Source organism: Tachypleus tridentatus, chromosome 13, assembly GCF_004210375.1.
Source record: "Tachypleus tridentatus isolate NWPU-2018 chromosome 13, ASM421037v1, whole genome shotgun sequence".
NCBI lineage: Eukaryota > Metazoa > Arthropoda > Merostomata > Xiphosura > Limulidae > Tachypleus > Tachypleus tridentatus.
In genome coordinates, this window is record NC_134837.1 from 238,232,712 (window position 1) to 238,487,909 (window position 255,198).

The following is a 255,198-nucleotide window of genomic DNA, read 5'->3' on the forward strand; positions in this document are numbered from 1 at the left end:
GTAACAAAAACTGAGAAGGAATTAAAATTTCAAATAATTCAACATTATCAAGTGTAACAAAAACTAAGAAGGAATTAAAATTTCAAATAACTCAGCGTTATCAAGTGTAACAAAAACTAAGAAGGAATTAAAATTTTCATATAACGTAGTATTATCAAGTGTATCAAGTACTAAAAAAAACTTTTGTTGAGGTAACTTTGAGGTAACTACGTTCTGTGCAGTTTTTTTCTTTCTCTCAATAAACTCGATATTGTATAACATTTAAACTTGTAGTAACATCAATACCTACACGTATTTTTACGGCTATAAACTCTGCATACATATGTGAATAAAAAAAACTGTTAATGTCTTTAGATGATTTAGTTAGTAAAGGTATGTGATTTGTTGAAGTTTTGAACATCTACACAGAGCAGAAATTCAGTTGTTTGTAGGAAAGTGGAACATAAAGTTGAAACATATTACTGTAGACTGATGGAATATATAACTAAGAAAATGGTGACGAATCAAGTTCAAATGTTAAACGTTTTATTCAGATGTTAATGTTGTTTTTGCTTACTGTAGAACTGTTAAGTCAGTAACGTTAGTAAATATCGTGACAAAAGTTTCTTGTAATTCATGCTACAAAAATGTTGTTTTTCTCTCTGTCAAACATAAATGGAACAATAACAACAAATATTGTAACAAGAAGAAGTCTTGAAAACTAATGTTACATCTTCCTGTGTATCATAAATACCAAACGAGAGAATTATGTTGATTTTAACTATCTACGTTGCGTTGTTTTATGCTTTCTTAATGAAATATGACACAGTTACTTTAAATTAATAAACATATAATCTAAAAAAACAGTGACAAATTTTGATCAGTTTCGATCAATATTATACCGTTTCAATTTCGCTGGATAACATTCGAATGTTTTCGGAATAAACTAATTAAATAAAGCTTGAAATTGAAATCATTCAAAACAAGTCTTCAGTTTTCTTGCTGATTGTCGTCTAAACCTAGAAACAATTGTTTTATTGTGGTTCCCACGTTTTGGGAACTAACTACTCTGAAGTTTGTATTACACGAAGCTCTTAACCTATCGTTATACTAGAAACCACATACACAGATAGAGAAAACAATTAAATGTTTCATATAATTTTTTGTGGTTGGTTAATGTCATAACACATATTTTAGTGTATAAATCATAAACCTGTAACTGAAAGGAGTTGATGACAAGTAAAAATCAACTTATAAAGTATTAACTGCCAACGCTCGTGTTTCAGTGTTCAATATTAAATGACTGTCGGTGGGACAGCAGTAAGTGTACAGACCCACAACATTAAAATTCATGGTTCGATTTCCCGTGGTGCACGTAGCAGATAGCCCAATGTGGCTTTGTTCTAAAACGAACAAAGCAATGTCAAAAACTGAATTGTTTAGATTTTTCAAACAACTAGAATATTAGAAAATGTATAACCATTTCATTGATAAATACTTAACAATCAATGGCAGCAACGACTACAATCAAGGGCGAGTATAATAAACCACAAGCCTAGCTTAAACATTCAAATACATGAGTATAATAAACCACAAGCCTAGCTTAAACATTCAAAGACATGAGTATAATAAGCCACAAGCCTAGCTTAAACATTCAAATACATGAGTATAATAAACCACAAGCCTAGCTGAAACATTCAAATACATGAATTTCTGGCACATAAAACCCTACTATGTAAGAAAACAAATTGCTTTTATGTTTAACCTTTGACAGATATTTTTGAAACTTTGTTTCACGAAGACACCAGTTAAAAGTTTTAAAGTTACCTTTAAAATACATGATTTTAATCATATAATTATTCCTAGAATAACGAGAAACATTTAAAATGTTAGTTTTGAATATCAAGTATAACTTAACACATAATAGCAATTAAAATTAGTATTTTACGTAAAACACACGCCCCCTACTAGTACAGCGGTATGTCTCCGGATTTACAACGCTAAAATCAGGGGTTCGATTCCCCTCGGTGGGCTGAGCAGATAGCCCTTTATGGCTTTGTTATACGAAAAACACACACGTAAAACACTAAATCAACTAACGAAAAGTTCTAATACTACCAATATCATTCTGACAAGATGTTTCTGTTACTCATGTAATACACTGCTTAAGGCTAATGAAAAAATATCCATTTTACGTTGTTAGACTCAACCACTTATTTGAGTGGAGCTTCGAAAGATGAAAATAAGAAAAGGGAAAATAAAAAACTTTTTAGCATTTAATATGGAAAATGTGAACACAATGAAATTAGCCTAAATACTAGCTGGTCAAAATATTAAGACCATACCAAAAAGAAGTCCTAAACAGGGTAGGAAATGCCCAACAAGAGGTCTTATTAGTTAGTTGCACGGCCGTCATTGCGAATAACTTCAAACATTTGCATTGGCATAGTCGATATAAGCGTTTGCAGAAGGCTGGCTGGAATGTTATTCCAAGTGGTGAAGATTGCTTCACGAAGATCATGCACTGTTTGGAATTGACGTCCATTTCTATAAACTTCCCTTGTCATCCACCCCCAAACATTTCCAATGGAGGTGGTACAAAAAATCACGTTATTCGCCATGAAAAAGTCCTTTGTCCTGCGGGCATTGTGGATTGCAGTGTTATTCTGCTAAAAGATCCAGTCATATCTACACAGGCGAGGAACTTCAGTCATTAAGGATGCTCTCTCCAACATGCCAATGTAGTCAGCTGCTGTTTGACGCCCCTGTATAACCTGAAACTCCATTGTTCCATGGAAGGAGAACGCACCCCAGATCATGATGGAAGCTCCTCCACTGTGTCGTGTAGAAAATGTCTCCGGTGGGATATCCTTATCGTGCCAGTAACGTTGGAAGCCATCTGGACCATCCAGGTTAAATTTCTTCTCATCGAAGAACAAAACCTTCTTCCACTTTTCTTCGTCTCATGTTTGGTGCTTCTCAACAAAATTTAACCGAGCTGCTTCGTGGTATGGAAGAAGGCGTGGCCTTTGAAGACGTTTACGGTTTTTGAAGCCTTTCTCTGGTAGATGCCTTCTTATTGTTTTTGAGCTTCATTCTGCGTCCTTAAGGGCCTTAATCTGATTTGACAATCGACTGGCGAAAGTTTCTTGGGCCGACCACTTGAAATTCTCGTTCCGTATCCCTCAGGGTCTTTTAATAAATTTGCAACAGCAGTTTTACTCGCCCAATCTTACCAGTGATGGCACGTTGAGAGAGACCTTGCTTTTGCAGCTCGACAATTCTCTCACGTTCAAACTCTGTCAACTTTTTAGCCTTTGCCATGTTTTTACCCAATGTAACACAGGAAATGTCAGTGGGAGATGTTGACAACGCTAATGCTTGAACACAAATGACAAATGACTACATTTTGTTACGTGTTTACCAATTAACGCTTCGTTTCGGTATGGTCTTAAACTTTTGACCAGCTAGTATTTATTTTAATTTCATAGTGTTCATATTTTCCCTATTAAATGCTAAAAAGGTTTTATTTTCCCTTTTCTTATTTTCATCTTTCGAAGCTCTACTCAAATAAGTGGTTGAGTCTAACGACGCTAAATGCATATTTTTTCTTTATGTTCATTGGCCTTAAGATTTTGGCCAGCAGTGTACATGGTACAGTGAATAACAGTTACATAATGTTGCGTATTTACTGTATGATATTTGCTTCTACGAAACATTCAACTTTTATTGACAAAAGAATTATAATTTGATAATTGCAACGACTGTATTGAATATCAAAATTATTTAACAGAAATATAATTAATTTGCTTATAGGTGAGCACAAGTCTACATAATAGACTATCTGTGCTTTACCCGTTATGCAAAGAAACACTAGTTTTAGTTACATAAATTTCCAGACTTACCGCTGACAGTAAATATAAATCAAAATTCATGAAAACTAGAAAATGAATGATTGAGTTGATTAGTACTATTGCTTTGATAATCGTGCAAAAAGCAATTTCTAGAATGCCCGGCACGGCGAGGTGGTTAGGGTGCTCGACTCGTAATCTGAGGATCGCGGGCTAAAATCCCCGTCACACTTGATAGTTGGTAGTATTTGGGTTAAAGGGAAAAGAAAAATAACTAGGGTTGGTCAGAAACTTTTGTTTCTCTCCACCCTACTCGCGACTGATGATTATAGGGCACATGATTTATAGATTTAATTGATTCTTCCGGAGTTGGCGATGACATTTATTTCCTTAATGAAAATTCATAATATACAAGAAGAGAGTCGGGAGAAGCTGCAAAGCCGACCCTGAGGGTTAGGGGGAGAGCTGAGAAGTGGAACTGAAAAGGAACTTCGAGGGGATGAGTCTGAAACTAGACTGACAAAGAACAGGTGAGTTGTCGTAGCGAGGTGGGCAGGGAGATGCAGGCTGTGTTTGTCCAATCCTGTTTAGTTACAAAAAGAAGTACAGGATATCGAAGATAAATGAATGAAAAGCAGGTTGCTGTTGAAGCTCAAATTGGTTAAAATTACATTTAAGTTTATATTTACTAGAGATGGCTCTTTTCAGGGCTGGGATCTTTGGATGCAATCAAGGAATTTTTTGCTCTTTGGGGAAACAGAAGTACCACAAGTGTCATGGCCATGGTGCCAAATAAAATTACCCTGACCTTGCCCGGGATCAGTTGTAGAGGAAGAAAAAGAACAATGATTAGTATACAACAGTAAATAAATACGAGAATTTTGATTTAAAAGACGTTTGATAGAGTTAGGGCAATTGTGAAGCTGGATGAGTCAGGAATGGTGTCGAGTATGGCTGTTGACGGTTCTGATTTGATCTGGCGAATAAATAACCTCTTTTGGAAGGTTATAACTTCCCATGAATTCGTGGTACATTCAGATTCGGCTGGCTGGGTTTCGGTTAGTTGAACGTTTGAGGTGAATCTGCTAAGTCTTTTGGTGTTGTCGTCTATCTGGATTGCACGGTATTTTTTGGCGATTCTTGTTTGGATTTCCTAGGATGTTAGGTGAAGGTTCTCAGTAGAGGCAAAGGCGTCACGCCTTGTGAGCTGCGGGGATGAAGTTTGGGTCTCCTGAGAAATTTTCTTTACTGTAGTTGTCTGCATGATTTTGTAGTATGCGACTAAGGATACTTGGAGGTTAGGAGGTGGATCGTTGACAGTTGCAGACAGTGCGTCGGTTTTGGATAGAGGGTTGAAACGTTTTATTGTTTCAGGTGACAAAGTCTTGGTTGGTCAGCAATATGGACGTTCTACTTTAAAATGGAATAGATGAAAGGAACAACCATTATTGAGAATGTCGTCAGCAATGGATTTTGAAGAAGACACGGCTTTGAAGAAATGAGTGAATCGGCCTGTAGTTCTTGAATGTATTCTGTGAACAGCGTGCAGTTTAACTCTGGTTAGATTTTTCCAGAATATGTTGAATTTCTTCTGGTTGAATGGAAAGGTCGACGCTCCTGAGAAACACTGAAAAGAGGTTAGTGGAGCTTTTAGTAGGGGAACAGCTGACTTTAATATCGGTGTTCCAGGGCTCGCATAGATAGAATAGATCAGCTGAAGTAGAGGGTTGAAGAAAAACATTGCTACAGCGAAGGATTCTGGTCTTGGTGGGATGGATCTTAACGCCTGGCTTGTATTTGGCGAAGAAGGAGATTATTAGTCACGGCGAGAAGGTCATGGGTAGTCCATTAAGACGAGAAGGTCATGGGTCGTTCATCAAGACGAGAAGGTCATGGGTAGTTCATCATGGCGAGAAGGTCATGTGTAGTCCATCAAGGCGAGAAGGTCATAGGTGATCCATCATGGATTACGGGCGTGACTGGTGTAACGTGTCTTGGCTGCTGGAGCATCGTATAAGGAGAACAAATATCACTCGTCTTGCTACCTCGAAATCTCGGCTGGGAATTTCAAATAAAAAATAAAGTTCTCCGTCAAACCAAACATGCTCGCCCTTTTCCCAGTATTCGTTGGTAAAAGAGCAGCCCAAGAGCTCGCGGTGAGTGGTGATGACCATTTGCCTTTTCTCTAGTCTTACACTACTAAATTAGGAACGGCTAACGCAGATAGCCATCGTGTAGCTATGCGCGAAATTCTAAAACAAACCAACAAACAATAATTTCTAGAATCACGGTTACAGGGTTTAAAAAGTGATATGATATCTATATAAAAAAACAACTTTGTCTTGTTCATATTAATATGAAATTGCTTACGCCTAAAATTTGATATATTTTTAAAATATATAAAATCGAAATATAACGACGTTTTAGATCTCAGCAAATATATCACTATGTAACAAAATATTTACTTTTTATTGTTCCTAGGCAGAAAGTGTTATTTCTGAAAGACCAATTTTTCTCTCCAAACTTTGCTTTTGTGACCTGGGTAATGTAATTTTCAAATTTATCCATTTTCCAGAACATTCCAGGTAGATTCAGTACTGAGCAGATGATAGAGAATTTTCTCGAACTTACAAGAATTTTCAAGAACTTTCTAGATTGCTGTAGAACTTACGAGGATTTTCAAGAACTTTCCATAGTAATATATATATACAGGGGCTCACCTCTCACTACTTCAGTTTAATTCTAGCTGCCTAAGTAAACACATAATCCTATCTGATTTTATCAGAGATGGCATCAAGAAGCTGCAAACATTCTCCAGACGCTTTCTGCTATGTATGTAGCCAATTTATCAAGACAAGAGCGAAAAAGTACTCTGTCACAGCATTTGTAAAATGTGTTAAGCCTACCAGGCATATTTTGGCATGCCTGTCGGGGATCAAGACAAACCCTGGGCACCTCATTTTACCTGTGAGCACTGCAAACAAACTCTAGAAGGTAAGACATACAACTTTCGCTTGTTTGAATAGTAAGATTTTATATTATACAAATTTTAGACCTTTTAAAATTTAAATATCTTTCGGTGCACCTCAAAGAGGAATACAACAGCGTCAAACCTTGCTAGAAGCCTTGAAGTATGATGAGTATGGCTGGGAGATTATTGGAGACTTCAAAATGTAGGCCAAGGAGGCTTTACCAAGTTTCCCTGTTATCTTTGCCTTCGAGACAGCAGGGACACCGCAGCACACTACAACAGGAAGCACTGGCCACAACGGATCGAGTTGTGAGCCACTAGTGGACCTCCAGAAAGTGTTGTTTCCACCATTGCACATAAAATGGGGTCTTATGAAACAATTTGTCACAGCTCTTGATAAGAAGTCTGCACCCTTCAACTACCTTCGAGAATTCTTTCCTAAGCTGTCTGAGGCATAGGTCAACGCTGGTGTCTTCGTTGGACTACAGATAAAGAAGATCCTGGAGTGCACAGAATTCCTCAAGAAGCTCATTTGAAAGGAAGAAAGCTTGGGGCAGCTTTGACGCAGTGGTCCTGGGCTTCTTGGGCAATCAAGAGGCCGAAAATTATGTGGAACTGGTTGAGGCTCTGATGAAAAACTACGGAAAAATGGGCTGCAGGATGTTCCTGAAAGTTCATATCCTTGACGCTCATCTTGATAAATTCAAGAACATGGGAGCATACTCAGAGGAGCAAGGCGAACGCTTCCACCAAGATATACTGAACTTTGAACTCCGCTACCAAGAAGCGTATAACGAAAACACGATTAGAGACTATATTTGGGGCCTGATACGTGAAAGTGATTTACATTACAGTCACAAATCTCGAAAAAAATACTCACTTTTAAACATTTTTGTTCATTTTTGTATGACTTTAATATAAATACATGTAAATCTTGATTCATATGTTGTTTTATTCAGATCTCATGTAAATGAAAATGTGCAATTTTGCCCGTTTTTACATAGAAAATAAGTTAATTTCTAAATTTCGTTATCCAGGTCACAAAAGCAAAGTTTGAAGGGAATAATGGCCATTTTCTGTACTTTTACAACATAAGCAATAAAGAAATAACACATACTATCCAGGAACAAAATTTGTGTTACATAGTGTTATGGATTCTCCATATATCTGCTGTACTTACTATTGATACCGTTGCTCCTATACATTCATTATATGCTCACTTTGACTTTAATATCAAATAACCAAAAAGCTACTTGAAACAGTTCACTAGGTGTAAAAAGTATCTTTATATCCTGAAGTTTTCATTCCAGCCCCACAAGTGTCACGTCCTCGTAAGAAAAGATTAAACACTGTAATATATTTTAACAAGTTGAAATAGCTTTTTTCCGACGTAGAAATTTTTGTTACAAGCCTTTAAAAATTTTAACAAAACGACTGATTCATTTCAAGTTTTTAACTGTATTTGCTTGTTTCTTTCTTTGTGGTTATGCAAAAAGCTACACAATGGCCTATCTCTTTTTTGTCTACCATCAGTAGCACGACCAGACTTTTTAGCGTTATAAAAGCGCAAATCGACTGGAGGATATATTTGATAGTAAAATGTTGCTAAAATGTACTTATATAAATTGGTCTAAAAGCGTTACTGCGAATGTCCTTATCATAGGTTCCTTGGATTATATCTCTCGTGTATGTACCGAAATTATCTTGGAAGGTTGACTACATGTTGCATGATTAATTAAGGTCATGCACTTAATCGATTTTAAAAACAGGTTGATCATGAGGGGTGATTTTTCTAACAGGGTGGTTGACAGATGCTGTATGGACAGTAATTTTAAATAACTTTACGAAAAAGCTTGGTAACTATCTTAATGGTAAGGGCTGGATTTAAAATGTTTAACTAATTTTAATTTTGTTCAAAGATTATGACAATTGAGATGGATCAATAGGTCTCTTGTTGTCCCTAAACATTATGTCATGATAAGATAGCAGACAGATTAATTGGCAATTACCATTGGATGGAAGCCATCCAAGATGTGACCAAATTCTGAAGGACATGTGATGTTTGTATAAGGGAAGGTAACTAAGGTGCCAGTGGGTGAGATGCCTCTTATTAAAGAACCAACCAGTACAGTAGTTGTGGATCACTAGCACCTGTATCTGACAAAGGCAACCATTATGTGTTAACACTAGTTGCGTATGCAACAAGTTATCCAGGAACTGTAATACTGCTGAAAATGGAGACGGGGAGAGTAGCAGAAGCTCTTATGAAAGTTTTCTGAAGAGCAGGCTTTCTAAAAGAAGTCTTGTGTTACAGATCCAATTTACCTCTGAACTGATGCAACAGGTGAGCAGACTCATGAGCAGTAAGCAATTTTTTACCACTCCATACAACCCTACATGTAATGGAATTTGTAGCACGCTGAAAAAGATGTGCCAGGAAAGACCACGTTATTGGGACAGGTACATACAAACAGTATTAGTTGCTTACCGAGAAGTACCATAAGCATGTATTGTTTGTTTTACCTTTGAGATGCTGTGCAAAAGACAGTACGAAGTCTGATACTCGTACTGAAGGAACTGTGGTGGACAGGAGAAAAAAGTGAGAAGTGAGGAACACATAATAGAATGTATTAGGCCTCAAAAAAGTGACTGAAGGAAATTTATCAACTCGCTCAAGAAAGTGTAGACATGATTCAAGGCAAAAAGAAACTTCTATGACAAGAAGACTAAGGATCAATATTTCAAGTTCTACACATGGACAACAGACTCACCTTGCAGTGGAAAGAATCTTTTTAAGTGCAGGAAATGATCAACAGAAAGGACTATAAGGTGAAAGTGGACAGAAAGACCAAGAACTATCTGTTTAAGAGTCACTTTAAGAGGGAAGAAGATCTAGCATGTGAAGCTATGGAGGCACAAATGGTCATTGCAGTTATTGATGAAAAACCACAAGTTGGTGGCTATGACATAGAAGATATGGACTTATAAGATCTAAGACTGCTGGACAAAGATGAGACATACAAAGACGTCAAAATTAGGGAAAACTGACTGGCAAGCAGAAGAAAGAACTACAAGATGAATTACGATTTCATAGATTACTGCAGCCTATGTGCTGTAGTACTATTTGACACATGGGCAAACAACAGGTGCATTACGATTCCATAGCTTACTGCCGTCTGTATACAGTGATACTGATTTACGCTAGATTAAAACTTATAAACGAGATTAAGGTCTAGGGTGAGACAGTAGTAGGTTTACGGAATTACATCCTAAAATCCATGGCTCGATTTTCTGCGGTGAATACAGTAGATAGTCCAGTGTGGATTTACTCTTAAACCAACAAACACACTTACAATTAAACCATTTGTCTGTAAATGACGTAATAAAATTGTCCTCGTGTATCAAACTTTTATACTTTCAAAACTTTAGCACCAGAACCTTAAAATAAGTGGATGGTGTTCTTTATCCATATATAATACTGGTTAATGAAAATAAACGTTAATAAGTTAGTACTTTGTGCTATTAAGCTGATATCATAAGGAATACGATTGGTTTTGCATTTCGCGCAAAGCTGCTCTAGGGCTATCTGTGCTAGCGGTCCCTACATTAGCAGTGTAAGACCGGCATCACTACTAGTCATCACCACCCACTGTCAACTCTTGGGTTACTCTTTTACCAACGAATAGTGGGACTGGCCGTACATTATAACGCCCCCACGGCTGAAAGGGCAAACATTTTTGGTGTGACTAGGTTTCGAACCCGCAACCGTTGGATTACGAGTTGAGCGCTTTAACCACCTGGTCACGCCGGGCGATGAAAGAATGCAAAACCCATTATTCCTGAAGATGCTGACGAAAAGCTCACATTCACTTTTTACTTGAAATAATCAAAGCATTATACTAATTAGTACAGTTTTCACTTTATGGCCTAACTGAATTAGTATGTGATCGTACTTGTTGATATTCTAAGTTGCTAAGTTGAAATATTTGTATGGGACTAATTACCGTTAAAGGTAAATAATAACATTAATTCAATGCATGAATCAACGTATTATGCTATGTGAAGAAAATTGGTCTAGTAATAATTCCTCCTTATTGAAGGTTTTGGACCCGATAACATAAATATGTGTTATAAATATAATTTTTTTTTTTTAATAAGCTAAAAAGAACTAATTTGAACACAGTTTTTGACACTAGATGGGAGAGTTGTCGCAGTAGGTCGCGCTTATCATCCGAAACCTAATTTTTTAAACTTAAATTGATATTAATATTATTCAAATTTTGCTTTGGGATAAAAAACAGTTATTATAAAACTACTTTTTATTGAACACAGTTATAATATTTTGGAATTAATTTTTACTGTAGCACAATATTTTAAACTCTAATTTTATATTCACCCAAGTGTGTATTGGGTTTTGATTAAACAGGCTGCGAGCTGTAAAAGATGTTCCTGGTTAGAAATAATTTGCTCTTTTGTTACTGCTATTAACTTAACACATTGTTCTTGTCTTAAGATCTCATATGAGTAAAGAGAGATCATTTGGTTTCCCATAATATTAGTTAAGATTAAACATATGAACAAGAGATGAACTCGAAGACTTTGTTTCAAATAAATCACGAAGGACGAACTTACTTAATATCATAGAAAAGTTTTGATTGGTTTTATTATTAGCAATGACGTGCATTTCTGTGATTGCTTTCTAATTATTATTTTGAGTCATTTATTGACGTATAAAACGTGATATCATGCTCATTGTTTAATATCCTTCTTGACACAAACAAATATTTTACATTATAATTATAATTCCAATTTTATAATTAGAGAACTCTAGTTTATATTAAATTCTGACTGATAAATAATATGTTTTTATAGATGTCCTCGAGTCGCTTATATTTCCATTTACCATACGTAACTGATGATCTACTTGTAATCACGGTCCGGCATGGCCAAGTGGTTAAAAGATTCGGCTCAAATTTCTGTCGCATTAAACATGCTAGCTTTTTCAGCCATGGGACGTTATATTGTGACGGTCAATCCCACTATTTTTTGGTAAAAGGGTACCCCAAGAGCTTGCGGTGGGTGGGGATAATTAACCGCCATCCCTCAAGTCTTGCACTGCTAAATCAGGGACGGCTAGCACAGATAGCCCTCGTGTAGCTTTGAGCGAAATTCAAACCAAACCCAAAACTTGCAATTATTGTTTGGGGATTTGACACATAAAACTACAGTTTATATGATCAGGTACGCTTTAAAATATGTCCTATTAATTTATCTGTTAGAGACATCAGATACTGTACTGTGCAAAAGTGTTGGGGCAAAGTCAATGATTAGATTTCAGGCTACTTTCACAGAACAATAGAAGGTAAATCACAGATGAAATATCAACAATTTACTAGTATTCATATTTAGTACCACAGAAACTTAGTGTAAGTGCTTTAGTTCGGAAAATAAATAATATTTTGTGTGTACCTCTTCTGTTTTAATAACTATAGACAATCTTTCAAGCATTGGTGCAACATATTTAATCAAAGTACCCTTTGCGATTATATATAAATGTTTTTAATACACTCTTATAAAGTTATTTTTGGATGTAACTTTCGATTTGTCAATTTTTTTGATCTGTAAAATCCCAGATCTGCTCAATTAGATTAAGATTGGGGCTCTGTGAGGATCATTGCATCATTTGAATGACTTCAGCAGCTTTTTCTTAGCTAAGTAATTTCTGCATAGATTGGATGAGTGTTTAGAATCATTATCTTCTTGGTAGCAGAATCCTTTACCAATAATATGCAAAACATTGGGTGCACCATGACGGATCAGTATATGATGTTACTTGCACTGGTTCATTATTCCAGGCCTGGCATGGCCAAGCGCGTAAGGCGTGCAACTCGTAATCCGAGGGTCGCGGGTTCGCGCCCGCGTCGCGCTAAACATGCTCGCCCTCCCAGCAGTGGGGGCGTATAATGTGACGGTCAATCCCACTATTCGTTGGTAAATGAGTAGCCCAAGAGTTGGCGGTGGGTGGTGATGACTAGCTGCCTTCCCTCTAGTCTTACACTGCTAAATTAGGGACGGCTAGCACAGATAGCCCTCGAGTAGCTTTGTGCGAAATTCCAAAAACAAACAAAACAATCATTATTCCATTTGTCGCCTCAGCATAAAAACACCATCAAATCATTACACTGCCCACCCACCCCCACGCTTCATGGAAGGTATTATGCATTTGAACCAAATATTTCAAACTTGGACTCATTTATCCATAACACCCTTTTCCAATCACTAACAGTCCAGTTTTTGTACTTTTTAGGAAATTTCAGTCCCTTAACAATATTTGGAGATTAAAGTAAAGGTTTTTTAAATTGCTACACGACCAAATGTTCCATTATCATTGGGCCTTCTTAATACAGTAGATCTGGACACTTTTCTATGATTTGGTACATGATCGTTCATCTCATGCTTGAGATCAGTAGCGGTATTCCTTCTGTCCCGAAGGCTACATGAACGAAAATACATATTTAGCATGTGTATCACTGGGTTTGGGTGTTCTGCCTCTTCTTTTCCTATTCTGAAGTTTGCCTGTCTCGTTATCACGATCTAGAATATACTTGATAGAGTTTTGGGAGCATTTCAACTGTGCAGCAAGTTTTTTGAGAATCCAATCAGCATCAAATAAATGCGAACTCTCTGCTCTACTGACAATTTTCTACGCTTGTTGAGACTGTTTCATAACAACAAAATTTAATAAAAAGTTTTAAATACTGTTTTTGTCAAGTGCTATTAAATTGATTTCCTCTAGCGTATACCGGCACTATATGCTAGCTTCATGTTTACTTTTTTTCAATATAGTAAAGATACTGCATGGGATGTCATGACAATTATTTCAGATCCTAATATGATCAGTATGTTTATTCAAACAGAGCCCTTGTGACTTGTCCTTGGTACAGGTATATGGGAATACTAAAGAATGGTAAGTATTCTCACCTTGGTTCATTCACACGGGTTGGGTGATGTTTTATCAAAGTGTTGAAATTTACATTCTCTAATGGTATGGAAAAATTAACCATATAAAGTGGAAATAATGATAAAATATTCTCTTGTCATAAGACTTTTGCACAGTACTGTACATCATATGCTATAATATATATTTTTATCTCATTTATGATGACGTAACTACCTAGCGCTATTATAAATAACTCAATTTGAGAAACTAAACATTTAAGCCATAAATCACATTATCCGAGTTTTTTTTCGCGAATAAAAATCACATGGCTGATGTAAATTAACTGTAGGGTAAAACCCTAAAGTTTGAATGAAAAACAAACACGCTTCAATGTTTTTGGTTTGCATGTTGAAAATAAATGTTTGAACCGTATATGCCATTGAATGTAATAAAGAAATTAGACCGAATATGTGTTGTTGGTTTTGGCATACAGACTTCACTAATGAAAAAGATTAATATTTTTATCAATAGTTGTCCGTCGGGAGACAGTTTTGTTTACAGAATATTTCTGTAGATAATTTGGAATATGTTCTGGAAACAGACGCAAGAGGAATGTCAGTTGTTTATGTTACCTTTTCTTGTTCTAAATATGCTTACGCTGAGAACATAAAAGTGATTGCACTTTTATTCAAATGTTTTTGGAGCGTCAAATACCTTATAAAACGACTTACAAAAGCTAGGGAGTGTAATACAATATCAAAAGCAATTTTTCACACCCATTCCTACTGGAAAAAAGAACAACAACAACAAAACCAAAACGAATTAGCAGTAAATACAATTGCGAATAACCTTCCAAATACGAACCTATTACCCCTTATTACATTTCAAGTTCTATAGCACAAAGATAATATTATCAAAACACAGACGTCACGTGTTATCACTCCGTGAACCTTTAACCAACTCTATAAAAACCATTAGTTGAAAAGGGGTTGGGTTGTTTGTAGAAAGGGCTCATAGGTGTTTGTTAGGCAATACAAACGAATTGCCTTTTGTTATTCTCTCTTTTATTGTTCACATTTTGGATTATTTTTGTTTGCTGGAGAGTAGCTAGGTATATCCGTGAGTTCTGTGGACGAATATAAATATCTAACTATGAGTTGGGAGGTTTATGGCGATATAGCCTCATGTGAACCTTCCTTCAAATCCAGAATTATTCTTCCAACACGGGCATTCAGGTAAGTGGAAAGTATTTCTATAATCAGAATGGTAGTGTACTAACTACTTTTCTAGTTAATTTGCGTTCTCGTCAATAGTTTCTCAGTTACTTATGACGGTTTTTATAGAGTTCATACATATTTCACCACTAATATGTATCTTTCTATATACACTGTTGTTATCGTAAACTTTGAAACTCGTATCACATGAGTAGCTATCTTGCAATTTGTTTGTTTATGGGATAATAACACTAAGAACGATTCTCGAATAATGTCAGTGTCCCACGAAAACAAAATTTGTTAATAATTTGTTAATGACACTATATAAACTTAAACATTATTTATGTTATTATAATACAATTTCTGCTCTTACCTCCTTTGTTTGCTTTTTGATACGTGTATTTCAGATTTCTCTGGTTTAAAGAGACAGCCACCAACCACGTGAAACTAAATTTCTGATAAGATTTAGAGAAGAAACTCATTTTTCAGAAAATGACCTAGACAACAAAGGTCACGAAATATTTAATTTGTTTTTCTTATTGGTCATGCCGAAACAAAGTGATTTTGTTTTTTCTTTCTGCGTATTTGTCAGTAAAAACTACCAATTTTTGTACTGCTGACTCGTAACAGTACACTGTTATCAGCTTTGAAATACATTGGATCTTGAAAGCTTGTGCTCCTACATGCTTTATCAGTCTAATGGCCAGCTGTAATAAATGTCACGTGCGTACCTCCCAGGCTATGAGAAAGCGCTAGATAATGTAACTGTATATTTTCAGAATTTAGTAGAAATAAATTTCTTGTTATAATAAGACTCGTAAATATGAATAAATATACCTTTCGAAACATTTTCTACATAAGAAAAAATTCGTTCTTAAAATATATTAAAAAGAGAAAATTTGAATAACGTGGAGTTGTTGTTATGTTAGAACATTTGCTTGTTTTTTGTATAAATTTATCGAACTCTACACGAGGGCTATCCGCACTAGCCGTCCATAATTTTGCAGTGTAAGACTAGAGGGAAGGCAATCTTTCCTCTAGTCTTGCATTGCTAAATTATGGACGGCTAGTGCGGATAGCCCTTGTGTAGCTTTGCGCGAAATTCAAAACAAATTAAGTTTTTTCGTTTTGATTTAACTTGGTGATTAATTATTTTGTTAAGTAAAAGAGATAATGATCACATTAGTTATCGAAACGCCATCTGTTCTTAAAACAAATTGCTCTTACTGTAAAAGCTGTAACATTTATTAAAACGATTATTGGAAACGCTCACTCGTAAAATGCAGTGCGACAACTTTTAGAATAAGATGTGTTGAAACATCACAACGAACAACAATAACAATATGATAATAATTTGAAAACTAGGTCTTGGTACGAAAACAATACCTACACCCACCATAATTATGGATGGATACAGTACTACAGAAGCTGGTTGTATTAATGCCAATTTCCAAGGGGTTTCATGAGCTCTCGAAAGTACTCGGAGCTTAATCCTCTAAAACAGCTACTACTTAAAATAATTCAAATTATAATTTAAGTGTAATATGTTATTTAATGGAATTATGTTTGAGATTCTGAAATGCATCAGAGTTATGGGTCCCGAGTATCTATGCCCAGCGACGCCTCTGCCAATTGAATGTGTCTGATAAGTTTCTATTTTAGGATTTCATTGTTCCTTCTCAGTGGAGCTCCACCAATGTAATCACATGACAATTCTATATTTATACTGCTACTACGAATAATAATAAATCAAAGTGTATCATATGTATATCTAATGTATGTATGCACCGGCAGACTTCATAATACATAAATATGCATATAAAAGTACCTGGGAGCGATGTTTGTTTTCGAACCCGGGATTCAAAACAATGTTATGTTTACCAATAAATCAACATTATAAGGTTTACTGTTTATGACTGTGGTTTGAAACTGAAGTATTCTTCTATATTGATTCGTAGGTCTATTTATTTACATTGAATTAAGTTGCTTAATTATTTCTATTTTGAGTCGTTATAAGCATGAGGTATTTTTAAAATGTAAGTGTATAAATTGTTAGGTCTAAATCAATACGGTAATTAGTCATGTTGTAGTGGCCCGGCATGGCTAAGTGTGCTAAGGCGTTCGACTCGTAATCCGAGAGTCGCGGGTTCGAATCCCGGTCGCACCAAACATGCTCGCCCTTTCAGCCGTGTGGGCGTTATGTGACGGTCAATCCCACTATTCGTTGGTAAAAGAGTAGCCCAAGAGTTGGCGGTGGGTGGTGATGACTTGCTGCCTTCCCTCTAGTCTTACACTGCTAAATTAGGGACGGCTAGCACAGATAGCCCTTGAGTACCTTTGCACGAAATTCCAAAAAACGAAAAAAACAACCATGTTGTAGTTTCAAACTTTGTATTGTACTTTCAGGTTTAAACTACATATTAAATGCCCCCATTGCATTTCTCCTAACTTATCTCTGAATCTGTTTCCGTTTTGTATCAATAATACTTAAGTGTTAACCTCTTGTCGTCTTTCTTGTTTCCTATATTTATTTGGTTCCTAGAATCGAATCTTTCCCGGAAAATTTTCAGGACCACGTGCACTCATTGAACGAAACTCTTCATATACTTTTATTAGGGTATAAACTGTTGGTCATCTCGTGTTTAAACGCATATTTTTATACTTAAACTGTTACTTCAAGTTGCAAACATTCTCCTTTGAATATTTCACTCTATCAGTAGTTCACGAGCACGATAGCCTGACAGCGGAAATCTTTACATTGCGACAAGAACTAGCTGGGTAATGGGTTTAATTTGTGCTGATTAACAACTTACCACAACCAAGTAGACTGTAATGAACAGTGCTCATTAAGAAACTTGTTAACCTAATACTGAACGTGTATTGTTTCATGAAGTTCTTTACCTCTCCTCCTGATAATTTTTATTTACTTCCAGAAGCTAAACTTGAATACCTGTTTTCCTCGTAGTAATTTGCTTCAGAAAACAAACCACATAAATTATTTTCGTTGCTATCCGTCATTTAACGCGATTTATGAGAAATTGGAAATGCACGACATTGTAACTAAAATAGCCTGTCGTCCATAAAGTGATCTGTAAAACTTTGAAATGTGCCAACAAGTTAATTGTACTGTTATAAAAATGTCATTTGAATAAAAACAACTTTAAAAGAAACATACATCCCATGTACAACACGAATACCTAAAAGTATGTATTATAACTATGTACATAATAATAATATATGTATCGACTTAAAAAATTATTAGACTTATTTGGTGTGGCTGCGAGTTTGAACCTTAATGGTAGATTTTTCTTCTCTTGACTTAAGCTTGCGAATAGAGGTCAACTCGAATAGATAATTTACTCCTCTAACTGTGGAGGGAGGGAGGTCTCAAATGCGTTTTAGTGAGGTGAATTTTACCTGACCATGTTGTAAGTTTCTACCATTCAGATACACCGATCACCTGTTAGCACATACTGACTAGAGAAAACTTTCATAATGCATGTGTTTGTCAATTAACTTTCATATTAGTGTATAACGTGTATCAGTGTTTTTCTATTGGTCTATTTTCATATATTAAGAACTGTCCACTATAATGGAAACAGCAGTGAAGATTCTTCTAGCAGTCGTCAACAGAAATTAACCTCTTGGGAAATGAAACGACAGAATAATTTATCCTGTCCCGATATAAGACAGTTGAGTAGAAGTTACGACTCTGTTCCGTTGGACAATAGTGATCTCAATTGTATGAATTCGTCTGCTGAAGAGCCTTTTTATGGACAACCAATGTTGTACAACCGTGAACAAGATAAATTCATCCGCAGTCTTGACCTGTCAGTGAGTGACAAGAAACAGTTCAGCAAAAGCAGGAAGAAACAAATGAGAACTTCGCTGGTGAGTGCAAGGTTTATTAATTACTATTTCAATATGACTACTTAGTCTTTAATATTTTGTTGGTAATGTCACTTTATTTCGGGGGAAAATAAATTTCTATTTATTCGGCAAAATGTTTATTTTATGCGGTTTGTAAATTGCTACTTTCTAAACCTTTTTAAATTCGAAATTTATTCAATGAGTGATCAGTAAAAAATTGAATATTTAAATGCTTTCTTTGGAATTGGAAAAATAAGGTTGAAGTAATATACCCTTTTTACATTTAATTTAGTTTTTAAAGTAAATGTTTGAAAACATTGTACTAAATTGGTCTAACGGTAATCTGTTACACGTTTCAAACATAATGTATTCTAGCTTGATTTTGTTTATTGCTTAATTCTGTAAATGAAAATTAAGTAAAACTTCGAACTTAACCTGTATTTAGTCCATATTCATTTGTTGATTTTAAAAATTATCGGTGATAGTACGTAAAGGGAAATCTTTGTAAAAGAAATAACTACTTCAGGACTTCTATCATAAAGTCACTATCGTTTCTTTAACAGATGCCAAATCACGAATACATTTTAAAAAGTGATCTGTTTCATAGCCTTTTCTCAAATATACCAGATTCTGAACGTTTAATAATAGGTGAGTAAAAAAAATAGAATTATTCGTTAAAATGTCTACTACTTATAAAACGTTTATTACTTGCAATACTTTCTACCAATACACTTATTAACTATATTACATATCGGGACTATTCTTATAATTTATTGGCCCCCAGTGGCACAGCGGCATGTCTGCGAACTCGCACCATTAGAATCCAGGTTTCTAAACCCGTGGTATAGCCCATTGTGTAGCTTTGTGAAACACTAAATCTATATATTTTTTTTTTCAGTTCCTCTTATTTTCAATTTTATTAGGCTTAATTTCACCTGAAAGTTAATAGAGTAAACTTTAATAAATAAACTTAATAATTCAGGAGCCATATTTTGAAACGTACAATATATTTAAAGTTATCTACGTTTTTTTCCTGAACTATTACTTAGTTGTGTGCGCGTGTTGTGTTCTGTATAAATTAACATCAGCTTAGTTCTTGGTTGATTAACTATTACCGATTTTTTGCACTAATACAATATTCTACTCGATTACGTTTCTGTGATTCTAATTAATCTTTTGATTTATGCAAATTTTATATTGATCTAATTCAATTTGTTTTACTTTCTTATCATTTCAACTGGTTTATGACGAAGTTTTGATTTCATTGGTATTCTAACTGCTCTAATTAATTTAACTTTTCTTATATCAGACTATTCGTGTGCCTTATACCAAAAAGTCCTTGTTCATGGAAGACTTTATTTATCGCAGAATTATTTCTCCTTTTATGGTAGCTTGTGGAATTCTGACACATTGGTAAGTTTGACACATCTCCTGCACAATCCTTTATATTATTCGGAGGAGGCTTCAAAACTTAACGCTAAAATCTGAGGCTCGATTCTTAAACTAGAAATATAACAAAACGCTGCACTTTTTTTTTTTTCGCATAACAAAAACTTCTATGCATGTGAAAATTATTTAATATGGATGGTTTTCATTCACTTCAGGTGCAGATAAAAGTAATATTGGTCTGTTTAGTTTTTGAGTGAACTTTTGTGGGTTATACTTTTTTATAGAAACACTAGTTTTGAGCTCGAGGTTACTTAAAGGGCTCTTAACTTTGGTTATTTTTCAGTTTTACTGTATAGATTGCTTATTTACATTAAATATTTTAGCTAAAGTAGAAGTCATTTAAAAAAAAAAAACTAGCTTAACTTTAACTTTTGTATTTTTCTGAGCAAGGTCGTGATATATGCATGTTTGTAGAAGTTAAAATGACTGAACTGTTATATTAAGATTTTTATTTTGGTTTCAGCTAGCCATTAGATTCAATGATATCAGCAGTATCAACAAAGATAGCACATTTGCACCTAACAGCATCCAAATTTGTACAGAAGATCTAACGTACCACTTTAACTCGTTTAGTTCTCGAAACGAAGCCTATTTCACGTTATTCAGAATTTGGCAGAATGCTCTAGCAGATCAGGTTTGATTTTATAAATGTTGAAATATTGTGATTATTAATCATTGCAGTTTAGTAGAACAAACTTCTCATCTTGTCTTAATTTCCTTTTTCAGTTGGGTACTTCTCGCTACATTACGATATTTCATAACGCCACACAGTTCCTGAATTTGTTTTATTAAGGAGGTGTTTAATTAAAGCGACCTTACAACAAATAACCGTACGGATAAGTTCTGAACAAATCTTAATATGGAAGTACTACGGATGCAAACATGTTAAGCTTGTACAAATATATTTATACATTTCTGTATTTGGAATCATTTTATGAAATTTATTTTATCAGAGACTCCTCAGTGGTACAGCAATGTCTGTGCTTATACTGCTAAAAACCGGCTTTTGATACACATGGTAAACAGAGCAAATAGCCCTTTGTGTTTTTTAAATACAATACAATACAAAACAAACAAGCAAATCCACTGAGTTTCTATTGTACTAAATATGAAGATTCATAAAATTGTGATATTTTACCTGTGATTTACCTTCTATTGTTTTTTGAAAGCAGCTTAAAATCTATTTCTTAGTTTGTCCTAACACATTTACACAAGATGGTATGGTTTTTTTTTGTTTTGTTTTTTAAAGAAGATTCTAGAGACTCAATAATAAACTTGACCTGTTGAGTTATAAACTTGCTCTAGAAAATTTGACTCGTCTTTTTCGAAGACTTTAATTTATATCGCATAAATTTTAAATATCATTGCACTATACTTAAAATCAAAACAAACTTTAAATTAATGTTTGATTATAAGTAGTTTATAGAAAAATATTCGAATCTCTCAACTAGTTTTTAACAGTACCTTAACTTTTTGTTTTGCCAAGTAAAAGTTACATTAATCTTCCGTTCTTGTTATTAAATAGGTGCGAAGTCACGAATCTGTTTGCCATTCAGTGACTATTATACAATCTTATTATTATGACCTTTTCTTTTTAAACACAGCTGCACAAAAGGCTATCTGTGCTCTACCCACATCGCAACCTTCCATAAGAATTCAAAATGAACATTGTCTTGTCAAAAGTATCTAGCACATATCTATTGGTTAAACTGTATAAGGAGTGGATCCAATATTAACAAAACTGTTGCTACTTAACCAAACTTGGTTTAATATTCTAACTCTTATCTGGTGCATTTTTTACATTGCTTTACGATCTCAAACTACTTTAACTGGAAGGTTGTGATCCAAACTTTCGAATACATTTCTCTTGATAGTTACAAAAATGGAGGATCTTATCTTTGGTATAATTAAGTTCAGAGACAGTCTTGTTGCTATCTTAAAACAAGAGGTGGGCCTGAGCAATAACGCACTCTGCAAACACAAACCTCACCCATAGTTTCCGAAACATTTTCATTTAAGATAGTTTTGACTCTGCGTGGCCAGGTGGTTAAGACACTAGACTTGTAATCTGAGGGTGGCGGGTTCGAATCCCCCGTCGCACCAAACATGCTTGCCCTTTTAGCCGTGAAGGCGTTATAATGTCAGTAAATCCCCCTATTCATTGGTAAGAGTAGCTCAAGAGTTGATGGTGATGACTAGCTGTCTTCCACTGTTAAATTAGGGACGGCTAGCGCAGATAGCCCTCGTGTAGCTTTGCGTGAAATTCAAACCAAATTTTCTATATAATCCTGTTTTGGCCCCATCTACTTCCCCTCCCCCCAATCAACTTTTATATTTTTGTGTAGCCAATGTCTTTCCAAGAGTTGTGGGATTGGATTCGCCAATACGATAGGCAACACTCTAGTTTAACAGATGAAATAGATGACGGCAACTCTGTTTTGGAAAATAACTTTCAAGCTAGTGAATATCCTAGTGCTGAGACCTGGAGATATTCCAATGACAGCATGACGTATCTAAGTGATACGTCAGCAAAACCAGTAAATGTGGAATCGGTCAATGTAAGTATTTGATGGATAAACAGTGTTTTATAAAGCTCAATTTTCTTTAGCTCTGGTTTATCTTTACATAAAGAATTTCGAAACTGGCTTAACTTTTTAATGTTCAGACAGTTTAAATTTGTCATTTCACTTATTAATACTACTTGTTCATGTATCTTTATTGCAAATGTTGAACATTTCTGCTCTCATGTGTTATATTTGAAGTATATCATGTTTGTTCTAATTATTTTAAACATGCACATTTGACTTAACGCAGATAAATAAAGCTGCACAGCTTACGTTATTTAATAATTACCAGAAGTTTACTCAGTTTCACTCCAGTATGTTAACGACTTTGGTTTTATGACAATTTTAGTCACTTACTAGTTGACAGCTATATTTCAAAAACTGAAATATACATTATATGAATGTTCATTACACGCTGGTGTAATTGAAAGTATTAAACGAATCGTATTTGTGTAATGTATATCGGAGACCTAGTACCTGAAGGTACTGTAACGCTACATTTTACATATGACTTGTATAGCAACTGTAATTATATTGTTATTAGTATAATCCTTTATCATCTCTTGTATTTGTAGTCTTATTGCGAAACCTGCATGTCTAACCACGCGACCCTACTTTATAACGTCTTCTTTGCCACTGTATTTAAACTGTGTTAAAAGGAAAAGTTTTCATTTCATTTAAAAGTAACTTAAATATTAGTTTAAAAAAACAAATTTCACTGCCATTAAATATCCACGTTTTGCTGCGAGGTCCAAATGCCCCTTCATGGTTAAAGCCTCTACATGCTGCTCAAATTTCTCCATTATTCCTGATTTGTGATGAATTTGCAGTTATATTCATGTTAATATCTATCTTTGTTTCAGTTAAATATCCATATTTAAAAATGCGTGTAATTGATAGTGTGTACTGCGAAATTCTCGCCTATTCACGAAATTTGTAGAAGATTCTCGAGTGTAAGAATCAACAATATTTTACGAACGCACTAGCATATGGTCAGTATTGTTGGGCTAGATAATTTCTAGAAATTCTAACCTTTATGAAGCGTAACCAAAGTGAGACGTCAAGAGATAGTATATATTGTTGGTTTTTTCCAGTTATTTATGCTTTAAACCTTTATCTATATTTACGATTAATGCTTATTAATCTGAAATCTACAGATATTTGCTTACGACGTAGTTGTCTACGCCTTAAAATATTAACAGATGTTGTTAGGTCTATTTACAGGTATTTGTTTTTAAGGTTTTTTATTTATTCTGGAGTCGTCGTCTTATTCAAACGTCGATAGGATGTCCTTATTAGCGTCAATAGTGCCAGTTTTATATTGTTTGTTCTCCTTTTATATCTTTCATTAGGTTCAGTTGAAGTACAGTTATTTAGTTAGCACAGATCGTTCCTCATTAGAATAAAGTGGGTTCTGAAGTTTAAGTATTCACTCTTACTCGCATTTTATAAGCTATTACGATATAAGTACAATATGGAGAAAATGTGCTTAAGTTTAACACAATTTAATTTAAAAAGTACTCGCTAGTACAATCTCGTAAGAAACTAGCACCTTGTACTAAATGCATTTCCATTTATCTCTGATCCTAAGCACAAGAATTGCAGAATGCAACTTTTTTTTTTTTAAATCGAATATTTATGGCATTAAGGATTCCAGTGCCTTTTTATTTAATGACATCAAATGTACCTTATCATAGTTATAACAAACTCCAATTATTCCCTTACTATTCATGTAAATGTAAAATCTACTCGTTTGGGTTGAGAAAATATTTTACGTGGAGCGAACAACGTTTCGACCTTCTTCGGTCATCGTCAGTTCACAAACCTCACTATTCAATTTTATATTTGAATAATAGTTGCAAACTAAAAAATGTCCTTTATCAGTAATGATAAAATGCTGATGTCGCTACAATGTACCACTTCAATTTGAAATGTAACTAAGCTTTTTTTCCGTCCAATCCTTAAAATACAATAATCTTGACTTTCCTAAAAAAAACAAAACTATAGCTAATATGATTAAAAATGTGTATGTAAAAAAAAAATAAAAAATCTTTTAATCGAAAATACGCACGATTACTTTGTGGCCCTTAGTTTTAATGGTGAATTCATTATCCCTAATGATAGTTTTAGAATTCAGTAAACTTAAATCAGTAGGATCACCTCATACTAACGGGAAAGTAACATGAAGCGTCATTCGTTTTTAATATTTAAATACGAAATATTTGACATGTAAAAATTGTATCATTCAAACATTTTGTGTTAGCCCGATTAAAGAGAATTTACTGGGTTATATCTATTAAATAGAACTTCTTTCGTGATCAGCTAAACGTACACAAATCATATGGTATAACTTGTTCAATCTAGCAAATCTATTGAAAATAATTTTTTTTTCTTTTCAGGTTACATGTAACGAAAATTTAATTTACTTCAACTTCTAATTTTCTACGTTAGTTTCCTGTAGAAGAGTTCCGTGGCTCAGAGAAAGTGTCGAAACCTCGAGTAAAGAATAAGGTACCTCAGAGGATGGTTTCAGCCAAGCGTCGAGCACTTGAGTGTTCTAAAGATGATAATGACTCAACAGAATCTGACCTAGATGATACGATACGTAAGAAGTAACTAGCTGAATAATAAAACTAGGATATCTAGTTTAACGAATAAAGAGTGCTTAGACTTGTACTAATATTGACTTTGTTCCTAACTACTATTATTGTTTATTTACTTCTATTGATATTGTCTATACAATATGGTATTTATATAGAAAATTTTTCTTACATTCGTGAAGTCAAGATCAGGCACTTGTCAGTTTAACACACTTGTGAACATTTAAAGTGGGAACTGATGGTTCCCATTTGTTAGGTTTTGAAAGTTTCATGTTAAGACCGTTTCATATTTCATTTACTTCCAATGTCGTATAAAGTACCAAAATGATCCGTGTAATTCCGCCTTTTTAAGAATAAACAAAGGTCCAAAACCTAAACCCCAGTGATCGCCGTTAGAGTATTCAATTGAAAAATTCTTATTTCCAGGTTTCATTTCTCCACGTACCCGTGGCCAGATTATCCATTAGGTACACTGGGCACTGTGCCTAGGGCCTGCGAAAGTTAGGGGGTCATCAACACTAATTGAAATATTTGTTATAACAAAAGCTACGAGTCCCATAGAACTTTTAGAATTCATTTAACAGATGCGTCCACAGACAAGTTTTCTTTAATATTTAATACTTGATGCACTGGTATAGCTCAGTATGTATGGCGCATATTTGTAAAACGATATGCAATTCTTTATGGCCTACAAAACCGTTAATCTGGCTTTGTTACGTACCACTCTCATTAACGGTTACAGGCACTACATACACCTCAGTATTAAGTCTAAAGGATTAACTCTTAATTTGGGGTTTAATTATTGGTGGTGGACATATAAATAGCCAGCTTATTGTATAAGGTTTGTGCTTAAGAACAAAAATATACTCTATTTCTAGGTTTAACCAAATTTATTGGTTATGCAACTGGACTTAAAGCTGGTATGTAAATAGGTCTTACTTTTAAAACTTGCACATTTTCTGTCATTCTGAATAAATTTTCAGGTATATTTTAAAACCTTTTTATACCTGTCATTTAGTATCTCGTTTAAAAAAAAAAAAAGGAGGGGAGAGGAGTTAAATACAATATATAATAACCGTGGCTAGCAATCCAACTATGAAAGAACATGTTCTTGCTATTCTTTAAGGGAATGACGTGTTCATCGAACTTAATTGACTTCTTAAAACCTGTCTTTGCAATCAACTTTTTTATACATTTCTTTTGTACACATTTCTAACAAAACTCAAAATGATCATGAAACTGTTATCCTGTACATTTTTCGTTAATATAACTTTGTAGTTTTAAAGTTTAAGTCTCCTAAAGACAACTCGAGCAAATTAAAGAACTCTATGAATATTTTTTTACATCTGTTTTTTCTTTTTATTTCACTAGACATTACTTGTCCTTGTGAAAAACACGAAGGAAAGGAAGTGTTGAACAGTATTTTCAACTTATCGGTTGATAAACTGTTTTCTCTAATTTTTAATGGCTCCAAATTCTACCAAGAGTTTCAAAAGAATAGACAAACCACAGGTAAATAGTTCAATTTTAACAAGTGCTAAAATTTAGTTCTTGTAAAATATTAAATGTGCAAAACAAACTCAATTTTTCAAGGATGTACGAGGCTGAATATCAAGTATCTAATGTAATTTTCTATTGTCGGCTTATTAAATTGCTTGATTTAAAACAATCGACTTGGTGGTAACAAAAGCATTTTATTTAGAGTTCTGAATTGTTTTTGTTTTTGAATTTCTCGCACGAATCGCACGCCTTAACACGCTTGGCCATGCCGGGCCTAGAGTTCTGAAAGTCAGCTTTGTTGATGTTTGCTGATAGGCTTAACTTGACAATAGACGCTAACAGAACTTTTCTTGCATACACGGTACTTATGTTTTTATTCCACTTAAAGTCCAAAACTAACATAATTTCACTTGTTAATTTCCTCGCACATATGATGGTACTTAAATTTCTATTGAATTACAGTAATAAACAGTCGACTAACAAACATGTTAAACCAAAAAATAACTCGTATCAACCATAGTGTAACTTGCATTTCATATCACTAGAATTATTTCCACACCTGGCACGGCTTGGGCAGATGGTTAGGGCTCTCGATTCGTTATCTGACGGTCGCGGATTCGAATCTCTTTCACACCAAACATACTAGTCCTTTCAGCAGTGGGGGCGTTATAATGTAACCACTATTCTTTTGTAAATGTGTAGCCTAAGAGTTCGCAGTTGGTGGTAACTAACTGCCTTCCCACTAGCCTTACACTGCTAAATTAAGGACGGCCAGCGCAGATAGCCCTCGTGTAGCTTTGCGCGATATTCAAAACATTTTCAGACGCTGAGGTACGTCTAAATTATTTTTTAAAAATTGAATAGAATTGTGAACATAAGCGCCTTCACCGTTGAAAAAAGTTTTTTGTATATCGGGCCATCCCTAAAGTAATGTCAGATTTTAGGTTCAGGAAGAGAGGATTTCAAACGCTTTTAATGTTGTGTAATCAATAATGTATATCCCATTATTATTACTTCCTGCCAATGATTCACAAACTTCTGAATGCCACTTCTGTAAAATTATTGAGGTTGGAGGAAAAGAATGTGGAGAGGGTAATTTTGACATCTTCACGTGTTCCAAGCTCTTTTCCATCAAGATAGTTCTACAAACTTTGGAATTGATGATGATCAGATTGGGACACGGACTGGAGAATAAGAAGGTTGTGGAAGATTTTCTCAGTCTAGCTCTTCAATCTTTGCAGATATAATTCTTGCTGTATGGGGCCGTGCATTATCCTGGTGTAACACAACACCTTTACGACTGATCGAAGTAGGCCTCATTCAGTGCAACATTAAAGTGCTCTATCTGTTGACAATAGAAGTCTGATGCAATCTTCACATTGAGTGGCAGCAAGTCAAAATGGATCACATCAACAATATCCCACCAAATGCTTAAGACTTTCCCACGTTGAAGGTCCATTTTGGGCTGTGCTTTAGCCAGCTTACCTGCACTGAGCCATTGTCTGCGGCGCTTAACATCTTTATAAAATATCTATTTTTCATCTCCAGTCACTAACCTGTCCAAAAAAACGTGTTGCGTTTACGATATTGCAGAGAAGTGCAAGTGTTTAATCTCATTCTAAGATTGGCTTCTGTCATATCGTGAGGGACACATTTACCAAGTTTAAACACCTTTGCAAGCTGTTGCAGATGATGACGAATTGTTGAATAGATTGAATTAAGCTCCTGTGCTAGTTCTTCAGCTGTTACAGCACAATCTTCACGAATTGCAGAAAGTCATTAAACTCAACAGGATTACTTCAGCTGTAGTTACCTGATCTGAAATTCTAAAATCATCTGCGACATTTTCTTTCATAGACTCCGCACCATAAACACCTCCTTGAATGTTTCATTTAGTTTCTGCTGCACTATTGCCTTTTTTTAACTCGTAAAGCATTATATGTATAATGTGCTCCTCAGACACATCCATCTTCATGAGTTTATTTGATTAATGATCTGAAAAAGTGGAGTTAGTTTATTTGTCTGAACATCATTATACACGTCCTACCACATATTGTAGTCATTAAAGCCTACAAAGACGGAAATGAGATCTACTTTCAATATTAAATTTTTGGACATTAGTAATTTGGTGGCTTGATTTATCAGGTCATCTTATAAGTAAAGTCCACACTAGTTTTAACTTAATTAAAAAAAAAACCTTAGAGTAGTTATGTAAATGTTCTTTATTTAAGCTTATATTGAAAGTGTAAAAGAATTATGGGACTTTGAGAAGTAATTTTCACACAACTATATATGTAGCTAATACATGGATATTGCCCTGAGAGGAAAGGGAGTGAGGGTTACTCTGGCCCTCATGTAGTATTTGTAAATGCATCTATCAGAAGCAGTATATCAACGTACAGGAGGGAAGGAGAGGTAAAAACAACCTGACCCTCCTAGGTCTAACCTAAATACTAACAAAGAGGCTGAGATACGTGCTGAAGTTAATGTTGAAGCTATTCTCGGCAAAAAAACAAAGGGGAATGAATCTAAACTTGAACTGCAAGTTGTGTGGAAATGGGTGTTGCCTGCATATTTGTGGGGAATGAAACCAGAAGAACCTTGTATTACAGCTGGAAAATTAAAACTGAATCATACAAGTATAAACGTAATAATAAACAACTGGTTCTTGCAACCTTGAATCCTGGTCGTTATAGTGCTCGACTCGCAATCGACGGGTCGCGGGCTCGAATCTCTGTTTTGAACACACTCTCAGCTGTGGGAGCATTGAGTGACGGTCAGTCCATACTTGTTGGTTAATGAGTTGGCCGTGAGTGGTGACAACTTACTGCTGTCTCTCATGTCTATCATTGTTAAACAAGCAACGGCTTGCGCAGATACTTCTCGAATAGCTTTGGCCAAAATTGGAACTTCTAAATCGCAATCGAACCTGATCCCTTTCTCTCGGATCTCAATAAAGAGAACCGCTTATGTAAAGAAGTTTGTGTGAACAAAACTTAACGTTGACAGCAAACTAAAAAGTCTACCAGAAAACATAAACTACGTCGTATATTTGTGTGTGCCAACGGACAATTTCATCGTGCAAGCTGTGGGTGCTTGAAGTAATAACTGATTTTCTTTAGCTATCGGATCGAATTAAATCTATAAACAAACGTGAGCTTCATCCACACCAATCAAGAACCAAACCAACGGTTAAGTAAAGAGGAAGAGGTTCAGTGTGTACCAATCCTCTCAGGTCACTTGTCCAAAAACGGACTGTGTAAAGATAGGACAGAATCTGGATCTTAATGTTTGTTTATTTATTTATTAAAATAGATACGTTAGTTTCTAAGACTATTGATATTTTAGATTATTAATTAGAACAATATTCAATTTTGTAAACAGCCACCAAAGTACAGAAGGGGATATAGTGCGAAAGCTATTTTACAAATTTTGAAATTAAAACAAAACTATGAAAAGTAACTTCCAAAGTTTGGAATATAAATTTGACTATTTCTTACGAGCTGTATATGTATAAACTAAAATATCTTTCATAGTGTATTTCAAAAAGAAGTTTAAATATTCCTTGCAAGATCCATAATGGAAGTACAGTTGGTGTAGCGTTTATTTCTGGTGCAAATTAACTTATTGTGCAGACTAGACTGCAAAAGAAGTGCTCGACATGATGAATAGCACTATATACAGATAACGCCTGTTAGAAGCTACCAGATATTTAGTTGCACAAATGGTATAAGTTTCAGATGGTATTCAGATTAGCGTTTTATATAGAAATTACCTTTTGAGCATTTTAGGCTCCCCAACGTTATATTGTGATAGGCTGATATTGTACCAATGTATGGGGGGTGGGGGTGTTGACTAAGAGTTTGACAAATAGCGTTAACTACCTGTCTTCCCTCTACCACTGCTAAACTAGGAACGGCTAGCACAGATAGCTCTCGAGTGTCTTTGCGCCACATTCAAACCAAATAAACTTTAAACCTCAATACATTTATATCTCGTAAAATATAATATCTACCCTTGTAGAATTCGTGACTATAACCATTAACACAAAAATGAAAAGTTGGATAAACAAATGTATATAAAACTAGGTAATCTTGCTTTAAGTAGTAACAACAAGATTTATTTGACTACTCAAGATTCTAGTGGTAACGGTGATGTCGTACAAAATTTTAATTTTAACACATGCGTATTATTTTATGAATGTTTTTAATTAAAGAACGTCTAAAAATTGAGTAAATGTTATAGAACCTTACTAGTAAAATACTTCAACTAATTGTCTGGATCTCTCTATACATTTACTTTTGTTAAAGTTTGTAAAAAACGAACTTTTTTTTGTTTCATTAACTGTGGTAACAAAGACTAGATACAATTTAGAGATGAAGCATGATTTTAAACAGTTAAAAGCTCAAACGTTGCAGCTTGTTTTAATTTTATGATGTAAGCAAAACATAATCCTGCCAAAATAGGATAAATATCAAATGTACCGGTAACTGTAAAATGAGTCATGTTTTTGAATTTGATGTTTAAATTGCAAACCTTCTGAAGGTAGGGCCTCCTTTTAAGCTAGTAATCTTCTAGTTTGGGCACATAATCTTGCCCACCCACAGACACAGCTGCATGTCTGCGGACTTAGTGTTATAAACCGGGTTTCGATACCAATGGTAGGCAGAGCAAATATTGTGTAGCTTTGTACTTAATTTCAAACAAACAATACATACGCGTCTAGACTTTTAAAATTTAATTGTTCCCCCAACAAATATTTGTCATTTGTCTTGTCCAACACCGTTTAGCTGCGGCGGAACAGTTTTTATTGAAGAGCTGTTTTTCTCTCCCCTTCAGAGGTACAAACTCTTAGCTTCATCATTTAACTGATTTGAAACCTAATAGTTTTGGAATAAATGGGACAAACCCTTTCGATTATCGTACTTGACGACGCCCAAGATCTAAGAGTAATTTATTCTCGTCTATAAAAATAAAAGTTTGAGGGTATATTGGTAGAAATCCTGATGAAATCGAATCTTGTATACGCGCTCCCCCCCCCCAACTGTTGCTCACGCACCAGAATATAGCAAATAAAGAAAATAATGGCCTCATAAATTTACTCTAATCCTGCCTCAAAGAAATTAAACTATTGTGGTTATTAATTCTACTTTTTTCTTAGTTTTACTTGTAATTATCCCTTCACTCCAGTTTTTAACTTTTGTCATTGAATGAGGAAATACTGTCATAGATTTTAGTATCATTACATGATAATTACTCGGTAATTAGATTTATGGTATTTTTGTAGACTAAAATATAACTAATACTTATTAATATTATTATTTATAGATATTGTAGAGTCCGACTGGGAACCTTGTCGAGAAACGGGCGAAAAAACCAGACAGGTCAAATACACCGTTGCTCTTAATATATCTGTAGCTAAATCTGCTAATGTTACCGAGACACAGGTATGCAATTATATTCAGTCAAACATTTTCTATCTTAAATTTAATTTGAAAAACAATTACTTTATACGTTACTCCGTGATTAACTCGCGGTGAGGACGTTGTGACTGTTAATCTCACTATTCATTGGTAAGAGTAGCCCAGGAGTTGGCGGTGGGTGATTACTAGCTAACTGCCTTCCCTCTAGTGTTACACTCCTAAATTAGGGATGGCTAGCGCAGATAGCCCTCGTTTTCGACTGCATCATAAAGTAGGTGGTCCACAAACTACACAATATCGGATTTTTCAATGTAAATATAAGCATTTTAGCATCATTGCATATCATCTCTGGTCTCTATTAAGTTTGTCTTGCTTTTTGTCTATTGTTAGAAACACTAACGTTTCGACTAATGCCACTTCCAGGACCTGATGTGGCTTGGTGGTCAGGGCAAGAGTTGGCGGTGGGTGGTTTTGACTGGTTTCCTTCCACTCTAATTTATCACTTAAATTAGGAACAGCTATAATAGATAATCTTCTAGTAGCTTAAGGCAAAACTAGAAAAACACAACAAATCGCTTCTTTGCTGTTGTATCAATAGATATCGTATTTACTACACAACTTGTTTTGTGAAACGAAACAAATTTCGTTATCATTGGTAGTTAAATACTGACCCCAGAAACCTGATTCTTAATAGTTGGTCTTGTTTCCATATTTTACATTTTTGGTCAGCCATAAGTGTTAAGTATAATCGGTACGTGTTTTTATGATAGTATTAAGCTCAGTGCATGTTTCTAAATTTTCTGTGCCAAGCCCTTTAAAATCTTCACTTCGCCCTGTTTCCTTCGAGTTTCCTTTTTAAAATAAAGTATTTAATCTTGATTCTCAACCTTCAAAGATCCGTCGATATTACTTAATTCAACAAAAGAATTATTCATTTTCAAGTTTTTGTGTACCTTTGTGGTATAATTTATAGAATAGCTAGACGTGTAATATTTGTCTTCCATAGAAATTGACAAAACTCAGTAAAGAAGGCGTGGTGTACGTGGTTATGTGTGAAGTCTCAAACGCAGGAGTGCCATACAGCGACAGTTTTTATGTTATGGCTACGTATTGTTTGACTCGAATCACTAAAGGGAAATCTCAACTTAGAATTCATGGTTATGTGCATTATAAGAAGTATTTAATGGGAGTGATCAAAGGTAAGTTGTTTACATTTTTGAAATGCACGGTAATCAATCTGGAATGTGTTCGTATATTAGGTTTCAAATGTTTGATATTTTTAATTTTATTTTCAATTCTAAAGTAGCCTCCGCTAATACAGCGATAACTCTCCTGATTTACAACGCTAAAATCATGGGTTCGAATCCCCTCGGTGGGCTCAGCAGATAGCCCCATGTGGCTTTACTATAAGAAAACTCACAATTCTCTTAAAATTCGTGAGTTTTAATGTACATTACTTACAATTCCAAAGTTCGTTAGGTCTAGTTCTTCAATTCGGTAAACTGCTTTCAGAGACGCTAACTTTATTTTAAGTGTATTAATTTAGTTTTTAAAGCATACCAAATTCATCTATAAAGTGCGTAAATCTAAAGTACTTCAGCAACAGTTCTCCCTAGTTCTACAATATAGTGGGTTAAAATGTATTATTCACTCAAATTTTTTACAGAAACCGTTCAGGAGACATTAATTTAACTTTAGATGTGGAATGTTTTAAAGGACATTTTTGTGAAAGTAATTCATACGCAAACCTAACAACCTTTCCACGGACACTTTTTTTAACGGTGTAAATTGAGAATTGCATTCTGTTTAGTGACGGTTATTTTAAGAATAAATATCTAATTCTAAGAAGCTTTCAAAATACCGAATTTCTTTCTGTAAGTATATTAACTTCGTAACAAGTTCATAAATGATAGACCAATGAAACACGATTTGTATTTCCTTTATCACTGAAACGTAAATTTTTCTTTTTCTACCAATCCTGTAAGCGCAATGTTTCAATTCATTTTTAACTTCTGTAGAAAGAAAAACCTATATATTTTATACTGTCTTGTTTAATTTTTATATTCCTGCCTGATTACGATTTCATATGAAGTGAAAATATCCAGTACTTGGAATGGAACTATTTTTGAAAAACTATAAACGTGTTATAGCACTGCTAATGCTAAAAGTAGGCTGGGGTTACTTGTATTTTAAGTCTAGAGTGGTGTCAGGGTCAGTAATCCGACACCGGATAGATAATTAACTTTGCGATAATACGGAAGCGAGCTGCCCTTTCTTTCTCTCTTCTACACGGTGTTCGGAAAGTCGCTGTACAGGTTTGAAAGAAGAGATAACGGCATTCATTCAGTCTATTTCAAGCCAGCAACTGATACGGTATCTGTTATCAATACAGGCTTGGATCGATGCCAACGGGGGTCACTTTCAACATTGTTTATAATTGTCATTCATATTTACCTCCTGTATTCTATATTGAAACATGTCTGTTAATAAATATACAAGTACATAAGATAGTGCTAAACGTGATGTGATGTGTTCACAGTGCTAGAGGGTGTTTGGAAAGTTACTGTGCACAAGTCCATGGATATTGTATGTTTAGTAGTCCGTCCTTCTAAAACATTTCAATTCTATATCGGACATAACGAAAATTCCACAATACTTGGTTGTCATGACTCCCAGTCGTTTTTCTTAGCAATATGAGTTCTAATCTTGAACCAGGGTATTGTTACGGTTGTGAAGGTTCTACTGTGTGTTCTCGCAACACTTGGCTTTAAGTGTTGTATCTGCTGTTGTTAAAGACTTGTTTGAAATAGATAAGTGAAATATTTCCTCTAACGAAGAGAAATCTAAGTTACTTTGTCTTGTTCTTCCTTCCATTCATCGAATCCTCTACTTTCAGAAGAATAAGGTAGAATATTTTTTGATAACTAATATTGTACAAATTCCTGGTATCAACACTTACGTCAGTGAGTGTGGGTTTGGTTTAATAGTAAAACCACATCGGACTATTTGCTGTGTCCATCGAGGGGAATTGTACCCATTGCCATTTATTATAAGATTAGCAACACGGTATATTCCTCATGTCCAACTACTGCTTTAAAATGAAATCCTTTCTTGCAACTTCAAACTTCCTTCGAGCACTTCTTTCTAGGTGTTCTGTGACACATTTTCACGGTCAAGAAACACCTACTACGGTATCTGTTAAGGGCTTGATTAACTGACCTTTGACGAATATAAGAACCTATTTCATGAAGGTGCTTCTCCGATTAAAGTCTCCCTCGTTAAGTTGTTTGTAGTCATTATTGTCTGTTTCTACTGGTTGTTTAGTTATTTCTGTTAGTCTGGTTCAGGTTGTTTTATGGTTCATTAAATAAAAAGTTAACCTCTTGCTTATTGTTCCTTTTCCTGGTTTTAAGTCCTTCCTAAGTATTTATGAAAAACTAACCAAATCAAAGTAATCTGCTCACTATTCGTTTATCGTATTATACGGTTTACATATCTTGGTACAGTAGATTTTTTTTTTTTTTTTTCAGTTCATCAAGAATCTCGTAATGTGTGCTGATTTAATTCACAGTTGTTTGTTTTTTAAGTAGTCAAATGTAAAGAATTAAACAACTAAACTAGTCTACAGAGATGTAGAAGTACTAATAGCATTTTTAATGGTTAAAGCCTATAATAATATTTATAATAAAAATTACCCCATTTAACACCTTTTTTTAGATAAAGATAACATTTGTTTTTAGCTCGGAGAAAAATATTGATTAAAGGTTGATATAACTTGATTAAACATCAATATTGGAACGTTTCCATTTTATTGAACATGTTTGCTAAACTACGTTTTAGCAATTACTGACAAAATAGTTTACAAACTACAATACTCAATCTTTTTTTTTGTTTTTCAGCTATTATTGAAAAGACTACCTTCCAGGGTTTTAAGAATTTCTGTGCAGATTTAGGTATGTTTGTTCTCCATATGACTATCACGAACATTTGTTGTATGCTGTTGTTCTAACTGTAAATTAGGTTTCATATCTGCAAATGGTAAGTTTGTTTTTTAAACTTGTCACCGGTAACTCTAGCCAGAAATAAGTGGGAAAAAATATTTAATACATTTGAACCTCTCCTTTTTGTCTTGTAAACAAAAGTAAGATATTTACAAACTCTATGGAGTTTGATATAGGAGCATTATTTGTAAAAACGGCAACTACCTTGTTATTTTAAGATGCTGACAACGTTTCGGACTTTGTTAGAAACTTTTTATGGTATGGAACTACTACGTTTCGTATCCCATGGTGATGCCTTTTGAAGTCTGTAAATAATTACAACTTATTTACAAAATACGTAAAGACTAGATGCTTTGTGCCACTTTAAGTGGCAGGGAATCGGTGGTAGTGGACTAAGATGTACAAAACTTAATTTATGCTTCTGTATATAACTTGCATAAGAATTTCTGATAAAAAAAAAAAAAAGACAAAAAAACAAAACCTGAAAACTATTCTACCTTCATGTTTCTTACTGTTAAGTTAGATTGTATACTAAAAATATATTGGCCTTTATTAAGTGCAAATTATAATTATCTGAATTAACTTCTTAGAATCTCTTGCTAACTTACTGTTATGGAACATTTAAGAGTTGATTGCTTTGCACCAGTGGTTCCCAGTAGATGTTCCGCAAATTTCATCCATCCCTCTAAAGCATTGTTTGTGAACCGCGCCATAAGATAGTTTAACATGACAATAAAAGAAAAAAAAAAACTCTTAAATCTTAACATTTCCAAGAAGCTCTGGCCCAGTCATAGCGATCTTAAGTTCAACAAAGTGACAATTGTTCACTATGCCTATACATAATAAATGCTCCCTGAAAATTACCAAAATGTCTTAAGAGAAATCTTAGAAATAAGTTGTGCAAGACAAAAATATCTGAGTTTCTATTTCAGAACGTGCCTTAACGGAAGTATCCAATCAAAGTAATGAATCTCCTCAGAGGAAGATATCAAACCAAAAGAGGACACGCAGGTATTCTGAACCAAATACGAAGAAAAACCAAGTCACTGCTCAGCCTAATATCGACAAGAATGTAGGTATGGAGCATGACAATCTATTTAAAAAAAACAAAAAAACTTGTGACTACAAATCTGCGTTCTATATAGTAAACACTAATATTCGTTATTCAGAATCCGTGACGCAACTTTCGACTCAGTAAGTACAAGACGTATCTGGTTCTTTTAAACTTTTAGTATTTTTTTTCTTCACTATAAATATGCCACCACTAGTTATTAGTTTTTACTAAACTCTGAACTTCATGAAAACTAATTTTGTCTAACTAAAAACGTTAACGTAAGAAGCAGTTTTGAAGTGTTCATACCATTGCCACAGTTAAACAATGTAATGCATGAAGTGAGCAAAGCATGCCGTTCCTAGGACATAAAATGTTTGAAAATTTAATCCTACTTTAATTAAAAGTACTCCAGATACAAATTGTAATATATTAAAATAGAAGTAAATTTTTCTAGGGCCGTAGGACACTAAGGCCAGTCAGGCCGTGGCCTGACCACTTTTTCATAGCATGTATAACTACAATTTGTAATAAAACAGTTCTTATTTATAGCATACACATGTAATAAAATATGGATACATTATGCTCATATAGTGATTAAACTGAAACAATGGGGTATAAACATGATATACTTTGGGAAACGTCCTAGATGTTTTATTGGAACACCATTGTTTTTCAAAACGCTTACTTTAATTATGCTTCTAAATCAAATTTACTGTTATTGCAAACATACGTTATTTTATAGCAAGGCTATGTAATGGGCTATCTTCCCTCCTATCCACTGCGAAGAATGAGATCCCGGTTTTAGCGCTATAAGGCCGTAAACGCGGGCCCGCTTTAGATATGGTTAATAAAGTAATTTAAAAATATGTAACTGAAAACAATTTTGGTCAAATTTTTATAGGTGATAAAACCTGTTGCCAAAATAACCCTATCGTTAAGTGTCAGTACTAGTCAACTGAACTAAACTGATGCCATCCATAAGGCTTCAAATGATAGAGTAAGGAAAGTCATTGCAGTTATTGGTTTTAATTGGACTGTTTAGTGTAAATCTCATTTGGTTTTCTTATGTTCCAGTTGATAATAAACATAATGGAATATTATCTGACTTTGCTCATAATATTTAGAAGTTATGAAACAAAAGAATTTTACATATTCTTGCCTTTTCACCCTTTAAAATTAAAACTTTCAAACTCCTAAAAAGACTAAGATTAACTCTCAATTTTCATGTCTATCCAGAATTTGAGTATGCTCAACTCCAAAGGTCTACATAGCTCTAGTCTTTAAATGAAATTCTGGAGACTGTTTCCCAATGCCTTGCAAATGCATTTCCTACCTGATATAACGTATTTGTGTAAGTATCCCTCAAACTATATATGCAAAAACGGCTCGTTTGGGTTGAGAAAATATTTTACATAGAAGAGCGAACAACGTTTCGACCTTCTTCGGTCATCGTCAGGTTCACATGTTCATCCCTCAAACTAGTTGATTCTACTTGTTTGGGATCCAGGGGAAATGTTGATTAATTAATCTTCAACAATTTCTTCATCGTAAACAATGGTTATCAGTTCATGCGAAGTCGATAGTTTGTCTGCCATAATGAAATCGGATTTAGTAATACCTGTGAACGTATCTGACAATGATTACCAAAATATTTCCATCTTATGTATGTATGTATGTACAAACAGATCAATAGGTTCATCATAAGACACTTTCCCAGCTTCTGAAAATCACCCTAATTCTGATTGTGATCGTCTTGGAGTTAAACGGGAAAAATTTACTTACAAGATGTACATGATTGTTACGCAGTATTTACTTTTACTTTCATTTGACGTAGTGATTTAACTGCCCCAAATATAACTGTACAACTGATATTGCGTTTAATAAAAGAAAAATAACTCAACACATCACGAGCGTCACAATCACTAAGAGTCTGCATCTCCGGAATTCAACGTTAAACTAGAGAATGAACCTGACATAAAATTGTGAAGTGTGACCTTTGTGTCACGTACTCGCTTTCAAAACCCATTCCTCAACCTAGAAATAATATTTTGACTCCTACCTCTGGAGAAATCTTACTCTGAGTATTTCCACTCAACATCCAAGCACTTTTTATCGGCAGTCTAGCCAAACATTTCAATGATGTAATATTAATAGAATTAAAACTTGGAGCAGAAAGACTGTACCATCAATCAAACCCAAATTAATCTTAGATTTGCTTTTTTTATCATAAAACAAGCACAGGTTCGTGCATTCTTTCCTCGTGTGATTTAAAACCAACTTGGAATGTTATTGCAAACAATTCGTACAAAAGTTTTGAAAACTGATTCTTATTTCCATATGAGATGTCACAATTGATTGATATTTATTGGATGTGTTCAAACACAAACGCGAATCTCAACAAAAGTAAGTCTTCTACCAAACAAACGTATTACACTTAAATTAGAAACTGAATTAACCTAGAACTAAATTACTATCCTTAAACTACAATCAACAAGCTTACTTTAATGTGTATTCTTAAATAATACTTTTATACGGATATCGAATAGTAGGTTTGTACAAAAGACATTTTTTTTTTTTTTTTCCATCTTCCATAAGACCCTTCAAAGTAACCCTTGGCTCAGTGCCAGGACACGTCAACTGTACAATTATGTACATTGTTTCTAAACATTATTTGCATGCAGAACAATAAACGTAATGTAGAGTTAAAAAAAAATCCTCGTTGCTTGTCACCTTTAGATTTTTAAGTTATTAAAGTCTCTTGGATATTTGAGTTTTTCATTTGTTTTTCTAACAGATTTATTTCTAGTAATCATAAACCAATACAAATATATATTTTAATAATCATAAACCAATACAAATATATATTTTAATAATCATAAACCAATACAAATATATATATTTTAATAATCATAAACCAATACAAATATATATATTTTAATAATCATAAACCAATACAAAAATATCTTAAGGTACTTGTAGTACTTGACATCAACATAACAGGGCGTGACGAAACTAGATTACTATAATTTTCATACTTATTTTTTCTGCTTGCATTTAGTATTTTATTAAGAGTAACGCTCGTGTGCGGTATGTATCAAACGTGTTGGAATTTTGGTCTTACAGGTTCAGATGCAAAGTTAAATTGTAGAAGATAAATGTTCACTCGAGATATTTTTCATTATTAGACAAAGTTTAATTTTCTTGTATATTTCTTTTCTAAAGGGCTCGTGTCCAAAGTCCAGGAAAATCGGAAATACTTTCCTTTTATCGTTAAAATCATACTTTACACGTAAGTATTTACGAAGCAATATTATGCTCAAATTAATATTGCAGTACCACTAAAGTTATTCTGCTTACTATTAGAAAAATATATTAATCAAGAATTTTAAGAGTAAATTGCTCTAGTATTTTGATTTAACAAAATGTTTATCCTTGATTTTATCTTTAGAACTAGTTTGGGTAGTAATAACATTTATTGAAAAGCAGAGAACGTCTCGATCTTCCTAGGTCATCTTCAGGTTGACCTAGAGAAGTCGAAACGTTCTCTGCTTGTCAATAAGTGTTGTTAATACTCATAATAGCCGTTCTGACTTTAATGTTTTATTTCAAGTGGATTTCTCGTCATCCAGAATATCCTTAATTTGTGCTCGTTTGTAACTAGGCATATTAAAGAAAAGTAAACTCTTTTTAAACTAAACATTTTTTTTATACTGATGTTTGATATAACTGAAAACAAATTTGACTTCTAAATATTTTGAAGTTGAATATGATAATTATTTACTTTTTGTTTTTCATACATAACCCTGTTCGTGGTTATACGATTATTCCTGTCAATTTTAAAACTTGCGATGCTAACATTTTTTTTGTGCCTATACCTCCACAGACTGCTGTTTCTTCTGTTCGTTAACACCCTATTGTTCTATAAACTTTGGTGTTTGGAAAAGGAAAATCTGAATTCAACAGCAGAAGTCGCAGGATTACAGCCACCATTGAAGGAAAGGTAGTCCTGTATATCGATATAAGTATCGAAAAATATTCTGGCCATCTTTTATTTCACTGCAGTCTTAAAAATAAATCATTATTTCATTTAAATATTAAGTTTATCTTGTGTGTTTATAAAGTATTTAATTTATGAACTAAACGGGCAGATTTGAGTTCATAAAATTTCTCATACGTGTGGCTGAAAACTAATATTCTCGGTCTCTGTCTCTTTTTGTAGAGCATTATGACATAAATACCATAAAATATCAAACTGCTTATGATTTTCTTCCTCTTGTGCATTTTTTCTAGGTTCTCGCGTTTCCTTTAAAATAAATTTCAATTGTAAATTAGCCTAAAGAATCTTCAACAGTGGCTTTCAGGTGATAGGAGTGATGTGTAGGTGTTTTTTTAATTTTAAAGTAGCAAAATGAAGTTAATGTAGAGGGAATGAGGTGGAAAGTGACCAGATTTCAATAGATAAAAATGATTTCTCCAGTTTAATTTCAAGCATCTTAAGAACATAAATTTACAAAAACTGGTACTGTCATATTTTAAAATCCATTAACTGTCATTGCTCTTCCATATACACTACAGGGCCAAAAGTGTGCTTCTTGTACGTCTCATTCCAAAACCGTGGGCATTAACATGGAGTTGGTATCCCCTCCCTTTGCTACTATAACAGCTTTCATTCTTCTGGAAATACTTTGGAAAATGGCTGCGGAGATTCGCTCCCATTCGGCCACAAGAGCATTTAATGAGGTCGGGCAAGAAGATCTGGCTCGCAGTCGGCGCTCCAGTTCATCCCAAAAGTATTCGATGGGGTTGAGGTCAAGGCTCTGTGCAGGCCAGTTAAGTTCTTCCACATCAATCTCGGCAAACCATGTGTTTATAAACCTCGCTTTGTAGACGGGTGCATTTTCATGCTGAAACAACAAAAATAGGGTTTCTCCCCACTGTTACCACAAAGTTGGAAGCACACAATTCTCTACAATGTCATTGTATGCTGTAGCATTAAGACTTCCCTCCACTGAAACTAAAGATCCTAGCTCAAACCATGACAAACAGCCCAAGACCATTATTCCTTCTCCACAAAACTTTACAGTTGACATTTATTCATTCAAGCAGATAGCGTTCTCTTGGGATCCGTTAAATCTAGATTCGTTCGTCAGACTGTTAGACAGTGAAGTGTGATTCGTCACTCCAGAGAACTCGTTTCCATTGCTCCAGAGTGCAATGTGCACGGTGATCTTAAGCCAGTGTGCGGCTGCTCGACCATGGAGCTTCGTTTTATGAAGCTCTTGACGAACAGTTCTTATGCTGACGTCGCTTCCAGAGGCAGTTTGGAACTCTGTAGTGGGTGTTTCAACTGTGGACAGACGATTTGTACGTGCTGCAGCACTCTGCGGTCTGGTTCTATGAGCTTTTGTGGCCTACAGCTTCGTGGCTGTGCTGTTAATGATTCTAGACGTCTCTAATTTACAATAATAGCGCTTATAGTTGACCGGAGCCGCTCTAGCAAGGCAGAAATTTGTCGAACTGACTTGTTGGAAACATGGCATCCTATGACAGTGACACGTTGAAAGCCACTGAGCTCTCTTCTGTACAACCCATTCTACTTTCAATGTTTGTCTATGGAGATTGTACGGTTGTATGCTTAGCTTTATGCACCTGTTAGCAATGGATGTGGCTGAAAAAGCCGAACTCTCTAATTAGAAGGGGTGTCCACATACTCTGGTCCATGTACTGTGTGTACGTGCATATGGTTCTGATTCAAAACGTGCAAGGCGACGTCTGTTAATACAAAACATTTTATCATATTTTCGTAATTCGTTATCATAAATATTATAACGAAGGTTACCATTTAGAGATACCAACAAGTTGGATTAAATTTTTTGAAATTCTAGCAATAGTGAAAAATAATAAATTTCAGAATACCAGGCCCTCTTAGAATTAGAATATTCTATTCCCATGGTGATATTTAAACATGAAATTAAGACTTCAACATTTCGGCCATATTTCTTTATATAATTTTGACCTAAACATAACATGAATTTGTTTCATATAATTAGCGAGACACTCCTCATTCACTGCAGTACCAATAACTTTAATTCTTTTATATATATACACATTATTAATTCCAATTATTCAATTGGAACGTTTTGTCTTCTGCGTTATTTTCTCACTAGCACGAGCCTTCACCATCTTAATTCCTTTGTATTTTTATGAAAAGACATTTAGTCGCTCCTACATAACGACTTCTCAGGAAAGATTGTATCTTTCTTAATCCCCAAGGTTTTCAGTTTTTTGTGAATATCTTTCTAGTGTTTTCAATATGATCACTTTTTAAGCTTTCATAACTCCAGTCAGTTACGCTGATTTATTCGTTATATCCGATTAACGTGAACAAGTTTTTTATATTTTTATGGAGAATTTTTTCTATTTCATATAATGTTTCTCCTTTAGTTTCCAATACATCTTAAGAGAAGAATGCGAGAAGTTAGTACAGCGTCAAGAAGCGCTATCCAGAATGGAAGCGGAGAGCTGGGCGGAAATACTAAGTGACACACTACATTTGACGCAGATTGTACGTATTTTCTAACGTTTGTTTGCTTGTTTAAGCACAAAGCTCACGGTAGGCTATCTACCCTATGTCTACCGCAGGAACTTAACCCCGAATTCTAGCGTTACAAATCTTTAAGCCTACCTACCACTACTGAGTCACCGGGAAGACACTTGCTTAAAATTCCAAAACATGTTTTATAAACGCAGCGATTATTTTATCATAGATTTGAACAATACAAATACTTGTGAAACAGACCAAAAATCGTAGATAATAACCCTGAGTTTATTCTGCAAGTAAATTATTTTGCATAAACGCAAATTTATACAGTGACTATAAAGTTCTATAGCAGTAAGTGCTGCGAGCAGAATAAATTGGCCAAAGAAAGACTAATCCATAAGGATTCCTTACACCATAAGGATTCGTAACCCTTCTAAGTGAGTTAATACCATATTCCTCCACTGAGTTTCCGTCGTCCTTGACTGTATACGCTGATTTTAATATTTACCTTAATTTTTCTTTTATCGTGCTTGTCCGCAGAAATTGGTAAAAAAATCTCAACAGGTACTATTGTCTTTTTAATGAATTGCGTATCTATCTTTTTTCTTCATAACTAAGGATTGACCCTCTGTTCAGTATTCATTCAGTGCTATTGCTTAATGATGGTTTGTTTGTAGTTAAATACCAAGCTACACAATGTGCTAGCTGTACTCTGCCCACTAGGAATTTTGAAACCTGTTTTCTAACAATGTAAATCTGAAGATATATCGCTGTGCCACTGGTGGCTTAATTATGAACTTCGTTCATAAAGTGAATTATTATATTTATATAGTTTAACAGATTTTCTTCCATAGATACATGTAAGGGTAACACAACGTCGCGTGTGCGATTACAATATTGCAATGACTTAACTGCTTAAGTCGGCATTTTCTATACAACAACAGAAATAAACGAAACAAATGGTTCATACCTCCATGTTTTTTAAACATGGATATACCGAAGGGCACCATGTTCTTTCTAAACTTTGTATCTACTGTGCAAGATATTATTTTAAACTTTGGTTCACCTACGAGAAAACTCGAGCACAATTTTGCATAAACAAATGCATAATCTGCACATTTAAAAAATTAAATAGCAAACATATAACCAAATTACTGAATTAATCATAAGATTTGTCTTATGAAAACTGATTTAGCCCTTTTTACTATTTCTTCATTTATGAAATATGTAAAAAACGTGTTATAGCTATTTAAGCCAACAGTTCGATAAAAGAGCTATTTAACGTCTTTAAATTTGTTACCCCAAAATGGATCATTTTATAAACCCTATTTAAATTTGATCAGTTCATTCTATGAGTAATTAAAATCCCGTGTACAAGTTGCAACTGTTTTTGCGATGAATGTTGCTTTGCATCAACAACACGAACATTGTGGTTTCGTATTGCAAATACTATAAGATCGCTGCAAAAATTAAATCGCTAGTTTTTACCACACCAGTATGGCTGGCGTTTAATTTTACAACCAATATTCGGCTGTATATGGTCTTGTTTGTACGTTGTTACTAACCAGCATTAAATAACTGATTCCAGCTATCGTGCTCAAAGCTAGTGATTTTAGTTCCTACATTATTTCTAGCTTATTTGATAGCTATTCAAAGCTGAGTTCATTCCTGCAAATTAAGACTCTTGATTTTTGGTACCTGACCACATATGGTAAGTCTAGTCTTTCTACTCAGACTTGTATGAGTAGTGTCAGAATGGAGCCATCAGAGTCCTGTAAAGTGATAACGAAATAAAATATGGTGCTTCTGGTTTAGCAACCATGCAAATCTTCATATAGTGCTTGTGTGACATACTGGCGTCTCTTAATATCTGGAGATGCCTTATTTAGATAGCAACACGCGCACAGTTTACTTGCTAAGGATGATCCTGCTGGCTTTTAAACTGTTGAAGTGTTTAAGGACAAACAAATTAAGTAGAAGCAATTTAGTGGATTTAGACACAAAGTTCAATTACAGAATTACTTAAGATTTTTATATTTATCTCTTATTTTGGTCTTTAGTTTTACTTTCTCATTACTATTAATTTTCTCACTTTTTTCCCATTAATTTTGTAGAATTTCAGTTTAATGTTTTTATCTGAAGTATTTTGTACATTTAATGTTGCATGAGATTATAATTATATCGATGTTGCTTATTCGTTGATTTCAGATTCAGAAGTCCTTGTTAGAGTTACAAATCTCTGCAGAACACCACCATAGTAGGAGAAAACCAAGGATGGTTAATACAGTGGAAGAAGCAACAAACAAACAATTTGATAAAGATAAACCTCAAAATTTATTTTCAAAAATCTCTTTTAGCAAAGAAAATATCGAGGAAGCAAAGCCGACATTTTCCGACAGACAACCCGCCTCGAACGAACATGAAACTCAATATTTACATTCAAAAGAAGAAACCAACACTGAGTAAAAGCTGTGCTATTATCACTCGTCTTAAAAAACCAAGTACTTATTGTATTCATTGCAACTATATAAAACCGCTTTTGAAATTTGTCGTTGCTGTTTCACACCATATTTTGAATATCCAACTGTTTTTACAAAATTTTAATTTCTACTATTAAACAATATGGTTTTAATATCAAAAATATCGCAAGTCCGCTAAATTAGAAGCAGCCAATTTTTATTCGATGTGTCTATTATATTTTATTATATTAAAATCGTACCCTTAAACATTATAGGCTAGTAGTTTAAAGTATTCAACTACTATTTTCTTTCTTTTTTACATTGTGTTGTATGGTGTTCTCCACTACGACCACAGCACCTCAATGTTGCTTGACACTCCCAAATCTTCGGCACTACTAATGATAGCGTTACTTTGACTTTGAAGTAGCCTGTGTTATTGTAAAGTTGTATGGTGTTTCTACGAAACTGTTACTCCGAGGTTTACATACTGTTTACATTTTTGTTTTTAATTTTCAATGATATTTCTATACTTTGTTTAATACTATATGTGAAATAAAACGAGTTTATCACTAAAGCACTTTAAAAACCATGTATACGTACGATCACAATATTGCTACCTTTCCTTTCCTTAAAGGAGAGTTTGAAGTGTTTTATATTTTATTAATATTTTTAAATAATAGTCTCGACTGGTAGAAACGCCAATTGAAATTATTTTTTAATGTAGCTAAAACAAAACATTTTAATTTTGAAATCGAAAACTCGTCTAATGGTTAACAATCAACTCGTAATTGAATGACGAAATTTTTTGTATTGGTGATTTTTATAAACAAGGTAGATTTTAACGTGTCTGTAAGTGTATGTATATACATGTGCATTCTAAATTGTTCTATTACAATAAACTATTGCAGGTTCATTCTTTTATGTAGATAGTTTTGTTTTTTAAGACTACTTGCATAAGAAAATTTATTACTTTAAAATTAGCACACACGTCAGTACAAATTAACATTTATCTAGACATCACTCGGTTACAAGAGCTCAAATATTAGTGTCTTCTGCTCTTTATAATAAATGAACGATGACCGAAGGTCGAAACGTTGTTCGCTCTTCTATGTAAAATATTTTCTCAACCCAAACGAGCCGTTTTTGCATATAAATTTCTCCACAAGTGGGTTTCTCGACATCACTGATTATTAATTTTATTTCATCAATTACATTTTCATGCTCTTACTTTTCTTTTTGTTTCGGTGCAAAGCAAAACGTGTGCTACGTTAGTTCAATGTCATTAGGTGATATTATGGGTGTATGTATGCGTGCCTGTGTGAATGTGCATGTGTCTGCAACTGTATGTATGTGTGTACTAGTGAGTAGCGAGTGTGAGTGCACGCGCATGTACGTATGCTTGTGTGTCTGTTTAGCTGTGATTAGGTGTGTGTGTGTGTGTGCTCGCTGTCGACACGTGAGTCGCATGTCCGTTGCTGATTGGTGGATGACGAATCGCGTGACTGGCCACGCTCCCTTCCCTCCCAATACTTACCCCATCATTACTCTACCTGCACCCCCCCCCCCACAAGTAGTCAGTGTAAGATCTACAGTTGCCAAAGCGTTCATTATTCAACATTTTTATTTTATTTTAACAAAGAGATAAGTAAGCAGTAGAGGTGAGTTGTGTCCCTGGCTAAACGGCGCAGATACTCAAAATGCTACTTCAACATTGGCTTCACCACTGTGCTCGCCAACGACGGCATCGAGAAACCACAGTGTGTTTTGTGCCATGCTGTCCTGAGTGCAGAGTCAATGAAACCATCAAAACTCAAGCGTCATCTCGAGACGAAACATCCAGAACACGCAAAGAAGGGTTTGGATTTCTTCAAACGGCATGAACGGTGTCTTAAAAGCCAAAGAGTCGATAGAAGTGGGTCGTTTCAGCAGCAGAGTGCAGCCGTAGTGGAAGCTTCATATGAGATTGCATTCGAAATTGCTAAACAAAAAAGCCTCGCACGATTGGAGAAACACTTTTTAAATCCTGCATGATGAAAGCAGTAAATCTTATTCTTGGAAAAGCCAGTGCAAAGAAGATGCAGCAAGTATCCCTGTCAAATAATACTATACAGAGGCGCATTTCTAAAATGTCTATGGATGTGAAGGAACAGGTTTTGACTGAAATCAAGGGTTCTCCTTTCAGCTCGACGAGTCAACAGATGCAAGTTCATGTTTTCAGTTGCTTGTCTTCATGAGATACATTAATTCAGGTGACATCAAAGACGAATTCTTATTCTGCAGTGCACTTGAAACCACAACAAAAGCTGATGATGTCATGGAAAAAGTTTCAACTTTTTTTCAAGACGAAGATCTTCAATGGGAAAACGTGTGTGGGGTTTGTACGGATGAGGCACCGGCTATGCTGGGATCGAAATCAGGATTCCAGTCGAGAGTGAAGAAGCTAGCACCTCAAGCAAAGGGCATCCACTGCATGATTCACCGATATGCTCTCGCCAGTAAGACTCTCCCTGCCTCTCTGCAGGAAGTGCTTGAATCTGTAATCAAAATTGTAAATTATGTGAAGACTCAACACTCTCCTATGCAAAGAACTATGCAAAGACATGAATGCTGCCCACGAAGTCCTTCTCTTCTACACAGCCGTACGTTGGTTGTCGAAAGGAAACGTTATTAATCGTGTCTTTGAAATGAAAGATGAAATAAAGCTATTCCTGGAGACTCGAGAAAGGAAAGATTTTGTAGCTCACTTCGAAAATGAAGCATGGAATAAAAGGGTTGCGTACCTAGCCGATATTTTTGACCAGCTGAACAAGCTCAATTTGAAGCTTCAAGGAAGGGAAACGCATGTTCTCCTTTTTCAAGATAGTCTTCGGGCCTTTGTTTCCAAACTGCAGAACTGGCGTCGGAAAACCAATCTTGGAAACATCGCTATGTTTGAAAAACTTTGTGGAGTGACGGATGAGTCTCAGATCCAACTGGATCAGTTCCTCAAGGATGAGATTACCGAACATCTTCAGTCTCTAGAAAAGGAAGTCAAGCGTTACTTCCATGAGCTATCACAGGAACAGGAGGCCGTGGTAAGGAACCCATTTTGTACTGAACTTGATGTATCCACCATCCCAGATGATATCCAAGATGAATTTCTGGATCTAAGGAACGACTCTTCAGCTCGTGATCTCTTAAAGATAAAATCCGTAACTCAGTTTTGGTGCGCTATGTATCAGTCATACTCCAAAGTCAGTATGATAGCTTTACGTGTCCTTGTTCCATTTGCTTCTACCTACTTGTGTGAGGCAGGATTTTCCACTCTTGTTAATATAAAAACAAAGAATAGGAACAAATTGGATGTTGGAGATGACATGAAACTGGCTCTAACAAACACTCGGCCACGAATTTCAAAGCTTGCTGCTGAAATGCAACATCAGGCATCTCACTAGCTGGGTTGGATAGCTGTTCAAACCTATGTTAATATTATTTTAAGAAATATATGTTCTTTTTGTGAATTCAGGTTGGACCAATGTGATTTAATTTGCTAATAAATAATTACAGAATTTTTAAATATTTTTTTAGATGTTTCTTTTACTCTCCTTCACAGAAAATAAAAGAAAAATTAAGCTGCTGATAGAAAGCCCTAAGTAGGGGGTCACATGGGTTTCAAACTTTTAGGTAAGTAGTCGCGAGTGCCAAAAGGTTGGGAACCCCTGGTCTATGGTTATTAGGTCCTATAACTTAATTTGTTGTGCATTATATCTATAACCTGCACACACTTAAGTGGAAACTTAATTGTGGAAAGTTAGACAAAGGACTATGCTCTGCCCACTACGGGTATTGAAACTGTTTTAGCCGTATGAGTCCTATGACATACTACTGTGCTTCCTGGGGGCAATACATTGCATTCATCTTTATTTTAAAACATACAAATTTTGCAAAACGGGAAAATAAAGGGTTATTGTTAAAACGTACCTTTTTATCTATGACCAACATATAATTTTGAACCGTATAAAGTGAGGGGAATATATAATGATAAAAAATTAAATATGTAGGCAAGCAAAACATGCTTGTTGGTGTAAAATATAATTAAGCGAGATGTAAATTTCAAAAAATTAAGGCGCTAGTAAACGAAACTTTTTTTTTTTCACTATTAGCGTTTATTGTTTTAATTTTATGTAATCTAATTACGACTTAATTTTATTTGTATATTAGCTGTTAATACTCGTTCTTTTACCAAAAACTGTCTTTCAGTTACTTAGTTGTATATTGAAAAAAAATTCTTTGCACACGCACACTATTCTATTTACTTCGAGAACTAAGTAGTATTACATATGTGTTGTCAAATACGGTTAAGTGCAACCGGCAGGTTTTTTTTTTTTTTTTAACTAACTAGCTTTTATAAGCTGTCAAAGAACTAAGTTTACAATAGGTGCTCGTGTGTAAAATCCATTCCATCTTTAATGTAACTTAAAATCTTCTAGTTAAAGCTTTCTCGAGCTCGTGTTTTCTGAACAAACTGCAAATTTAGGTCCTTAAGATTTCACAATAATAACGTTAATAGAAAAATCCAGGTTTCATCCTTAAGAGAGATACCTTTTAGCTTCTTTCACTGACATAAAAATAAAGCTCGTATTACTACAAAAGCTAATTCTGGATATTTAATACCGGGTCTTTAAACAAAGTAACAGAAACTACTCTATAATATCGCTAAACTGATTGTTTTGTTGTTGTTTTTTAAGAAAATGATACTTTACGAGAGGGCGTTAATTATTTTTCTTCATTATTTGCTTCTGTTAAGTAATTATACACAACTAAATATAATCTCTCGCGTCTTCTGTTGTAAACGTGCAGGATTTTATAAAACCTTTTTGTATTTGAAATGTTCTTTACCGGATGTAACGCAAACTTTTTAATGTTCAATTTTATGATTGTAAGAGTATGTTAGGCCCGTTGTGGCTAGGTGCTTAAGGCACTCGACTCGTAATTCGAGGGTCGCGAGTTCGAATCCCCGTCGCACCAAACATGCTCGCTCTTTCAGCCGTTAGGGCGTTATAATGTTACGGTCAATCCCACTATTCGTTTGAAAGAGTAGCCCAAGAGTTGGCGGTGGGTGGCGATGACTAGCTGCCTTCTCTCTAGTCTTATTACTAAATTTGAGAGTGCTAGTGCAGATAGCTTTCGTGTAGCTTTGCGCAAAATATAACAACAAAAAAGAGTACGTTAAATGTTTCAGTGTGTGTGTCTTTTCTTATAGCAAAGCCACATCGGGATATCGGGGGAGTTCACCGAAGAGAATCGAACCTCTGAAACGTTTCAGTATTTAAAATTGTATCAAAGAGTAGTAACACACACAGTACCTCAGTAGTCTTGAGAATGATAGCTACAAAAAAAAAAAAAATGATAGCTACTAACTCGTCGGAAAAATAAACTTTTACATATTTTCAAAATAACCTCAATAATAGTCGATTGTTATTGAGCGCAAAGCTAAACAATGGGCTATCTGTAGGGTGCTTACCACACGTATCGAGTCCTGGCTTTTACATTAAGCGTACAGACTTGTCCCTGAGGGGTTATAGTGTCAATGTAGTGAAAACATTATTTCTAACTGTATAAACGTATGTGGGAAAGCAAATCATATACAGGTTAAATGAAAAAAACTAAACTCTAAAGTATTAAATGAACTATTGTTAATGTCTACCAGTGGTAAGTATAGTGATTTACAATGCTAAAATTAACAACATGAAAAAACACCAACTTCTGTTAAATATTATAATTTTCTAAAACTACAGTTTATGTTTAAAGATCTATTCTTGGTACGATATTATTTTATTTAAATGTTTTTAGTCTTTCAGGATATTGAAAACCTTTTCGGATATTGTGAAATAAAATCCTTCAAAAACTTGAAATGCGATTACCCTCCTACGTTGATAAAACAATTTAAGACTCGGCGAAGAAAGAAATATTTTCTTAGTTATGTTTCTTATACTATAGATTACTATTACCGTTGAGTCCATTAAAACCATGAAGCTGATGTCTTGTGAAATCAAAGTCTAGTACTTTTATATCGTTATGAAACATTTTTAATACACGTTGTTAGGTAACAACAATTCATCATACGTAAGTATTATGAACACGAACTTCTTTTTAAGCCTGGTTTGCAGAATTTAACTTCCTGTGAATGATTACCACGGGTTTTTCTAGTCGTTTTCTTCAATGGCGTAAATAAAGTAATTTCGTTATTAGCAAATAAATCCTGAAAAAGCTTATTAATAAATAGTTTTTCATTTGATTTTCATGTTTTGTTATTTGTATAAATTAACACTTACGTGAATAAATTCGTTTGATAATTTTATGTAAATGAGGTTTGAATTGAGACTAAATAGAAAACTGTTAATTAACAAGTAAAATCCACTTACGAGCTAGCTTTGTTCAACGGATTTGTATCTTATATAACTATAAATCGTGGAAATAAAATAAAATCTGCGCTATCCGTCCCGAATTTAGCAGTTCAAGACAAGAGGAAAGGCAGCTAGTCATTACTACCCACCGCCAACTCTTGGGCTACACTTTTACCAACACATAATGGGAATGACCGCACTTTATAACACCCCCCAAGGTTGAAAGGCCTAACATGTTTGGTATGACGGGGATTCAAACCCGTGACCCTCGGATTATAAGTCCAGTGCCTTAGCCACCTGGCTGTTCTTGGCTTGCTGATATAAGTAATAAAATAATGTGTATAATCAGTAATAGCACGCTTCTTTGCTGTGTTATCTTGCCTTCAACATGTAGATGATATTCTCATAATCACACTCAACGTAAACGAAATATTGGGTCATGTATTCGTTGGTATTAACCACAAAGAGCTTTCTGTGCTTTGCCCATTACGGGTATTGAAACCCAGTTTTTAGTGTTGTAAGTTCGCAGACATGCAGTTGTGCCACTGCGGGAGGGTGCTTGTGTTAGTGCTAACATGCAGTTGTGCCACTGCGGGAGGGTGCTTGTGTTAGTGCTAATTTTTTAATAATATCTCATATTAGCTGGTTTGATTTTACTGTGTAATCTTTTCTGTAAGGAAAAATATTTTTAAAACAAGTACATTTCTACTACTGATATGATCATTATTATATACTTAAGAGTGAGTCCTCCGGCGGGACAGCGGTAAATATCAGGATTTACAGATTTTGAATTTCGTGCAAAGCTACTCGAGGGCTATCTGCGCTAGCCGTCCCTAATTTAGCAATGGAAGACAACTAGTCATCACCACCCACCGCCAACTCTTGGGCTACTCTTTTTACCAACTAATAGTGGAATTGATCGTAACATTATAACGCCCCCACGGCTGAAAGGGCGAGCATGTTTGGTGCGACCGGGATTTGAACCCGCGAACCTTGAATTACGAGTCGAACGCCTTAACACACTTGGCCATACCAGGCCTTCAGTTTAGTAAAATATTATTTATTCATTATAAATAATTTATCAAAACTTTTACATATGTAAATAATGGTAACGATCGTACTATATTTAGACTAATGAGTGAAGAAACGTCTAGGTTTCTTTAGTAAAGTATCAAGTCATCAAAATATTGAAATATTTGAGTGTTCCAGTTTATTAGACCAGACAAAAACAACTGATTAATGACAGTCATAGATAACGTAGGTTAAATAGTGATTTTGATGTATAATTAGTGTAGCTTTCGGTGACGATTGTCAATTAGTGTCCTGTGAGTTAACACCTGGGTTTAAAAGATTAAATTCATGTTACTTATGAATTGAAGTAATGATTAAGGCGAATATATGTCAACATTTAAAAATTAAAAATAGGCTTAAAAGCAGAGGTGACGCTAGGTATATAAAATATTCGGGGTTCGGGTCTACTGGCGCAGGAATTTTCAGCGTTTCAGTATGATGCCGATCATAACTTGTATTGTTATTACTTTAAGAAGACAGTTGGAGATTCGAGGTACTCTAAAATAGAATGGGAAAACGGGCTTCGTGTGCTAGTACCTTGCAATGCCTCTGCTAAAAGGACACACAATTTAAGCTGTATTTGTTTTAGAACAAAGTCACATAGGACTGTCTGATATGTCCATTGCTTGAAATCGAACACCGGATTTTGGCCTTGTAAGATTCTAAATTTAATGCTGTACTATCGGGGGGACGTTTAAACTGTGATTTTGATGTATTAATTGTTAATAGTTAATTAATGTTTAACGGGGTAATTTAGCGCAAGCGTTTTGTGTGTATATTGCAAAAACATTAACACTGGAAAGAAGAAATAAAATCAAGAGTTGTCAGTGACAACCCTTCGGTTGCAGTACAATCTTGAAAATCATTGGATTGGTTTCTATAAATCTTCGGATTTGAGGAAACTTTTTAGCATAATGGTTCTCAAGATAGCAACTTTCAAGCTCGATGGACCGATCATTAGAAGAATTATTTCCTTAGGGAGCATAGAACCTGGAACTTCCTTATAAGAAAGAACCAATAATCTGCTTTATTTCAATAAGCTTCGAAGATCAGTTTTGAACTTGTAGTTTTGTTATAAAAGATTCTTAGTTGTTATAGTAAAGACTTACTACAGATATTTAAGTTTTCATTTTAAACATTTAAATTTATTGTTTGTCTTGTTATGTAAATTGTTATATTCGTTTCTAGTGGTTACTTTACACTGTTGTATTATTTTTATAAGTTTTGAATGGTGAAGGGTTTGAACAAGAATTTAGTCTTAGTTTTGTCCAGTATATCGTCTGGATATAAAATATTCTTAGTTCAACATTAGTTTGTTTTAGTAGTACATTATAATCATTTTGAATGATTTGTTTCTTTTAATTTGTGTGTTAAACGTGAAGCTGCACAATGGGCTACCTGAACTGGGCCTAATCCACGGATCGAACCCAAAATATTATCATTATATGAACTAAAGCTTACTTTTAGCCACCATTAGAGGCGGTTTGGAAATAATGAATTTTTATTTAAAATTAAAATCCTAATTAGATCAAATAAGCAATGATACGACCACACTTTTTTATATGAAAATTGTATTTGGAATAATAGAACAAAAGTTTATTTTTACACATTATTGTGGCACTACACACACAAGTGACTTCTTATTAACTTGTTCGAGGAAACAGGAATAAAGTGTAACTAATCCCAAATAACAAACAGAGTTTGAGTATGTTTTGTTACAGATCGATTGAGTATTGGTTATGATGACTATTGCCTAGCTTATGTTTAGGAACCGATATTGTTTTCCCAAGTAAAACGGTGTTAAGTAACACTCCATACTGTTAATAAATTTGTCTTCACTAAAGTTGAAATTGTTGGGATTTTGTTTGAAAGTATTTGTAAAAGATTTGAGATTAAAATTGAAATTTTAAATCCAAATGGCACCTTATGCACACGAGGGTTGACGAGCCATATCGGAGATCCCTATGGTTTGTTAAAATCAACCCTTGACTGGAAAAGTTTATCAGAATAGACATAACCAACCAGCAATAATCGTAGCCACAAGCACTCTCTTCGGCTCTTTCAATGAAATAATGGGACTAACTTTGACTTTTATAACGTGCCCTTGGCTAAAAGTGCATTGGGAATGTCTATATCATTCTCAAATCCGGGTTCTCATCCTGATAAATCACTAATACTGGCTAGTTCTTTTAGTGTATTCTAAATGTCAACATCTTTAACTATCAACTTTTTTCTATGATTCAACTCTTTTCTTCATTTTCTTTGCTTCAGTTTTTAATCAGTTTGCAACGTAATACGTCATAATTACGAGTGAATTAGTAAGTTTTAGTTTTTGCATTGCCATCTTTACTTTTTGGTCCTGTTTATTTTTTAGAGCCACTTTATTTTTAGCATTTGGTTTTGATTTAGAACTATATTTTGCCCATTATTTAGTTGTAACATAAATAGAATTTCTCTGTGTCTAAGCGGTAAGCTTTTGAGGGTTTATAATGCTAAAATTTGAAGTTCCGTCCTTTTGGCGAGAACAGTACAGATAGCTTAATGTGCAACTTTGCGCTTATAAACAAAATAAATAAATTCACTACAAATAATACATGTCCAAACTTAATTTATTATTCGACTGCTACTACTGGCATACTATAAATACTACAGAAACAGCCTAATATTCAAAACTCTGTCGAACTATATATCTCGAGATGATATACTAATCGTTCAGAGTTTTCATAATAATACGATTTTTAAATGTTATAATAATCAATATAGATTTTTTGGCAATCATTTTGAGCTGGTGTATTTAAGAGTTTAGGCTTTTTTAAAAAACTAAGTCTGTGAATAACACTTTTCGACGATTGTTTATGTAAAACTGAATTAATAACGTTTAAGAAATTGTGAACACGTCTCCTGTAAGTGCGTCTTTTGTATTAATTTAATGATTCCATTTTTATCTTTTAGTTAATGGTCACTTAATTGAAGCGTGCGTTTAATATTTCATTATTTAAAAGTTCACTGCTCCTTTGTGCTGGAATATACTGAAAAAATAAAACATTAGTATATACTCATCGGGATGTTTTTTTAAAAAAAGAACATATCAGCAGAGGTTTTCATATTGAAATGAAGAAATACTGAGTAACTCATTGTTAAAAATATACACACACATATCTTTTAAAGCAACATAATTCACTAAACACAATCAAAGCTATAACAACGAGTTCCAATTACTGATAAAAAAAAAAAAAGTGTTTTGCTTCAGCGAAATGAATATTGTATGCATGCATTCATACAACATTTCATCTCTCCTCGTCCCATATTTCAATACCACAGTCCGTCCTCCTTGGGGTAGGTGTGAAATAAACTGCTTTTTGTGAGATGTAACAAGGAAATAAAAAAAAAACACCAGCAAACGCCGTATACATATATATCTGGGTAGACTTCTCTCCGTTTTCCTAATCTTGTAATTCATCAATTTCCCGGAATTGCTTTGACCGCCAGGAGTAAGACGGGCTTCTAAAACATAAAAAAAAAAATCATATTTCAATTCTGAAACTTATTTGTGTATAATGTTTAGGGAAACACATAAGTACACATGCTCTACATGATATAAATTTGGTCATATGATGACATCATAATTAACAGAGACATTAGGCGCTTCTTTAATTATTATACAAATTCAATAATAATTATACAGGCATTCTGTTGCGCGAGTACCTTATTAAAAAGCCGGCCAAATTCCACCATTCGATCAGACAAGAGGTGACAGCGTATAGAGTGGCACAGAACTAAGGACAGCTATGTGCCGCTGCAGCTTTGCGCAAAATTCCGAAACAGTCACGTCAAACAATTGTAACCAAAGCCAGTAACGTAGCATTAACGTATGGTTTGTTTGCTTCTGTTGAATTTCGCGTAAAGCTGCAAGAGGGCTATTTGAATTATCCGTCCCCTGTAGGACTACAGAGAAGACAGCTAGTCATCATTACCCACCGCTAACTCTTGATCTACTCTCTTACCAACGAATAGTCAGATTGGCCGTCACATAAATTACACCCCCACTGCTGAAAAAGCAAGTATGTTTGGTGTGACGGGGGTCGATTCCGCGACCCTCGGATTACGACTCTAGCACGTTAACAAACTGGCCATGCTGGGCCTTAACGTATGGAAATACTGCAGTTAGCATTACGTAACTACTTAAACTCATGTATTACATGCTCGATAGTTACTAAAGTGTTTCAGTATGACATTAAACATTTTTTATTTTGCTTTAATTTTCTTACTTTGAATAATTTATTGGAAACTACGACAACAGTCTTTATCCCAGTTCTCAAACGACATTGATAAAGTTGTATTAAACTAGACCTCATGAAGTAAACAGTAAACCACAAATTTTCAGATGCACCGCTAAGTCGAAATTCAGACATATTTTATTTCGGAAGATCTGAATGCAGAATGTAAAACGTCGTACACAATTCATTCAACATGCAGTCATGAGTACCCCACTAGGGTACTCAAACCCACTATTTTATTCTAATATTTATCACTATTTATGTTTTCAGTTGCATGGATAAAAAATTGAAAATATTCTCTCTCTTTTTTTTTTATTCTTCCATCAAAATTGTAGTATTTGGTCAATTTTCCACTGTAAATAGTTTAAATATTTCACATTAAACTGGAAGGCTTTGGAAATATCTAACTTTTGATTTTGAACACTGACAGATGACCATACTATCCATCCCTATTAAAAAATATCTGTAACATTGATATACAACTCATAATTAACACTGAGATTCATGAAGGGACATGTTTTGCTTTTTATGCTTGAAATTTTGTAGTAAGTAGAAAGCAGAGATTGTTTGTAGTTAAGCGCAAAGCTGCACAATGAGCTAACTGTGCTCCGCCCACCGAGGATACCAAAACCCGTTTCTTAGCGTTGTGAGTCAGAAGACTTATCGCTGTGCCACTAGGGGACAGAGCGCACTAGATAAGCTTGATTAATGGGATGTAATTTAACGCTGTTTACCAGCAGCCCCCCGCTAGTACAGCGGTAAGTCTACGGATTTACAATTAGGGGTTCGATCCCCCTCGATGGGCTCAGCAGATAGCCCGATGTGGCTTTGCAATAAGAAAACAAACACTACTTTGCCAGCAACGTCTACTTACCTAAAAAACAAAAACAAATTAATGATCTCTATTCAAAATGTCTGAAACAATAGGCACTTAAATGAATTTTACATAATTTGTTCCACATGCTGTTCTTATAATTCGGAACAAGTTTGAATTAACAACAAACTTAATTCGACCCCCTCATGCTTTGACAGAGTAATAATCAGTCACGTATCTCAAATCAATAAAATCTGCAAATGACCTATGGTTCCATACTTTTCAGACACCATGTACATATCATTAATATATTAGTTCAAACAGAAATCATAGAACTATTCTCACTAGTGTGAATGTCCTAATGAAATACGTTTACTACAAACTAAAGGTTCATAAGCTAAGTTTGTATGAAGGCTACCTTCCCTGATAATTGAATTCCATATTTTATAATTGTGAATATGCAAACTTACCGTTGACAGACTTGGCATTTGTAAGAATAATGACTAAGAAACAACAATTAAAAAGTTCAAAGTTTCTAGTCCAGATAACTTTTAGCTCCTTAGACATTTCAATGTTATATCGAAAATCTCTAATGGGATTATTTGTAAACGAAGAATTATCATCGAATATAACCATCATAAACAAGTATGAAGGATTTTTATTAAAAAAATCGCCGAAGATTTTAAACTAAGAATAACATATGATAACTCAGAAGGTAATGCTAAAGAATATTCAAAGTATGTGCACAGTTATCTAAACCATTATTTTACAAAAAGCTATGTACACGTGTGTGTGTGTGTGAGTCCATTTATAACTGGCGAACCGCTGGAACAATTCTCACGAACTGTCATGTAGCTTTAATGTAGTATCATTTAATTCTGTGTATAGAAAGTTTTCTGCTGATCCGTAAGGAAAGAGGGACAAGGGTAAGAAATAGTAAACATGTTTGAAGCTAGTGTGTTCGTTCACATTTGTAACTTAATGTTATTTATCTTAAATCAAAATATAGGAAAATTACTGTTTTCAGACACCCTTTATTTCACCTTAAGCAGAAATTTTATGCACAGTATATTACATTCATATCAGAGAGTAATCCATCACAACTGTCTAAATACATAAAATTAAAACCATTGAGCGTTTCACATCATTACCTTCATTGTAAACCTTTAAGGGAAAAAGAAAGTTAAATACATAAGTAGTAAACTATTTCCGATACTTTAACAAGCGTAAAAGTAACATAAAATATAAACCAACACATTCAGAATTGAATAATATTACGGTAACACAAATACACAGTGGAGACTACAAACATTCCGACAGTGACTATAATACAATGTTGCAACTGCCAAAGATTTGGCCACACAGCAGTGGGTTTTATATCCCCAGCACATTGCAACGGAGAATAGGAACATACAGACAATTGCAAAGGTTGTAATAACTATATGGTAAAAAAAATAAGAATTTAAAGCATTGAAAATAACATAAACACACGAACTGCAAACCCAAAAGAATAAACTGTACACACACACACAAGAATACACCCCTAATACCCTCACCTGTTACATTTACACAAACAAAAGAGCCCAGTATCGGACAGACAAACAAACAAACAAAGAAGCACAAACAGTGAAGAAAAAACCGTACAACTGGCAACAGCGTTACAAACATGGTAGCTAACTATATACAAGAAATAAACAGCGATGTATTAGACATCATAATCGCACTCATTAAAAACATGCAAAGTAATTAATACCATGTGTTATAACCAAGACAATGAATACATATTGAAAGAATGAAAACATTCGTAGTTCTTCACATTAACATACAGAATGACCTTGTTTCCATGCGGTACGAGATCGAAGACGTTGCAAATCTACTTTAGCTGATATAATCCTCATTAAAACTATGATTTATAAACAGTAAGGCTCAGAATGGCCCGGTGGTTAAGGCACTCGACTCATAATCCAGTCACACCATACATGTTCACCCTTTCAGCCGTGGAGGCGTTATAATGTGACGGTCAATCCCACTATTCGTTGGTAAAAAGTAGCCCAAGAGTTGGCGTTGGGTAGTGATGACTAGCTGTCTTCCCTCTTGTCTTACACTGCTAAATTAGGGACGGCTAAAGCCCTCGTGTAGCTTTACGCGAAATTCAAAAAATAAACAAACAATAAACAGTAAAACATTCAACGTGGCAGTTTGCTGTATAGTTCGCAAAGATATACGTAATAAAGATTTGCCTGCACAAAACTCCGTGCTATTATATAAAAAAAGACCTATTTATAAAGATAATGCATTTTAACTAAGATATCATATGCGATAACCTACAATGTAATAATCAAAAATAGTTTTCTTATATACGGTTAATAAATAACAATAAAGCACGAAACAACAAATATATAATTATTGGAGCTCTCAACAGCAACAACACCAGTTTTGACTGCAGAGTAAAAAATACAAATAGAAGACATCTTCTGGATTTTATAGAAGATACACACATCTTTTACTGAAGATTACACCTACACGTACCAGTAATTGTCATTATACCAGTGACATTAAGAGGCTTAAGGATCAAGACGAATTAATTGTACTTCTTTAAAACGAACCTCTCCTAATGAATAAAAAAAACTGAACAAAAAATAGACTTCTACTGCTCAACAGTCTCAGAAAGCCTCCTAAATACAGAAGAAAAATATATTCTAGAAATAAAAAACTGCAATAATAACACAACATGGAAACTACACAGGCTACTAAATACAAGAATCCATGAAACTAAGACGAGAATACACAATAACAAGAGATCACCAAACAAAAATAATGATGATAATACACGATAACAAGAGATAATCAAAAAAAAAAAAAAAGACGAGAATACACGATAACAAGAAATCACCAAACAAAGGCTAAGATCAATACATTAGAAAGCAAATTTGAATTGAAATGAAATGATAGCACTTGGACAACAACTGTTCACAATTAAACACAATGAAGCAACATAAAAATCCTCAAAAATAAAGCATCAGAACAAGAGAGAATACAGAACATACAATACTAAAAGGAAAGCTCTACAAGCAACCGACAGCCATATTAACTATCTATCAAATAGGATATTTACTGACCTCTTGGAAACAAACTGTTATTTTTATGTTTCCGATGGAGGTTAAACTTGCAAACAATCCGTAAAACGGCAGATTTATCAACCTAACCAGCTGTATAGGAAAATTGAATGAAAAAATATAAACAATGGATTACTCACTTATCTAGATTAGCTTCAAAACTACCAGAAGTTCAAAACAATTTTTAAAAACTCGGACAAACTACTGATCACGTAATTAGGTTAAGAGAGGAAATAAACAGCTTTTATAAAATTCTCTGCATGTTAACATAGGAGATGTTAAACAGCTTTAATAAAAACCATTACACGTTAACAGAAGAAATAATAAACAGCTTTTATAATGGAAAAACACTGCGCGTTAACAAAGGAAATGATAAAAACTTTAATAAAAACCTCTACACACTAGGATGTTTACTTGATTTAAAAAAAGCATTCGATAAAATTCGGAACAACGGCCTTAGATCTAAAATGCCCAGAATGGAACTTATTCGCTGGTTATCAAACTTCTTGGAGGATTAGATCCTCAAAATAAACAGAAAGCGCCATCTTGGATGTCTTCATTCCACCTTCTTCATGGTGTTTATAAACAAAATGCCGCTAAAAAATTCAAATTTCATATACTACTCAATTCGCAGACGATGTGACCAAAATCTATAACAGTATTAGATAATACACAATCAATATTAAAGGAAATAGAAAAATTCTGTAAGAATTTGGGAAGAAAAATAAACATCCATAAAACACAAGTAATATTATTTACAAAATCAACAAATAAAGCAGAATAAAACCCTAACTATATCTAAATGGAACTCTTCTCAAAGTCGCGACGTTGCAAATTTCTTAGGGTTAATTTACAATTACAAAATAATGTGAATTAAACATATTAATTAGGGTTAATTTACAATTAAAAATAACGTGAATTAAACATATTAACATATAAGTAAACATATTAAGAGTATCAAAGATCGGATCCGGCTAAGGGAAGGATATCTTGTGAAACTGATAGGTAATAATCAAAGAGCTTCATTAAATACCGCACTCAAAATATATAAAACACCCATAAGGCCAATCATAGAATACACCTGCACGACATATCTGAACGTTTTCGACACATAAAACCTGTACAGAAAATACAACAAACTTAACCTTTTTACACATATACTCGAACATCCGTCGGTTACCTGATAGACTCTTTGAAAACTCGCTCAAATATAACAAGAAAAATAAAAACAAAAACAAAAACGACCTGATGAGCATCTTAGAGAGGTATATTGAAGTACTCTCGCCGTTAAACAAATAAGTAACATTACTAAAACGACCACTTAGTGCTAGGCGTTACATAATTTTTCCGATACTTTTATAATGTTATTTTTAAAATGATTTATTTTATGCGCACTAAAATAAATTTATTTATCTATATCAAAGTATCGTTTCAAAAGAATATAATCATCTAATCTGAAGGTAAAACTTTGTTTAAGCCTACATCAGTGACTTATGTGTTATTGTGCAAAACTGGTATCAACCCAAAATATGTAAATCGCCTTAAAAGAAATATGCGATATTTATTTATGAACTCGAAATAAATAAATTTATCGTTGTGTGAACGTGGTAAGAATTACCAGAAACACTCTACATGGATTACATAAAACCTCATCAACCTGAATATATCAACGCAGAGCCCATAGGAGCTTCTAACAATATGTACTCAACTGAACTACAATACCACGGATAGAAATTTTAAACAATAAAATTTATCAAAAATCAGAATGAAAACAAATTAAATATGGAATCTGAAACATGAATGAAAATAACAAAATTAAGAAAGCAAAAATCTATTGTTGAGGGCGGGAAGAGGCTGAAGGAGTACCTGACACTCCCAGGACCAACAAAATCTTAAAAATATGATTCAGTGGATAAGAAAACTTTCAAAATGGCTATTCAGTATGAGGACAATATAAACTTGATTTAAAAATAATATGGTTCATTTTTGATTTGGTAAAAAATTTCTTACTGCGATTCCTTTATTAAGTCAAGAAAATATCGATTCATAAGTTGACATAGACGCAATAATATCCCTGGCTAAACAAAAAAAATAAAAGGGTTACCCTTTTATCGGTGAAGATATACATACACAACATTGAAGGCATCTCCTTCTTGTAAGTAACATAGTTGAGACACAAATATTTTAAAATTCAGTTTGCTTAGGGGATAATGCATCAGAATCGCACGTTTTAAAAATTGCTTGTTGAAAAAAAGGAATAACGTTTATGAATCCAAGCTTTTCTAAACTTTTCATCTTCAGTTTTCCAATGAAAAATATAACTCTTTACGTTATTCTAACACACATCACTGACACAGCAGGTAACATCTTAATAAAAGGCAGCCATTTTGTTCAAATAGCTTGTCCTCCTAGTCATATTTTGAATTTCACTTCGCTACTATGTCAATAGAGTCTCGACCAGAGTTAAGCAATGGGCTATCTATTCTCTGTCCACTACTGGGAACTGAGCCCCGAATTTGAGCGCTGCAAATCCAGAAAATTAATGCCAACTCAATCAGGCAATAAAAAGAATATACGCTCAATAAACATATATTTACATGTTCATTATACACCTCCCATACTGTTGTACACGATAACTTTTTTTCCTTGTTGTACCACATGAAATTTATTCGGGATACTTTGCTGGTCAAATTGAGAAAGTATAACGGCCTTTAGTACCCAATATACATAATTTCTTTTAAATTCAATCATATGTATGTTGTTGTTGTTTTAATCTGCAATTATGTTTTAAAAAATCTCGTGGCCTTCTGAATGCGCAGACGTACCATTCTGATGTTATAGTTGGCCTGGCATGGCCTAGCGCATTAAGGCGTGCACTTCGTAATCGGAGGGTCGCCGGTTCGCGCCCGAGTCGCGCCAAAACATGCTCACCCTCCCAGCCGTGGGGGCGTTATAATGTGACGGTCAATCCCACTTTTCGTTGGTAAAAGAGTAGCCCAAGAGTTGGCGGTGGGTGGTGATGACTAGCTGCCTTCCTTCTAGTCTTACACTGCTAAATTAGGGACGGCTAGCACAGATAGCCCTCGAGTAGCTTTGTGCGAAATTCCAAAACAAACAAACTGATGTTATAGTACCACTTCTGAGTGACCACATTTTCTAGTAAATATGGAAAATGCTTATAGGCGGCGTCCCCTTGTGGTACAGCGGCATATCTGCAGACTAACAACGCTAGAAACCGGGTTTCGATAGCCGTGGTGGGCAAAGTTTTATAGATTTCTGCTTAATGTCAACAAATTTAAGGGTGTCAACTTCAGTTAACAAAAAAAAATTAATAATATAAATACAATAACACAGTTTCGCACATAAATCGCATTACAGGCACGTTTACGATATTTAGGAAAAAAAAACTTTTTTAGTGTCTATTGAAATTAGAGACAGTCTCATTTTTAATTTATTGTGCACTGTTAAACGTTGACTTTAGTTATTTAAAACATACGAGTGAATGCTTACACATACATTTTTCTTATCTTAAAATTCTTTTAATTTCCAGAAATTTCAGTATTCGTCAACTTGAACGACACTTTGTATAAAACGTAGGACAAACAGCCAGGTCATACACCCAATATTCAATCAAATCGACCTTATTTTATAAAAGTGTACTAAAGGGAGAGCGACCAGTCAGCATCATCCATCGCCAAAACGATCATTTTTAATCAAATAGAATTGTTTGTTACACTTATCATGTTTCCACAACTGAAAGTGTACTCAAGAGCATATCACGGCTCGAGCCTTGAATTTTTCTCTCAGCAGCCCAGCAGTTAACCATGAGGTCACATCCAGCTCTTTCAATTTCGAAGTTAGAACTTTTCTGTTTCCTATTATAAATATTTCGAGCATGTTATTCAACAATGTTTTCTTCTCGCAGCTCAGTATATTTCATAGGATTTGTTGGTTTTTTAATTTTACATTTTATAAAAAAAAACACCTAAAATATCACTTTTTTCATATGCGAAATTTCGCCTATTAAATTTTCTTTCTTGTGGCCCGGCATGGCCAAGCATGTTAAGATGTGCGACTCGTACTCTGAGGGTCGCGGGTTCGCATCCCCGTCGCGCCAAACATGCTTGCCCTCTCAGCCGTGGGGGCATTATAATGTGACGGTTAATCCCATTATTCGTTGGTAAAAGAGCAGCCCAAGAGTTGGCGGTGGATGATGATGACTAGCTGCCTTCCCTCTAGTCTTACACTGCTAAATTAGGGACGGCTAGCACAGATAGCCCTCAAGTAGCTTTGTGCGAAATTCCCAAACAAACAAACAAACAAAACTCTTTCTTGTTGACGCTTATAATAAGAAAAAAACTTTACTACATGTCAGGACCTTTTCAAAACTATAATGGTTACATCTGACCTGTTAACTTTTTTTATTCTAGTTATTAGAAGCATCTTTACACTAGAAATTCAAGTTAGATAATAACTCGTTATATACTATAACATAACTTATAAAATATCATTATTTATATTTCACTATTTATTAAGTTATTTATTTATTTGTTAGTATAATAATTTATGTATCAAAGTGCATCTGTCTTTCTCAATGAATCTGAAGACTTACGTTTATTTATCAATTTTTCCTCTCTTCTATCATTTAATTCTACCGTTTGTAATCATGGAAGGCGAGTCTTCTAATGCATAAGCCCCCAATTGTACAATGGTATGTCTGAGGATTCACACACTAAAAACCGGGTTTCGATACCCGTGGTGGGCAGAGCACAGATAGCGCATTGTGTAGCTTTATGCTTAATTCGAAACAAACAAAAAATCTAATACATAATTATGATAAGTGACGCAACTTCTTTCTGTTGTACCGCTGTAGTTAGTTTTAATTACAGAATTTACTTTATTTGCATTTTCTTCAAACAATTTAGGGCCTGGCATGGCCTGGTGGTAAGGGAGCTTGACTCGTCATTTGTCGCTTGTGGGTTCAAATCCCTGCCGCCAAACATGCTCCCCCTTTCTTTCGTGAAGGCTTTATAATGTAACGCTTAATCGTATTATTCCTTGGTAAAAAAATAATCCATAAGTTGGCTGTGGATAATGTTAACTATTTACCTTCCCTCTAGAATACCACTGATAATTCTGGAATGGCTAGAGCAAATTTTCCTCGAAAAGCTATGCTCGAAATTCAAAACAAGTCAATTTGTTTTGTTTGTTTACTCATATATATTCATAAGTAATTTAATTTTTTTAGTAATTCCTACATCTTCTCAGCCCTCCAGTGGCATAGCGATATGTCTGTGAACTCACACTGCTGTAAACCGGGTTTCGATACCCGTGGTGAGCAGAGCACAAATAGCCAATTGTGTAGCTTTATACTTAATTCCAAGCAAACAAACAAAGCATCTTCTCATTATCGACTACAATTGCAATATTTTAGATTCATGTCCTAGTAGGTTGTGTGGATCTTGAAAAAAACGTTTAGTTTTATGTTTTAAAAGTGCCTCCATTTTCTTTATATTTAGTTTCAATGATATTACTGATTACACTGTTTAACAAGCTTTTTAATATTATTATTTGTCCCTGTTAAATTTTAGATTTATGAATATTATTTTGTCCTGTCATTTTTTTGTAAATGGATTTACAACTAACCAACATATAATTGACTGCTACCTCTAAGGCGCGTGATGAATGAACTCCTGAAATATAAGTTTATTTTATGCACTGGTTAAAAGTACATAGGGTTTGAGCCTTTTCATCGCATAAGATAATAGTGCGTCTAAGCAACACAAATTACAAAAGAAAAGAAACAACCGAAAATGGAAGTGTGGCCAATACAAAGTTGAAGATGTAGTTTGATACTAATAACAGTGTATAACAGATGGTGGTGGCGCTGGAAACACTCCAAGTACGAGTCAGTGTTAGAAGAATTGGTGACAGTGTTGTACCTTAGTATGTGGAGGACGTAATAACGAATGAGCCAGGAAATTAAAGAATACTTAAGACAGAGATAAAAGACTATCATAAAGAAAGAGTGGTTAGTGGGATTTGTATTGCGGAAATGAAGAATGTAATGTTAAAGTTGAAGAGTGGTAACTGGATTTAAAGAATTCAGTTTAATACACATAAAATAAGACAAATAAATGTTTCAGCACAGTATAAAGACTAATGCAAGGGACAAAGGAGCTTAAAAGCAAAATCAGTAATTGGGGATCATAGATTTAGAAAATAATAAAGGTAATTAAACAGTAGATTCAGTAAGAGTGAGATGGACACTGTTCAAAAAGTTCCATTGTAAACAGATACAGGGTTAAAGCTTTAACAGCAATGTTTATATGAGTGGGAGCAAAATGGTGCGTAGGTGAAATTAACAATACAAAGCAAATTAAAAATATTGTAATAAACTTTACATTCTTTAAGCTTTGGGAATATAACTTTAACATTACATTCTTCATTTCGGCAATACAAATCCACCAGCCACTCTTTCTTCATGATAGTCTTTTATTAAAAATATTATAATATATTCCCAAAGCTAAAAGAATGTAAAGTTTATTATAATAAAACAGTTGTTGTACAAAACAAATCGAATAACAAACTTTAAACATGTATGAATAAGGGATAAACAATTGTTTAAGACTTGTTTGTTTTCTCACGATTTCTCATGAGGGCTATCTGCGCTAGCCGTCCTTAATTCAACACTAAAAAACTAGAGAGAAGGAAACTAGTCATCACCACCCACCGCCATCTCTTAGGTTACTATTTCACCAACGAACAATTGGATTGGCACTGACATTGTAACGCCCCAATTGCTAAAAAAGAAAGCATGTATGATGGGGTGGGAACTACAACCCGCCACCCTCAGATTACAAGTAAAGCGCCCAAACCACCTGGCCTATTATTTAGGAGAAAGTCAGCAATAAAATATTGTAAGTGTAACAAATAAGAAATAAAATAATAAAAATTATAAAACAATACGGTGGATGATTGTGAAACGCTTTTTGATACAGATAATAATAATAATAGTTTAATGTGCTTGGATTTAAATGAATCGAAAAATGTTTATAATCTTAGCAAAATAAAATTATTAGATATGAACATGACATACGTTTTAACAAATTATAAGTCATGAATTGAAAAATAGATAATGAACAAACTTTACTATTATTATCTATCTCCACTTTCTCAGTGATATAGCAGGGCATAATGTTAGGTGAAACATAACACGCAATCTAGCTAACAAATGAAAGAACTTATATATAAATACACGTATAGCATTTATACAACTTTTAGGCAAATATTCATTCATTAGGTAGCCAGGCTGCATTTTGTTGTTGTTCAACTTGAAGAATGACGTTGGGCAAAACAAAATATGTGGCCTAGCTAACTTATGAATAAATATTCACTGTAAAACTTATTATCAGTGTTATAAGTGTAACTATCAGTTTGGTCGCTAATTTTGCTTTCATTCCTTTAAATCAGAGGCTTAATTCTTTTCTTAGTCTCACTTTTTTTTAACAGCTAAGGTGTTTTTGTTTAGACATCACGACTTTTTATCAATACTCACCAAAAACACCACAGCAAGTAAGAAAGTGTCACTTAGTAGTAACGAAGATTATCTTTAGGATCGCAACCTTATTACTCAGAAAACATAAACTTTACATAATCAATCAGTTTCTTTATAATAGAAACTGATTGATTATGTAAAGTTTATGTTAGTTAGTTTTAACTCGCTCAAACAGCGTGAATGATTTACTTTAACATTAACGGTGAAGCCTACGTAGACACTGCCCTAAAAGGGGTCCGAGTAAGCATGATCCTCGTGTATTATTACACTTAATATTTAACAAAAAGTATAACATCAGTTCAGGAGAAACGATGAAGTGATCTAAGTCCAGGTCCGGAGAGAGAGAGACTGAACTTTATTTATAGTAACGTTGTAGAAACTACATTGACAGTTTCTTATCATCACCCACATACACTCAGTATAGTCGTATGAAGTATTTTTATTTACGCTAATCGTTTAAGTTAATATCACACGGCGGTAAACACCCTTTACTTAGGATAATTTGAGGCTCCTAATTATATGTTGAAAAGATCCATAAGAGTACCAAATTTGAAAAAAAATCCAAAAATTAATTACGTTTTCTATCAAATATAGTTTTTCTACTTCTGGTGCGAAGAAATTTATAATAATAGGAGGAAGAAACTTAATCAAAATTAAATATGTCGTATCTTAAGTTTTCCTTAATGGATTACCATGAAATTTGGTATGTGACGCAAGGATCCAGAAGTGCACATTCACGAAAAATATCTAACAGTTTCGATTACCACAGTCCGGGTTAAAAAAAATGAAAATCGCTAAACTATTACTCAGGTTAATAGCCCCAGATTAAGGCATGGATTTATCGGGCTTACGCCCAGAGCCTCACACTAATTAGGGAACCTCAAGCTATTAGGTATTGCAATAAATGTATTGCACGTAGATGTTCTGTCTCGAGAGGGTCTTTATAGGTTAAAAAGTCTAGGGCTAATAAAACCCTTAATCCAGCCTTGCCTGTTAATAACACAGAGTGTGTCCTGTAGGCGGTCTTAACCGCATAACACACTACTAGTTTCAATAATAGTTTAATCTTATTGGAAAAAAATGAATCGAAATTTTTTTTCTAACTTTAACAGAGATAAGGAAATCAAATCATTAGATGTGAACGTAAGAAGCATTCGAGCTAATTTTGAACAAATTATAGCTCTTGTGGTTGGTTAAAAATAGCTAATGAAGAAACATTATTATTGTTGTTACGTAGCTCCAAGATATCTAATAGTTTGTCATTAAATGTAAAAAAAAGAAAATTAAAGTATAAGAAAGACTACGATATTGTATTTGATGATAAACTAGTGCACACTTGATTAGTTAAACACGCGATCAAAATGCGTCAGCGAATGACACTAAAATGCAGACGCCATCTCGCGGTCGAGTAATTAATATCAGCCCGTGACATTGCTCTGATTAAAATATATTGTATATAGAGACGGGATTTAAACGTTCATCGAATTAAGATTAAAATGATGTGTATGAATGTTTGGTTATACAAATGAATGAAGGAGTAAGAATTTGTGAACTTACTGGTTCGAACACTGAACGGTAAAGATGGAACATTTGGTGTGACATGATTAATTGTTTATGGATGTATAAAAAAGATAACGAACATTTTGAAACGTTACAGTTGGTGTGTGTGTGTAAAATTATAAAATATCAAACAAAGAGTGTGAACTGTTATGTAATATATGTAAAGACAATGAAATGATCCGTGTTCCACAAATGAAATAATGTGGTGAAGCAATTTAATTAAGAATGCGATAGAACTTCTGAATTACAGAGCCTATCAGTATTAGAAAGAAACCCAGCTGAGACTGAACAAATCCCTTCGTATTCAAGAAAACGAGTGAAATTTGCTATACACTTGGTGTAAGAATCGGTTGAGATTGAGAGATGTAAGATAGCAGCTTACTTTTTGCTAGTCCCTGTAGGATTAAGACATTACAACACTAAATGGCTAGAAGATACTGGAGGAGTGGTTGCTATCAGGATATTGGAAGGTACAAGAGCCACTGTGATTACGCGACATTTTGATCCGATATAAAGATTTTTTAGTTACTTTTTAAAATTTCGCCCATAGTTACACGAGGACATCATTTAGGTGATGACGTGCCTAAATTAGCAGTGTAAGACTAGACGGAAAGCAGTTAGTCATCACCACCCACCATTAAATCTTGGACAACTCTTTTACCAACAAATAGCTGGATTAGCCATCACATTGTAATGGCCCAATGACTGAAAGGACGAGCATGTTTGACGTAACGGGAATTCGAGCCTGCGACTCTCATATCACGAGTAGAGCGTCCTAACCACCTGGCCATATATAAGAAAAACAAAGATGTTTAGCATGAATTGGAGAAAGACATCTTAAAGATAATGCGATCATCAGCAACAACAACAAGAAAGAAATCGATGTGTGAGAGTGAAAGAATAAATAGAAATACACGGAGAAAGAAATGTGCAACCTGTAATAATTAAAATTAGTTTTAAGCTTAATTGTTATTGATCATAGTAATAAACAAAAAATTTGGTGTTGAAATTTGGTATGGGCCAATTCCTGATAGGTGTAAGCAACAAATAAAATATTAATACTCGTACTGTTGAAAAGAAACGACATGCGAATGGAAACACGATCGTAACAAACTCAACCCATAATAAAGTGATGTCACTAGATGATCCATAATACACATCACAAAGGCCTGCTTCCATTCCATTAATAAAGTTTCTTACAACAGGATCACGTCTCACATTAATGAATGGTCAAGCAGTAACTCTTTCTTTCAGAGACATAAAACAATCTGTTCATCAATTCGTCCTTCCCAAACTATATCTGGTCTGGAACTCAAAGGGTGATCATATCAACTGATGCTGCAGTCATTATATTGTTCAATTCAGGCACGAACTCGTAGAAACTTGAAAATTTCTCTTAACTGTGAATGATACGAACGTATACTTGCATTACTGCTAATTTTTGTGACCTTAGTCGTCATTCGGGTTATTTAGTATTGAGGGACCAGATTCAGGATTGAACTAGGCAACATCGACGATAAGTTAAACTTATAAAACTCTATCGTTTGGTCATTGGTAATTACTCCAGTCGAGGTATCGAATTGATCATATGGTTTGTGTAGTGGCGGGTTTGCTCAGTTGATTCAGGAGAAGTATGTTCCTGGGAAAGGAAATGTTATATTTCAGTGCCTCTAGATAAAAGAGTAAAACATACGATGACCATGCGATTGCATACACACGTGTTTTTCTGCTGAAGAAAAGTGGTCCTCTTCTCTACGTATAATTGGTATCTTCAGTCTGTTTTCATAATAATTTCCAAGCATATATATTTTCGCTAATGTTTAACTTATACTTCACAGGCGTTTATAGAGTCTGGATGCTCTTTCGTGTCTTCGATCATAAAAGTTTTTCTATCTTTCCTAATCGATTGCTATCTAGCTTGACATCATAATGATGCGGTTGATGTGGTGTTAAACACATAATGGCATGCCTTATCTACTCCTGGGAACTCCCTCTTTGACAGACTTATATAAAAGAAAAGTGCTGAAACATAGAAGCTATTTATGCTTATTTTAGCGATTATATTCAACTAAATTAAAACAGACAATCAAAATAGAAAAGATTATATAAGACAAAGTGGAATTGGGCTCGTGTAACTTCCACAATTCGAAAAAAATCGAATGTGACCAACAATTGGCTTTTATATATATTGTGAAAGATTTGTTATCATATTTATATTTATAAATGTACATAACACATAGAATTAAACCTGTGCTGTCGTACACCTGCCTATTCACTAAAGGAGCTAATCGAGTATAAAACTCAACAATATACACTAATGGTCAAAAGTATGAGGACACCAGACCATCACACCCATATGTGCTTGTTAAATATCTCATTCCAAAATCATAAATATTAATATAGAGTTGGTTCTTCCTTTGCTGCTATAACAGCCTCCATTCTTCTGGAAAGGCTTTTCACTAGATTTTGGAACATGGCTGCAGGGATTCGCTCCTATTCAGCCACAAGAGCATTAGTGAGGTCGAGCAATGGTGTCGGGCAAGAAGACATGGCTCGCAGTCGGCGTTCCAATTCATCCCAAAGATGTTTGATAGGGTTGAGATCAGGGGTCTGTGCAGGCCAATGAAGTTATTTCACACCAACCTCGACCAACCATGTCTTTATGGACCTCACTTTATGCACGGAGGCACTGTCATGCTGAAACAAAAAAGGGCCTTCCCCAAACTGTAGCCACAAAGTTGGAAGCACAAAATTCTCTAAAATGTCATTGTATGCTGTAGCATTAAGATTTCCCTTCACTGGAACTAAAGAGCCTAGCCCAAACCATGAAAAACAGCCCCAAATCATTATTCCTTATCCATAAAATTTTACAGTTGGTACTATGCATTCAGGCAGGTAGCGTTCTCTTGGCACCCGCCAAACCCAGATTCGCCCGTCAGACTGCCAGATAGTGAAGCGTGATCTATCACTCCAGAGAACGCGTTTCCACAGCTTCAGAGTCCAATGGCGGTGGGCTTTATACCACTCCAGCCAATGCTTGGCATTGCGCATGATGATCTTAGGCCAGTATACGGCTGCTCGACCATGAAAACTCATTTTATGAAGCTCCCGACGAACAGTTCTTGTGCTGATGTCGCTTCCAGAGGCAGTTTGAAACTCGGTAGTGGGTGTTTCAACTGTGGACAGACAATTTGTACGCGCTACGCGCTGCAGCACTCTGCGGTCCCATTCTATGAGCTTGTGTGGCCTATCGCTTCGTGGCTGAGCCGTTGTTGCTCCTAGACGTTTCCACTTCACATTAACAGCACTTACAGTTGACCGGAGCAGCTCTAGCAGGGCAGATGTTTGACGAACTGACTTGTTGGAAGGTGGCATCTTATAACAGTGCCACGTTGAAGGTCACTGAGCTCTTCAGTACCACCCGCTGTACTGCCAATGTTTGTCTAAGGAAATTGCATGGTTGTATGCTTGATATTATGCGTCTGTTAGCAATGGGTATGGCTAAAATAGCCGAACCCACTGATTAGAAGAGGTGTCCACATACTTTTGCCCATGTAATGTATGTGTGTACATAAATGTTAATGTATTGTTATATTGTTGCGCACGTTGACATTTGTAGAAACTCTCCTCACGCCTATGAATATAACCAACGCGACGATATTGTTGGCACACTATATAAACTTCAGAAGCTGTAATTGTGATTAATACTCATTAATCGGGAACTTCAGACATTTGACCAGAAACGTTTACGGATTTCAAACATTACAAACCATTCAACTTCAGTGAATTCGCATCGGACGTTAGCACTTTCAATAGAACATTATATAGCTTCAGTAGTGTAAAACTCGGCGAAGAACACAAAACTAACTAGCTAGCTCCCCATTAAGTGAATTGTGGCTACATCAATTCGAAATTCACTCGCTTACCTTGAATTCTCGATAAGATCAAGGAAGTTCCATGCCAGAAAGTTTGTAAACCTTTTCTAAATAGATCATTATTTGTATTAAGCGTTATTACAAATTGTATTACCGTTTATATATTTAAAAAAAAACTGTGTGTATCAATCATGTTGGCAAGTATCAGAAAATAAATACATATCGATATTTAATTAACTTCCAACTCTAAATTACAATTTAACTCAGTTTTAGGCTGATTGAAATTGTAATACGCAACAATATATTGATAGTTTACTTTTCGTAACCTTTTCCAAATTATATTTCCTTGAATGTTTTTGGCTTAAATATTTCATTAGCTCCAAAGTTTATATTTCGGTAATTTTTCAGATCTTATTAAATGTTTGTTCGCATCTTTAGTTTTGCAGTATAGTATAGGTCAAAAATTAATAACATTAGCTGGGGTATCTGTACTCTAGACGGAAGGTATGTAGATTCATGATTAATGAAAGGTTATCTTAGGAAATGAAAAGTTGTTTTATTTATATATAATTTTGAAACAAGGTCCAGCAAAACATAAAATGTGACATCGTAAATTTGCATGTATCTTCTCGCAAACCCTACAAACCTTCATGCCAAATTTGATGAAGATCCATTAAGAGGGGCAAAGTAGTGGTTAAAAAAACTGCAACAACACTCATAAAAACCGCAAAATGCTTTGTTTGTTTGTTTGGAAATTTCGCACAAAGCTACTCGAGGGCTATCTGTGCTAGCCGTCCCTAATTTAGCAGTGTAAGACTAGAGGGAAGGCAGCTAGTCATCACCACCCACCGCCAACTCTTGGGCTACTCTTTTACCAACGAATAGTGGGATTGATCGTTACATTATACACCCCCACGGCTGGGAGGGCGAGCATGTTTAGCGCGACGCGGGCGCGAACCCGCGACCCTCGGATTACGAGTCGCACGCCTTACGCGATAGGCCATGCCGGGCCCCGCAAAATGCAAAATTGAATTTTTTTAAAATATTTCCCCATGTACCTAATAAACCTCCATATCAATTTTGGTGAAGATCCATCAACATAATTCGAAGTACTTACATGAACATAGAACAGACAGTACTATTATATTTAAATAGATGGAACCAGCGCATGAGATCAGCCTGTGACGTATTCATGACGTCATATATGTACTCTGAGAATGGAGAAAATAAGGTTCTCCGTGATGGGAAACGCAGGCGAAATGGGAATATTGTGACCCATATTGCAAATTTATATGCGCACAGAATAATAATTTTGCGAAGTTATAGGTTATATATCACGTAAAAAAAATGTTTTTTTCAGTATCATATAAGCAAGAGTTCCATTATAGTATGATATTTTGGCTTTCCTTCGAACTATCAGATTCACAAACTCATACAGGAACAAAAATTTTAAAGATTTTGTTCACTTGAGGTTAAAAAGACGAAACTTTATCAGATGATAATTTGTTAACCCTTATTACCTCATGATTTTGTATCAAATACAGTATAACCCTTAATATACAAAAATCCGAGATAAAGAAACTTAAAAATTAAAAAACTAATTCCTTATAAAGCAGACTAAAATTTATTTTACGAAACCTTGAATCTCTAAATTATAAAATTAAAATTTTATCAGCTAATTTATCATGTGATCCATGAGAAGAGTTTTTCTGTGACATTATTGGTTTTGTTTCACGCCACTAGGTTTTTAATCTCATTATATCGCCTCATGGTTACTTTCTATAAATACTGTCCCCCTCATTTCAGGCCCGAGATGGCCAAGCGTGTTAAGGCGTGCAACTTATAATCTGAGGGTCGCGGATTCGCATCCTCGTTGCGCCAAACATGCTCGCCCTTTCAGCCTTGGGGCGTTATAATGTGACGGTCAATCCCACTATTCGTTGGTAAAAGAGTAGCCCAAGAGTTGGCGGTGGGCGGTGATGACTAGCTGCCTTTCCTCTAGTCTTACACTACTAAATTAGGAACAGCTAGCATAGATAGCCCTCGAGTAGCTTTGTGCGAAATTCAAAAACAAACAAATTCCCTGATTTCCTTTTCAGTCCCCATCCCCTGCAAATTATCTCACTCAGTAATAACTACAGTCTCTGGCAAGCGATGGAAATATTATTTCAGTTTAATATTTTCATTTCTGCGCCATATTTTTAGTAATATAAATAATTTATATGAAATATGTGCTTAAAACAAGTTTTTTTTACGTTCTTAAGTGCGTTTTTCATGTCTTCGATCTGAATTGTTTTTACTGTAATAACATATCTCCAATTATATAACGAAAGTCTGTGAGAAAACGGTTTTCACTATAGGGATAACTTTGCAAGAATGCCTCTATTCCTTTAATAGGGGGATGGGTGTAACTATTCTCTCTCATAAGCAGTTAACAAGTGTTACAAGTGAGTGAACTTTTTGTCAGCATAGACATTTTGAGGATAAGTGTATTACTTTTTAATATACAGCATCTGTGGTAGATTTTATTTACATACTATAAAACATAAAGGTTTTCTTTAAGACTTAAATTAAAAATTTGTAAGTATAATTGAAATGTCTTCATCAATGTAAGTCTTGCAACTACTTTGCTGATGTATTCAACCATTTTTTGTTAGTGACAAAATTCACAAAATAGTTGAATTTTTAATTTTAAAATTCTAAATTCCGAGGCTCATGCGTGTTTTAAGATTGTGTGTTTGTGTTTTTCTTATAGCAAAGCCACATCGAGCTATCTGCTCAGCCCACCGAGGGGAATGGAACCCCTGATTTTAGCGTTGTAAATCCATTTTAAGATTGATCCACGTTATAAGAAGAATTATCGAAAAAATCCAAGAAGTAGTCAAAATCCCCGAAAAAAAGGATTTTCGTTTCTTAGTATTTTGCTATTTTGATCTTTTCTTTTTAGGAACACTGCAATGTGCATTGTTATGAATGCATATTAATGATTTCCAACTGACATCCTGACTGATTAGGAATCCAGATTCAATATTATGATGTTTAATTGTTGTTTGACGTTAAGCACAAAGCTACACAATGGACTGTCTGTGCTCTGCCACCACGGGTATCAAAACCCGGGTTATAGCGTTGTAAGTCCGCAAATATACCGCTGTGCCACTGGGGTGCGATTCAGTATTTATTGGAATAAATGTGCATCTTAAACTGTGAAGTTTTCGGACATTTACAACAAAGTTTTACTTTTATAAAACGATAGTCTTCGGACTCTTAAAGGGGAGTTTTCTTTAGACAGATTATATGTATCAATTGCTCATCCTTTCTGGTGTAATATTTAACCGGATGTATATAGTACATTCAATTTCATTTTAGTCAATAATGATTAATTTATTGACTCAAAGCTTCTATTAAAATTTCAAACAAGTGGATTTTTTTCAAAAGACAAATCCAACAGTGAATATTAATGTGCCAAACTTAATTAGTAACTTCACACTATACCTTTTATACACACCAGTAGTATTCGACTTATTTGATTGTTTACATAATTGTTCCTTTGCACGTCCCAGCAATTATGTTATATTTTATTTTTTAAATTATTTTTAATGAAAAACATAATTACAAATAACTAGAGATGTGATATATATATACTTGCAGCAGTTTTTATCATTATATGATGTGCATTTTTTACCTCAAATTCAACTAATCGACAAAATCAATTTGCACAGTCACTTACATATCTTTCAGAGACTGACCTTTTATTTGAAAATATGACAAAACCACAATTGCAACTTCCAACAGATCCGGAAAATCCTGTCTTCTGGCAGAACATTTGGCAGTCAAGATATTTTCCTTCTACGGAATTTAAAATGGCAGCTCCAGTCAAAGTCAAGCATAGAATAAGGAAAAGTTGAGGCCCAGTGTTAACACAGAAGTTTGTAACTTTCATTTTAGTATTCGAAAATAATATGAGGTTTTTACCTACTCTCTCTATCCAGTTATAAATGTATTCTTGTTAGTGACCAGCCCCTAATTTCTACGACCAGTCCGTGTTTATATGCTTCAGAGAGCTCCGAAAATCAATTTTAGAATGTCATAGGCAAAAAACAACACGTGATCATATCATATGTTAGTAATCCTATGTAGGTGGTATCAGAAACTTCTTGTCCAATGGGTCTACTTATTTCATCACAAAGACAGTTGAAAACTAATTTTGTTCCTTGATTAAGGAAGTAAGAGATCTGTAGCAGTCATCGAGATTATATATATATTTATATATATATCATGTTATAACGTATACTAATGAAATATTACAGCCAGGGCAAAGCTAGATGCAATAGAGTTTGTCGCAAAAAAAAATGATGTGTGCTTGGCTATACCACTGTATAAACTGTGATACAGAAACAAAGAGAATTGAATAGCACTAGAGATAATCTCGTACATACGTGAGAAAAATTATTAAAGTATGAGAAATCGGACTGTACCTCAAGAGCAGATAAGCTAAGTTGTTTGTCTTTCTCTGTTTTTATAAATTGTTTGTCTTTCTCTGTTTTTATAAATTAAGTATGTTAATAGTATGAGCTTGCAGTAGAGATGGATAGAAATTGTACTTTGCTTTTATGTATGTGCTGAATTGCTTTTATCAGTCAAGTGTTACTCGTTAGGTGGGGTAAACTGATCGAATTAAGCTGCATGTTATACTAAAACGTAACATATGCACATTTTCACAAATGTTTACGCCTGCCATAAATCTAATATTAACTAAATACAAAATACAAAGCACAGTTTAATTATTTTTTTTAGTTTACAATGTTTTTGTTTTACTTCGTACAATGTAAACTTGTTTGTTTGTTTGTTTTTTAATTTCGCGCAAAGCTACACGAGGGCTATCTGCATTAACCGTCCCTAATTTAGCAATATACAACTAGAGGGAAGGCAGCTAGTCATCACCACCCACTACTACGTCTTGAACTATTCTTTTAGCAACGAATAGGGGATTGACCGTCACACTATAACGCCCCCATGGCTGAAGGGCGATCATATTTGGTGTGACGGTTTTGCATAAAACTAAATCACTCCAAAATGTATATGAAATAAGATATTCAAACAAAACTGAATGGCTCAGGTGTCTTCTAGAGGCTAGCATTCCTAGGAAGAGAATTCATAGTTTGAGTCTTGTTGTTTAAAAACCTCAAAAACCAAAAAACATGCAACTTACTTTGAGGCCGTAGGTTCACCATAAGAGTGAAACGGTTAAATCCCAATATTTGATAAGAAAAGAGTAGCTGTTAACTAACTGTTTTCTCTCTATTATTTCAGTTCAAAATTGAGCACAGCGACGTGCTGATCTGTTTTGTGTAACTTTACGCAGAAATTCTGAAACAAAGAAATCGTCAGATATATATCTGATATACCACAACGCATTAAACTACACTTTCTAAGATAGCTTAAACTTTAAAAGTGTTAATATAGTCAATACGTAAGATCATTCGTATGGTAATCACGAAGTGCTATTTAATGTAAGTGATTTTGTCATTGATAATGACTTCAGAATACTGACACACTGTTAATGACACATGAAACTGTCTTTAGTTACAATTCAAAGAAAATCATTAATAAGAGTATTTAGATGAAAAAGTAAATAGGGTAAAATAAATTGTAAATTAAATATAAATAAACAGTTTTACTTTTGTAAATGCTGAGAGCATTTTCTAATTATTTTGAAAATCTTTGTATTGTCAGTTTTGTGTCAAACAATATGCAAAATAGCATAGTTTTTAAATGGTAATGAACAAAAACAAAGAAAGATTTATAATTTAAAAACTGAAGTAAGTTTTTATCACACTTTTAAAAAATTCCAGCTACGACAAGATGGTCCAGCTCTTGGACGGACTTGTTATGATCACTTTTTAAGTTTCAAGTTATTTATTAAACAAATTTTGTTCTCGGATTATATTTAATAAAAGGACACACTCTAGTAATAATTTACTCGTTCCGGCCTGGCCAGGTGGATAAGGCACTCGACTTGTAATCTGAGTACGAATCTCCGTCATACCAAATATGCTCGTCCTTTCAATCGTGGGAACGTTATAATGTGATGGTCAATCCCACTATTCGTTGGTAAAACAGTAGCCCAAGTGTTGGCGATGGGTGGTGATGACTAACTGCCTTCCCTCTAGTTTTACACTGCTAAATTAGGGACGGATAGCGCAGATAGCCCTCGTGTAGCTTTCCGCAAAATTCGAAACAAACCAAAACTAATTTGCGTAATAAATTATAACTCTCTCATGTTTTCATCTCCCACAGTCTGGCCTTTTGTAGATAAAAGTTAGACAACCATAGTTTATTATACGATTTTCCAAATCAAAATGATACCTGGACTGAAAAAAAGATGTCATGGTTTCTCTTGCCAAAGTAAAATGCCTTAATATCAATAAATAATACAGGACTATTTATTAACAGAATATCATATGTGTATATACGTGTATATAATATCATGATTCCTATGCACATAATTTTAAATATTATCAACTTAGATATTCTAAATCTTAAAACAAGTGTGAAATTGCTTGATACTGATGTTATATCAATAACTAGAGATGATAGATGGAAATTATATATAATCGTGGCAAAATTCTATAAAATATCATTACTTACTGACTTTCATATAAACGTAACAGGACAATAATGTTTAATGCAATTGATATGAACTGAAATGTTAAATGAACTTAACAAGATTATCATTATAGACGGCATAACTTCATGAACTGTAACATAGCTGTGGTAAGTTTGTCATGTTTGATACCACTGCAGTTTCAGAACGAAGATTAGTTGCAATAATATTAGTCTTACTGTATTTTAAACACTACATTATTTGTTCCTTAAGCACACCTGTGACTAAATTATTGTGATATACTTATCTATCGTTTCAAATACTTTATGATAACCCATAATTTTTTTCTAACATGAAATTTATATGCATATGTAAAATAAACAAGAGATTTGATGTAACAAGAGCTACTTGATCCATATATGTGATAAAACTTCAAAGAAGTAGGTAAGAACAATGATTTCGCCAGTTTTCATGAAAAAGTAATAGCCAAACCAAGGTTTATATACCAGAAGCACTATTATTAAACATTGTTTATAGACCGACTGTTTAAAAACCTCTGCCATCAGAGGCTACAAATAATAGAATTGAGAGGAAGTTCATCTATCACTAAAACCAACTTTAACTCAACCATAAATAAATAATAAACCATAAATTTACAACCATAAATGTACGAAGAAAATACCACTAAGCAGAATTGTAAAAAACAACAAAAGTCACACTGTGTCCAACTCCACAGATTCCTTTCTTAGTAGTCAGGTTTCGATTGTGCCAATAGCATTACAAACTAGGCTTATCTCAGACTCAAACAGGGAAGCACGGTTCATTGATATTTAGAGTACAAACTTTGAACAACAAATAGCTGGAAACATGTCAGCGTGTAACTTGAGTATTGCCCTTTTTCTATATTGCCAGAAAGGAAGAAGTAGTGTCCGATTTTAAGGTCAGAAAAAAAGAAAGGATTTCAAACGCTTTTAATGTTAGTTAATCAATAATGTATGTTTCATTATTATTAATTACTTCCTGCTAACGATTCACAAGCTTCTGGGTGCCACTTCTATAAAATTATTGAGGTTGGAGGAAAAGAATGTGGAGAGGGTCATTTTGACATCTTCATGTGTTCCAAGCTCTTTTCCATCAAAATAGTTCCGCAAACTTTGGAATAGATGATAATCAGATGGGGCAAGGACTGGACAATAAGGAGGTTGTGGAAGTTTTTCCCAGTCTAGCTCTTCAATCTTTGCAGATGTGATCCTCGATGCATGGGGCCGTGCGTTATTCCAGTGTAATACAACACCTTTACGATTTATCAAAGCAGGCCTCTTTTCTTTCAGTGCAACATTCAAGCGCTCTATCTGTTGACAATAGAAGTCTGATGTAATCTTCACATTGAGTAGCAGCAACTCAAAGTTTATCAACCCAACAATATCCCACCAAACGCTTTACAAGACTTTCTTAGGGTGGAAGTCCATTTTGGGCTGTGCTTTAGCCAGCTTACCTGCACTGAGCCATTGTCTGCGGCACTTAACATTTTTATAAAATATCTATTTTTCATCTCCAGTCACTAACCTGTCCATAAAAGGTGAGTTACGTTCACGGGAGGGCAGAGAAGTGTAAATGTACACTTTTAAATTTTCGGGCATTACATATGGGATGACCTGATGCACTCCACTTGTATTTTTATGATAACGCAAACTCTGTAATGGTGATGGTATAAAGGTGTTTGGAATAATATTAGTAGGAATTTGGTCCCTTGATTCTTTTAAAATGATATTTAATGTACACGTTATTACCGATAATATCCGTTGTGATAAACAAGAGGTTTTTAAGTGTTAATGCCACAATTTACTACGTTAATGTTGTCCAAAATTTGATTTACTAAATTTTTTGGTCAACATAACCACAAAAACTCAAGAATATTGATTTTGAGTTAAATTTGGGCGTGATATTTACTACCATATCCTCTGCCGAGTCGTTGATCTAATTTTGACCATGCTCCTCAGAGAATGGGCCGTAATTCTCTTTCCGCAATTTTTAAAGCTTATGCCACATCGAGTTTTACTATTTATTTGGATGTTGGACAGATTGATAATGACAAGTATTCTTATAATTCTGGTTTTCAGCACATTTACTTATAATCAAACAAGTATATTTTCGCCGCATTTCATGTAATTTCTATTATTAATTAGTAAAAAGGAAGCACCACTATTATACATATTTTAATATTTTATCGAACTATCTAAAGCATAATACAAGTATACATTCGAGTGTAAAACTCCTAACATGTAATAAACCCTCGTTTGTAAAAAATTCTAGCCTACTGATATTGTTATTATCATATTTTATTTTACAATTATTAACAAACATAACAGATAGCCTTGCTGTTAACTCTGTAGGTATACACAAATATTACCACACAAACTGAACAAAAACAATTATTATTTTAAGTCGGATTAATTACTCAGATTTCAAACATAATAATTGTCTTTTAAAATAATCTATTGAAAACTAATCAGTAACTTTAAGAATGCCAAGTGCTTAGCTACTACAACTACTTAAAATCCAATAATGTGAAATATTGATTTACGAGTTTACAATAATAAGAAAACATACTTTAGTACCTAATTTAGACCTTCAAATCCACTTCCAAAGTCAAACGACAATTTTATTTATATTTTACTTTGCTGTTTAACCCTGGCCCGGCATGGCTAGGTTGGTTGAGGCGTTCGACTCATAATCTGAGGGTTGCGGGTTCCAATCCCCGTTATACCAAATATGCTTGCCTTTTCAGTCGTGAGGGCATTATAATGTGACGGTCAATTCCACTATTCGTTGGTAAAAGAGTAGCCCAAGAGATGGAAGTTGGGGTGGTGATGACTAGCTGCCTTCCATTTAGTCTTACACTGCTAAATTAGGGAAGGCTAGCGCAGATAGCCCTCATGTAGTTTTGCGCGAAATTAAAAAAAACAAAAACAGTTTGACCCTGTGAAGTTCTTTTATAAAATTAAATGTTAATGTAAAAATATTCGCTTATTGAAATTAAGCGTGTTATACCCCGAATTTTATCAAAATCTGGTCAAGAAGAAAACCGTATTCATAATTTATTTATTTACTGAAGACGACATTTCTCAATAGACGTCACTATATGTTTCAAAACTAACTACGAATAAAATCAAGTCTTTTTTAATAAAGAAATTATTAGTATATTAGCTGCAGCACGCTGAGTAACCAATATTTTGAAAGAAAAGAGGAAATTTTTTTATAAACATTGTGAAAACGTCATGTATAAACGGATTAACTTGGATTTCTAAATATCTTTCACTAGTTTTGAAAAGTTCTGTATCATCAAATCCCTTACTAATTCCTAAATGTTAATTCACCTCAAAATGCTAAAATAATATTAATAGATTGAAATGTAACTCATAAATATTTAATTTTAAAATACAGTTTATTACTTGTTAATGACAATTTAAGTAATGCCTAAAGCTTCAAATGTAAACTTCTTTTGCAATCAACAAACTTTACCATCACAACTATTCTCACAGTTAATTATTTCACCTTATAACTAAACCAATTAGAATATCAATAAGTATATGACAACATCGTATCCTATAATAATGAATACTTTGAAACAGTGACCAACAGAGGCTAATCGAAAGAATTCACTAAGTGATTTCCCTCATTTTCTACAAGGATAAAAGATTGTGGGCTGAACAGCTCATGCGGCATTGAAGTGGTTGGTGAATGTTTTTACTCAAGGAGACGGGACAGCTAGATAGCTCCAAAACCTCCAGGAATACAACTTTGAAATCATACATCAGCATGAAAATGCTGATATATTAACCCCAAAACTATGTGGAAATGAAGAATGTCAACACCGTGAGAAGTGGGAAACACAGAATAGAAAATATAACCAACTTTATAGTACAGCAAATTGTAGTCCAAGGTGTAACATTTACGAGTGATGATAAAACATTTATGTGATTCATCAACAACTGGAAGCTGCTCAGGCAAAAGATACAACTGGCTTAAGAACAGTGCAAAAAGACTCTCATTGTAATAATTAGAGACAACCCTTCTGACAACCTATAAATAAAGATGTATTAGATACGTTTGGGTTCCTTATATTTAAAAGACGGCTTATTATGTCAAAGATGTGAAGATAACAGTAAAATAATACAATGATTACAATTGGTACTTCCCTAGTGTCTACATTCTGAAACAATGTGTGATCTCTACAATTTTCAAAATGTTGGACATTTGGGAGTTAAGAAAACACTGGAGCAAAGTAAGAGAATGCTGTAAATGGAAATGTTCACACACACACACATACAAACATGACCAGCTACAGCACCCGTGGAGGTATTTGCTTGTTAATGTACCTGGCCCTCTGCCATGGAGTAACAGTTGAAATAAATACATCATGTTGTGATAGACTATTTCACTAAATGACAGAATCATGTTGTGTGCCTAACCAAAAAACAAAAACTCTTGCAACAAAACTCTCATCAAATTGTTCCAGCATTTATGCTCTTGAAACTTCACTCGAATCAGAGAAGGACCTTTATATCATACTTTTGTTCGGAAATGTATTTGTTCTTTGTGATAAAAAAGTGTTCTTCATTCATTTTCTCACAGTCTACTGGAAAGATTCAACAAATAATCATGTACGCAAATCAACATCAGAAAAGGTAGGATCAAGATTTTTTCTGTCACTTATGGGCTATCGTACAGCAGTACATAAAACTAACAGTAACACACTATCATCACTAATGTTTCAAAAATAACTGAAAGTGTTAATAGACATTCTGTCCTCTCGTCCAGAAAAAGTCAATCGGAAGAGATAAGTAGAGAGATTTAGGAACATTATCGGTAATATATATTGCTTTACGAAAGAAAGACAAATCACTCAGTGCTGAAATGAGAAAATGTTGTGAGTTTAACAATAATAAGACTGGATTATAGCGAGGTAGCTTGGTATAGCTGTACAAGTCCAGGTAAAAGAAAAGATGAACTACAAAATTAAGCAGGTATTCAAAAGTGCCGAATTCTGAACTGAAAGTAATCGATGATGTGATTTACAAAATCTTGAAGGAGAAGCAGTCGAAACTAAATATCATCCATTATGATCGTCTTTCAAAATAAATCAGTCAGAGAAAAGTCACCTGCGTAACGCCAGAAAAGAAAGTGTCAGAATAAATTCAACTTGCTGAAGAGCTTAAAGTTCCTAGCGAGACTAATTCTAGGGAATTACCAAGGTTGAAGCCGCCAGTTGACTCACCCGAAAGTACTGAGAAAGAACTTTCTCAGCAATGGGACAGTCAGCAATAAGACGTCGTTTCATTTGTATGCCATGGACCTAAGAAGAGAAAACAATAAAAAGAAGAAGAAAACTTGACGAACGAATAGTTTAGCGTGTTGTTTTATTTTTCACATTAAGATTGGTCAAGAGTCTTCGCAAACCAGGAAATATAATTTTCTCAGCTATATATTAATATTGTAATTTATTTGTTATGTAGAGAAAGCTTCGAATTTTATTAGTGAGTTCTGTTCTTTTATTCTAATATATATTGCAAATACATGAGAGTTGTGCAGATAAAGAAAATAACTACAAGGCTTTAACCGTCTTCTCAAAATAATTGCTAGAACCAGGAATCAATGTGATTTATCTCCTCTGCGTAATGCCGAGCTGTAGATCCAAGTATTCATTGATCATGCCTCGCTACTTTTCAAATAAAAATCATGTATACTATCGAGCTTGAGTACCTTATTTGAGTGACGATCAAGTTTCATTATGCGATTAAAATACTTCACGATTTCTCGACGGATGGTGTTGACTAGGTACTTTCCCTCTAGTATATTACTTCACAATTAAAATTTGCTAATGCAGATAGCCCTTGTGCAATTTTCGCAATATTAGAAACAAATTGTAAGGAAAATATTGTAGTTAGACCTTCAATAATTGTTTATATTCCTTTTAACAATCTCAAAACTTTAGCAAAGGATAGTGAACAAAATTTTATTTAAAAGGAGTAGAAATTGAAATATGTATATATATAACGTATAAACGAGAAGTAACATAAAAATACATATATATCCATATCTTTTATTACATAAATAAGTCATTGATATTTATTCTTAAGCGACAGCAGTAACAATATCATTTCTATTTGTCATTATTAAAATATAAGCAGCTACAGTTAGCTCGAAAAAATTATAAGATTCCAAAACAGTTGTGAGTTCTACAGTTTACATACGATGACAAAAATTTTAAATTTAGAAAATAAATAAACAAAGTGGAAATCTCCACCCCTAAACAACTAGATTATATATATATATTCATATACAAGACTTATTTGTCATTAATTTTTTGTTTTATTTATCATAATTGTTCGATGAAAAATGTTAATACTCGTCTGTTATATCCAAGACTTAACTTCAGTACGGTAGTTGAATTTATAAATTAAAGAAGGAGAAGTGCGAATATGTATTTTTTTGTTGTTTTGTTCAGTAATTAGTGTGCTTGTTTATAACCAGACGTGTTGGATCTGGACTATTGGTTTCCAAAATATTTTAATGGTTTTTTGTTTTTTTTTATGTTGAAGATGGTAACGAGAGCTGGAAAAGAACTACTCAAGAACACAATCCGCACTGTGGGTTTACACAACCGGGTTAGTTTTTTATCGATTTTTTATTTAATACAAGTCATAATAATTAAAACTAATATAATTGTTATATGGGCCTACACAGCCTCTGTGAATAGATCAAGTCGTATTAGTTTTAGTCAGTTACAGATTTTACTTTTATCTATATACAGTGGTCTTGTACTGGCTATTTTATATGTTATATATAATTGATGTGTATTCGTGTTAATTAATGACATCACATTGCAATTATGTTTGTATGATAGATACACTGAGTCGCAATGATTGCAGCAACATCACTAGTAAATTTTGGTGGCTTGCATAAGATGGTGTGTGGATTTTCTATTCACTTTGTATCTTACAAGCATATTATTATTAACCTTCAATTAGATGTTTTATGAGGGTTTTAAAATAAGTTGTTTTGAATGTATGAGTAACCAAAAATTACGTAATGACAATAAACATAACACTAAGAACTGTATATACAGGATATGCACTTACTCTGATTCACATAACCTGTTCATAGTTCTGCATAGCATAGACTAGCTATGTCAGTTTAACATTACATTGGACAGATAGAAGACAGCAACAGGGAAAACAGAGAACTTAATTTATAACAATTGTATTGTTTGAAATGTATGAACTCCAGCTGTTTTGCCCTGTCAGGACATGGTGGGAATAACTGATTGAGCATCATTTGTTATTTCAGATCTGGGTATGTGTACAAATAATAATCCATACATATTAATATCATAAATAAATCGCATAACCACTTACTACTTATTTCATGATCAGTTTTCTTTTCAAAGGCCAAAACTGATAGGAAAAGTCAAACTGTGTCATAACTCTACAGTAGAGCTTGGCAGCTAGTGAATTCTGCTAACGGATTAATCATTAGGCTTATTAATCAATTATATTCAGCTAATAATTATGTTATTTGTTATTCTAATATGAGACTTGGCTTGTTGAAGTAATTGAAAACAATAACTGGAAATACTAACTTTGATTAGTTAATGATTTTGGTTGTTTTTGTGGATATTTTTGTTAAGGATTTTAACAAAATTAATTAAATTTATTTTATTACTTGCATACGTAAATTGTGGTTTGAGACCATGTTATCTGTTTGTTCAGAGAGAGTAAGAGGTAAAACATAGTTTTACAGAAAATAAAAACTTGATATTCATAAATGAAACATAAATATTGCCTTTTATTCAAACTGACATAAATTTAAATTTTAAATTTGCAGACTAATCTTTAAAAAACAACAACAGTTTATTAGAAAATTGGATTTTTGTATATACCAGATTTATAGTTTTAACTGAAAACTTCCAAATTTTGTAAAGATAAGATATACTTAGTACATCTTTATATAATATGTATAGCTTCATTGCCATAATATCAATCAAACTGGCCAAGCCCATGCACATAGGGTTAGTATTTAGGATAAATCACTTGTGTGTGTGCGTGTGTGTGTGTGCATGCACTAAGAGAATCTTTCATGAAATGCAGTGAAAATTATAATGAAAAACAGTTTCATGAGAAATTGAATTCAAAGAACTTAACTTTATGTGTATAATTTTAAGTTATTTTCCTCTCTTTACTCATTTTATGTTCTTAGCTTCTCAAGTGCAAATTTCCTTTCACTGGACTAATGTTATCATTCAAAAATAAATGGTGCCACCTCAGAAAAATGTGCAATTTCCAGCCAGTAGCTTTTGAAAAGTTTACTGCTAATTTTTTGAAATTTCATTTTAAGTTTTCACCAAGGCTCATGATTATATAAGCTGGATTTCAATAATATGTTTTTGATGCTTTATGTTAATTATATTAACATCCAACAATTACAAGCATTTTATAAATGCTGTAATCTTCCAGAAAAAAGGAAGTCTTGTAGCCCTTAGCTTTCAACAGGAAAAATAAGACGAGGTGCAGTTAGTAAAAAAATAATTCATGAAAATAAATTTGAAAAATATCTTTCACCATGTTAACGTAATTACAGTATTTCATGCAGTGCTTTGTTGCTTAGGTAGTGTCAATGTTTATATAGCATAATGATATTTTGATTGTAGTTTTTGAGTTTATTGGCACTATACGTGTTACTGAATAATGTCCTACTTAATTTATTTTGGCATATGTGTATGTATCCTTCCTTTGTTCAATGTTATAAACATTACCTGTACATTATTCTAGATTCTAGAAGAACAAGAAATGTGGCGTCAATGGGAACTTGAAAGAGGTTTAACAATGATGGTCTCAGATGATGCTCTGTGCTCTCAAGATCAAGGAGATCATATTAAGCATCAAAAAGTAAAAGAAAAAAGAAATTCTAGTGGAAGAATGAAGCAAAAAAATGTACCGATTGATGAGATGAGTATGGGTGAACTGTACCGAAGGAGAAACTATTGGATGAAAAAGTTATTTGAAGTTGAAGAAGGTGATGCAGAAAGGTATGAATAATGTAGAAATGGCAAGAATTAAAAGTTAGAGTAGCGCAGGAAACAATTTAATTGTAAATTAGTATACCATTGAAAAAAATTTACAACGAACACTATTTTTTAGGAATATTTGAAATGTTCACTAATATAGTTTCATAGCAAGCTGAACTGTAAGATGTGTTTTGTGAGCAGAAAGATTGGTCCAGCTAAGCTTTGATTGATGAGAAGTTTGATTAATGTCTAAAGTATTCTTTCAAAATGTTGGGTTGCATAAATTGGACTCAAGCTGCCTCCTACATACCAATAAATGCATCAGATATGTAGTTGTTAAAGTAATTTACTTGTGATAGTTTTTAATACAGACAAATATTGTAAAATTCAGTCATTCTAGTATGTGTAATATATATAAGAAAAATTTTCTTCTTATACCTTTCAAATACGAGACATTAAACAGACTGGTTTAAAATATTTTCTTTTGCTGTTCCTTGAAGATCAATGTTTCAGTGTTTAGTGTAGGCCTAAGATTGGGTCTATTAGCTTTACTCATAATTAAAGTATTTTCTAAGCATGCTTTTTCAGTTACAATATCTTGCATGCTTCTCATATAATAGCTTTCCTCAATTCATAATGCCTTCTATATGCTCAATTTTTGCTTGCCACTTGCAAATGTGCATGCAACAACCCTCCATTAACAGGAGTGTGACACACACCCTCTTAACTCAGTTGATTCTCTCTAGAGCAGTTATCACTTTTCAGTTTGGCACGTGTGTATCACAAGTGTTAGTAACTTCCACTTTATCTTGTGTGAAGCAACACAGCTTTGTTCATGCTAGCCTACCAACTGTATTGTTGGATTTATCTTTGTGTGTTGGGTTAGGTGATAGCTTTTGTTTGGAGTCTTTCATGCAACCTAAGCTTTCATTTGTCTCTTGACATCCCTCTGCCTTTGTTTTTTGTTTGTAATGGAAGAGATTTTGCCAGATTTTTCTCACCTACCTTTTCCTTATTTTATACCCATATTCTCTTGATTCTACCCTAGTCATTCTTTTTTATTTTTGTGACTAGGTTCCTCAAGTATGTTTTTTACATATTAAGTTATTTTTACTATTATTTTGTGTGTAGTTCTCCTTCCTTTGTTACCTCGTATGTCTAGGCATGACTTTGTGCTGTACTGCTTTTCTTTGACTCCTACATTTATTTTCTTCAAATTTGAGCTTTAGTTCCTTTGTCTTTTGTTTGCCTTTTTTTTTTTTAGGCTTAGGTTTTTCTACTGTCATCTTATACACACATTACCTTTTTCCATTATTGTTTTTTCTTCTTTAAACTTATTTCTGTAGTAATCCACAATTACCCTACAGAGTTTTTGATAAATTCTCATTCATTTATATTTTCTAGAATGGGATGTTTATCTTCCTTGGTGTTTTGTCTGATTTTAAGATTTTACATGTAGTCTTCCTTCTTTTTTGTTTAGCTCATTTTTCCTCCCTCCTTATTCATCCACAACAAGGGCACATATTCCATAGTTGGTCTCTGCATCACGTTTTCTTTCATGTCCTTCCTCCTACATTTTTTAAATATCTTTGTTGAATGTCCAAACAAGGCTTATTGTATTCAACCATGGCTGGTTACTGTGCAGCTTTACCTAATACTTTCAGGGTTTTTTATGCTTGTTTTGCCACCTTCAACGTTATCTTGGTCCTTTCTTATTTGGGTACCCCGCTGGTACAGAGGTAAGTCTATGGATTTACAATGTTAAAATCAGGGGTTTGATTCCTCTCAGTGGGCTCAGCAGATGGCCCGATGTGGCTTTGCTACAAGAAAACAAAGATACCTTTCTTATTTGGACCTGAACACTGTTTTGGCCATTTTGTTTCTTGTACTATTCTTTGCTTAGGTTCTGTTTCTTACTTTTTGCTTGTGGCCTCAGGAGATATGATAGATATATCATTGCTGCTTCATGCAAACTGGTATATGAACTACCCCATATACTTTCACTGCACATTTCCTTCATCTTCCGTCTATATCTTCTTCTGAATATCAACTTTCTCCTATTTCCATTTCACATATCCCTTACTGGCTCTGAATGAATAAGTTCTCTTTTTACATAAAGTGCTTTTGCTGCTATCTGTTTCTGCATCCCTGGATCCTCTTTTGGGGAGGGGAGTGTTCTGATATATTTAACTCTAATTTCACACATGTGACCTTACAGGCCTGTAATGCTCACTGATGAGATGGGGTGTTCCACAAGACAGCTAGAGGGTTCCTTATGGTATCTTGCTTCATAAATAAGGTCCATACCAACCATCACAAGTAAAGCAATATTGAGGTTGCTGCTCGTCACTTAAAGGATAAGAGTCTATTACATAAATGGTACTACATTATATTTACATACAAAATTCTGGCTAATCAACAGAGTTTTATTCTACAACTTCTAAATTGTTGCAGTTCTTCTGAATATGGTCTGATTATATTAAATTTAAGGCAGTATTACGTTTCAGTACATATACAGGTGTCCTGGAAACATAAAATAGTTATGAAGTGGTAATTGACAAAATGTTCTCTCTCATTCATTGTTTGGCTTAATATGTACAATCCTCTATATATGTAAAAACGGTTGATATGAGTTGAGAAAATTTTTATGTAGAGGAGCGAACCAGATGTTTTTACATGTATATTTTTCTCTGCAAGTGGGTTTTCTCATCATCATGGATGTATAATCTTCTACTGTCTCAGTAATTTCTGTTGTCCAAAGAGGTGCATTTTTCAATGATTAAAAACACAAGCTTTTCCAGTTGATTCGATGAAACTTTGATCTGTTTAAAAACTTCTTAGTGTGCCTGAAACCTAAATTTTATTTCTTATGCTCTTCTTGGTTTGGTCTACTGTTCATAATCATCTGAAATGTTTATAATAGTGATAATACTTATTGCTGTAAATAGTATCCAGTTTTACTTCAAGAAATACAAGTAGATCCATATATATCTTACCAGATAACTAAAAACATTTTTCTAAACTATTTTGCATTAAATTACTTTTGGATCCCATGACTGTTAATACAAATGTCCAGTAATATCTGTGTTTCAAATTTTTGAAGTAAGAATGCTATTAATATTGTTAGTTAATTCTATCAGTTACTGCCAGGATTTCTGTTTTTCACTTAACGTGATGCAACAGGTGGACCCCACTGGCAGTAGGTTGCATGTTAAGTAATAGATGGTTTGAGGTTAACAGCATACATGTAGCAAGCACTACTTGTCAGCTGCCTAAATATGTTTTCATGGACTTGAACCATTTCTTTTAATTTTAGCCATTGAAATCATTACCCGAAAAAACATTTATGCTCATGTGTTATGTCTTTTGCAGTACAAGTAAAGTGTTGTAATTCATTCCAAGTTTCTTTTATAATCAATGTGAAGTTAATGTATTGATCACCAAGGCAATGAGTAGTGTACATAATATTTTTTACTTAACAGCTGTTTTAGTAGTAGTACATTATGTATTAATATATGTATTGTGAATTATCAAAGACTCAGGAAACTGTTTAGAATTTGTAAAATACAATGTACAGTGTGAGTTAAGAGAAATTATAAATATGTACACCTTCTACTACTGTAATTATCACAGTTGAAATTTCCAACCACATTGACTGGTTGCTAGACAAAGATGCTCAATACTTCTTTAGACACAAGTTCTTTTTAATCAAGTAATATTCCAAATGAATAAATGTTGGGAGCTTTGTTAGAACATTCTATCAATGAGTACATTGTACAGTATAAAGGTCCAAAAGAATTGTCTGTTGATCCATCGATTCATGTCGGGCCCTGAATTGGCCCGTTTGAGTTGGTATTTCTTCTAGTCTGTAGACAACTTGCTTCTTCAATCGAATGTTGCCTTTGCCTCCACTTTGTCAGTAGCCACACCTACCAGACTTGCACCCAGATTCATTCTAAACTCATCAGCCCTTCCAGCCTAAAATTATTGACAGCCACATAGCCAAAATTCTTAACTTCTACCAAGTGCAGGGTGAAAGAGGACTGTTTGGTCTTTGGACTCTACTGGGGGTTAATATTTCTGAAGAAATATTGACCTTATTCCAAAACAACTGCTAGAATTCTGTGTGTGTGTGTCTGTCATAAATTCATTGTCATGGAAAGCTTTGATTCACATTTTATATATTGTACACTGTTGTGATGGTATTGACATGAGCTGTTGTTACCATTAATTACATCCCCAGAAGGAAATAAAAGAAAGCTATTGTTTGATAAAAATTAAAGGTTAGTTCAAATAAATCTGAATACAATATGCAGTTGTAATGCAAACCTGTATTATAAATTATAATATACATATTTTCCCTTGAAGTTTCTTGATTAACTTTTTTCAATAAGATTCCAAAATGTACATGTTACCAAAATTTTGAAATTAAAAAAGCCAAATTTATCATTTTATGTATGTGCCATTTTTGATTTTCAGATTAAATCATATAATGTATGATATAAATTGGTTTAAAGTTCTATAATCTCTGCACTTTACATTTAGAACACTTTTGTTTCGTCAATCAGAAAATTATAAAACTGAACTGAAGCATGACATTTTTGTTCCACGTCATTATTGAATTTTACTTGATTTAAAAGGAAATGGAAATTTTTGTCACTAATTTTTTGAAATTAGAATTATTTAATTTGATCTGTTTGTCAAAAATGCAAAAAATAAAATAAATTTGTGGAGAACATTTTTTAAAAAATTTAATAATAGTAAAACAGAATTGGATACTTTAAACAGTTTTTGTGGTGCTAAAGTATCAGTATGCCCATACCACATACCTCTTGTACTTTATTCCAAACAGCATTGTTTGTTTCAGTTACTCTTATTGTTTTTGAGTTAAATTTATAAAAGAAAATTTGGTTATTCATGTAGTTCTTAGTGTCATGCATATTACAGTTGAACAAAATATAACTGACAATATAACATAGACATTCAAAATAATAGAATAAATTATCTTTATGAATAGGTGGGGTCATCAAGGATATAAAGAACTTTATCCAGAAGAATTTAATTCACCAGAAGTCTCAGAGAGTGATTCTACAAAATCATCAAAAGAAAAACATAAAAGGTACTGTTCATTTAACATATAAATAAAACATGTATATTACCTAAAATAATGCATGTATTTTAAAATATGCAGTATGAGGACTGTGATCTTTTAAGTGCAGTTATCAGGAAAGAATAAATGATAAACATAAATTATATGATTGATTTGATACTCTGACAGTGCTTATCTTGGTGCCTAAGAAATACTTGTCGGTTGCAGTAAATACACAAGTTAAACTTGTAATTTTATTTTTTATTTGGATAGTACAAAAAATGTGTGGAATGTATAGATAACTTGTATAATTTTTGAATGAAAAATTGTACTTAAAAAGTATATTAGGTTTTATAATAGATTGTATATTTGCCCGCTGGATTTCATATTATTTGGTGAAATTCATTAGTGTAGGAGGTTTTAAAGTACAATCACATTTTAAACAACCAATAGAGTCCAAGGGAATTCTTACAGGAGTACAATGTCATGCTCTGCCTATAACTTAGTTATACATTTAAAAAAAATGTTTCCTATAGTACAGTGAAATTACAGACATCAAGTGTATATTTAAACATCCTAGAAATATCACGGTAAAGTACCAACAAGATGAAGCATCAGTGCACAGAAGAAAAATTCTAACATACAGGGTTAATTCTACGCAATACTTTCTTGCTATTTTACTAACAAGAGAGCTCTTTTTCCCTATGAATGATGATTGTGCATGGAGGTAAAGTGTAATGCTAAACATTCTTGTCAATAAAACATGAATGGAATATAAATTGAACAGACATAAAGCTAATATAAAAACAAAATTAATAAATAAACAGTTATGTTGTATACATAAAGGAAACAAAAAGAAAAGTTACTAACCTTAGGTCTTCTTTGGAAAAGCACAAGGAGTATTGATTAATGCCTATCATAAAATATCATTCAACTGCATAAACATGAGAGTGAACATTGTGCAGCATTTGAAGTGGGGATAGAACATTAACTGATAATTCTGTAGCTAAATCTGTAGTAGTGTAAGATTTAACATTACTCGTTAAAATTATCAGTTATAATGACTTGTCTCCAAGATAAAGAAATGATGATATAGTCATAACTTGAATACTGATACAGAAGGTTAAAGACCTGACATCACATTGTCTCATTTGAGTTCTTTTTTCCAGAATGCTAAAATTAAAATCAGTTTTATTTTCAGTGTGACAGATTTTTATGTGTTATGAGCTCTGATGGATAAATTTCTTAGACTTTGTCTATAGAACTTTGATAATTTGGTATATCACTTACAGCACAGTGCAGAAGTGTTAGGACAAGAAGATATTTTGTCCTTCTTTCCATTTTATGGGACTAATTCTTCCATGCCATTACATAATGTAAATTTTAACACTATGGCAGTGCTTCACTGGACCCTGTTAACAGATGAATGAGCTGTAGTGAGAATACTTTTCATTCTTTAGAATTCTCATAAACTTTTATCAAAGGCATGTCATAATGGTTCTGCTTGAATTCATTAAATATACTCATTAAATCTAGGACCTGAAATAACTGTCATTGGCACCCCATGCAGTGTCTTAACTATATACAAAGAAGGTAGCATATCAGACCAGTATGTACAAGAAGAAATCAATTTAATAGCACTCAACAAATAAACCATGATAAAAACACTATATATTAAGTTTTATTATCATGTCATAGCCCAAAAAGCATAGAGAGTTCATCAGTAGAGCAGCAATTTTACATTAAAGCTTTATATAATGCTGATTGGACACTCCAACAAATTGCTGCAGACTTGAAATACTCCCCAAACACTATCAAGTACACCACAAATCATGAGGTTAATACAGGTAAAAAACCTTTACCTTGATCTCCAAATATTGTCAAGAGATTGAAATTTGCTTAAAAGTACAAAAACTGGACTATTGATGATTGGAAAAGGGTATTGTGGATGGATGAGTTTACGTTTGAAATATTTGGGTCAAAGCTAAGGTTGTATGCCCAGTAGAAGAAAGGTGAAAGATACCTATCATGAAGCATTGAGTAGACAGTGTGATAGGTTGCTGGGGCAACAGGAGATGTTTGCAAAATAGATAGAATAATGAACTAGTGCAAGTACCATAAGATACTGATTTGTTTATGGTATACCCAGTGTTTTACATATTATTGGTAAAGGATTCTACTATCAAAAAGATAATGACCCCAAACACTCATCCAATCTATGCAGAAATTACTTAGCTAAGGAAAACGTTCCTGGAGTGATTCAAATGTTGCAGTGCTCCCACATAGCCCTTACATCAACCCAAATGAGTATATCTGAGATTTGATAACTCATAAGTTATTTCTGAAGAAAATTTATGGTAGTGTATTAGTGAAACTTGTAGTAAATTCCCAAAGACGTTGATTAAATTTGTAGCAACAATGCCAGAAAGACAGTCTGCAGTTATTAAAGTAAAAGGCAGAAGATGCAGTATATTGTTTGCAGAACTCAAGCACCTCCACAGAGTTTGTTGTACTAAATATAAAGATTAATAAAAGTGTGATGTTTCACCTGTGATTTATCATCTATTGTTCTTTAAAAGTAGTCTGAAATTTAATTTTTCACTTTATACTAAAACTTTTGCAAAGTACTTTACATATCTGTAAGCTACACTGATATGCTAAACTTTACTGTGTTGAATACATGATCTACACAGAGTCAACAACTACGCCATAGTAAATAATTAACCCAACATAACTTTTTGCATAACTGAATAAAATGGTAAACATGAAAGTTTGAGTTTTTAGATCTGTGTTGTATATACATTTATGATGGAAGAAATTATTTATATTCTGTACTGATCATGCTAATTATGTGATTTATCTTTCATCAATGGCCACACCTTGGAAATCATTTTGAAATGTTGAATTATCAGATTTGCATTAATTATGTAAGGTGGTTACAGAGAAGGATACACATAATATTTAATTATTATATTTATAAAATCAATTTTTTAATAATTTTTTGGAAATTTTTGGAAAAGTGGCAAAATTGTCAGTTTTACACATTTTTACTTAAAAATGATTATATAAAATCTTCTGAATTATAATAAATTCTAGCATATCTGAGTTGTGATAGGTGAATATAGTAATATGTTATCTTCAAAATATTTGTTCCTGGAAAGAGGAGTGTATAACTTGAGTTATAATCTTGTGTTTTACTGTAGATCTTGAAGGAAAATGTTTGATTAATAACACTAATGTTTAAATTGAGGTAGTCTTTTGCTTTGTATTTGTTGGACTTTTTATTATATCAGGTACTAGATCTGTTTAGCTATTATGACAAAATTTAATAGGTTTGGTACTGCTATATCATTGATGTATCTGCATGCTCTTTTAATTTATAAGGCCTTACAGTAATCTTTCCTGAGAAGATCTCTTGCTTGTAAACTGAAGTTACCATCCATCACTATGCTTTGTGTTCTGTTTAATGTGTAAACTGAATCATGTTCACCAGTTTAAGTAAAACAAATTATGGCTTGAATTAATTCATTCATTGTAAAACAGTGTTAGATTTTATGAGTGTTGTAAAAGCTGTATTTAGTGCCACCTACCAAACTCAGTAATTTATACCTATTGTTAAAATATCTAATTATTGCAAACTTAAGTGTTTCACACATTTTCTGTAAGGGAAGGCAAAGATAAAGGTTCTTTGCTAATCAAATCCATTTTTGATTTACACTGCTTGAAATTCATATTTTTTTAAATTGTTACATGCTGTTGATTAATAATTGTCATGGTTTCAAATTAATTCATACATTTGTTCTCAACTTCTTTACAAGACTGTACTCACAAGGTTAATTAAAACTACAAATTAGGATAGGTAAATAATTCCCTGGGTTTAATGGATAGAATTTAAGCATTTATATGCAAGGGAGTTAAAGGACTAAATTGTATCATAATTTTCTTCTAGTTTTGAGTTCCTGATGCTACTAGTTGTTGTTTCAATGTCAAGAACTGTTCAGTTCTTTTAAACTTGTGTAGTTGCTTCCTTTATTTCTGTTCAGCTTTACTGTTGATAAGTGTTTTTTTTTTTTTTAATTTTTGTTGTCTTCTTTCATGTACCAAATCTTATCAACTGTGTTGAATGTGCAGAAACTTCATGTTCTAAATGTCTTTAAACATTATTGTCATCTAATTTATCTTTCCATTATAATCTAATCTCAACTAATTTTGGGTCAGGTGGCATTTCTGTAAACCAAGAATTTTTATGCCTGGGTGGTTTGCCCAGCTGGCAACCTTACAGGAAGAGCATATTCAGTGAAAGGGATTGAAATGCACAATCCTCAAATTACAAGTCAAGTATCCGAACTACCAAGACCATACCAGACCCATATTGTTGTATAATAATGGCATAAATTGCTAGTTGTGTAAGTAACCTAATAACCATATAACTTACCATCTGTGCAAATAATGCATGTTTTTTTTCTCAGAAGTATGATTCTGAACATGTCCTGAGGTTTGTAATGTGACTGGGAGGTATAAAGCTTTGTCCACGAATCTATTCAAACTCTTTTCGTTGTCTTTTTTTTTTTAATATGAAATAATCACTTATCGTGTTGTCATTTAAATTAAATATACAACTGCATTTTACACCTTTGCAAAAAGTGTTTTTTTGCTTCTGTTAATTCTTTTCTCTTAAGAACATACGACTGTCATGTTACAAAAAATTTAAACTCAGAAAATGACCAGCTTAATAACAGAATACTTAGAAATTATATTTAAACAATTTTTCCCTAGGAAGTTATATTACCTTCCCTGCCATGTTATTTGTATTCAAAAATATTCTACGTTCTTATAATCTTTAACTGGATATATGAAGACATTTAATTCTGATTGTTTTTAAGGAAGAAGAAAAAGAGAAGAAAAAAATGTAAAAGAGAAGCATCTTTATCTAGTGACAGTAAGAAAACCAGGAAAGAATGGAAGGAAGTAAAGACAAAGAAAAGACGTGTGTGTAGTGAAAAAAACTTAGTAGAAATGAACTCTATAAACAGTGAGACAGCTTCACAAATATTAACAGAAAAAGTTATAAAAAAGGAAAAACATAGTGGTTCTAAATCTCATGAGAAAAAACATAAACAATACAGTCAATGGAAGAAGAAAAAGACATCTGACAGGAAGAAGTAGGTGAAAGTGTTGCATTTACATATGAAGAAGCAGTCAGAATAGTACGATAAAGGTATTTTAAGGTAGAGCATTTTTCAAGGCTATACAAGTTTGAACTTCCCTTGTGAGCATCTAAATTTTGTAATGTATACTTGAAATACTCAAAGTGAAAGAAGCATTAATGTTTAACTTTCACGTCAGTCAAGTGTAGCATGAACTAGTTTTATTACATCTTTATCAAATGTTACAGTGTCAAAAAGTCTGGTTATTTGTTGAGAACCAACCAAGTAGCTATGTATTTAGATTTTTTGTAGCATAATTATACTCTCCCTTTAGTTTCAGTTAAACTAATTTGTACTTGATTTGTTTCAGTTTGGCATAAATTATTAACAGAGTACATTACATAACACTGGTTAACATGAAGTGATACAAAAGTCAAAACACTGATCCAGAAAGCAGTACATGTACAACAAACAAACTACAGTAAACGTTAATGAAATGACAAACAAAAAAATAATTTTTTTTAATATCCTATCTTTTGACTGTCAGCTTTTCTATTGTTATTGATAATGCACAATTTAATCTTTTTGATTTGTTTCACAATTTTCCACAGTACATATATTTTGATTCATGTTAAGCCACTTGTTATATTAAGAATATTAAAATTGTTCAATGTAAATAAATACTGCTTTAATTTCATTGATTTTTTTGTTTTTATTTCAAACTCACTTAAAATTATTTGATTAATTTAAGTGTCTCTTAGATTTGGTTTTTGTTGTGATCTGAAGCAACTTTTCCATATTCTAGTTTTTATTCATTCAAGCCATGAAGGTTGTGTGTTGGTGACCTTATAGTTACCAGGTACAGTATGTAGGCCAAATTTTTATAATGTTAATCATAATAATAAAGTCAGATAATCTACTCTAGTATTAATAGTCTTAAATTGTAAGATTTTGTTTGTATAGAAATTTTGGTATAACTCATTTTCCTTGTCAGAAGTGTTAAGATAATAATTCATAAACCTTGTAAAAACCATAAGGGGTGTATTTACAAATTGTACCAAATATTTTTATAAGAAATTAGATACGATTTAGTGGTAATATTCAATCTCAAGCAAGACTTTTTAAAAGGATATATTCAAAGGTAAGTATAATTTATTATTGTAAATTTTGAAGTGTATAACGTTTGTATGTAGAATTATTTTAAATCGTTGTGTTTAAGTATTCGAGTGGTTTTAGTGTGTTTTGAAAGGTATATATTGATCAATGTACTAACGTTTCTGTTGTACATTTACTGAGTAAATGTCCGAACCACAAAACAGTAGTGAAGCGAATTAAACTCCCATAAGTCTGTACTATGTACCAACATAACTAACTTTAATAAAATGATCAATATATATTTTTAGTCATGAGAAACATGTAAAAATCAGACCCTATGTAGTTGTGCTTTTTAACTGCATTTATTAACTTAAGTCAATGCAACAACATTTGACATGTTGTGTACATTTTTAACATGTTATCTGAAAACATAAATGGTTGAATTGCTGTAAGTGATAAAGAAATATGTATGTATGTGCACAAATGCCTAGCCAAGTGACCTTCATTGGAACCTAAAGATTTTCTCAAAGCATACATATAATTCTTTTTCACTAGAATATTTTAACAGTTTCTTTATTCATATTTTGTATTATTGTAGTTTCAAGAATTTCTTCCATGTTGGAATGATGTAGTTCAACGACTGTTTATCAAGAAATGCACACATTTGCATTAAATGTTGTATCTCACATTGATGTAGAAAAATATATAGTCTAAAATTTACCAAATAAAAATTCATGTAAAAAAGCATTTCAATAATATAAAATAATGGCATTAAGTACTGTGGAAACCAAAATGGTTCATAAAATTATCACTGAACTTTTTAACATTCAAAGGGTCTTTGAATGAACCAAGATGTTAAAGAAAAGAATTACTTTGAATATTGACCCATTCACTGCAGCTGGGACATACACTTCTCAGTGTTCCCACTTTCTCGCACTGTGACTGGGACAAATGAAAACATCATTGATGATATTTATGCCTTTCTCTGCTGGGTCCAGATTTATCATCTTGACTATCATCAGTAGATGGACAGTTAGTATTGTCTTATTGCCCCTTCATCATGACACATTGAGGGAAACCATGTATCAACATTAGGTGGGTTGTCAATAAATACCTTTTCTACTCTTTTTTTTTTACCCCATACATCGTACTTTAAATTTGAAAGGCAATGGGAAATGTGCCATTCCATTAGGGTTAAAGTATCAAGTGTTACAATGAATAAAATGTAAGATCAAACATTTATACTGTATCAAGGTAAAGTTTAAAGTCTAAAGATTTTTTTGTATGTTTTAGTTTAGAAAATCTTTACTGAAAATACATTTTAGTTTCCAATGACTGAAGAGTAGAGGATGGTTGTTGTTGACAGGACAATAATTTTTCCTATCTTGATACCTTAGAAAAGTTATTTTTTTAGAATTCCAGTAACTTGGAGTTGTCAGTGTTTTATGTTAGCACTTATAATATTGTCCTATAAACTCTTAGTGAAATAGGACAGCAGAAACATCATACAGATATGTACTTAAATCTTTAGCTGATATGTGGTTACCCTCATAAGTAAAATGTTACTGTTACAAATTTCTAAATTTGGATAAACAACAGGCCCCAACAAAGTTGCATATTAGGGGTCAGGATGACTGTTCATATATCATATCTCCCTATTGAAAAAAGCATATAGTAACATAGCATATTAAAAAGAGCATCAAACAGTCATGTCATTGGAGTATATTGTTATCACTGTTGCTCTATTTTGAACATGATAATTTGGTTTACAAAGCCTCAGCACATGTACATAGTATGGTTTAAAGAAGGTTATTTATAAAAGCTATTGTTTTATTTGTTAATGTTTTTTTATAATTGTATAATAGTTATTTCCAATTTTCAATCTAGGTTTATTTAGTATGAACTCCAGAAACCAACCATGAGTACAGACCTTAAACCTAAGGGTCTGTCCATTGGAAAATTCTGCAGACTTGCATTCTTGTGGATACTTTTGTTTTAATACAGTTTTTATTTTACAAGTATGATTATTTACTTACTGTCATTGCACCTGTATGGTCCTTCATATTTCTGGAAGTGTGGAGTCTGTGCTCTAAATGTTTGTGAAATTCTCCTGTATAGAAACTCACAGGTTCAGAATTACAGTTTAATGCAAATTTATTGTTTGGAAAGTAATCTGAAGACAGAAGAATATTAGATGTAAGTTGCATAATGGATATTCAGTCAGTCCATTTTATTTGAATGTTAGCATTGTTCAGACTGGTCATTGGGAGTCAATATATCTGGACATATAGCATTGATAATTTTTTTTAAAGTTGTGGAAAATTCTATGCTTTTAATCAAACCTGTGATGATTTTTTGTATTTTCCACAAATGTACATTATTTAAATATGAACTTCTTGTAATAAAATAATGTTTACATCTTTAAATATACTTTAACTTGAATTTTACTTCACAATTCAGTGAATGAATGGATATCATATATTGTATAGGTTTACAGATGTAACATTTCCAATACAATGTTACCTCCTCTCACAAAATAACTTTCCTTGGATAGCACTGTGCTCTGTTAGCACAAAGTTTTAACACACACTACTTTCCTTCCATTTATGCATATCCACATGTAAATTATCATGCAGCAGCTCTCTTCCAATATGAGTGTAACACTACTCCTATCATAACCAATGCACTCATCAATCACTTGTCGAGTGGAAGTTCTGTACAGACATGCTGGGTTTTGTTTACAGATCTGGCAGTGTTTTCCATTATACAACTGACGTAGTTTTCTATTTATTTAATTTTTATGTATTTTGATATTGTAAAATGTTGCTTTTTTTCAGTTTTCTTCCTGCTGTAGATCTGGTATACCATTACAGATATCACCTGATGTGTTGGGTGAGGTCAAACTATGGTCTGTCATGCCCTAGCCACTCAACACCCACGAGCCCCATTCATTGGTCGTGTGTATTTTAGGATTCCTACTTGATTTTGCCTTTTATATTTGCAATACTTTCATAAAAGAGTGAAGAGTATATCTGGATCATATTTGGTGCAGTTTTCTGATTAAATGTATTTTCTCATTTGCTTTCACATCCCTTGTTTGAGCTAATAAAGAACAGTGCTACTGAAAATAGTTTCAGTGTAGAAAAATGCTTAACTTTTATTTATGTTTACAACAGATTGTAAAGTATCTGTAGATTCTATAAGAACATAAAGTTTTATGATGCAGACATACTGAACATTTTTTCTTAAGTTGATTAGCTGGAAAATCATAAAACTTGATTAAAAAAATAATATATATTTGAGGTAAATTATGAAATTTATAGAAGATGGATTGAGGTGTTTTGTGATTAAGTCACTAGTATGCACTGTGATGTTTCCTTCTTATATTGTTAGTTGCATCTACAATAGATTAAGAAACTTCCCCAGTATATATGACAAGGTTTCATTGGTAATCCAAAAGCAATATAAAAACATGTATATGTACTAGCAGAGGCATGTAAAATATTTGTGGTCAAATCGGTATCTTTATTGAACAATATTTGTTTAAATGCAGGATTTCTAGAATACAAAAGAATTCTAGTAGTAGACACCAAAATCTGCAAGTTCACTTGTCTTAGGCCTAAAATTAGTTATGCCTTCATATTACCTCATATTCAATAGAAATATATTAACTCTGATTTGTGTATATTTTTTGCTTTAGTTTACTTAGGGTTAAACCTTGCATTACTTGAGACTAACATTGGCTCTTCATGAATACCATGAAAACAAATTTTCATATCAACTTATAACTTTCAGTTAATCTTATCCTTTTGTTAGTCACACACTATCAAGGAATATTCTCCTTTGATATTTTTGTATCTTCCCATGGATGATGATGTCTTTTTTCTCTCTCTCTATTTAATCCGAGGGTCGTGGGTTCGCGCCCGCGTCGCGCTAAACATGCTCGCACTCCCAGCCGTGGGGGTGTATAATGTGACGGTCAATCCCACTATTCGTTGGTAAAGAGTAGCCCAAGAGTTGGCGGTGGGTGGTGATGACTAGCTGCCTTCCCTCTAGTCTTACACTGCTAAATTAGGGACGGCTAGCACAGATAGCCCTCGAGTAGCTTTGTGCGAAATTTCCAAACAAACAAACTCTCTCTATTAATAAGTTCTTAGGTTTTATCAGCTGTGTAAAGATTTAGAACCTGACCTTTTTTTGGTAACAGTAACTAACTGATGTGTATGGCAAATGAAGTTTACAAAACTTGACCTTATCTGAGTATGTATTGACTAATTTTCAAGTTCATGCACATACACTGACTATACTGCCTTGTGAACATTCCTCAAAAGAACTGGGTTATCTTTCAAGAAGTTATTTATTACAAAGTAGAAGAATGAAGACTTATAAAAGGAGCCTGAAAGTTAGCTTCATGTTTATCAAAAGAAAAGTTTCTAATCACTTTTAACTTTTTAGAATGCTAAACTTTTGTTTCTTTTTGTTGTTTTTGCCTTTAACTATAGGGCAACAAATTAATGTATGTAATTATATGTATCCTGCTCCTTAACTTATTCAGTTGAGTAAGTTGAGCAGTCACAAATAAGCTGCCTAACTCCTGCAGCTAGTGTCTGTCCAATCTGTACACACATTTTGGTATGAATTTAGTGCTCCCCTCCTATCACAGGCACTACATCAATAGCCTAACAGTAGAGCTGATGTGAGCATGAGGTATGGTCTGAACATGCAATCTGGGTTGGTCATTCGACCTCTCGTGTTTAAGTAACTGGATGATCATCTTCTCATTCTGCCTATCCATTCAACATGTAAGGATCATTTAACTCTTTCCTTTTCGAAGGGAAAGAGTATACCCTGAAATAGATGAGATGTGGGCTCCCACACGTGTGTGCCACTCCTGTCACACTTCATGTGTTTTCTGAAGGGAACTTCTCTGACTCATCAAGTTGCCCTTCCAGTACTTAAATGTGGGATCCTAGATTGTGTATTGTATGTATTGTCTTCACACCTTAGGATTCCTTATTTCATTAAGTGTGTCACTCTGCTTGGTAGAGAGCTTTTGCTGCATAATGTCATCCTACAATAGTGTAATTTCCCAGAAATATATCATGAGATTGTCAAAATTGACTGAAAACTGGTGGCATGTAAATCTCTAAGGTTAGGTTTGGAAAAATAACTGTATGAAAGGTAAGTATTTATTATAAATACATTTTCACATAAGAAAATTGTAACTTTATTCTTCGAGATGTGTGCAAGTAAGTGCACTTGTTATGACTTGTTTAGAGTTGCATCCAAATTTAATGAAGTTACTTCACCATCAGTGTATGTCAATAAACTTGGCAGTAAAACGTAGTTAATAAATCAAATTCTAACAAGTTTCTAATTTATATTATGTAAGTTTAATTTCAAAGTGAAATATCTGAAGAGGTTTTAAGTCTTCATTTCTATACATCATGTAGCAGTTTTTCACTCTGAAGAGTCCTATTAAATATTCTTTCCAAAAATAAATGTCAGATCCTCTGTTTCCTACAGCATTAAACAATAAAAAGTGAAGATTTTAATTTCCAATTTGCTTATAGAAGAAATAAATTTTGGTATAAAAGTGTAAACATTGAAATTGTAAATTTAGATAATAAAATGCAAATTAAAAACATTAAAAAGAATAGATTTTACAAATTAGCATAAACATGAGAAAGTAATTCAATAATTGGTTTCAGTGATTTGCAACTTGTTAAAATTAACATGTTAACTGTAAGAGTGTGAAACTGCTTATGATAAGTAACTACTTTTCTGCTAGAGTATTCTATCATTCCCAAAAGAAACAAAAGACAATTGAGATTGTGTGAGAGTAATAGGAAGTTAGTCTAATGTGAATTCATATAATGATAAGGTAGAGTAAATATTTTAAAATTTCATTTGTGGTAAATTTTAAGATATTTTTCATGTTTATATTGAAAATGCTTACCTTTTACCCAGCCATATTTATAGTTTGTGTCTATAATTATCCAATGTTTACTAAACGTTGTGCAAGGGAAACATCAACCACATTAAAAACTGGCAGTGTAGTTTCAGTGTTCAAAATCATAAAACCTATACCTGAGGGATTGTTCTTTCAAATTAAAAGGTTTCACAAGAACTTCCATATTTTATTATGTGCTAGCCACCGAAGTTACGTTTTCATACACAAAGATAACAAAAGTGGTGGATCTCATTTATATCACTAAAACAAAATGTCCATTCTATTGGTATGAAGATGCCCCTAAACAACTATTTAGTTTTCTTTGTGGAATGTAGTGATTTCTTTAAGACTCCTTGAGAAGGTTGTTTGGAAGCATCAAAAGGAATAGATGGGCTGTTTCTTACATTTTGTAAGTATTCTCCAGGATCTGAAACACAAACAATGTGTATTCTTTATCATGTAAGTAAAAGGAAAAATTTACAGTACTTCTATACTAACTATTAGTGAAAAGTTACAATCTTAACCAAAGCTGTTCTATTTACAAAGCTCAGCTGTATAATTTTCATTGCATAAGGCTATGATAGCCAAAGCACACCATTCCTCACTGCAGTTTTTCCACAAGTGATCGAGGATAGCAATATCTAGGCCATCATTAACAATCCAATTGCAACCTGGCAATTGTATGTTTTTTGTATGAAAAAGTATTAACACCTGATTCTTAATCTCAAGCTGTGTGAGGTACAATTAAAAGTTTTCTCTTGGTATACAAATAACTGAGGTAGCTTCATTTCCACATCAAGATCCTTTTTATGTTGTATACCATTATATAAGAGACAAGAGGAAGGCTTTTGCATTCATAAATTATCATTTTCTACAACATGCTTGATGCCCAAAGTCTGATATTCCTGTTTTCTAATGCCATTAACTACAAAGGACATCCTAACCTGAAAAATTTCAAGTTTCTGATCTAAGGATATAAATATGTTCGAAAAGGCTGTCATATGGCTTTCTCAAAACAGTGAACTTTCCAGTAGCATCACGAGGATGTAGTTACCCTTCTTCTTTGACTACATACTGGCTGTGGTTGGAATGTGACTTTTAAATTTCCATATAAAAAACTGGTTTACTACAACAATCAACCCGTCAGTACCACTCAGAGGAACACGTATTTAGTAAACAAAATTTTATATTTGCATAAAAATAATTGTATTTAAAGTTAAGTAACTTTATCCCTAGGCCTTATCCATCTATTAACAGCTAATATAAGCTGTTCTTTACATTTGTGTGTTTTAGAAATTCTAAACAAGTAAAAGCAGAAGCAAGAATAATCTTCCAAATATAGTTTATGGAAGGAAGATTTAGTTTGAAACATTGTTTCAAAGTAAAGAATCATAAGCTCTTTGTAACCTGAGTTGTAATGCATCCAGCTAAGCTACAATTATTTAATGCAGTGTTTAATTTGTTACAAATCATTCCTATAATATTTTCTCTCATCTTCAGACATGTTGCAAGAAGTACAGAAACCACTTGATATAGGAAAAAAATACTGAGGTTTTATCCATTGTTTAAACTTAAACAATGTTGCAACCATACTTAATGAATTCACTCGCATTACTTTAAATCTTGTCCTTCTGCTTTACTAAAGTAACAGAATAAAACGTGGTTGTAAACTCAATTCAGCTGATTTCTGCTGTATTCAACAGCTAATAAATTACACTTTTCAGAAACAAACCAACAGATACATATAAAAAATTAATATACACACTAATGATAAAGTTTCAATCCTGAGAGAAAAGAAAATGTTTTTACAACTAAACAGCAGTGTCTGAACTTTAGTTCCTCTGAATTAGTCCTCTTACAATAACTTTAGACAAACTTGTTGAAAAATGTGAAATTCAGAAAGATAAAGTTTGCTTTAAATATAAATCTTAGCAATACATTTTTAAAATACTCTTGTATAAATGAGCAGTGCAATTGTTTTAAACTACCTCTAACAGTAAATTTCATAACACTTGTGTAATATAATGATGTATATCAAAAATCCCTCAGCCTATCAGCTATTCATACAACAATGAAAATCATATACTTTCACATGAGACTTTTTAAAAAAAAAAAAAAAAAAACTCTTGCTAATGAACTAAAAATTGTTAGTGGAAGTGTTAACTCTAAAAGATCGAGTAATTTAGGCGAATCTAAAATGTTCATCATTCTCACATGTTACTATTACTTCCATGTTGGTCAAAATCATCAAAGATGCTATGTAGTTTTCTAATTTGAACAATAACTTTTATTTTCATTATTTAAAGCAAGATACCAAACAAATTTATTTTATTTCCTAATGATGGAAAACCTTCACTTATTAAATCAATACACTTTCAAGCTAAAACAAAGAATCCTTGGAGCTATTAATACAATGCTAACTAATCCTATATTCAAACATTTTATAGATTAATTATTATTCGTGTAGATAACGCTCAGATTTTATTACAAAATTAATATGTTTAATTCAGTAAACTACTTTAATTTTAGACTGGGTATTTAGCTAATAAACACAGCCTGCAAATAATTCTAAAGTACTTTTACACCCATCAATTTAGCAAAGAACAATTTATATAAAATTCAGATCAACAATCCAATTATTTCCATACAAATTGGTTTATGAAATTTAAGAGAAATAACTACAGATATCTAACTTTCTTTAACCGTTCCTCAAGTCTCAGAAAACAAATTTAAAAAACTATAAAGGTAACTGTAAAATATACACAAAGCTTAAAATGTTAAGAGATAATTATCACAATGCAATTTGTAGGGTAACTACCCAAACCATGGGTAACAAAGAACTTGTTTCAACTACTTTAAAAACTAGAACCAGGAAAAAATGATCATACTCGATAAACTAAAAGAAAATGCGAGATAGTGAAAAGAAGGTATTTTTTAAAATACGTGTAAAAGTCTTCCATTACTTATCTGCTAACCCATACAACAATTCTTCTAAAATTACGTAATCCCGTGAAATTCTAACAAGTTTATATAAAACGAATGTTAACAATCCTGTACGAGTAAAAATGGCTCACTGAAAGCTGTAGACCTTTACCGTATTAATTAACAATCAGAACAAGCTACCTACTTAAGAACAAAACTAAAAAAACCAAACTTGTAAAGAATACAGTTGATTAGATGTACTTTATTATATATAAAAGATAAAATATACTGTTTCATCAGTTGAGTATCCTGCTCTGAACAATGTATGTGAACATAAACCCAATCCTGCATCTTAAGATGTTAGGAGATTTAATAGTCCCACATACATATATTCTAATAACAAAGAAAAACAATCTCTCATAATAACACTATATACTCTAAACATACTAACCAATACTGATTGTAAAGTTTCAATAAACACTCACCTTGAGCTTTATTTCTAGATAGAAGAAAGTTCACTTTTTTACCATCTCTATGAATATGCTTCAGTTTTGATGCTTTACTTAGTTTCTGAAATAGCATACAACAAAGATTGTAATACAAACTTTCTATTGCAATGATACAGTAGAAGTAAATATTCAACTCAACCATAATTTAAGAATTTTAGAAAATTTTCCTATCGCAAGTATTCTTTTAGTATTTAAAACATTATAATGAAACTAAAAAGAAGGCATGAAACAATACTCTTGGATTTTAGCATTAATGTAGCAGAACTATTACAGCTCAAAAGCTATTGATATTTATAATGAGAATCATTTTCTTGAAAAAAAATTACCCAATCCAGTTTTTCTCAAGTTTAAACTAGATTTTTTTGGAGATATGTATTGGCTATAAAGAAGGCACCTTTTAGAACTGAGGCTGAGAAAATTCATCACTGCATCACAAGCTTAACAGTCAATAATAAGAAACACAAAAGTTTCCAAATGACACACAGACATATTCAGGAACCATTTGTAACCACCTCGGTAGATATTATACAGTAAACTGAGTACAATATTCAGCTTATAGCTGCTTTCAAAGTGTTCCTGCTGCTGATTATTGTGATGTTTCAACTTTCCCTACCAAAGTGCAAGTGAAACCATTCTTATCTCAATTGAAAGCTAATCATACATAGGTGATAGTAGAAACACAAAAAGTTGGCAATTGCTTTGATTAATGATGCTGAAAATGTAGCTGTATTGATATATACTAAATTTAATCTCAGTGGGTAGGCCTTATTACTAAGTAGTATGAAGGCTTCAGGATGCTGTACTTCATTTCAAAGTTTATCAATTAATAAATAAAAATGTTTTGAAAGAATGTCCAAACCACTCTCTCTAGGAGTTTCTGGATTGAACTTTTAATATTTAACAAACTGTAGTGTAAAGACACCCCTTAGCTCCTAAAGGATGTTAAAAATTAAACATTAAAGTCTCAGGTAAGTGTTTGTATAACAAATCACTCAAATGGCATAGTGCATAATAAAAGTTTTAAACTTATAAAAAAATACAATAACTAGAACATCTCAACCAGATATTTATATGGTATCCCATTACTCACACAGTTCAATAACCATTATTTTTTGCTTTATTTTTTAATGTCTTCATGAGAAATGACAGTACAAAATAAAGCAATGAGTTTGCTTACGTGGTATGAAAAGTAAATAAGTTTTATTTAACACGCATGTCTGATCTGTATCTAATCAAAGGAATATGGTAACAATATATTACATCATGTTAGTATAACAAGAATTGGGGGAAAAAGAAAGGCAAGATAGCTTCTTCCACATCCAGAATGTTAATTCAAAATATACTCTATGTGTTACATTTATGCAATAACTCAACACATGCACACTGACATGGAGATGGCTCCAACATAAATATTCAAGTGCCTCTCACACTTGAGTAAAGAAACTAATTATATTCTCTACTGAAAACTAAAGTATGTAAGTAGACACACATTCAATATAGGATTTATACAAATTATTCTCTATTAGAATATATTAAGTGATTGAAATATGGGGAAAAAAAAAAATACCTAGGCGGATATACATACATACATACATACATATAGACACATACACACACGTGTGTGTGTGTGTAAAAAAATATGTGGGAATTAAAAAATGACTTAAAAATGAGTTTTAAAGACGTGTTGTATATTAATTGTTGTATCTTAACTCTAGCCAGCATTAAGGTTTCTCCAATGAAACCTGAAAACAAACTTAAACACTACACACAACTGCTGACATTTATTCATACTGAATTACAATAAGTTCACTATTTTTTTCTTAGGAAAATAACTGAAACAAAGAAAAAATTATTGTATATTTACATCTATTTCCACATTATTACAACAGCATTAGATAGGCCAGGAATAACACAGTAAAACAAATCTTGATGAGGCTTAGGAGATTACACATAAACTAATGAAAAATTTAATAATTTGCAATCTAAATATTACTTGTGTACTTAAAAGTATGACTCAAACATTCTGAAGACAGAAATTTTAAGTGCAGTAGACCTAGAGTTTTAACTAGTCAAAATTACTGTAACCAATCAACTATATGGTAATAAATAATAATAATACACTTATGAAGGTATCTAATCTGTAACATAACAAAAGGTGGCAGTAAATATCATCTATTTTGGGTGACATTTCTTTAAAATTTCAGAACTGGGTTGTTATACTATTGAACATTATCTTTCTCATTTTTAACGAAAAAATAAACATTTCTGAAATTGATATTTGACAAAAAGTGAATTACCTGTGGCTTGTTTTTTTTAACTTTATTGACCGCTGTTCTGAAAAATACTGAATGTTTAGGAAAGTTTTTTTTAAATCTTGCAAATGGACAAGGTGCACTAACAGAATTAATTTCTGGTGTTGAGTCTTCATTAGTTTGTTTTTCTTCTTTATCCCTTAGAATAACTTTATTCAATGTTTGAGTTTCCCAGATGGTTGAAGGACTATTGTCTGGAACATAACTTGATTCTAAAAGTCTTGCTTTAGAGTGTGTTGATTTCCCAAAATCTTCTATCTTGGATTCGTAACTTCTCCAACTGTGTTTTTTACTTTCTGTTTTACTTTTTGTAAGAAAACCATCCTCTTTACTTTTACTATGATTCAAGCTGTCATTATAATCTATGTTCTTCTGCAAAGAACTGTTAGGCAATTGTGTACAGGCGATTTTCTTTGCCTTACTATTGTGATTGTATAAATCTTGCTTTCCCACACAACCCTTCTCTGCTCTCAATTTTTTATCTCGTGTTCTTCCCTTCTCTTTCTTTATTATTTTTGTGTTTTGAAAATTTTTAACTAGGTTACATTTTTCAATTCCTTTAGAGATGTTTTTATGTGCAACTGTCGATTTAGCTTTATCTTCTTTACTTCCATCCATTTTTCTTTTCCTACATTTAGTTTTCAATAATGATTCTGTTTCATTCATAACAGTATCAGATAAACTTTCTTCATTACAAGTTACATTTATATTATCAGACAGCCTTTCTTCAGAAGGTATTTTGTCTTCTTCATCATCATTTCCAATTTTATCTTGTATTTGTCTTTTATTAAGTTTCTTCAAGTTTCTTTTACTGATTATCCAAGCAAAATTTTCTTTCCTAATATTTTCTTCTTCAAGTCTTAATGACCTGACAGCATTTTTAATATCCTCTTTTGTAAGGTCAAGGTCACTTCCACTGTCCTCAGGTTTCTCAAAGGGATAAATACCTTGCTCAAGGTCCCTAAATCTTAAAAAAAAGTTTCAGTTAACAACTATCAAAAACTTAAATCTGCATTCTCTATCAACCTAAAAAACTTAACCAAGTTTTAAATCTCAAATATACAAGTTGAACCAAAGCTACATACATCCCAAAGTTACAACATGAAACATATCTAAATTTTTAACAAGGATTTTCTTTTAATAATTTTAACTTTAGGCCAAGAAAAAAAAAAAGCTGAAAGGGGAACAGAAATCCACTGTATATAAAAAGTTTTAAAACTAAAACATCTTGAGCAAATAATCAGTGATGACAAGAATGACCGGAAAAAGGTCGAAATGTTGTTCGCTCCTCTACATAAATCTTCTCAACCCAAACCAGTCGTTTTACATATATATCTTGAGTGAATGCACAAAACTCAAGGTGATTAAAAAGATTTTATAAAGCTCATAAACAAGAAAGAAAGGAAAAACAAATGGAAAACATTATTTTCAACTTCAACAGCAACTTATGCATTAAATAGCTACATCAGAAATCCCCGATGATTCAAGTACAACTGTTCATAATTTTGAATTCCTGGTCAGGTGTAAGACAGGCAGATAACAGCACTCACCATTATATGGACTCTTTCCATCTCTTTTAACCAGATAAGAGGATTGACAGTCACTTTCCTAATGTGTCCACAAGTTAAAGGTTCAAAATGTATTCAGCAGCATTACACCTCAAACCTTGAACCTCTTGATCCACAGCCTTGCATACAACCACTAAGCCATACTCTTTTATATGTTATAAAATAATTAATTTTTACAATCCATCTAATCTATTACCAATTTCCAGAAACTACATAACTGTGAAACAACAAAACTTACTGCTAAATACGTATTTCAAACAATACAGCAACCCATAAAAAGATTTCAATCCATCAATGACTCAATTCTCATAAAAGATACAAACTCCACAGAAGGTAATTCTACTTCTGAACTTTGTGCAAATTAGGTGCCTAACCCAATATTTACCTTTAAATAAATTGGTAGTTTTTCTTGGAATGTTAAAAAACAGAAACTCAAAAAGATTAAATATTTTTAAAATATTGAAATCCACATAGTGTTACATTAAACATATGACAGTTAACATTTTCCTAAATTTAAAATGTATCCAAAACCCTTCTGATATTTGAAATATATATAAAACTGTGGATAAACATGCCTTATATAAAGCCACTGTAGCCAAAGCAAGACCTCTCTCAAATACCCATGCAGTAAAATAGAATATGGTAGATACTTTAAGATAAAGAGGGTTTAAATTCCTTTTAATATACCACTGATGATAAATATTCCATTGACAAAACAGCTGTGGTTGGCCTACATAGATTTAGTTAAAGAAAAACCTTAGACGTTAAACCTTATGCCAAGCAAAAGAAAACAAAACTTCCAAGCATGAAGATCACATTTCCAAAGATCTGGATGGAGAAAGTCTGATCAAGGTTGTCTCAACAGAAACTGCCAATGTAAAAGAGAGGTGGACATTCCTAGAGATACCAAAGAAGCATAAACCACATTTGAGCTAACCAATATAATGCAACCAAGAGAACCATAGTCAGAAACTGAGGTAACAGACAAACTGGGAGAAAGGCATAGAGATGTAAACCTGTCCAGTCCTGACTCAATTCATCTACTGCCAGTGCTAGAGGATACAAGAGACCCAAACAACTACAACTGAGAAATACAAGGAGTCACAAAGGCATCAATCATTGGAGACCTACACTAATAGTAAATCCAATGATTGATGCCTTTGTGATGTAGAATCCATCAAAAGAATCTGGCAGGGTTGAGACAAGTGATCTGTAATTATATTTGTTACTTCTGTAATATTACATGCTAAAAGACTGATACAATGGGAATGAGCCCAGTAGAAAAGATTTGAGGTATGAAAACAAAGGTCTTGAGAATGTGAGTCTTGCTGACAAAACACCTGAGATACCACCATGGAATTGTTGGAAGGTATCACAATGATTTTTTTTTTCCCTTCAAGAGAAACAGACCTTGAACCATTGCCCAGTGTATTGCAAAGAGTTCAAGAAAACTAATATGAAAGGTAAACTCCTCTTCTGTCCAAATACCCTGAAACTCCTAACATTGAAGATAAAGATAAGCTCCTCCATCCCAGAAAAGATCTTTCTGTAAAGAGGCTGATCTCAAGACAAGGTGGGGGAATAGGTACTCCAATAGTAGTGTTGCTTCAATTCAACCACCATTTGCAATCAACAATGGTTGTGCAGTGACCACTGAAAGGATCTCATATACATTCATCCATGAACAAGAAAGAACCATGTGCATTAGTAACAATGAACTTGGTCATGCAGAAACCTGGCTCAAAGTTCCATAGAAAGATTTCCAGTTAAGGAAAGATTCTACTGTAAAGTGAAGAGGATTTAGAAATTGTTTAAGACAAAAACAGATCAATAACTGAATGCCAATGAATAAATGAGAATTAAATCCCAGAATAACAGGATCAACCTTCTCTACTGCCCTTTTGACCAACAATGCTCTCATGGCCTGAGAACAAAGTTGCACTTGTCGTGGATTTGTTGAAAGTGAAATGGCAAAAAGTTGTGCAGATGATGGTGGAGGTGAAATAAACTGAATAGCCAACCTTGAAGCCAGAACATGGAGTATCCATGGATCCCTGGTGAAACATCTCCAGATATCCAGAATGTTATTATGTTCCTCTGTCCATGGGATAGTCTCTGATATTGTTGTCATTGGTACACCCAAGCTAAAGATCCCTGAGAAAACACACAGACTCTATTATGGGAATCAACAGAAGAATATAAATGGGTTGTATCAATTTATGGAACTCTGGCAAAGAAAACAGGTCAAAAAAAAAAGAACTTCCCATAACTACCTGAGAGCAAAAGCAGTAAAGGAATACTTTCTAACAAAATGTATGTACCCAACAAAATCCCAACAACAAGACCAAAGAAAGAACTGAAAAAGAGAATCTGACTGCAGTAGACATCTGCAAAATCCCAGACTCAACCTCAAAATGCTGAGGAGGGAACATTAACATGCATCAGACAGAAGTGGGATTGAAAATAAATATCTCAGCACTGTTGTAAGAGTAAGACAAATCCGAAAAATCTGTGGTCCGTTTAAAGTGATCACAGGTTTTAGTCTAAACCCCCCAAGATTTAAAAAGGGATTTATCCATTGAGAGTGATAAGCCAAAGCATGCTCATTTGAGAAACAGAGGGGACAAGCCATAAATAACTATCCTGTTGTGTAAGTGGAAAATCCCCCAGCATAAACAGTAATATCAGAAGAACGAGTAAAAACCTAGTATTCTCTTTCCAAAAAGAAAGTAGTAGAGTTAAATGCAATCAGAGAAACCCCAAAACCTCACAAACTGAAGTAACCAACTGAAGAAAAGGGGAAGGAGTTGATCTGCCAAGACTTAGTTAAAAAAAAAAAAAAAGCTTGAAAAAGTGAGTGTAAATTCTCCCCCGCCAATCCCAGGTCATCTGCAAAAGCCACCTCAGAACCCCTTGAAAGACACCCTTGGTCCACACATCTCCAATCTCACAATAAATTATCACACAAACACCTTTAACTGAGAATAACCTCTCCCTGACTGTTGGCAAACACCAGACAGCAGATAGGGATGATGAGTCTAGTTGGCCTCTGTAATAGAAACATTAATTCAGGAATTCATACACATTGGTATATTTTTGTGTGTTGTTGTTGTTAAAGTACATTACAAACATAAAGAAAAATGTAACAGTAGAAATGCCAACCACCTTCAAAGTCACAACACAACTGTTTATAAATACCTATGCCAAATGCCTTGTCAAGAAAAAGTGATTACATTATCTGTTTAAGATGCTTATATACAGTACCTAATCACAGAAAATGCATTGAAGTTGGAGAATTTGGCAAATTAGAATCTGCCAAAGGCATATGAGTGGGGTATAAAAGACTGGAACAAGTACGTTTAAATGCTGAGATGAGCAAAGAGTAGAAACCCTGAAGGTCAAGAAATAGTAATATTGTCAGCAGAGATACACATATTTTGGAATAAAAAAAACATACATATAATTTATCTTTACAATGGGGGGAATACTACCCTATATAGTTCTTAGTTGTTAAACATCAACTATATTTTTAGTTAAGTATAACAAAAGAAAATTCTCTATTTTATAAAATAGAGAGCCGACTTAAAACATATACCGTAATTAATGTTTTACAGCCATTATGTATTATTGCACTGTATTTCAGTATTAATGTTATTAAAATATAGTTTATTGGCAGCATGTATTATATTCAAAAGAAACATAAAAAAACAAATAAAATCTGACAAACAACTTACTGGGCCACAAGTGCATACATCAATGAACGATTCCGAGGTCTAATTCCTGGAGATTTTGCAGTCTTCAATAGCAAGTTAGCAACTTGTTTATAATCAAACTAAAAGAAAATATAAATAATAAGAATATAAGAAATTAATGAAACAATTCCATCTGTCAAACCCAACATAAAAAACAAATTCTTACCAACAATGCTGGCAAGTCTTGGTCACATTCTAACTGTTCTTCAAACTTATCTAAAGACTCTTCCTGTTCACTTTCTTCATCCAATTCACTATTTACACCAACATTTGACATTTCGATAATCAACTTGAAGACTCTGTCACTCACTGCCTTTAGAAGGATAGAACTTAAAAAACAAAATAAAAATAATTTTGAAATATCCAACCACTTTTAAAGTTTAATTGTATTGTGTAAATGAAGTGTAGATAACAGAGAACAAAAAACAAAAATCACTTCAATCAATTCTTAAAATACAATAACAATACACAATATAAAAATACTGTTAACCCTGATATTAAAGTAAAGACTTGATTTTATATTATTCAACTATTGATGGAATACATATACTGCAACATATTTTATGTTTCTTGTAAAGATGAACAAAAAATATTTTGTGAAATTTTTATTTTCTACACAATAGGAACACAAGCAGTAACTAGTTGGATTAATTACAACACTGATATCTTATTTACTTTTTGTATGTGCACAATTCAGTTTGTTAACCCTACCATTCCATTTTGCAGTGTTAATATACTGTAGTTCACATCATATTCTCTTCCAAAAATAAAACTAGTAGATGAATTATTTGAAATTTCACAGAAACTTTCTTAAAGGTAGGTAGTTTCAGAAAAATACTTTAATTTTGATATATTTAATTTTTATGCATTGTCATATTTAAAATCTTGGAAAAGTAGGAAATGGTTTTTGTAAGAAATAATGAAAAATACGTTTGTTCCAAATTCAATCTTTTTACTTTTACATTTCAGCACATTGTTCTAAAAATGCTTAATGACATTAAGAACCTATTGTGCAGAAATTTTTACATTCTACAAAATATGAGAAACAAACTTTGAAATTCCTCCAACATCAAGTTGTTAAAGCATTACACCCCAGTAAATACACACTTATTTCTGTATGTTCATATGCCATTATGTAATGACTCTTTATTCAAATAAACTTCAGCATGAGAAATTCTTGACAGTACATGTCTGCTGATAATTTATCATCAATCTGCCAGTTATGTAATTTTTTGTTTTTTAGTTCAACAGAAATGAAGAAATGATAGATGTATTACATAAAATACAGAATGAGAAACCTCAAAACCTACAAACGAAAAACCTACATTACTATATTGTAGAATATTGACACCATTTAACCAGCAGAATTAGAAACTGAAAATACTTCAATTTCTAATACATATACACATTTAGATTTCAAAATTAAAGTAACTGATAGAAAGGATATCAATATCAATATTTCTGACAAAAGAAAATATTTTGATTTTCCAATTTCCATTTCAGAGTAATGTGCTATACCATCTGTTATAAAGATAACTTCAGATATTATAAAATTTATAATAAATTACAATATTTTATGAATAATGTTGAAATACTGATACAAAAATTAAGTTAATGGATTTAATAAAGAAATTTTAGATAAAATTATTAAATTATTGTGTAATAAATGCAAAAATGTATTAAGTAAATACAATCAATGATGTCAAGAAAACCCACTTGTAGAGAAAAATATATATGTAAAAACGGCTCGTTTTGGTTGAGAAAATTTTTTATGTAGAGGAACGAACAACGTTTCAACCTTCTTTGGTCATCGTCAGGTTAACAAAGAAAGAAAGAGGTACTTGACCGGAAGCTGACCACATGTTTGAAAGGGGTTATGTAACTGAGTGTCGGAATGTAGAGGGTGTGCTCAGATGTTGAATATATTTATTAATATAGGTATAAAGGTGTTCCTTTGTATTGGTTTATTTTGGGCTTGAGTTGTTGTATAAGTAAGGCTTCTTTAATTTTGGATTTGTTTATGTTTGTTTATTTAGTATTTGGGTTTTTCTATGGTTATGTTGTGTTTATTTGATTTGCAGTGTTCAAAAACATGTGAAGGTGACTTTTTGTGTTCTTTGAATCTGGTTTCCATTTTTCTACTTGTTTCTCCAATACAGATGCAGTGGCGGTTATCACATTGTATTTTATAAATAATGTTGGTGTGGTGTTTTTACATAGTATAAACCTTAGTTTTGTACTTGGTTTTGAATAAACCAGTTTGTCATATTTTGTTGCTAGTTTTTGCAAAATGTTAGTTATTTTTCTGCTGATAACGGGAATATATCGTATGCAGCCATATGTGGTTTCGTGATTTTTTAAATCGTTGGGTATATTTACTTTTGTTAGTTGATTTTGCTTTTTGTCTAGCTATGTGCGTATAATGTTTTCTATGGTTTGTGGAGGAAACTTGTCAATGGTGATGAAGTATTGTTTTATTTTCTATAATTTGTTGTTAATTTTATCTGGTGAGCATAGTTTTATGACTGTGTCTGTTTGGTTTCTTAGTATGTTGAGTTTTTGTTTTGTTTTATGTGCTGACCCCAAGGAATGTATAGTCCAGTATGGGTGATTTTTCGGTGGATTTCTGTTTTAAATTATATATCGGGTCTTGTAATTTTGAGGTTAAGAAATGATACTTGATTTCTTTCTTCCTGTTCACATGTAAAGTTAATGTTGAGATGTATAGAGTTAATGTGATTGAAAAAATTAAGTGTGTGTTCTGTAGAAGTGAATCCTGCAATGTCTGTACTAATATAGTGGTGGATATAATGTTGTGTTAATTGCTTGTGTTTCAACTTGTGTCATAAAAGTATTGGCTAGAACTGGTGATACTGGATTGCCCATGCTCAGGCCATTTGTTCGTGTAGAGTTGTGGTTGTTGAACATGAAATTTGTTTCATCGTAGTGAATCCCATGAGGGTTGCTAGGAATGTCTATTGATGGGTTAGCATCTTGGATATAGAGTTCTAAGGCTATCTTGCAGGCTTCAGTGGTTGGGACTTCTGTAAAGAGGGATATGACATCAAAACTGGCCATTAATGCTCTATGATTAAGTTGATTAAGGTTGGATTTGAAATTAAGAGAGTTTTTGATGAATGAGTTGGTTGATGTTACATATTTGGAGAATGTCCATGCTACATATTTACCAAGGTTGTAATTAAACAATTCATATGTGGACATTATTGGTCGTAGTGGACAATCTGGTTTATGAGGTTTCAGGATGCTGTATATTTGTGGTGTGCATGAGTTGGTCTTGCATAAGTAGGAATAAAGTGTTTGTGAAATTGTGTTAGCTTTTTTCAGTTGTAGTAGTATTTTGTTTAGTTGTGTTTTGTGTCTTTGTTGGATTTGTGTGTATTGGTTTAAATTTATTTGTGTCTGATAGAATGTTTTTCATTTTTTGGATGTATTCATTCATGTCAAGTCTGTAAATCTCTGACTTAATGCAAGCATGCCAGTTGATGGTCAAGGTTCATTTTTTGTTTCTGTAAGTCATGTGGTTCTTTGTATTTCACGTTCATCATAGCTTTAAATAGGTTTTTCTGTAAAGTGCTTTCTCTAACCATACTAGCTGTTTTTAAGTGTATAATTTTCTCTACAAGTAGGTTTTCTTGTCATCACAGGTCGTATTAAGTAGTGCCTCAACCATACTGAGGGCAGAAATGCTAACTTCAAGAGGTTTTATCTCACTTACCCCCAAATGGTAGTACCTTATTTTCTTAATTTTTATTTCATTTATTTATTTTTCATCTTTTTATGTTTATCTTTCTCTTATTTTAACTTGGGAGAGCAGTCACCTTCCCACAACTGCCTGCAGGCAGTGAAGGGTGATACAGATGTGGGACATTGTAGACTTAAGCACCCACATCTCGCTCTCCTAATTTCTAATCTTATGTGAGACTAGTGAATTGGAGGTTAAGACTGATAGACAATGTTCCCCACTACAATGTGGGTGCTAATTCCCCAGTCACCTCCAAAACCTAGAATACATTTTGTAATATCATGTTGCTTGTACCCTTGGGTCTTTTTAAAAATATGCAGTGTATTTTGTTTATTTTTAATTTGTTTTGCTTAAGGCTTAAAAATTTATGATTATATATATATATGTACACACACACACAATTAGCCCACGTACATAGTTGTGTCAAAGTGCACATGAAAATCTTTTCAGTTGCATTTAAGATTAAACAAGATTAGTTTATCAACATATGTCAATAATTTTGACATAAAACATATTACAGTTCAAAGTGTAATATTAATTAAACTTTAATTTCTTAATTTCAAAGAGAAATATTTAAATCAATTTTAAATATTGGACTCTGTGTTACTCGAAGTTTTCCTTTCTGCTTTTCAGTATCCTATACATACTACAGATACTGAAAACCTAGAACACAAAATTTCAACATCCAATCTAGTTACATTACTGAATTTTTGTCAAATCCACATGACATACTCTTCTACTTTTCTCAAAAATTTCCTCTACAGTGTGAATATGTTTACAACCAATAGAAAAGGCAAATTCTATACTATACAAATAATGTATAATTTGCCATAAGAGCTGCATGTTTTTGGACTTTTGGCTGAAAAGTGCTAACTCTCTTGTTTTATATATATAATGTACATATCTCTCTCTCTCTCTCTTTTTTTTTGACAAAAGTAATTAAAATGTAAATAATATAAATTTATTAAGTTAGGTACAAAAACAAAACTTATCAAGGAATGCCATGTGGACTGTCTTCACCTGATGTACCTGTCACACAGTCAGATTTAATGCCAGTCAGTAGTTTATTTACCATAACTTATCCTAATCTTTTGGTGTCTAATTCAATGACTTATAACACTAGTAATATATGATTCAAACAGCAATAAAACAAAGTTAACTGAAAGCACATGTGAACTGTTATGAACCTGTAACAGAAAAAAAAAGCATATTTTACAAAAACATCAAACAAACTTGATGTTCATTTTAAGAGGTCTTAGAGATATGCACATGAAATATAAAACCTAATATGATAAAAAAAATGTATATTTTCATTCTTAACATGAAAATTATGAACAGTAAAGGTTTCACCAAGTCATAGTGAAAACACTTTAGTGAGAAAAAAACCTGATCATTTGGGTAAAAACAGATTTATAATGCTTCCTGAAAGCTTACCAAATTTTGTGGAGATACATTTGATGAATAAAAGTAAATAGAAATAGGACTGGTGCAAAGAACATATGGCTGAACAAGCATAAAATGTATATAATGTGGTAAAAACTAATCTTGGAAAACCAAACATAAGGCTAATAAAGCACACAGTACAGGTACACTTGCACTGATATGCACAACATATGTTGTGCATGGTATACAGTACCATCCAATCAACTTAAGCTTACATCTAATGAAATGCGTGATGGTAATTGATCGGTTTGTTTCCTTGTACTCACAGCATGATGTTGCATTTATCTATTTTTATACATGATGGTCACTAAATGTTTGTAACACATTTCAAATTATAAAAAACAATATTAGAAGCATCACTTATAGAAATTTTTGAAATGATGGAGCTGCTTTATGAAGTGTATTTCTACATTTTAATAGAAGTCTAGAATATGCAGACCTACATTTTGAGTGGAAACTCTGTTTAGTAAATGCAGACTTCTGCATAAATCTTAGGTATGAACAAATCATGATGATGAAAGCCTACAAAAGTCAGTTAACAAAAATTAATATTCAATGTTAACTAATATTCAATAAGATTATTGATTTTATAATTCCCTAAATAACCAGTAAAAAGGTGCATTGATAACAGGTTGAGGCCCCAGTCTTTGAAGTCACTTACAAGTTGTGAGAGTTGTGGACTATGTTACTGTTATGAGAGCAAAGATGATTTAATTACACCATTCATTCTACAGGTAATATCTGTATGGTAAAGTATTATAACACTAATTAAAGAGGAAAGAAAATATCACAAACTATTATATAGTGAAATGTAAACAAAAAAAATTGTTCTTTTATTCAAGTGTAATGAAGACATTTAATATAAACAATTTGTTTTAGATTATCTTAACTGTAAGAATAATGTGGCTAGCTCTCAGAGAAAAAAATTAAAGTGCTGTATTTTAAAGATGCATTATATAATTTATATTTCTAACAAACTTGTAACTAGGCAATAAAAATTCATTGTTCCAGTCTTGTGTTTCTATAACTTATGAATGCACAGCTGATACACCTATCCAAGAATATAAAAATCATTCAAGAAGCAAAAAGCTATGCCATTTTATCATTTAAATATATCATCTTTGATGAAATAGCATGAACAAACTTACTTGCTCGCTGTTGCCAGTAGGTTACAGTAAGGACGTAAAAACCACATAGTCTTTTGTGAAGGTAACTAAAAAAAGACATAAAACTTTATTTAGCAGTGGAATTTTCTAACTTCTAAACTTAAAACTCATAATTGTGGGAAAAAACTCAGGGCTGGTGGACTCAAAATTCTATGATCAAAATTTTTATGTTAACGTAGAGAAATTCTGAGTCATCTAACCCAAATATGTGCTGTTTGTTTTTTTAATAAAACAAAATTTTACAATAATATCTAGATTCCACCTCCCTTACAGATAACCTATGTCAGCTTTGTTTACAGAACATACTGGGTTTGAGGAAAATAAGAGACTCACTTAAATGGTTAGCATAGCAAGCATGAAACATTAATTACATGAGAAGTCAGATTGTTTTAGAGTAAAATATTTTAGTTTCAAATATCTACTACATGGGATCTGTTTACATTAATGATGAAAAAATGTTATGTTTAGATTAGTTTGATTATTTTACAACAGTTAAATACATCTACATTAATTTGTATTTTAAGTGAAATTACAATCTGAATTTTTGCTACTGATACTTGCAATGAAGTCTGAATTTATATGCAAAAATATTTTAGCAATGCAGACTGTTTATGAAAGATATTTTCATGCACATTCTTTTTTCCATACTGAATTTTCCTTCACTAGTCAATTAAAATTTCTCAATCTTTTAAACATTTCCTGACCTGCTGGACCCTTGCTTAAAGTTATTTCAAAAGAAAATATGTATCAATGATTTTGTTTTAAGTTCTAAGAATTTACAGTGTCTGCAATGTGTCAACTGATGACTGCAAGTTTAAATTTATTTGGTTTAATTTTCAGAATGACCAACAGCAAGTACCATCAAGAAGAGCTTTTCAGTGCAACAAATAGATCAATACGATAAGAGAGCTCTGAATTCAAGATACTCTTATGTAGAGTGTAACAAAATTAACAGTATGGTACAATGGCCTCATTTTTGCTGATCCCACAGATTATCACTGGAGTTGTCAACTCCCTGGTCAATGTGATTTTATTAATCAATTCCAAAGTAACCAAAAACCAACTGTTTTAGTTTAGTTGCCAGTCTTAGCTTATTTTTAACCTTTGGTAAGGTTTGTTAAAATGCACCAGGATAATGTTTGCAAATAAGACTGTATACTTTAATATTCCACAACACCAAAACTCAGAATACAAACCTCCAAAACTGGATGAATTCTACATTACTTTGTATTGTTTGCCCATTTTTATAGTTCCCACAGAACATCTTGAATCCCTTTTTTTACACTGTGAATAGACACGAATTACATAAAAATTACTTTGAACCCTACTGCAAGATTCTGGGATCCATATGTTCTACAAATGTGAAATTATAATCTATATCACTAAACTTCTTGGTACTCTTAACAAATGTTGACTATTGTTGAAGCAAACAATGAATCATTGCTATAACTGCAATCTTGTTTAGACTTTTTTATCCTCTTCATTCACAGACTACTTTTCTCAATTTTATGCACTTAATTATACAGAGGGTTAGGTATGTTATATTAAAAATTAATTTGAATACACAAAACAGCTAATCAGGTGATAACCATACCTGATATAAAGTTGTAGTGGAAATAGCATGAATGTCAAAACCAAACTTGGATATTGTTTGCAGTATCATACATAACATGATGACACCTACAAATCTGTTACATTTGGGAAAGGTATGTAACAGCCCTTCCCATGCAAAATACACATACACTTAAATCATAGATGTATACACATTGGGGATTTAGAATTTCCACAATAGAAATATCCCCTTTATTTATGGCATTTGGAAAAAAAGGAATATGAATCAACACGGGGAATCAAGACAATCTGGAAAAGACCTGCCACAAACTTTATCCTAGCAGTGATAACTGTAGCAACTTGCAAAATGAGAATTTGCAAACACAAAGTTTAGTGACAAAGACATCCACACATCCCAGACAATAGTATGAAACATAATTAAGAATTATTGTGGGGAAAAAGTTCAAACAAGGTGGGGGTTCACCACACTGTAATAGCTAGAATTTAGCTTTGGATGAGGGTGCAACCGACAGAGTTCATGAGAACACAAAATTGAAAAACATTACAGTACACGAAAGAGCAAACTCATTTCTAAATGGTTTTAATAAATAGGAATATTCTGGAAAATATGGATCATTTCAGTCAACTTTTACAAACTCAACCCCACATACTACTGGATTTATCATACATGCTTACTCTCATGGGACCAATCTGCAGAAGTAGACAAGTTCTGGTTAAAACATTGTTCACTTTATATTTATGGTCTTCTACTAATGTTGAATTATAATTTTTACTTTAATTATTATCTATACCTTTAAAGAAAATTTTGGAACTGTGAGTCAAATGTTTAATGACATCATCTTATTCAGCTGAAACTTGTATATCTCATACAGTGTCAATCATAAAGAAATTAAAATAACACAATGGGTATATGCTCAGCAAATAAGGTTCTACCAAGCCCTTAAAGTGCTCTTTGCTTTGTCTTCTAGACTATAAAAGGAAGTTTAGAACATCAAATGTCTTTTAGTGAAGGTAATATGAGCCAAAATCATTAACTATTTCACTTCCATCATATTATATAAATATGCTTTAAACACTTTATGCAGCTAAAAGATTGTTGTTTCATGTGTTGTTACTAAAATGGTACAATCATCAAAAACTACCAGATAATATGGTGCATTAACAAGTTTATTAACTCTATCAATATGAGTAAGTATTCACATAACAATGTTTTAGTTGTATTTAAAATTTAATTCGACCACTTCATTCTCAATGTATGTCAATAAACTTGGCATCAAGACATAGATTAGTTATATTTTAAAATTATGCAAGTTTAATTCTTCAGTTTCAACAGAAAATGATGAAACATTCTAAAATTTCACATCTGTATTACATATGCTACAAATTGTGCACTTTCTACTTTCTAACAACCTGTGTGATCTCTTGGGTTTAACATGACTACACATTTATAATATACCTGTACTACAGCAAAAGAAGAATATGTCAGATGTATGACATTGACTTATCACACTTTTTACTTGTATATAAAAATAAAGTAACTAATATATAAAAAATAAAAATTGAAGGAAATAAATGAAACATTTTAATAAAAAATTTACAACATTGCAGAGCAGTGTATGCATGAAATATGTAAATCTTCCAAGTTTTTTCCTAGTTTCTTTATCAGTAAAGTTTATTCTTAAAATTTTTGTTTTACATATTACCCTAAACTATTTTATATATCAACTCAGAAGTCATACTACAATTTTATTAACAATTACACATGTAAAATATTGATAGTGATTTACAAGAAAATTCATTTTAGAACTACCTAGTTATAGCAGTATTTAACATAAACCTTTTGAAATGTAAATACTAGACAGTGTGAAAGAAAAAGAGCAAAATTTAGTATAAATGACTAAATGTAAGTAAATCAGTACAAAAGACATTTTTAGTACCTTTTTTGTGTCAGTATGTAATTTACATAAGGTATTTTTATTACATATTGTTTGTCAAAAAAATAATTTCATTGTTTGAAATTAATTTTGTAAGGACAAAAAATGGGAAAACTTAAAACTATACATAATATTTTAATAATAAAGTAAATATTTCAAATCAATTTTTTTAATAATCATAAGAATCAAATGTGTAAAATGTTTGTTTAATGGTTTCCAACATGAACTGCACATTTTACGATCTTCTTAATATCTAAAAATTTAAATTTCAAAAAAACATCACCTGATTGCAATCAAATACACATTAAAAATTGCTAAGGAGAAAGTGTTAAACACCCCCAAAAAAAAACATTTTAATTTTTTTTACCTGTCCATCAGCAACTCTTGCTAGTTCCTGTAAATAGATGTCTGCAACATGCAACTTCAGTCCAAGAGGAATTTTTTCACAAGTAGCATTTAACACGGTTTTCTCTAAGACAATCCTGAGTTTCTTCACTTGCTTCAATTTCCAACTGAGTTTACACACAAATGAAAAACTCTCTCTCAACATTTGTCGTACAAACTGAAAAATATTACAAGTCATTTCTCACATATTAAAACTATAACAAAGATGCAACATAAAACAATTCTTTTTATATGGATCTTTTATATATATATATATATACACACACACACACGTTTCAGAGAAAGTTGCTTCTTAACACAATTACATATTCTTTGCCTCATTAAAAAAATGTCAAATAGAAAACCCCAACATAATTTTATAGCCATGTCCTTGAAACCCATAAATTCCACTGCCAGTCCCAGAACAACAAATCAGGTGGATTTGAAGCTACAATTCAGGTAAGAGTTCATAAGACCCATAGTAAATCAGACTTACAGCATAAGATTTACAGTTCATTCAGATCTACTTGGAAGAGCTGAGAACCAAGCCAACTTCTAAGTATACAAGCAATGCTTAACATCTTGACCGAAGCTTGTACAGAAGTACCAGATATACATATCCTCAGGGAGATACAACTACCACCAAGCAAATATTCATTGAGCATGTAAACAAAATGTTGAAAGTTAATATGGTAGGTGGGCTTATGGGAGCTTGCAGCTCTAAAAACCAAGCTACTCGGGGGTAGCCAAGTTGCTCTATCAACCTCACTACTTGTGCAAATTGCTTTGGAATTCTTCCTTACCATTTCACATTCATGATAAACTTCCTAGGAAAATCAAAAGCAGACTTATCTTCTGATGAATAACTGTTGTGAATGAGTGAAGGAGAAAAGTAGTTAATGATGAAAATGAAATAATAAATGAAAAATGTGTACATCCCTTCATAGAACTATTAAAAACTAAAATCCAAAATGTTTGGTATTTATGGATTTTAAGTAATCTAAAAAAATTACTGAACTGGGTATTATCCCACAAAAATGGAAAAGTCCAGGTACAGAAAGAAATATTGGAACTGATATTTCTCATAGATACACACATATACACAAGGTGAAAAGCTCAATCCTCTAAGACAGTAAAGGACTAAACTAAGAATCTGATGATGGAAAACAAAGGAATAAAAATTTTCCAGTATGCATACATTCCAGTGGGTACCTTCAGTCTGTCACATTCATAAGTTATTAAAATGAACAAGCTGTAATAATTCATCCTTTGCAGCTATAAAGCAAGGGCAAAGATACAGTTTATAGTGTTTACACAAACTCTGGAAAAAACATATGAATAAGATTAATAGAAAATACAAATAAAACTCAAAAATAAAGTACCGAGAGAATAAAGGGTTATAAAGTGTATAATGCCAAATAAAAGCACAATAATTAAAAGATCTGAAAAACAGCTTTGCAAGTTATATTTTATTCAGAGATCTCAAGTTAAATGTCAAGAACAAAAGTTCTTCTATTGCAGATCTAGATTTTATATCTTAAGTGTAAAGAAAACCACAGTAGGTGCAATTTCCTGAAAACAAAACTTATAACAACCCAACCTGTTTACCACAGGATGGGAATACTAGTATAATAGCTGATACACTAAAGTATGCCAAAAAACTGATAGGTCAACTTCAAAACAGACCAAGGTGTTCAGTAATCATACAGAAAAACCAATTCATGAAATTATAACACAAATACTCTTGTACAAGAAGAGAAAAAATAATCAATGAATAATGCATAAGGTGCAATGGATACCTTACATAAATCTAAGATATATGTAATTAAAAATATTAACATAGATACAATACAACTTTCAATGCAATGTCTAACATTAGACAAACTGAAGGGACAAAGTAAAACTTGTATAGAAGTATAAATGAACAGAAAATCAATTTATAGCCTAGAATAAACAAACAAGAATTAGGATTGTTAAGTCTAAAAAAGTAACAGTTATTTGGTCAAGTGTAATGTGCAATATATGAAGCAAACGTTCAAAGCAACAAAGAGAAAGTGCAATAACTGTCAAAGTGCAAATAAAATCATAATGAATCATTTTTATACATGCTCAAAGCTTAGTTGTTATATGTAAGCATTAATGAGTTCACAGTTATTTACACAATATGTATATCTTTTCCAATATGGACTGGATTGTTTCCTATATTTTTGTAAAGCTAAACAAGGGGTAGACTAAAACAAAAGAACTCGCCAACAGCATCCATTGCCAGTTTTAAGGCTACTCTAAACAAACAGTGGGATTTGATCTACACATTTATTACAGTACACCAATGACCCCAAGAAGCAGAATGTTTTTTTCTCAGCAATGTGATACCACTAAAACCTGCAGTCTCGCACTTTGATGTCAACCACTATACCGTGCCCTGACTGCTCAAAATATCAGAAATGTTTTAAAAAAAAAGTTTATACACATTTCACCACTACTTCCTATTCTTCTTTCAGAATAATACTGTACTGACCCAATTATAAGATGTTTTTAGGATGCAAAAATGTAAACTTTATAGTTGCTCTATAATCCCAGTTGACCACAGCCCCCCTCCCGACTCTAGCCTGTTGTATTCCTGGATGCCCAAATAGCTTCCATCTCTGCATGTATGTCAGATGTTTGCTCAAGGTCATTGTTAATTCTTACAACTGATCCACATACAGGCCTATGAGTTATAATATTGATTTTGTGGACCTAAAAAAAGGCATTATGATATTCAATGTTTTTTTCTTTTCCATGATTTCTGAAAATGGAGGTCATCTTATATTCAAAATCACCCTATAATCAGATCAATACAATAATTATACTAAAAGTCTTCAGGAAATTATTTTTTTCTGGTTTTTATAAAACCAAACAGTGAAATCATAACATACAATGCAAGGAGAGAAAAGATTACTTGGCTCACTGGACTTACCTCTTATTCAACAACAACTAAAATAAGAAAATACAGTTATATACAGCCTTTCATATTTATCATTGTATGTAATAACAATTCAAACTAACTGCAAACCATAATACCAAGGTAAAAAATTCCACTAGTTTAAACCTTTTTACTAGTGAGTAAACATACTACTTAAACTAGTAAAAAGCAAATATTTAATTTTGTATTTAGGATTTATTTAAACATAAAGTACACGTTATTTCATTGACTCTCATTCTATCTCAAAACTGGGCAATTATACAATATTCTATGTTAACATTTTGATAGCATACCATCATAAACTTTTCAAGACGAAATTTATCTAAACCATTCCATTCCCTGCTTATGGTTTGGAAGAAAGTGTCAATAAATAAAAATGATAATTGGGTGCTGCAAAAACATTGAATTAAACTACAGATTTCTCTAGCCAGTTCCTCTTGATTTAAAGGTTTGTCACACATCCACATGCAATAGAAGAGACCCTTCCAGAGTTTCAGAAGATCTTCTTCTGTGAATGCTATAAAATGAAAAAAACATGCATTTAATTCTGTTTTATAGGAATTGCTGTGTAAAACACTAGCAGTGTTACCAATAATACTCAAAACATATTGCACTTTTATAATAAATTTAAACATTACAAATCTGAAAATTCTGCACCACACATACATGTATAAAAAAAATTTAAACAAAAAAAATCTTTAAGATACTAAATTTTACAACATTTTTTAAAAGCACTGTGACTGCATAACCCTTGATGACAAGAAAACCCACTTGTAGAGAAAATTATATTTAAAAAATATTATATTTAGGTCATCGTCAGGTTCACAAAGAAAGGATTACTGACCTGTAACTGATCACATGTTTGAAGGTGGTTGTGTAATTCAGTGTAGGAATGTAGAGGGTGTGATTAGATGTTGGATGTATTTATTAATCTAGGTATAAAGGTGTTCCTTTGTATTGGTTTATTTTGGCCTTGAGTTGTTGTATAAGTATAGTTTCTTTAATTTTACATCTGTTCATGTTTGTTTATTTAGTATTTGGGTGTTTTCTATGGTTATGTTGTGTTTATTTGATTTGCTGTGTTCGAAAACATGTGAAGGTGACTTTTTATGTTCTTTGAATCTGGTTTCCATTTTTCTGCTTGTTTCTCCAATATAGAAGTCATGGCAGTTATAACATTGTATTTTATAAATAATGTTGGTGTGGTGTTTGTCAATGTAGTTTTTGCATGGTATAGACCTCAGTTTTCTGCCTGGTTTTTGAATAAATTTGGAATTAACTGGAATGTCATAGTTTGTTACTAGTTTTTGCCAAATGTTGGTTAATTTTTCTACTGATGTCGGGAATATATGGTATGCAGCTGTATATGGTTTCATGATTTTTTAAATCGTTGGGTATATTTACTTTTGTTAGTTGATTTTGCTTTTCGTCTGGATGTGTGCGTATAATGTTTTCCACAATGAAGACAAACTTCATGTTCAACAACTACAACTATATACAAATGGCCGAAGCATGGGCAATCCAGTATCATCAGTTCAAGCCAATATTTTCATGACACAAGTTGAAACAAGCAATTAACAGCATTACATCCACCACTATATTGGTACAGATATGTAGACAACACAATTGTGTGATTCACATCTACAGAACATACACTTAATTTTTTCAATCATATTAACACTATAAAATTAACTCTATACATCCCAACATTAACTTCACATGTGAAGGGGAAGAAAGCAATTAAATATCATTTCTTAACAGATACACAATTTAAATCAGGAATCCACTGAAAAATCACCCACACTGGGCTATACATTCTTTGGGACTCAGCATATGAAACAAAAGAACTCAACGTACTAAGAAACCAAATAAACAGAGCCATAAAACTATGCTCACCAGATAAAATTAACGATGAATTAAACAAAATAAAACAATACTTCATTATCATTGACAAGTTTCCTTCACAAACCATAAAAAATGTTATATGCACACACCAAGACAGAAAGCAAAATCAACAAACAAAAGTAAATATTACCAATGATTCAAAATCACAAAACCATATATGGCTGCATACCACATATTCCCAATATCAGCAGAAAAATAACCAACATTTGCCAAAAACTAGCAAAAAATATGACATTCCATTAATAACAAATGTAATCAAAAACCAGACAAAACTAAGGTCTATACTATGTAAAAACTACACTGACAAACACCACATCAACATTATTTATAAAATACAATGTGATAACTGCCATGACTTCTATATTGGAGAAACAAGTAGAAAAATGGAAACCAGATTCAAAGAACACAAAAAGTCACCTTCACATGTTTTCGAACACAGCAAATCAAATAAACACAACATAACCATAGAAAACACCCAAATACTAAATAAACAAACATGAACAGATGTAAAATTAAAGAAACTATACTTATAAATATAAGTGATTATAAATATAATCAAACATCTAAGCACACTCTCTACATTCCTACACTCAATTACACAACTGCCTTCAAACATGTGGTCAGCTATTGGTCAGTAACCTTTTCTTTCTTTGTGAACCTGACAATGACCAAAGAAGGTTGTAACGTTGTTTGCTCCTCTATTAGTGCCTTCTCTAACCATACCAGCTGTTTTTAAATATATAACTGCATAACCCTTCTTTGTTAGCAGCTGGTAAATGGTAACGATGGATTAAAATTTATCAGTGTCATCAGTACTAAACCATTTGTCAATAGGCCTGGATAAATATTTTGATGCATACATAGACAAATACAGAATAGTTCTTTGCATGGGTTTTTGTGCTCTTTTTCATTCCAATGAGTAGTGTTTCACCATAAATGGGAACTATGCAAGAAAACACTCAATGTGTCATTTATCTTGTAGAGATCACGTTAGTGACTTTGGTGCAACATAATTACAGATGCTAGTACAATAAAGAAGTATGGAGGTATTTTAAGGACATTGTGTATCTCAAATAAATGACAAATATGACAAGAATCTGTGATTTTGGTGCAACATAATTACAGATGCCAGACCAAATTTCAAGGACTGAACAGACCACAAGTTGGATGTTATGTCTTCTCACATTCAAATTAGTCCTCAAAAATTGTACTGAAAAACAAAAAATACCACCAAACGAACCTACTTTTCAATAGTGTTCAGCTATAAAAATGTGAGGTTTAGGGGTTGGTCAGACTGTGTCCCTGTTACACAAAATAATAAGTGTTCATGTTCAAATAGGCACCACATTTTGATACTTTAGAGCAAGTAAACTTCACTGAGCCTTCCTCAACCATCTGTTACATCAAAGTTCAATAAAAAAAACCATGGATAAAACCATCTTATAAAGTTGAAGAACTAAAACTTGTATGACATAAGTGCAGTCATTACCATATTTCGTAAAGGAATTTTGATTGAGGTATGAGGTTTTCCCTAACACCAACAACAGTTAATTAAACTACATGATGTGAAGTCCCTATGCCTACAATTCTCATCATGAGATCCTTTCTTTTTAATTTGATCTATACTAGTTTTAAAGTTCTGGAAATAAGAAAATACTGTCACAATGTGTATATGTTGCTATTCTTCCCTGCTACTGCTAATAGTATAAATTGGCTCATAATAACTAATGTAATAATTTTGTAACAAATCACATGAAGACTGAAATATTGGAGTTTGTCAGACGAGTTATACTAAACTGGTATCAGTGTGAATAGCTTTTCCATATCAGTAACTGCCACCAGATGGTCGAAATAGTAAGTCAGTGGCTTTACTGCTACTTTTCTGTCAGTGATAATAGCCATAGCGTATTAAAGTTTTCACATAATATGTCTGAATGCAATACTATGAAAAATTGTCACAACTACAGCAGAGCTAATAATTCATGACTGGAAGTGTTACCTCATTTTAGTAGGCAGGAAACATTTTCTATTACTATTAGCAATAACTAATCAGAGATATAAACTACAATAAACATTAAAGTATTTTATGCTGTTATTATTAATATAATCAGCAAAGACATGCAATAAAATCTCATAAAACAAGCAATATTTCTGAATAGCAAATTAAAATTTCAACCGTACAAGAACTCTGAATAGTAATTTTACATTAAGTTATTATTATTATTAACCCACCAGACAGTTTTTTATTTTACGTAAGAGCGATTTAAGCCTATCCTCGTACCTTTACTTGAAACGTTTGCTGATCTAGCAACTATCCATTTTTTAAGTTTCTTTAATGCTCTTCCTCTTATTTTCTTTTCGTTAGACGCAAGATTTTGAGCAAAGTGAACTTCTGAACTTACATACATCTCTGAGTTAATAGTTTCTTAAATTTAATTACCACATAACAATTAGGTTTAAACAACTTTCGTATCCTTAACTCATGCCTTTAATCAATGATGGAGACTGTAAAATACAGCACATGCGTGTTATTGTCATTAGCCCCACAGCGGAAAATATTAAAGATTTATATCGCTAAAAACCGAATTTCGAGACCATTTTCGTCATCACGAAATAATCCATTCAGTAAAACCTCACTAACTTTCCAATTTGTTGAATATTGTACATCATTTCTTATTTATTTAAGTTTTCATAAGGTAACTACATGTAATTCTACGAACTGTCCGCATTTTAAAAAAAATTGAATGATAGTAATTATTTCTCTCATTAAAAGTTTGCGGTATTTGGTGGATTTCAAATCTATTACTAATTCAATAAATACATTTTTAAACAAAATATATTGTCAGTCTCGTATATATAAATGAAAAGTATTTAGCAAAGGAAATATTAATTAAAATACTCTTACCACTTGATATTTTCATTTAATCAAAATTACACTCTCATTCGAATTTATTTTTTAAAGCACAACTGCACAATAGGATATATGCGTTCTGTCCACTGCAGGTAATCGAACCCCGGATTTTAGCTCTGTAAATCCATAAATTTCCTGTTGTCCTTTTGTAAGCCCAACTGTTTTATGTATCTTGGGTCCCATAGTCAGAAGAACTCCTCGCTGCTAATAACAAGAAAAATGTTGAGAGCCTGCACAAGTACGTTCCTCGTGTTCAAATAACTTTAAGTAATAATGCTATTGCTATGATGATGTATTGCTCAAGTGAACAAAGTGTGAATTTTGAATTTGACAGTCATACGAATACCTATTACACAGTAACCTGTATCAAAGTATGCTAATGACAAGGTTTGGTTTGGTTTGGTTTTTGAATTTCGCGCAAAGCTAAACGAAGGCTATCCGCGTTATCCGTCCCTAATTTAGCAGTACAAGACTAGAGGGAAGGCAGCTAGTCATCACCACCCATCCCCAACTCTTGGGCTACTCTTTTACATGAGCTGTAACAAGATCAACTAATGATAATCATTTGACCTCGTTACGGCTTATGAAAAATACTGAAATAAAACAAATTATGTTTTCATCTTTCAGTAACTCAGTGAAGAATATATATATTTTCTTTCAGTGTTTTTGCCAGGTTGTTTATATAAATTCCTGGACTCTGGATTAACTGATACAGTATTGGTGTTTTAGTTTTATTAAACTGGCGCTGGTTGTATATAATATCTGAAGCATAATAAGTTATGCAGCTGAGAATATATTGTAGTGGAGTTGGTTTGTTGAAGTGACGTTATAAACATAATGGCAATTTACCAGCCATGCAGTATTCATATTCATGAATGTGATGTGTAGGAAAATTTGTCCGTGTACAGTGATAAGCTATAATGTTTGTACTGTAAAGTACACTTCAGCATGGTGACATCTGATCAGAAAGATATTCTGGGTTATAAGTTTGTGGATTCTTGCAACTCGACTTTGGCATTGGGTACTTTTAAATATTTAAGCTGACAGAATTAAAATCACCTATGACAGTAACATAAGTGATCAATCAGCTCTACCAGAATTGCAGCTCCCCTTCTTTATTAGCATCATGCTGAGAGGTTACAGGATATGACATCTCCCTGCAGACAGTGTCTGGCAATTTGGTGCAGCATCATTGATTGCCAATAGGTTATTAGAGTTTTCTTGAATCTGCAAACTTAGCCGTGACACTGCTGTAGAGATTTAGATTCATAGAAAGAATAGAAAAAGGAGAGATGGTTTATAAAACTGAGGGCAGTTAGGTCAATGAGGCCTAAGTGGCCTTTCTCCAAGTCTGCACAGGAGCCTACATATCCATAATTAACAATATCAGTGTAAGCAATTACCTGTAATAGCTGTTAGATCTCTAATTTAAATTAGTAATCTCTGTATCAGGTTTGCACACTGATTTTAGAGGGTACAATAAACTGTATGTTTCTTCAGGTGGTGTAGTTAGTACAGCTTTAATAGGATCAACCGTAGCTTATGAAAGTGCGCAGATATTGTGTAAAGTTTTTGATTGCCTTATGAACAGCTAGAACTCTATCTGATTTTGCAGTTGTTGTGCAGAGTAATACCATGTATTTGCTACCTCTTAGATAATATGCTTTTTTCACTTTTCTTTGGATGCAGTTTGAACACAGAAAGCATTTCAAGTAACTAATTCAACTACTCTTTATTGTGACTGTGAATGGGTTCAGTATCACTTTTGTTAGTCATTAAACATCCTTTCTTGTAGGCAAAATGAATATTCTTCATTTGAGTTTCAAGATAAATAACTTTTTTCTTTCAGAAAATTGGATATCTCACGGTTTCCCTGATTAAATGAACATGGTTGGATGTCATGTAAGGTGTTGGCCATAAGCAGCCTAACTTTGTTTAGTTTCTTTTATATTTAAAGGCCAGTCTAACCCCTACAAAGTAGAATATGTGTGAAAATGAAGTATGTGAATGTAGCAACATGATCTGACATGTTACTATTACCACACATGGATAAATATTTTAGGTGCACTGTTAGAATTCTACTTATTTAGTTCACTAGAACTTATTTATTTCTACCAGCAACTCAAAATAGATAACAAAAATACTCTAAAAGGTTTGCATCATGTTATTCTCTGTTATATGCCACTAGCTTTTAAGTATTTTGCAATGGGAATGATGGCAATAAATGTTAAAATATTCAGATGTCTGGTTATATGATTTGGGGCATGGGTGAAAGTCAAAGTTTTCTATTTCAAACTTTGAGGCAGATCTGAAATTTAAACCAAAAATATTTTTTCTTATAAAAATGCATGTGGGACTTCTGAAGAATGTAATGTGTAGATCCTATTAAAATAAAACTATTCTTAGACTAGCTCAAACTCACAAACAAAAAGAAGCTTGAAGCATTTTTGACTTTGCATTATATTAATTATTGACACTTTATGATAAACTTGTCTACTACAACAATACTACTTTTTGCATTACCAGAGGTTGCATCCTATTTTAGAAATAAGGAAGATTATGCAGAATTATTCTAGTAATTTAAATGAGTTTTGGTCAATGCACTAGTGTTGTTAGATTAAGCAGTAAATGTTCCTTTAAACCTGGATATAGATGCTGATGATTATGAAATTGGAGAAGCACAATTACAAGTGTAGAATGCTGTAAAAAATATACTTTTATATGTTAAGTGGAGATGTTTTCACTTGCTGCATCACCAATGTAACAAAAAGAAAACATCTCCCAGCAAAAGAAAACCTCTGACAACAATTTGTAGGTTTAATTTCCACAGCCTTGGAATGAAGATTAATGCTACACTAAGTAAGCAGGACATAATTTACTCTCCTATTGTATATATTTCATATCTTTGAAAGTTTTGACATCTCGTATCAAAAATAAGAAAAATTCAAAACTTTCATAGATATGGTTGATATCATATGTTAATTTCAACCTGTGGTATTTTTTCTTGCAGTTGACTAATAAAGGAGCTTATATGCTGTTTCATAGATTAGTTACATTGTGTTCCTTTAGAACTTGCATACTGGGGATGCCTAGCAATTGTAACTTGCATGTATTCGCATTCTGATGCCTTCTTCGTGGAAAGTCAGCTATAGAAACAATGTGTTTTGAGAATATAGATTTGGCATTTTTATATAAGATTTATTCCAGCTTTTGAAGACAAGTCATCTTTAATTTGAGAGAGCCAAAATATGCCCATAAAGTCATGTTACTTGATATTCTTTCTACTAGTCTACTCTTAATTAAATACAGTTATTCTGTATTAATTTCCTTACTTAAATACAGTTTAACCCTTTTCATTTATTTACATTTGTTAGTCCTATTATCACCCAATGATCAGTTACCACATACTTTAACTGTTATAGTTTTTATCTAAATGTCATTACCACATATTGTCACTTTCATTTTAAGTACACAAACCACTATACCTATCATCCTAGATATTATATTGACGAATTTTTTTTTTTTTAGAAATCAAGCTATAACTTGAAAGGTAACCCTTACATTACCTCAATCAAATACATTTTGGTGCTGTTTCTAGGATATAGCTATTTTACAAGTAGTAACTGATTTATACTTTCATTTTATTCAAGTGGTTTTTCTCTTTTGTACTTTTGAGAAAAAGATATGAATTTGTTCTGCTAGCTGCAGTGGTTATGTTTATGTGTCTTGAGCTACGGAATGATAGAATAAATTTCTGTTATAGTTGTGGATAATTTAGTCATTTCTGATTCAGGTGTCCATTTCATATGCAAATGCCTTTGAAATAAGCCAAACAATCTACAACAGTTTTAAGGTAGAAGACAGACAACTTAAATTAGTTAGACCTAGGTCTTGGAGAAAAGAGACTGTATTCTTTCCAACGTGATGGTTTATGTGACATTTACAGGGTCAAGTGTAATCAAGTATTTATCTGTACATTTACATAAATCAAAGGTGAAAATTTTAGTTGGTAAGGTGCTACTTCTCTATTTGACCTCAGATTAAGCCACTCACTGTTACACATAATATCAACCCATTTAGTAATTGCCAATTTTTTCTTCTCATTTTTTGAACAAAGGATAACATACCTTACAGTGTGAGTTGAAAAGTTCAACTGTCGGTACATTCACTAAACATGTGAGACCTATAACAGCAAATCTTGGTTAAAATATTAATACTTCATATTTTTTGCTAGTATAGCCTGTGTACCAGGTGAATTGTAACTCTGTGGGGGAACCATAAAGTTTTTATCTTTGTTCTGGTTTGTTACTATTAAGGAAAAGTAGTAGAAATACAAGTTGTAATGATAACAGCAACAGAGCATTAAGTGGTTATAACTGATCCCATTAGTTCAGCTTTCATCATATTGTATTGACCAACAAATGCATGGTTGCCAGAATAGTTGATATCACTGATTATACAAAATAATTTCAATCAGCAGAGTAAACTCAGGTGGTTACCAATGGATTTATCTAATGTATTTGTTGAAACAGATGGGGTGACTTAGAAGAACAAATATTATCCTACAGCATACAGATAGTGGAAATGCACATTGTATAGTACTACTACTGTTTAGGCCTATTTGGTCCACCAGAAAATAACCAACAGCAAGATAAAATGGATCCTGAGGATATAACCATTGAACTTCAGCAAGTATGTTTCATAATGACCATTGGTAATGATTTGAAAGTGATTATACAAATGTCACATGATGCAGGTATGGCAGACACCAGCATCTCACATTACAGCAAACAGGGATGGTTTAACTCACTATACTTCTACAGAGATGTGTTTGTGAGAACTTAACTTTTGTGTGGTTTAAAGAAAGAACTAATCATGTCATATTCTTCTTTCAAAGAATAGACCTAGATATTGCCATCAAACCAGTTCCAAAAACTGACCTTGGTATTTGTTACATTTTGGAGTTAATTATATTACTAACTGTGCTGAAACACATTCACAAGCTTGTATATTTATTTTCTGTGTGGAAGGCTTAAAGCATGTTTCTAACTGCTGAATGTGTCTTGAACATCGTAGCCCAACAAATCCAAGATGTTTGGTGTGGAAACAGTACTGTTGGCCAAAAAACAAATGTGGTGTTATACAGTTTTAAACTTGCTTATCTCAGCACAAAACTTTTGATTGCTTTGAACACATGTACGCACAGACTTGGCAAAAATCAGCTCTTCCAAGCTATAATGCTTCAAGTGGTATGAGTTGTGTGGAAAATGAAAAGTTAAAAATTTTCCAAAATTCATATTACTTGAGAACATTATTTGCTTTTATTTTTACTTCAAGTGTTTTTTAGATGAAGTATTTAATTTATTTCTAGACATTAGATTTAACCTGTTTTCTAGTTACATTAAAATCTTTTAAAATTGAAAATAAACTTTTTGATCAGTTTTTGAAATGTTTTGAAGATCCCATGCAAGTACATAATATTGGGATACAAGATTGCAGAAGCTAAAAATTATAACATTACTGCTAACCTTTTACTTATTGTAATAACTTCATGTTAACTTGATTAATTTCTTTATCATGAGTCAGATCGTGTTCAGCATCAACTCTAAATATGATATGCTCATCAAATTTTTCTGAACCCAAATGGGTCTTTAAATCCATTATGTTCCATGTATATTGATTCTACCATCTCCTACCTTTCCTGTTGCATTTTGATCTTGTAGAAATAATTATAAAAGCCACATTCATGAGACATCTTTTTAGAATATAAACATAATCTAATTAGTACTGTTATTTTCATAAAAACTCCACAAGACAAACTGCTGGATCAGTGGAAATATTTCTTAATTTTGTAAAATGAATTGTTTCATTTAAAACATTACTTTTAAAGTGTGCAATCCATAAGTTATAAATATTTTGCCAGTTGTTTACAAACTACTAGCTGTTTTTTGGGTAAAACAATTAATCATGCAAAAGGATTTCAAAAATAGCCTATGAACAAACCCATTTTATCATTCCAAGTGTAAGGTTTTGACGGTAGAAGTCCTCAAGTTGCATATCTTGATGCAAGTATCAAGGTATGTTACTTTTATTCTTAGAAAAGAAAGAGAGCTAAATGTTCATAGATATTCCTCATTTTGAAGTGATAAACTAGAGGACAGGCAGCTACTCAACACCACCCACCACTATCAACTCTTAAGCTACTTTTGTCTGACCAAACAGTGTAATTTGAGTGCTATTTTTATAATGTATCCATGTCTCCAAAGTGAAGAGCATATTTTTGAAGCAACAAGTGATGAATCATAAATCCTGGAACTTTTTGTTAAATTTAGTGCTACTGTGAAATACACTATTTATTTCCATACAATTTGTTATTATATTTGTGTCCCAGGTAACATAAAAACCTACTATTTATTCAACAGCATGAAGAGTGGCCCAGTTGGTTACTGAATAAACAAATCTTTATGGGTTATCATGAGAAATCATCAGAATAATTAAATCAGTGGTTCCCAACGTTTTTTATGCCCCACACCCCTAAAAAATTTTAATATGTTCTTGCACCCCTCACAGTAATTATTTATTAAAGAATAAAGGTAAAGGTGGCTAAAATAAAATTTTATAATTAGTTTTCAATGATATATATAAACAAAAACGAAACATTTGGAAAAAAAAATTCAACAAACTAAAAGTTGCATATACTCTACATGACCTACAAAAAAATAAATTTTCATGTGTACATGAAATGAAATTTCTTTGAAGTTGAAATGTTCAAATGTTCATAAGCCAATTTAAATTTAATGACTTTTGTTCCTGTTTATTTCTTACGAGCTTTTCAAAGATGGTGGCACTTTGTTGCTGATAGCTATCCGCAAGTCTGCCTGTGCACTCAAGCGATTTCTAGATTTTGTCTTGATTGACAAAAGGGCACTAAATCCAAACTCACAAAAGTATGTTGTCGCGAATGGGATGAGCACATTTAGTGCTTTTTCACAAAGTCTTGAAAATGTCTATTCCCGAATGCCAATATTGTTCCAAAGTTTTGCTTTCAAACTGCATTTCAAGAAGGACATCGATTTGTGCACAGTTCAATAAGATCTTCCTTCAGTTCTTCATCAACCGACATATTGTCCAAATTGAAGGAGTATGGATTCATAATCCATTCTTCAGAGGTTTCCAGTTCTGCTCCAAAATATCCATCAAATGACTTTGATAGTATTTCCAAATGATCCACAATTTCTTCACACACACTGATTAGGGACTCATCCTCACCTACCATTTTTTCGAGTGATGGAAAATATGAAAGGTTCCCTCTTTTAACTCATCGACACCAAAGATGTAACTTTTCCTTTAAAGCATTTAACTTTTCACAGCATTTCATTATGTTTATATTTTTCCCTTGAAGAAATACACTCATGTCATTCATACGAGTGAAAATATCACTCACATAGGCTAACATTTGGCTGAATTCTTGTGATTCCATTTCTCCAGGCAGATCATAGTCACGTTCCTTCAGAAAAGTTTTTACTTCTTCTCGCAGTTCAAAGAAGCGAGTTAAAGCTCTCCTCCGTGACAGCCAGCAGACTTCTGTGTGGAAAAGCAAAACTGAATGCTCACTTCCAAAATCTTCACAAAGCAACTTGAATAGGCAGTGGTTCAGAGCGCAACCCCTAATCCAGTTGATGTTTTTGATGCCAAAGCATGTCAATGAAGAAAACAGTGAGTACCTTGGAAGTGCAGAATCTCTTGTTTCATCAATGCAAAAAATCCTGATTTATTTCCTAGCATAGCAGGGGCACCGCAAAGAAGTCCTTCACACACTGGAAGACATCTTTTTCTTTTGTGATTGTTTTCAGATCTTCACAGAACAGAAAATCTTCCATTATGGCACCATCATAGACACACCTCACTAGTGCGATGAGTGAGACTGCAATTTGCAACATCAGTTGTTTCGTCCAATTGGAGAGAGATTTTCAAGGGACTAGCCCTGATATCTGCAATAACTTGGTTCAAAATGTCCGAACTTAAATCACTAATTCGGTTTTGAATAACATTATTTGATAACGGCACTAATTGAAGCTTCTTTGAGGTTTCTTTTCCCAGAACAATTGTTGCCATTTCTAATACACACAGTTTTATCACCTCTTCTGCAATTGTACGGGGCTTCTTTGATTTGGCTACTTTATATGCCACGTGGTATGAAGCCATCAGAAGTGGTTTGTCAGCAGATATAAAACCTAATTTTGGAAGGGTTGCTTGAGAATCAAAGCAGGCCCTTCTACCTTTCAACGATTCAACATCATGGCCTGCAACAGCTGCTCCACCATGCCAGTTGTTGAAGTGTTCCTGCAGCTTAGATGGCTTCAGTTTTGCATTTGAAAGGTCAGTGTTACAAAGCATGCACTGGGGTGTTTGAAGATCCTCAGTTGTTCCAATGCAAGTGAAACCAAACTTCACATAATCATCATTCCATTTCCTTTTCTTTGACATAATGAAGTTTTTTTGCACGAACACAGAATCAACAATGCACTGACTACCATAACATCATGCATGGGTTTATATACTCTGTGAAACTTTCTAGAACATTCTCAAATATGTTTCACATGACGTCATCGATTAATTATGGATACTTCTGGAAGTTTCTCGAGTCATGATCACGTGAATACATAACATAAATAAATAATAGACACTTTATGATGGCGTTCACGAACATAACCTAATTAGTTGTGCTGAGTATTTAGGTCACATTTATGTTTCGTGTTGTTTGTTTACAGTTGTACATTAAGATTTCGGTAGAAACGATAGTTTATTGTGACAAGGTAAAAAGCTACGTCTGTAACAAGTAAAATAAGAAATAAAAATCAAACGTAATTTTTTAATATATAGGACAGTACTCTTAATATATATATTAAAAAAAAACTTAAATGTTATCTCGCACCCTTGGTTGGGAATCACTGAATTAAATGGATTACTGGTTTAAGATTTTATTTTAAAACCATAGACCTATATACTTTAAAAAAGCATCTTCAACTTTTGGCAGCATTTTTCTGATGTAAAAACAGTACTGATAATTTCATGTTAATAATACTTCAAATAATAATGCATTCCTTGGAGGAATGCAGTTCCACATTTTGTTTTATAGGGTGTTAGTTTAAAGCTATTGAAGGGCTACCTATGCTAGCCATCCCTAATTTGAAACTGATAGATTAAAGGGAATGAAGGTAGTTAACAGCAAACACAACTAACTACTGGGCTACTCTTATTTGGCAAAACATGCCAGTGAAGACAAAGTACAAAGCATGTTTTATTTTTAGCAACAGAATGCTAATGATGGGACCCACAATAGAACAGACTTGGCCCAATAAGCAAAATATTTAGTGACTAGAAAGAAAATGCATTTTGACTTACAACACAAATTCAAACATGATTTCTGCAACACAAATTAGAAACAAATACATAATATTTTTATAAAACTCCAAAACTATTGAGAGCATAAATATAATTATTATGTTAATTTAGACTTGACTTGTTTCGATGGTTCTTTACACTAAAATATATTGTTTGAGAATTGGGAGAAGGGTTATTTATATACATTTTTTTCTTGCTAGCAATGAATTTCAAAATGTTGAACAATTGCACTTAAATAAATGTCAGTACATTAGTTTATGAGTTTGTTCTGTAGCAAAAAGGAGATTAAACTTAAAGTTTCAGTGTTGTAAGTTTTTAAACATATTCCTGCTCCCCTGGAGGAACAGTAGATTAGAAAAACAGATTTCAAAAGATAACTGAAAGCAAAATGTGGGTTTTTACAAGATTTGAACTTATTAATGTAGGTCAAAAGTTAAAGCCAAAAGAACCATTTCAGATTTTTTGTCTTATTTATTGAAAAGTAATAAAACAAAACAAAACGTCTATTCAAGGACCATGATGATAAAAATGTCCAAATTGTAAGGTAGAAAATAGAAAATTGTATTCAAACATAATACAGTAACATCTGTCTTTAATTACATGTACAAATACCTAAGTAAATTCCTCAAAGTTTTAGACTTATTAGTAGTTGTAAAAACGTCTTTCATCAAGTTTATACTTAATTATACAAGACTCATGATTATAATTTATGCTTCACAATGAAAAATAGAAAACAGTAACTGATGAGGATAATACAGAATGATTTACAAGTAGTTGACATATCAAAATAAGAACTTTTTAAAGTCAAGTGAAATATGATAGAATCATTTCCCAGATAATCAAAAATAATTTTTATAATAATTAAAATAAATTCTAGTTCTATGAAAAATTGTGAAAGGTACAAACAATAAAATAATAGTAACCTACAGATTTTTTAATCATTTGTATTTTCTTGTTTTTACTTTCCCACACATAAATGTTTATTAATTACACCTGCCACACAAAATATTAATTTTTATTCAGTGAAACTAACTTAAAATATTCAATAATGTAGAAAAAAACATTAATATCACTAAATCTGTTTAGTTCTGAACAACAAAATATTTACTTTTATAGACAAAACTATACTAGTGAAATTTCTACAGAGTTGTGAAGAATGCACTTTTCACTGTACTATAATTTAAAGTGTTCTTCTTTTAAGTGAGGACACAGTTGATTTACAAAACCCTGCCATTTTCTTCCCTTTTTGTGTTTTTCCCAATTCTTGTTTAAACTGATGTCTGAAAAAAACAACAATATATGTCCAGTGTTACTACTGACCTTAGTCTGCACTTTCATGCAAACTAAATATGCATACAAGTGTTATAACAGACTTGAATTTTTGAGGTAAAGACCATGAATTATGATAAACTGTTCTGAACTAATGCATATGTAAGAAAAACTTTTTGTATTTAACAGTAGTTTTCACTTTTCACAAAATATAACTTCTTAGAAACAAAATAAAATCACATACATCACAAAACTGTTTTATTTGATATAAGAGTTTTTGCTTACTGTAAAGTACCAGAAAATAAACATATCAAAATAAACACAGCTATGTAAGTTGAACCACTCAGAGTTACTAAAAATAAAAAATATAAGAGCTGCCATGTTTTATGCAAACAATAATATTATATCAGGTAATTATATTTTTTTTTTTAGAAATAAAGTACAACCATTTACTACTTACAATACAATCAGGTTCAAAAGAGAAGCAAAAATAAGATGAAGTTCAATGATAAAACCTTAATCTAACAATTTTCTACTGTTAATTCTTAGAAAAGAAATCAATGTAAATGTATACTTTAAAAAAATCTAAATTAGATGTACAATTGACATCTTTCCATCATGAGACAAAAATATACTAATATCTACTTACATTACTTTTACAAAAAAAAGTATAAATCAAACACAATTAAATTATTATGTTGTAAGTTCTTGGTTATTAATTACAGTTATTTCAGGTTTTCATAAGAAATCCATCAAGCACTGGAAATGCCTACAAACAGTATGTCATTTATGAATGTCTCAACCTTATAGGAGTGTCATGTTACAAAAATAACAATAATTTAAAAATGAGAATTAGAAACCATAACAAATACCAGTTGCAACGCTACATTCATGGTTGGCACACCCTGATGCACAGAATATTATGCTATTGTTTGCATTATTCATATTCATGTAGTTGATTACTGCTTGATTATGACTATACTCTGGAGTGGAAACTTATCTAATTAACAATGGTTATAATTAACCGAACATGTATGGGCTAAGTACATTGAATCAAACTGCATACGTTATTAGAAATATTGTCCAAACCTTTGAATTTACTATGTGTATCTGATAAAACGTATGAAGCTTTTAGTAAAATGTATAAATTTGTTATACACAAAAAATAAAATGTATTACAAAAATATTTGTACTAAAGATATGTCAGTCTGACTTAGATTTGATATACTAGAAAGCAAGATTGTGATTAGGAGAAGTACAAGTTTCTGTATGGTACTTTTGTAATCTCTAGAGTATTTGAAATACATACCTACAATTATTTTCAGTATCCCTACATACTGTATTGGGTACTTACTCTTTCTACAATGCACTGTGACTAAAACATTATAGGGTAAAATGAACAGTTCATAGCTCTGATATTAAGTGCATAATACCATACTGAATGGCGTTCTGTAAAAAAGATTGATTGTTGTATATCAACTTTGACCCCAACCATAAATACAAGGTCAAACAACTTTAACAATTAAAGTACTAGAGCCTGTAATGTTTGATTAGTATTAAAAATGTTTGAGACTTGAAACTTATTGAATACACAATTATTTTACACACTTTTTGTGAATGTACTCATTTGCATTAATCAATCTTGACTTAACTTCAGCCATCCTTGATTTGCCTTTTAAAACATAATACATAACAGGAAATTCTTGTGCAAGTATAAGCCTGGTTTTGAAAACTAGTTTAAAACTAACTAATTTTAAAATGTAGGCTAAACAGAAAAAATAAAAACTTAAAGCTAATAAGTATACTATGTTAAATACAAACATCACTTATATGGATATTTTTAAACAAAACTGTATTTTATTTTATTTGTATTAGTTGTATTAAACCCAAATAATATTTTAGAGATAAATGTAAATTAGATTTTTGTTGTTTAACCTTTATCAATACTTTTACTAACTCTTTTGTATTTCCAATCTATAAAACCACATCCACAATGCCAATACATTTCTGTTATCTATCAACTTGGCAGCGTTATATTCACCTGTCACCCCTTGTGTCTTTACGAATGTATTTCATAGGTCTAGCACAAGTAGTATTCATTTTAATATTAATATTGTGCATTCTTAGTAAATAATATTTCTAGATAGTACAATCCGATAAAAATGAGGTTGGGTACTTTTGTACTTTCTGCTTGAGATAAATAAAAATACATAAAATAAATAGCTGAATTTACCCTTTAATAGCCACAAAGTATACTTTTCCCAATAAATTAACAATAATACTAATATTACTAATCAAAATACCTTGACTGCCAACGTCTTCCAAAATTCCACACTCTGCCAAATGATGGCAGCCATTCTCCAGAGTTTGGTGTGTTATGGTCAAAGTTAGCACCAACTCTTTTAGGGTTTAAGTGTCTTTTACTCTTCTTTGAAACTATCATTTAATACAAAAAAAAATACATTCAACAGTCATGCTGCTTCCAAAATGAAAAATTTTGCTTCCAAGTTGAGTCTTAACATTTTACTATTGCATTAGAAATCCTATTCTTTACTAAAAAACTACAAAATGACATAGAAAACAGACACATCTGAAAACTCATTTTAGAAATTGTAATTGTACTAGACAATTTGCATGAATGAAAGAGGTTAAAACAAACAAAATATTTCTTCTAATTTACAGGAAAAAGAACATAATGCAACAAGTTATTTGAGTAACATAATTTTTTCAGAAGAGTGTACTGTCATGAAAACAATAAGCAATAAATAGAAAATAATTCTTTTGAATGCTTCAGCTCTTCTCATTGAATACACCTTGACTGCTCTTTTTTTGTTTGTATTTTTTATCCTTCTGCACCATTTTATTCTTGCATCTATCTATAATTTTCTGTTTAACAACTTGTTCTTTAATGTTTCACATCTGTTTCTGAATGCTGATTATAGGATTTTTGGCTGTCAATGGTGGCACTTTTAAAAACAGAAAGAAATGAATATTTTGAACAATGTTTGTTACATTAGATTATATTGGATTATTGCTCACGGAAATGTATGTATAACGTACAAAATAGCACAGATATTTAAGAGGAACTTGTCTTTCATGTTCAAACTGAAAACATCTGTTACATGTGCCTATATTGTGACAATTTCTAAATCTGGTTGCAATATAAAAACTATCACAGAAATTAATTTATATTCTGCAGGCTTATTTGTTTTAAACTTTTTATATTAAAGTCAATATTTTAAAGATAAATTTCTTATAATTTATAACTTTTAGTTTGCAGTAGAACAAAAACCAAGTAAATGACTTGTAGTAAGTGACTCGTACATTTAAATAATGAACAACAACACAAAATATTCTGTATTCTGTAATTCATAAAATACAAATCTAACTATTTTTTCATCCTACCATGTTTTAAAAATTCTTCTGCAGTAGGCCCAATCAAATCTTTAGACCTGTGACCAACAGGTAATACATATAAAGAATTTTTTTCTTCCTGGTCATTTTGCAGCCATGGAGGAAGTGCTCCTGTAAATATATTTTTCTCTGTTCTTGCTGTCTGAAAATAAAAAAACGTGTTCATTTCTCAGATTTACAGGTACTTAATATCAAAAATATATCAATATAGCAATAAAAATGAAAAAACTTATAACAGGTATATTTTACTAAAACTACTTTGTGCAAAAAATTATTAACATATTGATTATTACTTATTTATAAAGAATAAAAGCTGTTAGTTACAAGTAAAAATTATGCATATCTTAATAGAATATAGGAATTAAAACATTAAATACTAATGGTTAAACAGATTATGCATATTTTTCCATGAAAAATATTTCATAACAAACATATAAAGATGTGCAAGATTTACTTAATGTAATAAAATGAACTGTTATTTTTAAGTTATATATGATTACATAAAGTTCTGAATAATTAATGTTACTAACAAAGCAGAGCTTAAACCCATATATTCATAATTCAATTTGTATTGAGTTGTATTGTATTAGTGTAAAAAATTATCTAAAAACTACCCTTCACATAATCACCTACTTCATTTAGTTAATTTAATATTATTGGTTACAATGTTTAAAATACTTTAATATCATGATTAATCATTTTTACACTAACAAAAGTTTAACACTGTTAGGTTAGTATAATGATCTAAGATTTGTTTAAATCTCTACTGCTGAATCTTGTGAGATATTAGGATAAAGAAAAATCAAAAAGTTATGAAGAGATAATACTCAACTGAATATTCAATGCTTTCTAATCTATTGAGGCTTCAGTTTTAATTCATTACTATTACTTAGTGTAATTCATATTAACATAAATTATCTTAAGCATTGCTAGGGTTTTCCCTTCAAACACATCAAAAGGAATATATTAAATATAAAAGAACTGATTCTTAATGAGTGGTAAAAGCAAAATACAAGAGCTTTACTAAATATACTGATCAAAGCATGTTTTATATTAAGAGTGCACTAAAACATAATTAGGGCAACTTAAGTGTTAATGTATGCCCATATATATCACTTGAGATTACAAAGCATTTTACTACACTTCCATTGTGTTAATTCAAACAAAATTTGCAACTTTAGCAACAAAAAGAAGTTGAGTAATTATCACTAAAAGGACATCAGTCAGGTCTTGACCTTTCATCTTGTATAATCTTCTAACACAAATCACCCACAAGCTACCCTACAGTTAATAATAAAAAAAAGTCCTTCCAGCTGTACTTGCAAGTGCAGAAGAATCTCCCTTTTGTTTGTGTGTGTGTGCACATGTATTCAGCTCCACTGAAAATCACTACTAACAAAAATGTCTGAATGAATGAAATGTATGAATCTGCCTTTCTAAAATAAATTTATTTAAATCTAATTTTGATACTATCAATTTATGTTTTAAACAAAGTGCTATATTTTTTATATGATTGTGTAGTTAGAATCACAACTCAAAAAAGAGGAAAATGGGTTTGGAATAAAAGAAAAAACAGCATCCTTTATCAGTTTGAAAACAAAGACTGGACAAAAGTTGTAGGTCATATTACGTATAAAAATCTGTCCCAGAGACCTACTGATATAAAAACAGGTAACTGTTATTACAGTAAAACCTACCTAAGCCAGAAACTACATAGGGCAGATACCCATACAAGCCAGAAATATCAAAATTTTGCAGTATCATCTTAAGATTTCCCTTATAAAAGGCCCTCTATATGAGGGAACCTGTAGAACATGTACAGAAAACTATCTTTCACTTACCTCATCTATCAACAAGTACGATTAGTACTTTAGTAAGGAAGAAAAAAAATCTTTGATTAAATATTAATTTCTTATTTAATTATAATTTCTTTAAATATTAATAAATTCTTGTTTAATTAATAATTTGTTTAAACATTCAAATGCTCGTTTAGTCTTTCAACCTCCATGTATAATCAGTTCTACAACCACCATATAATGGAATTATACAGTGTATAAAACTGAAATACAGATAAATTATGCTTCAGCATGTTATTACAAACATGGATGACTGTAAGAGAGTGTCTAAAATGACCATGAAAATTGGCATGTTAGATGCAATTGCATTTTTAAGTCATTCAATCAAATGCATAAAAGATGAATGGGTAACAAAGTGATTTTGAAACTGTGGATTTATTCTTGATAATGTGGGGAAGTTGTTTGTTGTGACAATTCTAATGAAATCCAAACTTAGATTGAGAATATTGATGCAGATAGTTTTGTGAATGTTGACAAGAACATTTTAACAGAAATTGATGAAATTGATTTAAAATCTATAACAGAATTGCAAGATGGTAACAGTGTGAGGTTCAGAAGATGAACAAAATGGAAAAGATAGTGAGGAAATAGAAATTCCTACTTCAACGCAAGTGTTAAGTTATATTAATGCTATCAAATTGTATGCAAAAATGAAGGGGGAAAATGAACTTCATGAAAAGGCCATAGAATTGGTGTTCTCTTGTAACCGCATGAGAAAGCCCATTAAATAAAACAGTTGAAATTAGACACTTTCTTCAAATAAATTTAAGTTTTTGTGTTCTTATGTATATTTTGAATGTCTATTTTTGTTCTTATTCTAATAAATATAGCATAAACAGTATAATAACTTTATTCACAAATGTCTTACTTCCCTTGAGTCAAGCAAGTGCAGCATTCTGCTCAAAAATTATATGCAATTAAGGAAATGCACGTTCACTGTGTCTAAGCCAGAAATTTTACTCGGCCCCATGTGATTCCACCTTATACAGGTTTTACTGTATAAGCTAACATGTCACATAAAACAACAAGTATTTGCAAACCCATCAGAAAAGACAATATCTAAAACAAGAATGACAAACAAAGCAAAATATCTGACTATACACTCCCAGTTTTTCAACTGGTGGTAACTTGGAGAACATCCTATCCATAGAGAAAGCATAAAAAAAAACTTTAAAAGGAATATCAAAGAGCCACATTATAGATGGTGAACATGAAAATTGCCCACTGAAACAATCTGTTACTACAATGACAGGATTATCCTTGTATGTATGTTTGAGAAAGGAAATAAACATAATCTTACAAGAGTGATTTTACAAGGTTGGCTCTTACCTTACTGTTAGATTGTACATTTGTTTGTATTAATACAAAAATATTTATCTTTAAGTCCTAAGAAGCTTCTACATGATCATCATTGGAAAAATGAAACACAAATTGTTTAATTGCAGCATAGTATAAATAAAAGGTTGTAAAAGTCAAAACACCTGTTTGAACAATGCTATTGTAAAGAAAAAAAGCTGTTCAACAATATGATTGTAGGTGGGTCATTTCATGTCAAATCATCCAGGGGGCTGCAGGTGACCCCCACAGAATGCTTTGAAAAAATTCACATGTGCTCATCTACCCATATAATGAAAAATTGCCAGTAAAAAAAAGCAGTAATTCCACAGCAGATTTGTTTATAAGGATATTGAGTTCATTACTGGTCTTAGTAATGTTTTAAAATATCTTATGTGATCTATAGTGCCATAATCCCACAAGTATGTTCAGAAATATTTGACTTGGTTCTTCCTTTCATATCTGCATGTTCATTTTAACAAATTGAGAGCCATCTAGCGAACAAATAGAACATGGATTTATAAGCTGTATTTGATACTTTTACTGGCAGAATCCTATTCTTAAACCTGAAAATTTTGTAATTGATATTTAGGGTCTACAATACATCTTATGAAGGTAAATTCTTGAACAACTTCATACAGTTGAATATTCACCATATACTGACAAGCAAGATCTGTATGTGAAGTTTTAAATACAAGTTTGTTTGTTTTTTTTACTTTATACCATTTTAAACTGTGTGTATTTTTTTCTATTTCCACTATACTGGACTATCAGACTGTCTTGCTGGATACCAATATCTCTTTATACCAAAAAAAAAAAAAAAAATCTCTTATTTGGGACATATTTCATCTTTCCTGTGTATGTTGGCAACCATTTGCCTATTCCATTCATATTTGGGGTATTAAGTAGATCTATCAATATCAAAGTCAACTTTTATTTGATCCTACACGAGTAATTTGGATCTCATCTGAAAAAAACTTTCTTTTTATTTCTGGAATAGTCATTTTAAAACATAAATGATTCTTCTAGGACTTTTTATTGAGCAGTTTATATTTTATTACTGGTCGTTTCATTTTGTTTAAAACATTGGCGTGTGTGTGATACAACCTGAGCAGATTATTGTGTTTATTCAGGACTGTATATTATCTCAACTGAAGTGAGGTATGGTAGAGTTCCTTTCTTATTTAATCTTTGCATCTGATAGATTGAAGTGCACATATCACAACCTTTTCTGAAGTTACATCAAATATAACTACACTACTATATCAACAACATATATATTTGGCATCAAAAATGACTATTTCAAAAATAAAAAGAAAGTTTTTTCTGATGAGATCCAAATTACTAGTGTAGGATCAAATGAAAGTTGACTTTGATATTGATAGACCTACTTAATACCCCAAATAGGAATGGAATAGGCAAATGGTTGCCAACATACACAGGAAAGATGAAATATGTCCCAAATAAGAGATTTTTTTTTTTTTTGGTATAAAGAGATATTGGTATCCAGCAAGACAGTCTGATAGTCCAGTATAGTGGAAATAGAAAAAAATACACACAGTTTAAAATGGTATAAAGTAAAAAAAAACAAACAAACTTGTATTTAAAACTTCACATACAGATCTTGCTTGTCAGTATATGGTGAATATTCAACTGTATGAAGTTGTTCAAGAATTTACCTTCATAAAAAGATGTATTGTAGACCCGAAATATCATCTACAAAATTTTCAGGTTTAAGAATAGGATTCTGCCAGTAAAAGTATCAAATACAGCTTATAAATCCATGTTCTATTTGTTCACTAGATGGCTCTCAATTTGTTAAAATGAACATGCAGATATGAAAGGAAGAACCAAGTCAAATATTTCTGAACATACTTGTGGGATTATGGCACTATAGATCACATAAGATATTTTAAAACATTACTAAGACCAGTGATGAACTCAGTATGATTATAAACAAATCTGCTGTTTAATAAATTGAGATCACAGCTTAATCAGCAAGCTCTGCCATGAAATTACTGCTTTAAATATGAAATGTTTAAGCTATGAATACTTGCATAATACTATACTGAGAAGTCTTTCAATTCATGCTAAAATGGGTTGTTGCTCTTTTGGAAGACAGATTATGGTAGATAAGTTTATCATAAATAAACTAGTGATTAAAGCTTATATTTAAAATTAGCTTTTATTCAAAGAAATGTACTTTAGCTTACAGTACAAAAATTAAAGGTTTGAATACTTTGGTTAGAACAACATAGATGGCCCATTGTACAGTTTTAAGCTCGCAAACAAAAAGAAAAATTAATCTTATAATAAGAGTTAACAATAGGTTATTCTGTATGAAAAGAGTTCTCTATTTACTTGTTGAAAATAATTTAGTTGCTTTTTTTTTTTTCAACCTGGATGTGCTAATTTTAAATTTGTTACAGTGTATGCACCTGGTAAAGATAGTGTTAGGCTGATAATATAAACACTCATATTTGTAACAAGTAGTTTATTTGGAATATTACCCTTTTATTGTAATTTCTTTTATTTTTCCTTTTTAATATATACAAGTTTTAAAGTAATTACAGGAAATTTAAGTTATTAATTCAAAAAAGCTTGGTAAATTAAAAAACTAAAACAACATGGTAGTAGTCCAAATAATTTACTTAATACAAAGATTTCTTCACTTTTTTACTAAAATGAAAATGTCATTAAATTTAATTTCAACACGCACATTTACAAGATACTGAAGAAAGAAAGATTTGTTTTATCCAATCTTTGGAATCCCCTACATTATCATATGCTGCTATCTGAATCAAGTTATTGTAAGAATGTGATAAATGCCACATATGCATGGCAGAAGAACTTGCCTGGCACTGAGTATGAAAACAATCTATGAATATTAATATAGTTAATATTATATAATAATTATATATTATATAATAATTACATTATGTCATGCCAATCATCTATTATTCTATCTTTTACTTATATTTCTTCAGAGTGTAAATATATATGTTGGACTTATAATTATTCTACAGTAGATGTCTGTAAATATTTGGCAATAAAGTCTATGACAAATGAAAAGCATGAACTTCACTTGCTTACAAATATATAAATATTCAAAACTAGTTTAATGTACAAACAACAAATTCTTTATGTTATAGTGATCACAGGTATATCATTAACAGTATATATAGTTTATTCTTCTTATCAAAAGTCTGCTTAGGCCTATTCAATTATTTTAGAATTTCAGTTGACAAGACAAACTACCTTTCCCTATTTCTATCATGCTAGTAACCAGTGGATAATTCATTTACATTTAAGGCACAAGTTACCACAGTTGTATACTGCTCTCTCAGTAATTGTTTGGAACAAGTTTCAAACACAACTTCCAATAATCTTGTATTTTTAGCTCTCTTATAATAAAAAACAAACAAACTGAATTATCATACAGTATTCATTCACAAACTAAACTAATAATATCTACATTAAACAGTCTTTTATATCATGATAAACAGAAGAAAATGTTTTTATTTCAAAGCAACGAGCTTTAACACATCACTTAACAAGTTCTTGTGTAGTTCTCGTTTCCTATGGTGTTCATAAAACTTCATGAGATGGCAAAGCTTTGTGCCATCAGGTTAAAGTAGTTCAACAACACATGTGTTGTTTGTTTCAGTACAAAGGATCATATCTTTCACACTAACAATGCCTTATTATACATTTCATACCCATTTCAGTACAAATTTGAAGCAAAACTACAGAATATGTATCTTTATAGAAAATCTTAAACTAATCTTGTGTAAGTTATTTTTTCAATCTCTTATGTTTACTGGTCTGAAGAAGGAAATGTATTATCAACTACTCCTAACTGAAACTTAAATCACAATCCACTTTTTTATCTTTTTACAACTAAAATATTTCTATTTTTCAAATAAGTAAACAAACTGGTAGATAGATTACTGAATACTTAAAACATAAACACCTTTATCAGGCTGGTTCATTACTACAAATTTAAGTATTCAAATTACATGAAATAACTGAAATACAACATCTTAATTCAATTATGTGTATCTGGATATTCCAACCAAAAATTGCGCTATTTGCTATACAACAACACGTCATATTTTTATAAATAACAGGCTTGTTTCTAGTTTTGGCCTCATGTGGCACTTGCACCACATGTGTATTAGGTCAGTCGCACAAGTTTAAAAGGCAATTTCCTCATGACTAACTAGTTCCTAAACATGTTTTTAATAAATTATCAGGCAATTAATTCACACACCATCAGTGCATGATGCAGATTCAATTTTGTGTTTCACCCTTTACTTCAGTCCAAACAGAAAAGTGGTCATTCACTTGCCAATATGGTTATTTTTTAATCAAATACATTAACATTTTTGAATTAAGTAAAATAGCAAATATATTTGTTACTTTTCCTATTAATTTAACACTTTCATATCATGTACTCTAAATTTCACTTATTCTGAAATAAATTTATATTTACAGACCTTAGTAGTTATTTCGCAGAAAATCGTTAAAGGTGACTAAAGAGGCATTAACAACAAAACTGTAAGAAGAAGAAAGTATTAAATACAGATGTTTTGTTCAAGAGAACTAAGACTTACTACATTCACACATCATACAATATCACTTACATTTCTGATGTTGAAAACTTCATTGTGATACACTGAAGTTGACGCAACTGGTTGCGAGTCACCGGTTAGCATGAGAGGAAGTTGTTCTACAGCATACTAATACAAATTTTGAAAAGAAAATATTATTTATTATTCAATAGAAGACAGTTAGTTTACGGTCATTTTATGCAAGTTTTATGAATATACCACTTTAATATTTAAATCAGTGAAATAATATTTTTTAACACTGTCATAAAAAATAATCTATATGAATATATTTTATATAAAATCATACAACACTGCTCTTCCATTTCAGTTGTAAAGAACCTTAAATAAACTTCATAATTACTATATCAACAGCTCATAACTAGTTCATGAAGAAATTCTACTGCTTTAGAGTTCTTCCAGAGAAAATGCTTTGTTCCTTTATACAATACTTAATGACATTTGATTACATTTTCTATTACATGCCAAAGTAGTTTTAGCTTACTGTAATTGCATAGTTCTACCTATTATTCAGAAGGATAGCACACATTTGTATTTTTGTTTTACACTAATGTTTTAAACATTTTATTAAATAGAGCTAAATCACACTTCAGCCATTGTTCAAAATTAAACTCCATGAACAATGCAAATCTTAAAACAGACATGCTCAACAAGTGTGTTAGACACAATACTGATTATCCAGGATATATTGTGTTTTCTAGGCTAATTTCTTTTCACAAAGTACATTTTCAAGTAGTATAACTCTTACAGGTCAAAAACATTCAAAATGGCAGAAAAATACCAAGTCTCCTCTTACAACAGAAGAGAACTTATTACTTTCAATGCAATATATGGCCTTTTGCATCTTTTCATTCTATGTACAGGATATTGTTACATACTTTGATACACATATAGCACAGGAACCATTCTCTGTTACAATGATGTGCAAATACAAATATATTAGTACTTCAAGTATAATTCAGAAAACAATATCTGCTTGTGATAATCAATGTTCATTGTCCATAAGATTTGACTTTACAATTTTTTATTACTTGTGGTAAACTGCTTATAGACAATTTCACTAATTTAAAATGTAGTATTTACACCCAGCTGGTCTTGTTATCCTTAGAATTTATAGTCAAAACGTCATGCAGGCAGTTGAAGAGAACAAACAGTGAATTCTTCAAATACTACTATATACACTTCTCACTTAAAACTTAAACTGAGCTATTACCAGTCTTGCAGTGATAAAATATCCACTGTATATTATTCAGATAATACAACTATGAAAGAAATATAGCTTACATAAGCATAAAGGCTGGTTCTAATCATGTAGCATTCAATTTTCACCCAAATGGCTTTCTTTAACTGCAGATTATCAGCAAATATTAAGAAATGAAAGAATCAGATAGATAGTGAAAAGTAAGGAGTTAAAATATGTGTTTATAAATTTTGATACCTAGATTTTGAGCCAAAAGTTGACAGGTGAAAATACAATTTTTCAGAATTTAGTGTCAATTTTATTCTTAGACATTAAAAAAATATTGTTTATTTCATACATTAATTTTAAATAATATACCAAACTAATCCCAAAAACAAATCTAACAGTCATGAACAGCTTGACATAAAGAACTTTGTGGCATAACGCATACCTCACTCTTTGTGTTTTGAACAAGTTGCATTCGTTGTTGTTCAACAAAACGAATATGATCAATGTCCTACAAGAAACAAAAAAGCAGCATAAAGACATGTATAAAACAATAATATAATAAAATACAATGGTCCTTGAAATATTTATTACATCTATCCCAAAACATTGTCATACACAAGTCTCTTGAAAAAAAATTAACCAAACCCACATACATCAGGGTGAGTTGGAACATGCAACTCCAAAATTTTGTAGCTTACATGAAGCTAGCCAAACAGGTAATAGTTGTCAACTAACTTTAAATGTTATTTGGTGTGAAGCTTGCAACATGCAAGTTTTAATTAATTCCATGTGCTTAAAGTATTTCCTTATCAAAAAGTACATAAATTTAAGAAGAATTATTGTAAGAATAATACTCAGAGCTAATTTTAAGTCTTTCCATGCACAGAGTTGAAATAATTTATTATAAATTCATAAAACAGATACTTTCCAGATGTGAATACTGTTATTTCGAACTATATATAGCTTATTGAAATTTTTTTAAAAATAACCTTTGAAAGTTATAATTTTTCTTTACTAAAAATGTATTCCTGATAGGTGCTTCCCTTTTCTCAAAATATTAGCTTTTCCTGTTTTGTGCTCCACTATATATGAAAACCTTTTTTTTTTATAATTCATGCCACAAGCCTTCCACACATACACCCCCATTGTAATCAAAGATTTCAACATGTTTCTCATGCAACTCATCATGCATCATCTGTCCACCAATTGAAGAGCACTATTAAGACATAAGACATGTGACTCCCTCTATATGCAATGACTGAACAATCATTTTGAAGTTCCGTAAAAGATGCAAGTACCAGAAGATTGTGAGGAGGAAAGTGGGAAGTGTAAGTTAAGAAAAGTACTTATCAAAAATACATTATCAGTACAGGAAAATTAGAACTTCCGATAAGGTGCTGAAGGACAAGTGAAACAAACAGCACAAAGTAATGAGCTCAAATGGAGTTGAAAGACCAGATACCTAGGTTACCAACATATCTGGAAAGAATGGATCAGAATAGTAAAGATTAGAAAAATGGAAACTGTGGGATAAGGCTGCCTGATAACTCATTATAGAGGAGACCAAAGACCCTTTCTCAAAAAGCCATGTAAGAATCTCAGAAATACCAGCAACTGTAGAACAAGAAAACTGGATACCCCAAAGCAAAGGTCAGGGGTCATGTGCAAAAAACATTCCATTTCTGTTGATACACAGCCACAGAATGAAGGACATATGGAATGACCTAAATGAAATGTAAACCAACATGAGAAACTGAATCTCCTTGCCAGGGACTGGGCCAGAGCCAGGCATGAAGTTGAAAAATGTGAAGTGTGAGATGCAGAATGAGTGACTGGTATTCATGAAGAAAATTGGAAAATAAAGTAAGAGGGGAAGGAGGGAAGAACCGTAATTGTAGTAATCAAACCATTGTTGAGTGGGCCATTTAGGAGCAATCAGAAGAGGTTTGCACAGAGTGGTACAGATGAGGGAGACTACCCAATTAAATTAGCAGATAGGAGGTTAAACACAAAGGAACTTGTTCGACCAAAACTGGCTGAAGGCATCTGCAGCAAAAATCCAAAAATGGGGAACTTAGGACCAAAACAAAAGTAACTGGTAACTGAGGACAGTAGCAAATGTGTCAATATAAGGAATATCCCACTGACCATAAAGCCACCAAAAAAACAAGAGGACAAAAGAACAAAAAACCACTCTGTGGGGTAAAGTTGGTCATGTAAGGAAAGATGATCCAACACAAGGTTGAAAGCACCTGGTACATGGCACATCAACAGAATGTGATGATCATGGGTCCAAAAGAGAAGGTCTACTGACAGAAAATATAGGAATCACAACTAGGTGTCACTTTAGTGATTGAATTGTCACAATGGGTCATGACCAGACAAATTTTGGAGATGGAAAAAGGTTCATCCAAAACCAATAAACAACAAGGAGTTCCATGACACTGATACGAAGAGAACATTCCCTCACAGACCAACAACTCAAAGCCTTCTGATGATCAATCCACAAACTGCAGCCCTGAAGAGATGCATCCATGAATGTATGTAAATGTAGCCACTGAAGAGGAAGCAGGACACCCATAAATGTATAAGCCTTATCCAGCCACTACAATGTAGGAAGGAAGGGTGACAGGAGCATCCAATGATCCCAAGCAAGGTTCCATTGGTTGTGGAGGGCCCACAAGGTATTGCATAAAAATCTGACCCAGAGGTAAGAAAGGTGAAAATGGAGATCACATCCCCAGAACTGATAGAGCATTGTGAGCAGAAAGTGAAGAAGCAACCAGGGCATTCCTAACAGCTAGATCCACAGGACAGAGCCAAGAAAAGGTTGAGCCTGACTGAGTTGGATGTTGAAGAAAACATCCAGGTGAATGAGGTACTGGGTAGGATGAAGGAAGGACTCTGGAAGGAACTGGAACACTACCTCACAATGCACAAACTAAAAATAAGGATGAGAATGCTTTGAAATAGGAACATGCAGATAAGCATTGGAGATGTCCATCTTGATCATCCAAAGACCTTTAGATAAAGTCTATTGAATAACAAGAATTCCATGGTGGAGCATGGGGTGTAAGGATGTTGACTTAGACAGAGTGGGCTGATGACTGGTCTCAAGTCCCCCATTTTATTGAGAACTACAAACCGACAGGAGTAAAACCTCCCAAACTGTGCAGACCAGGTTTGATAGCCTGTTGTGTGAAGAAATATTGCAATGCCTCAGAGAGACACTAGCATGAAAAGGGATCCCAAGGAAGAGGAAAAGAAACAGGTACATGGAACAAGTGAGGAAGGGAAAGAAAATATAAGATGAATCTTTCTAACAAAATTCAGAGAACCCTAACATTAAAAGAGATAGGGCTTCCCTGATGAATGAAGATCACCAGATGAGCTCCCACCAGATGTGATGTGAAAAAATTGACAAACAGTAGTACTGCAAGAAAGAGTAACAGGCAAAGGCTGGGTTAGGACACAGGAATCAGTGACATACATGAATCCATGAAAAAGGGTAGACTGTTAAACCAAAGCCATCCTAGACTCAAAATCTAGAATTCATGCTTGATACCAAAGAAACAAAGCAAAATATGGGCAAATTAAATTGAAAAATAAAGGGGAGTAAAAAATTATTGAAATAAAGTAAGTTAAACCACTTCAAAAAGAAAGATGTCTGAACTCAAGCACTGCCAAATGAGAAATGATAGTTTGGTGGTGTTGCACAGAGTTATATGCATCAGGTTATGGAGAGTTGATTGGTTGGTTTGGCATTTTATGGGGCAAAGTAAGTAGGCTATCTGCACCAAACATCTGGTAAAATTAAAACTAAAGTAAAATTATTAAAATTCATAAAAAGGAATCAAGGTAAAACAAAACAAAGTTTAATTATTGAATTAAAAACTTGTATAGCATTAAATCCAATTTTTATATCTAGTTTATAGCAGTAAGAAAGAAAAAATAAAGTAAGACAAGTTGTAAAGGACTTTCTGTAGCATGACTTTAATTATCATTACTCGCCAGAATGACTAATGAGTAAGTTCAAACATCAGCATTAGTCACATGATGTTCCTTCCGGTCCTTGTTTAGTTATTTGACGTCACAGCTGTTTTCAGAAAGTAAAGTAGTACAAGTTTTAAAAGACTTTTGTAGCATACTTTTAATTATTAAAACTTACCAGGATGACTATCAGGTTAGTTCAAACATCAGTATCAGTTACCTGAATTTGGCCTTTCCAGTCCTGGTTTTAAGTTATTTGACATCATGACCATTTTCAAATTTTATATTGAACTAGTTGTACTTTAATTCATAAAAAGGAATCATATTTACAAAAAGGTATAATTTATTAATTAAAAACTTATTCTTAAAAAGGTCAATTGCCTTTAAAAAATTAAAAACATTTGTAAAGTGGACAGTATCACCTTTGCCAATACTATGGATATCCCTTGAGACAAAACGTATAAAATGGTGCCGTAATTGAGAATAATAATGATTGCAAGACAGTAAAATGTGGCTTATTGTGATCTGAGTGTCACACAGACAACACATTGGTGCATCAGTCCCAGATGAAAGGAAACAATGTGTTAAAAAACTGTGACCAAGTTAGGACAATTTCCTCTTTCCAATTCTTATGGAAACAAATGGCCAAAGTATAATAAAGGGTTTTATTTGAAAAAGTTTGTTTTCATGTTGCTCACTCCAAGTCGACTGCCAACTAGCATGGAGCTGAGCCCTGAATACAGAACCCTAGTCCATGTATGCAAGAAGCACAGCAGTGATGGCACCAGAGCAAACAGACTTAGCTGCAGTGTCGGCAAGCTCATCCATACAAATATCAATGTGAACTGGTATCCAGAAGAACTGGATGTTAAAGAGAAATGGGCCAGTCAGTTTTGAATATCAGTGAGAACAGGGTACGAACTTACGTGAAGTGATTTCAGGGCCAGAAAAGAACTAAAGAAGTCAGTATAAATAGTGGAATTTGAGTACTATTTAGCTTCTATGTGATATAGGGTAAGAGAAATGGCATACAGTTCAGCAATGAATACAGAAGCTGCAGAGGGGATCCTGAGCACAATCACTAAACCACAACAAACCATGGCAGAGCCCACAGAGTCATCTGATTTTGAACCACCTGTATAAATGGGAATGGAAGAATGGTTTGAAAGATGTTCAGCAAATAACACAGTATTTCCAAAAGATGGAATTATAATGCCCATTGACCTTTCAAATCTTGTCCCATATGACTTTGGAACTGGTGGTAGAAGATATGCTGGTTGTGAACCAGCTTGGTTGTAATCCAAGAATCCTTCTGGCTTTGACATCTTACCCACTGAGCATGTGCACAGTCCTGCTGAAAAGCGATGCAGTGCGAGATTGTGGAATACCTATGAAAAGTATCCCAGGCCCATTTTTGAGCCTTCCATGCCATGTAGCAGGCAGGATTCCACCACGGATATCGTGGAAAATGTGTCAGGGTTTTAGGAATACAACGAGCAGCTGCCTGTATAATATAGTCAGTTACTGCTGCCACAAAGTCATCTATTAATGGCTTACAGATCAAGTTTTGCAAGAGCAGTGAAAAGGGCCAGTTTGCTTGATCCATCTTTCATCGGGGCACGCAGATCGGGTGGCATCAACCATGGCCAGTTTCTCTCAAACATTTAGGAAAATTATCACTGCCTTGTGGGTTATTGTCAATCCTCCATGAAAAGTGGAAGAATAGTAAAGAGGAGCAAACTGAGAGATCAATAGCAGTAAAGGACTGACTAGGTGCATGAAAATAAATATAAGAGCCACTATTGAAAAGAGAAAAGTTGTGATCAGATAGCACATGCTCTATGGAATGACCCCTCCTATCAATATCAGCACTACCTCAAAGGGGATTATGTCCATTAAAATCCCCAGAATTAAAAAGGGAAACTGTAATTGTTCAATGAAGGCATCAAGGTCTGACTGATCATAGGTCTCTTTAGGAGCCAGGTTGAGAGAACAGACAGCAATTGTATGAGCTAAGAAAACACGGATGGCTACGACCTCCAAAGGTGTGTCAAGTGGTAAAGACAGGGTGAGCACATGCTGACCAACCAATAGTGCCATCCCTCCACTCACTCGTCCATCACACAACTTGTCATTCTGTACAAAAAAAACTGCAGAAAGGTGACTGTATTAGCAGGTTTCAGAAATGTTTCCTGTAAAGAAAGACATATAGAATGATAAAAAGCAATTAGTGCTTTGATATAATTCAAATTAGAATGCAAACCTCGACAGTTCCATTGTTTCAATGTAGCTGTTTTTATTTATGTGTAGGTGGATTGGGTGAAAAGCCCTTCTGATTTCAACCACATCTTTTTTCTTTATTTTCTTTATTCAAGGGAGATCTACTGATCTCCATGGATCCTGCTCTGGGTCGATTGGACAAGCCTCTGTTGTTGGAAAAGGGTTCCAGTGACTGAGGATGTGAACGAATGATCGTTTATCATCTTGAGGAAGTGGATCTTGGGGTTTGTTGAAATGAATGTTAGAAACAAAGATGGGTGTTGACATTGATTCATCAACTGATTGATTGACTGATTTAGTGTTTTATGGCACAAAGCAGCTAGGCTATGTGTGCCAAGAAAAGTAAAAATAAATTAAATGTAGTAAAATACAGAAGAGGAAATAAAGGTAAAACAAAACATCATTGAAAAACAGAAAAGATAATACCAATGTTGACACCTAGTCAACAATGTTAAGAGAGAAAGCAGAGTAAGAGAAGTTGTAAAGGACTTTATCTAGCAAAATGGTAATGATCATAACTCGCCAGAAAGACTAACAGGTAAGTACAAGAACCACAGTCAGTCACCTGAAGTTGACCTTTCCAGTCCTGGTTCTGAGTAATGTTGCCATAACAGCCATTATCAAAAGGTAAAATAAGAAAAGTGTTAAAAGACATATAGCAAAATCGTAAGAAAAATTAGCCAAATGTCCTGTAGGTAAAAGGAAAGTAAATGTAGTAAAATTCGTAAAAGGAAACAAAGGTAAAAACAAAACAGCAATTAAAAATAGAAAATGGCATAAAACCAATGTTGACATCCAGTCTACAAAGTTGTAAAAGACTTCCTGTAGCAGAATGGTAATGATCATAACCTGCCAGGAAGACTAACAGGTAAGTACAAGAACCACTACTAGTCACATGAAGTTGGTCTTTCCAGTCCTGGTTCCAGGTTATGTGTCATTATGGCCAGTACCAAAAGGTAAAGTAATAAAAGTGTGAAATGACATGCAGCAAAATTATAATAACTCGCCAGGATGACTAAGGGGTAGTTCAAAGGGATAGTTCAAACAGCAGCATTAGTCACCTGAAGTTGGCCTTTCCAGTCCTGGTGTCGAGTTATTTAATGTTCTGTTCATTTTCCAATGCCAAATTGAACTAGAGAGATTGAGATTCTGAAAAGGGAACCACAATTAAAAAGGTGTAATGAATAAATATGAAACACTTAAATGAGGTTAAAAAGATTAATTGCCATTAAAAAACTAAAAACTTTATCAAGGTGGACAGTGTCACCATCACCAATAACACTGTCCAATGTTACAGACAAACCCTGGGACAGAACATGTTTAAAATAGTGCCGTCGTTGAGAGTCGTAACGATGGCAAGAAAGTAATATGTGGCTTACAGTGATTTGAGTGTTACACAAACTACACAAGAAAACGATGAGTTAAAAAACTGTAACCAATGCGTAGTCTAGTTAGAACAACTTCCTCCTTCCAAACCTTATGGAAGCTAGATGGCCAAAGCCCAATATAGGGTTTTATTTGAAAAAAGCTTGTTGTCATGTTGCTCACTCCAAGTGGACTGCCAGCTGGCACAAAGCCAAGTCTTGAATACAGGACCATAGTCCATGTACAGAATAGGCACAGTGGTGATAGTGCCAGAGCAGATAGATTTAGCTGCCGTGTCTGCAAGCACATACCCGCGAATACCAACGTGGCCTGATATCCAGTAAAACTGGATAGGAGTAGATGTTAATGAGAAATGGGCCAGTCGATTTTGAATATCAGCAAGAACAGGGTGTGAGCCAATGTGAAGTGATTCCAAGGCCAGCAGAGAACTAAGGGAGTCAGTATAAATAGTGCAGTCAGAGTACTGCTCAGCTTCAATGTGATCCAGGGCAAGAGATATGGCGTACAGTTCAGAAGTGAACACAAAAGCTGTAGAGGGAATTCTGCGCGCAACCACCGAACCGCAACAAACCATGGCAGAGCCCACAAAATTACCTGATTTAGAACCATCCGTATAAATTGGAATGAAATGATTGTTCAAAAGATGTTCAGTAAATAAAAGACAGTACTTCCAATTCGGAGCATCTGCCTTTTTCAGATGACTTAAAGAAAGGTCACATTTGGGGGCTGTAATAAGCCATAGGGGGATGGGCTGACTAGTGGATTCTGCAATGTTATCCAAGGACAGACCCAATTCACCCAATTGCACCTGAATGCAAAGGCCAAAAGGAGCAATGGTAGATCGTCTGTTTTGATAAAGTAAGGCCCACTGAGGAAGGAAAACACATCCCCAAGTGGGATGCATTGGTAAGGAATGAAGTTTCAAAGAATACAGTAAAGACAGTTGCAAACGGCAAAGGTGTACAAAAGGTTTGTGAAATTCCATGTATAAGCTCTGAACTGGGGAGGTGCGGAAATCCCCAGTGCAGGGTTGAAGTCCTTGATGATGAATGGGGTCCGGCATCTTTAAGATCAAGGGTCTGGCAGGGTTGGAAAGCGATGAGGTTCGAAAGTGTGGGATATGTACGGAAAGTATCCCAGGCCTGTTTTTGAACCTTCTGTGCCAAGTGGCAAGCACGGACGAGGATATCGTGGAAAATGTGCTGAGGTTTTAGGAATACACTGAGCAGCTGCTTGTATAATACAGTCAGTTACCACTGCCAGACAGTTGTCTATTGATTGCTGATTCACGATGGCAGGGTCACGTTCTCCAACAGCAGTGAAAGTGGACCAGTTTGCCTGATCCAGCTTCCACCTGGGCACGCAGGTAGGGTGGCACCAACCATGGCCAGTCTCTCTCAAAAGTATAGGAAAATGATCACTGCCTAGTGGATTATTGTCAACCCTCCAAGAAAAATGGGAAAAAAATGAAGGGGAGCAAACCGAGAGATCAACAGTGGTAAAGGACTGACTAGGTGCATGAAAATAAGTGGAAGAACCAGTATTGAAAATAGAAAGATTGTGTACAGAGAGCATACGCTCTACAGAGCGACCCCTCCTATCAATAACAGCACTTCCCCAGAGGGGATGATGTCCATTAAAATCCCCCATGATTAAAATGGGAGACAGCAACTGTTCAACGAGAGCATCAAGGTCTGATTGATCATATGTGTCTCCAGGGGTCAGGTAGACAGTGTTGAGTGACAAAGACAGGGTGGGCACATGCTGATCAACCAACAGTGCCACCCCTCCATGTACTAATCCATCACACAGCCTGTCATTTCTGTACAGAGAAAACTGCCGAATGGTGACTGTATCAGCAGGTTTGAGAAATGTTTCTTGTAAGTAAAGACACACAGGATGGTAGGAAGCAATCAGTGTTTTGATATCATCCAGATTAGAACGTAAACCTCGACAGTTCCATTGTACCAAGGTGGCCATTTTAATGACGGGTAGGCGAAGTGGCTGGAGAACCCTTCTGTTTACAACCATGTCTTTTTTTAATACTGTCCTTATTCAGAGGAGGTCTATCGACCTCCATGGATCCTGCCCTGGGTCGATTGGGCAGGTATTTGTTGTTGGAAGGTATTCCAGTGACTGAGGACGCGAACGAATGATTGTTTTGCATCGTGTGGTGGGAGGAAAAGATGTATCAGAAGTGCCTGTATTTGAAATTGAAGGACGTGGATCTTGAGATTTGTTGGAATGTATGGGAGGAACAGAGATGGGTGAAGAAGTCGATTCATCAACCTTTTTAACCATGGAGGTCAACAGGCTTTTCATTTGTTTTGAAAACAATTCTCCTGGAGGCACAGAGAGATCTGTTTGCACTCCCACTGTAGTTGTAGAATGAAGTACAACAGCATATGTCCAAGATGGAGTGGCAGACAGCAATTTCTGAGCCTCAGGATAACTAATGTTATGAGTCATTTTCAAACGCTGCACCTCTTTTTCCTCCAACCATTTTGGGCAAGAACGAAAGTAGGAAGGGTGGGAATCATTACAGTTGGCACAATGTGGGTCCATGTGACACTCATAGGGATTGTGGTCCTTGCTACCACAACTAGCACATGTCAGGGAACCACGACATGACGCCTTTGAGTGGCTGAACCTCTGACATTGGAAACATCGAAGAGGGTTTGGAAAGTACAGCCGTATTTTGCAAATCAGATAACCTGCATTGATGGTGGCAGGTGCACGTGGTGATGTAAATGTCAAAATGAGGATATCTATCGGCAGTGTAACTCCGTCTTTGCAAGTGGAGATGCGCCTCACTGCAGAAACTCCTTGAGTGGAGAGACCAGGGAGAATCTCTGACTCGGGGACGTTCTTCAAATCTCTCTCAACAATAACTCCTCGTGATGAATTCAAAGTAGCATGAGGTGTAACCTCAATAGGTATATCCCCAATTGCCTTTGAATTCAAGAGGAGTTCACTCTGTTGGGATGTGGATGTTTCAACCAATACGTCTCCAGATCGTAGCTTCTTTACTGACTTTGGAGAGCCAGCAAATCCCTTAGTCCCTTCTGAATAAAAAAGGGGGACAATTGCCCTAAAGGTTTCTCTGAAAGAGAATGTAGGATGAGAAAATGAGGTACAGATGTTGAAGATTGCTGATCAGAGTCTTCAAGATGTGGTCACTTACCCATTGACTGTTTTTTCACAATTGTATTTAAATTTTTTGGAGGATCCATAGGAAAAAGGAAAATTTCGGTACCCACTGACCCCACCCACCATGGAGCCCTACAAGGGGACGCACTACAATGTCATTCAAGGACATTGCAACAACTCCAGGGTTTCGTGAGCACTATACTCAGACACCAGCATCAGACACAATGTCCACAACACCCATTGAGAACTTCCAACACTGGTACTTGGTTGACTCTAGCCCAAGTGGACCAGCCATTTGACCAAAGGGGGGCCAACCAAAGGCCGCCCGTCTACAGGAATTCAAGACCAAAGTGATGTGTTAGGGTTGGACCCCTCAACCACCAGAATCCTCTCCTCCCCTTCTCGGGTCGCCACGCACGGTAAACTGAAAAATCAGAACCTTCCCTGGGAGGTCCCCTCACCACATACAGGAGTCCACACTGAGGGGGATTCATCAACTGTCTTAACCATGGAGGTCAAAAGACTTTTCATACGGTTTTAGAAAATTCTTTCCGAGGCATGAAGAGAACAGTCTGCACTCTAACTGTAATAGTAGAAAGAAGGTCTACAGGAATTCAAGGCCAAAGTGGTGAATTAGGGTTGGACCCCTGAACTACCAGAATCCTCTCCTCCCTTCACAAGTCACCACACAAAGCAAACATGTGGGTGAATGTTTAGATCCAAGAGGTGGGTGGTAAACTGAAAGAACAGAACCTCTCCTGGGAGGTCCCCCTCACCACATACAGGAATCCACACCAAGGGGGTTGTAGAGAGAAGACCCATGATGATTACAATAGGGAGAGTGTGGAAGGCTTGTGGCATGCATTATGAAAAAACATTTGCACAAAACAGGAAAAGCTAATCTTGTGTACTGTTATCAGAAGCATTAAGATATACCTTTTTATGTAAATGATCTAGATTCTTCAAATATTCTTCAATTTTCTGTGGTATCAGTTTCAGAAATCTAGAAAAAAATGAGTAAAAAGTATTTATTTTAAACTGAATTTAATATTTGCACAAAAGAACCATCAACACATGTATGCTAAATAATATGAAAGCACTTGTTTCAAAACATCATGGTTTATTGTATTATACAGAAACATCAAAATTGGAATAATCCAGTTTTCCAGATGGCAAAACTTGAGAAAGAATTAACATAACTTGTGCATTTATGATAAACATTGCTTTGAAAGTCAAAGAATCACACTAACAGACATCATATTTTGTTATCACACCTAATGAGACTTTGCACTTTGTTTCTGATGTGCTTACAAAGTATTTGCCTGTTCAAAAAATTTAAAAATCCTGTGACAGACAAAGAACAGCATATTAATTCACATTTTGTTTGAGTCAAACTGCATACTATTAAATATTTTAGTCACAAATCAGAATCTTCAACAGTAAGTTACTTTCTCAGTTACATCCCTCTATACTATCTCTGAAAAAGTACCACCATTTCTAAAACCTGTTTTGCAGGAATGATCATATGGTTCACATGCACAAGTTATATTACTGCTATCACTCCAGCATGAGACAACTTTTCCAGCACTACTTTGACATGTCTGATAAGTTTTTTGCTTTTGATTAAGCACAAATTTGCACAATGGGCTATCAGTTGTGCATATCACAGGTATCAAAACTTTACTTTTGATGTTGTAATGTCTCAGTCTTATTCCTGACGTATTGGGGATGTACTTGAGACCTATCCAACTTCAACCAAATATCCCTTTGTATCAGAACATAATTCAAATATTTCAAATGCTTGTGAAAAGGAAGACAACAATTCACAGTAATTCAAAGAAGAAATATATATCCAACAAAACAAAAGATTCTTAAAACAATTACTTGAACTTCGCTAAATGACAATAGAGTACTGTAACACTTGTATCCCAAACATAACTTTATCAGTGAAAGGAAGATTAACTATGGAATAAAAAAACTCCAATATAACAAAAATGTCATTTGAGAGTGTAAGTTGTTTCTCAAAAGAATAAACTGTGTATATAAAAAGATTTCTTACACACCGAGTGGTGTTTTAACCCTTAAACAGCAGGAATGTTGTAGGTAGCAGCATCAACTGATGATGGCTACTGTTTAAGGGTTAACCCTCTTAATTGGAATGCTAAACAGAACACTAAGTAAAAAGAACTATTTATAATAAGTACATTATTGCCAAATATTAATACTTCAAATTCATTTTCTGACTGATGTAATCAACATACTTATTTAAACTTTCCACAGAAATGCTGTAAGTTGATATTTTTGATTTGTCAAGTTTATTTTGCCACCAGAAATGTTTCAATGCCTTCAAATGGTTCTCACTAAAAAAAGTAAAAATAAATATAAATGAAAATAAAAATTTAAGTTAGTAAACACACTGCATATAAAAACTAGCATATACAAGTTTTAGCATATTTACACAAGTATTTCAAAAACTCTTATGGTTTCAACATTTGTTTATTCACAGCAATCAAAAGCTACATTTAAATATAAAGCATCATGATTCATTTAATATGCATGAAGGATATTATTCAATAAAATGCATTAATAAGTAGATCAGATACATTTTATCACACAATGCATATTAAATTTTCTTTTACAATATATTGGAAAATACAATAATTCTTCATAAGTTCATTACAATTTGTGAGTTCAGTGCAAATTCAGATGCTCAAACATCTAAGATTAAAATATACAAAATCTATATATCACAAATGATTAAGAAATTACATAATAACCGTGCTGCAAGCTGAATTAATTCCAAGGTGTCAAAAAGTTCAAAAATGTTTTGTTTAAAAGTTGTTCAGTTAAAACCTAAATACAGCTGGTTGAGTTTTTGTGTGGGTTGTTAAATGTCTTAACAATTTGCAGTTTTTAAAACACACATTTAGTTCACTTAGCAGATTTTCTATCTTATGGAGCCAAGGAAAAACAGAAACAATATAACCAACTCAGTCACTCAAAGTAAGAAAAGACAGTACTTCCTCATTTACTTGGTAAATGTAACATTAGAATAATGACAAAAATATTCATTGTCATATTTTTATCCATAATGTTTATTCACCTTTCATTATTTAACACAAAAAAGGCAAGAAATATTCAAACAAGCCAATTACAAAATTACAATTAAATTGATTTGTGTCATAATTGATTGATTGATTGATTTAGTGTTTTATGGCACAAAGCAGCTAAGCTATCTGCACCAAACCTCCGGTTAAAAGGTAAAAATAAAGTAAATGTAGTAAAATACATAAAAGGAAATGAAGGTAAAACAAAAAAGTATAAAACCAATGTTGACACCTAGTCTACAATGTTAAGAGAGAAAGCAGAGTAAAAGAAGTTGTAAAGTACTTACTCTAGCAAAATGGTAATGAACATAACCCACCAGGAAGACTAACAGGTAAGTACAAGAACCACTGACAGTCACCTGAAGTTGGTCTTTCCAGTCCTGGTTCCGGGTTATGTGTCTAAGCAACCAGTATCAAAATGTAAAAGAATAGAAGTTTTAAAAGATACATAGCAAAATCGTAATAATGAGTAGCCAAATGTCCAGTAAAAAGATAAAAGTCAAGTAAATGGAGTAAAATTTGTAAAAGTAAATGAAGGTAAAAACAAAACAGCAATTAAAAATAGAAAATGGCGTAAAAATCAATGTTGACATCCAGTCTACAAAGTTGTAAAGGACTACCTGTAGCAGAATGGTAATGATCATAACCCGCCAGGAAGACTAACAGGTAAGTATAAAAACCACCATCAGTCACCTGAAGTTGGTCTTTCCAGTCCTGGTTCCGGGTTATGTGTCATTATGGCCAGTACCAAAAGGTAAAGTAGTAAAAGTGTGAAATGACATGCAGCAAAAGTGTAATAACAACTCGCCAGGATGACTAACGAGTAGTTCAAACGGATAGTTCAAACATCAGCGTTAGTCACCTGAAGTTGGCCTTTCCAGTCCTGGTGTCAAGTTATTTAATGTTCTGGCCATTTTCCAATGTCAAATTGAATGAGAGAGAATAAAACTGTAAAAAAGGAACCACAATGAAAAAGGTGTAATGAATAAATATGTAACACTTAAATGAGATTAAAAGATTAATGGCCATTAAAAAATTAAACACGTTATCAAGGTGGACAGTGTCACTATCACCAATAACATTGTCCAATGTTACAGATAAACCCTGGGAAAAAATATGTTTAAAATATTGCTGTCGTTGAGAATTGTAACGATGGCAAGAAAGTAAAACGTGGCTGATAGTGAGTTGAGTGTCATACAAACTACACATTGGTGCATCAGTTCCAGATAAAAGAAAACGATGAGTTAAAAAACTGTGACCAATGTGTAGTCTAGTTAGAACAACTTCCTCCTTCTGAACTTTACGGAAGCTAGACGACCAAAGTCCAATATAGGGTTTGATTTGAAAAAGCTTGTTCTCGCGTTGCTCACTCCAAGTGGACTGCCAGCTGGCACGGAGCAGAGCCTTGAAGACAAAACCTTGAATATCAGCGAGAACAGGATGTGAGCCAACATGAAGAGATTCCAGGGTCAGTATAGAACTAAGCGAATCAGTATAAATAGTGCAGTTGGAGTACTGCTCAGCTGCAATATGATCCAGGGCAAGAGATATGGCATACAGTTCAGCAGTGAACACAGAAGCTGTAGAGGGGATTCTGCACGCAACTACTGAACCACAGCAAACCATAGCAGAGCCCACTGAATTACCTGATTTGGAACTATCTGTATAAATGGGAACTGAATGAATGTTCGAAAGATTTTCATTAAATAAAAGACGGTACTTCCAATTCGGAGTATCTGCCTTTTTTAGATGACTGAAAGAAAGGTCACATTTGGGGGCTGTAATAAGCCATGGTGGGATGGGCTGACCTGTGAAATCTGCAATGTTATCCAAGGACAGACCCAATTCATCCAATTGTGCCTGGATGTGAAGGCCAAATGGAGCAATGACAGATTGTTTGTTCTGAAAAAAGTACTGCCCACCGAGGAAGGAAAATACATCCCCAAGTGGGATACTTTGATAAGGAATGAAGTTTTGAAGTATATTGTAAAGATAGTTGCAAACAGCAAAAGTGCAGAGAAGGTTCATGAGATTCAATGTATAAGCTTTGAACTGGAGAGATACAGAAAGCCCCAGTGCAGAGTCGAAGTCCTTGGTGATGAATGGGGTCCAGCATCTTTAAAGCCGAGGGTCTGGCAGAGCCATAGACCATTGATCCATAGTAGAGTTTTGATCTAATAAGAGCACGATATACCTTTAACATTGAACATCGATCTGCTCCCCAACTGGTAGAATAGAGGACACGGAGGATGTTCAGTGCTCTTGTGCATTTGATCCAAAGCTGCTTTAAGTGTGATATAAAGGTCAGCTTACGATCAAAGATAAGCCCCAAGAACTTGGTCTCCGGGATCACTGGCAGCAAAACTTCACCGATATGAAGTTCAGGATCAGGCAAAAGTGCATGCATACGGTTTTAGAGAGAGAGAAATTAAAGCCATTCACCATAGTCCACTTCAGTACACGATTGAGGGCAGTTTGTAGTTGCCGCTCAATATATCTCATGTTCGACAACTGACATGAGATGTGAAAGTCGTCGACATACGGCCCATTCGCAATAGAGAGAGGGAGTTGTTCAGTGATGGCATTTATCTTTATACTGAAAAGTGTGACACTCAAAACACAGCCTTGAGGGACTCCAAGTTCCTGTACGTAAGAACGGGAAAGTGTCGAACCCACGGGAACTTGGAATCTCCTGTCCATTAAAAAATTTTTAATAAACATGGGTAAATGGCCATGTAACCCATATGTATGGAGGTCTCGCAAAACACCATACCTCCATGTTGTGTCGTAAGCCTTCTCAATGTCAAAGAATATTGATACAAGATGTTGGCGTTTGAGAAAGGCTTCTCTGATAGATGTTTCAAGATGAATTAGGTGGTCTGTTGTGGATTCCTGTCGTCGGAACCCACACTGGGTGGGCGAGAGGAGGTTGTTTGATTCGAGGAACCAAACAAGACGAGCATTAACTATCCTTTCTAAGGTCTTACAGAGACAGCTCGTCAAAGCAATTAGACGGTAGTTTGAAGGAATCTTAGAGATTAGAGAAAGGCAAAATAATAGCCTGGCGCCAGGCATCAGGAAAAGCATTCTCCTGCCAGATCCGGTTACAGACAATCAGAAGGACATCAAGAGAAGCAGGAGATAGATGGTGCAGCATGTCATAATGAACATCATCAGGTCCAACAGATGTACTGGCAGACCAATGAAGGGTCATTTTCAGTTCCGCCAGTGTAAAAGGACAATTATAGTCAAAGAAACAGTCAGTTCGAAAGGAAAGAGGTGAACGCTCTGCCCGAGTCTTGATGGCCAAGAAGGTGGAGGAACAAGCATAAGTGCTAGATACCCGGCAAAAGCTTTCACCTGGACTATCAGCGATGCTCCAGACATCAGCCACCTCCTGACCATCAGAGAGTAAGAGTGAGAGGGGGACAGAAATGTAGTGCCCATTAACCTTTCAAATCCTGTCCCATATGATCTTGGAACTGATGGTAGAAGATATGCTAGTTGTGAACTTAATCCAAGATTCCTTCTGGCTTTGACATCTTACCCACCTACCATGTGCATGGGCCCATGGGAAAGCGACACGGTTTGAAAGTGTGGGATATATATGAAAAGTATCCCAGGCCCGTTTTTGAGCCTTCCGTGCCAAGTGGCAAGAAGGATTCCACCACGGACGAGTATATCATGGAAAACGTGTCAAGGTTTTAGGAATACACTGAGCAGCTGCTTGTATAATACAGCCAGTTACCGCTGCCACACAGTCATCTATTGATGGCTGATTCATGACGGCAGGATCAAGTTCTGCGAGAGCAGTGAAAGTGGACCAGTCTGCCTGATCCAGCTTCCACTGGGGCATGCGGGTAGGGTGGCATCGACCACGACCAGTCTCTCTCAAAAGGATAGGAAAATGATCACTGCCTAGTGGATTACTGTCAACCCTCCATGAAAAATGGGAAAAAAATGAAGGGGAGCAAACAGAGAGATCAATAGCAGTAAAGGACTGACTAGGTGCATGAAAATAAGTGGAAGAACCAGTATTGAAAAGAGAAAGATTGTAATCAGAGAGCATACGCTCTACAGATCAACCCCTCCCATCAATAACAGCACTTCCCCAGAGAGGATGATGTCCATTAAAATCCCCCAGGATTAGAAATGGAGACGGCAACTGTTCAACATGAGCATCAAGGTCTGATTGCTCATATGTCTCTCCAGGGACAGGTAGAGAGAACAAACAGTGATGGTATGACCCAAGGAAACACGGATGGCTACGGCCTCCAAGGGTGTGTTGAGTGACAAAGACAGGGTGGGCACATGCTGATCAACCAACAGTGCAACCCATCCATGTACTAATCCATCACACAGCCTGTCATTTCTGTACAGAGAAAACTGCCGAATGGAGACTGTATCAGTAGGTTTGAGAAATGTTTCTTGTAGGGAAAGACAAACAGGATGATAGGAAGCAATCAGTGTTTTGATATCATCCAGATTAGAACGTAAACCTCGACGGTTCCATTGTATCAAGGTGGCCATTTTTAAGAACGGGTAGGTGAAGTGGGTGGAGAACCCTTCGGTTTACAACCACGTCTTTTTTCTTTACTGTCTTTATTCGGAGGAGGTCTATCAACCTCCATGGATCCTGCTCTGGGTTGGGTGGGCAGGTTTTTGTTATTGGAAGGGGAATCCAGTAACTGAGGACGCAAACGAATAATTGTTTTGTCTCTTGTGGTGGGAGAAAAAGATGTATCGGAAGAAATGCCTGTATTTGAAACTGAAGGACGTGGATCTTGAGGTTTGTTGGAAGGTATGGGAGGAACAGAGATGGGTGTGGAAGTCGATTCATCAACCTTTTTAACCACGGAAGTCAAAAGGCTTTTCATTTGTTTTGAAAACGATTCTCTTGGAGGCACAGAGAGATCTGTCTGCACTCCCACTGTAGTTGTGGAATGAAGTAGAACAGCATATGTCCGAGATGGAGTGGTGGGCAGCAATTTCCGAGCCTCAGAATAAGTAATGTTATGTATCGTTTTCAAATGCTGCACCTCTTTTTCCTCCAACCATTTTGGGCAAAAACGAAAGTAAGAGGGGTGAGAACCATTGTAGTTGATGCAATGTGGGTCCATGTCACATCTATATGCCTCGTGGTCCTTGCCCCCACAACGAGCACATGTCAGGGAACCACGACATGATGTCTTTGAGTGGCCGAATCTCTGACATTAGAAACATCGGAGAGGATTTGGAATGTATGGCCGAACCCTGCAAATGAGATAACCTGCCTCGATGATGGCAGGTGCACGTGGTGATGTAAATGTCAAAACGAGGTTATTTGTCGGCAGTGTAACACCATCTTTGCGAGTGGAGATGCACCTCACTGCAGAAACTCCTTGAGTGGAGAGACCAGCGAAAATCTCTGACTCGGGGACGTTCTTCAAATCCCTCTCAACAACAACTCCTCGTGATGAATTCAAAGTAGCATGAGGTGTAACCTCAATAGGTATATCCCCAATTGCCTTTGAATTCAAGAGGAGTTCACTCTGTTGGATTGTGGATGTTTCAACCAATATGTCTCTAGATTGCAGCTTCTTTACTGACTTTGGAGAGCCAGCAAGTCCCTCAGTCCCTTCTGAATAAAAAAGGGGGACAATTGCCCTAAAGGTTTTTCCGAAAGAGAATGTAAGATAAGAAAATGAGGTACGTGTGTTACAGATGTTGAAGATTGCTGTTCAGAGTCTTCAAGACGTGGTCACTTACCCATTGACTGTTTTTTCACAATTTTATTTAAATTTTTTGGAGGATCCATAAGAAAAAGGAAAAATTCGGTACCCACTGACCCCACCCACCATGGAGCCCTACAAAGGGACGCACTACAAAGTCAAGCAAGGACAATGCAGCAATGCCAGGGTTTCGTGAGCACTATACCCAAACACCAGCATCAGGCACAATGTCCACAACACCCGTTGAGAACTTCCAACACTGGTACTTGGTTGACTCTAGCCCAAGTGGACTAGCCGACTGACCCAAGGGCTGCCCGTCTACAGGAATTCAAGGCCAAAGTGGTGTGTTATGGTTGGACCCCTCAACCACCAGGATCCTCTCCTCCCCTTCACGGGTCGCCACGCACGGCAAACATGTGGGTGGATGTTTAGATCCCAGAGAAGGTAACCAGACAGAACAGAACCTTCCCTGGGAGGTCCCCTCACCATGAACAGGAATCCACACTGAGGGGTTGTGTCATAAAAATAATCAACTAACTGAAAATACTATTTCCAATTATTTCAACTATCTGTATAATCAAAATATTGCCATTATGATTGCTTATAATTTTATATTAATTCACAGTTACTCTGTAAACAAATTAATTTTACACTTTTCGAAAATAATCAAATAATCAGAACTAGTGTTTCCAGTTATTACTACTTTTTATTACTCCAAATATCCAAGTCTAATGTGAGGATAACTGATTAGTTGAATGTAACAGATTAATCAGTTATCAAATTCTATTCATCCTTCAGATCTACTGATGACCCTGGAACATCACATATTATCAGAAATCTGACATGCTAATTTAAAACAGCAAAAATATAAATGTATAGCTAAATTTCTGTAGTACAAGAAAGCAATGCAACTAGTGTAACTAAAATTAGTTTCTACAGCAACAAGAAATAAAGTTTCCATATCAAAACAATGGTGAGATGTAAACTTAAAGAAACATTTGAACAAGCATTTACAAAATAACACAGCCAAAGAATCAAACACAATGATGGATATGCAAGAATAATAGGAGTTTGTTTGTTACCGACTTAATCTCAAATCGGATTACTACACAAGCTACAGTGTAACAACACGTGCCTTGCTCATATGACTTATACACTCTTAAATTCACTAGAATTTATTATTTTTAACCACTCAACCATTAAAAACAACCAGAACAAGGAAAAAAAATTACATGCCTGAATAACTTCAAAAACATTAAGCTGTATTTAAACACGTACACAAAATGAGTCTTCACTTCAGGGATTTGTATACCGAGTCAAAATCCCTGAATATAAAAAATGCAGAGAGAGCAGAAAAATACAGCAAAAATTATAACAGATGATGAATAAGGAAGTAAAAAATGCAAAGTAGTGTGACTTAATAAGCAGCCCAAAGATTACAACAACAGAAAGCATTAACCTCACCATATAACATGTAATAAGTAGTGGCACATAAGATACAGAAAACAGATAGCAATGTAGTTTTTTTGGTATAATCAAGAAAAAATAGTCAAGATAATACTAATGGTAAGTTAAGGTTTTAAATTAGCTTTCAATTGATTTTACTCATGTTTTTTGTCCAATCTAAAATTAAGATTGGCCTGCCAAAAATTGAGAGCTCTTGAATGTATTCTTACCAAAAACATTATACAAGACTAACTATTAGCATAAATCCTGGATGACACTCATAAGTTGTTAACTTTCAAACTGTAAAATGTATTTCTTATAGTGTATTTGATTGATTGTAAAATTATACTTTTTGTTTTATCTTTCTCCACAGCACAGATGAAGAGTATCAGTTGCTAATGTAACGACAGCAAACTTTTGATAATAATAATGTGTGTTTTGGGTAAACTAAATGCATTAAATTTACAATTTTGTTAAATGATAAATGTTAACACTATACCTAGCCAAGTGTTTCAACAATCCACCACAAGAAATGGTGACATCTCCTTGAATTTCATGTCTTTCTACCTCTTTCTCGCAAAAATAACACCAAAACTTCTTTGTATACTCCCAATACATGTCATGGATTACTGGATTGTGTAACAGACATAAACCTTCCTGTATCTGAAAATAATATAATTGTACATTCATTGATTCTGTATAATTTTGTTACACAACTGTCTACATAAATTTATATGCATGAACATATCTATATTTCATTTCAGTACAAAAGAAGTAATTTATATATGACCAGCTGAAAATATGAATATATTTTTCAAGAACAGGCTACAATTAACAATCAGATAACTCAAACATAAGAGTTACAGTATATATACTAGTGAAAATAATTACATTTTGATGAAGTTAAATAGCAAAATAAGTAAAATCATAAGGTAGAACTGCATTAAAAACAGCAAATCCATACCTCTGACTAATTACATAATTTGTAAATTTAAATCAAAAACAACCCAAAACATAAATAACTTAAACAAAAAATGCTGCAGTAATTAAAAAGATCAGGATACAAGCTACAATGTGGGATTATAAAATATTCCCTAGGTTTTGGAGGTAACTGAAAAAGTAGGACCCACATAGCAATGGCAATACACTGTCTATCAGTTTTAATCTCCATCTGCTAGTCTCACATAAGAAATAACAAATAGCAATAGATATAGAATTAAAAACAGAAATTAGGACAGCAAGATGTGGGTGCTCGAGCCCACATCCCACATCTTGTTTTGGCTTGTCTAAGTTAATTTTTTTTTTCTGAATTTTTCTAAGATAACTTATCTCTAAATTACAACAAGAGACACTGTAGTTCCTCTAGGTTATTCTTTCCATTAAACAAAAACAGACATTAAGATCTCTCAAAGCCAGCCTTTATCATTCAAATGTTTATCAAACTTTTCCTTAAACTCTCCTTAAGTAACTGCATTTACTACATCTGAAGGCAACCTGTTACCAAAGCCAACTACTTTTTTTACAAAAATAAAGCTGTCTTATCGTAAGATGGCTCCTACCCTGCTGAAATTTATGTCCGTGTCCCAGTCTTACCATTCTCACTATTAACTATAAAAACAGAAAATGCAGAAGACTATCAATTTCCTTACCAATCTTGAATGCCTGAAACACATTTACTCTAATTTCTTTTTCAAGAGAAAAGTTCAGTGATATTAATCCATTGACCACTGATTTGTCATGTTAAAGTTCACCTTCTGCAGTTGAACAGAAATGTGCAACATATGATGCACTGCTTGTAAAATTTCTATGTACATTTAAAGCAGCCACAACCAATGGGTTAATTCATCCCAATTTAAACTGTACAATGAAATGCCAGAGATAAACCTATAAATGTAAAGAAGAGCTATATTTGGATCGTGTTCACCTTCTTTTTATGTTGAATTAGCTTTGAATCATAAAATAATAACAATAAATTGTGCTTGCAACTTCACCAGTAAGACAGTAAATACATGTTGATATGTTACTCTTATTAAACATTTATTACACTTGTAGAAGAAATATATTTTCAAGAGATGAATCTTTAATGCTGAAAACTGTGGAGTTCACCAAACTCTTTAGTTCTTCTGAAGATTCCACAGAATATTTTTTTTTTTTATATTTAACCTACTAATTAAGCAAAATACACCACTAGTGAAAACACACTAAAACAGTTTCATGGGAATGTTTCCTCATGATTAATGACAAAGAATTATGAATATTCTTTACACAGGCCTATTTCACTTTTTACCAGAAAATAATAAAACTCGGTGTCTGTGTAAATTGTTATTATAATAGCAACAAAATATTATACATATATGTAGTTTTAACAACAAGTACAGAGGAAGTCTGTTTCTTCAATATTATCATTATTAGCTTTAAGTTTAAAGCTACATTAAAAAGAAACAATACAATTATTTACCATTATATAAACTGCTTAGGTCTACCGTTAACTAGATTAAAATAAAATTTGATAAAACGCCTTTAGGTTTTACTTTTACTAAAGTTTTAGTGATTTCACTATAGGGTCTAGCATGGTTCTTTACCTTCGTATCAAACTTTCGAAGCAAGTTTTCAACAGTTTCACGATGTTTTCTGGAATAAACATGCTTTTTTCCAGCACAGTGGTTCGTTTTACAAACCGAGCAGAGTGAGTATTGGTTGAAAGATTTCGACATTAAATTAATTATAAAATAAACCTATTACACTTGTAAATATCTCACACTTTATACAATACAACACGATACCCAAATACAAACTTACACCAACAATAGCACTAGTCACAGTCAAATAAACGTTTGGTATGCCCTCTCATATTTAAATAATATTTAAGGTTAATTTCAAAAATATCGTTTATTTGTTTTGAATTTCGCACAAAGCTACTCGAGGGCTATCTGTGCTAGCCGTCCCTAATTTAGCAGTGTAAGACTAGAGGGAAAGCAGATAGTCATCACCATCCACCGCCAAATATTGAACTACTCTTTTATCAACGAATAGTGGGATTGATCGTACATAATAACGCCCCCACGGCTGAAAGGGCGCTCAGCATGTTTGGCGCGACGGGGATGCGAAAAATATCGTTGACAGCGCATTAAATGTTAACTGATGAAGCAAAGTATTCTAATCATTATAAATATTAGTTTAAACATTTTACTTTATTTTACGTTTTATTTTACATATTCGTGATAAATACTTTTACCAGTTACAACTTTTACTATAGGCTTGAAGTGAAATAAAAATAAAACATAATGTGGTTATAATCCACAATGAACACAAATGAATAATCCAAAAAATTAAAAACATTCTATCAGACACAAACAAATTTAAACCAATAGACACAGATCCAACAAAGACACACGAAATGCAATTAAACAAAATACTACTAAAAATGAAAAAAAGCCAACAGAATTTCAAAAACATTTTATCCCTACCTTCGCAGGACCGACTCTCACTCACACCACAAATATACGATATCCCCAAACCTCATAAACTAGATTGTCCGCTACGACCAATAATGTCCACATATTCATTCATTATTTCAAATCTAACCTTAATCAACTTAATCACGAAGCCTTAATGGCCAGTTTCGATGTCATATCCCTCTTTAGAAAAGTCCCAACCACTTAAGCCTGCAAGATAGCCTTAGAACTGTATATCCGAGACCCTAATCCATCAATAGACATTCCCAGCGACCAATTAGCAACCCTCATAAAATTCACCACGATGAAGACAAACCTCATGTTCAACAACCACAACTACATACAAACAAATGGCCTAAGCATGGGCAACCCAGTATCACCAGTTCTAGCCAATACTTTTATGACACAAGTTGAAACACAAGCAATTAACACAGCATTACATCCACCACTATATTGGTACAGATATGTAGACAACACGATTGTGGGATTCACATCTACAGAACACACATTTAATTTTTTCAGTTACATTAACTCTATACATCTCAACATTAACTTCACATGTGAGCAGGAAGAAAGAAATCAAGTATCATTTCTTAACCTCAAAATTACAAGAACTGGTACACAATTTAAAACAGAAATCCACCGAAAAATCGCCCATACTGGACTGTACATTCCTTGGGACTCAGCACATGAAACAAAACAAAAACTCAACATACTAAGAAACCAAATAAACACATCCATAAAATTAACGACTAATTATACAAAATAAAACAATCCTTCATCAACATCAATAAGTTTCCTCCACAAACCGTAGAAAACATTATACGCACACATCCAGACGAAAATCAAAATCAACTAACAAAAGTAAATATACCCAACGATTTAAAAAATTACGAAACCATATACGGCTGCATACCATATATTCCCGACATCAGTAGAAAAATTAACCAACATTTGGCAAAAACTAGCAACAAAATATAACATTCCAGTTAATACCAAATTTATTCAAAAACCAGGCACAAAACTAAGGTTTATACCATGTAAAAAACTACACTGGCAAACACGACACCAGCATTATTTATAAAATACAATGTGATAGCTGCCACGACTTATATATTGGAGAAACAAATAGAAAAATGGTAACCAGATTCAAAAACACAAAAAGTCACCTTCACACGTTTTCGAACACTGCAAATCAAATAAACACAACATAACAACAGAAAACACCCAAATACTAAATGAAGAAATAAACATAAACAAACGCAAAATTGAAGAAGCCTTACTTATACAACAACTCAAGCCCAAAACGGTCAGTAACTCTTTTTTCTTTGTGAACCTGACGATGTACGGAGAAGATCAAAACGTTGTTTGCTCTTCAAGAAAGTGCTTTCTCTATCCATACCAGCCGTTTTTAAATATATAATAATGTGGTTAGTTTGTTTTGTGCAACTTGTAAAAATGATTATATTTAATTAGCTATGCTTATTATAAACTATGTACTTTAGTTATGACCTATGAAAGCAGCTTGCTTCGATCGAGCGTTAATGTTAACTAGAAACAAAATGGTTCAAACACAATAAATAAATAATTAATGTAGTATTTCAGTATTTTAAAAAATGATATGATAAATATGTTATAACTATAATATGTGTAACACCACAGAAACGTTGAAGGTATTAAAACCGCTAAACAGCTACAGAAAACGCATTTATTTAGGTGGAATAATAAATCTTTTTTAATTGTTTTGAGTCATCTTTAGTAAAACCACATATGACAACTATTTTGCAATCTTACTTTCAGTTTCCTACTTTATTAGGTTATTAATCAAATGCAATGCACTTTTCAGTTCTAAAATTCTAAGATAGTAAATTTTACTTGTTTGTTATGGTTTGATTTATCGTTAATTTATTATTTACTCTATCATTTCGTTTAATTGTAGATTTTTAGTTATAACTCACTTTATTCTCAGAGCACATTGATTTTGAACGTTTGAATTATAAAGCAGGCTCAAGTTTTCCATAACGGAAACGTATAAATGCTAATGTTGTAAAATATTATGTAAGTTAAAAGCCCTTTCTTGATCATAAGCTAGTTGGTTCATGAAATATAGTAAGAACTAATTACTGGTGATTGTTGCTTAATATTGTTATGATAAATTGTGTGATTTTGAAAAAAAATGTGTGTATGTGTTACGGAGGGGAATTAGTTGTTGTTGATTTTTTCTTTTACAGCTGGTTCTTTTCCCTAGGCCCGACATGGTCAGGTGGTTAAGGCATTTGACTCGCAATCCGAGCGTCCCGAGTTCGAATCTTCGTTATACCAAACGTGCTCGCCCTTTCAGCCGTGGGGACGTTATAATTTCCGGTCAATCTCACTATTCGTTGGTAAAAAAGTAGCCCAAGAGTTGGCAGTGGGTGATGATAATTAGCTGTCTTTCCTCTAGTCTTACACTGCTAAATTAGGGACGGCTAGCACAGATAGCCCTTGTCTCGCTTTGCGTAAAATTAAAAATAAATCCAATCTTTCCCCTAATATCTTTGTTTATTTTAAGTAATAATAATTATATTTATGTTGTGTTGTTTATTAATGTTTTATCAAATCCTGGCCAAGCACTGATTTATTAAATGTGTTATGTATTCCAATTGTTAGAAAGTTTTATTTTGGATTTCTGTCGTTGTTATAGTTTAATCAATTGAATTTTTTGTTTGACTCCATGGTGAAGTGACGTTTTGTTTTAGTCCCTTACAGAAGAACAAAAAACGTTTTTTTCGTAAAGTAAATAGCAAGTTATGCCAGTAAAAACATTAAAATTCTTAGTTTCGTTTTTAATTTACTTACTGATTAACACAGCGTATCTCAAACTTTTCAGTTCACGGCGCTCTTAGTGTCTTAGCAATTTTTTCTCGCTGCCCCTAGGCAAAAAGGAAAACCTAACACTGCTGTTTATTAAGTAGTTAGGTCCAAACAACTTAATATTTAATAAATATTTGTGTCCTGACAATTTAGTTACCGTTTGAAAGAATAATGCACGTAAATTGAAAGTAAAAACAATAATTTATATCATTTTGAAACAACCACAATTACTAATAGGATATGTGCGCCTGTTGGGCACTGCACAGCTTCTCAAACATTGGAATCAGATTGGACACCGCCACCCTCATTTCCTGTTTTACATTAATCTTTGTGTGGTACTTGCTTTTTATCACAGCAACTGCCAAAAACCCAGATTTGCAGAGATATGACGTCGCAAATGGAATTAGGATTCGCTGATCTTTAGCACTTAGTAGCAGATATTCATCTTTTACTGATATTCATAACTCAGTTCATTCCATGCTGCCAAATTTTGTTTTTAAAGTCTTGTTACAAGACTGTTCAATAAGATTTTCTTCTTCTGCAGAGGTAAATTCAGATGGAGCCTTAGCCCTGAATGGGTCTTGGATCTATGCAAACTTCTCCATATCTTCTGGAAAGTAATTTTCAAATCAGTCACTGAACTGTGTTATGTATTTCTCAAAAACAGATTTTAGTTTGTGTGTCAAATCAACTTCATTGGATTTAACAAACTGCTGTGACAGGGAGAAGCATCTTTGCCATCATCTTCATTCATTTTTCTTCTCCATAGTAGTAACTTTTTTCTGAAGGCTGAAACCTTCTCTGCGAATTTCAGAATGTGCGTGTTGCTTCCAGGCAGAGAGAGATTCAACGCATTCAATTTTTTGAAGAGATCACACAGGTATGTTAATATTGACAAAAAATTAGTATCCAAGACGTTTCTAGCACATTCGTGTTCTTCTTCGAAATAAGAGTAGAGTTCCTATCATAATTCGAACACACGGGAGAGTATATTTCCAAGGGAAAGTCATCGCGAGCTACAGTAGCGCAACAAAGATGTGTGCTCAGATCCCATATCCTTACACAGTTTTTAAAAGAACTCGCCTTCTGTAGCCGAGTTCTTATAAAATTCACCACTTTCAACACATTTTCCAGGACTAGATTCGGTGGAATACTCAGGTACTTTGACGAAAGGGCTTCCCTGTGGATTATGCAGTGGGTCCACAGTGCATCAAGAGTCTTGCTTCGTATGAGTGCCTGCAATCTTCCATAATAGCTGGGCGTAGAGTGACCACCATCAGTACAAATTCTCATGCACTTAGTCCAGTCTAAGTTGTTTTCATACACAAAAGTGTCAAGAATCTCAAACAAGTCTCTAGCCTTTGTACCTGCAGAGATGCTTTTACAAAAGATAAGGTCTTCAACAATTTTTCACCATCCATGGACCGTGTGCAGCAAATCAAATAAGCATCCTTGTTACGATCCGTCGTCTCATCTAGCTGTTACCCAAATTCCTTCCCTTTCATTATTTTTCAATTAGCTGATCGTTGAGGTCTTTGGCCATGTGTTGGATTCCACGACTGATAGTATTGTTGGATAAAGGTGCTTTTGAAAGCAGTCTTCCTACAGATTCACTAACCATAATTTTCACCATATCCACTGCAGCAGGTAAAAATCAGTTCTTCTGTGATGCTGTGAAGCTTTTTACATTTCGCGACTCTATATCCCACCTTGCAGGATGTTAGCAAAGCATTGCTTGGTATTGATGCTTGTTTCAAAAATGTGCCTCTTTGTTCTTTCAATTTTTTTTTCTGTGATTTTAAAATCACAGAATTTACTAGCCATGCTAGGATAATTGGTCTCTAAGTCGCGTTTTAGTTTACTTGGAATCATCCATTCTGGAACCAAAACTTTAAGACATAATACACACTGTGGACATTCTTGATGATTTATAACTATCGAATTAAAACCAAAATCTAGATAACTATCGTCATATTTCCGATATTTCCACTGGTCTGTGGTTCACCATCTTTTTCTTCACTCCCACTCTTCTTATTAATGTTAAAAAATCTTTCCATTTTTATGCACAAGGACTAAAAATCAATAAAATAATTCACTGAACTCCGCTAGGCCTCGCAGACACTTGATCACAACACCCTTTAGTTATTTCGATTACTGATGGACCCAAAGAGTCGACGGGTATTTATATACAAAATCTAAGAAAAGAGAAAGTCCGAGAAGTTACTGGCGTAGCCGAAAGTACAAGTAAATAAAAACATATCTCAAACTTTCGAAATAAATATAATTTGATCTAATGTTAAAACTGTGAACTATCTCAAACTGGTAGTTCACGTGGTGTCCGACAGATTTCAATATCGCTGTGTTACCCTTGTAAATTTGAGATATTCTGCAGCGCCCCAGGGCGCCACAGCGCACAGTTTGGGAACCACTGGATTAACAGAAATCTTTACGAAATGTGGAAACATTCAAACTTTACCTAGTTTGTAATTTGTACCATGATTCTTTTAGGTAAATACATTATACGCAGTTTTGTTTGTACTAAAAATGTACGTGCACTTTACTGTTTAAATGCGCAAGCGCGTGCACTTACTTCGACGAATGTGAAAAAAAAAAGATGAAAATATACATTAGTAAACACTTTTTACAAAGACGTATTGCCACTGGTATAGCAGTAAATCTACGGATTTACAACGCTAAAATCAGGGGCTCGATTTTTCTCAGTGTTTTTTTTGTTGTTTTTTAATTTCGCACAAAGCTACTCGAGGGCTATCTGTGCTAGCCCTCCCTAATTTAGCAGTGTAAGACTAGAGGAAAGGCAGCTAGTCATCACCACCCACCGCCAATTGAATTTCGCGCAAAGCTACTCGAGGGCTATCTGCGCTAGCCGTCCCTAATTAAGCAGTGTAAGACAAGAGGGAAGGCAACTAGTCATCACCACCCACCGGCAAATTCTCGGCTACTCTTTTACCAACGAATAGTGGGATTGACCATCACATTATAACGTCCTCACGGCTGAAAGGGCGAGCATGTTTGGTGCGACCGGGATTCGAACCCGCGACCCTCAGATTACGAGTCGAACACCTTAACCCACTTGGTCATGCCGGGCCAGAAATGTTCTTCCTTACTGTAAAAGGTGTGAGATTTGTAATAAAATGAAACTTATTAATAAGTACACTAAGCGAAACTACAGGGTGGCCCGTAAGTCCCTACCTATCCATATATCTTATGCATCCCGTTAATTATTGACTCTTCCCCACCAGCACATGACTCTCTACGTTTAACTGGTCTTCCTGAACGAAGTGCATCCTTAATATTGCTAGTTTCAAACAATTTGCTCTCCCAAAAAAAAGAAACAAATTTATAATACATGCGAAATTGAATATACCACAATAACATATAAATGGGTAGGGACTTACGGGCCAGCCTGTATATCTCATACTAGTTCATGCAACTAGTGCTTCTTTACAAATAGCAATATAACTTATAAAAAAGAACAATGTACTATTAAATAGTTCAAATTACGCGTAATATTTATCTTGGTAACTACTTGATCAGAGTTCAAAATAATTTAAAACAACAATGAATATCACCAGATCAGATATTTTGAATTTATATGGCCAAAACCAACGTTAGCAATGGGAACTTCCACTTCATAATTCAATGCATTTTAATAATTGTATGTTTGGATTTCTAGTATACTGATTTATGACATTTGATATGTCTAGCCATATTCTTATACATGTTATTTTCGTTAGTTTATAGGTTGCTTTTTAAAATTAGTATAGATCGATACCCTTAACTTAGTTTTGATCGGACAATAGCATCATTTATAACTTTAAAATTTTATATTAATGTATTACTTTTACAAACAACCATTGGCCAAGCGTGTTAAGGCGTGCGACTCGTAATCTGAGGGTCGCGTGTTTGCATCTCCGTCGCGCCAAACATGCTCGCCCTTTCAGCCGTGGGGGCGTTATAACGTGACGGTCAATCCCACTATTCGTTGGTAAAAGAGTAGCCCAAGAGGTGTCGGTGGGTGGTGATGACTAGCTGCCTTCCCTCTAGTCTTACACCGCTAAATTAGGGACGGCTAGCACAGATAGCCCTCGAGTAGCTTTGTGCGAAATTCAAAAACAAACAATTGTAGAAGATTCTCGAGTATAAGAATCAATAATTTCTATACGAAAGCACTAGCTTATTTTCGAATATTGTTGCTAATTAATTTTCGAGATTCTCGCCTAATGAGTATAAAAGGAAGCTATCGCAAAACGCTGGGAGGCAAATATGATATTGTTTGTCAGCTACCGTCAACATACTATAAGCTTTGGAAGCTGTATTTGTTATTAACGCTTATTAATTGGAAAACTAGAGATATTTGACCAGGAACGTTTATAGATTTCGAACATTATATCGAACTTCAGAGAATTAACTTCGGACGTTAACTTTGGACATAAAAGTCATTTGCGCCTCGTGAACAGTAGATTAAGTATTCAGTTCCAGATCACATAGAAGACTCAGCATTCTTTCCAAGTTGGTAAAACATTTAAATATAAATAATTTTTGTAATAATTGATAGTATAAATTATATTGTTGTTTCTATATTGAAATATATTTGTGTTAAGAAAGTAAAATGTGTATATCATTCTTATTGGCAAATATTCAAAATATGATGCATATCAGCTTTCAATTAACTTCTCAGTCCAACTTACAACTGTAATGACCGTAACATAATAAATCAGAGACTCGTCTGAGATAAACAATAATATTTAACATACAGTCATAACTAAAGAAGTTAAAGGTATATTTTGGAACTGTTTTACTAATTAATTACCGAAGAATGAGACTTTGAAGTTCGATGCGAGTACACAAATTTCCCTTCTTCCAGTACGTAGATCACCACTGAAATAATTCACATTTTACACACATATGTGAAGACAGAAGTAACATTTTATTTCTTGTAACAAACTAGGACTAATTATTTAATATCAATTTCACTAGTAATTTTATTATGACCTCACTAGATATATTTGAAAACGATTGTATGAATACAATAACCATTATCAATATATGCATTGTGTGTTTGTTTTCGAATTTCGAGAGCTATCTGCGTTAGCTGTCCCTAATTTAGCAGTGTAATACTAGAAGGAAGAGCTACACGAGAGTTATCTGCGCTAGCCATCCATAATTTAGCAGTATAAGGACAGAAGAAAGGCAGTTAGTCATCTTTTGGGCTTATATAGTACCAACGAATAGTGGGATTGACCGTTACGTTATAATGTTCTCACGACTGAAAGGACAAGCATGTTTAGTGTGACGGTGATTCGAACTCGCGACCTTCAAATTACCAGTCGAATGCCGTAACTATTTGGCCATGACGGACCGGTGTTGTTTGACAATATTTCGTTATAACGAGAAGCCCATTTAAATTAAAAATGTGTCTCAAGACACTTGGTAACGGTTTAGCACTTCAAATTAAAATAAACTACAGAATTAAAATAAACTACAGAACAACGTTTCAACCTTCCAAGATCATCTGCAGGTTGACAAAAAGAGTTTGCAACTGACCGTTCCCGGACACATGTCTTAGGGACGAGAGTATAAACGGGTACGGGATTATAGGGGGCGTTGCAGTTAAATGTTAGGTTATGAATTACTATAGGTATACAGATGATCATTTATACTACATGTAGTTTAATTTTAGTTTTAGTTGCTATATAGGTAGGTTTTCTTTGATTTTGAGTTTCTTTATATTTGTTTCCCTACTTAGTATCTGGGTGTTTTCTGTGGTTACATTGTGTTTAGTTGATTTGCAGTATTCAAAAACATGTGAAGGTGTAGTTTTGTGTTTTTTTAATCTAGTTTCCATTTTTCTATTTGTTTCTCCAATACAGAAGTCGTTGGTGTGGTGTTTGTCAGTGTAGTTTTGACGTAGCATAGACCTTAGTTTTGTACCAGATTTTTGAATAAATTTAGTGTACACTGGAATGATGTAATTTAATAGTTTCTTCCAAATGTTTGCTTATTTTTCGCTGATGTCGGGAATATACGGTATACAGCAGTGTAAGACATACCAGCCTTCTTGAGAATACGTGAAAATATATTTAGTTTTTAATATATGTATGATATCTGTATACTTATCTTTAGATTTCTTATTCTTTCTTCAGTAATTTGAGAAACGAATTTTTTTTTTGTTCAGTGACATGTTCATGGAGAGTAGACAATGTTTATGAACTTTCACAATACTTATATCCCTGATAGCTAGAGATTTTACAAGAGCTTAAATCACAGTCACGATATTATGAAAAAGTAATCGTTATTTAGTTCAGAACTTTTAATGTTTTTTGTAGAGGGATATCTACGTCATTCTAAAATTAATCATTTTTAATATTTCTGTTTGTTAACCTTTCATGTGATCCTTGTGTAAAATATTTACTTTACATTTAGAAACTCTTACGTCTCTATCCATCAACGGTTTGTTATGGCCGGATGATTAGGAGGCTCGACTCTGAATCTGATTGTAGGGGGCTCAAATCCTCATAACTCCACAAATGCTCTTCCTTTCAGCCATGTGAGGGTTATAATATTATGTTTAATCCCAAGAATATAACACTGCTAAATTAGTGACGGGCTATTGCGGATAGCCCTCATGTAGTTTTGGACGAAATTTAAAACCAACAACGGAACAAACCCTCCAAGGAATTATTAGTTTCTGACAACTATTTAGTATCTAAATGTATCAGAACATATGGTAAAAATATTTTAAAATTATTCCAATATTTCATTATATTTCTTATACGTCATGCAAAAACAAACTGTCTACAATTTTTAATATTATCTTTTTTAATTTACTTTCTTTTATTCACAGTTCTTTAAAAATGTTTCTAAATATTAAATTTAGTTAATTTACGTTATGCAAATTTTCTTCCTTCCAGTAATGTGGTACAACATAAAGTTTCCTCCTGACAAATACACTGAAAAGATCCTTTCTCTATAGTGGATATGAGGTAATCACAAATGCTACTATAGACAAACTATATTTTTAACAACTTTTCTTTATATTCCTTTAGCATATTCCTTTTCTCGTAGTGAAGTACGCTGGTTTAACCTTTATCTTATACGCGATGTTTTCATATAAAGATGAGATTACAGTCAACATGAATATCAAACTAATTCGGGCTGTATTAAATTTTTGTCAATTAAAAGTTTGTCTTTTGTTACCTTTATATATCTTTTTACAATCATATTTCAGATTTTATAATATTTTGCTTCTTTTTTATAATCAGAATTCTACATTTTGTTACCCTTTTGAGTTTTATTCCAAGAAAGTTCACTATTTGTTCCAGAATTTGCAGTTTTCTCCAATGAAAAGGTTCTTGTTTTTTTAAAACCTGTATCTATTTACTTGGAATGAATAATTGACCATTTTATTTATTTGATTAGTTTGAAAAAAAATTGGTATTTTGTTACTTGATTGTAGACTTTTTACAATTAAAATGAAACGTTTTCTAAAAAATCTCTTATTATTTATTTAAAATTTATAACACTCACAGTTGAACTTCTGTTAGCTACTACAATGTTTGACACCTCAGAACTTAACTTTTGTTTTTCCTTGTTTGCACCTGTTATTCCCAAAGATCCACTTTATTTTGTATTTTCCAACTTTTATTTTCCATTATCAACAAACTCAAGAGTTATGAAATGAACAAAGGAATTATGTAATTTCCTGTTTCTATATTCTCCTTACTCATTTATAGCTGTGAGATAAGACCATCATTTTAAAGACATATTTGGTTTTGTCCTTGACCTCATATTTGAGAAACATATATATAACGGTGTTTTACCTATGGTTTGTAGCCCCTTCGTCTTATCCGGCGTATCGAAGCTTTCTCTTCAAGTTGTCTACTACTGGAATGAGGTGAAAATTAGCTTGTGAAGAATAAGAAGCTAATTCTGTTCAGGTACTTGACGCTAAAACGAATGATATTCTGAAACACTCCAGTGATAATAGTTACAGATGCTATCCACTCGGGCTTAGGATTAGTGTCAGACAGATGAAAGTTTGCAACTCTATTATTATTAATAGCTATATTAATAGGCTCTCGGCGATCTCTTTCCTTACCTATGATTGGGTGCAACTTTGGTTCAAATGCTCTCGTGATGGAGGATGTTACTAGCTGTAACCACCTCTTTAAATACCTTTGTGATAGTTATTAACTTAAAATATTTCATGCAACCAATACAGGATAAGAGAAACCCCAAATTTTTGTGTCATAAAACAATTCTCTACGTAACAAAATTTTTGCTACCTAAATTTTCAAAGCAAATTTGCCAAATGAGAAAAAGAAGGAAAATCAATATATGCTTACATAAATTATAAGATAACAGTTTCGTGTATGTCTGGAATAGACATTCTCCTGCTGAAATTTCCAAACTCGCAAAAAATATTTATTCGAAGATAAACCCAGCTTTTGAAATGAGATTCAATATTGATGTATGTTTCTTAACTGATAGTAAGTCGTTTGAACAAAAAACTTGACCACAAATTTTTAAACACGGCTGACGATATTCAATGTGAATTTAAATGAAATACATGTGACGGTTGACCCAACTTATTCATTTGGGCAAACAGGGTATGTTTATTCGTCGATTACTTTGATACGTTTCAAGTCTTGAACAACGCATTCGAACTGGAAATGTGTAACGTAACTTTTCTTAGATGCATTATGAAACTGGATCGTGTGGGCGATGATTTTGTTAAACAACTTATTGACAAAATCATTTATTAAATACCGAAAGCATTCAACATGCAACACATATTTAAAAATGAAGTGTACGAAGAATCATCTTAACAGAGCTATGAATAGAACATTTTATTATTTGGCATAGGAAATTAATAATTTTATATGTATGTTTGAAACGCATTCTTGTAAATTGCAGATTTAGATATTAAAGCGTAAACAGAAACTATAACTTCGTTGAAAGGTTTGTTTGTTTGTTATTTGAATTTGACGCAGAGCTACATGAAGGCTGCGTGCGCGAACCATCCCTAATTTAGTAGTGTAATATAAGAGTAGCTTTGTGCGAAATTCCAAAAAAACAAAAACAAGAAAACACAATTACAATCAACCTCGAGGGCAGTTCAGGGTGTATGTTCGGCCTTTCTATATGGTATGGGTAAGCTAAAATTGGGTGAAGACCTTCTCGTGGTTTATAACGCTTCCATACACGGTACAGTAGACAGCAATTTTCACTTACCTGTACAGTAAAATAATCAACTTTTATTTTATCAATCATTAAATAACTTTTCGTGACTACTCTGATTTAATTAATTGAAGCACTAGGTATTAAATGAATGTCTATAAAAAACTTGACATCAAAGTACTTACCATGAAAACGATGAGAGGACTGTATTGATAAGCCTTGTGATTCTGTAAGACATTTTGCAAACTCTCAATGTACGTTATAAAGTATTTCTCCTCAGAGTTAAATTCAATAAAGGTAGAGGAGATTATGTAGTATCTGTTGTTTTCATTTCTCTTAGAAAAAAATGTTACATGCAAAGCAACTTTTACTTTGCATATAACGATAGTGAGTAACAAAACAAATTAACAATGATAAAATAGATGGAAAAATATATTACGCATATGGTTTTGGAAGTGTGTGTCTAGGACATCTATCAACATCGATCAAACTCCTTTTAGTTATAACCTGTCCAGCGTTGCCTTGAAAGCAGATGCAATAAATTCCTGAATAAATTTCTACGGCAGTTCAGGGTGTAAGTACGGCCTTTCTACTTCGTATAGATTAGTTAAAATTGGGAGGAAGACTTTCTCGTGATATATCACGCTTTAATACACGGTGCTGTAGACAGCAGTTTTCCCTGGTTCGTATAGCAAATTAACCATGTTTTATTTTATGAAATACTAAATAACTTTTCGTCACTACTTCTGTACTTAATTAATTAAAGCACTAGGTATTAAAAGAATGCCTACAAAAGATTGACATAAGAGAACATACCATGAAGACATCGTGAGGACAGTATCGATAGGAGTTGTATATCTCGATGACATTTTGAAAACTCTCAGTATACGTTATAAGTATTTCTAGTGACAGTTAAATTCAAGAAAAGAAATTGAGAATTGTGTAGTACCTGTTGTTTTCATTTCTGTGATAAAATATTTTACATGCAAAGCAACTTTCAACAACGATCAAACTCCTTTAAGCTATGACAAGTCCAGCGTCGTCTACAAAGCACAAGCAATACATTACCGAAGAATAATAGCTCAGTTAGGTGCCCCAAATAACAATTACAGTCTACTTCGAGGGCAGTTCAGGATAAATGTTCGGCCTTTCTATATGGTATTAGTTAGCTAAAATTGGGAGGAAGACCTTCTCGTGATTTATGACACTTTAATACACGGTACTGTAGACAGCAGTTTTCCATTCTTCATATAGCAAAATAACCATGTTTTATTTTATCAATCACTATATAAGTTTTCGTGAATGCTTCTGTATTTAATTTATTGAAGCACTAGGAATTAAAAAAATATCTATTAAAAATTCACATAAAAGTGCTTAACATAAAGACATTGAGAGGTCTACATTGATAGGTCTTGTGTTTCTCAATGACATTTTGCAAACTTTCAGTTGTAAGTATTTCTGTTGACACTTAAATTCAATAAAGGAGGAGGAGAATTATGTGGTACATGTTGTCTTCATTTCTGTTAGAAAAAAATGTTACATGCAAAGCAACTTTTTCTTTGCATATAACGCTATTGAGTAACAAAACAAATTAACAATAATAAAATAGATAGAAAAATATATTACACCTATGGTTTTGGAAGGGTGTGTCTAGGACACCTGTGAATATCGAACAAGCTCCTTTGAGCTATTACATGTCCAGCGTTGCCTGGAAAGAACAAGCAATAAAATAAATAGAAAAATATATTACACCTATGGTTTTGGAAGCGTGTGTCTAGAACACCTGTGAACATCGATCAAGCTCCTATGAGCTATTACCTGTCCAGCGTTGCCTGGAAAGAACAAGCAATAAAATAAATAGAAAAATATATTACACCTATGGTTTTGGAAGCGTGTGTCTAGAACACCTGTGAACAAGGATCAAGCTCCTTTGAGCTAGATCAAGTCCAGCGTCGTCTAAAAAGCACAAGCATTGCATTCCCGAGACTAATAGCTCAGTTCAGTGCCCCAAGTCACAATTACAGTCTGCTTCGAGGGCAGTTCAGGGTGTATGTTCGACCTTTCTATATGGTGTGGGTTAACTAAAATTAAGGGAAGACCATCTCGTGGTTTATAACCTTCATTATTTGGTACTGTATAAAACAATTTTCCCTTGTCTATACAGTAAAATAATCCGGTTTTATTTTATCCATCAATAAAAATCTTTTCGTGAGTACTTCTCTATTGAATTTATTGAAGCGCTAAGTATTAAAAGAATATCTACAAAAGATTCACATTAACGTACTTACCATGAAGACGATGAGAGGACCATATTGATAGGTCTTGTGTTTCTCAATGACATTTTGCAAACATTCAGTGTACGTTGTAAGTATTTCTGCTGACAATTAAATTCAATAAAGGAAGAGCAACATTATGTCAAAAAAGGTATCTTCATTTCTGTTTTACTTTGCATATAACGATATTGAGTAACAAAACAAATTAACAATGATAAAATAGATAGAAAAATATATTACACCTATGGTTTTGGAAGCGTGTGTCTAGAACACCTGTGAACAACGATCAAGCTCCTTTGAGCTATTACCTGTCCAGCGTTGCCTGGAAAGAACAAGCAATAAAATAAATAGAAAAATATATTACACCTATGGTTCTGGAAGCGTGCGTCTGGAACACACGTGAACAAGGATCAAGCTCCTTTGAGCTATTACCTGTCCAGCGTTGCCTGGAAAGAACAAGCAATAAAATAAATAGAAAAATATATTACACCTATGGTTTTGGAAGCGTGTGTCTAGAACACCTGTGAACAAGGATCAAGCTCCTTTGAGCTAGATCAAGTCCAGCGACGTCAAAAAACCACAAGCATTTCATTCCCGAGATTAATAGCTCAGTTAAGTGCCCCAAGTCACAATTACAGTCTGCCTCGAGGGCAGTTCAGGGTTTATGTTCGGCCTTTTTATATGGTATGGGTTAACTAAAATTAGGGGAAGACCTTCTCGTGGTTTATAAAGCTTCATTACATGGTACTGTATAAGGCAATTTTCCCTTGTCTTTACAGTAAAATAATCCGGTTTTATTTTATCAATCGATAAATAACTTTTCGTAAATACTTCTGTATTTAATTTATTGAAGCGCTAGGTATTAAAACAATATCTATAAAAGATTCACATAAAAATACTAACCATGACGACAATGAGAGGACTGTATTTAAAGGTCTTGTGTTTCTCAATGACATTTTGCAAACTTTCAGTGTACGTTGTAAGTATTTCTACTGACACTTAAATTCAATAAAGGAAGAGCAACATTATGTCATACATGTTGTCTTCATTTCTGTTAAAAAAATGTTACATGCAAAGCAACTTTTACTTTGCATATAACGCTATTGAGTAACAAAACAAATTAACAATGATAAAATAGATAGAAAAATATATTACACCTATGGTTTTGGAAGCGTGTGTCTGGAACACCTGTGAACAACGATCAAGCTCCTTTGAGCCAGATCAAATAGACGTCCAGCGTGGTCTAAAAAGCACAAGCATTGTATTCCCGAGACTAATAGCTCAGTAAAGTGCCCCAAGTCACAATTACAGTCTGCCTCGACGGCAGTTCAGGGTGTATATTCGGCCTTCCTATATGGTGTGGGTTAACTAAAATTAGGGGAAGACTTTCTCGTGGTTTATTACGCTTCATTGCCTGGAACTGTATATAGCAATTTTCCCTTGTCTTTACAGTAAAATAATCCTGTTCTATTTTATCAATCAATAAATAACTTTTCGTGAGTACTTTTGTATTTAATTTATTCAATCACTAGATATTAAGAGAATGTCTATAAAAGGTTGACATAAAAGTACTTACCATGAAGACATTGAGAGGACTGTATTGATAGGTCTTGTGTTTCTCTATGACATTTTGCAAACTTTCAGTGCACGTCATAAGTATTTCTGCTAAAAGTTAAATTCAATAAAGGAAGAGCAGCATTATGTCGTACATGTTGCTTTTGTTTCTGTTAGGAAAAATTGTTACATGCAAAGCAACTTTTACTTTGATATAACGCTATTGAGTAACAAAACAAATTAACAATGATAAAAAAGATAGAAAAATATATTACACCTATGGTTTTGGAAGCGTGTGTCTAGAATACCTGTGAACATCGATCAACCTCCTTTGAGCTATTACCTGTCCAGCGTTTCCTGGAAAGAATAAGCAATGCATTCCCGAAGCCTAATAGCACTGTTAAGTGCCCCAAGTCAAAATTACAGTCTGCATCTAGGGCAGTTCAGGGTGTAAGTTCGGCCTTTCTACTTGGTATAGATTAGTTAAAACTGGGAGGAAGATCTTCTCCTGATTTATGACGCTTTCATACACGGTATTGTAGACAGCAGTTTTCCCTCTTTCATATTGCAAAATAACCATGTTTTATTTTATCAATCGCTACATAAGTTTTCGTAAATGCTTCTGTATTTAATTAATTCAACCACTAGATATTAAAAGAATGTCTATAAAATATTGACATAAAAGTACTTACCATTAAGACATTGAGAGTACTATGTTGATAGGTGTTGTGTTTCTCTATGACATTTTGCAAACTTTCAGTGTACGTTATGTTCGGCCTTTCTATATGGTATGGGTGAGTTAAAATTGGGAGGAAGGCCTTCTCGTGATTTATGACGCTTCAATACACGGTACTGTAGACAGCAGTTTTCACTTGTTTATAAAGCAAAATAACAATGTTTTATTTTAGCTATCATTAAATAACTTTCTTGACTGCTTCTGTATTTAATTAATTGAAGTACTAGGTATTAAAAGAATGTCTATAAAAAATTGACATAAGAGTACTTACCATGAAGACATCGAGAAAACGGTATCGTTAAGTCTTGTGTATCTCTATGAACGGCCCGGCATGGCCAGATGAATTAAGGCGTGAACCTCGTAATCTGAGGGTGTCAGGTTCGCATCCCGGTTGCACCAAACATGCTCGCTCTTTCAGCCATGGGGGCGTGAGAAAGTTTCAGTCAATCCCACTATTTGTTGGTAAAAGTGTAGCCGAAGAGTTGGAAATTGGTGGTGATGACTAGCTGCCTTCCCTCTAGCCTTACACTGCTAAATTAGTAACGGGTAGCGCAAATAGCCCTTGAGTAGCTTTGCGCGAAATTAAAAAAACAAAACAAACATTATATACACTGCTAGGTAAAATCTTAGGGCCAATGAACATAAGGAAAAAATATGCATTTTGCGTTGTTAGGTTCAACCACTTATTTTAGTTGAGCTTTGAAAGATGAAAACAGGGCAAAATAAAAAAAAAAAAACATTTTTGCGATTTAATAGGGAAAATGTGAGCAGCTTGAAATTAGCCTGGATACTCGCTGGTTAACAGTTTAAGATCATAATGAAACGAAGTGTTAATTGGTAAACACGTAACGAAATTTAATAATTTTTGTTCAAGCATTAGCGTTGTCAACACCTCCGACTGACATATCCTGCGTTACATTGGGTAAAAACATTGCAAAGGCTAAAAAGTTGACAGAGTTTGAACGTTGCAGAATTGTCGAGCTGCAAAAGCAAGATCTCTCCCAATGTGCCATCGCTGGTGAGATTGGGTCTACTAAAACTGTTGTTGCAAATTTCTAAAAAGATCCTGAGGGATACAGAAAGAGAGTCTTAAGTGGTTGGCCCAAGAAAATTTCGTCAGCGTTAAGCAGAAGAATTCGACGGGTTGTCCAGCAGTACATCAGCCGATCGTCGAACCAAATTGAGGCCCTTACGGATGCAGAATGCAGCTCAAGAACAATAAGACGGCATGTATGGGAGAAAGGCTTTAAAAACCGTAAACGTCTTCAAAGACCACGCCTTCTTCCACGCCAAGAAACAGCTAGGTTAAACTTAAACTTTGCTGAGAAGCACCAAACATGCGACGTAAAAAAATGGAAGAAGTTTTTGATCCCTGATGAGAGAAAAGTTAACCTGGATGGTCCAGATAGCTTCCAATCCAGCGTTACTGGTACGATAAGGATATCCCACCGGAAGTATTTTCTATACGACATAGTGGAGGAGATTCTATCATGATCTGGGGTGCTTTCTCCTTCCATGGAACAATGAAAATTCAGGTTATACAGGGGCGTCAAACAGCAGCTGGCTACATTGGCATGTTGGAGAGAGCATCCTTATTGACTGAAGGCCATCGCTTGTGTGGAACTGACTGGATCTTTCAGCAGGACAACGCTGTAATCCACAATGCCCGCAGGACAAAGGACTTTTTCATGGTGAATAACGTGATTCTTTTGGACCATCCAACGTGTTCGCCCGATCTGAATCCTATTGAAAATGTTCGGGGGTGGATGGCAAGGGAAGTCTAAAGAAATGGACGTCAATTCCAAACAGTGCATGATCTTTGTGAAGCCATCTTTACCACTTGGAATAACATTCCAGCGAGCCTTCTTCAAACGTTTATATCGACCATGCTAAAGCGAATGTTTGAAGTTATTCGCAATGACTTACTACTGAGACCTCTTGTTGGGCATTTGCTACCCTGTTTAGGACTTCTTTTTGGTATGGTCTTAAACTTTTGACCAGCTAGTATTTAGGCTAATATCATAGTGTTCACATTTATTCTATTAAATGCTAAAAAGTTTTTTAGTTTTATTTTTCCTTTTCTTATTTTCATCTTTCGAAGTTCTACTCAAATAAGTGGTTGAGTCTTACGACACAAAATGCGTATTTTGTTTTTATGTTCATTGGCCTCAAGATTTTAGCCAGCAGTGTAATGTTGAAGATATATATTTTTGTTAAATCTAACATCAAGAATTAATTAGGTGACATTTTCTAATCTTACTATTATCTAAAGGACATGGAGTGCCCATCTGTATCTGTGTGACCGAAGTAATAAATACGTTATGTCACTACCTATTTAGTGGCATTAGAAACAAAAAATCTATAAAAAAATTCCCAATTTGGTATTCTAAATTCAGACAATTATACAAATAACTACGATATATACGACAAGCCTTTGTTTATAAAATAACAGAATTTTAAAGTATTGTCCTCATTACAAGAACCCGACTTTCACTAGGTCTAAATTTCGAGGTTTGATTGTATCTTTATTGGTGTAATTTATAAATATACTTTTAAGAAATGCAGTTAAAAGAACTGTTGATTTTTAAATAAATGGTACCATACTTGATAGATCAAAAATAGTATTTGTGTTATCACAACCAGAACAGTTTTCCTCTGCATTAATTATCGTAAAAAAGAATATTTTTCTCTTAGAAAATAGCCCTTTTTCCTAATTTTTTTAGTACGATGCTTTTTAAAACAGTAAAGTGTTAGATGACAGTAACTGCCTAGCATCTCACAGGTTGTAGAGTAAAGTGAATTATTCTTGCTAGTTGTATGACTTTTGTTTCTCATTTCAAGAACTTAATTCATTTTTATAAAATGACCTTATGTGAATATACAACTAAAATATTTATACAAAACTTTATACCTACAAATTGTACTGGTCGAAATACCCATGGAATGCAAGGTGAGTACTTTTTTCCGTAGCATTTTGTTCATTCTTCTCAAAGTTCGGCCGCTTAATTTAATATCTCGTCTCTATAGTTACTATGTACAAATATTCAGTAATATTGTGGTTCCATTTTATTGTTGACTTTCTTCACATTGGTTGGAAGTGTAACAATACTCTTGACTAAATTGTTGTAATTAAATGACGTAAGCAAAAGAGAAGGAAAATGACAGAAAAACAAAACCGATAAGTGAGGGATAACAGCGAGAAAAGTCAGAAGATATTCTTAGTCAAGAGCGTAGATCCTGGGGGATGGTATATACATTCCCCCCTTCATTTTAGGTGGGGGGCATGGTACATACAGTCATCCCTCTCTACAGTTTAGTCTGTTGAATTGTTTTATTGCATCACAGGCCTTCAAATTGTGTGTTTGTTCTTGTGATTCTCGTGTTCTTATCAATCGAATTACATAATTAGGCCTAGATATAGGCTTTTTCAGTAGCCGAAATGTACATCTTTAATATAGGCGTGCTTCTTAAGTTTTTCGATCTAAGCGATAGTTCGTATCAGTCAGTAGGCCTAAGTACAGTGTATACATGCAAGTATCGTGGCGACAAGATTACTCTGTGACTGCATGTTTACAATTTCCAGGTTCACGTAATCAGAGATTACCAATTTACAAATTGAACAGTCTACATAAGTGGTTGTAAAAATCATCCCCCCATCGGGTGTAAAAAATCTATGCTTCTGTGCCTTATACATGTATTAGCAATTAGTGCTCCGAAATATTGAAAAATGGCAAATATTTGTGATTTTATTTTTCATGTTTTTGTTTTTGACATAAAAGTAAAGGAGAAGTTACTTTCAATCCAGTAAATAATTTATGTATAAAAGTTACCTTCCTTCAAGATACGGGTTTAAGCGTTAATAAATTTAATAATATAAATCTAGTTATAAATCATAACTGAATGCTTATTTTGAACTCCTGCAATTAAAGTTTATGACATATTCATTACTAGATGGGGTAACAATCAAGATCGGGTTATCATCGTAGTATCATAAATAATTGATAATTTAGTAGTATACGTAATTGTAATATCACGCTTCAATATACCGTAAATGTTACAAATAACATTCTTAAATGTTATCCTACCTGAACAATGGCTTTCAGAACGTTAGAAAAACTATTAGAGCTAAAAGTAGTGAATTTAATTCTAATGAACCTATTTTACTGTAAAGTGTTTAGCAACAGATTTCAACATGTGTATCGGGTAGTTTGTGAACTTCGGAAGAAAAGGACGAAATTATGTTACCCTAGGGCATAGATGAAAGCTACAACTGAATAACGGAGGTTAAAGAGGAATAGCAAAGATGCAATTTTTGTAGCACTTGTAGGAGCTAATGATGTTGGTAAAGGTAGGATAAAGAAGGAGATTAATACATACGAGGGGTTAAAAGTATTTAAAGAAGGAATCCATAAATTATTTTGTCAGGAATATTACCCAGAATTAACTGTGGGTATGAAATTATACGTAATTCACGAGGGCAAAATGATACGCATATACTGATATGTAAAAATGAACAGATTGACTGGTTGGACTTGAAGGATCAATTCATTGTAAAATAGTCAAAATGGGACAACTTCTGCTCTCAACTAAACGAACAAACCGACCCTAGCAATTTCTGGTTACACTTGAAAAGATTCACAAATAAACCCACTACAAGAAAATACCCAACACTGGAATATAACAACACCTTAGCACATACCAACAAAGAAAAAGCAGAAGCCTTCAAACATCAATTACAAAACACATTTAAAACACACAATGATACCGACATGAACAGCTACTACTACAATAAAATAAACAACCACATAACAGACAACATAGAACTATTTAAACCACACTTTCCAGTCAACATTAAAACCAGCAACACTAACAAAACAAATGCCCATAATACCCTACTACTCACAAAAAGAATCGAACTAAATGAACTTGAACAAGCAATCAAAGATACAAAAAACAAAGCACCAGGAAACGATGGAATACAAGCAATACTTCTCAAAAAAGGCACTCCAAGCTCTTTTATTCTTAAAATAACTTGAAAGTAATTAGAATATTTAAAAAACTAAAAATAATATTAATATTTTTAGCTATAGATTTTGAAGCCAAAACATATGAAAGCTTAAGTTAACAAAATGAGCTGAATGTTTCTCGTTTCTTTAATTTAATATATTTTTTGTAGACGGTAAAGCTAGGTATTTTACTTAACAATAATCGAGATCCATATTGTTGTTATGTTATTCCGTTTTAACAGTCAACGTATAGGCCCACTTATTCATTAGATAAAGTGTCCGCTGGATATTATAGTGTAGGTTTACTATTTGCTACCTGCAAGGGCCCAACATGGCCAGGTGGTTGATGCATTTGACTAGTAATCTAAAAGTTCCGGGTTCGAATCCCAGTCACACCAAACATGATCGCCCATCGAGATGTGGGGACGTTAAAATGTGACGGTCAATCCCACTATTCGTTCTTAAAAGAGCAGCTCAAGAGTTGGCGGTAGGTGGTGACTAGCTGCCTTTCCTTTCGCCTTATACTGCTAAATTAGAGACGGCTAGCGGAGATAGCCCTCGCGTAGCTTAGCGCGAAATTCAAACCAAACCAAACTACCTGCACGACGCTGTAGCATCAATTACAAAACACATTTAAAACACATAATGACACAGACATCAACAACTATTACTACAATAAACTAACATAGGATTATATAAACCACACTTTCCAGTCAACATTATAAACAGCAACACTAATAATACATATGACTACAATCTACAATACCCAACTACTCACCAAAAAAATCAAACTAAATGAACTTGAACAAGCAATCAAAAATACAAACAACAAAGCACCGGGAAATGATGGAATACAAACAGTTCTTCTCAAAAAAGGCACTCCAAAATTATTTGACCACCTATTAGCAATATTTAATTTATCTCTATACTCTGGATTCATCCAAGTTTATTGGAAGCAAGCTAATATTTTAATGTTCCACAAAGAATGAAAACCAGCCAATTAACCAAACAGTTATCGACCGATCAGCCTGACCAGCTGTGTAGGTAAAATACTCCACATTTTTGGAGATTAATTCAAAATTACCAGAAGAACAAAACGGATTTAGAAAATATAGACAAACAACAGATCACTTAATTAGATTAACTGAAACAATAGTAAACAGCTTTAATAAAAGAGAATGCACTATCGCCTGTTTCCTCGATATCGAGAAAGCATTCAACATTGTATGGCACAATGGTCTTCAGTTCCGTATGTATGAAATGGGACTACTGCGAGGAATTATTCGCTGGTTATCAAACTTTTTGAAAAATAGAAAATGTAGAGGGAACTTTCTTGGAGTTCTTCACTCCAGAAGCTGGAGTCCCTCAAGGAGGGGTGGTTAACCCTATTTTCTTCATCATGTAAGTAATATGCCACTAAAAGATCCAAATTATGGATACGCGTCTAAATTCGCTGATGATGTAGCAATTTGGAAAAGTGCTCCTACACCAGAAATAGCAGCCACTAACTTACAACCACAACTAAATAGATTATGTGAATAATATAGAATCAAAATAAATACAGCGAAGACACAACTAGTAATATTTTCAAAATCTACAAAATATCAAAAAGTTCAACCCCAAATCTACATGAATGGGGAACACCTCCAGACTGCAACTAGTAATATTTTCAAAATCTATGAAATATCAAAAAGCTCAACCCCAAATCTACATGAATGGGGAACACCTCCAGACTGCAGCTAGTAATATTTTCAAAATATATGAAATATCAAAAGGTTCAACCCTAAATCTACATGAATGGGGAACTCCTCCAGACTGCTACATATGCGAAATTTTTAGGATTAACATATGATTTGAAGCTTAAATGGATAAAACATGTAAATAACATAAAAACTAATATTTGGCAAAGAATAAACTATGCTAGGAGTCTAACTGGTAAAAACTACGGACAAGACCAGAAAACATCATTAAAATATACAAGTCATACATTAGACCTGTAATAGACTATGCAGCTCCTGCATGGATCAATGTAAGTGAAAAACAAATACAAACCAAACTTCAAACATTACAGAATACACTAATTACATCAGCATACATAGTACCTAAAACCACTTCATCAAAGTTCATGGATAATTACTCAAACACACAAACAATACCAGATAAACTTCTACAGAGTACAATAAAATATTTTGATAAAAATTGGCAAAAAAATGAGTTGCTATGCGAACTAGACAGGTATTGCATATATTATGAAGAGCGACCTAAACACTTTTCCCCATTAAATCTATACATTAGATCATTAAGACAAAATCATTTAAAATAATAATAATAGTAGTAGTATTAGAATATAGATAAAATAAAACAGGCCACTTACATTCTAGACTTATTAAATAATAATAATAGTAATTAAAAAAAAATCAAGAACAATATAAATGGACATTGCCCTGAAAAGGACCAGACTAAATTTATGATATCACTCCAGCCATTTTGTATTTAAATCGAAATATATATTAATCTGGCCACTCCAATGAAGTTATGGAAGGAGGAAGAGGTCTAGTGTACCTGACCCTCCTGGGTATATACATAAATATACTCAAACACCAGAGAGAATGAGAGAGAGAGCTCTTTGGAATGGATGGTTTACATTTAAATAGGATATGGGTTGGCTTGTCTGCTAAGACTATTAGCTTAGATGTAAGGGAAAGACTAGGCCATGAGAGACCCATGATAAACTAAATGAAAAAAAAAGAATAAGAGGCTAAGAAAACTTTAACATAAAAAGTTGGTATAAAACTTACAAGGATAGGTTTAATTGTAGTATTGTAATGCTAGAAGTATAAGAAATAGAACTGATAACTTTAGAGTGCTGTTAGGAACATAAAATTATGATGTAAAGGGAATAACTAAGATATGTTTAAATGTAGATGATTTTGATTACAAAAATTTCGTTGAAATACAGGATTACAGGCTATTTAATTGAAATAGAGTATTAAAAAACTGGGAGGAGTGACTTTCAATTCAAAATATAAGTTGCATCCTGTTGGAGTTGAGGATATAAAAGATAATAGCCATGACACTGAATCTATTTGGGTTATTATTATTGGATATAAAGGAAAAATGCTTTTAATGGGAATTTGTTACAGACTACCAAATGTTAATGATGAAATTAATAAGAAACTTTACAATGAGGATTTCAGCTGTTAATAAAAAAGTTGTAATTATGGTTGGTTTTAATTTCAGGTATGTAGATTGGTAAATGCTAGATTCAAACTGAAAGAAAGAAAGCACTTTGGAAACAGTCTAAGATGGCTTTCTTTACCAGTTAGTCAAGGAACCTACTAAAAACTGCTGTTTTTAGATTTATTCCTAACTTTAAATATAGAAATGATCAAGAGGGTTGAAATTTCAGAACATCTGGGAGAAAGTGATCATTGCTCTGTTAAGTGTAGTGTTTTGCTGCATGTAGAGAAAAGTAAATAAGAGAAAGTTTAGATAATTAAGACTAGTATGTATAGTTTTAGATCTGATTTTAAAATAAAGTATGGAAAACTTTTTATCTTGTTTGAAGATCTTAGAATAATTTTTGGTTAGAGAACTTGCATGTTGACATCTTTCTTCCTAAATAATTTGAACATTTACTAAATGCTGTAAAAGTTGCTTTTCAAGAAATGACTAATATCTCGAAAATACTTTTATCTATTACCAACTTTGGTGGATCAGTGGTAGTACCATATATTACCAAAATGAATAAATAAAAAACTTCTGAATATAGTTAGCTCAGGTTTACTTCTGTATACATTTTTTATTATCAAATTTATATTTTGGTATACTTTACCTTTGTAATGAGGTAGCTCAGTTTAATTTTTTGTATCTTGGTAAAAGAAAAGGCCAAGCTAATTGCAAGATGAATCTATATTTAGTATTAGACCATACATAAAACAACAAAGATTATGAAGTTAAGAGTAAGATCTAAGTCCACACTAGTGACATCTTCAAGATTAACCTCTCCTGTTCAGCTAGTGTTTTATACTTATTGGATGATTGTTAATTTTGTGCCAATATTTTGCTGTGATTATATGTATTAAACATTTCATTATCATTACTATGATCATGTCAGCAACATTATGTTAGTCTCTAATGTACTTGTAGTGTCCAACAAGGTAGTGTTAGTTTACAGACTTAAAGCTCAAACTCTGTTGTTTAGTTCAATGCATTAGACACAGCAAAAGGCTTTGCTCTAAAACAAACAATGTATTGAGACAATTTTTTGCTGTGATTCTGGATGTGTTAATCATTTTCATAATATTACTGTAATCATACCACGATCATTATGTTTGTCTAAATTTTACTTATAAAGTTAAGTGTCTTTCCTTCCAAAATGTAATAACTGTTAAAGCTTTATCATGAAAAGTTCAGTAGCAGTTAGCAAAAGTAATTTAAGCTTAAAAATGAAGCCCCCTCCCCAGAACAATAACATTTTGTCAATTTGTTTTCAACAACACAAAATTTAGATTTTCCACAGTATGTTCATCCACACATCTTAAGACTTGTTTTTGTTCTTTTTTTCAAAATTTATTTAGTTCTAATGGTTGCAATGATTCAAAATCACTGAAGATATTTAAATTTTCATTCACTTCACTTGTATTACTACTTGAAAGTAAAAAAAGATGTGTAATTATTATGAGTATTTTGGGTATTTGAATCTCAGTTCACCATAATGGGTCCCAAGTAACTGAATCCTAGTTAATTGTTACCTTCACCACAATAGTTCTCAACATTTCATGTTTCATCCTATTAACTGAATCTAATTTCCTAATTATCTTCACTGTAATGAATCTTATCATTTAATGTTTTATATTTAGGACATAACTAAATGCTGTAGTAAGGTCTAAAAATTAATGGATAACCATTTTGTTGGTATTAAATAAAAATCAACATCACAGTGATTCAAGACTTAACTAGCAAGTGTTTAGGTGTTATGATGTAAATAAGAGGAAGGGATTCTAGTTTGCTTACTGATACAATTAAAACAGAATACTGGTACTGTTTGGTACAGTTTTCACAGCACATGTGGAATTAGAAAACACAACTTCTTTTACAATGTAGGCTAATTTATTCATTAACAATTCATTGTTATTAAACTTAATATTCCTTATAACTTTAGTTACAACATTGTTATACTATAAAGCCCTAACTGATTCAAAATGTAGGGTCCTACTTTTTAAAATTTATACTTGGTTTAGATTATAATCTGACATAAAATGAAGCAATAGGCAACTTGCATGGATGTCATTACCTTGCAGGCTGGTTTTAAAATCATTTTAAACTATTAAAACTGTTTAACTGTTTTAAAAGTACTTTGTAATTGAGTTCAGTATTACCAGACCAAGTATAAGTATTGGGTTGAGGAATAATTCGTGAGTGTTTTTTCAAGTTAAAAAATATATTCATAAATGAAATGCTTTTGCAAAATATTTCATGTCATTTGGTAGATAATTGTTTGCTCTAATAGATGGTGTGTTTGATTTTCATATGTCTTTAATTTTTGCTTTCATTTTCAACTCATTAAATGGAATGTCAAGTGGACAAAATCGAGCATTTTCGACACCATCTGCTTTTCGCATTTAATTTCTTGCAATTTCGTTTAAAACAATGCATACTATATACCTAGGTATTACATGAAATAAAGTATCATAATAAATGTTTTGGGTGTAATGTGTTCATGCATTGAAGTATTGTATAGTCTTGCATGTAATGCTTGAATGAAATTATTTAAAAATGCTCACGAATTATTCCTCAACCTAATACTTAAAAATTACTGAAGCTCTATCGTTAGTTATCATTTCACAGATACAAGCATTGCTTGATGTTACTTATTTTCAACAAGATTAGTTGTCAGTTTTTATTAGTTTCATCATTACCATTAATCTTATGAAACTGAAAATCATTATTATTGTAACCACCAAAGTTTTGATACCAATGACAGAATAAACAAAGTATTCCACTTATTAATGCAAGTTTAAATAAATATTTTCTTATAGACATGTTTCATTAGGAAGTTTTTAAGAATGAACTGCTAGCATTACTGAACACAGATGTTACTCAGCAAGATCTTAAAATGCGAACAAGAGTTGGATATGTTGTAAAGAAAAACTTGATAAATCTTCTCATGAAATCCAGCTAAATGATATCTGACAGAAACACAATCATGGCACAGAGAACTTAATGACCAATTGGAAGCATCAGAAAAGGTACATTTTGATTTAATATGAGAAATAGTACCTTGTTTCTTTTTAACATAGGTGAAATTTGAAACCTTGTTATTGTAATTTGTAAATAAATATTTTGTTTATGTGCAATGAGTTTTTCACATAAATTATATTTTATTTGGTATTTTTGTTCATTCATATCACTTTTTATTTTAAAGGTATTGGAACACTTAAATGAACTAATTATATAGTTTTTTTAACTATAGAACTAAGATTTAATCTTCTAGTCTGATGATTGTTTATTGAGAAGTTTTAAGTATTTTTGTAAAAGTGAACAAAGTAAGCTTGTATACAATTACTTTGTATTTATTAATGTTAATTACATTATTGTATTGAAGCTCCTGTTGTATTTTACAGGTAATGTCTTTATGATATATAAAATGGCTACCAACTTAAGTCAGACACTTATTGCAGAAGAATTGTTAGTCTGACATACCCATAAATTTACATTACCATACATACACACACACTAGTAGAAAGTAAGTTTACAACAATAATCATCAATAAATTAATGTATTTATATTTGGTTAAAACACTTATTACTTAGTTTAAACCGTAATTTTCACAGAAACTAAAAATTAAGTACTGAAACTACACCATATTACAAATAAATGGTTATAACTTTATGCCTTAGGAGGAGTTCCAGCTATTGTACATAAAACCATGCTTTGGCTTTTGTTGATACATTGTTTCATTCTGCATGTTTAAAAGTTGCATCTAAAATATTTACTTACACCACAAGTTTAGTGCAATATTTCTGGACAGGGTGATACAGAATAATCTAATTGCTTATGTCAAAGTGTCAGAACTATCCATTAAAACTTTACACTTCCAACACAAAAGATACTTTCACTTGTATGTTTCAAGAGGATATCGTGATAAAAAAATAACACTAAACCAACACCTGGCCCAAATAGGCATTAAATTCTGAACTAGTTCCATTAAGACAAATAAGATAATGCTTTATATCTCTAGAATGTATCTTCATTAGCTTAATATTTTGCTATTACTGTTTTTCAGGAGCTTGGCTATCTTAGAGCAGAGCTGCACTTGGATAGCTGATATGTCCACCATGTGAAATTGAACCTCAGATTTCTAACATGAGATTTTTCAGGAGCTATTAAACATCCTACTAGTTCACTAATCCAGTTTCAAATAGATTGGTGAATTTATAGAATACTAATAGCTCCTAATAATGTTGTAACAGTAAAATATTTAGTTTATAAAGAATATTGCTGGAGACATACGGCATTATTTACCTTAGTAGTACTGTCTCATAATAAACTTTATTGAATACATTTCAATTCTGATGTATTTTTTAAAAGTGTAGAATAACTACAAATTTGTTTTCTATATTATTATTAATTCAATTATTTAATTTTGCTCTTGAAATTTAGCATGACTTAATTCAAGCCACATGTGGTTAAACCTATAGCCAGGTGAAATTTTGACTTTTTCAAAATTATCTGTTTATACTCACTTTAAAAAAAGTACAAAAAAGAAGCTTTGGAGCATCTTAAAATAACAAGTATCAACTATTGCATCATGATGCATTCTTCTTTGGTAAAAAACAGTAATATCTCATTCACCAAATCATTTTACAGTTAGTCAAAGTGGAGTAATTTATTTAATGAACCAATGGATTTCATATCACAGTCCTATAAAGAAATATAATTGCAGTTTGAAACTGATATAAAATTCTGTTTAGTTTTATAAAAAAATGATTAATCATTATTTAGGCTGCAGAGTGTCACTAATTAGTTAAAATTAAAATACAAGTTTACAAAATTATCTTAAAAATGAGACACAAAATAATATTCAAAGTGCAGTTTTCAAAAAGGCTATCAATTATGAAAAGATATTTTGAGAAATTTAGAAACATTTATTCTTAATTCTTCTTAATATACTGGTTTCTGTAAAATAAAATATTTCTTTTCATCAGTTCTCAAGGAACTGGAGAAAAGGCCTCTCCCAATTCTTTTACATCTTAAAGACAACTTTTTTCTCACAATAATTATAAAATCTAATCAATCCTTTCTAAGCAAAACCTGAGGTAGTATATGAAGTACATTTTTCTAATTTTATAATTGGGTATAAAAGGCAATCATAATAAGCTGAAAATAATGCAAGAGAATCAGAGAAAATGACCCACCACCTGTCCAAGCTCCTTATATGTACAGAAGGAAAGAGCAGTTAGGGAAGAAAATGGAGCAAGATTTGTGGAACAGAGTACAGGAGGCATATCAGGCATAAATATTAGAAACCTGATGACCTTAAGCCTAAGGAAGAAGGAAAGAGGTTTCATGTAAATGTGAAAGAACAAAAGGTTAAGGTTTCAAACAGGTATTAGGTAAATGTGTAAAGAACCACAAGGTGTAAATAAGGCACATAAGTTGAATCAGGAAAAGGAGGGAAGGACAGGGAAAGAAAACATAGAATAATAGCAGTAAAACTGAAAGATAGCTAACAAAGCCTCATGATATCCTGCCATGGTGCAGACTGAAAATCTCTAGTCAAAAAGCCTGATAAAAAATCCAAATGATGAGCAATAAGACAGCCCAGTTGCAGAAGGTCCTGATGAGTCAGTAGGGATAAAAACACCGTGTTTGGGATCCTAGAGTGAAAGGATGAATCAAGCAGTACAAAAGAAGAGCAATACAACATGAGAAAGTGCCCATTGAGAAAAAAATGGGCAATCCCACATGTGAACAATAAAGGACAACATTCCCAGATGAAAGAGTAATAAAGAAAGTTAGAGAAGGAAGAAACCAAGAGAGTGCTGGTCAATAATGTGCTATCAACAGGACTTGACAAGGGGTGTTATGGAACTTCAACAAGACACCAGGGGAAGAGGGGGTAGATGGCAGAGAACACATACAGAAATGAACAGCACGAGCAAGATGGTGTATACAGCCAGACCATAGGATATGTGACCTTGGATCAAAAGAGCTCAGGTAACCAGATACTCCATAATTTGCAAACAAAATGAAAATGGATGAGCCCAAATAAGGAGTGGAGAGAAAAGGAACAAATATAAGTCAGAAACAACCCAAAAATTAAGACATGCCTTTCCAGAGAAACTGTTTCTTAATTAATAATGAATGTACCTGTAGAAAAGATAGAAGCAAAATGCAGCCATGTGTCCAGAATGGAAAAGAAACAAAGGCCAAGACTGTGAAAGTAGCAAGTTAAAGCTCTCATAACATGGCTAGAGACATAAGGACCAAGAGTCATGCCAAAAAGTAGAACCTCAAAACAGTAGTGTATTGTGATAATGGGATTATTGGAAGGCGATGAAAGGCATCCAAGACATGGACCACCTTAATTTAAAGGTTGGGGGAAAACAACCTATTTAGATAGTGAAATTCCTTCATTTGGAACAAGGGGATCATCAGAAGTGGTTTATAGAAGAAGTACAATAAGAAGATATCAGTCTCCATGGTTCAGGGTTCAAAAAGAGGTGGGAACAGTAACCCATAAAGGGAAAAATAACATTCTATAAGGCATTTATAGCCAAGAGCTCTGACAATGTGTCATTGAGACAATGGTGCTAAGGATCAGAAAACAGAAGAAAAACAATAGGGAAAGAGGAAGAGACAATAGACAAAGGGTAGAAACCAAAGCGATGCTAAGGTTGGTTATGAAGTGAGTATAAAAGATAAACAAAAAAGCAATTCAACAGGAATCAAGTCAACTAGGTTCAAAGATTAGAGGTAGCTACCAGTAGAATAGACAAAGGATAACCCCCTGGGACGAGAGTATGAGGAGGCAGAGAGAGTGATTAGAGGAAATGATGAAATAACAAGTGTACATGGGTCAAAGAACGGTAAAGATAATGGCACAGTAAACAAGTTAGAAAATCTTGATTTTCTGTAGAGTAACATGTATTCAAACTTACTATGAGGGGTTTCTTTTTAAAAAGCATAATAAGTTTACAATTTTTGCAGATTAGTTCTGTTTAAGAACAAATCAAGATTTAAACATCCACAGTTTGTATTTATTACCACCAGTTGAGAGTACTTGCCAAAAAAGCAAAAATTATACAAAGGACCACATTAAATAATGTTCCTCTTCCCTTTTCTGTTACTAAATCTCTAATAATATCATTAGATAATAATTGTGTACTCTACTTTGTTGAAAGTAATAACTGATTCCTTGAAGTGGTCAATTACACTCAACTCATTAGTACCACACCTTTTACAACCCATACAAGAGAAAAAAAAAAAAAGGCATATGCTTACTTCTTAATTTTTTTCAACCACTGCATTATTCTAACGTAGTAGCATTTTAAATTTTTTCTTTCACTCTGGGTTTCTTTTTTTTCACTAATTTTCAAATTACCCTTAATTTCACATGGCAGCCTTCATCTTTTTAACAGTTGCCATTTTTAGTTAAACAATTTATTTATCTTCATTATTTGAACAAAATAAACATACTAGAACATTATTTAATAAATATTTGCAACATCACAATATTTTGCAATTTCCTACCATATTCACTAAATAGTAAACTTGTACAATTTGATGACAGTTTTTTATTTGGTGAACATATTAAAAAATATGTTTACAAACACTGCAGCTTAATAAAATCATAATATGTCTATTAAAAAGTAAAAACAGTAATTATAAATAAAGTATCAACAAAATAACTTTATTACGCTTTAAGCAATCTCAAGCTTTGCAACCTCTTTGCTGCATACAATATATATTTCAGTGTATAGGTATATTATTAAACCTGATGATGACAAAACCTTTTCAAAACACTATAAATTTATTATCACGTTAAACTTTTAATAATATTTGTTATCCATTCCACCCATCTTTAAACTGTATAAGCTTACTTACCTTATGTCAACTTATAAATTTTCTCTTTGAAGAAAATTTCTGTAGGTTTCAAATACATATAATTTTATACATAAATACATTCAGAATTCACAACAAAGGGAACAGAAAACTTTACAAAGCTATAAAAAAACAACCTATATTTTAACTTTATCAACACATGATAGTCTATGTGCTATATCTAAGCATATTTAAACTTTCTTAACAACTGTTCTCATAGCAAGAATAGTTTTTATTTCTTTCTTACATGAAGAGGCAGTTCTAATTAGACTTCTACTAGTTTAATTGATAACTGTACATCACATTCAATGTTTTTTTTTTACTTATACCTGTGTGTTACAAGTAACTAGTGATAAAATTAATTAGAAATTCTATAATTATTAATTCATATAGGTTGTAATGAGCAAATTCAAATTTATATATTTCTACTAATGTGATGAATTAGAAAATAAAAACAGTTAGACAAACATTTGAAATCTTTAATTGAAATAAATTATTTATTATATTTTGAGAGGAAAACCATGTGTACACCTATATTCACATTTTAGTGTTTGCAAACATCATATCTGTTTTCAATTCTTTTTGTCATTTGCATTTTTACTTATGTTGGATATCAACAGTACTAAAACATTTTGGTCAGGAGCATTATAACTTTCAAACAATGAAAAACAGATTCTAAAGTAGGCACCTGTTACAATAGCAGCAGATGTCATAAATATAAGGGCTACAAATGATATAAGAAATAACCATAAATAGTTATTTCAAAATTTTGGTTGAAATAAAGTTTTTTATTATCATTTAGAGAATAAAGGTAAATTTTTTCTAACTTCATTACCAAAATGTCTGGTACAGATAGCCTAGTTCCTTTGTGCCATAAAACTCTAAGCTAACCAACCAACAATGAAAATGTCTAAACCCCTCCATTATGCATTGTAAGTTCTGAAAATTAATGCTAACTTTAATGAAAAGAAGTCTCCATAAAGTCTAGAATGCATGCACACTGTTAATTTCTAGAAAAAAAGTCAAGGCCTAAAAATTTACCAGGGAAACATTTAGTTGATGTTCATATTATTGTATTCATAAGTTAATGGCTGAAGCTACACCTGACTGCTATAGATTCAAAATAAACTAAATTCAAATAAATAATAATAAAGGTAATTAATAGACCAATGAAACAGATATTGAAACCTAATATTTCTTTTCAATACTATTAACTGTTTTTCTAATCAAATTAAGGGGGCCAAAATGTAGTGGGAAGAGTTAAGACCCCACATATCTGAACCTACTTTTAAAACATTAAATGATACAGGTATTACTTTTAAAAAAAAGAACAGCTAGAAAGGATGGGGTTTAAACTTCCTTGATCCCTACCTTAAATTCATGCCTATTCAAATATAATGTTAAACAAGATAATTATTAATCTCTGAAAAACGTGTATGAAGTTTACCCCTGTGGATCCCTTCACTTCACCTGCATTCTCTTATGCAAAAGTGAAGAATACACTTATTAACTACTGAAAAACCACTTGAAATCCTGCCCTAGATCTGCTCTTGCTTGTACAACTTTAAATAATAGTGATAAGATTGTAAAGTAAAAACATCACACAGTGTGAGACAAAAATCAAAATAGAATAAATTTACACCAAATTATTTAAATAGCCAAAGAGTTGTCAGTCAACAGTTCAAAATTGGTGCAGTGGCAGATAGCTTCTGTAGTTTTGCAATAACAATAACAGGAATAGTAAATTTAATGGCAATGTAAGTCACAAAGCATCCCCACACCTGCCTCTTATGTAAGTTTGTACCTAACAAATATTTTGATCATCTGGATATTTGGAATAACTGGAAACATTAATTTCAATTAGTTTATTATTTTCATGACAACAGATTTAAGTATAATTTTGATTGATTGCTAAAATAATAATCACAAACACTAATTTTGATTGGTTAATTATTTTTTATGATATAAATTGTTTTATGGTACACTAATTGATGTAATCACTGCTCCTATGTAAATAATTATATTGGTTAAATGACTTATTTCTTCTGTAAGCAGATGCATGTTAACATCACATTAGCAAAGAAATTGCAAGTTTTACTAATGAAGAAAATTCAAGTTAAAATGAAAAACATTTTATAACATACAATATGCAAGGCAAGACATGAGCTAGTAAATATTGTTACTGGTATATGGCCGTGTGCAGTGTGTATGGGTGAGAAGTTTCACTGATCTCACAGTTCCCACTAAAGTGAATGCACACAAGTGCACAGTTCACATCCCCACAAAGCAGAACATATTAAACTGTAAGAAATATGACGTGAAGAACCTGTGAACTGCTTGCTCCAAACCTGAAAATGAAGAGGCTAGGCCCAAATGAGGTTGGAAAGAAGAAAAGTACCCCAAATGAATGGGTTATTGAGAGGAGTTAAGAATGGATTTCCCCCCCACTGTCATTAGGAATCCTCCCTCTGTTGTATCTTGTAGAATCAGTGGAGTATGGTCTATGGACTGTGAATGGGCAGAAGCAAACAATCTAGTTACTCATAGAGACAAGAGTACAAATTCTCATAGAGTAAAAAAAAGAACTGAAGTTTGTCCAAACAAACAGGAAAGTCCTGAACTGGAAAGCATGATATAGAGTAATAAATATGAATGAAGTGGACATTGTGCGGAAGAATTTTAAATTGTGGATTAGGAAGAGAAAATGGTTAAGCACATAACTAACAATTTTGAAAAATAAAACAATTATATGGTACTAGTAGTAATAATATGCAACTTACAAACAATCTAGGCCTAAACATACCTAGTTAAATTACTAATAAATAATGAACTGACAAAGCCATGAAATTTGTCAACACCATAAAGTATGTAAGATTAATGAACTTGCAAAATGATTAAATTTATCTAGTAATAACAATAGTAATAATCAACATCTCATTTACAATACATTTAAAATAACTTAGATGATAAAGGACATATAAATATCTAACTTACCAAAATCCATACATTAATAACATGAAATACTTAATTATCCCATGTGTAAATAAGAGTGAAGTCACACAAATGACATATGAGTCATAACTACCACAGGTATATCAACCACATTTGAAGTATGGTAAGTTTATCAACACATGCATGTCCCCTGGGAGAACAGGCATCAATAGAAACAAAGTAGGAGAAGAACAATTCTCTACCAAAGCAAACAACTTAGAAGCATGAGAAGTGGTGGAAAACTGAAACTCCTGAAATGGTGTGGAATATAACATACTAAAATAAGAAGGTGCCCCCCCCCAAAAAAGAAAAAAAGAGAAAGTCCAAATGTCTTCTCATTGATTACATTCTTCTTCAGAAACATTGTCTCACTGAAATGAAAAAGAAATCACTGGCCAAACCCGTGAATCTAATTTCCTGAGAATTAAAGTCTGTACCTCCTCTGCATATAAAGTTGAACTAAATTCCCTGGAAATCTTACTAGTAGTGTGTTCGGCTATAATGGGAATTTCTATAGTCAATACACTGATCACATATTACTGCAGCAGTAATTTGGTTTGTCACCATATTAGATACCCAGAGTTCTCATGAATGTGAACAAATGATTTTGATGTAAAGCTCACAGAAAATAGGAAAAATACTGAAGACAGGAATTTTTATTGTTTCTTTTGTTGTTCTGGTTTTATTTCTGAAAATATTTCTGACTATTTGAAAGCTGCAGGAATATTCTTCTATAACAGCATATGTTTATTCTGGTTTATCAAGTGCACTATGCAATAATTAACAGATTGAAATCCAAATTATTTGTTGGATAAAAATTAATCTTTATCTAAAAACATAAAATTTAAACTTTTTATATTTGAAAAGAAAAATATAAATCCTTAACAGAATTTGATTTATCTACATTAATTTTCTAAAAGATACAACAGAAGATTGCCATTTAAACTCTTAAAACACTTCAGGAGTTTATCACTAATAAAGCAAACACAGAAAACTGTAAAGTTGATTTAAAAGACCTTTATATATTAAATTTTAGTAGATAACAGATACGTAGATAAAAAGATAAACTTCATTACCTTCATCACACAAGTCTACGTAAATACAGTGGTACCTCGATTCTCGAACTTAATCCGTTCCAGAAGGCTGTTCGAAAACTGAATCAATTTTGCCCATAAGAAATACTGTAAATTAAATTAATCCATTACAGACCTCCAAAAACTATGCATTTTGAAGCCTTTTAAGTAAAAATATGTAATACTTACATACATAAAGTCAACCACAAAAACTATAAACACAATAAAAAAACGATAAATGAAAATTTAACTGCACTTTACCTGTGCTGAGGAGAGCTGATGGCGTAAGTGAAAGGTGATGAGGAACGTGGAGAGTAGAAGGGTTATTACTGTTTGGAAGGGGAGTCATCTTCCATAAAAACGTCAGATAACTCTCCTTCTGGGATTCTTTCTCTTTTCTGTCTCTTTGCACCACTACAACCTTCTTGAGACTCACTGGACCTATTTCTCACTAAAAACTTGTCTAATGAGGTTTGTTTCTGCCTGCATTTTAAAATGTTTCTGAAGTGAGACATGGCATTGTCATTGAAAAGGTTTATGCTGCGGTTTGCTGCAGCTTTGTCAGTGTGAAATTTTTCCACAAAACTTTGTAACTTTCCCCATTTTCCATACATTTCCTTGATTAGTGAACTAAGAACATCCTCCCTTCCCTCCTCCTCATCTGAAGACACTTCCTCAGTTGTCTTCTGTTGGTGCTCCTTCTGAAGGTCTTGGAGTTCTTCCATGGTGAGCTCAGTGTTGTGGTCTTCCACTAACTCCTCCACATCATCACCACTCACACTGAAGCCCATACACTTGTCTAGTGAGACAATATCCTCAACAACAGGTTCAGCCTCAAAGCCTCTATCTGCTACTGAGTCTGGCCACAATTTCTTCCAGGTTGAGTTCATGGTCCTCAAAGAAACTTCCCTCCAGACTTTGTCTATGATCCTCAAGCAATGGAGGATATTAAAGTGATTTTTCCGTAACTCTCTGAGGGTTAACTCTGTGTCAGAAGTCACTAAAAAGCACCTTTGAAACAGTGCTTTGGTGTAGAGTTTCTTAAAGTTCGATATGACCTACTGGTCCATGGACTGAATGAGAGAAGTCGTGTTAGATGGCAAGAGCTTCACCGTTATGAAACTGTACTCCTCCACCAACCTGTCCTCCAAGCCTGGTGGGTGAGCAGATGCATTGTCCATCACAAGAAGGGCCTTGAGTGGCAACTGTTTTACCGTGAGGTAATTCTTTACACTTGGGGCAAACACTTTATGGACCTACTCCATAAAAAATTGCCTGGTTACCCATACTTTACTATTAGCCCTCCACATAACATTTAGTTTACTTTTCAGGACATTATTTTTCTTAAAAACCTTTGGGTTCTCAGAATGGTACACAAGCAAAGGCTTAAGTTTTAAGTCCCCACTTGCATTACTACATAACAATAGAGTTAGCCTGTCCTTCATTGGCTTGTGTCCAAGCAGTGACTTCTCCTTCTTGGTGATGTAGGTTCTCTTTGGCATTTTCTTCCAAAAGAGGCCTGTCTCATCACAGTTGAACATTTGTTGGGGAATAAAACCCTCAGCTTCTACATAGCCCTTAAATTCCCCAACAAATTTATCAGCATCGTCTTTGTTAGAACTGGCACCCGCCTCATGTCTCATCACACTATGTGTGCCACTTCTCTTCCTAAATTTTTCAAACCACCTCCTACTAGCCTTAAAGGCATCACTTATATCAGCACCCATTCCAGGGGTGTTTATCAGGAGGTCAGCATGCAACTGCTTTGCTTTCTCACAAATGATGGTCTCAGAAATGCTATCACCAGCTAACTGTTTTCGTTTACCCAAATCAACAACAGTTTTTCTACCTCTTCCATTATTTGTGATCTTTGTTTCGTAAGCACTGTCACTCCTTTTGCAACATCAGCTCCTTTGATGACCTCTTTATTTTTCAGTATGGTGCAGACTGTAGACTTCGCCATACCAAACTGTGTAGCAAGGTCAGACATGCAAACACAACTCTCATACTTCGCTATGAAATCTTTTTCACCTCTATTGTGGCTCTAACAACTTTTCTTTTTGGTTTATTGCTTTCATTATTCTTCTTTGACCCCATGGTGGCTTATTTAATCAGAATATTTAGAAAAACAAAAACGTTCACAGCAGATTTTAGGGGGTTTGTGGACTGAGGGACAGGTGCGGGTAAAATGTTTTTGGCAAGCTTGGCGTGGGACAAAAATGGTCAAAGAGTCGTTTGGATCATCAATCGGGTTATTTCAGGGGTTTGTCGAGCTTGGTTCGGGAACTGAGTTTATGTTCGACAACCGAGACATTTTTTTCTCAAAAAATATGTTCGAAAACCGAATTGTTCGAGAAGAGAGTCGTTCGAGAACCAAGGTACTACTGTACTCTTCTTTTCACTCTTACTTTCAGTGTCTAAAACGTGGGAAAACTTGCATTTCTCACCTTTCTTATACTGTCCTTACTTATAAAAAGCACAAAGTACAGGATTAGGATCCATTCCTGAAATTAAAAAAAATAGTTATATCACCTTTTTGCAAGAGATGAATGTAACTAAACTGTAGCCATGTTGAGAGTAACAAAATAAAACACTTCAATGCTGTAGTGTGTGATTTACATTAAGCAGACTTTTATCACTCGTTTTTATTCACCCTAAGAATATCAGAGACCTGACTATTAAAAAAAAAAAATTATGAAAACTAATTTAATATTAAAGATAGCTGTGTACAGTACAAGAATTCATGCTTTCAATTAGGCCTGGCATGGCCAAGTGTGTTAAGGCGTGAGACTCATCACCTGAGGGTCGTGGGTTCGCATCCCCATTGCGCCAAACATGCTCGCCCTTTCAGCCGTGGGGGCGTTATAATGTGACGGTCAATCCCTCAATCCCACTTTACATTGGTAAAAGAGTAGCCCAAGAGTTGGCGGTGGGTGGTGATGACTAGCTGCCTTCCCTCTAGTCTTATACTGCTAAATTAGGGACGGCTAGCACAGATAGCCCTCGAGTAGCTTTGTGTGAAATTCAAAACAAGCAAAAGCTTTCAGTTAATATGTACACAATACATGCACCACACACTTGTTACATAAGTTGTTTTAATTGTTTTTAAGTTATAAAAACAGATAAAATGTACCAACGTACATTTTAAATGTATAAAAATAACATTCAATAAAGCTAGAGTAATATAATAGCTTATGCTTTTTGTTTTGAATGAGTTTTAGCTACGTAAATAATTTCATTTTACTTATAGAGCCAATTATTGTTGGTTAGTCACAATTATCTATCTGATTTATGTCTCTGCTAACTGTTATAACTGCAGAACTCATATGGAATAAAACTGTATTTCTTTCCAACCATGTGGAATGTGAAACAAATGTTTTGAAGGTGGTGATGAAAAAGTTTAAATCTTTTGCAATACTGAATGGAGAATTTCATTTCATTAATGATTTGAGAAACAATTAGAATAATCTTCTCACTTTTGTTTTTCTCTTTTGTGTGATTTTAACACCTGCTTTGAGTTTAAGTTTTAGTAATAAATTTCACTAATATTTTATATTACTATAAAACTCGGAATTATTCAAGAAATTATAGAAAGTTCATGCACGGCTGCTAATGTGTGGAGACTTTTAAAATAATTATGACATTCGTTTTCTGACAAAGTATATGTAACAATTTTATGAGTAGAAATTTCCAATTTGAAGACATTTGTTTACAGAAGAATGGTTAAATATGAATTGTTTTAGATTGTTATGCAGTGTTTGTAATTTTTCAGTGCATTTGCTTTATCCTTGTTTATACAAATCATGTTGTAGTTTAATATGTGGAATTATTTACTCTTCATCGGTCAGCATGTCTTCAGAATGCTATACCCTATACAAAAAAAAACAATGATCGACTTGTAATACAGTACTGGGCAAATTGTTAGGACAAAGTCAAAAATTAGATTTCAGGCTACTTTTAAAGAACACTGGAAGGTAAATCACAGATGAAACATCAGTTTTATTAATCTTCAAACTTAGTGTAACAGAAACTTGAGTTCCACAAACAGTGAATATTTTCTGTGTCCCTCTTTTGCTTTAATAACTACAGACAGTGTTTCAGGCATTGTTGCAAAATGGTTAATCACAGTGTTCTTTGGGAATTTACTCCAAATATCTTTAATACACTCCCATAACGTTTCATTGGAAGTAACTTTCGACTTGTAACGTTTTTGATTTATTTAATCCCAGATATGCTCAATTGGGTTGTGGTAGGGGCTCTGTGGGAACCATTGGATCATTTGAATGATTCTGGCAGCTTCTTTCGCAGCTAAGTAATTTCTGCATAGGTTGATTGAGTGATTGGAGGCATTATTTTCTTGGTAGTAGAATTCATTACAAATAATTAGCAGACTACTGGGTCTACTATGATGGATCAATATTTGGTGATACTTTGGCTGGTCCATTATTCCATCTATTTTGAAAAAAATATTATATTATTGTTGAGTCTTCTTGATACTGTATATCTGGACACGTTTTTTGGCTGTGGTTTCGCTAGATAGTAGATAGGGACAGTGGGAATCTCGTTAATCCGTTCATGCGCGTCACTAATTAGATGACGAGGCATTTGGCTACCTTAAGAGAGTCATAGTCCTGAAGGCTGAATAAACAAAGATACTTAACACCAGTGTCATTGAATCTAGATCTTCTGTTTCTTCCTTTCCTATTTTCAAATTTATATGCATTGGTCTTACAATCTAGGGTGTACTTGACAGTGTTTGGGAAACATTTCAAGTCTGGAGCAATTTGATGGAGAGTCCAACAAATTTCTGACCCTCTGGTTGAACTACAACCCATACAAAATGCTATTGGACAGCCGTTGTAACTGACGTAGTTACAAACATATTCGTAATGTATTTAAAGTATTTTCTTCCGGAGAATGAAATTATCATTAATATTGGGCTATCTCACCCTGGCTCATTGAATTATCAAACGTCATCAGTGAACCATTATCATAGTGTTGAAATTTACAATCCGTAATGGCATGGAAGGATTAGCTTCATAAAATTGAAAGAATGACAAAATATTCTTTTGTCCTAACACTTTCACACAGTACTGTATAGAGAAACTAATTTAACAAAATGTATTTGATTTAGAATAAGCACTTTTGTTAAACAAATGTTTTTTTATTATTTTTCACACAACATCCTTTCGTGAAAGTAACAGATCAATGAAAACACTACAACCCCTTACAGTGACAACCAGATATACAGTCAAAATCACTTACGGCTCAAAAACCAAATATCCCAATATTGATGTTGAAATATTTTGGTTATGAAGGCTGGCATAATTCTAGGACAAAAAAATTAACAGTTTGTGTTTGTTAGATTTCTCCAAAAGCAGTAGTATATTGGGTGCCATGATTTCTTCTAATTCAGCTTCATAGATTTTGAAAATAATATCTATTTTCTCTACCACGTAAGAATGTTTTTTTACGAATTAGGAAGAAACAGAACTCTCGCTTAAATCAAATTACTATTTTGTTTACCACAATGTACATTTTTATTGCTATTTTTGTTGACAAAAGTAAAAAAAATGAATAAAAGAGAAAAACGTCGATGTCAAATGAATATGCATTCTGATTCATCCTGATATTTTTATGAAATCTATGTCTTTTAGTCTCAAAACTATGTGTTATGGTCTTACATATTGCAAGTTCAACTCGTAGTCTGTGAGTTCAGGGTTTTAATACTTGTTCAACCAAAGACGCTTGTTCCTTCAGCCAAGGAGATATTATAATGTTATAATGAACCCAGCTACCCTTTTGTATAAAGTAACCCAAAAGTTGACAGTGGGTGATGATAACTAGCTGCATTTTCTTTGGTCTTTCATTGCTAATTTTGGGATGGTTAACATAGATATTTTTCGAGTGGCTTTATGTAAAATTCGAACAAACAAACAGACTTAGATATTGCATCTTGTTTCAATGACAAAACTTTTTATCTTGTTTTCCTCTGAAAGCAGCGACATTTTCAGGGAAATAGTCAATATGTGAACGTAACAAATTGACTTTTAAGCTTTTATTACAACAAAACCTTTCGAATTTATCAAGCATATTATTGACAATATTATTGTAATTTGTGTCTTCTTTCTTTCCTAAAAATATGTTCACCTTAAGTCAATTTCCTACTCTGAGTCTAAACAAATTCCCCTCAAGTGTTGCTTCTGAAAGTGCTGGGAATTGCTCATATAGATACTTAAAACAGTCACCATCTTTGTCTAAGACTTTTACAAAGTGATCTATTAAGCCAAGTTTTATATAAAGTTGGAGAGTTATGTATGTTTCCTTCAAGTGAACCGATTGAGTAATAGGAACATATACTTACATGTTACTGTTTTGAAGGGCAACACATTTAAGGTCTCAGTGAACAATGGCCACTATCTTAGTTCACATGCTGCAGCTCGTAGTATTGGTATTAATTCAGCAATATGGTTGCAATAAACCAGTAAACATTCTTGCGAAAAGTGTGAAATAATTTCTTTCTCTCGATTTGTAAAAGCTTCACTGGTTTATTTCAACAATATCACTGAATTAATACCATTGTTAGGAGATGAAGTTTGTGAACTAAGTGAATGTCAATTGTTTACTGATTCCTCCAACAGAAGTCTCAGATGTGTTCTTCACAATAGTAACACATATGTATTTGTTACTATTACTGATTTGGTTCACTTGAAGGAAATATACGAAAATCTCAAACTTCTTCTTATTGAAATGAAATACAAAGAATGTGTTTGGCTACTTTGTGGAGACCTAAAAGTCCTTTGAATATTGTTCATTAACGATTCTGTTATACAAAGTTTCCATGTTTTCTGTGTGAAATGGAACAAGCAAAGTACTAAATCAGCACCAGATAAAGAAGTAATGGCCACCTGGAATCGACCTGATAGCAGAATGAAAAACATTGAACGTGAAAGTTTGGCTAACACAAAGAAAGTCCTGTTAGATAAAAGTGGGCTTGATTGATCAGTTTGTAAAGGTCATAGACAAAGATGTTAACTCTTTCAAGTATCTATATGGACAATTTCCAACCTTTTCAGAAGCGAAACTTAAAGAAAGGATTTTGTTTCATTTTGGCATTGTTTCACAATATCTATATATAAATAGCTTACAAACTATATATTACATTTATTGTTAATAGGCAATTAAATCAGCAGTATAAAGCAATAATGAATTAAATATCTCCTTACCACTATTAGTCCAGGTTTTCAACGTATTATCATAATTGATAACGCCTGTTATAAAGCACCCGAATGCGTTGGTGATATCTCATCAATGAGACAAAATCCAAATACCGATGTCAGTCTAGTCAGACGTCATGGAAAATCAAAGATAGAAGGGTAATCCCTAATGCATTTGGATGCTTTTATCACAGGAATTATCCGTTATGACAATAAGTTGTCAAAATGAGCCAATAACAACAATGCAATGTAGGTATATATATATAAGAATATATATAGTGAAATTAAATAACATATCTAAATGAAGATAAATGAATAAACAAAATAATGAGGAAGGATTGCGTTACAAACAGTAAATCCCAACCTCTGATTAATTGTATTATAACCCTAAAATATTCAAGCTATAAAGCAAAACACATTAACATGAAATCTCTTAAAATACGATGCACATTTTTAAGAAAAAAAGAGATCCTAGTATACAATAATCCCACGTTGTAACTTGTATCCTAGGATCCCTTTAAAAAAAAAAAAATGTGTAGCGTATTTTTAAAAACATTCATGTTGATGTGTTTTGGTTTATAGCTTGAGTATTTTATGGTTATAATAAGAATATATATATATGAAATTTTGAAATTAACCAAAATTACATGGTAAAGCACATAGGTACACAAACAGAAGTTATACTAAAACAAACAAAACCAATATGTAAGTGGTACACAAACACTTACCGTACTATCACTAGCACATTGTTATGTATATTTATAAACAATGGAATTTTAATTATTTTTTTATTTATATGTAGACACATTATTAAATCCTGGGTGACTCCGCTGTTAGAGGTAAAATCCTGTGGCAGATCGTGTTTATTTTATTCTACTTAAAAATAAAGCAAACAATTCTGAGTTATATTATTAAGTTATACAAATATGTTTTTTGTAATTCAACAGCTTTAGCAAACTAGTTAATCTGGATACCTGCTTATTAATATTATAAATTTTTAATTGTCTGAATAATTATTCTAATTGTCTGTAGCAATAAAATGAAATCAACAACATTTGCTGGATTTAATTAATTCCTTTTCTTTCATAGAACAATTTTGCAATCTTAATAGAGTTCCTCACTGTACGACTTTAGTACAGCCATTGTTAAAAATAATCATTGTCCACTTTTTGTTTCATCCAACCATCTTCACTTTTCTTTTGCTCTTCATATGCAATCTAATATTCTTATATTATTGCTACTTAATAGCACTATATATTGTAAAGTTACATTCTGACTATGTTCTGACACAATGTTACGAAGTTACGTTATTACTACACTTATGCTACATATTATTCGGATAATACCAACCAATTCCATGACATTACTGGACAGCTACTGGAAATGTTTTATAAACGCATGAGCTAGTGGTGGGGTATTTAATTACAAAATACAGTAACATACATGTGATACGTTACTGTATGATCCATCTGAGGCCTTAAAAGAATTAAGGTTAGTATACGGCTTCGAACAAATAACGTTTCTGAAGACATAACGAGTTGAATATAAAATAATGAATATACAAGGTCAAGCAACAATGACAAACCCTTGCCCTTCAGAAATGATCCAAAATAACATTAGTTAAGCTGGTAAAATGAATCAGGTTTTATGTACAACCTCAAATACCTGATATATATTTTAAATATATTCCACGTGGCACGTGGAACATTAACAGAACACAAATGAAAGGAATTGAAAACTTTTATTCTCAAATGCTTCAAATTGAAGTAAAGTGTAGAACACATGGACCAAGTTATGTACATTAGTGTAGGATACATGGACCACGTTATACACATTAGTGTATGATACATGGACCAAGTTATACACATTAGTGTAGGATACATGGACCAAGTTATACACATTAGTGTAGGATACATGGATCAAGTTATGCACATTAGCGTAGGATACATGGACCATGTTATGTACATTAGCCTCAGTAAGTTATATTACCAAACATACCATGCGACATTCAGAACACAAGGTACCAAGAATAGCAACTGTAGTTTTTATTCATTTATAGATAGTTAATAGGCTTGAAGATCATACACGTGTCACAATTTATGGATCTATATACAATGGTTTAATGATAAATTGTATTTTGGTACAAACTATTGAACATACAAATAAGATAGATAACAAAAACATGAACTAAACTCAGTTTCAGTATAAAATCAACAACAGAATAAACTGTGTCACTAGAACTGTTCGTGAAAATAAGATAAAGTTGAGTTTTATACTTTATTCATCTGATTTAGAAGTGTTGGTTTCTTCACACTGAGCGAGATACTTTGTTCTAGAACATTTCTACAGAGATCCTGTGAGCTATATGTTGTGTCTACCGAGAGGAATCGAACCACTGATTTTAAAGATGTACATCTGAAGATGCATCACTGTTTTATCGGAGGACATCACGAATATTAATATTAGAACCACAAAAGCTTCAAAAACAGACATTTTTTGATACAGACCCAATTAAGCCAATTTAAAACAATACTCCATCCCAGCCCACAGTTATGATTATATATATAGGCTAGCATGTGGAATACAGCCTTAATATATAAACTTTTGTTAATATGTGAACTACTAGTAATTTAATAACCGTGTTGATCTTAATATTTTTACTATTTTATTGTTAAGCAGGACTAGTAGTTCACCCGTATGAAAATATAACTTTTGTTATAGCTTGTAAGTGTTGAATCATTTTAACAAATTAATTACACATGTATTATATTTAGCAGCCTGTAGGTGGTGCTTGTTTTATGCGAAATGTGTATATTTGGATAGAATCATACATTAAAAATTTTACTAGCATATAATCTATAAACTAAAAATATACATGTAGCGTAACGTTAGAATACAAGCGTTGTGTAAATAAACAATTAGATCTAGATTTCAGGTCTAACGTACCGGCATAGCCAGGTGGTTAGTGTACTTTACTTGTAATCTGAAGGAAACGGGTCGAATCCTTGTCACAACATGCATGCTCGCGTTTTTAATCGGGGAGGGGGGCGTTATAAAATGAATCAATTCCAGTAATTGTCGGTAAAATAGTAGCCCAAAAGTTGGTGGTGGGTGATTATGATTGGCTACCTTCCCTCTATTCTTAAACTACTAAATTAGGGACGGCTAGCTCAGATAGTCTTTGTGTAGCTTTGCGCGAAATTTCAAAAACAAACAATATAGGTCTAACACTTATAGATGTAGTAAACGTTATCGAAGAACCTGACAAACAAGTTGTCTATCTTTAAGTAAAGAAAGATATCAACCATCAGCACACATGACATACTGCTAGGTAAGTAAAGGTGATTATACAGAACACATCTGGGTCCAGTTTAACAATTTTTGAACCAGTTGTTTATTTTCGACTACATTACCAAAATGAACAAGTCTGATACTGTACAGTGTACACCCAGCCTATTACAAGACATCTAAACTTTTTATACCTTCAATATGAGGCACTGAAATCCAGGTAACTGAAAATATCTAGGTATTCTGTATCTGGAATGTCCATAACTGTGTCTCTCTGAACAAGTGAACAAAACTAATAAACCGGCAGCTAAGTCTGTGTTTATTGTTGCAAGGTTGGAATAGGAGTTCGTTGTAGACATTCCAAATTACTAACATTTTACTTTATCTAAATCATCAGTCAAAACTGTAAACAAAAGTTTTCCTGTATGTAATAAACGCTACAGAAACTCGTCATAATTACACACAAAATGTCAGAGAGTAAAACTAACTCCGCTTTCAGTCACGTCACGTCTACAAGTGTCCCTGTGACTTCTGAGACATCAGTATGGGTGTTACTGTGACTGAAGCAAGGCTGTTATTGGTGTGAATATCGTAAAAATGGTGTTATTACAGTAGCTTATAGTAAGCCTCCACTTCAACGCAACTATATCGAAATAAAAGTCGAATATGCCCCTTACAGAATAAAGTATATCAGTGATATTGTGTTAATTGGTTTGGTGTAGTTTGAACTTTGCCCTAAGTCACACGAGAGTTATCTCCGCAAGCCGTTCCTAATTTAGTAGTGAAAGACTGCGAACTTTTCAGCTAGTCTTTTAGTCATCAACAGTGGGATTGACCGTCACTTTATAAGGCCTCAATGTCTTAGTGACATCAAGATACCAAGTAATGTTCCTACTGTACCACTGGAAACTCACATTCAAGATGTTAATTTGGTTATTCAAAATTATTTTAATATAACATTCTTAACCCTGTGTATATTGTTAAAAATATAAAATGTGATCGTATTAAATCATCACACATAAACAATTTCAATATTTCAGTAAATGTAGAAAGGTTTTCTTGGTCAGTTTCTGTTAACTAATAATTTAGTATTGAATGAATCAGGTAGGATCGAACATGTTATGAAGATTTAAAAACTTGTTTGTTAGAATCTTTAAAAGAAGCCTATCTAATAATAGTAGATCAAATGTAAATTAGTTAGCACTTTGTACTTTCAGTACACGACTGTATTGAAATTAACAAATGTAAAGACATTCCTCATGTTGGTCAAGAACTACTGTAATGAAAACATATCAGACAAACTGTCTGCTCACTGTTTAAGGAATTCAGACTTTAGTTGTTTTTTATAATTTTATTTATACAACATACCTACAGTTTGATAAAATCTTATTGCAAAAACATATACATGATTTCAATTATTCGTATCAAAAAAATAATCTGAGCATGTGGATATAATATCTTTGAATCTCTTCTGAATAAAATGTTTCAGCAATATCCTTACCATAATTGATGTTTCGGACTACATGGAATCAGATACTACTGTTACAAGATATACGTGTGCCATTACATCTGTGATATGCCTTTACATGTTAAACATACAGATAAGTTATGATGGCAAATATTTTGCATAAAGAAAGCCAAATAATTCGACTTTTGAACTTACAAACAGAAAGAGCAGTAGTTAAGTTTATCTACAATAATTTATATGTAAACTCGATTACACACATAAAATTTACATCCGTAGTGTCTATATTTTTTAAAACAAAAAGCTATTGTACGTTGATTGTGAATTTATGAAAACTTAATATTCTCATATACCGTAAATATATTTCCGATAGATATCACTTCTCATATGATGGCTTTACCGTTCAGTTTCTACCGCCACTAGTTCCACTTACTTCCACTGTCGCAACTGCTTCCAAGAAAAGAAGTACCAAAAGTGTGAGTCGAGGTATCAGTGTAAGAAATTATTACGATATCTTACCCAAACTCACATTGACTTGGTTGAGGACACAGTGATGAGCACCCTTCGGAAAGTGTCCAAATTCATCTCTATGGAGTGTGACACCTCAACTTAGAAAAATACACATGTGGGAGAACGCTCATAACCAGATACAATCTTCACCTATCCTGCCAGTATGTTTCACTAAACTGAGTGTTAAAAAGAGGATGACATCCTCAATTGTAAATATGATGGTTGGTCCACCATCATATGGTAATGAGTGGTATCTTAGCCAACACAGTACATCTAGACTAGTCTATCTCGTTTCCATACCAGACCTCCTGGGAATCAACCTTTAGAAGAAGATATGAAGGACGTTTCTTAACCAACTAATATTATTTGGTTGGTTCAGTACCTTTCTAAAACTAGTTCTACCACAAAATAACCAGCAGGAGATTGTACCCGCCAGTTATAACGTTCTCTTGTATACCATAAAGGAAAAATGATACATGGAAATGAAAAGTAAATAAGCTATATGTGCAGTTAGTCCAAAAGCCACGTTTGGAACCATAGAGTGGTGACAGCGGGATGATAATTAGACACTGAGTCTAATGAATGAGTGATATCTAAGGGGAAGGTATTTTTCTGAAGAAGGATAAGGACTGGAAATTAAGTTTGAGCTGGCCATAAAGGTGTTATCAAAAGGACAGATGCTGGTGTGGACTGACTGACGGATAAAACCTTGGGAAGGAAACATGCAAATATATAGGTAACTTGGTCCAGTCTTGATATAATTAACTTACCATGTAAGCAGAACAATGTGGTACTGGGGACCAAAATGTTAAGACTCTTCTTTCTGAGATGGGTTGTAAATGTGTACAGAGGTTGAGTATCTCACTGATTGGATAACTATCAGAATACTTGGGTATTGAAAGAACACACTGTACAAAGGATCTTATTGGAATTAAGGAATGGATACCAGGTTCCATTGATTCTGTCCCACTCAGTAACAGATGAGAAAGTAAGTGTGACTCAAGGGTATAAAAACTTCCACTAGTGCTATCACCATATAACTACTTCACTAGTAGACATATTAGCAGCGCATCGACCTAAACCAGTAGTTCTTAACCTTGTTGGAGGTACTGAACCCCGGAAGTTTCAAACTTGTATTCACTGAACCTTTCGTAATTGGAAAAATAAAATACGATGTTTTTTTCAAATTCAAAACATAAGTAGATATTTTATTAGTGCACAAAATGAACCATGCATCAGTTGCACACAATATCACTGTGTTCAAAGAACAAAACCAACAAAACATGAATTTTACACAAAAACAAAAAATAACTCAATGAATATTTACTGCAAATCAATGTGACTTTTGCTGTTGTCTTTCAGAGACAAGTTCAGAAATGCGCTGCTTCACCTTGGCAAGTGCCACTTTCATATCATTTTTGCAACAAAGTCTGTTCCTTTTCTTCGTTTTTATGTCTACCATCCTCCAAAAGGATTGCTCGCAAAGATACGTTGTAACAAACTGTATAAGTATCTTAAGGGCTTTCTTAGCAATAAGAGGCTTCGCAACGATTTGGTGACACCAAAACGCTGAGAGCGTTGTTGTTCTGAAAATTTACTGTTGAACCCGGCTCTGCTGAAGTTCAATGATTTCGTCGAGGTATTCATCATTGACATCTACTGTCGCAACATTAAACATGAACAGCTGTCTCACCCATGCTGGATATGACTCTCTGGTGAGGAAGTATCCGTCGAGAGACTTTGCGAGCTTATCTAAGTGCATGACAATTGCTTGCTTCAGTTCACCGGGTACAGAAATGTCTCCGATTTCAGACACATCTTCGATCTTACTCACACAGTCGTCCAGCAGGGGAAAGTTTGCGAACTTATCATTCTCTGTTCTTCGTTTCCATAACGGTAGATTTTTTGAAAAGCCTTCAGGTTTTCTTTTGCTTCAATGATGTTGACTCCACCCCCTGCATCTGTTGATTGAGATGATTGAGAGTATTGAAGATATTGGCCATGTACGCCAAAATGAGATGAACTCAGATTTTTCGAAGCAATCTGTATAACAATGTTGGTGCTCTCGCAAAAACAGGGCTAATTCCACACGCATGGCAGAAACGCGATTCAGCACCTTTCTCCGGGATAACCACCGAACGTTAGAATGGTACAGAAGTACCTCGAATTCAGAGCCCATTTCATTACACAACTCTTTGAAGATGCAGTGCTTCAGAGCACCATTTCACACAAAGTTCACACATTCAACAACAATTTTTAATACTTCTGCCAGTTTTGAAGATAAGGTTTTTGTTGCCAACGCATGCCTGTGCAGAACACAGTGCGTCACAATGATGTGTGGTGCATCGGCTTTCACCAGCGCACCAAAACCAGTTTCGTCCCAGCATGACTGGAACTCCGTCCGAACAAACTGCAAAAACCATATCCCACGAAAGATCGTTGTCTCTGAAGAAGTCATCTACAAGTTTCTTCACGTCTGCTGCCTTAGTTGTTGTTGTAAGTGGCTTACAAAATAAAAAATCTTCTTTTATCTTCTCGTTCTTGACATAGCGCACGAATACAACAAGCTCGCTTAGATTGGAAAAGTCGGTGGTCTCGTCGAGTTGAAGACTGAATTGTGCTGGAATTGAAATCAGATCTGCAACTACTTCAGCCAAGATGTCATCACTCATGTCATCTATTCTGCTGCGGATGGTGTCATTTGAAAGAGGAATTTGGGATAACTTATTTTCAGCAGCTTTACCCAGCATGATATCCGCCATCTTCAATGCAGCTGGTTTTACGAGTGCTTCACCAATGGTGTGTGCTTTGCCCTGCTTTGCGATCAAGTATGCAACTTCATACAATGTTGTGAGGATCGGTTTGTCGATGGGTACAAAGCCAAGAACAGGCAAAGTAGCCTTTTCATCAAACCTGGCTCTTTTCACCTTGAATTCAGCAAGCGTTGTATTCTTGTATTTCCCATCTCCATGCAACTTTACGGAGTGTTCTCTTAGTTTTGCCGGTGCTAGACTAAAATTGTTCAACTTGGCATTGCAAATCATGCATTGAGGACGCTGACTCCCATCATGTTCCGTTATACACGTGAATCCATATTGTACGTATTCGTCCGACCACTTTCTGTTTTTGTTCGACATAGTTAGTATGAAGGTATTGAAAGATTAGGAAAAAATCACAAATGACGCACGATTACTACAGTCACAAGTCGACTGCTAAGCGAAGTTTCCTGCAGCACAGATATTAAGGCCAAGTAATGCGACGTGATCAGCCGCAGCCAATGATGGTCAAGTGGAACATGACGTCACGAATCATACGAGTGGGGTGAAGGGAACGGACACACACACAGTGTGTGTGTCTTGATCTCCGCTGAACCCCTGAGACTGACTCACCGAACCTCTGGGGTTCCATTGAACCCAGGTTAAGAACCACTGACCTAAATGAAAAGAAAGAAAATTCGGACCGATTGAGAAATGTGTTGAAAAATAGTCCCAGGTGAAGAGGGTATGAAAAGTAATATGAAATTTAAGATTCGTGTTCAACTGGAGTGAATTTTGAAACTACAGTTACTTAATAACTGTACAAAATAAAAAGTAATAAACAGCATGGAAAACGTTAAAGTAAAAGCAGGATGGAAAAATTTTAACACTTCATAAAACTATTGTGTCAAATGTAGAGATGAAGATTGGAACCCCCATTTTATTATCTCCTGCTGATTAGTTTAGAAGACATCTGGTTTTGGAAAGTTAACATTTCACACAGAGATTATATCTTCTGTGAATATCTGCTTTGAGTATCTGCATGACACGAGTTTGTAGGCAACTTCAACCTAAACGCACGTGATTCTTATTAATGGATAATGATGTTATTGTTTACTAGCTCCCTCTATACTGTTCCACTCATGAAATTTCATTATTGACGAGGAAATAAGTCGTAATTACCCAAATGGACACATATGCATCAGAAAACTTATGAGTGAAGCGGCTGTTTGATAGGCATATCATATACAGATAATCTGTTTTCAAGTTCATCGGTTCAAATTCGTGAGAATCTGTACATCAAATCCATTGGGTAGATGCCGAATCATTACGATCGAGTGTTTTAAAAAAGAATAAAATATCTGATACCTGCTCTATGATTGATGTAAAAATTCACCACGACATTGTCAGAATGGATCATAATCAAACAATTCACTAACGGTGGTAAGGAATAGAAACAGTCCAATGAACAGAGGTCGGGCACACTGATTGGAGGAATTGCTTATGCTGATACATATGTTTAAGATGAGATTGTTGCTTAATGATGTATCCCAACCGGTAAACATTAACACTTCTGAAGGTGTATGGCTTTGGTACGATTCAAAGTGAGGGAACCAAAACAGAGGTAATGGATTATCTAGCTACTACATGAGTTTCTCGAGCACAGTAGGAAACAGGGAAAATGGTTGGGTCAAGAGGATAAAGTATTGGGTAGGAGTGAGTAAGTATTTTAACATTTTATCAATTCACCCAAGATGGATTTCCACAATTAGAAGTATGAAGATATGACTGGAGGACTCTATCCATGAGTATCAAAAGAGAAGGCTATCTTGTATGTAATTACGAAACCACAAACCAAGTCAACAGAGATGTTGAGCAAACACTCTGACAACGGGACTGAAGTTATAGGAGACAATGTAGTGTTTGAAACAATAAAATATAGCACCAATGGATGAAGAAAATGAAGCATCTACAGAACTCTGCAATGGGAATAGGAAGAAAGGCATTTGATATATAGACCTCAATATGGAATAATGATCCAATGAAGTGAAGAGAATTTTTCCAAATGAAAACGTTGGACAGTTTAATAGCTAAACTCCCTCCGTGTCTTTTTAGGGACACCAAGTAAAACCTTGTAAGAGGGTTGGTAAATTTCTTCACACCTAAAAAGGTCAGAATAGATTCTAAATAGGATGAAACGGAACAGGTTGAGAACTGATAGTAAAGGAAAAAAGAACTGGAGTGAATGCTTATGTGTAAGAATGGTTGTAATCCATCCGTTCTTTGACATGTAGAACCAGATAAGTAGAAATTGTGTAGAACAAGCCACACCAGAAAGTAGGATGGAACAAGAATCATTCCAAAGGAACCAGCATCTCTATGAAGTACTTCTGACATGAGATGAAGACATGAAGTGCAAGGAGGCAAACAAAGAAGGTTCAGGAAAAAAACAGGGTAATTGTGTGCTTGATAGTTAAACTGAACTAAATGGGTCGGTCAGCTGTCCAAACATTCAAAATTTATACCACAGTTTGTGAATCTAGATATTGCATGTAAAAATAACTATAATTCTTAATCAAGGAATCAGTAAGACTACGAGGACCAGACATATGGTCCTGTAAATGTAGTTGGTCTAAAAATAAATCAGTATGTATGCAAATGTAAGTAAATGAGGAAAAAGTAATTCATCAGGATTAGATTTATATCAAAGGGATTGTGAAAGATAGAAAAGAGCTGGAATGAAAAATAATGAGAAATTATGTCCGCATAATGAGAGGATGATCGAATACTGTCCTCAATGGGAAGTTCACAAAGCCTAAGAAGTAAATGGACATAAACAAACAAGCTGACCTCCTCCTAAATTTTCTATTGAAATTGAAGGGGTGAAAGAGAGTAAAATAGATGTGAATGAAGTTGCAGGCTACATAATGGTGTTCACTAATATATGAAAAGTGGCTGTCACGTCATCAACACGTAACTCTCATTTACTCGCCACTGTTGAAATTTCACTTATTTGAAGAATTTTTTTTTCTCACAAGGGATAGAGAAATAGTAACATGAACTTCTAAGTTAATAAATGAAGTCGAAAAACAAAGCAAATCTCTCATTAAAAACAAGTAAATTTACAAAACGCATTTTTTTATGTTTCATGAGCGCAAAACTATAGAGAGAGCTAGAAAATTGGAAGTTGGTGTCTTCTCAAATTGTTGGAAGACATATGTTGCATTATAAGAAATCTCATCAGTTAAAATGGCAATTGTCTAAAGAGCAAATCTCTAAGACGAACGAACAGAGAAAACATCTTAACTGTACTAAAAGGTTTGTCTTGTTTAGAAGGAGTTGTAGCAGCCATAGAACATACTAGTTGGCTGAAAAACTCCGTTTATACTATCTCCTACAGGTTGGTTCTTTGGAGATCTGATCTCGAAAGGAAGTGGACCACTTTAGATGTAATGTTTTAGCAAAGATGTTTCCCGCCCTATCATGGGAAAAAGATGGACCTATTTAGATGTATTGTGTTCGCTAGGATGCTCCCCACCCTATCATGGGAAACAAGGTGGACCCGTTTAGATGTACTGTGTTGGCAAGGATGCTCCCCACTCTATCCTGGGAAAGGAAGTGGACTAGTTTATATGTATTGTGTTTGCTCTGATGTCCCTCTCACCACCATGGGAAAGAAGGTGGACCAGCCAGCGTATCTACAATTGAGAATGTCATTTTTACACCCAACTTAGTGACTCGTACTTTCAAGATGGGAGTAGAGTATACCTGGTTTGTGCGTTATCTCACTAGTGTGTTCCTCCAAGAAGAGAAGTCTCACTCTAACCACATTCTGAGGACACTTTCCGAGGGGTGCTCATCTAGGTTCCTCAACAAAGTCAATGTGAGAATCTCAATGATATTCCTGTTATTATGTGTTTTGGGGTAAGATATTGTATCAAAGTTGATGTTTTCTTACACTGAAAATATATTTCCGATAGATGCTTTATCTCCTCACACTTCCCATTTCTGGTGCTTCTTTTCTGTCAACTTTGAAAATTGTGTTCTACACTAAATAGGAAGTCAGCTGCCAGCTTTGACAGTAGAGTATGTTTCAGTGAAGTGTTGTGCTTGCTTATTTACATGCTACAACGCAGATGAACCAAGTTGAAATGTGGGGTAGATAAGAGTTTCAAGGCTAGTGAAACCAAAAATATTTTCGCATGTTGAAGGCTGCACTGAACAAGAATAACTGTTATGTGAGAAGAAAAAAAATATTCTTTCGAAAATAGTATGAAACTGGATATTTTTGACTATGTACAATAATCTGGTATTTTTCAAAACGCTACCTAACAAAACATTTCCAATATTCTGAATTCATCCAATTAATGTGGCAGATAAACGGAAATCTCTTTTCTCCTTCGTCTCTTCTTTTAGCTTCCATTAACACTTTAACCAGTAATTTCCAGTTATTTCAGCTAATTATGCTGCAGTATATTTGGTAGAATTCTATAAATCAAAACAAACCATTAACTATGAATATAACTATGTAATCAAAACTCAACATTTAACATGGCAAGTAATAATGTAATAATATCTAAAATCAATATTTAAATAAAATCAGAACTAGTAGCTTTATATCAAGTACAAAATATCTGAATTAAAATATTAATAAATAATTTGTTGAAAAGTATATTGTGAAATAAGCATTTTTTCAAGTATAACATCAAATACAAATAAATAATATTATGTGTGTGTTATTTATGTAGTAAAGCCATATCGGGCTATCTGTTGTGTTCACTGAGAATAATTTCAACCCTGATTTTAACGTTGTAACTCTGTACAATAAGTACTGTACCATATGAGGAATAAATTATATTAAAAGATATAAGGCATGGTACTTGTTATATGATGGTAACCAAATGCTAGAATTAAATGTGTTCAAATTATCTGTATGTAACTGGAATCTAAAGTTTGTATACATCTCAGATAGAACACCAAACAGAATTTTTCAAACAATCTGTTTTAAAGTTCTCTTTATCTCTTTGTGTGTAGTGTTTTAACAAATAACTTTAATATCCTTAAACATAAAATTAATTGTTCATTAGACAAAATTAGACTGGTATATTTTGCTGTTATTAATCAAACTTTCTAAACCTATATTTCTTACCTAATTTCTTATCATAGAGAAACATTTATATCTCATAACGGGAAAAGTTTAAGTTAATGTAACAATTTAAATTACTTATATTATTAATTATATTTCCCTGAGACACAAACCTACTTATACCAACAACTACAAGTAATGATTGAACATTTCATTGATGTTAAGAACCACTCAACAGTAACATACCGTTACGTCACATGTTGGTATATGAATGATAGTGTTATTAATTCATAACAAGTTAGCATAGCTTTTCAAGGTATACTTTTGTCACCAAACGTGAGGAAACATTCCAAAGATACCTGAGAAATCTTAGAAATAAAAATGTCGTAAACATTATAGTAATGATGAGACGACACCAGGTGAACCATCACAGTATATTAAATTGCTATTGTGGATTATATTTATATATATAATTTTCCAAAATTCACTAAAATCACAAACTAAAAGCAAAGTTAATTAATAATACAACAACATAGTTCAGACTATGGGTTTACAGTTACAGCATTATACAATATTGAAGATATATATTTTTGGTAAATCGAACATAAAGAATTATTTAAGTCATATTTTCTAAATTTATTATTATACAAAACAATGCGTGTATATTTGTATCTTTGTAACCGAAATAATAAATACATTGTGTCACTAACTATTACACTGTACCATAGACAAAAATCTATAAGATTCCCACTTTGGTATTCTAAATTCAGACAATTACAAACAAAAAACTACAATACGTACAACAAACCTTCGTTTATTATAGAACAGAATTTTAAGTATTGTCTTTAACTAGAACACGACTTTCACTGGGACTAAACCTGAAGGTTCGATTACATATTTATTGATGTAATTTACAAATATAATTTTAATAAATGGAGTTTAAAATACTTATTTTTTCAATAAACGGTACCACATTTAATAGATAAACAATTACTGTTTATATCACCACAAGCCAAACGATTTTCCCCTGCAGTAAAATGAATCTTTTTTTTTTTATCAGAAAATGTTCACTTTTTCTAAATTTTTCAATACGACGCTGTTTAAAACAATCAATCAAGTGTTGGCTAACACTAATTACTAAGCCTCTCGCAGGTTTAAGAGTAAAGTAAATGTCACTTACTAATTGCCTAACTTTTGTTTCTCATTTCAAAAATGTAATTCAGATTCATAGAATGGCCTTATGTAAATATACAATTAAAATATTTATACCTACAAATCGTACTTGTCGAAGTATCCGTGGAATGCAAGGTGATAAACCTTTTCATCCAAAATGTTGTTCTTTCTTGGTTTTTATTTTAATATCTCGTCTCCTTAGTTACTGTATGCAAATATTCACTAATATTGTGGTTTCTTTTTATTGTTGTCTTTCAGTTTGAATTGGTTGGAGGTGTAACAATACTGGTGAATCAATTTTGTAAAGAAATGAAGTAAGCGAAACAGAATAAAAAGGACAGAAATATAAAACTGACAAGTGAGGGATAACAGTAGGAAAGTTAAAAGATGTTAGAAGGAGAATTATAAAAAAAGAAAATTTCTCCTTTAAACTTAGTTAAGACGTTGTACATAGAGTGTAAATAAACGGTCGTTCTTTACGATCACGTGTATAACAGTTTGTTGGTGTAGATCTCAGAGCAACAAGTTTGAGATGTGAAAAGTCATACTGGTCATCTGAAGATTTATATATATATATGTATATTTGTATTACATGAAATATAAAAATAGAAAGAACCACAAAGTGTTTTATGATTAGATTAAAGTAAACAAATAGATGCTACAAAGAAACGAACATATAAAGTTGAAAGGATATATAATTTCCCAGCTGTGATAAAAACAAACTGTAAGATAGTGTGATACTCTAGAGTAAGTGTGTTAAATGGGTTTTGTTTTTCTGTTTGATGTGCCACATTTGTATAAGAAGTGTTCTATTAAGAACCACTCAACAATAACATACCGTTACGTCACATGTTGATATGTGTATGATAGTGTTATTAATTCATAACAAGTTAGTGTAGAATATCCTGTTTGTTGTCAACATTATTCATACCTGTTCTTTCGTTATTTAAATAGTTAATGTTGAACTTTACTTTCATCCATAGCTTTTCACACTCAACACGAGAAGTGGCCGTCATAAACAGGAGACAGATGAACGGATGGACAGACGCCACGGTTCACAGTACACATAAAACAAGAAATACATAATGTTCTCTCTCCAATCACATTCAGATGTTGACTACAGCTACTTTCAAAATCGGCCTTCATTGGTGATTGTTCTGTCTATCAACTAATAAAGATTTGTTAACAAACACATCCATAGGCTTTGAGAGTCGGAGTTCAAAATCAATAGTAAATTGTCTTCTGTTAACACATCCATATGCTTTGGGATTAGACGTTAAAAATGAATAAGTAAATTGTCTACTGCAAAATCTGGTCAGAGTTCATAGATTTATAATTATTTTTAAAATTTAAAATTTTGTAGGTGAGTGTGCACTCAACATTTAATAGATACTCATAAATCGTGATAGGATAAACAAAACAGTGAAGTAAAAAGGTTAAAAAACAAAAAGCACAGAGCAATATGGTGATAGGTAGTTGCTTTTTTATAACTCAGAAATTATGTTTTAGTTCCAGCTAAATTTTAATCCCATATCATGTACATGGGAATTATTCTGACTAAAAAGACATCTGAATCTATCTTTGTTTATGGCTTCTCCATATTTTCACGTTGTTTCAGCAATGTATTTTAGTTATTCAGCTAGAAGTGATGTATTTTTTATTTTGCTTTAGAATAATGAAGAGTGTGTGTTTGTGTGTGTTTTTCTTATAGCAAAGCCACATCGGGCTATCTGCTCAGCTCACCGAGGGGAATCAAACCCCTGATTTTAGCGTTGTAAATCCGGAGACATACCGCTGTACTGGCAGGGGGCAAAATAATGAAGATGGAATCTGTAGAATTTCGAAAACTTTTATCCCTGTTCCTGCTGTTATATGAAGCTGTTTCTTCATCTTCAATATAGTTATTCTGTTAATCGTTAAACATCATTTTCCTTCGAGCACACCGATTACTAATGCCCTGATTTGACCATAAGTAAAAGAACTGTTGCCTGTAAGTCATGCCTCTGAAAAATGGTACTTAAAAAGTAAACCTTGACATTGCTTTCTTTCAGAATGAAAGCTTCTACACGTTATTCTAAATTTTCTCCAATTTAAAGAACCAAACCAAGTTTGGCTGTAAGCTACACAAGAGCTATCTACGCTAGACGTCCGTAATTTAGCAGTGAAAAAACAGAGGCACCTAGAGATCACTACACACCAACCACTCCATAAAAAAAACGAATAGCGGGCGAGCATGTTTGGTGGAGCAAACGTTGGATCAAGCATTTCCAACGAAACATCGACAGAACAGACAATTTACTGAAATAGTTCAATGTGTACTCTACTAAACTTAGGATCATTGTTAACAGTGTTGATTACACCGATGTACTAAACAAGTGGAATCAATGGACGGAAAGCAAATTCCTCAACATGAACATTTTCAAAATTTGAGGCTGAATTGATTGACTAATAGCGTTTATTCCTAGTGTCATCCTGGCGACCTGATTGTTAACCTAAGTAATTGTAACATAAATAATCAGTGCAAATTGGTCCTAGCTAAAGGTCTTCATTTCTATTTTCCACCACTTAAATTCATTGTATATAGTTTTAAGAAATGAAGTTTAAAAGAAAAAAACTTTTTTCAATAAACGGTACCACACATTTAATAGATAACAAATTACTGTTTGTATCAACACAATGAAATATAAAAATAGAAAGAACCACAAAGTGTTTTATGATTAGATTAAAGTACACAAATAGATGTTACAAAGAAACAAACATATAAAGTTGAAAGGATACACAATTTACTATCCGTGATAAAAACAAATTGTAAGATTATGTGGCACTCTACAGCAGGGATGAGCAACTGATTGTTCATAGTGGCCACAACAATTGTGGCTATAATGAAAACAACGTTGGCCCCAGTATTCAGTTTCATTAAGAAGTTTCGTGAAATTTGGCTTAATAAAAAAGCTCTGCCTCTAAATTTATGTCAAAGAGAAATATGTTAGTTTAATCAAAATAATTGAATTTCAATTAACATTTATTGTGACCTGATGCAAAATACAATGGAAAGATGGCAGCGTTACTTCACATTATTTTCAATTAAATGCTGCTTCAGAAGAGAAATAAATCCTAATTTCGCCCCAGTCATTGTGGGAGCACTGTCTGTTGTGACAGAAACCAGTTTTTTAAAATCCAGGTTGAATTTTTTGACATGTTAAGAAATTTTTAAAGAAGTTTTTTCCACGTGTTCGATCTCGTAATCCACAAAGACCAAACATTTCTTCCCTCACTTGAAGATCTGAAGTTACATATCAAACCCAAAATATCAACTGTACAGTGTCAGTAACAACTGTTGACTCATCTAGTGCTAAAAAACAATACAAAGTCTGATTTTCTATGTCTTTCGCTAACTCTAGCATTCTGCGGACAATTATTCTTCGACTTAATTGCTGCCCGCGTCGCGCTAAACATGCTCGCCCTCCCAGCCGTGGGGGTGTATAATGTTACGGTCAATCCCACTATTCGTTGGTAAAAGAGTAGCCCAAGAGTTGGCGGTTGATGGTGATGACTAGCTGCCTTCCCTCTTGTCTTACACTGCTAAATTAGGGACGGCTAGCACAGATAGCCCTCGAGTAGCTTTGTGCGAAATTCCAAAACAAACAAACAAACAAACAAAGACTTAATTGCAAATTATTTACCTTTTGAAAAATATCATATTTTACTTTTGAATCATAATTCTCCAACAGAGTTTAAATGATCACAATCAATGTTTCTTTTACTAGTTCAGCATCAGAAAATGATTTTTTGAGCTAGAATCCAAGCTACTTTATAACTAGCTAATGTAACTAGTTTTATCAAAGATAAAAAAAATCTTTTTTGGCCTCCCTTTTATTCATGATGTTGTGCTTTCAGACGGCTAATTTCATTCAAACGATTTTTGCTCTCAACTGGAAAGTTTATATCAAATTCGTTAAGAAAATTGTTAAATTGTTGCTGAAGGTTACATGCTTTATTATTCCTTAAAACGTTGTTACACAAAAGGCACACTGACTTATTATTTGCTTCAATCACTACAAATTTTAACTCCCAACTTTCATTAAATTCCCGTTTCGCGTTTTTTCAGTCACATATTATTCTCTTTTCAGCAGTAATGCCAGAATCAATTAAATTTTCTATATTTTCTGAGTGTTCACCATCATCTGGATTCTTTCGTTTTTGAATTATGCACTTATCCATACTATGGAATAAAAACAAAATATATTTAAACACTTGAAAGTTGCACAATAAAAATATGTTTGCAAGCGCATGCAAAACAACGAACACTCAACAACAAACATCTAAACCAGACAGACGTTACAAAATGGTCGAAGTTTGTGTCAGTGATGAAGCACGCGACATTATAGATGACGTGAGGCAGTGCAGTTGCTGATTACCAAATTTTCGATAAAAAAATAAATGATGGAAAAAGTTGATTCCTAAACTCGAGCAGGTCATAATTGTGCTATCCACTGGCCACATGTGCCAATAGCCATAGAGTTGCCTACTCCTGCTTTAAGATCTACTTACGTGAATATGTCAGAGTAATTAATAATTCCGGTAGAGTTCTTAATCCATTTTGTAGATTATATCTGGTGAAATTGATTCAATGATCTTTTTTTTTTTTTTAAATACTGAGACAAAGGAAATAAGTCCTACTTTACTTGGGTATGTACTGCAAAGTAAAATAGCAAAGTAAAAACTGTATCAAGATGTTTTATTTTTGTCCTCAATAGTAATGTGGCAGTCTTTCATTTCCAGATTTTCCGTTACTATTTATCATTTCCTGGCTAATAATCATGGCTTGGTTCCTGAATACGCCATGTTGTTACAGGACCAATGATTACGGCTCTCATAGTAGGTAGTTTGGGTTTATTTTCTTATGTGCTATTATACTTATATTCCTTCTAAAAATACTTCGCAAGACCAGTAGATATTAGTCGCTATTTGTTTTAATTCACAAGCTCAGCTTTGGTAAAAATTATTTTGAAATTTGAAGAAATAAAAACGTATTAGTGACTGGTGTGGTTTAAATTTCGCGCAAAGCTACACAAGGGCTATTTGCGCTAGCCGAACCTAAGTTAGAGGTGAAAGACTAGAGGGAATGCAACTGGTCATAACTACCTACTGCTAACTCTAGGACTACTCTTTTACCATCAAATAGTAGGATTGATTGACACAGTATAACGTCCCCACGACTGAAAAGGCGATGTTGTTTGGTGCAACGGGGATTAGAACCAGCGACTTCAAATGACGAATCGAGTACCTTAACCGCCTGGCCTTGAGTGACTGACTAAACGAATGTAGAAAACAACGGGAAAATATAAAAAAATATTTGCATATTTAGAGAAATCTTTGCTTTTTTTACTTTATAAACAATTATATATTTTTAAGAGTAGTAACATAGAAATTCACAAAATGTTCTGGCGTTTGTCCTGTTTGGAATTATTTAGATTTCTATTGATTACTTTAGTGACCACTCCTAAACATATTTTACACCTGAACATTGATGATAATCATTCAGTCGCAGCATTAGAATCACTAGAAATAAAACGACAATCCACGAAACATATTATGGATTTTATTCAAAAAATGCAAACAGCTTTCGAAAGGAAAATAAATATCAGAATAAAATAAATAACTGTTTTTACACTAAAGCCATCAAGCTACTGCACTTCTTTACCCTCTGCTCGGAATCACTTATCTTCTCTTCTGCATCAATTCTCGTCAGTCACATGAGATGCAACCTGATGCTTTAACCAATGAATAAAAACTGTCTTGAGCTCGAGCTAATTAGTTAAAGATATATATTTAAAACAAATTATTACGTGATATTCTTGAAGCGGTATAATTTCAGAATATTGTTTTTTCGAAATTAGTGTTTCTTCTTTTTCCTAATTCCTTTCTTTATTGAAACTAATAACATTAATATTTCTTTTGTATTGTTTAGTAACGTTTATATCAAATCCTGGCCAGGCATGGATTTACTAACATTTTTATTGTAACTGGTGAACTTTATATCATAATGGTTTGATAGTTTCACTTTGGATTTGTGTGGTTATTAAAGTTTTATCATTGTTCACCCTGGTTAAAGCGGTGTTTTGTTCTAGTCCATTACAAGGTCTTTTGAATTATCTGGTAAACAATAATACAAAGTTCAGGCCTAAATTCATAGACAAACTTAGAAACTACTGCAAGTAGAGCTAATATAGGAATAACGTGCAAACTAATATTTAATCGATTGATTACAAACCTGACTTTTCTAGGTCAACAACTACTTGATATTTCATACACTGAATACATCGCTGAATTGTAATCACTACTCAATAAATGCTTTACTTAAATCTAAATCACCAAACTAACTCATATCTACTATTAAAGTTTCCTTGTCTAATTTTAGTGGAAATTTCTCGAGCTCAACATCATGAACTCTTTTGCTACCGTATGTGTTAAAACACTGAAATTATCGCGTAAATAATATATTTAGATTTTTTATTTCACTGAAACTGTTCTTGTACTTTTAATTCAAAAACCATGAAGAACTGACGTCAGAAACGTATGCTAATTAAAAATAAAGAAGTTTTGTAATTCTAAATGAGCACAGACGTTCTTCTTTAGTATTACTTCTTTTGATTTTTTGTCTATATTTAGACTTCTGACTGATAATTATAATCTAGTTATTCCCTTGAAAGTCTTATCTGTTGTAAACTGAAAAAAGGTCTCTCCATTAATGATGCTTATTTTCTCGAGTGTTTCAAATCGTAACATTAACTAGTACTACTACTGAGATAAATCCTAAAAATACGGTTATTTAAAAAAATATAAAGTTCGAGCATTTTTTCTGTTTTTCTAATTGTGAAATGAAATCGGTTAATAGTTATAATGAAATACGAAGAAGGCAAAGTAGCAAATACAAGACCCTTAGTAAGACAGAGGTAACATGAGTGACTTACAACGATGACATTAGATTTTCTGCGTTAGATACAACAGATAGCCCAGTGTAGATTTGTTTTAAAAACTAAGCATACACAAAATAAATAGTTAATCGTGAATATTGCAGTTAAACATTGATAACAACATTGATCAAGTATATATTATTATTTGTATTTATTTTCTTAAACTTGTCTCAAAGCTATAGAAGACTGTATGCACCACCAGCATAATAAACAGAGCTCTCGTAAAAGCATTTATTGATAAATAAAAAAACACAACTGCTTTATGTAAGGATTGTTTGTTTGTTTTAGAATTTTGCGTAAAGCTACACGAGGGCTATCTGCGCTAGCCGTCCCTAATTTAGCATTGTAAGACTAGAGGGAAGGCAGCTAGTCATCGTCACCCACCGCCAACTCTAGGGTTACTCTTTTACCAACTGAAAGGGCGATCATGTTTAGTGCGAAGGAGATTCGAACCAGCGACCCTCAGATTACGAGTTGAACGTCTTAACCCACTTAGGCATGCCGGTTGTTTTAAGTTAGGCACAGCTAAGCAATGAGCTGTCCTTGCTCTTCTCATTATGGGCATCAAAACCCCGTTTATAGCGTTATGAGTCCCGCACACATACAGCTGTGTCACGGGAGGGGTCATTTTATTCAGTGATTTGGAAAGTAACAATATGTCATCATTCTGATAACATTCAACTATCAATACTTTAAACAGCAGGCATGATTCATGTTGTGTTTTCAGAAGATAAACAGTCTTTAAAAACAAACACTGTCTTTTAACTTTACCAATGCCAAAAGAAGAACTAAACAATAATAAAATATTAAGTCATGAAATAATCCAAATAATAACACCAACACTAAACAGTGTTGTATATTCAAAAATAAGCCCTTCTACAATAAAACTATTAGCAATAATCTTTAAAACTATGTACAAACACTATTCTTAGTTCATATTCTAAGTCTTCTTTTATAGTCTACACCAACATTAGTTGGCCTCTCTTCTCTCATAGGGTCTCCTGTAGGGCTTTACAGAAAAAGTCAAAGAAGAACTTTCCAGCGAAGTTTATTACTGACTGGTTTATATTATAAGTTCAATGTACATGAGGGCTACATTTACCAGTTTCACGTGTAAAAGTTACATACATTTTACATGCAGACAAATACGATTTCTTTTTGTTTTCTGTACTGTTGGGTTATCGAAGGACTAATTTTAAGTTTACGGACTTATAACACTGAAATCCAGGGTTCTATTCCCAATGTTGATCAATATTTGCAGCTTCAGCTGCTTATGAGGTAGTTTTAATGTCATAAATCACAATCAATTCAAACCAGACCTACACCTCTTCACAGATGCTTATCTTTCTGGTTGTGATACATCTCTGAACAACAATCTCACCTCAGACATCTCGACTAGCACAAGAAATTTCTTCTCATCAGTGTGATTGACCTTTATTCTGTCAAATGGAGATGTTTGCATTTCTTACCAATGCTAGTGAATTGTCTGATTATTATCCATTATTACAATTTCATGGTGATTTTGTACATCAATAATAGAGTAAGTACCAGATCTTTAACTCTTTGTTTTTAAACACTCAACCTTGTGGGCATCTATGCAATGAATCTACTTTATAGATTCTCATGTATTGAAAGTGATGTACCTCATAGCAGACCATCTGTCCTGCCTATTAAATAACCACTTCACCCACAACTTTCCTGATGTGTATACTTGCTTTCTTTTGGGTACTTACGACTTCTTTCCTCGTCAATAATGAAGTTTCATGAGTATAGATGGGGCTAGCAAACAGGGAGTTGACGTCATTCTCGTATTTGTAGAAAGAGAGATTTTTACTGCACAATAACATCATTATTCAATAATATAATTCATGGGAATTTATGAGAGGTTAGGTAGGAGTTGCCTGAAAGCCAGTGTCATGCAAATACTCATGGAAGATGCTAACAAAAGATAGAATCTTTCTCTGAAATGGTAAGTATCTAATGGAAACACATTTTCACGTAAGAAAATGTTAACTCTCCAAAACCAGATCTCTGGTGACCAACCAGCAGGAGATAATAGAAAGGGGGTTTCCATCTTCACCTTTACATCTGATGATGTGTTAAAAGTTTCCTCTTTTTTTTACTTTAAAGCTTTGCTGTTTGTTAGTGTTTCCTTTATTTTCTCATAAAGAATTAACTATAATTTCAAAATTCATTCCAGGTGAACATGACTCTTAAATTTCATATGACTTTTTCTACCCATTTCATTGAGGAGAATTTTCAAAACATTTCTTAATTGGACTGAATTTTCTTCCTTTCATTTTAAGTTGATCCACTCCTAATCTGTCTTATTGTGAAGTTATTTCTGTTTTGGGAGTCATGTCTATGATGAAAGTCCCTATACCTTTGACTTTCACACCTGTCACTGAGTATGATAGAATTAATGGAACATTTCCGTTGGTTCTCTGAAATCCTCTATCCAACCCTATCTTTCCTACAAGATCCTTTGTACAGTGTGTTTTTCAGTTCTCAAGAGTTCTGAGAGTTATATAATCAGTTGAATATTCAACGTCTGTATACATTTACCATCTAAGTCTTTTCTGGTCCCCAGTACCACATCCTTAGATGGTAAATTAAGTTTTTCAGGATTAGACAAACTACTGTACTTACTATTTGCCTAGTCAAGAGTACTCGTACATTATCCATTTCTGAAAAGTGTTAAACCTTACACTGTACACAGCTTGACTATTGAAGAGTGTGTGTAAATCTGCTTCCCTTGATACTACACATTCTGGTATAAGGTATCAAGTGATGTTCATGACCTGAAATACTAAAGTATACAGCTGTAATGGGTATGATGTGTTTAATGACTTAATATATCCGTGGTGCATATTTATTCCAGCTATAACTGATGGTCAACATATGTAACTTGTACTTACATTTGGAATGTTAATGTATAGTTTTTTCTGAATGTATGAAAACCCATAAACCTGTGAATAACATACCACATGCTTATGTTAATACCCAGTTTGATATAAAAAATAATCCCATATTTATTATTTTCTCACAGGTTAAGTATTAATATGTTTAACATCACTTAACAATACAAGTAGTTCTGTTAAATATTTAAATGTTCAAATACCTGTTTTAAGTTTTAATGTTACTTTATACATTACACCTTGTGTTAGTCTACACATTACATGTTGTGTTAGTTTACATATTACACCTTGTGTTAGTTTACATATTCAATCTTGTGTTAGTTTATACATTACACCTTGTATTAGTTTATACATTACACCTTGTATTAGTTTGTACATTCAATCTTATATTGCAGGAAATTGATTGTTATATTAAATTCAAGTTGTAACTATGACTAGAACCTCAACTATTCTGTGGTTAGGAATATTCATGATTTTAAAAATATGATAAGAAACATTAATAATCCATTTTTATAATAAACACATAAAATGCTTTTAACACTTCTTTAAATATCTGATAAGCTTACAGTTCTGGGTGTTTGGTTGATTTGTTTCCACACCCAAGGAATAACTATACAAAATGTTAAACTAATGTTCATACACCTAAGAATTATTTCTTATCTCCAAATATGTAATAGATTCTTTTTAATGAACATATTATTTATAATACTGTATGATGAAAACCATATCTAACAGAACCATTTACCAGGATATTTTGTATACAGTGTTAAATCATGTAAAAATATACTCTTCTAAAAAAGAAACGCAAAAGGCAAAATTTGAGACACATTGTTAACAAGTTTATTCCGGGTAGTTCTGTATGACATGTGTGAAACTTTGCACATTCACTGCTGAACATCCAAAGTCTGCAAAGGCGAAGTCCACGCTCACTAGTTGAAGTTTAACGTCACTCAAAGTCAGTAATGAGTATGCCCCCCGTGAGCATCAATAACTGCTTGGCATCTCCTGTCCATGGAAGCGATCAGATGACGAATCACATCCTGTGGAATGGCTGTCCACTCAGCCTGCAAAGCTGCTGCAAGTTGAGGTAGAGTCTGCAGTTGAGGTTGTCGCCGTTGCAGACGTCGGTCCAATTCGTCCCAAAGATGTTCGATGGGATTTAAATCTGGTAATCTAGAGGGCCAGGGAAGAACGTTAATGTTGTGGTGTCTCAAGAAGACAGTGGGGAGTCGGGCTGTGTGAGGACGGGCGTTGTCATGTTGAAAAACGTCGTTGACGTTCACCATGATGGGTTGCACATGGGGCCTAAGAATCTCGTCGACCTATCGTTGAGCCGTAAGATTCCCTCGAATGTGCAAAAGGTCTGTTCTGGCATTGTAGGCAATGGCAGCCCACATCATGACGCTGCCACCACCAAATCTGTCAACTTCCTGCACACAGTTTGCTGCAAAACGTTCACCTCGGCGACGGTAAACACGGGTCCTTCCATCCTGCCTACGAAGCATAAAACGTGATTCATCGCTGAACCAAACATGCCTCCATCGTCGATGAGGCCATACCCAATGTGCCCGAGTCCACTGCAGCCGTGCTTGACGATGTTCTGGGTAAGGATGACGCCTCTGACTATACGTCGAGGTCGGATTCCTGCATCTCGTAGACGGTTGCGTACGGTCTGATCGGAAATCCTATGCAGCCCTGGTATGGTTGAGGCAGTAGACGTCGCAGTGGTGGTTCTATCCCGATGGTGACGTAACCGGATGTTGCGATCTTCTGCGGGCGTGGTCACATGAGGTTTGCCAGATCGTGGACGGTTACGAGTTGATCCATGTTGTTGGTGACGATTCCATAACCTTGTGATGGTGCTTGGGTGGACATTCACAGCTCTGGCAACATCTGATCGAGATTCGCCTGTTTCCAAGCGACCAATGGCGTTGTTGTGTTGTGCTTCAGTCAGTCTTGGCGTAACTGTATTGCGTGTCGGTGGCTTAACACTGAGCTATGGAAATCGAGAACCCGTCACTTTTATAGGGATTTTGCACATGTTGCACTTGCAGAACATGCAGATCTCTCAGACACATTTATTGGACAGGAATGCGTTTTGGCAAAAAATCCGATGTTTTTCTCCATTTTCAAAGTGCACAACTTTTATTGTCACTTTGGTCTGACAATCAGTGCCTTAACACGTGTAACATCACATACCTGAGCTTGTAACGTTATTACATATATTTCTCTTTAAAATAAAAAAAATATCCC

At 33.5% G+C, this 255,198-nt stretch overlaps 4 protein-coding genes and 2 long non-coding RNA genes across 11 annotated transcripts; 3 read left to right on the forward strand and 3 right to left on the reverse strand.

Moving 5' to 3' along the window:
• The first annotated feature begins 14,718 nt into the window (after nt 1–14,718).
• Nucleotides 14,719–47,329, forward strand: LOC143238052 (protein Aster-B-like). The gene is made up of 16 exons (XM_076477960.1): nt 14,719–14,976; nt 18,534–18,846; nt 19,389–19,473; nt 20,135–20,238; nt 20,738–20,908; nt 22,620–22,832; nt 25,290–25,443; nt 26,810–26,950; nt 32,267–32,385; nt 33,368–33,560; nt 36,261–36,314; nt 37,295–37,438; nt 40,639–40,705; nt 41,300–41,416; nt 43,861–43,981; nt 46,166–47,329. Exons 1-16 carry the CDS (start codon nt 14,894–14,896, stop codon nt 46,421–46,423), a joined length of 2,337 nt encoding a protein of 778 aa, XP_076334075.1. The 5' UTR covers nt 14,719–14,893; the 3' UTR covers nt 46,424–47,329.
• Nucleotides 47,330–56,647: 9,318 nt separating this feature from the next.
• On the reverse strand, nt 56,648–79,228 carry LOC143239518 (uncharacterized). Its single transcript, XR_013021223.1, has 2 exons — nt 78,820–79,228; nt 56,648–57,377 (listed from the first exon to the last, which is right to left on the reverse strand). It is a non-coding gene; the product is annotated as an uncharacterized LOC143239518 (long non-coding RNA).
• Nucleotides 79,229–88,098: 8,870 nt separating this feature from the next.
• LOC143239976 (uncharacterized) lies at nt 88,099–104,498 on the forward strand. 5 transcript variants are annotated; one of them, XR_013021487.1, is made up of 6 exons: nt 88,099–88,345; nt 90,509–90,765; nt 95,762–95,863; nt 100,717–101,051; nt 101,786–101,839; nt 102,909–104,498. XR_013021487.1 is itself a non-coding variant. In XM_076481696.1 (4 exons), the coding sequence occupies exons 1-4, from the start codon at nt 88,271–88,273 to the stop codon at nt 100,997–100,999; spliced, it is 717 nt and encodes a 238-aa protein (XP_076337811.1). In that variant the 5' UTR covers nt 88,099–88,270; the 3' UTR covers nt 101,000–102,821. The 5 variants fall into 5 exon arrangements, 1 of the variants encoding a protein (XP_076337811.1); XR_013021488.1 differs by having other exon boundaries at nt 103,963–104,498; XR_013021485.1 differs by having other exon boundaries at nt 100,717–101,839.
• A 3,696-nt stretch (nt 104,499–108,194) lies between these two features.
• Nnp-1 (Ribosomal RNA processing protein 1 homolog Nnp-1) lies at nt 108,195–136,751 on the reverse strand. Its single transcript, XM_076481695.1, has 9 exons — nt 136,505–136,751; nt 132,612–132,835; nt 129,337–129,531; nt 125,446–125,510; nt 119,258–119,420; nt 119,074–119,171; nt 113,757–114,738; nt 111,436–111,520; nt 108,195–108,455 (listed from the first exon to the last, which is right to left on the reverse strand). Exons 1-9 carry the CDS (start codon nt 136,629–136,631, stop codon nt 108,337–108,339), a joined length of 2,058 nt encoding a protein of 685 aa, XP_076337810.1. The 5' UTR covers nt 136,632–136,751; the 3' UTR covers nt 108,195–108,336.
• Nucleotides 136,752–146,990: 10,239 nt separating this feature from the next.
• Nucleotides 146,991–184,251, reverse strand: LOC143237931 (centrosomal AT-AC splicing factor-like). 2 transcript variants are annotated; one of them, XM_076477689.1, is made up of 9 exons: nt 183,886–184,251; nt 181,803–181,966; nt 173,301–173,399; nt 171,976–172,042; nt 160,676–160,741; nt 159,060–159,155; nt 151,214–151,364; nt 150,112–150,244; nt 146,991–147,819 (listed from the first exon to the last, which is right to left on the reverse strand). In XM_076477689.1, exons 1-9 carry the CDS (start codon nt 184,015–184,017, stop codon nt 147,720–147,722), a joined length of 1,008 nt encoding a protein of 335 aa, XP_076333804.1. In that variant the 5' UTR covers nt 184,018–184,251; the 3' UTR covers nt 146,991–147,719. The 2 variants fall into 2 exon arrangements, with proteins under 2 accessions (XP_076333804.1, XP_076333805.1); XM_076477690.1 differs by lacking the exon at nt 173,301–173,399 and having other exon boundaries at nt 183,886–184,138.
• A 21,088-nt stretch (nt 184,252–205,339) lies between these two features.
• LOC143238704 (uncharacterized) lies at nt 205,340–214,380 on the forward strand. Its single transcript, XR_013020720.1, has 3 exons — nt 205,340–205,723; nt 212,423–212,632; nt 213,671–214,380. It is a non-coding gene; the product is annotated as an uncharacterized LOC143238704 (long non-coding RNA).
• Nucleotides 214,381–255,198: the final 40,818 nt, after the last annotated feature.

What these genes read in the sequence shown, in the direction of transcription:
- LOC143239976 (XM_076481696.1), top strand. Translation starts at nt 88,271, where the DNA reads ATGTTGAAGATGGTAACGAGAGCTGGAAAAGAACTACTCAAGAACACA. An exon ending in GAAGAAGGTGATGCAGAAAG is followed by an intron (nt 90,766 to 95,761) that starts GTATGAATAATG and finishes CTTTATGAATAG; the next exon opens with GTGGGGTCATCAAGGATATA. An exon ending in TCAAAAGAAAAACATAAAAG is followed by an intron (nt 95,864 to 100,716) that starts GTACTGTTCATT and finishes ATTGTTTTTAAG; the next exon opens with GAAGAAGAAAAAGAGAAGAA.
- Nnp-1 (XM_076481695.1), bottom strand. Translation starts at nt 136,631, where the DNA reads ATGTATGTAAGTTCAGAAGTTCACTTTGCTCAAAATCTTGCGTCTAAC. An exon ending in AAGACTTGCCAGCATTGTTG is followed by an intron (nt 119,172 to 119,257) that starts GTAAGAATTTGT and finishes ATTTTCTTTTAG; the next exon opens with TTTGATTATAAACAAGTTGC. An exon ending in ATGTATGCACTTGTGGCCCA is followed by an intron (nt 114,739 to 119,073) that starts GTAAGTTGTTTG and finishes CTTTTTTTTAAG; the next exon opens with ATTTAGGGACCTTGAGCAAG.
- LOC143238052 (XM_076477960.1), top strand. Translation starts at nt 14,894, where the DNA reads ATGAGTTGGGAGGTTTATGGCGATATAGCCTCATGTGAACCTTCCTTC. An exon ending in TGTGGAATTCTGACACATTG is followed by an intron (nt 20,239 to 20,737) that starts GTAAGTTTGACA and finishes TTTTGGTTTCAG; the next exon opens with CTAGCCATTAGATTCAATGA. An exon ending in TAAATGTGGAATCGGTCAAT is followed by an intron (nt 22,833 to 25,289) that starts GTAAGTATTTGA and finishes TTTCTACGTTAG; the next exon opens with TTTCCTGTAGAAGAGTTCCG.
- LOC143237931 (XM_076477689.1), bottom strand. Translation starts at nt 184,017, where the DNA reads ATGTCGAAATCTTTCAACCAATACTCACTCTGCTCGGTTTGTAAAACG. An exon ending in TCTGTGGAAAGTTTAAATAA is followed by an intron (nt 172,043 to 173,300) that starts GTATGTTGATTA and finishes ATTTTTTTCTAG; the next exon opens with ATTTCTGAAACTGATACCAC. An exon ending in TAGATCATTTACATAAAAAG is followed by an intron (nt 160,742 to 171,975) that starts GTATATCTTAAT and finishes TGTTTCTTGTAG; the next exon opens with GACATTGATCATATTCGTTT.